A 263,909-nucleotide genomic window follows, 5' to 3' on the forward strand; every position below is an offset into this window, starting at 1 on the left:
CCTGCGCCCACATCGGAGGTACCGTAAAGTAGGTAAAGTGGGAGCGTAACCGGGAGCGGACCTACACTTGCAGATTGTGTGAAAAATAAACGCAATGCAAAGCTCACACGCCGAAGGACTACGGAAGTCCGTTGCATTTATTTCTCACACATCCTGACTTACCTAGTGACAGACCGAGCCGCAGACTCCAGCTGCAGACTCCAGCTGCAGTACCAGCAGGGCACCAAGAAAGAGGAGAACATGAATAAGCAGGGCACAGACACCTTCATCGCTATAAAAGAAATGGTCCCCGCCCATTTCTTAAGCTTTCTCTTCTCTTTCCTCATCCAACAGCTCTTGCCTGTACCACTCCAAATCAGCTTGACAGCCTTAAAAATGCGAATAAGGCTCCAAAGACATTGTAACTCTTGTTACTTTGCGCAATTTTTTGGCCCCCCAAATACCAGCCGAAAATGCTGGAAAGACACGATCACTTCTTCACGTGGACCAGGCCGGTAGGAATGACTTGCTTCTGCACATCAAGCTGGCCAACCGGAAATGGTTCGACCTCCTTCGACAACTCGATGAACTTGAACTCGGGGAGGAACAAGCAGACATCGATCACGATTAAGCAACACTTTTTGCCCCTTTAGGGACTTCTACGCTGAAGCGTGGCAATTTGACTTATTCTTCCTTTGGGCTTCTTCTCGTCACTTTTGACAGCTCACCATGCCCGGCCTGATGATCACTCCGGAGGAAACTCAACGAGGTGAGTTCAATCACAGAAAACGAATAACGGCATCCAAGCTATCGGATATCGTTTTGTACTAACGAAGCCGTACAGAGCACCCCGAGCAGACGCCTTCGCAAAATGCCAACCACGGGCTGCTGTCACAAGTCGTGCAAGCCCAAGGCTCTGTTACCAGTTGTACCTAGGTATCTCCCCCGTGTCGCTTCAACCCGATGGCCATCATTCTGACCGGCATCCAGAGTCGACTCTTCGTCAAGATGTCACCACTCTGCCCGCAACGCTACCTAATGAAGGGCATCGGATCCTTCTATTCCTTTCGACCGGAGGCCACTGCACTCGTCGCACCGATAGCTGTTATATCGACAGCGACGTCTACGCCACCCTTTACTCCAGCTTTGCGGGAAAACAGGCTGGCCTGGGATAAAACAGATTCCCGGGGCAGAACGTTCGAAACTACCCCCGAGTTCCTCAATTTACAGCAACTCAAAGAGAGATACCACGCAGTCGACACCAGTACACCGAAAGAGCAGTGCTCCCTCTGAAAAGGATACCAACAGCGACAGGATCAAGACCGGCCCAGACTCCAAGCCGACTCCCAAAGAGAAGCACTCGGCCAACGACATCCCTCCGCGTAGAACGGTGCACTTCGCGGAGGGGGGAAGTAAACCGGCCCGATGCCGGATACTACGGAGATGGTACCTAGCCGACGCTGAGTGACAAGACCTCAAGGTCAAGTCTCTCAAAATACCTTAGAGGTGTACATCTGCTACATAGCCACCGGCAGAGCCCTGCCGACTCTGAAGGCCCCAATCTCGACAACCTCCCGTCTCTGAAATTTCCGCGTTCCATCTGATCCCAGGAGCCACGCTACACTTGAGCGTGGCAATTTGACTTATTTGGTTCTCCCGTTCCCCCCACCGCCTCCGGGTTACCTCGTCGTCGTCATCGTCGTCGTCGAAAAGCAGAACAAGTCAGTTGAAGGAAGAAGACGAAGAAGACTTAGCCAGCAGCTCTCTCACAACGCAGCCTCAGGCAAAACGGAAGTCCCTGAATTTGAGGAGGGTGCCTGGCGCTCAGTCAGCTCCAACTCAAGCTTCCCAGAGCGGCACCGCCTACGAAAAGCCAACACAACAGTCGAATATTTGGAGGAAGAGCGGGAACAAGAAAGGGAGTTTGCTACCGAATACGACCAAATCATTCAGCGCTGTATGTCCCCAATTCGGATTCCGAATCGGGTCCAGCACATGCATGCAGCTCTGAGACCACGATCCATCCAGTCCCGTTTAGCGCTGTCGCCAACCCACGGTTCCTGTTTCCGAGCGGCGCATACCCCTCGGTGTGTTTTTTCCGAGAAGTGCAGGTCGTGATACACTACAAACTGTGGAAGAGATCGAAGAGATACATGGGGCATGTATACCTACCTAGATTTGGCTGGCAGAACGGAGGCGCCGGTTTGAAGTGGTGGGAGGAGTGAGATGGAGGATGGTAATGGAACCCGGCCAGGGTTGCTAGCAGGCCGGCATGTGGCTGTTGTGCTTCAAACAGTTGGGAAGGGTGGACAAGGTAGGTAATGATGGTGTGTTTGGTGATTGAGAGGACTTATTCGCGGCTTGAATGGATGTTTATGAACGACAGAGACAGCTGAGAATGCGAATGGTGTGTGGAAAGACATGATCAACTGTCTCAAAAGTGAATACGCTACAATGAATAAATGCGATGCATTGTTTGTTTCTTCTTTTCGGCAGCTTGAATGTGCACGATGCCATGTAATCATTGTAAATACCTTCCCTTCCAGTTTCATATCCAATCTTGTCCACATCCAGCTTATAGCTTGGAAGCAGGCCCAGAAGCCTCAAACTCGACCTTGTTCTTGCAAGTGCCGACCTTCTCCAGCTCCACCTCGACAACATCACCATTCTTGAGCCAAAGCTGGGGCTTGCGGCCCATACCGACACCCTGAGGACTGTTCATGTTATCCGTTAGCATCCACTCACTCATCACCTCCCACAATCCCTCCAGTCCAGGGAAATACTCACGTTCCAGTAAAGATGACATCACCAGGCAACAACGTCGTCCCCTGGCTCAAGAACGCAATCGTCTTCTTGACCGAGAAGATCATATCCGCCGTGCTGCTCTCCTGCACCGTCTTCCCGTTCAACTTGGTGCTAATCTTCAGCGTCTGGGGATCCTCAATCAAGCTCTTGCTGACAATGCCCGGACCAAACGGCGCCCACCCATCGAACCCCTTTCCGAGAGACCATTGCCCACCACCGCGCTTGATCTGCCAATCCCGATGGCTGACATCGTTACCCACCGCGTAACCCAGGACGTAATCCAGCGCCTTATCCTCGCTCACGTCCGTGCACCTCTTGCCAATGACAGCAACAAGCTCACACTCGTAATCCAACCCTTCGCCCTCCTGCGCCAGGCGGGAGATGGGGATCGGATCGGTAGGGCCAGACAGAGATGTGACGGGCTTGTAGAAAAGGACCGGGAATTTGGGGATCGGCATGCCGGATTCGTGTGCGTGTTGCTCGTAGTTGAGTCCCAAGCAGCGGACGGTGCGGACGTCCTCGGGCGCCAGGGGGGATAGGAGAAGGCGGATATCGGCCACTTGGTCGGTTACGGTGTGCGTGCCGAAGATGTCGCCGACGATTAGGCGGGCTTGTTTGGCGGCCCGGATGTCGGAGACACCCTGGGGGAGGATGGCGTCGCCGTAGTAGGTGCGGCCGTCGCGGGCTAGGAAGCGGATGAGGCGCTGAGGAATGGGGTTAGTGGCATTGGGTAAGTATTTGATTTGGGGGTGGTACGTACAGTGAAGGAGGCCATTTTGACTGATGTGTGAGTGAGCACGGTGTTGTGAGAAGAGAGTGAAGTGTCAAGTGAGGACTGAGAAGTGACGGCATATATAATGCCCCGGACTCGGAGTGGATCAGATGCTAGGCGATCTGCGGGCAGCGGCGGGGAGCAGCGGTACTTCAACCGGCTCACGGCGGGGCTCGCTGGCTGTTAGTGGCTACCCCACATTACAGCCTAAAAGGCGTGTAAGAGGAATGTCGATAGCATCGTGAAACGACAGTGTGTACAACGCTTCGGGTAAAGCGGAAATAAGGAAAACGTCTAGAAATTCAGCAATGTTTGCCTGTGCATTCCAATATCCGATGCTTCACAATCTCTTAATGCCCTGTCAGCGTCTCATAGGCATTAAGCCCACTGTAAACAAAAGATATCCCGGGGCCGGGAACCCCCGCGTTAGCGCTCGGCTCCCCGGGGTAAGCTCTGCCGAGGTCTCCAATTGGTGTCAGAGATCCGTAACACTAACAATTAATTTGGCGATGCCGAGCTCTCCGCCAATCCGATGTCTTGCGTCATAACAATTTTCAATATCATAACCACCGACGCCACCATATACACCGTCTCAACTGTAACAGCACCTCCTTAGCCAGCTCGGTCTTAACTTTCGTACTAACATAGACAACAGCATCACTATGGCCCGCTTGTCTGGTCTGCAAAAGGAGGTCCTCGGACTCTACCGCAAGTGTCTGCGCGAGTGCCGCAAGAAGCCGGAAGCCACTCGGGCTCACTTCAAGGCCTTTGCTAGGTGAGATTAGACACTCACCTCGGACGATATGACGCTAATCCGGATGTAGAACCGAATTCGAAAAGAACATCAAGGTTGACAGGAAAGACTTCTCCGCCATTGAGTTCCTCCTGCGCAAGGGGTCGCGCCAGCTGGAAATGTACGCTTCGCCCGGAGTCAAGGATATCAGATAGGGAAGCTTCACTTTATCACTCATCACTCCTTCTCCTACCGCTGGCGGCACCTTATTTTTTTTTAATCAATTCCATGGTTCAACTGGCCCTGACAGCTCCCCGTCTTGATCCAATCTCTTGGCTGTCTCTGTGTTCCCTCTCCCAGTCCAACAACACAACATCCGCACATCACCTGTCAGTCATTTTCCAGCAGACCTACCAACGGCTTTTGCAATACACAAACACCCTCTCTTGGATCCGCCCCTCTTGGATTAGAATGGCCCGACAATGCCTGCATACAACTTAGCTTAGAAAGGAAGTCCGCACCGTCGGCCAAAGATCAACACCGCCTCTCCCTCCCGCAGTCCCAGTCTCGCCCGTCGCGCAGCCGAGGAAGTCTTTCGCAAACCGCTCAGTATATCGCTGCAAAAGCTCCGTCGAGCCCAGGCTAAGCGACATGCCACCAAAGTCCGCGTCTCGTTTGTTCACTCTAATGGGAGTCAGAATCGTCTTTCGGGGTCTGCAAGGAAGAGGCCGTCGCATCAGCGAAAGCCGAGTCCTCCGAAGCGTGGGAATCGTGCTATACCGGTGATGTGGCAGGATATCGATTACAAAGGAGGACCGAGACAGCTCCAGAAGAGTCGCGGTTCGTATGCCAAGCTCGGCCCCTATGATGCCTCCTCTTCGCAGGAAGACCACTGTTGCTTGGGGAGCCCGTCGAAGGAAGATGCGGAGAAACCACCCAGAGCGTATTGGGGAGAGCTTCCAAGGTCACCTGTGAAATCACCGCCAAAGGTCCCCAAGCCGCCAGGCGAAGAGCCACTATTATACATCAGCAGAGATAAGCGATCCGTCATCAAGTTGCGACCCCTTCCGCCCCCTCCGGAAGGCCCGAGTGCGCCAATGCCGAGACCAAGTCCAGGTACACCAACTCCAAGAGGAAAGGCTCTCGCAAGACCATCATCACCTGTCAGGTCGGGGGCACCGCAACCGCGGAAACTTCCAATGCATACTGAGACGTGGGTTCCTCCTGAGACCTGGGGTTCCACTAACAGACAGCTCAAGCCCAGCAAGAAAGGTTTAGGTGGTAAGGATCGCGCCAACGCACCGTCATCTAACAACCGCCATCTTGTATCCCGCTTCTGTCACCGTCGAAAAGCATTCCACAGGTCAAAAGATCTCGAGGAGGCACAACCGGGCGGTACCAGTACACTTACAGGGCATCATCCAGCTGTCGGCAACACCCAGGACTCTGTACGTACGGTGAAAGAGCTCCTCCCATACCGAGACCAATTCCGAACTGCCGGTCTTGCGGTGTCATCCAAGGAGCAAAAGGCATATCACAGGAGAGGGAAACTTGCCCCCTTGCTTGGAAAGATCTCACCAGGAAGTGAATGGCTGAGACTAGACGGAGGAACCGAAACTAAGGAGCTCAGCAATGAGATCGTCATTGAGGTTAAGAAAGATGACTCTCCCTCTCCTATCAATGTTGAACAGATATCACAGAAGAGCGGAGAAGACAAGCTTTCCAACGCTTCACCACAGTCAAGCCCAACAAAGCCAATTTCAAACGGCCACTCATTCGCAGAGCGTCAGCCCGGTCAAAATCCATCTCCAGCTCCCGACGAAGAAAAAGAAAACATCATACCAACAGCCCGACCACCTGCACCAAAACTCCAGGGCATCCCAAACTCCGACAAAACCCTCCCAGCACTTCCCCGTGTCTTTTCCCAAGTCCTGGTCCGGCACGGCAGCAGCCCTTCGCGGAACTCCAGCTGGAGCGCAGCCATGCGCCAATTCCCGCCTACCATCGTGGAACAAAAGGAGCCATCGCCAGACAAACAACAACAAAAGCAGAAAACGATTCACCGTCATCAACAAATCGCCACCCCATCAATCCAGTCCGCTACCAGTTACGGAACGGCCATTATCCAACCAGCAAAGAGGTACGGCCAGTTACAGATACGAAATACGCAGAACAGCATTAGCGAGGTGACTATTACAACGAAGACGCCCCCCCATCCGAGCGTGGTTTCCAGTATCGAGCTGCCGAAGAGTGTCAGAACCAGAACCAGAACCAGAACTGGCACGCCTTCTTCATACCTGGAACAAGCTCTTGATGAGGCTGTGCGGCGGCTGCAGGCCATGGGGGAGACGGTCGTTACCCCCCTCTTCAACTGTCAAGTCATCGCCGAAATCGAAAGCAACGGGCAAACATAAACATAAACGATCAACGAGCAAAACTGCGCCGTCTCCGTCGCAGAGACTGCAGAAGGCCGCGGCGCTGAGGAGGCAGAAGATGCTTAGTGGTGGTGGTGGTGCGGCGGGGGGTAGTCACAGTAGTCCACGGTCGAAGCCGTCTTCTTCTCCGGTTGTCTCGTTGAAAGGGGCTGGGGCTGGGGCTACAGCTGAGAGGTCGGCCTCGTTCACGCCAGAGGTGGAAGAAGCAATGGCTGTGATTATTCCCAGGGCCGGGGCCCCGTCAAGGCCACCACCACCGAGACCAGGACCAGGGTCGGTGCTGGCTTCTATTGAGGTTCATTGCCCGGGCCCAGTCTCGGGTCCAGTGTCGTCGACGTATATACCGAAAGGTGCTGCTGGTGCTGGTGGTCATGCGCCGCTACGCAACACCCGCCCCGAACCAGAACCCAGTCCAGATCCCGATCGCGCTGCGTTTCCACTGCCCCCTTCCAGACCAGAAAGCAGCCGTCGTAACTCGCGCCCCGACCTAACCCAAGCCCAAGCCCAAAAATTCCGCGTCAGCAAACGATCTAGCTTCATCTCCACCAACCAACGAGCAAGCTTCAGTTCCAGCCAACGTCGTCCCCCTTCCCAGCGACAGCGTCTCCCCTCTCACGTCCGACCCCCCTCTCAACAACGACCCCCCACCCGCCGTCAAACCCATCCCCCAACAACAACAACAACTCACTCCTCCCTCTTCAACGAAGACCACACACAGAGACACTCCAACCACCCCGACCGGCACCTCCCCGCGGCCGATATCCTCAAAGGTCTCAAAATCATATGCGCGGCCTCAGCTGATGAAGATTTGGACGCATGGTTTCGACATAAGACGGGACTGAGACTGCGGAGATTTCTAGCTGATTTGCGAACTTTTGAGGAGTTGGGGGAGGAGGGGGCGAGGACCATCTCGGAGGACGTGAAAAGGAGGAGGAGGAGAAGAGGAGAAAGGGCGATGAAGAGAGGGACGAAGATGGGGAAGGGGAAGGGAAAGGGAAAAAATAGGATTGAAAGGGCTGAAGAAGAGGCTGAACGTGGTGGCTCAACGACGTATGAAAGAGGGGGAGGAGCACACGGAGGACGCGAAGGGGGTTCAGGATACGGGTTGAGGCCCGGTAGGAACGGGAGAGGCGGCGGAAGAGACGAAAGAGGGTATGAGAAGGAGGGAGCGCAGAGAGGGTCAACGTCGAGGAGGTATGGGAGAGAATCGGGGGGTTATGATAGGGAAACGAAGTATGATGAAAGTTGGGGGGCTAAAGGTGGGCACGACCGGGCTAGCAGGATGCACCGTGGTACGAGTTTTGGGGAGGAGGTTCATGAGAACGGTGATGCCGATGCAGAGAGGAAGCGTAGGAGTGGGAGTGGCAGACTGAGTATCGGCAAGAGACAAAAAAAAATTGGGTATTAAAGAACGCATCAAGTTATCTGGCTCCACGAATTGGGATACGAATTGGCATATCTACGGCATCCATATGAGTTTTATACAGACGTTATAGAGAGTCGACGATTAGGATATTGCTTCTATTACCAGGACTTCCATACCTCATCAATCTGATATCTATCCAACAGCCCGCCTCTTCTTGGTTCCGTAATCGTCTATTGGTGTTGGTGAATGGGAGAGGGCAGACAAGGACGCCGCAAAGCAGGTGTGGAGGTGCTGGGAATGCAACATTATTGGACTAGAAGAGCTGTTCTGAGAGTTTAATTGGCGTTATGTATGAGGACAATAGGACTTGAGGTCAGGATAAAGTACGGTATGTTGCATAAACAAAGTTTTACAGGTTTCCCGCCGGCAAATCATCCGATCCGAGTTCCGACCAAAACTCCTCCTCCCGGTCAAGGTTGTCTCCCATCGCGCCTTCCCTTTTTGGAATTGAGACAACAATGATCGGCGCGGCTACCCAGGAGCAAGCAGCAACCAAAACAACAGCCTTATAAGTCACTTAAGCCGTAAGGCCACACGGTCATAGCCTCGCTTTGGAACCACAATCATCCAACTCTATTAAGGAGCTATACAGACTGCGGTCCCACGCACTCCAAGGTGCAGTAACTATGAATCCCTAAACGAATGATAATGCTCATTCATAAGGATCATGTCTGGTCACAAATCTAATCATACATCTCATCAGTCTTGGGTCTATCCACCTGACTCGAAGATCACCGAGAAGCTCTCCGTCTCAGAACGTCTATCCTCGGCCTTTTCTTCCCTCTCAGATGCGCCATAAAGTCCCAATCACCATGAGAATAGAGATAGATAAGACAAATTATCCGCCCGCCATGCAGTATAAGGGTAAAGATGACGGTAACTCCCAACCAAGTATAAGAACAAAAAGTGCGTCTCCCTTGGAATCCCGAAACAGATGCAGGTGTGATATCAAACTCCACTAGAGTTAGCTTAAGAACTTTTTTTGTTGCATGCATAAACACAAAAACATAATAACAGTCATCCCAAAACGACCAAGTCATTCCTCCACCTGGGTATTTTTGGTTTCTCATAACGTCAACAGCATGCATTCATGGCGATCGTGAGACTATAATATGTTGTCCATGCTAGTCCTCAAACATCAAAGTCGGAGGGTAGGCGCTCGAGAGCTGGATCAGCTGGGTACGGGCTGGCATACGAGCTTGAGTAGGGCATAGCAGTCGACATGCTCCTGACCATTGGATTGATTGGCTGGAAAGCTGAGGTGTTGGGAGCCCTGGGAGACTCGCTCCCATAGCCACTGTAGTTGAACGATTGCATATAGGAAGGTCTGCCTGAAATACTCAACGGATTAAGTCCATTGTAACTGGGGTGCTGCTGCGACGAGAAAAATCCATTGCTGGGGAGACCGTTGTTGGAGAGTCCATTGCTGGGGAGCCCGGAATAAGAGTTCGCCATGCTATCCCGCGGCGAGAAGTACGACAGCTGTGAGCCGTTCAGAGGCTTGGGTCCCGAAGATCCAAGCTGGCCGTTGGAGGGCAGAGGTCCGTTCGAAGGAAGCGCCTTTAAAGCTGGGCGGTGGCGAAGGTCGAAGCTGGAAACATGTCGGTTAGTAAAGGCGACTCAATCAAATGCTCGCGACGACTTACAAGGACCCCATGGGGCTGCCACTGCGGTCTAGAGCAATCAAGAGTTAGCTTGACGGTCCATAAAATCAGAATGGACCTCAAGTGACTCACGAGGACTGCGCTGCGGGGGATCATGGAAGACATCGTAGCTTTCCATAGCTCCATGGCTGTGACCGGAGATCTGGCTAATGCTCTCATCTTGCTCAATGGACATGGTCTCCTCGCGGGTGGACTTTGCCTTCGCGACTGTCTTGTTTCTCGCAGAAGTACGAGTGGCACGAGGCTTTGCGTTGGTCAAGGTGGAAGCGCGACGGTTGCGCTTCTTCTTGTGGTTGTCGGCCTCTTCCAGCTCACGGCCCTGTGGTGAGACACGTCAGAAAACAACAAAATGAGACAGAATAGAGGTGCGCGACCGGGAAGGATGACGTACTGGACTGCCCTCATAGATCGAGGGGCTGGCGTAAACATCGCGCTCACGCTGCAAAGTCCAATCTTCAGAATAGATGTACTCCTTCTGTTCGATAGTAGTTGAAGCCTCCTCCATTAACTTCAAGACAGACTCGTCCTTGCGCTGGTTGCGCTTGCGCTTTTGTTGCTCATTAGCGGAATCGAAGAGACCCATACCGGGATACCGGATTCCCTTGAGCTTGCTGGACTCGTCGTCATCGTCGTCGAACTCCGTAATCTCAGACGTGACTTCAGAGGAGGGGAGGATACTGTCCGACGTCGCAGTCTCGGAAGGCCATCTATCGTACTTGCTCGCAAACATGTTGTCGGGGGTATCCGAGGCAGGAAAGTCAGAGCGTGAACGCTTCATAACGGGAGTTTGAAAACCGGGAGGGTCCAAGTATGCGTGACCGTGGCGCAAATTGTGAAATTGGAGGGACGCGTTGTTCGGGTCTGTAATCCAGTGGGTCAACACAGGTGTGTGGTCCAGCTGCTCGCCAGCCGGCTCGTTTTTGACCAAGTCATCCCGATTCTGAAAAGCCTTGGGCCTATTCTGTAGGGGGGTATTGTTCAGCAACGTCCCTCCGAGGGGGGAATTGGCAGAGAAGCAGTGACCACTTACAGCTGTGCCGGCCGGCCGACCACGCTTTGCGGGTTTCTTGTTTTCCTTTGCCTCAAGCCGTTCAATCAGAAGCTCCTTGATACCACTGGTTTCCTCCCATTTGAGGTATTGTTGCATGGTCTCCCTCGATGCATCGTCGTTACCTGACCGCAGTTCTGTCTTGAAGCGGTGGGACAGATGACTCTTGGACGAGCAATGTGTGAGTAGGTGGGAGACATCGGAAAAGATTGGCTGCTTGGGGCAGAGGGTGCACTTGAGTGGGATCAAAGTAGGGTCGTACTTTGTCTCCTCCATGTCCATTGGCGCGACTGCGGCCATTGTCTAGCAAGTGTAAGTCAATAACAACATGGCAATGTGGTTGTGCATGGTTGCAACGAGGTAGTAACTCACTGCCGAGTTTGACCGGCGAGGCCGGAGCTGAGTTGACTGCAGGATCAAGCCGAAGTTGAGAACAAAGTTGTCTGGCTGCAATGACTCCGTTGGTGGTAAGGGGAAGACGTGTATTTTGATAGACGGATGGGCAGGCAAGACTTGGGGTATCTGAGTGTGTGTGTGAGAGAGTTCCGGCAGTGTTGATTTTCAAGGAGTTCCTGACGAGTGATGCATAAGGTGAGAGCAGTGGCGTGTTGAAGGCGTCAGTCTCCGTGGGGGATATGGATGAACTTTGTAGGCTGTCTGTCTGCTGGAAGTCCCAAGGAAGCTGGACACTGGCGTAGCCCGGGACAGAATTGTACAGTGATAAGGTCGGATCCAGGAGCCTAGCAAGCACGAGTCTCCAAGAAAGTGAAGGCAGCGGTGATGGTGATATTGGTGTTGTTGACAGGGTCCATCACGTGCATCTCCACGAAGAAGGGATCCGGGGCAAAGTCTGGGCGGGTCAGTGAACGAAAAAGGGAAGAAGGGAGGAAGTACAGATTCTCCGTTAATAATGGAAGATCTCAATTCCAGGGTCGTCTCTGATGACACGATTGGAGGACAGAGAGACCGATCGGTGTTGTTGGGAGGGGAAGGAACTTCCGCGACGAGCAGACAGAAGGTCGAGGGGAGCGTGAGAGTTGGAGAGAGGAAGAACTTTGGGAGGCAGAGAATTTGCAGAAACGAGAAAAGTGCAACAGCCACTCCCACTCAGCCTGCCGAGGGCACGAGAAGAACCCTCGGCAAGGGCACACACAATGGAAAGAACGGTTGGCCACGAATCTAATGACAGTTTGAGGAAGGTACGATGAGACTTGCGGGCAGTTTGGTCCGAGTGTCAGGAAGTGGACGAGAAAGGTGGGTGAGTTCGTCAGAGTGGGAAGGAACGATGAAGACCCAGGATCACAAAATTCCGCGGAGGGGTCAGTCTGGAAGGTGTCCGGTACCGTAACGTAAAAAATCATTATTGCTGGAGGAAGTCGCGGGAAAAGCTGATCAATGTTCGGCCCCGAAAGATGCCCAGATAGCCTGAGAGAACTTGCTATCGGTTCATCGGGCTTTTTGTTGACGTTGAAGGCAAGTGTCGTTGATGAACCAAGACTATTATTCCATGGCGGTCTGTCTTGCACCCCACCCAACGGTAACGTAAGAAACGGCCATCTTCGACTTCAGCTGTCTCAAAAATACCAAGTCAGCAATTGTCCAATGGTAGGCGACCAAGCTGCGAGACGGGTAGATGCAGTGACAGGTAATTACCAGGAAACAAAGGTCAAGGTCAACAAGTTGAAAGATGATGGAAATGATGTATTGGATGGGGCACCTCTAGGCCTTGGGTGATGCAGATGTTGGAAGAGTTGAACAACGAACGGTCAAGGGGCAAAGGTAAAAGAGTAGCTGAGACTGTGACAACGCTAAGACAATGTGCGAATGGTTCAAGTGAAAGAAAATTGTATTAAAGGAACACTATGGAATGTCCCCGACCTAACCATGTTGGTTGACGTAGCAAATGCTCATCCAAGCAACAATAATGCAGTAGGGTACTCGTCTGAGCTAGAAACGCCTCACAGGCCCACTGAAGGGATGTAAGGGCGTTTCTAGCCCACACGAGAATGATTTGCTCTTCTCCCGCCTTGTATCCTGCCGACGCCTGGAGTGCGTGTCGGAAGGTTATTAGATGGCAGGAGGTAGTTGTGTTTGTGCCATGTGCCATGCCATGATGATGAGATAGTATAAGAAGTCATCGTACCGTATTCCGACAACACCACATCTCATTCCTCTCAATGGCCAAGGACACGCTTGATGGTTGACTTGGGCATGCAATAAACCTCGTCAACCGGCTCCAAGCCCGGACAATCCAGCAAGCTCAAACCCGCAATGCCAAAGCAGGTGTGCCAGACATCCACCATGTCGCCAGGCCTGTCCGAGATACCACCCTTCTCCGTGTCTTGCGAGCTCAGAATGAAGTTGGTGAGCTTCTCCTTGTCGATCCAGTGCGTCTTGCCAATCATTTCCAGACTGCTCAGCACCCACCAGCTGTAGCACACGTCCTCCTTCTTCTCCGGACGACCGTTCAAGCCACCGCCAGCGATCTGCCTCTCACTCAACCAGCGACCAAGGCGATCAACGTCAATGAGCTCCTTGCGGCCAGCAATGGCGAGGGCAGCGACACAGGTGAAGATCTGGCCAGAGTGGGACTCGGCACCGGGGCTGACACCGTAGCCGCCGTCAAAGTTGGCGCATGCAGCAATGTGGGCAACAGCCTTGTCAACATCGACAAGGTGGAGGAGGCCAAGGAGGGAAAGGGCATTGAAGGCGCCGTAGAGGAAGCGAGTGTCTTCCTCACCCCACTCATCACCCGCAAACGTGCCGGTCTGAGGGTTCTGGAGGCTGGCGATATCTGGAGAGGTGATTGTCAGTACATGCTAAGGGGGTTTACCTGGATAGATGGCGACGCACACTTTCCCACCTGTGCCTTGCCCCGGCCACGCGTCTCGAGGTCATCAAAGGCGTCGACCATGGCGAGGATCTGCACGGCACTGACGGTGGACAGCATGTGGGCGTCATGGCCGGGTGCCGCTCCGAAGCCGCCGTTCTCGTGCTGGCATGATAGCACAAAGTCGATGGTCTCGGCGCGCGGGAGGGCCTCGGGGTGGCCGAGGAGGTGCAGAGCGGTCAAGCCCCAGTAGAGGCCATTGAGACGCAGATGCTCCGTCAACCAGTAGTCATATTCGTCCTTTCTAGAGTCGAGACTCTGGATGTACTTGACGTGGGCTGAGGTTGCGAGCTGCAGCTCTTGCGGGAGAGAGGTGAAGTTTTGTGTCATGTTTTGAATTTGAGGGTTTTATGGTGCGGTGGAAGCTTTGATGGGTCGGGTTGGAATCAAGGATCCGGTTATTCAGTCAGCCTCCATTGCCGGCCGGTACCCCACCATGGACGTTGAGGTCTTACGTAATCGGTACTCGGCAGCCACCGTTCAGGCGCTATTTTTGTGCCAAGAAATGCCCTCTTGGAGCTTCTCTCTGGGCAATCACAATTCTGGGAATGCCCGAAGGCGGGACACACGTATTTGCGGGAGCCGGTTGATGGTGGATCTCTCGCGAGTACGAATGAGGTAGATGAGCTTCATCTCATGAATGTCGTGATTATTTTTAAATGACGGGCTGATAGGTTGGGCAGCAGTCGTACCTAATACAGTGCACTGGCGCTGAAGACGAGATACGAACGGCCATTGTACAGGGGTGAAGGCATATGTCTCCATCAAGGACATTGTCCACAGCCTGATGAGGCGTCATGATCTTGTTTCCCTGAAAACAGCTGGTTGACATACGATGGCAGATACTGGAAATTCCTGGAATGCTTGCTTCGGCCAATTTGCGCTTCAAGATGACGAATCTTGGCCGGCGCTTCGGATCGGTATCCTCTCGTTTACATGGCGGGGGCACGCAGGTGCCACAGGCGATTTGATACCATATCCAACACCGTCGTCGACTGGCGCAAGTGCGCAACAACGTCCGTCCATCCAGCCTCTTTCAAGGCCGTCAAATCGGAAAAAAGAATCTGATTCAATGTTACGAGATCTGGCCAGGGTAAGTGCAGCTTTAGTCCTTGCCGCAGATCACGGTCTCGTGCAATCATGATCGAGACACATTCAGTGACGGGTCTTGGCTTGGTGTTTTGGACTTTGCAACGTGGACTGCCCAGGTCGAATCTTGCCGTGATGCATCTGTGTCACTTGTGATTCGAGACTCTTGAGTCCAGGGAACGTGAGGTGGTGGCTGAAACCAAGGACCAGTCCTCCGGTAGAGCACCAGATTGTTAGCCCTTGGTTCAGCATCAATATCATGCCGTCACATAACTCAACAGAATTTTTAAAAAAAAAGATGTTGCAGTGAAGCGCTGGAAGCAGCGTCGAAGCCGTCCCGTCGAATTGGAGACAGCGCTTTGTCGCGGAAGAGATGGCCGTTCAGCAAGTGGGACGAGAGAGGCACGAGAGATGGTTGAGTGACCAGTAAGAGTTGAGAAAGGACAACAACAGTTTCAGGCTTGGCCTGTGTTCCTGGCGCTAGTCCCAAGAAGAACTAGGGTGCTCGGCCAGGCCCTCCCGACTCTCAAACGCTGTGACCGCAGAGACTTTTGGTGTTGTTTGTTCAGATATGGACTGAAGTGTCGTTGTGCTGTTCAGAGGTCAAGAGGGAGTGAATACTGAATAGTCTCCAATCGCGAGAGAGTTCCGTGCAACTTGCTTCTTTGGGAACTCTTCACTTTCTCTGGACATCTAAAATTGCCCATGATATTCTCTTCTCATGATGAACGAGTACCACCTTCAATCACATGACGACAGGGCCACAAGGCCATCATTTGCGGCTCAACCAGGCCAAGAGGCCCGTCTTGGATTTAGTTTGCTGGAACCCAGGTCAGCCAGGAGATCCGTTCCGTACTTACCTTAGCCCATCTCTGGCCCCAGGCTTCCCGCTCTTCAAGTTCCAGCGGTGTATGCACAGCATCCATGAGCAGCAGGCGATCATCAGCACTATAGACAAAAGGGGATTCGGGATATTTGCAACCCGTGATGTCGGATATCATGACATGCCGTTGTTGTTTGGTTGGTGATGTTGGTGCTTGCTTGACGGAATAGGTAGTGACAATGGATATTGGACAAGCCCCGGATATTGGAGTCCTCCGTCTGCAAATTCTCTTGAAAATGGAATTATTGGAACACTGCACTATTGACTGCGCTTACACGCGCTCTTCACCCATTCGAAGCGAAAGCAATTTACCCCGCCACAAATGCATACGAATGCTGTTAGATGTGACCGTGTAGAATTGATTGATTGAAGAGTGTGTGTGGCTCGCCCAGAAGGTATGGGGGGTGTTGGGGTAACCTAAATATGCCCAGAAGTCAGGCAATATTAGGTGGCTAGAGCGCTAACCTCTATATAGTATGGCTAAAACCACCCTTGAATTTAATATACCCCTTTACTTACAAACTTTTTAAATAAGGTAAAAGTGAAACTATTTATAGAGTTTCTTTTCTAGTATTTTAATTTCTCTAACTAAATTATAAATATTCTTTAGAATATTATTTAGAATTTCCTTATCTATCCTTATCTCCTTACGAATTAGTATATTCGTTATTCCTATTAATTCCTAGAATTTTTTGTAATCTAATTGTTCTAGAACTTTTATTAATTTATCAGCTAGTATCCTCTTCGTTTCTAGATATTTAATTTTAATCCTTCCCTCTATAATTTCCTACTTTAATTAGTAACAATGGATATTAATGTGCTTCAATTTAGTTATTACCTTTACTATCTTCATAGTTAATATACGGATCGTTTGTATATTGTTATAGCCGATTATAAATATATTTTTATCGAAGAGAATATTAATTTCCTTATATAAATGTATAATAATGATAATTTCCTTAGTAACATTTAAAATCGATAGTAGTTTTACTTTTATTATTAAAGTAAATACTATCTTTTATTTAGTTACACCTTAATAAACTAAATTACTAAAGAGTTTAATTATAAATTTATACGAACTTTTTCGATTTAGAGAATTGTCGGCGTACCATATATTTAAAGTAATTTCGAATTTATTAATATACTATAATAGAAGGAAAAATTAGGGTAATATTAAAGGTAATATAAAATTTTATTAATAGCTCTACGATATTGAAGATTGGAATTATAATTATAGCGAATTAATCTATTAGCAGGGAAAGCAATATTAAGTTGGGTGATTATAGTAATATACATTATAAAGCCAATAACGACCTAATATTTCCGGATTTTATTAAAAAAGGTTATACTATTATAAAGTATAAACTTTTTATTATTCATTGGGATAAAGGCGAAGGTATAAAGATTCTTAATTAATTTAGTAATTCTGTAGATATATTCCTATTAAGACAATTAAATATAATTTACTTCTTAATTTTAAATAATTTCAATCCCTAAAAACTATTAAAGGTTATTATTATTAGTAAACTTATATTTCTCTTTTAACTTCTTTATAACCCAAATAATTTTATTATACTATAATTTATCGAAGGCGAAAATAAGATCGTTAATATAGTAGAAAATTAGGATTCTATTATATTTGAGGATATACGAGTCTTCAAATGACGGTTTGAACTTTAAGTTTTCGAAGGTACTATTGAGTTCTCGTTACTATAGTAAAGGAGTTTATTAGAAATTATAAAAGGCTTTAAGGATTTTAAGGATAATACTATATTTTCAATAATTAGGAGGTATACATATATAAATCTCTTTATTAAAGTAGGCATTAACGAAGGCGTTTATTATATTATATTAAATAAAATCGCAATTAAATTTAGTAATATAAGCGATAATTAATTCAAATAAGTAATTAATTAACGTAGAAGTATACATTTCTTTATCGTAATTATATTACCAGTCTCTTTTAACTATAAGGCGAACCTTTACTTTTAATAATCGATTATATTTATTAAATTTATATACGTATACCTATATATAGTTAAAGATTTAAAGACCTTTAACACGGAGGATAGTTTTATTAATTTTAATTTATAATTTTAATTCTTTATAGTTATCCAAATATATTTCCTGTACTTACTTAAAGAGATTATTTAGATTATAATATTCGAAATTACGGTAAGTCCTTAGGATTAGAGAGAGGTTTTAACGTTTAACAGAGTCTAGTTTACTAGCCTTAGAAATTAAATAATTAATTTCTACCTTTATAATTATTTTACCTTACCGTTACTTAATTAGTTAAGCAAATTTTTTAACGTTAAATGTAGCTTTCTATAGTTCGAACGTTAGAAAGGAGATAGATTTTAGTAAATTTATTATAAGGCTGGTAATAAAGGTAGTTGGTAGTATATTTAGCAGAGTACGGTAATTAAATATAAAATCGATAAATATTTTATTTCGAGCGGTAGGCTTTATTAGTTTCGAAACGGTTTTATTATTATTTCTTTAAATTTATTATTGAAGAATAATAGTCGGAAAGGGGTAAGATTATTGTTTTTTATATTTTAGGTTACATTAAAGGGTTTAAAATACTGTATAGATAGTTAAGGAGATTAATTAATTCAATTAAATAAATTAGTAATTTTATTATTGATTAGCCTTAATCCTTTTTTAAAATTATTAAGATTCTTTAAATAAATTGAATCTTCGTGAAAAAGTACGTTATGGGTATAAATAATACGGTTAGTTTATAGGTTTTAAATTTAATAAATAGAAGAAGTAGTATAGCTGATAAGGAATCCGATTTAGGTTTTTAGTTAAAATTTCTTATTCCGTTACTTTTTCTTTTATATAGTATCTATTATTACATATATTTTATAGTTATAAATACGTAAATAATTAAAGTTAAGTTTGCAGGGTTTAGTTTATACCCCTTTACAGTAGGTTACAAAAGTATAAAATTACTCGTATAGTAACTTTTAATTGTAAAAATACTTAGGTAATCGGTTAGTAAAATAGACTAAGGTTGAAATAATTTGAAGTTAGAAGTTATAAGGGGATTTAGCGCTATTTATTATTATATACGCTTTTTTTTTTAGATTATACCCTTTAAGCGTTTAGTACTACCGTTTTAAATTTAAATATTAAGTATTGAGGGTTTAAAAATAATAAGGTATATAGTTAATTTATCCTTAACGTATTAGGTATTAAAATCGTTATTATATTCGATATATTTAACTTCAATATTATATTAATAATTAATAGTATCAATAACCGAAAGAAGTTTTTTAGCGATAGCCTTAATTATTTAATTCGCTATATAGATATTTTAAACGAATTTAATTTATTAATGGGTAATAAATATAATGTATTTAAAGCTATCTTTCCCTACTTTATATTCGAAGAAATCGACAGCGAAACGTTCTCCAAGGTTAAATTCCTTATCGCATAGTTTTTATTTAATTTATTGTTTAATTTTTAAAATATTATACGCATTATATTAATAAATAGCAGGTTCTTTGAATTTAGTACCTTCGATATTATAGAAGTATTTGAGAATTTGAGGATTATAATAGTTGAATCGCTTATATTAGAATTTAGTAGGTATTTTATACGCAAATAGCTAGTAAAAGAGTTAAAACAATTTCAATAAATAAAAAAAGCAGCACAGTTGAAAGAGAAGGGTAAGTATTTAAAGACCGTTTAATAATAGATTTTTTAAAGGAAATAAAAGAGTAAGCTGTTTAACCAACGGAAGTAATTATTAGGGGGTTTATAATCCTAATAAAAACTTTACTTTCGAAATAAGCGTAGTAATATAAAATTTATGATAAAATTAAGGTAGAAGATTATTTTTTTTAATTATAATTTTAAAATCACCTTCTCTCTTTATATTTTTACATTAATAGTTTTTAAACCCTTAATATGTATTTAAGATTTATTAGTTTAAATACGGTTTTTTAGGAACGCTATTCGAAACAAAAAAAAACGATTGATTTTGGTAAAAATATAAATGGAAGCCCCGGAATTGAGGATTATAAAGTTCTTAACTAGGTAAGTATTATCTTTATTATTATTTACGTTAAAAGTATTTTATTTAATAAGAAATATTAAATCGTAAGTACCGATTTTTCGTCTCCTTTAACTTTTTCGAAGTAGTAATTTGCATAGAAGCGATGAAGCGGTCCTATATTTAATTCCTGGCCTTCTTAACCTTTTTATTAATTTTAGAATTCTTTTCGAAATTTTTATTAATAAACTTCTAAATAGGGGCACCTAGTTTCTATTTAGGATTATCTTTAATTTTAAGTCTTAAATATTAATAGTACGTTATTAGGTAAAGGCTTCGTTCGTAAATTTTATAAAGCGGCGTAGCGCTTCCTCTTTTTTTCAGCTGTAAAGAATCTTTTATATTTTTATCCACACTACATTTTTTCTTTACATTTGCCTTTTATTTCTTTTTACAATTAGAATTAAGAGTATCCTTTTTATTAAATACACATTCTTACGAGCTAGAGTAGCTAATATTTTAAGCGCTACGAACTATAGCTTTCTTAGAATTAATTAATAATACAGTATATTTTGGTATATTAACTCTTTTTAAATTAGTAGATACATCCTTATATTTTAAACATATTTTCTCGAATTCGTTATCGAATTTCTAAGAGTTACCAATTTAGATAGGTTTATATTTACGGACTATATCGATAACATTAGTCAACTATAAAGTAGGGGAAGTTACTTTATTAATTCCGAGTTTCTTTCCGTTTACAATAAGGATTTCCTAATCGGATAATTACTTTTTAAAATTCTTAAGTTATTTCTTTATAATTCTTTTAATAAAGTTTTAATAGTTTCGACAAGCTTTAGCGATTTAGTTAATAGAGCAATAATTAATTTGATTCTTAATTTTTCTAAATTAATTCCAGGTAGATTCATCCTATTCGAATAAGGTATTAGTATAGTAGGCGGCAACGTAGGTACTTATTTAATTACGAATTCGGGTATTAGGATTATTGAAGTCTTTTTAGTACTTATAGCGAGTATTATATATATTATTAGCTTACTCGTACGTTACTTTCCCGGTAATTATTAAGTCGGTAGAGGGGTTAATAACTATATCCTCCTTAATAATTCATTCGGTATAGTATTTATCATCCTCCTTTTCCTCATTTTCATTTTTTTCTTTTAAACTTCCTTCCTTATTATTTTCGTTAGCGCTAACGGCGGCTTCTTCTTAGAGTTAGGTAGCCGTAGTAGCCTCAATAACAGTACCATTAATATTAGTAGTTATTGTAGTAATTATTACAAATGTAATTACGATTTTCTTAATCCGGATTCCTCTATTAAATTTAACGAACTCTTTTTTTACTATTAGAAAGCGGTTTTTTATTCATTTAGTAAAGAAGAAATCTTCCAGCTTAGAGGGTAAAACCCTTTAAATTATAGGTCCTCCTTTAAATAGCTAATTATTAAAATTTAGGTTATTACTAGCGAATTTTTAAGAGCTTTATATTAGCTAAGCTAGTTAGAAGGGGTATTGAGGATAATTATAATAGCCTTATTAGTAGATTCTTTTAACAGAAATATAGCTAACGTTGTTAGTTTTATAAGAATATTGCTTATAATCTATAATTGTAGCGTTAATCATAAATATACAAATTAGACTATTAATTATTAGATATAACCATATAGAATTGATTGATTGAAGAGTGTGTATAGCTCGCCCAGAAGGTATGAGGGGTGCTGGGGTAACCTAGATATGCCCAGAAATCAGGCAATATTAGGTGGCTGGAGCGCTAACCTCCATATGGTATGGCTAAAACCACCCTTGAATCTGACAAATGCACCCAAATCCGCCAGGTACCCTTCGCTTTCCCCGCTGATGAATGCCCAGCCTGTCCAGGGCATATTGGAGATGCTCTTGGCGGACAAGAGAGATGGAGATTGGTTGTTTCTCCCAACTGCTGTTGGCCCATCATGGCGTTTAAAAGAACAAAGGAACAGGGATGGGCCAATCCAAGCATCCCTCCAGGTCGTGAGTGACTGCTTCTTGTGTCTTCGCTTGCCGTTTCAGGTTTCCCTTGAACCCGGGAGGGAAAACAACAAGTGAACAAAAAAGTCAAAGCTGCCTGTCGCCCTGTCCTGCCGCTGATGAGGTCCTGTTGGGCCTGAACCGGAACTGCCCGGATCCACACTGCTATTGTTGACTGTCCACCAGGTACCAATGACTACCTCCAATTTGCGAGCCCAGTCGAGGTCAAGACAAGTCTCCGCTGTTAGTACGACGTTAACAGAGCCGGCCGCTAAGCTTGCCGGCATTAACAGCCAGCCAGCGCCTGGCAAAAGCTCAAAGCGTCAAGCTGGTGCCCTGGTTGCCCTGCGTGTCTCCATCTCCCTAATCAAGTCCGCTGGTCCCGCTCCCTTCATCAGACTCCACAGCGAAGAGACTCCAGAATTGAAGAACTCCAACCAGGGAACTCCATAATCGACCGACTCCCCCCATCCCGTCGACGCATCAACGTCGGTTCGGAGTATCCTGCCAAAATCGACACCACCGTCCGACCACCTCTCACACGCATCGTGCTGCTGCAGGAACGGACCCATTCTCCGACCAGGCTGACATCTCGTCGTTTCAGTTCTGCTCAGAAACCTCCGAACAGGAACTTGACCCCTTAACATTGGATTTTCAACACTACAACACGACGGCGACTCTGCCTCTCCAACCTAATCGCAACCGGGCTGCCCGCTGGCGGTCTTCCCGATTACCTCTACAGGACTCCATCAATTCTGACGTATAGTGATCGCGGCGCATCTCAAGGTAGCCTACCTGGCTGGCCCTTCGACCCTCGGATTCCCTCTCCAGGACCAGTCAGTCATAGAGGCGAGCGCACGTCCACGATCCCTTTGTTCCCTCTTCCTTAGCATACATCCTGGAAGGGCTGCGGAACCGCATAGGTACATACGTACATACATATTCGTCGACCTCGAGTATATCTCCGACCCCTTACATGCCATCGCCTCGTCATCAAATATTGCGAACAACTACTCCGGGTTACCTCTAGCTGGATGTCGCAGTGAAAGCCGTCGCCGAGTTGGGAAATCAATTGGTTTGCCAAAGGTCAGCCAGCGCCGCTCCGTCACATACCGTTTTGCCCGTCTTTGCGCATCCTCCTCCTCCGATCATCCTCTGCCTTGCCTCCATAACACATCCACTACCCATCTCCATCACACCTTCAGCCCGGCCCCAGCCTAATTCTACTATCCTAGTCCATATCTGTCAGCTCTGCTGGATTCCTTCTTCGCTTTCTCTTTCGGCTCCTTCGCGCGCGCCCGGTTGTGTGCAGCCTGCGCCATCCCTACCTGACACTTTCATGTTACCTCGACGTTTGTGCCTCGCTGGGTCGCTGCCTCATTTGTCGCAGTCGGCCACTTTCGTCTATTTTAACCTCCCTGCAAACTGCAAAGCAAACCCTGACATTCGACGTGATACCGCAGCGGACAAGACCGACTCGCTGACCTGAAATCTGACTGCGCCAGACAACGAATCGGGATCCCGTTCGACAAGCATACATTAGTCTATCCTTAAAACACAGGCGCCACACCTGATAACCGATTTCGATCCGATCTATCTCGGTCGTCATTGTCCGCGCCTGGACCTGGAACAACCTAAGAAGTGAGCGAAAAGAGATGGCCCGAAAAGGCGTACCGCAACCGCTTACGCTGGCAGAATCCGGAACTCCTGGAAAAGAAACCTCTCCGCGCCTTGGTGACACCACCCAACGACAACAACAAGCCCCAAGCAGCAGCGCCGTCAGTGCCACCGGTAGTGGTAGTAGTTTGGCCAGCGGGCGCTCGACTCCGCAAGCCTCGCGATCGCCAAGGTCCCCACGTTCCCCTTTCAAGATCGGCCTTCAAAAGCCAGAATCCCCCGGGGAGCCACCGAGAACCTCGTCACCCCCGACCCAGCAACCCGTCGAAGCCGTCGCCGTTTCCCAAGACCAGCGCTATCAACGGCAGAAATCCCCAGAGGTCCCGCCCGAGGACCATTCACGCGCGACCACCTCCACGCCGGTACCGTCGCAATCGTCCGATCATCAGGGCCACAAACATAGCCGAAACGACGAGGACAAGTCGTCCAAGTCGAGTTTCTTTCTCAGCTTTGGAAAACCAAGCAGGTCGTCAGAACGCGCAAATTCTCCTCAGCTCTTCGAATCGCGAACAGAAGGTATGTCGAGGGAGACCGAACCATCTGCCCATTCAAGGTCAAATGCCAATCACGAGCTCCTAGGTGTGTCAAGAGTTGCTTCGCATTGATGATGCCATTTGGTCCCATGTGCTTCTGTATGTTAACTTGTCCCCGTTTGCACAGATCCGTCATATAACGAATACCCATCGCAAGGGAAGAGCCCAACTCTGCCTGCCAAGTCTGAAGTATCTCTAATCTCATCCAACGAATACGAAACAGCGAACAAAAACAGAAGGAGCAAACCCAAACCATTCACCCTATTAAGTCGCACAAGATCGCACAAGGAGAAGGAGAAGGAAAACCAACCAAATTCTCGAGAACCTGTGTACGCGCCCGCGAGACCTGGCGAACCCGACAAGGTGTATGCGACATCAGCACCGAGAACTGCACCAATACAAGAACGCACATTTCGCGACATGATGGTGTCCGGACCAAGAGGCCATTCGGCGGAGAGGGCGGGTGGTAGCAAGCATTTTGAGGGCATAAACAGGAATCAGTCCATATCGCTCAAGGAGGCAGGCGGATCGCTCTTTAACGGACTAAAAGAAAGTAGAGCCGCCGGCTTTCTCACCAAAAAGTTGTTTGGAAGTTCGAGGGAAGACAGGTTCGCACCAAAGGAGCCGGTAATAGACGACGAGCATTACGTTCTCAAGGTTATCAACCTACCGCTCGTTGAGCAGACGCGGTTAACCCGAATATCCAAGAGGCTGGAGGACTCGCGCGACAAGACAGAGTTTTGGATGCCAGCGTTCCCCTGGAGAGCGATCGACTATCTCAACTACAAGGGAAGCGACGTTGAAGGGTTATATCGAGTTCCTGGCAGTGGACCGCAAATCAAAAAGTGGCAGCGGAAATTTGACGAAGGTATGTGTTCAAAAGCTTTTCTGAGAAACGGTTCTAACGTTGACTTTTTCGCAGAGCTCGATGTGGACCTTTTCGAACAACCAGATCTTTACGACATCAACATTATCGGCTCCATGTTAAAGGCATGGCTCCGCGAACTACCCGACGAACTATTCCCGAAAGCAGCCCAAGAAAGAGTGGCCAAGGAATGCGCGGGGGCAGAGAAAGTGCCCGAGTTACTTAGAGAAGAGCTCTCCAACCTTTCGCCCTTCAAGTACTACCTACTCTTCGCCATTACATGTCACCTCAGCCTGCTGCTCGCGCACTCGGACAAGAACAAGATGGATTTCCGGAATCTCTGCATTTGCTTCCAGCCATGCATGAAGATCGATGCCTTTTGCTTCAAGTTCCTGGTATGCGACTGGAGGGACTGCTGGAAGGGATGCAAGAACGAAGCCAAGTACATCGAGGAGGAGTATGCGCTATTCGACCAACCGCCACCAAGGAGCCACAGGGTTACTAAGCGGGAGACGGAGTTGAGGGAAAGGGAGGAACAAGAAGACCGGGAAAGGGCATTACAGCGAGAACGAGAAAGGGAGCAAAGAGCTCATCAACAACAGGGGGGTCAGGTTATTCCTCCAGCCCATCGCAACGGAAATGCGCAACAACCAGCGCAACCACCGCCAGTCCAGCGACTAAGGAAAAAGAACACGACGCAAGAAACAACACAAACAGCCACTGTTGACACCGGCTCAACAATATTGACGACCATCACGCTGGTCAGTGATCGAGACGCGTCACCTGCGCGAGGACCAAATCATCAGAACCGGAGACAATTACAACCGGGTGAGCTACCGGCTCTTTCGCCCATAAAACCACTGTCACCGATGGGGTTTTAAGAGGGCTCTGCTGCTTGGACAATTTGTTCTTTCTTCGCTTCTTCTTTTCATTTCCTTATGCTTATAGGCTTATCGACCTTTTTTCAGTGAGGAGGTTTTCGTGAGTGGTTTATTAGTCCACTAGAGTCCGTTGAGGACACACAAGTCACAGTCACAGTCCGTTGAGGACACGGAGGGGCGATATCACAAACTCATATTGAGACACTCAGACACAGAGACAACACACACACACACACAAAACACAACTTTGAACACACACAAGACACGACTTTTATGCTGTGGACGAAATTCTCCTTTTCTTTTCTTATCTCTCGTTTACTCTACCAAAGAACAACGTTATAGTTTTACCTACCACCATACCAATCCATGTTTATCACACACACACAACCAACTAACAGACACATCAAGTCCCAAGAAGAAGTTTCCTTTTTTAAAGTCAAGTTGAGTCGAAGTCAAGAAGAAGGCAATGCAATGCGATCGTTATCTACTACGGGTCTTTCCTTTTTTGTTTTTCTGTTAATCGGTTGCTTGTTTGTTTGCGTTTGAAATACCCCCTTCCGCGTACAGTTGTCGTTTAGTCAATCATTATCATATTCCCTTTTTATTGCCAGTTTGCCTGCTGCCTGCTGCTTATCCACTAGATTTGAGGTCGTCGTCGTTCACACAGTTGCTTGTAACCATATCGGAGAATGAAATGGAGAGAAGGGGAGGAGGAGGGGAGGAGGAGGGGAGGAGGAGGGGAGGAGGGGAGGAGAGACGTGACCAAGCTGGAATACCGGGAGCAACTAAGCAACTGTCAACTGTTACACCGCGTGGTTTCTGGACGACAGCCAGCAAACTGGAGGGGAAAATAGGAAGGAGAAGAAGAAGAACCCAAGAGGGGCGCGGAAAAGTACGTACGTGAAAGATCAAGGTTCGAAGGGAAGAGAAAGAGAAAGAGAAAGAGAAAAGTTGACTTGACTTGGATGGCGAAGAGACATAAAGAGGCAGGCAGCAAGCATGAATCCGGCCGGGGAAGAAGATCCCGCCCGGACTTGTAAGAATAGAGAGAGGCTTGGCTTTATTGAAGCGAGATATACCATGCTACCTACCTACGTGGTGTGTGCTGTGTGGTTTGGCAAATGGAATTGAATTGAATTGAATTTCTTGGGTACATACACGCAAACTGAATATTGAATGTGCAAAAAGGTTGAGATGATAATCATGGTGGTGACATTCGTGTGGTGACTTGAAATCCGAAGACGCTTGAGGTCTGCTATAAAGATTTCCGTCCTCTCAGTCCTGCTGAGTAAACGCTTAGCGAAAAGTGAAGCAAAGTAATTGGACGTTGAAGTGAGTCGAGAATGTTAGGTTTCAATCGAAATGGTTCTAAACTCTGACTCGATCAGTAGACTGCTGCCATCTGACCTGTGTGTATGCTCAGGATTTCATCTCTCATCCAACAAAACTTACCAGATGTCAGTAATATGAACCAAACGTTCTCGTTCGTACTAAAAATACAGGCTGATATTTTCAATCCTACACAACAACTAACCCCTATTTTCTAGAGTTACAAAGAGTCCATACATACCTATCTATCACACACACATACACACACACACCTATCTATATACTCCCCCCACCCCTCAGACCTCACGTCTCAGACTCAAACTCAAGCCTTCATAGTCAAAAGCGAAGCCCTCTCCATCTCACCCACTACACCATTCCCGCTCAACGTCCACTTCTCACTAACCGTGCTCTCATCCACCCTCTTCTTCAGCACACCACTAGCAGCCCAGTACTCCAACAGACCGCGCGCCTCCGCCTTGCTGACACCCCTGAGCCTCAAGATGTCCACGCTCTTCATGACCGCCTCCACGCGATCATCGTACTTCTTGCCATAGGGGTCCCGCTGGGGGATTTCCTCAGCAGCCTTCTCGGCTTCCCGCTGGGCAATCGCCAACTCCATGCTCGCGCTCCTCGGCGAGTTTCCGCGCGTCGTGGCGGCCAGCACGGCGCCGCCGTTGGGCATCACGTGGGCACCACTCAAACAATCGGTGAAGAGCTTGACGAGCGCCAGGTCGTGCGAGTGGATCAGCTCAAAGGCCGGGTTGCGGTAGTCCGACACCTTCATGATGTGGGCGAGGCCGTCCAGACTGAAAAGGATCGGGGGGCGGCCCGGCACGTTCTCGGCGTTGAGTTCCCGCCACAGAGCCTGGAAGACGGTCCAGGCGCCGTCGGCCTCCTTGGCGCTGTTGATGAGCTGCATCAGGGGCGAGTTGATGGGGATGATTTGCGGCAGGTCGGCGTGCGAGTAGACCGTGTTCATGCGCGAGAGGACCTTCTCGTTGGCCTTTTTGAAGGCGTGCAGGAGCTTGAGGGTGTAGGTCGGTTGTGTCCAGAGGGGAGAATTTTCGATGGAGGCGTATTCGGTTACGGCGGTGGTTAGTTCTTGGGCTGTTTTTTTTTTCACACAAGGTATATGTCAGTTCGGTGTTTAGATATGTGTTGTAGAAGCGGGAAACGTACCCTCGGGAATGTGCAACACCACCCAGTCGTTCATAAACGCATGCGTCATGGCCTGCAACAGCATCAAGCTCTTGCCCGTTATCCTGTTGCCCTCAATAACCATGCGGATCGTCTTGCCGTCGGCACCGGCGGCCTCCATCTTCTTGGTCAGGTCGACCGTCTCCTGGCGGATGAGCACCGAGGGCTGGCGGAAGATGCCCCAGCACTGGGTGGGCTTGAAGGCCTCCATGGCGCGCAGGGCGTCGACAATGTCCTCGGGCAGGGCCTTGACGGTGCCGGCATTCTTCTGCTTGGACAGGTCGCTGGGGCGCAGGTTCTCGAGGCCGGGCACGGGCAGGGCGTTGTTGTTGCTGAGCACGATCTTCTTGCGGTAGGCCTTGCGCTCACCGGGCAGAGGCGGCTTGCCCGAGTGGGATGAGACATTCTTCTTCTTGGTCTTCTTGAAACGCAGCTTCTGGGGGCGGTTCGCGTTCGATCGCCCTCCTGTGTTGGCCGTGGAGGCGCCCTTGGTTGCGGCGGTCGCAGTGAAGGTGAGGCTGCCACCACCGACCTGGAGGATCTGGCGGGGGACCAGGGCCACGGCCGAGGGGCGCACGAGGCACCTCAGGCAGTTGGCGGCCGACATTGGTGCGGGTGGTCGGTCGGTCGGTCGGGCGGGCGGGGGTGGTGTGTTGAGGCTGGCGGCCGGAAGGTTGAAACACAGCCCGTGAAGCTACCGGGCAATATCGCAAGTCAACAACCGGGACGGGACCTGATGCCGCACGGCAAGCGGAGCGGGCGCGTTCGAAAGTTCGCAAGCACAGACCAACCTGGCAGCAGTCCCTCCATTCCCCTGCGCCAAGAAGTCGGCGGTTTGCCTGTTTGGGGTACTCCAGCCAATGAGAACATCAGATTCCAATTGACAGCGGTCCCGCAGCATCCCCCAAGCTCGAATCTGCTGCCCGTCACCGCCTAAATTTTCAGTAGATCCAGAACCAGCAGCACCTCTCTCCTTCCAGAGAATGCGATCCCAGTTCTGCCAACGACAAAAGATACCCCCAAAGTCATTTTCACCCAAATCAACCCGTCACCACCACGGACTGGGCTTAATCTTCCAACCATCACACAGCCCACTTCAGACCAGTCAAATACCAAACAAAACCCAACTCAATCGACCCGCGCAACCAAAAAAAAACAAAAAAACATCACAATGTCCGACGCCGCCACCACCACCCCCGCGGCCACCAAGCCCACCAACAAACTCCCCGTCACAGTCGACAAACCAACCCCCTACACCTTCGACCTCGGTCTCCTGCTCGCCTCCGACCCCAACCCCCTCAACCTCTCGTCATCCTCCCCTCTCGAACCTCAACTCGCCTCCATCGCCCGCGACGGCTGCCAATCGCTAATCAACCAACTCCTCTCGGCCTGCCCCATCTCATCCACCCCCGCCGGCGTTCTCCTCAGCCTCCCCCCTCCTCAAACCCCCCTGCCGCGCGAGAAGCCCGTGCCGACACCGAAGGCCGAAACCAAATGGAGTCAGTTCGCCAAGCGTAGAGGCATCAAGCCCAAGACGCGCGAGCAGCGTCGGAATCTGCAGTATGACGAAGCCACGGGCGAGTGGGGACGCAAGTGGGGATACAAGGGCGCGAACAAGGCCGGTGAGGATGCGCCGATTATTGAGGTCAAGAAGGCCGCGGAGGAGAAGAGGATGGAGAAGGGACAGAGTGTGCGGGGCGATAAGAGACGGGAGATTCGGGAGCGGGTGAAGAGGAATGAGAGGAAGATGAGAGCTAATTCTAGGAAGGAGGATGGGAGGAAGAAGTAAGCTGTTAGGTTCACCATGTTTGATGATCGGCGTTTACGGTTCCTGAGAGATGGAGAGATGGAGATGGAGATGGGGGAAAGGAAGACATGTGGAAGTGTGGAAGGAAGGGTCGAGCATGGAAAGAGGCAAAGAAGGTGATTGAAGTGAGGTGCTGGCTCGTGTATCAGCAAGGAAGGACTCGGGAGAGGCAAGACAAGAAGACAAGAGACAAAGAAGGAAGCTTCGTTGCTACTTTACCTTACCTACTAGGCATTTCGGCGTTCAAGGTTATATACTTACTGTACTACTGGGAGGATTCTACATACTACAAAGTTATTTTCGATCATCGTGGTTCTTACCACCGACGGACCACAATGAGATCAACTGGCGTTAATGGCTGTATCAAAAGAAGCATATCAGAGAGATGAAAATGAAAGTCCGTGGACCTCCCGGTTGATCTGCTTGCTTGCTTGCTTTCTTTGACTCCATTGCTGTGTTTATCGTATGTGTTTGATGGTTTCAATGTAGGACGTCCATGAAACCCTCTAGAGATTGTCATCGTGTGTAATGTGTTAAATCAAGTTCACAACTCACCGATACCATTTTCACTACACAAATCAACTCATGAAATCCCAAAACTCCGTTATCATTCAACTTGAACCCTTACAACGCCAGTTTGGATGGATAACACACCCACCCAGACATCAATATCACATAAAAAAACAGCAAGCTGAACAGTTTTCCTTGACCCCAACAATATCCAGTCACAGTCACAGCCACCCCTCTATACCTACCTGCCTTCACCCCTAGGTCTAAATATCCTCACTACCCTCCCTCTCACCACCCGCAGTAATGAACACCAACCTAGTTCCATTACCAGCCGTTTGCCAGACCTATTGAATTTTCTCGTCAGCACATATCCTCTATCAGTCAGGGATACGAAACGGGCACTCACATCCAAATCAGTATACTCATCCAACGCACTCAACCACTGCTGCTCGGTGAACCCCTTAGCAATAACCCGTTCCTTGACCTTCCTCAAACTCATCTCCACACCAAACTCATCCTCCTCCTCCTCCTCCTGGCCATCCACATCATCCGGCCTGCACGCTCCGCTATCCGCCAGCCCCTTGACGAGGTTATAGATCCTGCTGCTGGCGTTCATCGCCCGCCTGTTGCCGGCGGCATTCCTGTCGTCTTGGGCGAGCGATTCCTTGCTAGTCTCGACGAGACGCAGCGCCTCATCGACATCATCTTGCGTGACGGTGTTGCTGAATCTGAGACGAGCCAGCGCCTGCGCGAGACGGACGACACCGAGAAGGGTACGCGGGGTGGTGTGGCCAAAGTTCTGGTTCTTCTTCTCTGCGCGCTTCTGCTGCGCGCGCAGCCGCACGTACGTCTTGACCATGTACTCGGACACAGCCTGGGGCACGACGGGGCGGTACTCGCGGGCCTTGGCGACGTAGGCGCGGACTTCTTCGGGGGTGAAGACGGACGAGTCCGGCCCGTTGCCGATGTCCGGGTGGCGGTTGTGCATGTGCACGTAGGCGACGTGCTTGGCGAGCTGGGCGTCGGTGTCGCGGGTGGGCGTGTCGAGGAGGAGGAACATGATGTCGAAACGGGACAGCAGGGCGGCGGGGAGGTTGATGTTCTCGACGGCCGAGAGGCGCGTGTTGTAGCGGCCGTAGAGCGGGTTGGCGGCCGCCAGGATGGAGGTGCGCGCGTTGAGCGTCGTGGAGATGCCGGCCTTGGAGATGGAGATGGTTTGCTGTTCCATTACTTCGTGGATGGCGGTGCGGTCGTTGTCGTCCATCTTGTCGAACTCATCGATGCAGCAGATGCCGTTGTCGGCGAGGACGAGGGCGCCGCCTTCGAGAACCATTTCGTCGGTGACGGGGTCGCGCATGACGGCGGCTGTGAGACCGACACCGGAGGAACCGCGGCCGGAGGTGTAGACGCCGCGAGGGGCGACCTTGGAGATGTACTTGAGCAGCTGGGATTTGGCCACACCGGGGTCACCCATTAGGCAGATGTTGATGTCACCGCGGATCTTCATACCATCACCAACTTCCTTGGTGACACCGCCAACCAACAAAAGGAGGAGGGCCTTCTTGACATCGAGGTGGCCGTAGATTTCGGGGGCGATGGACTTGGCGAGGTACTCGTACGTGTTGCCGGTCTGTTGGAACTTGGCGATACGGCGGAGAAGGGAGGGGTCGATCTGCATCTCGGTGTAGGCCTTCTTGTGCTGGACAATGTGGTGGGCCTCGAGGTAGGTGTCGGTCAACAGACCAGCGCGCATAGCCTTGAAGCCGGTGTAAGGAGTAGGGAGGAAGATGCCGGAGATGTCGACAATGTCACCGGGGTGGACCTTTCTAACCAGACTGCCGTACGCAAGAATGGTAAGAGTACGGGGGATCTGACCGATGGGGACCTGCTCGGCGAGTTCCTGGATCTTGATCTCCTGGAAGGGCAGGAACTTGGATGCCCTCGACGACGGGTACAGCTGACCCTTGGCCTGGTTCTCCTTGCAGTCCTTGGATGGGCAGAGAGTCAGGGGGGCGTACTGCTTGTCGGTGACGGGCTGGAAGATTTCGCAACCGCAGCGGTCGCAAGTGTAGGCGCCAACCTGGACGATGGGTTTGACGTCGGACACACGGGTGGCAATGCCGCGGATGGTGATGAGGTGGCCGAGGTGGTCGCCGCGCACTTGGCGAACGGACAGGGCTTTTTGAGGCCCGTCAGCGGTCATTGTCCTGGGCTTGAAGACGAGGGTGTAGCGGCGGGTGAGCTGGGCGGGGTATGTGTCGTTGAGCATGTCGGGGTCGCGCAGGTTCTCGGCGGCCTCGGTGAGGGTACGGTTGCGCTGTTGGCGGTTGGCCATCAGGACGTCAAGCACATCGTCCTTGAATGTGATGTCGTTGCTGGGCTGGGGCAACAGCTTGTCCACGGCGCGCGACAGGACCTCGACGTAGTGCTTGGTGTTGCGCTCTACCGACTCGACGAGCTTGAGGCCCTCGTTGACATCGTCCTCCCATGATTGAAGGTCGTCCAGGTCGATGACTATCTCGTTGATCTTGCGGTCTGCTAGTTCCTGAAGAAGCTCCTTGTACTTGTGGCGGGGAGCGCGTCTCCTAGCTCTTTCCCTGCGGCGCTGTTCCTGCGCATCATCGTCGTCCTCGTCCATGAAGTCATACTCGTCGCTGAGGTCGTCCTCGTTAATATCGATGTTTCCTAGCGCATGGGTGATGGAGTCTTGGGGCGAGGTCTTGAAGTCGTCGAGAAAGTTTTCAAACGCGGCTGTTGTTCGTCGTAGTTAGCTCCCAGCCTAATGCGATCTTCCGCGCTTCGAGATGCGATCAAACTTTTCCCTCGTCGGCTTGGAGTTGCCATCACTTACACATCTGCGCGTCGTAATCGACGGGGGCGGGGTATCTGAGGAGCGCCATGGTGCGATATGTGATATGGCGCAACTCGGTGTGTGGTGGGCTGGGCTGTGTTTGCGACGGAAGACGGCGATTGTTTTGGTTGCGATGGGAATTCCACTTGGCTGAATGTCAACATGTGAATGGAGAAGCAAAGAGTGGGTCCTCCCAGAGACTGGGGTGGTTGGACTGTCGCGTTTTGAGTCGCGATGAGACGCGTCAAGCAAAGGAATCTTTAATGGGCTGCAGGCGTCCCTGGGCACTGACATTGGCAGGTGGCAGTGAGTGGCGGCAGCATTCGAGTTACAGGAGGTGTGTCAGTGTTGCATAGTGACTTTGATCTCGACTTGATGGCTCATGAATGTCAACCATGGGAGTGTGTAGTTCCCTGTCAGCTGACACCATTGAATCACTTATTATAACCTCTCACTCATCTTACAATCTGTTATATTCTCTAGATACCTTTAAGCCGCCATACCCATCTTGTTTTGTTGTTGCAATGCCAGATATCTCCTTCCTCGAAATCATCACCAATTTCAAGACAATGTCCCGCCCTAACAATTATGTGCGGCTGTACCTGCGCTGGGACATCCCCGAAACCCCCTGTAGCAGGTCCCGTCCCTGTGCCTCGGCCCGGGCACATGCGACTGGGGCTCTTGGAGACAATCAGCTGCAGTCAACACCAATCATGCCCCTGGATCTCCGCCCAAAGAGGGCCAAGACAGCTGGAAACCCGGGGATGGAGTGGATCCCCGGTGTAATTGTTAGGTCAACTCAGCTAAGCTAACATTACGGTCAGGACACTTTCATCTGACATCTCGGACTTGTTCATTGCCTATGCCAAACACCACGACAGCATCACGACCATAACAGTCGACACCGACGAAACCATGGCTCCCAGAAAGAACGCGCAGTCCACGGCTGCCGAGATCTCCCTGGTCCATCTCCAAAACTGCTTCGTCAACCTGCCACCGTCACTGGCATCCCTTCTCTCCAATGTCAACACGGTAAGCAGTCCAGTCATAGAGACAGGGGGAATGCCATTAGACTCCAGCTGACACAGATCCCTTATGGACAGCCCGCCCAGAATGTCATTGTCGAGCTCAACTACCGCGTCCAGTCGACCCCTGACGCCATCGCTTCGGGCGCCCCCCCCTCCGTCAACAAGAACATCTTCGTAGGATGGACCGGCATGCCCAGCAAGCGCAAGGTCAACCCCATGGTTGGGAGTCACGGTATCGACAGGACACGGTCTACTTCGTCGCGCGACCAGGAAATCCCCCTCGTCGAGATCGACACCACTCTGGCCGGCACCCTGGGCCTCAAGGAAGGGCAGAAGGTCATGGCCACAGTACACTTCGACCCGCCCATGGCCACCACCGTCAACATCGAACCCCTTACACCCGACGACTGGGAAATGATTGAGCTACACGGTACCTTCCTCGAAGACAACCTGCTGTTCCAAGTCCGCGCCATTCCCAACCCGGTCTACGCTCCCGGCGGCGTTCCCTCTACACCACATCCCCTAACCCTACACTTGTCGCAAACGTCAAAGGCCAACATCAAGGTCATCTCCATCGATCCTCCTCTGCCTCCTGACGCGCCATGCGCCAAGATTGCCCCCGATGCCGAGATCATTGTGGCGCCCAAGGTCCGCTCCAAGACACGCAGTAGCAAGGATAACAGGAGTGTGGGTGGAAACTCCAAGAAGAGTGGGAAGAGCTCGGCAAGCACAAGTAGGAGAAAGAAGGAGGAAAAGACGCCGCCCGTGTTTTTGAGGGGTATCGACCGGAAACATCTCCAGGAATGGTTCGACGACGAGAAGCCGACCGACGATCTTAGCGTGTGGGTTGACCGCGATTTGTTGACAACGGGAGACTTGAAGGGGGCCAAATATGTGTCTGTTACTGTGGTGCGCCCGGCTGGGTTACAACCGACAACCGATGCCCCTGTTCAGCCCGAACAGGTCGATCCCGCTTCGGCGCCATCGACCAAGATTGTGGCTCACCTCCGCGGATGGGATGACCCTCCTGATGGGCAGGTAGCTGCTCTTTCGTCGCCTCTTGCTGCGGCGCTTGGAAGCCATGGAATGGTCGGTGGAGTGGTCAAGATTGAGGCCGCTTCATCTCCTTTGGGCAAGAAGAGCGTGGACAAGGACGGTGTTTCGCGCGCTTCGCTTACAAAGATCAACATCTACCCGTTTGCGTCGGCAAAGACTGCGGCTTCTGCTGGTGGTTTAAAGTTTGGCGGTCAGTCCAAGGCGGAAAAGGAGGAGGCTGCTAAGCAGGTCGACCACATCTACGGACCTGAAGGCACTGGGATACTGTCTGGGCCTATCACAGATGGCCAGGTGCTGGCGCTCTATGATGGGTTTGACTGCCCCCGTGGCTGGGAGGGCGGCATCATCAAGTTTGAGCCCGCACCTGCTACTCAGGCATCTGGAAAGAAGCCATTGAGCTGGGTTCTTGGATCTGACTGGAAGGTTCCCATTTCTGTTCAGGCGCCTATCGGCAAGCCGGCGTGGTTGACAGAGGGTGACGGTGACTTGTCTTTTGAGACCTCTGACTCTTTGCTAGTTGGGATTGATTCGCTGTTGGAGAAGCTCCAGTTGCATTTGACTCACATGTCTTCCGTCCTTCTTACCGGTGGCCAGGGTTCCGGCAAGACATCTGTGGCACAGTCCGTTGCCCGCACGTTGCGGTCAACCCAGCTCTATCACACCACGTACTTCCCATGCACAAAGCTTGTCAATGACGAGAGCAGGATATCCAACATCAAGGAGACCTTGAACCATCTTTTTATGGCAGCCAGCTGGGGCGCCAGACTGGGCGGCAAGGCGGTCGTTGTCCTGGATGATCTCGACAAGCTCTGCCCGTCGGAACAGGAGCTCCAAGTCGGAAACGACAATGCCCGAAGCAGACAAATCAGTGAAGCCATCTGCTCCATGGTTAAGCAATACTGCGGTAAAGACAGCAACGTCGTTTTGCTTGCTACCTGCCAGGGCAAGGACTCACTTCACAACGTCATAGTCGGTGGTCACGTCGCCCGTGAAATCGTTGACCTGAGCGCTCCCGACAAGGAGACAAGAAGACGCATCATGGAAGCCCTCACCAAGAAGGACGCCGTGCCGGTAGATGGCGAAATTGCCGACGGAGATCTCGACAGCCGCCCGCCCACCCGCGATGGCAGCACCACCGGTGGCGAAGACGGCGACGGCTGGATGGAAGGCTCCAACCAGCCCACGCCTAAGAAGGCTACCAAAAAGCCCAGCGGCTTTGTCCTCGACGCCGATCTCGACTTTCTCGACATCGCCGGCCAAACCGACGGCTACATGCCCGGCGATCTCATTCTACTCATCTCCCGCGCCCGCAACGAAGCCCTCGGCCGGTGCGTAGGTGAAGCCCTGGACAAGGACGTCTCCACCATCCACCTCGCGCGCGCCGACTTTGACGCCGCCATCTCCGGCTTCACGCCCGCCTCCCTGCGCAACGTCACGCTTCAGAGCTCGTCCACCACCTTCTCCTCCATCGGCGGCCTCACGGAGACGCGCCAGATCCTCCTCGAAACCCTGGAATATCCCACCAAGTACGCGCCCATCTTCGCCCAGTGCCCTTTGCGCTTACGTTCCGGTTTGCTTTTGTATGGCTACCCCGGTTGCGGCAAGACCCTCTTGGCGTCCGCCGTAGCAGGCGAGTGCGGCCTCAACTTCATCTCCGTCAAGGGCCCCGAGATTCTCAACAAGTACATTGGTGCCTCGGAAAAGTCCGTGCGCGACTTATTCGAGCGCGCCAGCGCCGCCAAGCCGTGCGTCTTGTTCTTCGACGAGTTCGATTCCATCGCTCCCAAGCGTGGACACGATTCCACGGGCGTTACCGATCGTGTGGTCAACCAGCTTTTGACGCAGATGGACGGTGCCGAGGGTTTGTCAGGGGTGTATGTCCTGGCTGCTACTTCGAGACCGGATCTGATTGATCCGGCTTTGTTGCGTCCCGGTCGTTTGGATAAGTCGCTGCTGTGCGACTTCCCGAATCTGGAGGATAGATTGGATATCATCAAGGCTCTTACGCAGAAGGTTCGTGTCGACGAAAAAGTCTGGTCCTCGGAGGAGGACTTGCTCGAACTTGGCAAACGCACGGATGGGTTCACGGGCGCTGATCTGCAGGCGTTGGTTTCCAATGCGCAGTTGGAGGCTATTCATGATGCTTTGGCTGATATGGGCACCGGTATGGTTTCCCATTCTCGCCGTGGCGTGGCTTCCTCCAAGTCCTCGGGAAGAAACGACTTCGTGCAGTTCCGCTATGGAGACGAGGTCGATGGCGCTGTGGCGAAGAACATCTCCGCGCCCAGAACCAGAGCGGCCGAGTTGGCGGAGAAGGCGGCTATCAGCGCCAAGCTGGAGACGCTGAAGATGATGCAGAAGAAGGCGGCTAGACAGGCTGCTGCTGCCGCCCAGGTCAATGGAACTGATCACAAGGCGGTTAACGGCACGGTGGGTGGTGGTGGTAAGGAGGATGCTGGTGGTGCGTTGAACAAGGAGGTGGTGGTTAATTGGAAGCATTTGTACAAGGCGCTGGAGGCAACCAGGGCGTCGATCAGTGTTAAGGAGAGAAAGAGGTTGGAGAGGATTTATCATGAGTTTGTGGTGGGCAGGAGTGGGGAGATGAGGGATGGGCAGGGAAGTAATGAGATTGGTGGGAGGAGTAGTTTGATGTGATGTAAGCGGAAAGTAAGCAAGCAGTCGGTAGAGTAGGTATTGATGGATGGATGGTAGAGGTTTGTTTTGGTTAGAAGAAGGAAGCATGTAATAGTATAGATCTAGAACAGAGTTGGAAAGTAAATAATTCAGGGTTAATAGTTGAGTTGAGGTTCTTGGTTCCTGGTGTTGTGGTGGTGGTTCTCCCGACAGCCGAACGCTTTGTTTACTTTGGGCTTCAGGGGCTCCCGACCCGAAGCCACAAAGCGGCTCTCAGGGTCGGCGGCTATGGTTTCTATCGCTCGTTCTAGAAGGCGTGTGTCAGCACACGTTTTCAGTGGATACGGCTCGGCGGCGTCCCTGGTTCCTGAAGCCACCGTGGCAGCCGGACCACGATCCCCTGTCTGGGCCTGTGACTGCGGCGTCAGATTGTTCGCGGCTCGGGGGATGCACTCAGGGTCTTATGGGTGAACTTTAACTTTACATCTCGTAAGACACTCATGTAAGTTATTGTCGACCTTCACTTTTCTTAGACATAGGTCAGTAGCTCAGCTGACATTTATTGAGCAGAGAGAAAAGACCACTTCTAGCTGGATATCACTCACTCACTCACTCACCAACACCACCTACACTCAAATCGAAGTGACGGACGACCGCCAAACATGACCGTCAAACCCATCACCACCCCCCTCGGGCACTCCCTCCCTCCCCATACTCCTCACGCAATCACCACCCATCTGCCTGGATGGGACACCGCCCTCCGGCTCCGTGACGGTGACCCAGAGCTAGGCAAACAGCTCAAGAGCATGTACCCGCGCTTTTCACCTCTTTCTCTTGTTAAGGATGTATGTATGCCCCTTTTCTTCCTCTTTTCTTCCTCTTTTCTTTCTCTTCCCTTTCCCTTTCCCTTTCCCTTTCCCTTTCCCTTTCCCTTTCCCTTTCCCTTTCCCTTTCCCTTTCCACTTCTCATTACATTTCAGGTAGGTAGCTAACAAGAAAATAGTTGTGCACCAAAATCCTAACCCACCTCTCCACCACCTCCCCCTCGTCAGCGCCAGGGATCTCCCCCTCCACCCACGGCTGTCTCCCCTTCACCACCCCCGACGCCTTCCCGCTCTCCGCAGCGCACTGCATCTCCCATCACCGACCGGCGGAGCATCGGTACAGCGAAAGCGATGCTTCGGCTTTGCAGTTCAGGGTTGTTGATTTTTTCGATGTCCCTCTTATCCCCAACAACGCCTCTGTACCCGCCGACGCTGCTGCGCTTACCGAAAAAGTCAGGTTGTATCTGGTCATCTACCCGTTGAAAAAATCCAAGGGGGTGATGGGTGTTTGGACGAATCCCGGTGTGGGGATCAGTACAAGGTTGGCTGAGGTTTTGTTGCCTCTCGTTCCGCTCCCGGTCGAAGGATCTTCTTCACCTGAAACGAGCAGCCAGTTCAAGGTGTTAGAGTGGACCGCCACTGGGTCTGACTTCGTTTCTGGATCTGGATCTGGAATCTTGACGGAAAAGGACATCCCCAAACCGACTTACCTCCCAGAGTCCCCAGCCCACCAAGCCTTGCGCGAGAGGATCGTAGCCCTCTGCCAACGTCTCCCTGTCAACCCCGCCATCGCCTCCCGCCTCACCCCCAACGACATCTTCCTCTACACAACCGGCATGGCCGCCGTTTTCCGTCTGCAAGAAGCTCTCTTTAAGTCCGGACGCCGAGGACCGGTGGTGGCGTTGGGAGCGGTGTTTCATTCTACCTTCCACTTGTTTGAGGAAGTCGAGCCGACGGAAGGGGAAGAAGGGGAAGAAGAGGTAGAGGGGTTCAAGCACTTTGGGGAGTGCGAGGATTCGGATAAGGTGATGGATCAACTGGAGGAGTATGCGAGGGGGTTGAGGGAAAAGGGGAGGGGGGTGGGGTATTTGTTTGTGGAGTTTCCTAGTAATCCGTTGTTGGTTAGTGTGGATTTGGGGAGGTTGAGGAAGATCGTGAGTATTCCTGTTCCTGTCCTTGGATGTGAGGAAAGCTACCTATGTGGTGATGGTGATGGTGGGTGAGATGCTAATGGGAGTTGGGTGATAGGCTGATGAGTACGACTTCCCGGTTGTCGTTGACGATACGGTCGGGTCGTTTTGTAATATCGATGTGTTGCCGGTGGCGGATGTGGTGGTTACGAGTTTGACGAAGACGTTTAGTGGTTATGCGGATGTAAGTCAACCCTCCTTTGCTAGACTTCGCCCCTTTCTGGGTGTTGTCTTCCCCTTGTTTATTCTTTCCCCCATTCTCCTGCTTTGTCCTCCCTCTCTGTATCACGATTTCTTGTTCTCCTCTCTTTTCCTACGCCCGTTCTCCCGCTTCCTTTCTTCACAAAAAGTGAACACTGACCCCTTCCCAGGTAATGGCCGGCTCAATCCTCCTCTCCCCCTCCTCGCGCTACCACCCCCTCCTCTCCTCCACCCTCAACACCTCGCACCACAACACCCTCTCCCCTCCCGATGCCGCCCACCTCCTGTCCAACTCCTCCTCCTATCTCGCCCGCTCCCAAGCGCACAACCTCAACGCCCAAATGCTCGCCTCCCTCCTGCACACCTATTCCACCACCCACCAATCCCCCCGCGTAATCTCCCGCGTCCTCTACCCTAGCTTCTCCCCCTCCGCCTCCAGCCCCCAAACAGCTTACTACCTCCACCACATGCGCTCCGGTACCGCCCCCGCGCCCAGCGGCCCGCCCTACGACGAAATGGAAGGCAACGACTCCTTCACCCCCGGCTTCGGCTGTTTGCTGTCCATCGATTTTCCCTCGAAGAGAGTGGCGAAGGCGTTTTACGACCATTTGCATGTCCACCAGGGACCGCATCTGGGCGCACATCTGACGATCGCCTTGCCTTTCAACGATTTGCTGTGGGGCGCGGAGGAGAGTGTGAGGAAGTATCATGCGGGGTATGGAGCGGTGCCGGAGCAGGTGAGGGTTAGTGTTGGGCTGGAGGAGTGGGAGGAGTTGAGGGAGGTGTTTGAGGAGGCGTTGGGGTGGGCGGAGGAGGAAGCTGTGAAGGAGGCTGCTGCTGAGGAGGAGGGGAAGGAGGGGAAGGAGGGGGAGGAGTAAGGGACGGGTGGTTTGGTAAGGAAGATATCAACCCACGGGAAAGAGGGAAAAAAAGAACGAATGATGAGCTTTCGCAAATGAACAAAAAAGAAGAGGTACACTCCACGCACGCCCAAAAACTCCCCACCAGGTACGCCCTCCAAGTACACCCCCTTAAGACACTTGAAAAAAAAGATTTCGTACTTCTATTTGCATTGGCTTTTATCTTCGATATACACTTTTCCGTCCATTCTCTAAGCCGGTATGACGTTATTCTATCTCATTTAGTCTTATTGAGGAAGCGTACAACTTGACGGTGCACTTTTTGTTCGATACCCTACTTACCTATACTTCTTTAAGTCGGACTGCGAAATACGACCAAGGAAAACTACCTAAAGCAAAAGAAAATAATAGAGGTTTAGAATAGATTTAAAGTATATAGATGCCAGGTGATTATATTATAGGTTGCTTACAGGTAAAAGCGCGAGTGTGGTTCCTTTTCCTTCTCGCAACTTGGAAAAATGGGCGTACCTGGGGACGGGAGTTGTTGGGCGTGCGTGGAGTGTAGCTCGATATCAACCCACCGGAAAGAAGGGAAAAAGGACGAATGATGAGCTTTCCCAAATGAACAAAAAAAAAAAAAAAAAAAAAAAAGATGCTGAAGTCCTCGAGAACCTCAGGCATGCGATACAGTCAGTCACAAAACAACCGAGCCGCTCGTGGATCAGCTCATCTGTCGTCGCAGCGGGGATCGATGCTACAGTTTCATGCAACTCATGTAGTGTAGATTGTTTTGATGTAACCCGTGAGCGTCGCGAAGCTCTGCATGCACTGCTCAGGGGTAACTGACCACTTTTATCGAAGTCTTTAGGGCCTGCTCTCAAAGTGAGGTGCTCTTTGACGGTTTTACCTGGCAGAGTATAGACTGTAGTACTGCGTCGATTTGAGATGAAGGTTGTACTCAGTAGACGCGCGGTTGGTGATGTTGCATGGGCTGTAACTTGACAGTTTCCGAATGAATGTGGTGTTTGGATAGGCGTGGTTTGGTATGCTGTTTGTGGTAACAGGATGGTTGCCCGGTTATTGTGATTGAAGCGTTGTTGAAAGATTTCACTTTGTTGCTCATAGGAGACTTCAACCTGCAGGACAGTCACGTCTCTTACCCACGCTCTCCCCTAGTTCCCTGTGACCCAGTCTAGCATACCATCAAATCCTCCTCGCCGAAAAGAACAGTCCAGAGATCTGATTTCTCAAACTGGAATCCAACTGGACTATTCTATCTTCGACACCGCCGGAGTCCTCGCTACCTATCCGTCCACCTAGTGTAGTCTCCCGCCATCTCCAATTCCTCACCGTCTCGACATCTCCATCTCTCCTGAAACCTGCATGAACCTCATGGTTTCTTTCCAACCGCGTGGTACGTAGACTACCTAGAGGTACCTAGGGACCCCATCTGGGCCAGCCGGGATGTATTTAACCGGTCCATTCCCCGGGTCCACGATGGATCAGGTAGTCTGCTCTAGCCCATTCATATGTTGGCTCGTATCAGTGTCCAGAGGGCCGGGTCTCTGGGGCGTACAGTAGGCGCCCTATTGTCCACTGTCCAGTGACTGTGTACGTTCGTAGCTACCTGCCTAGTCAGTCCCACGCCCTTCTATTGTCAGACTTCCAGGCTGTGAGGTCAAGGTTGCCCCGAGGTCCAGTCTCTTGCTGACTGGACTCCAAGTTCCACTTCTTGGAGCAGCCCTCGCGTGTCCCAGGCTCCCAACAGGACCCCTAGGTATGTACCTCTATGCATCCTACCTACCTCTAGTCTGGGGCCCTACCCGATGTGCAGTATTCATTGGCAATGTGGGATCAGGATTGAAGGTAGTTGCACTTACTAGTAGAGGTACACAACCGGGAGAGAGAATGGCGCTCACTCATTCATCTCTTCTCAGCGATTGGTCACCCCTTGAACACCACTTGCCACTCCATTTGGCGTTCAAGTGTGCTTACGGTCCTACGCAGTGCCCTTGCTCATCCGGGGACAGGTCTGGTACCTTAATTTAGCGTTGTTGACGTCTCGTGCTCTGGAATCTGGATGACCGTTGGCAAAAGAGTTCCCTCTGGAATCGCCCGTCTAAGAATGGGATGTGTCCGTTCTGGACATTTCCACTTGAAGTCGAGCAGTCTCGTCCAGTCCACGGTCCGTCTAGGTCCGTCTGGCACTCTGGCAAGTCTGGTGACGGACGAAGGGGCGAAACTCACTGCGAGGGAGATGGACGTTGGTTGTTGACCACGGAACTATCGATCTGGAGTTGGAGATCTGGAGTGATCGATAGGTTGGCGGCGGTTGGGAGTGACAGGATGGGCAGTGAGTGAAGTGGCAAGTGGGTTTAACCTTCCGTCGGCAAGTGGTCCTGGGCCTGGGGTGTACTTTGGACAATCTGGATTCGCCGTCTACGGAGCCTGGAATCCTGTAGGTGTGTAGTAGTAGTAGTGGACAGTCTTGGTACTGGTATTCGTCTCCATGTCCGTTGGCATTGGGAGATTTAGTGTAGATCGATAGCCCTTCCATCGTCGCTTCTTCCTCACCCAATTCCTAATTTGGAAGTGACTATGTCCGAGAAAATGAAGGAGTGGACTGAAGTGCTGCTGCCCTACGACAGCACGATGGTACCCCAACCTTCGCCAAACGTCTCACGCGTTGACGTTTCTTCCAACCAGACAACCGGAACTGGCAAGTGTCTTGCCCAAGTTGCCTCCATTCAAATGGGCTCCAAGAACCGCTCCTTCTCCAAGGTTCAATCCTCCTCCCCACGCAACGACGATACGACTTCTAGTGTACACTCCGCTTTTCACGTAGAGTATTCCGGGTAGTCCCATCTTCCCCATCTCTCTCCACGTTCCCCAATTCACTCCGCGTGCTTCATAGTTCACCCCCATACATTACTCCACCTCCACGTCCCAAACTACACGTTTTGCCATTTATCCAGCAACCCCAGCAACCGCATGTATGCCCGAGATCCATCAGCCACTCGAAGGGATATCCAGGATCCGGGTTACCGAGACCAAGGAACCTTCGTGCTTCGTACGGTATGATGTGTTTATCAGAGTGTATGTGCCCAGTGACCTCTCGGGTCTACTTAGGGTCTACAGGTCTCAGATCAGAAAGACGGCTGTAGAGACGTAGTGTAGAGACGGGTATGCATGTACCTCTACACTACGAACTTACCCGGAAGCCAAGCTAGCCAAGACAGACACTTGTAGATCCGGCTAAATAGAGAGAACATTCTCTTACATTAGTTCATCCTACAGTTCACACGGAGTACATCCCTTCCACGGTATTTGCGGAGGAAGATTGGGGTTGGTTGGACGGTTGGAGTTCGAGCGAGTGACCTGGCCCGCCCGCTCGCTCGCTTCTCTGCGCGGCGTGGTGAGCTGGCGAGTGGTGCTGGACTGCTGGTGGCCGCCTTTCCCCAGTGGGATTTCGGGATCCTTTCGAGCTTGTTCCGTACGTGCCAGATCCGGTCACTTGGTATTGTGTTGTCTTCGATTTCTCCGTCCTCGAGGCTTGAGTCGATGTCTGGAAAGTTGATGGCACCAGTAGGTAGCAAGTGAACACTGGTGATGCTTCCCGTTACGGCGAAATGAGGCGTTGCCATTCTACCTTGGAGAATCGCAACTCGATCATGTAGAGGTAGAGAGTTGTGGCGTCGTCCCCTCTGAAGATGGTTGGCATTCATCTGCTCCGTTTTCGTCGTGACCGGGGTTTTCGTGGTGATGGTTGGTTTTGATCCCCCGTTCCTTCCACTGTCACCTAGTCGTGCGGAAGGTGAAGCCATCGCCAATCGTTTCTTTCCCCCGTAACTCAGACACAAGCTGGAAGAAAGCACGCGAAAAGACAGCAAAAAGTGCAGCAACAAAAAGTGCCATTATCGTACTCCTTCCAAAACTATTCCAACGACAACAAAGAGGGTATAATAACGCTACCAAGATATTCCAACTTTCCCTTCCCTTCCCTTCCCTTCCCAATCCCATCCCGTATTCGACGTCGCCCATCATTCCACTCAATTAACATCGTAAAATATTAACATATAAACTTTCATATCGTAGCTCTTTCCAAACAGCAAGCAAAACACTCGATCCAGCTAGCCAACTGGTAAGTGTCGTAGAAGGGATGTTCCCCAAATTGGTGGAACGATCACTAAAGAGCAGAGAGAATCCGAGACAAGAAACCAACGCTTAAGCAGACTTGCTCTCGTGGTGCTCGTGGATCTCGACCTCCTTCTCGACCTGGTGAATATCGATGTGGGCAACATCGGCCTCGTCGCCATCGATGACCTGGGCGAGCTCCTCGAGAGTGGGGCCCTTGGTCTCGACGTACATGAAGAAGACGAAGACGAACTCGGCGGCGATCCAGCACTGTTTGTGATTGTGTTAGTATTTATTGCAGCAAAATACGGCTGTTGTTCGAGAAAACTTACGGTGTAAATGAGGTAAAGCTTCCAAGAGTGATCAGGACCAAAGTAGTCGAAGGCGACAGGGTTGGCGTAGGTGTTGAGGGTAAGCGCGCACTGGACCGACATGTTCATGATCATCAAGCCCTTGCCACGGAGTCTGTAGGGGAGGACCTCGATCGCGTAGCCGACGAGCAGACCGGACCAGGCGAGCGAGTAGAAGATGCCGAAGACCCAGATGAAGAAGATCATGGCCTTGTCGGCGCCCTTGGCGCGGTGCTCTCCGTAGAGACCGGCAGTCAAGGTCCAGAGGACGAAGGTGCTGCACATACCGGCGGTGGAAGCGAGGAAAGCAGGCCGACGGCCGAGCTTGTCAACGAGCAGAGCCATAGAAGTAGAAACGATGAGGGCGAGACCGGTCTGGCCGGCCGAGAGACCGAGCTTGGCGGTGGAGTCGGTGACGCCGGCGGTCTCGTACAGCTTGGAGGAGTAGTTGGAGATAATGGCGTTGCCGGACCACTGGGAGAAGAAGCCGAGCGACAGGAGAATGGCGAGGCGGTAACGGTTGCCGCGGGTCTTGAAGAAGTCGAGGTAGCTGCTGTTCTTGGTCGACTCCATCTCGAGGCGGATGGTCTCCTTGATCTCGCGGAACTCAAACTGGACGGTGGGGTGGTTGGCGTCGCCGTTGGCGTGGTACTTGGCGAGGATGTGGAGGGCCTCGTCGTGCTTGTCCTTGGCGATCAGAAAACGGGGAGACTCGGGAACCCACCAGATACCGAGGAGCTGGATGACGGAGGGGAAAGCCTGGAGCAGGGCGGGAATGCGCCACGACCAGTCGTTGTGGATGTAGTTGGTGCCGAAGGCCAACCAGGAGACAACGAGGGCACCGACGTTCCACAAGCAGTTGTAGATGGTGGTGAGACGAGCGCGGTGCTGAGGATGAGCGAGCTCAGTGAGAAGCATGGGGGAGGCGATCTGGGCGAGGGAGTTGCCAAAGCCGAGCATGGTACGGCCACCCATAAAGGTATCGAGGTTCTTGGCGGTGGCCTGGAGAACGGCACCGACGATCATGATAACGCAGCCAATGATGATGGGGAGCTTGCGGCCGAAGTTGTCGGTAAGGAGGGGGCTGTATAATGTATCGAGTCAGTTTCATGAAAGCCATCAAAGCTGCAATGTGTTGCGATCCCTGTGAACACTTACACGAAGGGGATGGAGCCAATGGAACCAATCTGGTAGAGAGCACCGAGAAGACCAAGCTTGGATCCTTGCGGGTCACCAAAGTACTTCTTCCACGTCTCGAAGTTCTGCACGGAGTTGAAGAACATGCTGCAGGAAAGATGAGTGTCAGCAAGTGAAATGTGCTTCTTGAGAAAGCAAGGTATCAAATCCCCTTACCCATCGTAACCGGTGGTGGCCGAAGCAATGCAGAGAATGAAGGCGTAGAGGTAGAGCTTGCGAAGACCAGGGTCCTTCTTCCAGTTAACCCTCTCAAACTGAGGAGCATCCTCCTGTAGCTGATGGAGGTCGACGGCCTGAGCCACGGGCTTCTTGTCGAGAATGCCCATCTTGAATGTGCTGTGGTTGTCTTGTCTGGGTTGAGTGATACAGCAGTTCCGTTCCCCTGGGACAAGTGGAGGAGAGGCTGATGAGGAAAAAGACAGACACACAAGGAAGCGTCACTTCGAGATGGGGGACGGAAGGGGGATTATATAACGAGTTGGTGGTAGCTTTGACATTTGACGTATTCGAGTGGTAAGCTGCCGTCGCCCCATACGGAGAGTGACCCAGACGGGCAGCCGGACCGGGAACGTCTTCCATGCATGCTGCTGAATACGTACCCAGGTCCTACCGTACCGAGGAGGATTAGCTTGGGGATTTTGGGAGTGTACATTGGCAGGTACTGTGTAGCCAGGGGCCGGGGGGTGGACAACCATCAGCCAGGGGGTGGGAAGGAAAAAGGAAGACCAGACCATTCAGGACCAGTCAGGACCAGTCAAACAGCTGCACCAAAGCTTAACCAATCCGACCATCTTGGCCGACCGCCGCCTCCACGAGCCTCCACTTCCGGTGTTGGTGTGGTCTCTCTGGAGGTCTGTGATGCAGCCCCCTGGAATCTGGGTCGGTACCATCTGATGGAAGTGAGATGCATGATCATCACGATTCCATTTCCTTTGTCGGTTTTTCCGGGGGGAGCGCCAAGGGACTTGGACTTAGCACAAAGGCTAGGCTAGTCCATCCCCATGTTTGAGTTGAGTGGTCCATGGAAGCATTCATCGAAGGTTGTTGTCGTCGACCCGGATCACCGCCTGCACAATCTAGGGTTTTGGGTTTCCGGCAGCCTGCCATTCCAAGCCGAAGCCATCCCAAGCACCAGCAGCCAGGGGTGTTCAGGGAGAGAGAGTGAGGTTGAGAAAGTCTCTTCCAGTCTCACATGCCGTATGTATCTCCGTGTGGGGAACATGGTGGATGTAACCTCTCCAACCTTCCCCAACTTTTTTGGCCTGGCTTACTCCACCTCCGGAACCGTCACCCCATTGTGCCCCCAGTGTGCCCCATTCTGGCCCAGTGTCTTTCCACCTCGTTTTCCGTTGCCGAGCACAAGTTCCTCGCAACTTTGGAGCAGACGTTGAACGGGAGTTGGCTGGGCGGCTGGCTCTTCTTCTCCAGAGTCTCCAGAGTCTCCAGAATTCCCTCTCCACAAACCACGAGGAGCTAGAGCCAAAAGGAGACGACATGCCCATCTGGGGTTCATGGATGACCCGTCCTGGCATTGGCGGTTCTGGCGTTCTGCGAATTTGACTGCTGTCGTGCCCGTCGTGCCTGTGTACCGAAACTCGACCACACATTCGAGACAGTGCAACTCGACGGCACAGGTATAAGCGAGTCCAACAAAATCCAATGGGTGTTGTTCTGGGACAGCCAACCAGACAACAGCGGCATAGGCGGACCGAATCTGTGATGGCACATCAGCCAGCTTTTGCCAAGCGGACGCACCAGATGTGTGTTCGTGTGTTCGGGTGTCTGTGGCGTTTATCGAGGCGTTCATTTCTCTTTCGTGTGGGACAACCGGAGATCTGTGAATCTGGATCTCGAAGGGCCAGCCTCGTCCGGTCCAGCGTGCCAATGGTCCAATTGATCATCAGATGGGATCACCGGGGATGTTGGTTAAAGATGGCGGCAACGGCGAAGATACTGTACTGTACGGAGGTGACCATGATCCGGATGTCTCGATTCTCGGCAAGAGAGCCGCATCGATGCACGCCCAGCTCTTCGTGACTTTTTGGTGAATTCTGAACAACGCCACCGCATTGGGAAATCGGGTTCAGAAGGGAGGTCAACCGGCATGTGAGCAGGCGAGCCTGACAGGTAGGCAGGAAGGATTCTCCGCAAACCCGGGACGAAGGAGCGCCACAGGACGCCAGTGAGAGATAGCTACCGGTAGGCTACCGAACACTGTTGTCGAGAGTCGAGACAGTGTCAACTGTCAACTGTCAAGCGATCCATCTCCATCCCCAGCTCCCCAGATTTTCTTTCCCCAGCTTCAGCTTCCCCAGCTCCCTACCCCAGGCTGCCAGCAGTACCCCAGGAAATCGGATGAGACGAGGACAGTTGTACGCGATGTACCTCCGTGGGATTCGCCAGTGGGGTTGTCGAAGGGAGGGTGGGAGCAAGGGCAGATTACCCGTCTTGGCGTGCATTTAGCCTGAAGTGCCCCTTGGCCGTCGATGTTTTTGCCATTTGGAGATGAAGGATGTTGGTCTTGGCTTTTTCGTCTGAAGCCCGGTCGCGGCGTTGTTCAATGTTCTGTTCGCAGAGTCGGGACGAGGGCCGAGTTTTTTTTTTTGGGTATTTTTCTGACAACGAAATTTGACGATCCTGGAGTCTGGACTCTGCGAGTTGTTTAAACGCATGGTTGCCATGTGGGTTGTTTATTTGGTGATGATTGACGTGGAGTTTCCGTAGAAACTGGAACTGTTTAGGTCGAGGGAACAACACCCATAGGATCACAGGGAACAATGTGTGGATAAAACACGCAGAACACGCGGATATCCACTGTACCTCCGCATCCTCCACCGGCAGTGTGGACGTCAGTGGATTTATGGCGGTGGATGATGGCATCATGGTCCCACACTCTAGCGGTGTCCAACTCCACTGTAGACGCCGGCTCTCGAAAAGGAGGCGGGGAATTTGACATATCTTATCAATCGCTAACAACCCAACTCAGAAACAAGGCCAAAGTTCGTTAGCACATGATCTGTCTTTTTCTCAAATCCCTCCAAGAAATGGTTGGTCACGCTCAAAGTCAAAATGCACTCCCTCGGAATCAAGGATTGAACCAGACCTCCCCCAAAATTAAGAGCTTGATCAATAGACTTCTTCACCTCAGGAGGCGATGATTTGGACCTGGACATTGAAGGTCGTTGTTTGACAATGAGCGACTGCATTCAATTGGAGTCGGTCTGCTCTTGCGCTGTTCAGGCTGGAGCATCGCAAAATTGAGGTTGCGCCCGGGAACATGATGCTCCGGCTGCCCTGAAGACTGAGCTGCAGGCACTGAGGGTTGGGACTTCCAGTGCACCTGTTCTGGCGCACGGCACCTGGCACCTGCGGCTGTGTGGCCTTTTTTGTACAGCGGAAAAAAGCTGGGAGGCCTTGCCCAAAGCGGTTAAGTAGTCTAGATATAGGGCAGAGGGGTAGTCTGTCTATAGCCCGCCTCCTCGAAAAGAAACAGGAATACATAAACAGGGTAAAAAGCACAGCAAAGAACGAGTAAACAAACATGAAAGAGCTCGGCTAACAAGCGAGACCAACAGATGGACACAAAGAATCAATCATCACCTCATTTGTTGGAGGTCATGTTGTCAGACATCGAAACACTGGAAGCGAGTTTGGGAGGCCACACTGGAGATAATTGCCAGACGAATGAGAGTCTTCATGTTGACCCAAAGACACGGACAAGTTAAACGACATATGCATAGGGGAATTAAGGATGTCCATTCCGCTAGAGTCCCGTTCATTCCATCTCCGCTCAAGGCCCTTTTCGACCCCAAAAACTATCAACTGTCCCTGTCTGCAAAGAGGATGAGGCGATATTGACCAAGACTCAAGACAGCATTTGACACAGTAAAAAAAGGTACTTTTGGACTTTGAGACTCTCCCCTCAAAATGAAACCCCAATCGGATCAGACCTTGGGGAAAGGCGGGGAATTGAGGCGAATCATAGGGAACTTCCCCAGGGGAAGAGAGTCTGGAGAGAGAAAAAGTTGGAGACGGGGAACCTGGGGGAGAACTGTCAGATTTACTGGTGATTGATTGATTCTGTGTGTTCTGACTCGAGCGCTCTAGTATAGAGAGTTCTAGGGGTAACCCATATTTACTAAGACCTATTAAATTAGGTGGCTGGGACTCTAGCATTTAGCCTACATCTAGCCAGAATACTACCCAAAAATTTAATATATCCTCTTACTTGCAGATTTCTTTTTCCTTTTTGAAGTTAAAAGTGAAGCTATTTATATATTGCTTTCATCGTTTCATATCTCCAAACCCAATATTTCATCCAAATTATTAAAATCTACCTCTCCCAATACTAAATTATCTCTTCCTTTACTATCTTTCCGTAGTAGTACTTTAATTATCCCTACTAATTCCTTAATTTTATTATACTCTGGAATACCTAGTGCTTTTATTAATTTATTTATTAATATTAACTTTATTTTCAAATACTCGATATTAAAAATCTTTTTTCGAGAATCTCTCCTTTTAATTAATATTTATATATATTTATATATTTTATCTCTATATTGAAGGTAAGTATTTTTTCTATAAGTGCCCTAATAGTTTATTAATTGTTATAATGTAGAGTGGGAATAGAATCCTCTAGTAAGTTTACCCCTAATACTGATATTAGTCGGTTTATAAAAAGGGTCTCTTTAGCTGCCTTCTTAATTACGTATAATTCTACTTCTATTATTAATATAGTAACCGTAGTCTATTTAATTATTCCCTAATAAATTAAATTATTATATAATTTAATTGTAAATCCTTAGGAGCTCTTATAATTACTCTTATTATTCATAAACGAAATATTAGAAGCAATTTTAAATTTATTATTCGTACTAAAGTAGAGTACTTATACTTTTATTATTTTTAAATACTATATAACCTTCTCGCTCGCCGCTAAATAAATAAGGTTAGGATTATAGTTATATTTAATTAGTCTACTTAACGAAGATATAATATTTAATAGAATATTAATTACTACGTATAGCAAAGAGCCTATATTAATTTAGTACGCTCGTATCTCTACGAAGCTGGTAATACTTTCAAAGAGTACCAATTCCTTATAACCTATAAATACTAAAATTAGTCGATAGTTAGATTTAAATAGTTTAATAATTTTATTAATATATATCTCTTAAAATAACCAAATATTTTCTTAATTTCGATTATATATAATTTCAATACCTAAAAACCATTAGAATTCATCTCCTCCTATTAAATAATACTATAATTATAACTCTATCGTATATTTCTTAACCTCGTCTATCTTACTTTTATCGAATATAAAAACGATATTATCGATATAATATAATATAAAAATACCGTTTTTCTTTATAATATACGGGTTTTTAAAGATTATTTTAAATCTTATCGATTTAAATACTCTACTTAATTCTCGTTACTATAATAAAGGAGCTCGTCGGAGACTATATAAAGCCTTAATAAATTTAAGAACTTTCTTAGGTACTTAATACCCTAATAGTATACGTATATAAATTTCCTTATCAAAGTAAATATTTATAAAAATATTAATTACATTATCTTAAATAAATTTAAAGTTAAAATGAGTAACAAAAGTAATAATAGTACGAAATAATCGACCTACGAAAGTAGACGCGTATGTATTAATTCTTATAGTTTTCTACTAATTATTTCTTATAACGAACCTCGCTTTTACTTTATTAAATATCCTATTCTTATTAAATTTATAAATATAAACCTATATAACCGAAAATTTATTTATATGTTAAATAGTGGATATCCTAATCCACTTTAATCTACGTCTTTATACCTTTATAATTCTTAAAGTAAACTTCCTCTATTTCTTTAAATTATTAATTAAGTACATAATTATTTAGATTGTAGTATTCTTTAAGTATTAAAGGAAAATCACGTTAATATACCCTATTAAAACGACTATATTTTATAATTAACTATTTAATTTCCACCTTAATAATTATTTTCTCGTTTATTTTAATTACTAATTAAGCTAATCTATTAATATTAAAGGTATCTTCTTATAATTTTTAATAATGAACGTACTAATTGATAATTTAGTTGATAGAATAATTAGTATAGAGTATAATTAGTAGAATAAATAGAAGTGACGGGTATAAACCTATAATATATTTAATAAATATTTTATTGTTAATAAATTATTAAATTTAATACTTCTTATAATTAATTACTCTTATTTTAAGAGACTTCTTAATTCCCTTAATAATCCTTCTAATTTTGATCGAAAAGATGTAATAAAAAAAGTTTAATATTACCGTTATTAACGTCGTTTAATAGCGTATGGCCTTTAATATAAGATAGTTTAAATACCCCCAAAAGTTGATTAATAAATTCGTTTAATTTATTAAATAAATTAACGAATTCTTTGCTAATAATTTTAAAGTTATTTTCAAGCTTTTTAACATTTAAGTAGTAGGTAATATCTTCGTCGAATATTATATGCCTAATTTAAACAATCTGATTTATATAGAGATTCTATATATAATAGATTAAGGTCGCTAAGTAACTAATGAAATAATTAATCTATACTTTTAGGTTATATTTTTAAAAATTTTACTCCTTTCTCTAAATAGCGCTTATTATAGTAAATACCTTATACCTATAAATTTATAAGTAATTTAAATCTAATCTACGTAATTCTTATTAATTATATTAACTTATAATATAAATATAAAATCGTTCGAAGGGGGATTTCCAATTATATAAATAACGAGGGGAATAATTAATGAAATAAATAGCCGCGTAAATAATCTCTAACTATAAATCTTCTAGTATTTTCGAACTTAATAATATCGTATAATATCTCTCTTTAATTATACCCCCTAAACGTTCTACCCCTCTATTCTATATTTAGATATTAGGAATAAAAGGTTTAAGAACCGTATTATAATAGGCAAATTTACCTTTAATTTCATTATTTATAAATCTATTATTATATTCGATAGTATTAATATTAAAGTATCTAAATATAGCCAGCTAAAATATTAACTATCGTAATAACTTCTCGGTTCAATAAATAATAATCCTAAATTAATCTTAACTATCGATAAGTAATTAGAAGGAAGTAACGTAATCCTCTAAGTTCTAATTTAAAATCAAAGAAATCGATAGGGAATTTTTCCCCTAAGCTATAACCTCGATCTCTCAAAACGCAGCTAATTTATTATTTTATCTTTACTATACTATATATATTGTATTTAATTAAAAGTACACTATATAATCGTACTCTATTAATATTCTATAAATAAATAAATTCTTAGGGACCTAAGTAACTGAACTATTAATAATATATTTTCATTAATTATTTCGAAAGTTATTACGTATATAAATTAATTCAATAACGGCGCGCTACAAATAAGGCTCTAATAAATAAAGGGAAAATAATTTTAATAACCGTTTAATTATAAACAATATTGAAATAATAAAAAAATAAACCGTTAACCTTTTTTAAATAATTATTTAATAATTAATAATCCTAATAGAAACCCTACTTTTGCAATTAAAAATAGGAGACGAAGTTGATAGTAAAATTAGGGTAGAAGGCAACCTCCTTCAACTATAATTTTAAAGGTCTATTTTTACCCTTAATAACGATATTAACTTCCCTAAACCTTTTAATTTCTATTTAAATATTACTAACCTACAAAGAATTATCCAGATTAAAATAATAAAAATAAAAGAAATAAATAATTATATTAAATATATAACGCGAACTACTTAAATTAAATATTATTAAATTCTTAAAGGGGTAAATTTCCTCTCTAATTTCAAGTACCCTACTAATTTAGAAAGTTACTTTATAAACCTAATTTGATAATTACACTAATTCTTCCTTCTCGATTTTCTCTTCCTTCTTAAAGAATTTAATTACTTCCTTAATAAATTTTAAATTTCTCAAGAGATTAACTTTAATAACGTATTTAACAAACGGGTATAATTTAAAATCTAAAGGCTTTATATTTAAATTAATATATTAATAATCTTTAAAAAAAGTAATAAGCTTTTTTATATACTTTATATACTATACTATTACTCCTCTTATGTAATTAAATTTCGGATTTATCTGACGGGAACTTTCTTTTCTCTACACCCTTAAATCTTTTATTTTTATTATTATAACGAACGTTCTTATTTCTAATATAGTTATAACTATTATTATTATATTTCTAATTATCGTATTCGATATTAAATTCGCTAGCGTTAAAATTACTACGATAAATTCCTTTTCTTTCTCCGACAACGACCCTATAACGAACGCTATTAATACTATACTATTTAAAATTCTTATAGATTTCTATATATTTAAAAATATTAATAACTATTTTTTATTAAATTTCTAAGCGCTATTATACTACTTAGGGCGGATAATCCTAATTATATTAATAAAATTAAAGTATTATAAATTTGCAACGAAGATTTTACTGATTCCCTTATTTTACCCGTTACTTATAGTAATAAATTAGGTTTATAACCGATTAAATTCATTTTTAAATTCCTTCGTAAGAATAATAATAATTTTATAATATATTTTCCTTACCTTAATTTAATTATTAACCGCCTTATAGTTCATTATTTATTTAAGATTTTGATACTATTTATCGGTATCCTATTCCTCCCTTATAATTTTATCCTATAGTTTGTAATTAATTAATAATTTTATTCAAGTACGTACAACTTTATTGCTAATTACGAATTCTTTCCAATCTTTCTTATTATTGGGATAGAGGCTAAGTTCTAATTTATAGAGCTATTTATTTATAAGGTCGTCCTCGGTAATGAAGGTATTAATTACAATCTCGTTTCGGTCGTAGTATTTAATAGGTTCTTTATAATTAGTTCTGTTTTTATAGATAATAAATTAAGTATTAATACCGCTGTTAAAATGTACGAACTCCGCTTTTATATTACTAATATAGGTCTTTACTTCCTTAATTAAGGAGTAGTGATTAGGATGAGGCTATTTTAGTATAGAAGGTTTCTTAGTCTTTTTTTAGAGTTAATTTTTAAGGGTATTAAGGATATATTTCGATTAGAGTATAGGTTCCTATCGCAACTAATTGTCGCCGTTTTTAAAGTAAATAACGTTTTCTTTCGTTTCGGTAGGCTTTGAGAGGGATATTGTAATCTAGTTATTATTTACTATTTAAACATGTTAATCGTTGTATTAATAAGTTGTATATTAAATTATTAATTATTAGATTTATTAGTAACTGATTGATTTTGTGTGTTCTGATTCGAGCGTTCTGGTATGGGGGGTTCTGGGGGTAACCTATATTTGCTAAGACCTGTTAAATCAGGTGGCTAGGACTCTGGCATCTAGCCTACATCTGGCTAGAATGCCACCCTAGAATCTGACAAGAACATCGGGGGAGATGGACAGCCATTGGAGAGAGTCGGCATTTCGGGAAGGATGCCGAAAGACAACAAAAGGAAGAGGGAGGGCGCACAGGCCACCCGCTTGTTTTGCCGTGTCACATGGTCTCGGATGTGGCCCGGTTTCGTGTAATTGGGGTGGATATTCTGGGGTCAGAGAAACATGTGCTGAATCATGGAGTCTTGGATTGTTTACTTTGATGACGTTGGCAATGTGGACTGGAGATGTTGGAAGAGAAGAAAGTGAATCGTGTCGTTGATGGACAACTTTCATCTTTTCTGTCAGTTGTCTCAGGGTTGGGGTTCAACATGTCACTGCCCAAATCATGTGAAGACGCTGCAGCCACTGTAATGGAGCCCCACTCTCTGCCGCGTCCACTGCGACGACAGCGCGTCGTTGATGACCGCGTCTGATATTGATTGACTGCCACCACCAAGACATGGACTTGGGGTGACATCCAACCACCAATCCACAAAATGGCTGGCCCAACACGACCCCCCGACAAGAAACAGGCCTCGATCTCGAGCTTCTTTACCCCACGAAACACCAGTCCCTTGGTCAACCTCAGCCAGAACGCCACCAAGAAGGCACCACCAGCCGAGCCTAAACCATCAAAGTCGACATCCTCGAGGAAACGACCAGAACCCCAAAACGACGACAGCGAAGATGATGCTCCCAGAGATGCCAAACGGCGCAAGTCGAATGGCCCATCAGCAACAAAGGATACCGAAGACGCCGTTGCCTCCCTGAAACTCTCCTCCTCCCGAACAGAACGGTACGCTCTTAACTCGAGCCGGCCTTCCCAAGACGAAGAAGAGAACGAAGAAGATGCTGCCGAACGCAAAAAGAAAGAAGAACTTCACCGAAAGTTCGTCAAGAAACTTGGCCATCCCGATAGCATGTTCAACTACAGGCGACGGGACACCGAGTCTGCTGCTGTTGAAGGCGAAGGCGAGGAGGGCGAAGACGACGAAGATGAACCAGCACCCAAGACCACCACCAAAAAGAAGGGGGCAAAGACGGGCAAGCTCACTCCCATGGAGTTACAGTTCCTGGAAATAAAGAGAAAACATATGGATACTCTTTTGATCGTCGAGGTTGGGTACAAGTTCCGCTTCTTTGGCGAAGACGCCCGCATAGCGGCCAGGGAACTGAGCATCGTCTGCATACCGGGCAAATTTCGGTACGATGAACACCCTTCCGAAGCCCATCTCGACCGCTTTGCTTCGGCAAGCATACCGGTTCATCGTCTACCTGTACATGCCAAGCGTCTGGTCGCCGCCGGCCACAAGGTCGGAGTGGTACGGCAGATCGAGACGGCTGCTTTGAAAAAGGCTGGCGATAACCGCAATGCCCCCTTTGTCCGGAAGCTCACCAATGTCTATACCAAGGGCACCTACATCGATGAGACGGGCGAGTTGGACCAGCCGGGCGAGACTACGGGTGCTTCTTCTGGTGGCTACCTGCTTTGTCTGACGGAAACCCCAGCAAAGGGCATGGGAACCGACGAAAAGGTCAATGTCGGCATCATTGCCGTCCAACCCGCTACTGGCGACATCATCTACGACGAGTTTGAAGATGGCTTCATGCGTCGGGAGATCGAGACACGACTGCTCCATATTTCTCCCTGCGAGTTTCTCATCGTGGGCGATCTCAGCAAAGCCACTGATAAACTCATCCAACACCTCTCCGGCAGCAGCACCAATGTGTTTGGTGACAAGAGCCGTGTGGAGAGGGTCCCCAAGAGTAAGACCATGGCAGCTGAGGCCTACTCGCACGTCACGGATTTCTACGCCGGCAAGGCCAAGGACAGTGATGAACGCTCAGCAGCTCTACTCGACAAGGTGCTAAAGCTCCCAGAAGCCGTGATGATCTGTCTCTCGGCCATGATCACCCATCTGACCGAGTACGGCCTGCAACACATCTTCGATTTGACCAAATACTTCCAATCGTTCAGCACGCGCCAACACATGCTCATCAACGGCACCACTCTCGAGTCCCTCGAAGTGTACCGTAACGCCACCGACCAGTCCGAGAAGGGTTCTCTGCTTTGGGCCCTCGACAAAACTCATACTCGCTTCGGCCAGCGTCTCCTCCGCAAGTGGATCGGCCGTCCCCTTCTCGACCAACAACGGCTCGAAGAGCGCGTGTCCGCAGTCGAGGAGCTTCTGGACAACCAATCCACCGCCAAGGTCGACAAGCTGGTGGGCATGCTCAAGTCCATCAAGGCCGACCTCGAGCGCAGTCTCATCCGCATCTACTACGGCAAATGCACCCGTCCCGAGCTCCTCTCGACCCTCCAAACCCTCCAAAAAATCTTCCTAGAATACTCTCGCGTCAAATCCCCTTCGGACACGGGCTTCTCCTCCCCTTTGCTCACCTCTGCCATCATGTCCCTGCCTTCCATCGGGCCTCTAGTCACCGCACACCTCTCCAAAATCAACGCCGAAGCCGCCCGCAAAGACGACAAGTACGCCTTCTTCCTCGAGCAGCACGAGACCGACGACATCTCTGAACATAAACTGGGCATAGCAGCTGTGGAGCAAGACCTTGACGAACACCGCTCCGAAGCGGCCAAGGAGCTGGGCAAGAAGTCCCCGATCAGCTACGTGACCGTGGCAGGAATTGAGTATCTCATCGAAGTGGCCAACACGGACCTCAAGCGCGTCCCGGCCTCGTGGGCCAAGATTTCCGGAACCAAGAAGGTCTCGAGGTTTCACACTCCTACGGTGTTGAGGTTGATAGCGGAAAGGGATCAGCACAAGGAGAGTCTGGCTTCGGCCTGCGATCAAGCTTTTGCTGATCTGCTGGCCCAGATAGCAGGGGAGTACCAACCGCTTCGCGATGCGGTTTCTTCGTTGTCGACTTTGGACTGCCTTTTGTCGCTAAGCACAGTCGCTGCATTGCCGGGGTACACCAAACCAACCTTCTTACCGTCTTCCCATCCTTCTTTCCTATCCATCACCGAGGGCAGACATCCCATTGCCGAACACCTGTTACCAAACGGGTATATCCCTTTTACCATGTCTCTTGGCACCCCGTCCTCCTCTTCCCCTACCACTACCAGTCCCAGTCCCTCCTCCGGAGGGCCAGCCCTAGCCCAACTAATCACCGGCCCCAACATGGGCGGCAAATCCTCCTACACCCGCGCCGTCGCGCTCCTAGTCTTGCTCGCACAAATCGGCTCTTTCGTGCCCGCCACCGCCATGTCTCTGACCCTCTCCGACGCCATTTTTACCAGGATGGGCGCCCGCGACAACTTGTTCAAGGGCGAATCAACATTCATGGTCGAAGTCTCTGAGACGGCTAGTATCCTTCGGCAGGCCACACCAAAAAGCCTGGTGGTGCTCGACGAGCTGGGACGCGGAACGAGTACCCATGATGGACGAGCGATCGCTGGTGCCGTGCTGGAGTATGTGGTTAGGGAAGTGGGGTGTTTGATGCTTTTTGTTACTCATTATCAGGATTTGGCGCGGGTGGCTGATGGTTTAACCGTAGGTGAGGGGGAGGGAGGGGAGAAGAGAAAGGGGGTGGAGTGTGTGCATATGCGGTTTGCGAGCAATAAGGCTTCTTCTAATTCTAAGGAGGAGGGACCGGGTGATGATGATGCGATGGAGGTTGATGCCGATGGGGCGGCGGATGAGGATGAGGAGATTACCTTCTTGTATGATCTAGCGCCGGGCGTGGCGCATAGGTCTTATGGATTAAATGTTGCGAGGCTGGCGAGAATACCGAGGAAGGTGTTGGAGGTTGCTGCGAAGAAGTCGAGGGAGTTGGAAGAAGAGGTGAGGGCGAAGAGGGTGAGGGGGGCGGTGGGGTTGTTGGGGGATGTGCTAAGTGGTGGAGGGGGTGAGGAGGGGGAGAAGTTGGAGCAGTTGTTGGGTTTGGTTGAGCAGTTGTAAGTTTGAAGTTGGAAGTTGTAGTGTTTGTTTGGGTTTGGGGCGGTAGGATATGGTTATGGTTTGCAGGCCGTGGCATGAAAGGCCAAATGATGGCTAGATGTATAGAGGACCATGATGTATAACAGTATGACGCGCGAAAGCAGATAAAGCAAAGGGAGCAAGAACATGATCTCCCAACCCAAGACAAGCACGACACCCACTGAATCACCGATGGGACGATACTTGGTTGATGACAGACGTTGAATGCTTGGCCGGCAGGCATCCAGCAGAGGGAAGCGTACCGTACCACCTATATAAGGCTCCCTTCCTTACCCGTCATCCAAAAACCACAGCTGGTAAATTCAGTGGCTCCGTGGTGTAGTGGTAGCACAGCCTTTGACGTCTGCTCCTAAGCAAAGGTAGGGCCGGATATACGGCGGGACGGCAGGCCTCAGGTTCGACCCCGAGAGGTGGCACTTGAGTTTATCAGCAAATATTTTTTTGTCTTTTTTCTCCCTTTTTGCTTTGGGCTATCTACTATCTATTATCCACAGCACTTTCCAGTCCTTCGTGAACCTACCTACCTATTATACATGAGATACATTTGTTTTCTTATATACCGTCGCGAGATCTGATCGGGCTTGTGGTGTGTTTCGTGATTCTCACTCGTCGTGTTGATCATGAATGATGGAGGAGGTGCTTGAAGACTGTCAATCTGCATTGTGATGTTTGGTGAATTGGTGGTGAGAGCTCTCGACCGTACCTTCCAACTAGAATAAGAGCTGGTTTACTCCGTGCTGCTGTCGTCACTGCAAATTTCTTGCCTCGCCCCTTCCTTATTTGCTTCTCAATTTCGTCAATGACGTGGCCTGAGAGGGTTGTCTGCCCCGCCATCCCCTCCTTTTCGCAATTCTCAGGCTCCCTCCGATCTTGTTCCCCGCCCTCCTTCGTTTCCCTCTCTCTTCTCAGTCGCGCCTCGCCTCATCTCTCCGGTGATCTACTCCCAACTTGCGCGTCAGTTACCATCGTTGCTCGCTCATTCTCCAACCTTTGCCTCTTCACTTGTCAGATCGCTTTTTCTGCGCGTTAAGCAGTTCACACGCGCTGGAGGTGTCGCGTCAGCGAACAGTTCATTGCTCAAAGGTACGTCGACGTCTTTGCTCACAATCCTAACTCTAGCAGGCGGGTGCCCTAGAAAGGTTACAAGTCTGGCTCTGTCTCAAAGTTTCGTTGCCTTTCACGGATCAGAATGCTAACGGTGTGCATATCCTTTTGTTTCAGACATCCGGTCCATAGCGTCACTAAACGATCAAGATGACAACCACAAAGAGACCCCCTAGCCCGAGCTTCTCAACCGACCCTTGCGATCATCAGGAGAAGCGTTCCAAGGTTGACCATGAATCCAGTACCAAGGCCTGTTGATCCGGAGATCCAGAAAGGAACACTCCCCGATGACGCATTGGAAGCCGTCAAGAACACCTTTTCGACTCTCGATAAAGCTATCGAAGGCGTCAAAGAGGCACACACTGCTCTCTCTACTCCCTCTGCTCCCCGTCAAAGGGCATCACCAAGTGAGCCTGATGAGTTTATTCCCTTGTCTGATTCCCCGGCTGCAAATAATCAAGCGATTATTATCATTCGACAACGAAGACGAAACCGTTGTTGGGTTTGGTTGAGCAGTTGTAAGTTGGAAGTTGAAAGTTATCGGATTTGGTTGGGCTTGGGATAGTGAGATATGGTTATGGACTTGCATGTTGTGACATGAAAGGTCTAAGGATGGTTAAAGGCATAAAGACCATAATGTAGAACGGTATAATAACCTGAAGAAGGAAGAAAGAAGATGATCAACTACGATAACTTGAAGCAAAACATCTGCTGAAGCACCGATTGCATGATACTCCATCGTGTACCAAGCACCAAGCACCAAGCACCAAGCACCAGGCACCAAGACCCGAACTCCGGGCCACCTCGGTCACTCCTCAATGTCTTCACAACGCCAGATACTATGAACTTCATGATCGACTGGGAGGCTTGATTGACCGGCTATTCTCTTGATACGTGAAATGTCCACGACATTCGTAACTTGTCGGGTTGTGAGGGGCAGTCATATTGCTGGACGGGTGCAGAAAATAAACAGAAAGATCGGTCATAATGTGATTGATACGTGCGAGATGGAAGAGAACGCAAAGAAGCACACAAAAATACAGTTTAAGGACGCGAGGAGCAAAGACGAGCATGAAACCAAAGCCAAAGCAGAAAAAGACAAAAAAAAGATGCTGAGAATGGCCACAGCCCGGAGTCGAACCAGGACCCTGCCTTTCAGTCTTACTGCCGTGCCTTACCACGCTTAAGCTCCGCCTAATCGTGCGTGTGCTACCGCTACACCACAGGACCATTTGTTTCTCAGCTGGGGGTGACGGAAACTGGTGGGTGGAAGGACCCTTATAAACCTAAGTAGGTGTGCACTGTGCAGGTGTGCACGATTGGAAAGTTGAGCGGTTGATGGTCTGATTCTACCTTTTGATCAGGATCTACTCTAGACCGGTAGCGATGCTATCTTCATGCCTCTTCCCCTTGTTATTCTAGATAACTTGTTCTTCCTCGTGTAGCTATTATCTGTTATACTTTGCTTAATTCTTACATTGCTCAGCCGGGTTGTGAATGCTTCCTTTTGTTCATCTTATCTTTCCCTCATGCTGTTCTCACTTGTATCAGTACACTGAACCAGTCGTGATTTCCATGTCCAATTGTAGGCCATATGAAATCTGTTGTTGCTTGCGATCTGATCCCTAGTGACGGATTTGAGTCGCTCGGCTGATCTATCCCAACTCTCGTGAAATCTGATCTGACGTACCGGCGGTCAACTTGCTCGGGTTCCTTCCCAAAGGTACTCCATCACCGGCCAGGTGCTCGTCTGATTCTTCCGGCTCTCGGGTTTCGGGATCGCACCAGGCAACAAGCCGTCCGTCCCATCTCAAGTCCTTCGCTGGCAACGGAACACTCTACCCCTCGTGAAATTTTCTTACCGCTGTGTTCGTCCTGCCTTGGTTTCTTTTGCGCGTCTGGCTTACAATCACGCGTCAACATTTTTGTTCTTTCGTCTGCGTCTCTCCGAGCTATCGTTCTGCTACGCTGACCTCAACAACACTTGTCGTCCGGACTCCTCTTCCATCGCACCAAAGTATCCCGTCGTTCTTTCAAGGTGAGCTTAATTCCTCCCCTCACTTGCTCCAGGAAGCGGGTAGGCTGGGGAGAGCTCCTTGGGAAATCTCCCTGGATCATACGCTTCCATCGGTCCTTCTTTTACTCTTTCCTTTCGTCCGCTAACGTTCAGCTCGATTTTCTCAGTCTTACCTTTTGTCCTTTGTGTTCATCCCGGCATACAAGATGACAGAGAAACTCCCAAAGCGGCTGCCAGGTTCCAGTCCTCCGGCCAATGTCAATAAACACGTTGCTAAGCGGTTGAAAGTTGACGTCGAGGGTTTCGGAACTTTGGAATATGCCTTTGAGCTTGCGCCGGACACCTCGAAAGATACGGAGCAGTCCCCGACACATTCTCACCCCCCTCCCCCGACCCCTCCCCATACCTTCTTGCCTCCCTCCCACGAGCTCTCCGACCCCGAAGATCAGGAGCGTGCGGCGCTCCTTGATGCCAGCCACGCTCCCTCCCACGCTCCCACCAACCTCACCGCGACGGCAGCCAGCCTGCGAGCAGATGGATCTCCCGAGCCCAGCGGCGACACACGGATCCCTCTTTGGCAGAACGAAACCCGCGCCTTCAAAGGCGAATTCGCCTACCCGAGGAAAAGTCGCGGGCTAGCCACTCGGCTTGCCAGAGAAGCGCAAAGAGCCGAGTTGATGGTAGATGGCAAGCCCCAGTTCAACCTGTTCGTGGATGGGTCATACAAACAAAACCACGACAACAGAGGAGCGCCAGAACATCGACGATTCGGTCGTGGCGGGTACGGCGTCGTCTTTCGGAACCCGTATCATGGAAAAGGACTCGCCGAGTGCGACCATAACCACGACGACGAAGCTCAATACTGCACCAAGGTGCCCCAAGATAGCTTGAGCACGAAAGACTTCAACATCCGCTCCTGGCGCTCCCATCGCGTCCTATCCAGTCTCCACGCCGAGCTGGCCGCTATCTCGCAAGGCATGGAGACCGTCATCAGCTTGCACAAGAGACACCACCCCCTTTCCGCCTCCGTCACCATCTTCACCGACAGCAAGACCGCCATGAATCGGCTGTCTAGACGCCTACGCTCAGACGCCGCAGACGGAGAAGCTATCATAACTGAGACGGAGCCCATAACCACAACCGACGCGCTCACGATGCCGCTTGTGCGCGCCATCGTCTGGCAGTCGCACTTCCTCTCCGAGCGCGGGTGCGAGATCAAGCTGCAGTGGCTGAAGCGATGCACCGTGCTAGCCCACAAGTTGGCGGACGACGTAGCGGGATGGTGGCGGAAGGAGCACGCCGTGTTTTACCAGAGGGATAGGCCGCTTTGGCGGAGAGACGGGATTCTCGACGCTTTACACCATGAGGCGCTCGTCAAGGTAATCGAAAGGATCGAGGCCGAAGCGCTGCTGCGTCCTCCTCTTGTGTCTGCGTCTCAGCGAAGGAAACAAGCCAAACGAGAGCGACAGGAGCGGGAAAGAGAGCGGGAGCGAGAGTCCCGTTCTCAAGACATGCTGCTGGAGAATTTCTCTGGTTCGGCGATGCAGACAAGGATGAACAGCGATCCGTTGCTCAAAATGCCGCCTATTTGGGAACGCAACGCTGCGTTTAGCATGGTAAACGAGGACATGGCTAAGATCTTGAAGGGCAGTCCGTTCGAGAATGAGTACCTCTATAGAGGGGCCTGTATGGTGTTCTTTTAAATGTGTGGTATTAATGTGTGGATTATCTGTTGGAATAGTTGGGTGCTTCTGATTTCCATGTTCGGAGAGCAGACTGCGGGTATTTGGCGTGGAGGATATATCCGGGTAGAAGACGAGATGCTGGATCTTCATTCCTTTGTATGTAGCCCGACATCTCGCTATCTCATCAATCTCTGCCCCATTCTCGAGAAACACAAGCTTGAGGTGGCCTGTCTGTTTGGCTCGTCGAGGGGTATGTCACCTGTGTTGTGCTCCCACTCCCAAGGGTATTCACTCTGGGTTAGGTCTTGCTTTGAAACCCGGGTTTATCAAGCCAGCGCACGCACTCACTTTGCGAAAGAGAGAAAGAAGAAAAAAAAAAGACAAAAGCAGACCGGACGGGGTGCCAAAAAGGACAAAAAAAAGGGAGCTGGGAGATGTTGAAATGCCACTGCCGGGAGCCGAACCTCGGACGCGTTGGTCCGCTGGCCGCCTGCCTTACCTGGGCTTGGGATCGTTGCTTCTCTAACGTGTGCTACCGTTTCACCACGGGGCCATTTTACCAGCGAGTTTGGTTGTTGGATGCGAGTGCCGGAAGGGAAGGTTATATACCCCGTGCCCCGTGCCCCGTGCCCCGTGCCCTCAAACCTGGGCTAAATATTGTGTCGTAGCAAAGTATAGGTGCCTCTAGTCAGCCCTGCACCACCCTAGCGGTGCGAGACTCCTCCGAGTCACCGTAAGATGGAACAAACTGAACACATCACAATCCAATCAATCACGTTCACACATTCGGCATCCTCCTGCACACATCCCCGCGCCTTCTTGACTCTTTTGACCACAACCAAAACCCTTTACTAGCTCACAAAATCCTTAATTGACTCCGGCGGGACGTTTCCCGAACTCGTTACTCGGCACATCAAACTTTTGCAACACCCTCCCTTTCCCTGTCCAAAACGAGCAGTATTGCCCTTCCCAACATCCAAGTTCGGTTTACTGTCACGACCCCTCCAAATGCTAGATAATTTAAGAGAAAACCTCAGCGCACTCCAAGGTTAGCCTACACGCACTCTAAGACCCATAAAATCCCAAGGGTTAGGGCCTCTGGCACTCCATGACACCCGACCCATGACGCCCGACATCAGAAAGTCCACTTTTACCCGTGAAAATACCCCATTTCAATGCACGAAACATTGGACCACATTTCGTGAAATTTTTGGGCAGTCTTGCACCCCTTTTTGAACTTGGGGCGGTTTTGAGTGATCCTTCTCCCGCGAAAGCAGGCGCGTGCCACCAAACGATCCCATCTATGCCCTCCCCCCCAGGGCGACGTGCTGGGCAACAGCAAGAACCCCATTCTATTGAGCGACTCAGAGTAGACATCACCAAGTAAATAAATAAGAGAAGGATTTTAGGGATCAAGACTGTACTGGGCTGACTGTACGTGCCGGGTTGGGTGGGTTCAAATCACTTCGATATGGGAGATTCACGACACCACGAAAAGTATCACGCTTTTACTCTGGCGGGAGCGATGTTTGGAACATTGAAAAGACCCCGATTTACCATACAAAACGACCGTATTTATATGACAGCTGTCATATGGGTCTTGGAGTGCGTGTAGGTTGGGCTTGGAGTGCGCGGAGGTTTTCTCTAATTTAATATCCAACGACACGACCTTTGAGGTAGACATTGTTAGCTTGGAGACTGAAATTATTGGAAGGGCGTTAACACCCCGCAATCTACACCCAAGGTACAAGGGATATGGGATACTGTCGTGATGGAACGGCCTTCAACCAATTTTCTTTATAAAGCACTTTCATAAAGGCTTACAGCAGTTTGGTTGGGCAAGATGTGGCCGAGTGTCTGAGGTGGGTTTGCGTGTCGGTTGCTGGACTGGGCTTCAGGCGGTGCGGTCCGCGGTGGGGCCGGTGGGGCCGTCTTGTATTCCACTACTCCGGCACCCCGGTAGCCCGGCGAGCCCGGTTCGCGGCGGGTTCGCGGGTTCGGTGATGCGCTGGCGAGGGACCCCCTGGTGAGGGTTCTTTACCGTTTCCTTCCTTCGGCCTCTTTGGCAAAATCCGCGATAATAAAACGTTGGCGAAAGGAAGATGGGAGCGGAACAAATATGAAATGAAGTATCAATTGCCATTCTCTCTCACATGCAACAAATCACTTCAAAACCTCCAAGCAACCGCTAACCGATGCTCAACCTCAACCTGTGCAAGTATCCATACTGATATATACTACTCGAAATCCAAAGTTTTAAGTTCCAAATTCATGCATCATTCTCATTCTCATTCCAATCTCATATCACATCCCAATGCATCAATCCAAACTCCTGAGTTCTTTTGCAGTCCACCACAACCGACCCCCACTGCCCCAGAACACCCAAACCAACCTTCCTCTTTTTTTTCTTCAAACTACCCACCAGCTCACCAAACCCCTCTTCCTCTCCCTTCGAAAGCAAAGTTCAACACCACCGCCACAAGCAGCGACGCGCAGAGAACACTCGGTCCCCATTTATCGTAATACTTTGCCGCCTTTCTCGTCCTGATGGCGCGGCTGCGGTAGAGGTAAATCACCACGGCATAGCACAGCGAGAGGAACGCCAACAAGGTGAAAACACCGGCAGCGATGAAGGAGCTTCTGCTACCGCCCTTGCCGCTGGAGCCAAAGTTGAGGAGGGTTACGGCTATGGTGCCGATGTAGATCGAGTATTCGAGCTGTTGCATGTTAGTTAGCAAGGAATTATGAGAGAAAGGGGAAGGGATGCTGAGGTAAGGGGGGAAAAGGAAAGAGAAAGACATACCCAACCCAAGAACGTCCTCTCCGCAGCGAAATACACCTTCGGCTCCACCCTCACCGGCACATAAATCTTCTTTCCCTTGGGCGCCTTGATCCTCTTCTGATGAATCTCGCCCGCACCCAACAAACTCTCCAGGTTCGCGTTTCTAGGCACCTCCGTCGCTCTGGGCCTAGGGACCAGCGCCTTTAGAACTGACCAGGTAACCCTCGCCGCGGCGTTCGCGCGCGTTTGCAGAAGGGTGGAGTAATACGTCCAGCCACCGACCTGCCTAGCAATCTCAAGCCTCTCGTCGTCGGACTCGTCATCGGAGTCGTACAGGTAAGTATTCTCGTTGGAAGCCTGCTCAACGGTTTGATCCTCAACATCATTAGCGGTTAGACCGCCACGAGCCCTACGGTTTCTAGCAGAGCCTTGAGCGCTAGTTTCGCCGTTCTGGCTGTCTTGGGTGCCGGTGCCGGTTGCGTTCTCATCGTCGGAATCGTAATCGTCGTCTTCGTCGACGTCGGAGGTGCTGGTCCTGGTGGAGTGGTCGAGGCGCTTGATGCCAAAGTCGTGCGTGGGCGGCTTGCGGATGTCGACATCCATCTGAGGGAACCAGTATGGGAGGAGGTGGATGCGATCGGGGAAGAGGCTGGCGGTGCCGTGGATGAACTTGGAGAACTTGGGGACAGCTTCCACCAAGTGACTAGAGATCAGCTGGCGGACCCACTCGGGCGGTTCCTGGCCGAGCTGTGTCTGCAACTTGACTTCAAGGACGGCGTACGGGAAGCGACAGATGTCACTGGGAGGAAGCTGGGAGAAAGGGTAATCGATGCCGATGTCCATGCGCCGCCAGTTGTCACCAGACCGCTGGACACCATCCAGGTTATCTTCGCGGATCATGGTCAGCTCGGTGTCGAGGGAGATGCGCACACGCGCGTCGGCGGGGAGTTGGAAGGCCGTGCGGTGGTAGAAGGAGCGGACAACAGGCTTGTAGCCCCTCTTAAGGACGCGGTACTGGATCTCGGAGGCGAGGCGCTCCTCCTCGGCGATGGCCTTTTCCGACTTCTTGCCTTCCTTGCGGGCCTTTTCGAAGATAGCGGCGGGAAGAAGCTCGCCGCGCATGTAGGCGTTGACGAACTTTTCTTTCAGGGCGAAACGGGCCTTGACGGACTTTTCGCCGGTCCAATCTTCCCTGTGTGTTTTCCGTTCGACGAAGATGGTCTCGGTTTGCATGCCACCGTACCAGCGCAGACGGATGGCCTCGGCACCCTCGGTTTTCTTCAATCGGCCCTCGTATAGCTCGAACGTGTCGGGGTTGTCGTAATAGATGGATGTGATGGCGGAGTCAGCCTCCTCAAACTCTTTGCTCGGATTGAAGACAAGAACGGGCAGATGCTTGAGGATGATCAACTTGAGTTCGGTGACGTTGTCGGGGTGCACCCAGTATTTGGTGGTGTGTCGGATAAAGCTGCCTTGACTTGCGCCAGCAGAACTGTCGCCTATGACGGGGTTGCCTCTTGTCCTGACCAAATCGTACAGCTTCGACAGCTGCACGACCGACGCATCGTAGTTCTCCTTGTAGAATGGCTTCGCCTTGAGACGTGCGTCGAATACGGGCTTCAACCGCCATCCCGTCATCTTGTCGTGCTTCTTGATGATCTTGTAGAAACCGGTATAGTTCACCTGGACGAACTTGGCAAGGTCGTGGACATCGGCGATGATATCGCTTAGATCCTCCTCCAGCAGCATGAACTCCTCCTCTGTCGGGCCATCTTCAGTCAGACCCCGTTCGTTTAGACGGTTGATGACATCTCTGACTTCGCGCTCCGTGACAGCTATCCTCCTCGAGATCTCCATGGCCTTGACCTGCTGCTTGGTATGGACCTTGTCGAGCTCGGCCTCGAGCTTGCTGACGAAGCGTTTTTCATCCTCCTCTGTCCACTCGACCCTCTTGCCGTTGCCATTGGAGGTGCCGCTGGGGCGCTTCAGGTCGGCCTTGAGGCCGTCATAGTCGATGTAGTACCATTGGTATTCGCGGATGATGCTGGAGCGGAGCTGTTCGCCGAACTTCATGACGATAAGCCCTGGGCGCAACCGACGGGGTTTGTTCGAGAATCGATACTTGGTCGAGTGCCACGTCTGTTTTCCTGTCTTGAGATCCTGGACGATTAGCATGGGCGTGGAAGACGCGAAGAGCGGGACAATGGATAGATCAGAAAGCGTTACGGGTAGCTTCGTACCTGATTCTAGCTGACGGGCCTACGGGAGTAGATATGGGTCGCGCAAAGAAGAAAGGTCGTGTGACTCGGCCGGGTAGTCAATGGTCGATGTAGCGAACGCCGGTGCGAAGGAGAGAGCGTGCGGTAATCGGTTGGTCGCTTTTTTCGTCTCGGTAGTATCGATAGGCCGGCTAGAATGTGACTACAGGGAGAAGCGACAATAGTGCGAACATGGGGTTGTCGAGTGGTTCGTGGTCGTGGTTTGTTATTGGCATGGAGTTGATGCGAAAAGATGGAACTGATGATACCAGAAATTGGCCGCGACACTAGCACTGATGCTGCAGGCTGTCTGCGTCGAGCTGTTAGTGCATGCTACGTGTACAGGGCGACTTAGTGACAGGGCCGGGCGGTCTGAGGTCACCATGAAGGCACGTTCCACAGACAGCTGCTGCCATTGGCCAATCAAGTGGAGCCCGTGTCTGGTGCTCAAGGACTTGATCCGAGTGTCGTTCAAAGTGGGGTGATATCGTCACTGCAGTGGGCCGTGCACTAACAGGGAAGGGCCTGTCTCGGGCGACAATCTGTTAACGACGGATGGGCCCGCTGTAGAGCGCTATCTTTGTCATGTGAAGAGAGAACGAATACCTCCAGACAAAGAAATGGTAAACAAGAGATGTGGGATGGAATTATGATGGTGATGAGTAAAAGATGTAGGTGACTGTCGAACATCAGATCCTATTTACAGCTATACCGGCCACAGCAGCTTTTGCACAATACCTCTTACACATAACCCTGTCCATCGTGCTTTTGACCACCACTAACCCTGAGCCGTTGAATCTGCATGCCCCACTGAAAAAATAAACTGCCCAATCGAGACACTTGATGGCCTCACTCTCACTCAATCAACAGTCAACATCACTCCCAAACACCAGCCACCATGTCCGACAACGACTCGATATCAGTCCGCATCTCGGAGGATTGCCCTCCCGAGATCCAGCGCATGCTCACGGCCGCCTGGGCCCACGATTTCGAGACAGTCAAGAAGCTGATCGACACACCCGAAGTCGCGAGAGGCCAGGACCCCAAGACGGGCGAATCTCCCCTGCACGCTGCCATCCGCTCATGCGGTGCTCCTTCTGAGGATGACACTCCCGAGGACCTCGAAAAGGCCAAGGCTACCGTCTCGGAGCTGCTCATGTGGGGTGCCATCTGGAACGATGTCGACAACAACAACGAGACTCCCGGCTGTGTTGCTGCCCGTCTCAACAGGCCTGAGCTGTATGAGCTCTGCGTCAATGCTGGTGTGAGGGCCGAGATGTTGTTTGGTCTGATGGATGGCTATGAGGCTTTGGACAGTGATGATGAGGATGAGGAGATGGCGGAGGGTGAGGAGGCACAGGCTGAGGATGGCGAAGAGGCTCCCGAGCTTGTCGCCGCGGAAGAGGCCGAGGGTGCTCAAAAGGATGAGGCGACTGCTGAGGAAGAGAAGCCCGCTGTCTTCCAGCCGCCTGCAGTTAACCTCGAGGAGCAAGTCACCAGCGACAAGTATCTCCGCTCCACTGTTGCTTACTCGGACGGCAAGCTGGTCGACGACGCCGGCAACGGTGTCATGATGGCCTGGGAAACCGACATTATGCGTCGCAGCGTCGACGCCCTGCTCCCTAACAAGGAGCCCGGCAAGAGGATCCTTAACATCGGCTTTGGCATGGGTATCATCGATGGCATGTTCGCCGAGACCAAGCCGGCCGTCCATCATATCATCGAGGCCCATCCCGAAGTCCTCGAGTACATCTCCACACCCGAGTCCAAGTTCGATTCCACCTGGGAAGAGAGCGGTCCGGCTCCCGGTGCCTACAGAGTCTGGGAGGGCAAGTGGCAGCAGATTGGACTGCAGCTGTTGGAGGAGGGCCATGTCTACGATGCCATCTACTTTGACACCTTCGGCGAGGACTACGGCCAGCTGCGCATGTTCTTCGCCGAGTACATCCCCGGTCTGCTTGACTCCAACGGCATCTTCGGTTTCTTCAACGGACTGGGAGCTGATCGCCAGATTTGCTATGATGTCTACACCAAGGTCGCTGAGATGCACCTGGCTGATGCCGGTCTGGACGTGGAGTGGACGGAGATTCCTGTGGACATGAAGGAGCTGGCGGAGGCCGACAAGGACGGATGGGAGGGTGTTAAGAGGAGGTATTGGACTCTTGATAGTAAGTCCCGGACGTTTAGCTTCCTGTGTTCTGTACTCCTTGCTAACATTTCACAGCATACCGCTTGCCCGTGTGCACGTTCCTCGGATAAGCTTCTTCTTTCTTCTCTCCGTCCAAAATGTCAAAGCCGCGATACCCATTCTCTTCCGTATACAGTCCCACAACCTATGCCATTGTTCACGTTTCTTGCCCGTCGCCCACACCCTGGCTTGTTCTGACCATCCACACATGCGGATGTTTTCAGTCTACTCTTAGCTACATATGCAGCTTCTTTTCAACTGGATTGGCTCATAATCCTAGTATGATCCACAAAGCATATCCGTTAATAATGAGTATTAGCGGTAGTGATGCTCCCTTCGTCCACGAACGAACTTTGCTCCCACCACGCAATTCGGCCAGGTGGTCTACGCGGCTATCGTCTCACGATAAGCATAGTAAGGTATGCACCCTCACTCGGACAGATGCCGGTGATAAATGTAACCGTCCCTGTCAGTATCGGACTGTTCGGCGTTCGCAATCAGTAAGCGCTCTACAGATACCTTCATGTCGACAGGATTTAAAAGCTTGTTTTGTCGACAAGCCGGTACCACCCTAGGCACGGTCCGCGCCTTCTTCTTCGCTATCGCAATCACCTCCACCTTCTCCACCTCCTGAAGCAAGCTAGAAAAAACCATCACTGCTTTGAGAGGCTCGCCGAAACCACTGCAGAAGCGCGCGGGGAACAAACTCCGGCAACAGTTAGTTCGGAGCGACGATCATTTCGCTGGATTGGCCAGTTGCTTGCTGTGGGCCGAGTGGTTCAAGTCTAGTGTAGACAGGCTGTGATGTTTCGTTCGTGCAACCATCGTCAGGGTCCGAACTCCACCATACTACTACCCTACTGACATCCAGCTCACAACACGATGCGGCTACACTAGCTTCTACACGAGACTAGTCGGGACTTACGGGAATGGTGTGCCGGACAGGTGTAAGTCGGGCTTGTGAAAAGGAAAAGTTCATCATGTCTTTTTGTCAGGGAGGGGATATAAAGCATGACGGCTCGGCCTTGAAACTCTCCTGGTCTAGTTCCTCCAGGACAGGGACGACTACAGAGTCGTCAAGTTGCCCAACATGATTCTCCCCACCAAGGCCTCCCTCGGGGGCTTCTTCGACCCTTCTCATCTCACAAATGCATCTCCCAAGACGATCATCCTCATCACCATCTCCCTCCTCGTTGTCTACTACATCACCTCCTCCGTCCTCGCCTGGTACCGCCTGCGTCACTTCGACGGCCCATGGCTCGGCAAATTCTCCTACCTCTGGATCTTCAAGATCATCCACTCGGGCCAAATGGGTGAAGAAGCCCATGCCGCTCAAGACAAGTACGGCGGCGTCGAGCCCGGCTACCCGTCCACCGTGCGCATCGGCCCCTCGGACCTCATGACCACCGAACTCGACCTGATTCGGCGCATGTCCGGCGCGCGCTCGCGCTACGTCCGTTCGAACTGGTACAAGCTCAACCGCCTCGATCCTTATGACGATAACATGTTCAGCACCACCTCTACCACCTACCACGACAAGCTCAAGAGCAAGATGGCTCCCGGCTACTCAGGCAGGGATAACACCGGCGTGGAGAGGGATATCGACTACGTGATCAGCAAGCTTGTCGACAAGATCAGGGCCAAGTACGCTGCCCCCAAGGGGTCGACATCACCAGCGGGGAGGGAAATGTTGGAGTTCGGCCAGATGGTGCAGTATTTCACGCTGGATGTTATCTGCAAGACGGCGTTCCAGATCGAGTTTGATCATATCACCAAGGAGGAGGACGTGTTTGGGTATATCTACATGGTCCACAATCTGGTCTATGCTAACGCCATGGGGGCAACTATCCCCATGGTCGGGAAGATTTTGAGCAATCCGTTGTTCCTGAAGATCTTTGGACCGACGACGAAAGATCCGAGGGGGATGGGGTTGATCATGAAGTGGGTTTCTGTCCTTGTCTCGGCTTGCTTGGGGAGATGACTGACAGGACACAGGGTCGCTCGAGAAATCGTCACCAAACGTTTTGCTCCTGACGCCAAAGACCAGCAGGACATGCTCGTAAGTCTTCCCATTCTCGCTTTCTACCTTTTTCTTCCTCCCCATTAATCTTCTCCAACCGTCACAGGGCTCCTTCATCCGCCGCGGCCTCACCCAACGCCAATGCGAAACCGAATCCATCTTCCAAATCCTCGCCGGCTCCGACACCACCGCTACCGGCATCCGCTCCGGCCTGCTCTACCTCTGCTCCAACCCGCGCGCCTACACGCGTCTACAGCGCGAAATCGACGAAAGCATCGCATCCGGTCTCATCTCCTCCCCTTGCATCACCAACTCCGAATCCCTCTCTTTCCCTTACCTCCAAGCGGTAATCTACGAGTCCCTGCGCATGCGCCCTCCCTTCGACGGACTTCCGTTCAAGATCGTGCCGCCTGAGGGCGATCACACCCGCGACGGAAGATTCATCCCCGGTGGAACGAAGATTACGGCTACGTTTGGCGCGATGCAGAGGAATAAGGAGGTATTTGGCGTCGATAGTGATGTCTGGAGACCGGAGAGGTGGTTGGAGGAGGAGGGGTGTGATGCGGAACGCAGGAGGGAGATGAAGAGCGTGGTGGAGATGGTGTTTGGGTATGGGAGGTGGCAGTGCGCGGGCAAGATGGTGGCGTTGCTGGAGTTGAATAAGATTTTTTGCCAGGTAAGTTTTTTTCCTTTCTGCTTGGGTTGCCGGAGACAAAGGGCAGACGCTAGACGATGAAAGAGTCGCGGGGTCTGCGAATGAAGGGGTGATAACAAAATGCTAATATGGCGTCAAACAGCTCATTCGGAACTTCGATTTCCAACTCGCCAACCCTACGCAACCGTGGAAGAGCCGCAACTATCACATCTTCTTCCATGACGACTTTTACATGACTGTTACGGACAGGCACAGCAAGACGGAGGAAGAGAAGTCTGGCTAGAAGCCTGTCGAGATGGACCAAGAAATACGCAAATGATAATAGTTCAGTTCCACATTTTGTTCCCTTTTCTGATGTCCTTCCTCGCACGCATTCCATTCACGTTGGAGTTCATGATACTGTCCCTCCTCGACTTCCTGCTAGGCCGATGGGCTGCCTCAGACGGCAAAACACCTAGAGCTTCTCAGTCGCTGAGATCTTCCCCACTGTCATCTGTCATTGCCTGTTTACGAGCAGCTGAGCAGGATCCACATCAGAATCGATGTCATCTGTCCCTCACAGTTCGGCCTCCAAGTAACCCATGGGCCATAGCTCCGGAAGCTCTCGCCCAGCTTCCAGTTCCGTTCAAGGAACACGCCCCTATCATCCTTCCACCAAAATCGGGTGCACAACTGTTAGTGTCCACAGACCTCGTACCACACGCCCGAGTCCTCCTCGTAACCCCCAGCTCCCCAACCCCTCAAGCAATGACGTCCACTCTCCGTACATGCTCTCCAGACACCGCCGTCAAAATGACATCTTCAGTCCATGCTTCTCCATCCCACACCTAACGTCCCTATATGAAGGTCACCCTCTCTCTTCATTCCTTCCCACAATTACGTGCTCTCTACTTCCCTCCTCCTTCTTCTTTAGATCTCGTTCCATGCATCATCAGTATCATCACGAACGTCAACAACATCATCAAAACCAAGAACAACATCACAACATGCCGCAGCACGGAAAGAAGCAGGTGCACCAGGAGAACATTGGTCAGCACCCGCACCATAACAGGCACGAGGGCGAGCAGGAGCCTGGATACACCGATCTCGCTCTGGAGGAGGGTCATGATCTGATTTACCGCGCTGAGGAGGAGGCTCATGTATGTTGTTGACCATCCCTATTTTCCCCCCTCTTCCACTCAGTCTTTTCCCATTTTTCGTCTCAATCCCCCATTCGATCGATCTCTTTGATCGCTCGCCCCTGGACATCTGTGTCGAAGCGTGTCCCGTCCACTGCCTCCTTCCCCATGACCTACCTCCTCTCACCCCCATTTAAATGCCCTTCCCAACACCCAGTTATATACCTCATCACACACACACTAACACCCCAATCCCAGATGCACGACGACGAAAAAATGATGCCAAAATCCTCCCAACCCCAGTCCTCCATGTCCTCTAAATCCGCCCAACAGCAAATGGGCAAGCAAGGCGGCATGACCAAGGACATGAAAGCCAAGATGATGCCCGAGGGCGCGTCCCCTCAGCAGAACATGCCCCAGGGTTCGTCGTCTTCCGGCGGTGGCATGGGTGGCTCCTCTGGCATGGGTGGTATGGGCCAGCAGCAAAGTATGGAGGGGTCTGGCGGCAGTAAGCAAGGAATGGGTCAGAAGATGGGGGAAGATATGAAGAAGGGGATGGAGGGGATGGGGAAGAAGATGGGCGAGATGAAGGAGGGGATGAAGGAGGGGATGGGGATGGGGAAGAAGTGAATAGAGGAAAAGTGGAGGGGGGGAGATCTGAGGGAGGGGAGGATGATGGTCAGAGGAGAGAGGGGGATGATGAGACAGATTGGGAGGGGGCTGGTTTGTGGGCTTTGGTATTAGGTGGTGGGTGATTGGTGTTTGGTGGGAGTGTAAGTGATAAAAGTGTATATACATGACATGACTTGAACTCGATGGTGATAGTTATGTGGATGTTCAGCCGTCCGTGTTGCTTTAGAGGTATGTTTGACTGTGATGCGATATCGACGGGGACATATCCCGGGGCTCACGTTGTCTCCTCAGCCCCGTTTCTTTTTGGTTGGGATGACGTACACTAGGGCAGCAATCCCGGCCCGTGGTCAATTCGCAACGGAAGGCGCGACGAGGGTCCTTCCGCCCTCATTATCGGACACTGCACCGATCAGAGCACATTATGCCCCTTGATGATCTTGATCATCTGTTTCGAAGCCAGGCAGCCCCCGGATTGACAGCGCGAGGAAAGGATGCCAATCTCGCGCTCAAGTCAACGAATAGGTACATTTGAGCTTGTGATGAGCTACGGATGAGTGTCCAATAAGCACAAACAGTCAAACCTCACCTTCTATGCAATAAAGCAGCAAAGGTACAACATGATATCTCGCAAGAACAAAGAAGCAACAAAAAGATTAGATGAACACCGCAGCAAAGTAGAGAGACGAAACGCAAAATGAAAGCAAAAGGACACAAAAAGGGTGCTGGTAAATGTTTGGATGCCGCTGCCCGGAGTCGAACCTGGGACCTGCTTTTCGGCTCTCACCGGCCTTACCTAGACTTGGGCTTCGCTTAATCGTCGTGTGCTACCATTATACCACGGGGCTATTTACCAGCAAGATGTGTTGCGCAAGGGTCCAGAAGAAACGCTGATATTCCACTTTCACGAAGCGCAACCAACTCAGGAGAGGTAGTAATACTTTCAACTGAACCCACCGACCATGAAAGGCGTCACCAAAGTGCAATTGTCATGGTGCCGGAAGACCGCTTTCACCAATTATCGAACCTGGCAAGTTCGGCACTCAAAGTGGTCTCTATCGTTGCGGCGGTGCATGTGCACTTTGGGGACACATCGTCGTCCGTCACAGACTCACAGCAACGAACCTCGCTTGATATGAACAAAGCCAGTGCAGTCCTTTTCCAAAAGAGAACGGAAAAAAAAACAGACAGGCAGACGGCGTGCCCGAAAAGGACAAAAAAAGAGTGCTGGTAAATGTTGGAGTGCCACTGCCCGGAGTCGAACCTGGGACGTGTCGTTGGTCCGCTGACCGCCTGCCTTACCTGGGCTTGGGACGTTGCTTCTCATGACGTGTGCTACCGTTACACCACGGGGCCATTTACCAGCGAGTTGGTTGTTGGATGCAAGTGCCGGAAGGGAAAGTTATATACCCCTTGCCCTCGTCCGAACTTTCGCAATGTTCATTCACTCCTTTCCGGACCATCCAGTTTTTCCCATTCTTCATCGCTGATTGACTTAATGGCCCAAAGTTGCTTCGCAAACGCCAGGGCTGCCGCATTGCAGCAGAGTACAACCAAACTGTTAATCCGAACAGAACAACCCTATACTCAGTCTAAGCTACAACGTTCAACCTTGGCTTGTGGTACGAGTCACAGTAAGAACAAACTGAACATATTATTGGGAAACCCTCCCCGCACCCTGTCGTTTCTTACACGTACCCTGTGTCCTAAGGTCCCCCCGGAGTTTTTCACCCAATTTCAACCAACCCTCTTGGAAAAGACGTTGGGATTGGAGTTCGGAGTATTACGTCCTCTCTCTCAACCTTTATTTCACTTTGAGACCCCTCATAGAGACTGTTTGCGAGTCAGTTGCAAAGGGCGGCGTTGTGAATGCAAACTAGGTACTAACTCGCGAAGAGCAGGGTCGAAATAAGTAGTACTATGAAGATAAAGGGGGAGGTATATAGGAATAATCTTATTAATGCTCTTATACGAGCTTTGAGGGTTTAACATGGCCATAGTGGTTGATGATGGTGGAAAGTCTCAAAATTTATAGGGTACGTCTAGGAAACGACAGGGTGCGGTGAGGTTATCCCATATTATTACTTCTTTCCTTCTTACTTTTCTTTCTCCTCTCGAATAGCTCTTTTGTGGGCGGGCCAGGAAAACCACCAAAAGTTCCCCACGAAATGAGCACATGTGATGACTGCGAGGGCCGAGCCCAAAATACCAAAACCAAAGGTGGTGTTCTCTCGGGGGCATATCCAAAAGAGCCTTTAGCTTCGGCAGCACATTAAATGCCTCCCTCAACTTGTCCACAATAAACGGTAGCTCACTCAACATGTTTCTGAGCGAACTTGACGAAGAACCGATGCCACGGTGTGCTGGGGTGGTTCTCGGTAGCAGTTCCCGCAACTACTGGCGAGAGCTCATGGTGTATCTGACAGCGAAAATACATATCTTTCAGTTTTCATTCTCCCCGTCATCGGAATAGCGGTCACACTCACCCAGAAGTAATTCCGACAGCTGCCTCACCGCCCCTATCGTCTGACATGGTCTTGGGCGTCTTGAATTCTTATGCAAGCTGGCGACGGTTTCTATGCCCTTGCGAGATGGCGCGGCGATATCGACGTGGCGGCTGGAATGAATGTGGTAAGCTAGATCTCCAGGATCGGACGCTGAAGTCATTTCTTTCCAATTTGTCCTCTGCTGGATGTTGAGGGCAGGGTTGCCAAGATGATGCGACCGATCTCTCCGATGGCTTCCACTTCCTTGTGAGTCATCGGTTGTCCGAGCCATGTGACAGGGGCAGCCAAATAGCTTTGCACGCTGTCGAAGCTGAGGTCTTTGGGAGGTTTGTGTTTGAGGGCTCATCGGCTTTCTTCTCGGCAGTTTCCTCTTCAACGGCAGACTCCTCTGTCGGCAGTTCCTCATCCGCTGGCTCTATGCCGCTCAGCCACTCCTCAATCACAGCCTTGTTCTCGTCCAACATAAACTGCTGTCCCAGGCTTCGCTCGAGGTACCGCAGCCATGGATGGCCAAACTCAACAAGTCTCTGCCCGTGGTATTGGGTTACGGAAAACTTGTACGCCGTAGACTTTGGACTGTGACGCCTTTCCTCTGGACGTTGTCGCCTTTTCTTTGTACTTTATCTCTTTTCCTCTGGACTTTTTGGCCTTTTCTCTGGACAAAACGAGGACGGGATGGCAAAGTAGAGGCTCCTCACTGATCAAGAACAGGAACAAGGAAGGAGCAAAAGTAAAGAAGTTTGCTTTGATTTGGGGTTAAAAGAACGAACTACATTAACTAGCCCTCAGTAGGAAGAAGCTACGGTTGAAGCTCCTAACCAAACACCGCGAAGCAGATTGGCATAAGGTCCCAGCAGCATCCAGGGGTCGGAGAACGTCGCTTCGGGAGCGGTCCAGGAGCATTGAAAGAGAAAATCCATAACAAAATAAACCAATAGAGAAAATCTGATGCCGACGCTGCTCATCCAGCGGGAGCGAACCATGGTGGAAACTCGTCCAAAGTGGGCATGCGGGCCTCAGCCGAATGTCTCTGATATTGTGGCCTCTCCCAAGGACTTCTCTCTCGCGGTCTGAGCTAGAGTCTGAGCCGCTTGACGTCTTTGCTGAAAGGCCATTGCTTCGCGACGTTGGCGTCCTTGTTCGGAGATATCATGTCTTTGCTGACGGTCTGCCGAGCTGCATGGGCGTGGTGAAGACGCCATCGGCTCCGCCGAGAAGGACCTTCTTGTCGGAGCCGTCGAGGGTGAAGGACATGAGCGAACCGTCCATGTCGTTGACGTCGGCGCCCATGTTGGTCCAGTACATCCTGTTGGCGGAGGGGTCGACGTCGATGCCATCGGGGGCGGAGAGGCCAGTGACGAGCGACTTTCGCTGGAGACCGGAAAAACAGAAGAAACGAAAGAAAGAAAAAAAACCAACGCTCTTCCCGGTCAGTTGATCACATCATGAAAGTTCATGTTTGGGTTCCCTTGGTCCTGGTCCCGTCGCGTCCGCGTAGGACGGCGGCGGTCCGTTCGTAACTTTTGGAGCCGGATCCGCGTAAGAGGGTCGTCCATCTGTAACGTTGAGGGCCGGAGGGGCTGCCGTCAGAATATGGCCCTTCATGCATGGGTGGCCTGCACGGGTGGCCTAGACCGCACTGGGCGGCCCAGAATAGAATCGTGGCTGTATCTGTAGAATTGGTGCCCTCTGAATATCGGCCAGACGATGATGAACAAGAGAGCCAAACACAAGAAATGGACCAGATGTCGTTGGAGCCGTTGGGCGGCTGGTTGGGTGAGTCGAGGCGGAGGATCTTGCCGTTGGCGAAGATGCCGGCTTGGGAGGGGTAGAAGGGGGAGTCGGAGCTGACACCGACGTCGAGGAAGAAGATGGGGGGCATCTTGATCTATCAGAGGGCGCTGGGCAGCAAGGAAGACACACAACACTCGTCGCAATGTTGTACGTAGGGCACCCTAGGGCCTATTGAGAATCCGTTCATATACATCCTCCACTGTCCTCGGAAGCTTTTCGATAGCAGTCTTAAACCCTTGAACTATCCCCTTCAAGGCATCGCTTAAGACGAGGGTCTTCAAATGGTCGAAGACGAGATAAACCCAGAGATAGGTGCAATACTTCGTCTTATCAAATTCCGCCCACAGGGTATCCTTAAATTAATCTTGGAGTTGGTACTTAAGTACGAATTAATCGACGCGAACTTGAATAACACGATTAATCTCCGTACTGATCTGGTCCGATTGATCTTCCTTTTCCCCCGGGATTGCTTCTCGGTGGTCGGGGAGGGCGCGGGAGAACCGTCTTCCTCAATCACGGGAAGATGGGGTCCGAAAACTGGGGGAGAAGGCCGAGTTTCGGAAATCCTTGGCTCAACAGTCTCCCGCCTTTGGGCAGGGCGTTTATCCTTAGGGGCGTCCGGGGGCTCGCTGAGACTTCTATGGACAGCATTTCTGACCTCCTGGTGGAGTTTGTTCATAATTCCATCTGTCTTCGCGGGAAGCAAATCCTCTTGGCTGTAAATGGTAGTCTGTCGTCGCCACAGCCCGGCGGCATAGTCGGCGATAGCCGCGCTCAATGTGGAGCACCGAGGCAACCAGTGAAGTTGTACCTTACAGCGGTTGTCTCTAAGGTAGTGTGAGTACCAGTTTATAGTACAAACTATAGGGTGCATGATATTGTCCTTCACATCAGGTGTCTCGCTCGGAGGTGGATAGTCCCGGATTCGTCTTAACAGATCCTGTGAATCTGAAAAGATTCGAACCGTTGCCGAGTAAGGAGCGTAGTTGTCGACTATCTTTTCGACCTCGCCGAGACATTGAGCGACGGCCGCCCCTTCCGCATGCTCTGGCCCAAAGACCTGGCGGGAATGCCATATCGTCCACGTCGAGACTGAGGACGAGTAGTTTTGCCTTAGGTTTAAAACCTTTCATGGCGTCCGACGCTTTTGAGAGGGTGCGGGTAAGGCATTCGTCACTCGGTTCGTAGGGGTCTCGGAAAACGACAGCGTACCCCCCGTTTGTTCAGGACAACATGGTAGCGTAGTTATTGTTGGAGCATGATCCGTCGCACCAGAAGATCGTGAACTGAGGGTTGTGGTCAACAAAGAGATCGAGCTGTGACTTGGAATTGAGAGACGGCGTGTTTGCAAGATCCGTTGGTATTTTGTTCGGATAGCGGCCTGATCCATCTACAAACGAAGTGAATATGGATTCTTCGCCGTTGAGCAAACGGGTCTCTTCTGTCCAGAGAGAATGAGATCCTGTCGTCGGGAATGGGGGTCAGTGATATGCTTGAACGCGGGATTCTGAACATAGACTACATAGTGCCTACCTTGACTGCGACATCTTGGGAATCTTGAGGAGCCGGAGTAGGGTTTGGGTGCTCGTTTGCCCTGATTGGCAGGATCCGGACGTTCTTGGGGGAACTTTGCTTCAACCGCTTGTCCCTGTGACTTTCCGTCGAAAGTTCCGGAGACAAGGACCGTTTAAGGGAAGGCATTATGGCGGGAATCAGTCGTGGAAAAGATGGATCGCAGCAACGTGTGTGTCTGCCTAGCGGAAAGTCCCAAACCAGGTTGGTCGCAGGTGAGCTATCAGTCGGCTGAATGGCACTGAGTACAAGCATATCTGTTAGCAAATATCCACGCAAGAAAGCCATACAGTGTCTTGGAGCAGAGGCGTTTGGGAGAAAGGACCGAGACTTACATAGAACAGAGAATACTGCGAGGAGAAGAGAAAAAAAGCATGAGAAAGGTCAACTGTTGCGATCAACCGGTTGATGACGAGAATGGGACAGGGAAAAGGCAGTGGTTTTGTGGACGCGAGCAGGAACAGAGAACGAGCCGTAGCGGAAATGTCGTCGGGGTTGGTGGTGTGATTTCGGTTGTGATGAGAGACAGAAAGTTTGGGAGCGCGGGAAGTTTGTTGGGGCGTAAGGTCAGAAGGCTGGAGTTCTCCAGGACTGAGACGATGTGAACTTGAGTGGGAAGATGATTCAATGGTGGCTTGGTTGGATGAAGAGGAGAAGGGGGGCCACACCCTGTTAAATACTTGGGGAGATGGAACTTTGGATGGATGCAGCTTCTAAATGACACAGGCCTTACCGCCCGCTGTTGCGAATATTTTCCAGCCGGTGAGGGGCGTGATTGGACATGACGCTTTGCACTCACCTCACTCTCGGTTTCAACTCCAGCGAAGGAGCGCCTATCTGGCCGAGAAACTCCCTGCAGGCACGCACAAAGGACGGTGGAGTCAAGTTGCGATTGCAACATCGCGCACGTTTCTAGAGGTAGGTTTCCAAAAGGGAGGATCTGTCCTGAGTAAAGACGGGCGCAACCACTCGCTAGATGTGCAAACAGAGCGGTGTCAACTATGAACTTCATTGCAAGAGGAAGTCGCTGTTGAGAAACCGAGAAGACCGCGGGGTAGACTCCATGGCGAACATTGAATGTCGTCGAATGCGGGGCATGTGCCAAGCCCACAAGCGCGATAAGCGCAGCACACAAACGCTATCGATAACGTGTATGAGCGCACCACCAATCAATGAAAACATCATGCATCTTGGCGACGGCATACCCCACCAAGTTAAGCGACACCGTTATTTACATCGTGAGCGCCGAAAAAGGGGTTGGTAGAATGAGAAGGTGCAAACTTGATGGCAAGGTAAATGCTCTATTGGCTGCTAGTAGGGGAGGAAAGACAACGCTGCCAAGCCAGGTCTAGATACCTTCCAAATGGAAAATCCGATCCGGATGCACCTTCCACACATAACAAAGTGCGTGCGTCTGGGATGCTGGCTGAGGGCATGGTCGGGTCGGGTGGGCAAGTGGGTCACCAACGGTTCCGACTTCCCATGGATGTCCTCGCGGCAAACATTCCGGTTTAGTTCACGGGAGGAAGGCCGAAGATGCAAGAGACTAAGAAAGATTAGTTCATTATGTGGAAGGAACAAAGCATGAGTGATGCGACAGAAGCGTACATTCCACGATGCACAAGCAGGTGCAGAGGATGGAGAATGTTGTGTTTTGCGGTCGACCTTCCTTCAAACATTGAGATGTTCCCAATCAAATCAAACCTGCCCCTGGCATGGCTAGCGGGATGTGAAATTGCAACTGAAGTGTCGCTGTTTGTAATCCCCCAACCGCTCTACCTAGTATGAGTGTCGGTTCCAGTGGGTCGGGTACCCCTCATTGCCTCCTTCCCGTGACTCGCCTACCACCCGGGCCGCTACCCCGCGCTGAACCTACCTGCAAACCAAGAAAGGTGCCCTTGGGGTACATAAGTTCCCTTAACTGGCCCTCTTTCCGTGGTTGGCTCGGTGGTGTAAATGGCAACATCCCTGAGGTGGAATGATTTCACTTCTGATTGAGGTCCTTGAGGAAGATACGGGTTCGAATCCTGAACGGGACAACCATACTTCTTTTTTGCACTTTCTCTATACGTCGCGATCAAACCATGGATGTTCCTCCCTTTCTGGCGACAAGGAAGTTCTTCTTTGTCTTTCATTTTGGTCGTGGAACATTGCATCCCTCTCTCCTGATGTTTATAAGCACCCCTTCTTCTTGCAGCAACCTCTCAGAGTGCTTCCACTAACATCATGGAACAAAAAGGTGGTGCCAGTGAGCAATTGCCAACAGGCACAACACAAGTTTTCACTTTTCAATGTAACCTCAATTACCGTGAAAGGAAGTGCATGTTGCCTCAACAAACTGGAAGCTGGGGGGTGGTTCCCAGAACAGAGTAGGTGCACACGGACTCAGTGTGAAAGAGCGCTCCAGAATGTACTGTTTCTTGAAAGCCGCCTGGCCGGATAGCAAAATGAACAAGCCACCAGGGAAGCAGCAATAAACATGGACTCTAAGATGAAGCTGAGCAACAGAAAAGATCATTACGATTGCGTACCGCAAGCTTTCCATCTTGGAGTCGGAAATAATTCCTTTCTCAACGTTGAGAATGAGACCTGCAGGCTCAAAGCTAGTGACGTGTTTGAGTGAAGTTGTGCTCCCCGCCATCCCTTCATCACTGCCGGTAGGCTATCGCTGGGTATAAGCGCTTATCGCCACCGCCTTGCTTATCGGTTAGCCCTCCTTCCCCTTCCTTCCTGCGGCGCCCGCTTGCCCGCCCACCCCGCGGCAAACCTGCCTGCAAACAAGGAAGGCGCGATTGGGGTATATAAGTCCCCCCTCCAAGCTATCTTTCCGTGGTTCGTTGGTGTAATGGATAACATTCCCGGCCTTGAATGATTCTAGGTCTGCGTACGCGTCTCAGAGGAGGACATCGGTTCGAATCCGATACGGGCCACACTTTTTTTTGCACTTTTGACTCTTTGTAGCTTTTTGTTCTTTGCTTGTGCTTTCTTGTTCTTTTCCACCATGTAACTCACTCAATCAAGCTGCTAGAGTCGAAACCTGCAGGCCAGATTTCGACGTGCTGCATGCAACTAAGGTAAGCAGTGATGTGCTGCAACCAAGCCTAAATGAAGGGCGAGGGGTTAACGTCTGAAAACGTACAAGATCCCTCCCACACAACCAAGTCGATGGATGTCTCATTCGTTAATGGAAGCAATTATCCTTCGTCATCGAGCCCCGAACGCCTGAATACCCATCGAAAGATTTGTCAGTTTGGGGCATTTCTTTGATGAAGAAAGCCTGGCCTTGATCTTAACATGTTGGTTGATTCGGTTACGGAGATTCAGGTTTTTCTAAGTGTACTCACGGGCATGTATTTCACGATGGCATAGCAGCGCTTAGGAGGTGTTGGCACAGGTCTCATTCGGAATGTCTCTTCGGAATACAAAAGCTAACAAAGACAAACAAACCACCAGACACTGCCCTGCAAACGATTTTTGACGAAGCAAATATGGCGCACCACGAACACTACATTAGTAGGACATCCCAATCCCCAAACTCCAACACCGATCAAGCCGCACATTACCAACCATCAACCTAGTTACGAGGCGCAGGAGTTCTGCGCTCACGAACCACGGCACCAATCTGCTCATTCAACATGTTTAAGATTCCATCTCTCCGAAAAAAGGGCACGTTCCGCTGATTGAAGCCCTCGGGATTAACACCTCGAGAATGCACACCCGCTGCGTCATCCGCCAGCTCCGGCCCGATTGCACACCTCCGAGGATTCCAACGCACCGTCAGCTTACCGCCCATGATCTTCAAGCGGTGCGACAACCAGACGATTGCTCGCAAGATAGGCTCCGTGTGTCTAAAAGAGAACCTGTCCTGCCTGTGGTTCAACCCCCGCGTGATTCGGTCCCAGCACTCCATCGAATCCGTAAAAATCTGCACCTCGGCTGTAGGAGGGCGGTGCTGGCCCATCAAACCGACCGAAGTGTCCAAGGACTGGGCGATGGCGGCCATTTCGGCTTCGGCGCTGGAATACGTCTTGTGGTGAGACCAGGAACGGACTTCAAACCCAGACACCGATCCGTTGCCGTCTTGGTTGTTGGCGGCGGCGGCGGCCCATGGGTTCCGAAGCACAACTCCGTAACCCCCATTGGTACCCTCCCACGCCATCAACGGTGTCACCCTGCTCGAGCCATCGCAGAAGATGATAATCTGCGGGACGTTGTTAACCCAAAGAGGAGAAGTGCAAGCTCGTTCTGCGATGAATTGGGCATCAGGGCGAGGATTGATGACCAATGTGCCGACGAAGTCCCGCGTCTCCTGTGCGCAGAGGGCAACGCGGTAATCGATGGAGGGCGTTGGAGAGCGCGGGGACCGCTCGCGCTCGTCCTCACTGTCGCCAGTGAGGTCGACGACCTCGATGGCCTTGAGCTCAGGCGAAGGGCTTCGGAGAGGCGGCGCGGCTGGAGACGGGGCTGAAGGTAAAGCTACAGCCATAGCTGTGGCTGGTGCTGGCTCGGGTGAATGTACCGGGAGAGAACTGGAGGCAGCCGGGTTGACCTCGATCGCAGCAGGGGGGTTTTGCGAGACTGGCGTAGCCTGGCGCAAATCGAAAAGCTCTCCGCTCTCAACGGCGGGAAGTTCCCGCTCGTCAGCCTCGCGAGGTCCATTCTTGTTGGAGGCGGGGTCAGCCACGGGCGCAGGATTGTTGGCATTCGATGCCTCTTCTTCTTTGACTTCAGGCACAGGAGTCTTCAACGCTGGGGCGGGCGGGCGCGAAGCGGGAGGAGCTTCAATCTTGACTTTGGTATCACCCTCCAGACCAGCAAGAAGCTCACCGGCTTCTTCTTCAATGCTATGCAGCATGTCGTTGATCTCGTCGTCATCCGAGTCACCAGTCAGATCAATAACATGGTGATCATTCGACCTCGCTCTCTTGCGGTCATGCCCGCCGGACCTAGGAGACGGGCTCCGACTAGGAGCGCTGCGTTTCAGAGCGCTCAAAGGCATGGTTATGTACGAATCTACCTGGATAAAGAGATCGTCAGGTTAGCTGGCTAGTATTAGGGTTAACAGGAGTTGAATTCAAGGTGAACTAACGCGTCGGGAGACAAAATAAACGTGTTTCAATATGCGAAGCAGAGGTTTCTGTGTTTTCCAAACAGATATGCGAATGGACGAAAGGATGGTGCTGCGTGAGGAAAGAAAAAAAAAGTTGTAACGCGTGCCCCGCGTGGAGAAGAGCTAACGCGGAGAGAGGGGGGGATAATACCGGTATACAGCAGGCAGAATTACGGATTTGTTTCAGAGTAACAAACAGAAAACTATAAGTTTGGACGACTGGAAATTACCACTTACCTGACCGGTCGTCGACATTTTGGCACATTAGTACCAAGTATGCCATTGCAAACCTCTGAAGGCCATGACCCCTCGTTGAGGGGTTTGGACATTGCAGAAGGTCATAACCGAGTTCATGGACTGCTGGAAAAGAATTGGAAAATAAGGTGGTGGAAAAGCCTCAAGTGAGGACTAAGGTACCTTATCAAAGAGGTCAAGTATGATGTAGGCCCGAATGACCAGGGCCACAATATCAACTCATATTCCGCCTTCTCCGGTCACTCCTTCCTCTTGTTCGGACTGTGAGGGCGCTTAATATCGTGCGGCATATTGGGAGAAGTTGCTCCCCAAGAAGCGTGATGGACGAGCTGTAGTTGGGATACTCCCCGTCGCTCTTTCTCTTTAAAAGTTCTAGTCGTTCATTCCGTCACAATTCTGCATTTGACTCTCCTTAAAAAACGGTGCTTTTGTCCATCTGCGGCTTGTATTACTTTCCTTATCACTCCTCCGCTTCAGTAGAGGCCTTTCCAGTCAGTGGTTTTATCATCCCTACAAGTCTTGAGTTTTCACTTAGCCTCGCAGTGCTCTGACACATCGACATCACAGTTCGAGAAGACAACAAAAGGCTGGTGCCAATACACATTGTGGGTATCCCTTGGATTTCCGTGGGCTAAACAAGCTGGTACTCTAGACATGGATCTTCTAGTCTTAAAGCACGGTGTCTCACTTAAAGTTGCAGTTCCCATGCTCCTCCATCATGCGATTTCCTCACCTGGGGGTTTGTAACTTTTGTGACGCTTCACTCTATCTGAAAGATGCCCTGCTGTTGCATCGTGCAAGTCGTGTATCATCTAGATTCTCTACTTTGAGGATGATTCTAATCTCATTACCGTATTTTGATCGTCTTCATCGTCTTCCGGGTCTCCGGTTAGGTCAATAACCGGATCACCATTGAACTTCGGCCGCTTGGGATTATGTCCGCCAGACCTGGGCGACTGGCTCCGACTTGGAGGGCTGCGTTTGGATTTCAGTTCGCTTGAAGACATCGTTGCTGCGTGCAAATAGGCCTGGATGAAGACAATGCTAGCTTATTGGATAGTGACTTTGTTAAAGGGAACTCAGGCGTTCTTTGCGTAGGAGAACGCTAAAATTTCAGACAGCAAGGAGTCCCTTTTCTGACAGAACGTACTAGTTATACCCAAGTAACCGGGGCGATGAACTCTGTATGCGTTCTGGACGTTGTTGTATGCCTGAAGATGCCAACAAAAACGCGTTAGGAGATTTGAAGGAGAAAATTATGTGGTTCCAAACATATCGGCGAATGGACATAAGGGTGCTGTTTTGGGAAAGATGAAAAAACTCGTGACGCGTTCGCGTTGAGGCAAGCAACTGACAAAGAGAACTCGAGGCAGATGTCGCCGGAAAGATAAGAGAATACCTACTACGGTAGGCAAAAATGGCATTCGTTTCAGGTCACCGAACCTAGGGTAGCGAGTGGGGATGAAATCATCACTCACTGAATCTGAACGAACATCAACATCGATCTCGGCACATCGGCATGCGACTGCGAGCCTATATCTGTCATAACATAGTATCGCAGCGTTCATTTATTATGGGAAGGGGATTCTTTTCTATCGCTCTTCCTTTTATTCAAGTTCTAACACAGATCACGAGTTTAGCTCGCCTCCCGTGCCTCCCAAGAAGACCAAAGCTGATGGGAATTCGGTCAGGTTCGCCTCGGGTGAATCCGATACCAACGACGACTTCCTGGCTACTACCAAGGCCAAAAGCGCGTCAGAAAGGTCAAAAGTGACCACGAACCACTTGCTAACAAGTTGACCAGCCCGCAGACAATGCATAGGTACGGTATTGTCGCAATCAAATCCGAAGGCTCGCCAACATCTTCAAAGCTTCCCTTCGGCCGCGTCCAATTCCGACACAGATCACAGCGGTGAAGCGTGCAAAGACACAATATAAGACGCCAAAAAAAGATGAAAAGGTTACCCACAGTCATATTACGTTTCTAAAGGCACACATATTTTCAGAAACTTCCAAGCCTTTCGTCGCAACTTTCTTACATAAACTCCAAAACTGTGACAAGCGTAGCAAAGCGAAGGCGAGGTGCTGGAATGACTACGTTCTTTGGCTACCTAGACGGAAGAGAACAAATAAAAGAAGGAGGAAACCCCAAAGAGGAATGCTACGCTAGATAGGAAGGACAGGGTTTTATACCCACGACCTCTTAAAAGCGGGAAGGCTCCAGATTCACACCGGACACACACTCAGAACCTGAACCACCTTGTAAAAGGAAGCCACCCTGAATGGGCCCGCCGACGGCACAGCTGGTGCCAGCCGTCACAGCAAAAGGTAAGGTATGTTGTTGGAGGCTGGAAAAGGCGACAACGAAAAAGGCTTAATTCTTTAGTTGTCAACCTAAACGGAAGAGGAGAAACGGAAACCATAGCAGCCTAAGTACCTGGAGGGGGGAGTGCCGGTAAACAGGTAGGATAGGCCAGTGCATAGGGTATGTGCGTGGGTAGGGTTTCTCATGTGTAAAGCTCTTCATAGGTCTCTCGCCCGCAATGGCCCCTGTATGCCCGGTACTTATGTCCTAGCTTCTCTTGGAGGTGTATACTTCCATGTGGAAGCTTACAGGTGGTGTAGTATTTTTGCGCTATAGCGGTGCGAGGCAAGTTGCGATATCGGGCCCTGGAAATGCAACGGAAAAATCAGGAGCTCAATGGTAGAATCCAAGGGCGATTCAGAGTCATCGGGGGATACTTGAGACAATTATTTTTGATCGTTCCAATCATCAAAGGATAGAAAGCTTCCTAGGAAAATGTTCGAACGTGGAGAGAATCGTAGGATGCGAGCAGATTTTCTCTTCTTGACACTCACTTTCATGAACAGGGGTTGGTTACAATCACGAAGAAGTTCGGGTTCGTTGGAGCTGACAACAAGAGCCGGGACAACCAAGGTAAATGGACTCCGTTTGTCAGCTGAGAATGGCCACGATAAGGCAAAGGCTTCTTTGTCTATGTACTTCTCTGAAACGCATGCTTCTTACATGTATCTCGAGCAACGAAAAGCCCTTTTAAATCCATCCATGACTCCCGCCAGCCTGACTCCAAAGCCTTGGGTATCATCCCTATGACCATTGACCAAACACAGTCGTCATAACAGAAACGCTCGCTACAACCATCCATGACCATGACTCCAGTGCCAACAAACAAACAAACAAATGGTTACATACATGTACCGGCAGGCCGCTTTGCCTAGTATCGTCTGAGAGCCCACTGAGAGGGCAGACCGGTGTAGCCCGACCTCCACGGGTAATCATCGCCTTGACACAGAAGACAACCGGGAGTTCCATGGCCGGACTCGGGATCGTGGCTAGCGTGCTGGCTTGGATAGGAGGGCAAGTTACCCGGGTCAAAGTTGAAGACATGGTCTTCGCCGTTGAGGAATCCACCCGCTCCAAGTCCAGCCTGCTGCATCGGAGCCTTTTTCTTAGGCGGGATTGCACCCCTTATCTTCTTCCTTTTCTTCGGAGTTTGCGGCTTGGGCTCGGGTTCCTCCTCGGAGTCAGAGTCCAGGAGAATAAAGTTACTTGTACTCCTTTGTTTGGCCGTGGTCGCACCCTTAATCTCCTTCCTCTTCTTCGGAGGCTGCGGCTGGGGCTCAGGTTCCTCCTCAGATTCAGAGTCCAGAGCACTAGGCTCAGGTTCCTCTCGGATTCGGAGTCCAGAGCAATATAGTCGTCAGGGTCCAGGCCAATGTAGTCACTCGCACTCCTGTTCTTGGCCCCGGTCGCACGCCTAATTCTCCTCCTTTTCTTCGGATGTTGCGGCTGCCGCGCAGGTTCCTCCTCAGATTCAGAGCCCAGAGCATCATGGCCTCTTGCACGCTCAATGGCGCTAACTTCCTCATGCAACTTGTCCAAAATGCCGTCCCTCTGAGCGTGTGGCAGATACTTCTGGTTAAAAGCATCACCCGGATCTTTGCCCTTCCACTGCTTCCACTTGCCGGCCATATGATCGGCCAAGCTGTGACCCAGTGTGGTGTTACGCGGCATCCAGTTCATTTCGATCGTGCAGCCGCGGTCGGAGAGGTAATGCAACTGCCATACAATCAGGCGTACAAATGGATTGGTGTGCTCTTCGAAGAATGCTTTGTTTTCGCGTTTGCGCTTGAGGCCGTTGCCAGCGGTTGTCGTCTCAAACGTGAGAATGCCCCTCTCAATTCGTGCTAGGGCTGTGTCGGAATCGGTGAAGATCTTGACAGTCGATGTGTCCGGATGATGCTGATCGTTTCGCTTGATAACCTCTTCCAGTGCTTGGGCAATGGCGGCGATCTCGACGTGGGGGGCTCCAAAGGTTCTGTGAGATAGCCAGTGCCGGATAGTAAAGTCGGCGATGGTAATGCCGTCTTCCTTCCGAGAGCCCCCAAATGTGGCCGTGGCCGATTTAGAGGCGCTTGCAGTGGCTGCTTTGTCGGCGTCGTATGGGTCACGAAAGACCACGGCATACCCTCCATCATGTGTAGCATTCGGGTATGACCTGTACCCAGTTGATCCGTCGCAGAAGAAGACGAACTGGGGCTGTCCATCCACCATAAGCGCGGATCTTTGCGCAGCTCGAGCCGCATCAGCGCGGCGAGCGGGGCGATTACGATCTCGATTAATGGTTCCTTTGAATGCCCGGTTCTCATCTTTCGACAGGGTGATTCGAGGGTCTGCGATAGGCGAGGGAGACCTTCGTAAGGGTAAGCGAATACTAGTTTTCGCGCTGGGTGCCTGGGTAAGAACGCGCATGGGATGGGCTACTTCCGGCTCGTCGGCATGCCATTCTTTTTGCGATATCGCGTGGTCTTCTTCATCGTTGTCGTTCGTAGCCGGGATGGCGCCCTGTGAGGAGGGTGTCTCCATGGTGCTGGACGTGGGTTTGGAAATGGCTATGATGTGGCCAAAATTGAAAGTTCCGGCGTCGTTTCTGAAGGGGGGTTGGAGCGAGGAGGGGTAACCGGCAAGAACAAAAGAAGTGAAAACGGGAGGATGGGGTCGGAGCCCGTGGCAGAAGGCAGAGAGCGGACGAAAATGAGGCTCAAGGTTAGGAGCATGGGCCACATTAGGGGGTAGAGGAACGAGCCGAAACAGGCAGTAAACACTCCTTCTTCCAGTGACGTTGCCACTGAGGTGAAGGGTGGACCTATGAGTTTGTATGTCTCCTTCACCTTGTGCAGTGTATTGCAGACATCTTTCACGGGTACTTATGCCCGTTGCACCAACGGACCACTTGATTCCAAAGGGGATCGCGGCAAAAGTGTATCGGCGTTGCATATCCACATCGACAACCATGTCATTTTGGTCTCTCCCATCGAATAAACGAACGCAACAAAATAAATCGCTGGTACTATGTGGAGGTGTATGGACCGGAGGCCAGGCTATAGCCGGCCTGATATAGCCGAGTGAAACTTCGACTGACTGACAACCAGGCTTGGAAGGATTCCGTGCTCAACAATACATCATTGACATGGCGAAAATGATCATTAAAGCAGACAGACAAACAACTGCGCGGTGGTAAACACATTGACAAAGAAGGATTTGGGAGTCCTCAAGACATGACTCCCGTAGGCAGTCCACAGAGTCATTGGTCCCAGTGCGATGTGTTGCGGATGGTGTGACAGACTCTGAAAGGAAGTAATGACTGCATTCCGCTTACCCTCAATCGTTCTGTATGGATATAAGGTGGTCATTATGATAGATGACAGCACGACCGGCTCGAGCTGTCGAGCAGTAGGTCATCGACTGAATCTTCCTCAGATGAACTGCCATCATTGCAGGCTGGGTGGGTATGGCGTTTACCAAGACGGAATTGTGTCAATTGCGTGGCTTACTTTCCCCAGACTACCATCACACTTTTGTCTCTGCCGTTTGAGCTTTATCATCCGGGATGTCACCATGTCGGTTAACCTTAGGATAATGTTGACAAAACGAGTAAACGGAATCCGCGTGGAGGCCATAGCAGGAATCTGGTGGGAACAAGGAAACAATAACGGAGTGCTCAAGATACGGGAGGATGGCGGGCTTTGCCTGGTGGGAGGAATGGAGATAATAAGAGGTAATGGACGAGCAAGGCAAGAGAAGGCAAACAAAGCCAAGGTTGGGTAATGGTGGTGAGTAGGTACCTTAGGAAGTAGGAGACGAGAGGGCCGGGGAGGAAGAGGAGGGAGAATGCCCCGCATTCTGCAATAAATACAGTATCCCAGGTCTGCACTCTGTAGTAGTGGTGGGCTACGATTGCCCGCCGCGGGGTATCCACCCACCAGCAGCGGCAGACTGGCACAGGCCCCAGCTTTCTAGCGGCAGGACCTGTACTGGGACCATATAAGCACCAAAGTGTAGACATTCCACCACGGTCCAATAGCCTACATGGTAGTGCGTTGGGTCCAGAAAATGCGTGGTGTTTTCGTAGGCTGCCATCTGGTCGGTTGAGTCCTCCTTAGTTGCGAGTTCGATTTCCGATCTTGTGGTTAAGCTGAGCTTTTTGTTTTTCTGTTTTTCTTCGTCCTTCATTTTCTACCTTGAGCATCGTTGACTGCGTTCACCTTTTTTCTGGTTTTTTTTCTTTTGCTTTTTTTTAGCCCGGACGCTAATTCAACCGCGATTTCTGATCTGCCGACTCGGTGCATCAAATAGATTTACGGTCCGTCCCATCCACGACCTTCAATTAGGTTTACTGTCAACACATTTGATGATGTACGCCAGGCCTACCCCAAAGGACACTCACGTGCGCATCAGAATATTATTTCCACTAAGAACCACAGCCCTGACAGCATCAAGATCCTGGTTACACCCCGTGCCGACCTATCGTGACTAGAAGAGCGAGCTGCCTTCCTGAACTGTTTTGCATATAAGGAAGTACTTTAACTAAATCAAGACTTAATCGCCATCGTTAAAGGATACACTACCGCCACAAGATTCATCTTTCAACCAAAGAGCGCTTTCATTTCCTTAGTTATTTCTTTCAGTAACCCCTCCGTAAAGCCATCGGAAATACAATTGCGTCAAGGCTACTTATAATATCGAACCGTTAACGGAAGAGAGCTATGCATACTGAAATTAGTAGGCTACACTATCACTTACACATCCTAGAATTTCCCACTTCCGTATATAGAACCTAAACCCAGCTATTAGTACCAAACCACTAAAGCCCCCTACACCAAGACATCGCACTATCACATAGTCGCTCACTATAGACATCAACCTACCTACCAACCCAGTGCGGTCCTGCCGGGTTATATTCGAGCATCACCCATGTTGCGCATTAATATCCATATCCTGGAAGGACGGACGATAGCATAGTGCCAAGTAGATCTCCAACACACCAAAGACCCTTTCATCCCAAGTCGCGTCTGCCAAGTTATCTTGAGAATTATTTTCTTGCTTTGGCTACTGGTCCGAGCTTTAAATTCGAGGGCAGGTTGAGTTCGCTTCACTTAGTTTGGGAGTTGGTTCGCGTATAGCTCCTTCCATCATCTACTTTTACGGCCGCAAAATCTCGCTCCCATCTTTTACCCCGTAAGATCTATAACGCTAAATTTGCTTTTTTACCTTATCGCGCTTTATCTCCCACGTCAAAAATTTCTAAAACCTCCTTTTCTATCTTAGACTCCAAGGTCTCTTCATTCCCACGCGTATTGGTTACTTTTTTTTATCTCTCAACTAGCCCATAAAACTTCACAAATCTAGGTTTTTGCATTCAGCGACGACATATTTCGCGCTTTAACGCACACAAATAAAAAGAAATTATTGCTTCTCTTTATTCTATCTACCCCTACTATATTTAAGAAAGAGGTTAAAAGTTGTATTCATATCGTAAATAACCCCAATTCTACTCTTTCTAAATCCCGGGCCTAGTTTTCAAAGTAATTATAGTAAGCGCATTCACTAGGTTGCGCCATAGTAGGTTTAAAAGAATACGGAGGGTAAAAGAGCATTAAAATAATCTTCAATCGAACCAGGCTAGTTCCCTTAGTCTTTATTATTTAAATTCGTTGTATCTATCGAGCGCCCCGGATTCTCCCCTCTTACTAGCGCTTTAATATTGACAATTTTATTCAATCTCTTTATATAGAGTTACAATATTTCCGAAGAAGCGTAAGCGCTAGACATATAGCTCCTCCTCTCCCAAAAATCCTACCGAAAAGCAAATTCGGTTTAAAATGGACAATATTAATAAAAAGTTATCCCAAAGCCTAGGCGAGGCTCCTATAAACCTTGCCTCGAGCTCTAGTTCCGAACCAGATAATAACCTAAAATATAATACTTTTAACTAACTTTAAGGGCCGGTATCTAACAGTAATACAACAAAGTCCTCTTCCACCTCGCCTATAAATAACCGTCCTCCTTTCATGTAAGAAAGCTAAACTTCAGAATTCGTCAATACGATAGTAATAATAGTAGACAATGAACTAGACTAGCGCAATTTAAGCGACGATAATTAGGACTACGAAGGAAATATTAATAATAATATAGGTATTGTTAATTAGGGCTGGGGTAACGTTTATTTTATTTATAAACTATATTATAGCCGGTTAGCCAAAAGCGAACTTCAGTAAGAGAGACGCTACGCTAACCCTCGTATCCTTCTCTAGGAATAGGAAGATCGCATCTTCGCAGGCAATATCTTCTAGGATAATCTAGAAATAGCCGCGCTAGTTACTTCAGTTGCATCTTATAGGCCGCTAGAAGTTAATAGAGTCCCTTAGCTATCTATTTTTTGTAACGGCTCTATATTAAACTTAATGAGATAGTGGTAGAAAGACGGAAGCTATAGAATAGCCTTCTATAACCCGTTTTTTGGCACAAGTTCCTTCGTCTCTTAAGTAAATCCAGCGCGGTTTATCTTGAAACTATCTATTCAAAAGCACTAATAAGCGTTTAGTACCGAACCGTTGGAAGATAGTAGGTTCCAAAATAGCCTCGCCAAAGTAGATAATTTTACTATCCTCGAATACAGTATAGAGTCTTTATATATTCCCTATATAGAGTTAGCCGCAATTTCGCAATCCTTTAAAATATATATTAGGCTACGAGACGAATATTAACCGTAGTCTATAAAAATAAGTATCTTCTCTAACCTCTAAATAATAACGAAGAAAATCTCTTTCGCTAGTCCACCAACCCGCTAGTACGTACTATAGTCTAGCAATCTTATTACTTATACGACTGTAGCTATTCGCTTAAAATCCGCTGGCACCTTCGTTACTGCACTTTAGGCCCAACTCTGGCTAACGCGGCAGCGTCTTCGTGGAAGGCTTAGGGAAGAAACCGGTTCTACTAGGTAGACCTACCTACTAAAGACAAAGATAGGATCCTAGAGAAGCTATACTAGTAGACTAACGATATTATCAACTAGGAACTAGAAGAGCAGCCGGAGGAGTAGTACCTAGGGTATTTCGGTTACTTTAAGAACGGAATCAAGAGGAAACGTCTTAGGAAATGCATATAAGGAAGAATAGCCTAAGCCTTGAGGAGTAGAATCGTATCGCCCTTAAAAGGAAATTCTCCTTAGGGAAATGTTAGGGACTTGACAGGGAACGTATAGGGTGAAGGAGACTCGGTGTAGAACTTAAACTAAGGGGGAAGGTGATTGATGAGGTGGAACGAAGCCAGAATACAAGCGTATTCGACGGTCGAAGTGCACTTCATACGTAAGTGCTGACCGGATGTCCTTCCGTCCGTTATAGACACTCGACATGTGACAAGTGTAAACCAACGTGCACCATGATTTCTGTCAGACGTGGGCGTGATAGGACTTGCCATCGCCTATAGGGCACTGTCGGATCTCGGATGGTGGTGTACCTAGGACAGGGAATAGTTACAGCCGGGACAATGTCAACTGATATGGACGTGCCGAGGGTGGTGAAGGATGTTATAGACAGGACCCGGAAGTTTATCTTAACGCAAGCGTGCATGAGGGTGCGGAATCTGTCTCCAACTTTACAGGCAATCAGGCATCAATAGCAGCAAGTGTGAGGCAGCTACTATGTGTGAAAATGCGACGTGGTGAGGACCGCTCATGTCGAAACCGACAGAGCGCGGCCACCACAAATTTGCCTGTAGCCAGCTGTTATACATGAAGGAAAACCATGAAAAATTGGAAGCACCCCCTCATAGAAGGAAGGCGCTATCGCCTGCCAGGGCAGGAAGCTATCGATTGGCTGTGAAAGAAGGAAGTCACTCAGGTCAGTGACGGTCAGCAGAAGGAGGGTTGACTATGAGCGGAAAGGGCGATGAAGAGTGTGTAGAGTATGAATTCAGGGCCTCCCGAGACGTCCGGCTCGGTTCTTCTCCTCTCTACAATCCAGCACGTTTTCAGATTTTTTCATCCTCCAACATTTTCCCTCCAACCTTTTCCCTCTAACCTTTTCCCTGCCAAGTTGAGTGCGGCGGCGCCAAGACCGGGGTACGGGCATTATATTTGCCGGTAGGGAATTTTTGCCGATACCCTTCCACCTTCTCAACCTTTTCTTTCCGTCTCCCTTGTAGCCGTTCACCCATCGACTTTTCTACCCCGCGTATAAAAATAAGCTAGCCTTCGTCCAAAATCATTATACTTTTTAACGGCTAAATTACTACACTATATCGCTAAATATATTACCCTTCATTTCGAATATCTACGACTTTATCTCTTATCGTTCTTGGTTTCACTTTACCTTACTAAAATTCTCGGCTATTCTACTTAGCTATTCAACCAATACACAGTTAGTAATTAAATAGGGGAGAGAATAGGCGCGGGGCGGACGTAAATCTTGATCCTTCTTAGTAGGTAAATAAAGCGCAATGGCGGGCAACGCTCAAAACACTACGGCTTAATAATCCGTAGTTCTACCTTCTACACTTCTTATTACATTACTTCCTATTATAAACCTTCTCGGTCGTTATCAATCATTCTTATTCTTAAATTTTATTTCTCTAAACACGGACATTATTCATTTGGTCTTAGTCACCGTACAAATACTCTAGGACAATAGTACTAAGCAAACGAATATAATAGCCGCGCACCTACCCTACAGCCCCAGCGATCATTTACCTCCGTAAATCGATAGACGCTAACGATATTTCTCTTAATATTTAAGCTTCCCTTTTCCCTAAAACTCTTCATCTTCACCACGCCCGAATCTCAATAGCAGGTACTAAGCAAGCAGCTCTATCGAGAAGCTCCTCACTGGAGGTCAGCTCTAATAAGCGGGCACAAATCGACCACGGCAACGAAGCGAAGGCGCAAAATAGGCAAGAAGAACAATTCGAAGACGTATAGGAAAAAGCGCCAAGAAAATACTATAAGAAAGGGAGAAATAACGAAGAATTGAGAATAAAGGAGGAGCTAAGTGTAGAAAAAGAGGCGGGCAAGGAGAAGGAACTAAGACTTCAAGCGATATACGTTATTAACTAATTGGAGCCCGGTATTACTACGTACAATAATTACGATCTATCATCCGGTTTTTCACGAAAGGGGAATAATAAAAACCTTCTTCAAATTTACTTAAAGCTTCAAGAGGCGAGAAAGAAGGATAAAAGATTAATACTTAAAGATAGGGTAGTTATTAACCGTTTAGAATCTACTATTCCAACCCCTAAGAGTTACAACTAATTAACTAACCCTTCTTCGAATCTTTATACCAATAAGCGCGCCCGGTTGGAATTAATAGTTAAAATCGAAATAGAGGAGAACCTAATTCTTTATAACGAAACTAAGGCTACTACCACTATAATTGGCTCGGACAATGTAGCGGATAACTTATTTAACAACCTTTACTCTCCCGACTAAATAGTTTAAGAAATTATTATAGTATCTATGGAATTGGAACCTATAGAGCTGGCCTTAGAAATGCCTTCATTTACTCCCGCCAATCTTAATACGGAGGTTTTAGAATTTACCGACTAAAACGCTATCGGCATAGTAAATTCCAATATTAAAAATACTAATACCTAATAGTTTCCGGTCCTAAGGGTAAGGTCGCCGAGGTCTCTTACACTTTCCTTAGACTCGAAAATTACCTTTTAGAAAGACGAAAAGCGTTTATTTACAGGGTCTATAACGATTGAAAATAAGGCAACTACTATTTATACTATATATATAGCGTCCTAAACCTCTTTATTCGTAAATAGCGTACCGTAATTGAAAATCTTTAGGGATAGATTAATTAAGGATAGAAGGTCGAATTTAAGGCCGGAATAAACTTAGAAACTTAGAAGTTATAGGGTTACTTTTAAAAATCTATTCGATAATACAGTTCATTTTATCTCTCGAAACAAAAACCCTGCTCGATTCCTCGCGCATCCGAGCGTTAGGGTATACTAATAGGATATTGATAATAACTATATTTTCGAAGAGGAAGGGGAAATCTACAATAGCCTTTCTTAAATAGTAGATTTTACTATCCTATATTTTAGGGTTAAGAAAGCCTTTTTTATTACCCAAATCGAACTTACCGTAATTTCCCAAGGTCTCGAAACAGCGATCTGATTAAATTACGAACATTAACTACCAACGTCGGTCGTAACCATTTTCTCTGATTTAAAAAGCATTCTACCTAGGATCAATCGAAGCGTTATTGCTTATCTAAAAGGTATAAAGTTAACGCTCTGGAACAAGCTTTCTAACCCCCTGGTCCAAACTATAATTTAGTAATCGTATTATTTGCAAGACCGTAGGTACTAAGTAGAACTTACTTAGAATTCTCGATACAATGCTCTCGGTCCTTCTATTACCGATACTACAACTAGCGCATAGAAAGAGTAGCCGGAATTAAAAGAGATTAAATGGTCGCAACGCTATCTTCCCCTTTGTCATGGGGCTAGTGCCCGTGGCTGAAATGCCTGGCAATCTTGCCAGGCGAGTGCTCCACTCTCGCGGCAGGCAACATTGGCCTGTGCGTGCGCACGTCCCCTCTTTAGGACAGCCGGCCAGACTGCCCAGAGGGCGTCCCTTTCTCCCCTTCTCTCTTCGTAGAACCTTATCGATTCTTTTGGCCAGCATCTGTGTCAACTATGCTGTACCCCTTACACCCTTGACGTTAAGGAGGGTATTATAAATAAATTGAACGAAACTACTAACGAGCTGATCCGAGGATACGAAGTATAAACGGTAGTATATTTGATAAAGTAGATTAACAGACCCTACAATTTGTTCTCCGCCGAGGGTAACTAGTAGAAGAAGAGTTCGACGAGAAACGGGCAGAAAGAATAGTTAAAAAGTATATATAAGAGTAAAAAGATATTAAGCAGCCCAATTTATAGTTTTTACGAATAATACAGTTACTTCTTATAATAGCGATTTATAGAATAATTATTATCTACATTACCATTACAACCATGTATACCACTTTGACTGCCAAACTGCCAAGTCCAGTTACTTGTACCCTTTTCCACGGGAGCACGAGCCGCATAGTGTAATAGTCTTTCAGCGCCGTAATACATTCAGACCATTGCAGGGGTAGTGCATAAGGTAGTGCATGGGGTAGTATATGAAGTAACTTAGAATTAAGAACAAAGAAAGTATCCATAGCTAAAGAAGGAATTAATTAAGAAGACAGTAAATAGTACTAAATATAGGAAAGTAAGGTAGCCTATAGTAGCAAAAGCAAAAAAAAAAAAAAAAAAAAAGGAAATGTGTGGCCCGTACCGGATTCGAACCGGTAACTTCCACTCTACCACAATACCGCGTTCAGCACGACAATGCGTCAGGATAGGTAGTATTAACCGTTACATCAACGGACCACGGGAAGATGCGTAGGAAAGGAACCTTACATACCCTAGACCCAGTGCATGGGCCGGTCGGAGTTGGGATGAGGAGGGGCACGGTGGAAGCGGCCGACTAGGCGACCAGAAGGGTAGCAGCCCGGCAAAGGAGGGCAGGCAAGAGCGGCAGGCAGGAGCGGCAGGCACCGCTGGACTAGCCTTCAATTCATTACAACGACTCAATAAGAGAAATGATTGTCCACATTACAGTTAAATAACTATATCGCAACTCATATATCAAAGAAACCAACGAGCTGATTAGGGACGTGTAAACTGGCTATCTTAGTACCTACACTTATATAACCGTGGAGCCGGAGGTCGAGTGGAATCTTGGGTGCAGTGGTATATCTTGGTACCTCAAACCGAACGACGCTCCGACGGAACTGATACGAAGACACGAAACATAAACATTGGTGGATTTGATGAAGAGCTTGACTGAATTCCCGCATAGATATCCTGAACTTGTGGTAGAAAAAGCATAAAGGAAAAAAAAAAAAGTGTGACCCGTACCAGATTCGAACCGGTAACTTCTAAGCTGGACAGTAGGCCGCTGCGCAGAACGACGAAGCATCAGCCAAGTAGTTTTGACCGTTACACCAACGGACCACGGGAAGATGCGCATGAAAGGGACCTCATATACCCTTGGACCCATGCCCTTGGCCCGTGGGAGTTGGGATGAGGGAAGGGCAGGCAGGAGCGGCAGACACCGCTGGGATTTGTTTAATTTCCAACGACCAACTGAATAAAATGGCCGTTTGTCTATATTTGAGTAAAGGACGTTATAACGTATAACCTGCTGGTTATAAATATATCGCAAGTTCCATGTCTGTAAGGCGTGCAATTAAGGCGTTGGGGCATTGAGGGGGGTGTTTTACGGAGGTTGACACTGGTGCAGTGCGGGGCAAGCAAGGGGTGTGTAGGTTCTAAGTGATAAGATAAGGGGTGCACCCTTTATCGATAGTAAATATGTTGGTGCTGTGATTGGTCAGCTGTCGGTTATCGACGTCTCTTATCTGCATGTGCTGGGTCATGTGAGACTTACTAGGCTCCATTTTGAACGTCATTCCATTTTACGTCGTCTGTTTCCTCCTGGAAACAACTTCAAGAGACAACATCGAGGTTGCGCATCATCACCCTACAATCGCAAAAATCCCCGCTTCGAGCTGGAAGAACAGACATCAGTTCTCGACATGCTGAGCCCCCCGTCCTTTCTATCTTCACTGCCTCTTGTCTCTCCACCATCTGGTGACCGATTTCTTCGTGGACTTAATCTTCCACCTACGGTGACCTCCCGCTCTTGCTTTGCGACTGGACAACACCAATGAAGCGCGCGATCTTTTCCCGTCGGAGTCCCGGAGCTGCACCACTACCAAACGGCAAGGCTTCGACTACCACCCCTCAGTTCATCAACAGCTGGGACAGCCTGAACTGAGCTCACAGCCACATTCTCAGGCATTGCGATAGTCAAGTTGCACCCTCTCGAATCTGTCACTATGTTCAGTGGCAAGAGATAACAAACTGAGCAGTCTTCGAATCAGACCTTGAAGCTTGAGAGCTCCAGCTACTCGTGCCTCACTCCCACTTTTTTGGATCTCGCCAGACTCGCACCAACAGGCACGGGTACCACCATGGGCCGGCCGTGAAGCCGCGATTGTGCCTATTGGTCGCTTGAGTTTCGAGCGCACTCTAATTTGCAGATAATCAACAGCTAGCGCTGTCTTTGACATCCAGAACACGGGCTGCTCAAGCCACAAATACGGCCTGCTTCGTTCACACCCACTTGTTCGCAGACAAGCTCAAAAGACATATTTTGAGGGCAGTAAAGCAGATGGAGGGACACACACCCGCCCTATCGGTCGACGGTCTGCCTTGGATGGCGATACTTCTCGTCCATGCCAGAGGATAGCCAGACTGAAACACGGTCGTTACTATGGTGCCCATTGCAATTTTCCCTTTGTACTGAGCGCCTTGCTCTCCGCATCCCCATGCCTTCTCTCCTCGTTCGCAAACTCGATCTCGCACCTCGCCATTCTTTTCCCTTCCGTCCGTTCTTTCTTATACAATCCGTTTCCTTCTTGTGGCCGGTCAGATGAGCTGTGATTTCATCCGAACTAGCTGCCCTATCTAGTCCCAGTTTCTGCCTGCCGTATGCCCTTATTTTCTCCCAAATCTCTGCCTGCAGTTCTACGCGACTCTTGTTTAACTCACGGGGCACGTGTCACGTCCTTTCTTCTTCTTCTCTTTCTTCTCACCACACCAACCATTCGACCCATTGCTTCACTCGCAAAAGTTACCTGAAAACCACAAAACATTCTCCAGCACAACGTGTTACGCGTCTGCTCGTGGGTCTCAGCGTACACTATACAACAACAGTAGCGTCTTCGACAACAGGGCTTCTTGATCTGACCATCGGCGTTCTTGTAAGTACAAGTGGCGTCAGTTTAGGAGTTTATCTTCAACTTAAACACCTTTAGCCCCGGCTACTACCACTTGTCAGCCATGCAAGGTCTCCGCGCTCTCCTACGCCTCTGAACAACGAGCGCATTGCCCTGTGGAAACAGGAGACACGACACTTCCCCGGCACAATGACCATGGATACCCCCGACCAGGCCAAAATCAGAGCCGAAAGGGCGTGTACCTCTCCTCTCTGGGTCAATGGCGTGCCGCAGATCATCATCTTCTGTGATAGATCACGCAAGTGTGAGAGAAATCGGGAGTCCGAAGCCACCAGCGGCGACTAAGGGGTTGTACTTCGCAATCCCTGGGCCAACAACGTCGACAACGTGGACAACCAGGAGAGAGCAGCTGCCGGTTCCGCTGCCGCTCCCATGCCCTTTGGCTTCACATCGCAGTCGGGCTTCGGTGTCCGGTCGTGGAGCTACAAGAAAGTTTACTCCGCCGCTCACGTTGAATCCGGCGCCCTCGCACAATCTCTTGATGTCGCCCTTCAGCTCGTGGAGCACCATCGTCCTGAACCAGCCATAATCGAGCTATTTACCGACTCACAGGAGTGCTGGCACCGTATCGACCGCGGACTGCACCACAAGGCTTGGCGGTTTTCGGTCAAACATATCTCGCCAATTATGCGGGCAATCGTTTGGATGTCTTACCATCTGAAAGAGTTGGGTGGTGAACTGAAAGTCCATTGGAATCCCCGGAGGTGCGCAATTGGCCCTGAGCTGGCCGATGATGCTGCAGGCAGGCAGTCCAAGATTGGCGATGACATATTGGACTGGGTAGGCGCTACAAGGACGATCATCAGCAGGCTATTAACAGACGCAAATCCCCGCGTGTGGGTGGCAGTGGCGGCGACAGCCAAGAGACCAATTACGCCAGCCAAACCAGCTCACAAGCCAAGCGTCGCAAGACGAAAAAGGTCTCCTTCAAATCGAAGAACGTCATTAGAGATTCAGAGGAACCGACCAACGATGAAAACGACAATGAGGAGGACGATTAGAGGAGGAGCTGGAGTTCAATCAGCGAAATCTCCCATTGCATGAGAGGGATAGAATCCTTCTTATGTTGAATGAGGAGATCGGGGCGGTTGTACGAGAGCGGGAGATGCCACCTCTGCCTCTTCCGGATTGGTTCGGTCCTTGGTGAGTGTTGGGTTGTTTGTGTTATTGGTGTAAAGATGAGAAAACCGGGGCGCACCCATACCTTTCCTCCATGCACCCATATATCCATCAATGCCAGCTGACATGTAAAAACCGTTGTTTTGTATGGTAAAATCGCGTTTTCTCGTGTCTTCTGGCATCCCTGCTAAAATCGCCAAGTTCATTGGGATCGCCACAGTCGTGATACTTTCGTGGTGTTGAGTGCAAGTCCGCCCGTGCAACTCTAGCTGTGTAGTGCAAATCTATCTCTTGTTTACCTTATTTACTTGGTGGTATCTATCCTTGTTGTTCTACTCCTCCTCGTCGTCGCTAATCACAATGGAGTTCTTCTGACCTCCCTCCCTCTCCGTCTATATTACCTAGGGATTACGGTCATTCTTGTCGTCATTGCAGGGTGGTGTTGGGTCGTGGAGATGTGACGTGCAACATGCCTCGAAATTGCTAAGTTCAAAAAGGGGTGCAAGACTGGCCAAAAATTTTACGAAATGATGTGCAATGTTTCGATCATTGAAATGTGGTATTTTCACGGCTAAAAGTGGACTTTTGAATGTCGGGTGTCATCGACTGTCATAGGGTGCCAAGGACCCTAACCCTCTGGGACTATGGGTGCATGGAGGAAAGGGATGGGTGCGCCCAGGTTTTCTCGTAAAGATCACTTGTTGAAATACTCACTGGCATGGAAAGCATAGAGTTTGTGGGGTTTTGTCTTGTTGTTGAGCGTGGAGTACGGATTGTTTCGGAACATAGCATCGGTGTTGGGCTGTTGGCTTTGAGGGCAACATATGTCTTGATAATGTGTAAGAGTTATTTGCTTAATCTTCGTTTGCAGACCGCATCTGCATCATTGTCAGTGTCGATGAAAGAGGAATGGGATGTTGCATGACCGAAAGGTTGATGCTGATGACTTGGGCCAGGGAATAAGAGGAAAGATATCTCGATTTGGGAATCATTGGTGACTGACGCACTCACGACAGCGCCCCACTTGATGCTTCCCAAGTGTTTGACAGGTTTATCAGAATATAACCATGGCTTCTTCCTCCAAAACGAGTCCTTACCGTGCCACCCTTCACGCAGATATAACTATCACATCCCTACGCGAGTCCCCGACGACATGGAGACAAACAGTCAGCTCCTCACCCCTTGGACAGCACTTCTTGCCGAAAAGCAACCTCCCAAGTCACAACTTGTTGACATCCAATCCGAAATCACCAAAATGCGTCTCCCAATTTCATCCCTCCATACCTCCCTCCCCTTCCTCCTCCTCATATTCCTTGGATCCAGCCAGCGCTGGAGATAACTCAATTCAACTCAACTCGAGGGTTCGAGTTAGTTGAGTGGGTCAACTCAAAATCCCGAATTTGACCCCATCGATACCTGTATGAACCCCTTCTCCACACCCGCCAACACAACCTACAACAACATAACCATACTAAACCGTCCTCATTGGCGCAACTTCGCGCACAACAACCACACAAGCGACGGTTCCACCACCATTAACGCTCCCGGCACCGGTTTACTCGCTATGTTTGTCACGTTTATGTTGGCGATAATGGTGGGAATTTCGATCGCTTCGGCGGGAGCGTTGGTTATGTTGGTGGTGGAGGTGGTGGTTAATGTTGTGGGGACTGTGTTTTTCCTTTTGAGTAGTTGGTGGATGGGGGTAGGTGAAGTGGAGGGGGAGTAGGTAGTCGGAAGTGAAAGGAAGTAAGGAAGTAGACTGAGGGTTGAGGGTGGTGAGGCGAGAGGGGGAAAAATGACGAAGACAAACTGTATGATCATCATACAATGTTATACTGGCTGCGAAATATCCACAAGTGTACCTCTAGATATGATATGGCTGGTGTGCACTATGACTAAGTTCGCCGACGAAGTTCTTTTTGTCAACAAAATTCGGAAGGGTACACTATGTAGGATGTAGGCAATGCCACAGAACACTGTGGCGGCAGGAGGGGAAAAGGGCAGTCGATGGAAACAGCGGCAACATAGTGGCGATGGCCAGAGGCGAAGCATGAAATAAAACATGGTAGCCTGCACCAAGCCCTCCACCCTCCTGGGGGGTATATAGCCCAGGTTATTGACCGTCTTTTCCGTGGCCCGCTAGTGCAGCCGGGAGTAATGCGAGAGAGCTCTTCGTGAGATGTTACCAAGTAAACTGGAAGCTGCCGGTTCAAGTCCGGCGCGGGTCACTTTTTTTGGACATTTTCCTTTTTGCTTTGATTATACTCGTTGGGCTGGCTCTCCAGCATAGGTCACAGAATGTGTTCTTCCAGCAGGTACACTCTCACAATCTAAGTTCTTGCTTGGGATAAGAAGCTCGCTGGCTAACTCTAGTGGTCATCGACTCTGGTGGTGATCATCTTTCGGGCGCTTTGCTTTTTCAAACGAAGCTTGACTCACCCTCAGCCATCGGTGTGCCCAACGCTCCTTCCATCCCAACTCTCCGACCTTCCTTTTGCCCCTCTCATGCCCACTTTGATGAACCACTAGCTCCTTCTTCGTACCGTATTGCCCCGCCTCCGGCCCCTCTCTATGCAAGTCCCGTTCCGACGCGAGTTTTCAACGCGCCCACAGCGTTGCGTTTGAGAAAACCTCCGCGAACTCTAAGCCTAACCTATACGCACTCTAAGACCCATATGACAGCTGTCATATAAATACGGTCGTTTTGTATGGTAAACTGGGGTCTTTCAATGTTCCAAACCTCGCTCCCGCCAGAGTAAAAGTCGTGATACTTTTCGTGGTGTTGTGAATCTCCTATATCGAAGTGATTTGAACCCACCAAACCCGGCACGCACAGTCAGCCCAGCACAGTCTTAATACCTCGTCCTCCTCTTCTTACGCCTCTTTTATCTATTCAATTACTTAATATTAGTATTAGCAACATAAATGCACTTACTAAACTATAGGTAGAGCTTCCTCCCTCGATGGAGGTATGGGAGTGGTGGGCTAAATTCCTTCTTTAAGCATCTCAAAACCGCCAAGTTCAAAAAGGGGTGCAAAACTGGCCAAAGATTTTACGAAATGTGGTACAATGTTTTGTGCACTGAAATAGGGTATTTTCACGGGTAAAAGTGGACTTTCTGATATCGGGTATTATAGGGTGTTATAGGGTGCCAGAGACCCTAACCCTTGGGATTTTATAGGTCTTAAGAGTGCGTGTAGGCTAACCTTAGAGTGCGGGGAGGTTTTCTCTTGCGTTTCCTTCCTCTACTTCTCCAGCTCGCGCTTATTGCCCTTCCAGCAAACAACCCCGTCGCAACTTGCACCCACGCCCCTCTCACTTTGATCTCTTTCCCTGCTGTTCAGATTGCAAAGAGCCGCATTCCCTCCACGCTCTTTCGGCTCGTTCGGCGAACTCTTTCCGATTACCCGTTGCGCGCTGACAGTCTGTGAAGAGTAAGTCTCCCTCTCGCATCACTTCAGAGGTGAAAGGTCAAGTGCGGTTCAACTTCAAATGCGAGTCAACTGGACCAAGGACAGTGACTCTAGAGCCTAACGCAATCTAACGACATATTCATCAGGTAATACTTCATCTTGCCCTGCCATGGAGGCACCTGATGCTGCTCCGACTCGGAGCCCTCACCACGAGAATCGCGCGCCGGAGCTTAGCGGAAGCAAGAGGTTGACAGACGAGACACCCATTCAAAGTACAACAGAAATGATTGCGAACGTTGCAAAAAAGCGGCGACTTGACGAGTCAGGTGCAGCGCAAGTCATACTCGGGTTGACAGAAGCCGAAGATGATAGCGGGGCCAGAATGGTGGCGGCAGAATCCGACGCTCTTTCCGGTCATGCAAAAGCGCCCTCCAAGTCATCGCCAATGCATCATCCGGATGCACAAGAAAATTCCCGTCACATCCTACAATCTATAGGACTGTGTTTGTTTTGGTGCGGTTTTCGTATAAAGGGGTCTGTACGACTGTTTTTGTACGAAAACCGTACAAAAGTAGTGTCGTTTGGTCGGTTGCCGTGAGAAAATGCAATCTGCGACCCCCTTACATCAGCCTCGCATAGCCTTGTTCGGGTTAGGGTTATATATGGCTAAAAATCGTACATTTTTCGGCATGATCGTACAAAACGACAAAATGTATACATGCTCGAAAATGCAGTCAATGCCGTACATCCACCTCCTGCACTCTGTAATGCTCTGTAAGTTCCAAGGAACTCCAGCACACTCGGCCAGAGCTCGAGCCCTGTACCCCCTATAAGAGGCGCCTGACATCGTCCCTGTCGTCGCATTCAAATTTCAATTGAACTACCTCAAGTAAACGGGTCTTGCAGTATAATGGCAGTACAAGGGGGGTGCAGATGGCTGTACGGTGCATTTTAAAAGTGGCCTGAGCTTTGCAGTATACAACTATACGACCAGATTCTCTGGATGGCAGCAGTACGAAAACAAACGCAGTCTAGAGGTAGATGTCGATGAGCGAGAGGATGTCTTGGGAGTGTCTACTATAGAATACCAAGCACCCTTTGCAAGTATGGTAGAATTAGAGGCAGCTAGCGTAACGACTAGAGAGCGCTCACCTAGGTCTTCCTTACCTTTCGAAGATCCAAGACTTCCTCTATGGAAGGCCGAAACTCGGTCTTTTAAGGGAATAATGTTTCGTTACAGTTAATCACTTGCGACAGCCATTGAGACAGCCAAAGCCGCCTAAAATGGGGATCTTTTCGTCGATGGAGCTCTACAATTTGCCATCTTCTGTGACGGATCCAGCGAGAACACTCGCTTTGCACAGTTCCGCGGGGACATAGGAGGATATAGAGTAGTCTTTCGGGACCCCTATGAATCCAGCGCTGGAAACAAATCAAATATAAATAAAGAGAAAACCTGGGCACACCCATACCTTTCCTCAGCGCACCTATATATCCACCGATGGCAGCTGTTATATATTACGGCCGTTTTTGCGGGTAATTTCGAGATTTGTTGTGTCTCTGCCATCGATGCGAGCGAAACCTTTAACCTCACCAAACGTCCCCTAGAGTGCGCTGGTGATGATTTTATGGCGTTCAGCTCCCGCCTACCAAGCGCGCAGTATAAACCTTCAAATCCAACTTTCCCGTTACCTTTTTACCTAATGATCCTTTTCGTTAATGACAATGGGCTTTCGTTTTTATTAATACCCATTTTGTCCTATCCCTAGGCTAATTATTTGGCACTCTGGCTGCGTAATATCTTCTTGTTCCTGTGCTCTTGGTGTTGTGAAGTGGTGATGCGACGTGTAGGCAGCCAAAGTTTTACGAAATGGAGTGCAATGTGACGCGTATTGAAAGGGCGAAATTTTACGGCTAAAAGCGGGTTCTTGGATGACGGGTGTCATTGCTTGTCACAAGCTGCCAGGGACCCTAACCCTTTGAAACTATAGCGCGGAGGAAAGGTATGAGTGTGCCTAGGTTTTCTCCAAATAAATATGAATCTGTATTTATTTCAGTGGGTTAAATACCCGTTTGAATTTATTTGGATTTGATTTATCCTTATTTATTTGATGATTTGCTAAGACATGTGGGGTCTATCGCCAACCTTAACCCCGACTCCGATACCGCCAGCTTCCAGGTAAAATGTTACCAAAAAATGTTCTGCCGGTGTGCTAAGAAAGCGGTCAAATAGACCAAATCAAATATCGATCCATATTTATTTGGGCAAATCAAATATGAACCTATATTTATTTATTTATATTTGGTTATTTACTTGTATTTGGCTTGGCGATTTGATTTGTTTCCCGCGCTATATGAATCCGTGAATTATGATAGTATAGACCTTGCTCCCAACTGCCTCGAAGCTAAATTCTTTACCAAAAAGAAAGAGGACGGCTGGGGCGTGGAAGACTTTGTTATTTTGAACTGGTTAAACCGCAAGGTCTATAGTGCCGATCATGCAGAAATCAGCGCTCTTTCGCAGGGCCTCGAGGAGGTAATCAAACGTGTCGACCATTTTGGTCCTCCATCATCCACGGTCAAGATTTTCTCGGATTCGGTGACTTGCCAAAGGCGTATCAATAAGGGAATACTTGTTGGTGACGACTTCGTGTCGGGCGGTAACAACCTTATGTTAGATGGCAGCAATGTCACGTCGGATGGAAAGCGCAAAAGGACGGAGGCGTCTTTTCATGACAAGCACACAAACCCCACTGTCCGCGCAATTGTGTGGCAGTCACATTATCTATTCGGCCGCGGCTGCACCATAGAGATACACTATTTGCCTCGCAACCTCACTTTCGCCGCATTTCTCGCAGATCATGTCGCTGGCTCGTGGCGGCTGAAAGCAGCCGTGTTCAGCCAGTCGAATCTAGCACGCGAAGAAAGGGACGGGGTCATGGACAGAGACTTACTCGGGGGGCAGTGTCACTTTTATCCGCGGGCAGTGTACACTGCCCGCGTAGTATTCCCTCCTTTGATATCCCTACGCGGGCAGTGTTATAGTTATTACTGACCGTACTAATTAACTACTATAACTCTACTAAAACTATTCGTATGAATACGATTTTAACGCTAGTATGCTTCTCAATGTAGCGATTCGTTCGCTAACCTTTTCTCCATTCTCCAGCATGGCGGCGATCAAAATCAGCAGCGATTCCAGTTCGCATGACACTACCAGCGACGACGAGCTTGCTACTATCATTTATACCTAAAACCCTCAAGAAAGAAGCAAGGAAAGTAAGAGAGAACTGCTTTAGTTAGGTAGATGGATGGATGAATAGTATTACTACAGTATTTAAATCGCCAAGCGGTAAGAACTTCCCTCCGCGCCAGCGCCCATTATGCGTACTTTGCACTTTTCAGCTACCTACCTCTATTATACCTGAGCGACCTTAATACTAAGTATCTATTACTAGATATTGCTAGAATGTTGAAAAATATAGGGAGTATTATAGCGTTAGAGATTACTGCGACACTGCCCGCGTAGTAATCCCTACCCTGATATCCCTACGGGGGCAGTGACACTGCCCCCGGATAAAAGTGACACTGCCCCCCGAGTAAGTCTCTATGGACAAACTGAGCGAGGAGGTCAACGAGATAGTGCGTAGAAGATCTACGGCTCCACCCAATCCTCGGCCTCCCAAGAAGAGGAAGGTGAACAGACCATCCTCGAAGAATAAGCGCCTTTGGAACAACAAGCGCACCCAGTAGAGGTTTAAGGCCAGCAAGAAGTCCCGCTCGGCTAACAACCTTAACGCCCGGTCCTTTCCTTTTCGCCCCTCACCATCACCATACCGCCAAGCCTCTTCTTCTCAATGGGTTCCAAGCAACCCATTTCCGCCTGCCCCGGCTCCCTCGGCCAGCGAGCCTTCATTCCCCCAAGACCACAGCCGCCCATATGAGGCCCGCCTGCCTACGTTGGATACGTTTCCAACGTGGTTCTTTCGAGATCCTACACCGCCTCGCAAGGTACGTGCTCCGACGCCCGGACGCTGTTGGGAGATAGAGGACGAGGATGAAATTGAGGTTGGCATTGTTCGTAATGAGGGGGGTGAGCCTGGTGAGATGGATGGTGGGGGACAGGTCGGAGGGGGGGAGAAGAAAGAGGATGAGCAGGATGGTAGGAAGAAGGACCAGGAGGAGAGTTAAGAGTAGTTGCATTACAGTCCTCGGTCGTCGTTTCTGTTGCTCCTTCAAGCCATAAAGCGGCCATCTTTCGGGACGTGAACAAGAAGATGGAGTAACGGCGTTTCTCCTCTTTCTTTCTGATGGATATACCCACAATCAGGTGGCTTCTCCAAAATTTCTGTTGCTGTATGTTTTATTATCTTGTACTGTTCATAGGTGTACTATATCAGTCTCATTTGAAGCTCGAGCGAAACAAGCTTAGAGGTACCTTCATTATTGCCTTATAAACTCATTGCTCCAACAACCATCAATACTGCTAAAGATCCCCATCTAAGGTACTCTTTAACTTATGAACCCATCAAAGGATCAACCCAACAAACCCACCAACCCCATCACCCCACCAGCAACTCCAAGCATCCCAATCCCAGGCCTCAACCTAGCACCATCACTCTTCTTCCCACTAGCCGCCCCTCCCGCCGCAATAGCACCACCACCTCCCCTCGCCCCACTACTTCCCCCGTTACTCCCATCACCGCCACTACTCGTACCCGTGTGGCTGCTAGTACTCATACTGTGCGCCCTGCCATGTCCCCCGTGGCCACCGTGACCGCCGTGGTGTTGTGTATTCTCGTTTTGGTCTTCATCGTCGTCGAAATCGGTCATGTTGACGTCGTCGTCGATGATGGCTGCGTTGTTGTTGGCAGGAGGAGGACTTGGTGGAGGAGGAGAAGGTGGTGGTGATGGCTCGACGCGGGCCATCGAGGGTAAATCAGGCGAGTTTGGACTGGTCTGGAGAGATGAAGCGGATTCGGATGTGGTGTGATTTAGTGTCGAGATGGCGACTGTCGCTGAAGAGCTGCGGGCTTGGGGGTTGATTACGGATGCGGTTGATAGACCTAGGAGGCTGAGTGTGACGAGATGGGTGAGACGCATGTTGGATGATTTGAGGGTTGCCGTTTGCAGGTGTTGATGGTGGTTTGCCTATCGGAGTGGTAGTAGATGTGGACTTCTTTGGCCCGGAATCCGATTGGCTTCTGAGGTCTAAGACAATAAATAGGTGTTGTAGCACGTTGGATAACTCAACAGGCCGGTGCGTCAATGTTATGGACCTCGAAGTAGAGCATGTAGTCGTTTTATGCTCATGGCAGTAACCCTGACTCGAGTGTCGCCAACGGAAGCAGCTATGTATGTAGTCAACCACCGCGATGGAGGAAACTCCGGCGGTAAAGAAGACCGAGAGAGTTTCCAGGGGTCTGGAGCAGCTAAGCCTCCTTCCCGGTGGACATCGTCTGGAAAGAAGTCTAGGCCTGACACGTATTGCACCTTGATACGACTCGGGAGGGCGGGATCGACACGCAGGTACACTAAGATGTGGAGTCACTTGGCTGCACTAAGAAGTTTAAAACAATGGTGGTATTTCCGATCTTCCGCCTCAGCCTCATTTAACCTTATCCAAGCCTATCCGACTCTCTATTCCCTCATACATGCTAACTATTTAGCTGCAGACCCAGGCTTGTTGTCTGCCAACAACGGTGACAGTGTCAAAACAAAATTGCCATGGCAGCTACTAGTACTCCGGCCATTCCCCAAACACCACCAAGCAACGGCACAGCACATCCCGCACTGCTCTCCAGCTCCTTGAGCCTGTACTCATACACCTTGCATCTATGCTTGACATATCCGTCTTCTTCCCCATAGTCTCCGTGGCACGTAACGGTGGTGAATACCGAGGGTTTGGCAGGCGTGGTGACGGCTGGAGCAGATGTGATGAGCTCAGGATTGCGTCGGTGAATGGAATCGGTCGGAGCGGTGTGCGTGCAATTGCTTGCGGTGGTGATGAAGGTCTTAAGGAGATTGTTCGAGGTCGTAGGAGCAGCCGTTATGCTGGGGCTGGGAGTGGCCATGATAACTTCTGCGGCGGCTAGAAGAACCGCAACAGGAAGAGAAGCGACGAGACGCATTGTGTAAAATAACGGTAGGCCGTAGCAGCCGGTGGTAGCAAGGTGTTGACGATGTAGGGTGCGAGAAGGAGTAGGGGTAGGAGAAAAGAGCGAAGATATAAGCCATGGAACGAGAGGATCCGAGAGTGCAACAGTTGATGGCCCAAGCATAACCGGGACACAATGGGCGTTGGTGCTCTCAGTGTAAACGAGCGTAACCGTCCCATTGATGCAAACGCAACGGACCCATGCACCCTTCATGAAACACCAGGCTCACATCACCAAGCACCCATCCGCAAGATGGTCATCATCGTCCTGGCCCCGACACGACCATATCCTCAGCCATGTGGTGGTGAAGGTATTGGGAGACATGTTGCTGGGGCTCGCAGTGATGAAAACGGCTGAGGTGTTAGCAGAGGCCGCTCTGGTCGACTCGGACTGGTGAGCCGTGCTTGAAACGCCGGTGCTTCGAGCCATGGTGGTAAGGGGAGTGACGTTGGTGATGGGATGCCGAGCGGGATCGAACTGGGGGTTGGCCTATTATGTCCTCTTGACAGCGCTTGCCGTCTTTGTTCTGAGGCGGGGGTCTAGACAATAGTAGGGGGCGGGGAATCTCGCCTGGGCTGGACAAAGAAACTCGACGCTCTATGCTAGGACCTGGTTACGCACCGGGACAAAGTCGAGAGAAACATCATCGCAGCATATTGCACACGACAGGAAGGAAACCAGAAGAGGATGTAACTGCGCACTCCGCCGGGACTAACTGGTTGAGCAACAGATCTCAATCACGACTGTGGGGGCTAGGAAAGAGATGACTCAGATGAGGGCAATGGTGACGGCCACCGGAGCGTCAATGTATCTGGAATTCGGTTTTGACCCATGGCGGGTTGAAGTTGTCCCAATGTGTTCGCTGGTACTTGGATCAAGTCTCGAAGAAAATGGCATGTCGTTGAAAGTGGGTGCGCCGTCATGGTGGGGGAGACAAACAACGGAGCTTGGTTCGGGCCGGCAACGGGCTGCTACTGTCTAACATTTGTTGCGGTGAATTGTAGGCTTATCTGTTAAGGACCCTTGTCAGCGTTACGTAAGCAGCCAACGGACGTCCAACGTCATGCATCGCCTTGTCCTCAATCTTGACACCAACGCTCGTCGATATCACCACAGAACGACACGCGCTCGCGCATTCCCTATGTTGAGTACCCTCTCCGATTGGTATCACACCATGTCCAACCCTTGCGACGGGCGCGATGCCCCTACGTGCGACCATGAGGCTGCTTGGTGGCCATCACCGTTCCGAGGATCCAGAGTTGATTGTCGTCCATGATACCGGTCGTCGAGAGGCCTGGGATTGGCAGGATTGCCTGGAACCTGTCGAGCGGTTGTATAACCAAGCCGAACACCTCACGGTCTAATACATTACACCTTTTGAATTCCTCTTACAGGCATCCATATGTCTTTATTACACCTTATGGTCAAACTTCAACCCATTTCCTGGGTCAAACAATGCCTAACTCATGCCGATGTGCTTCCAAATTATCACGAGGCATACTGAATCGGGAGCAGCTTGCCTTTTGTCAATGTACACTACCTTGGGGTTGAAGTTACAGTGAATGAAGTGTGCGATGGCAGTTTGAAGGGGGCACCATACCGTGTTTGGGATGTCAGAGTGGTGATCAAGAGAAAGATAGAAGTCGGGATTGCAAACCTTCAATGGATGGATCACGCCCCTAGAGATGCGGATTGAACACTCCATCTCAGACGGATCGTCACGTGCAGTGCCCTGTTGGAGAGTCGATGGTCTGGGACTGAAGAAGGAAGGCACGCAGCCCGCCAAGCTCGTCACTCGATACCCACCGACCGACACATCGGATCGAAGATGGAAGGAGTGAATTGGCCACTGGCCAAGTTGCCAACCAGACTTGACGAGGTCTCTTCGCCTTCACTTCACTTGTCGTAGAGGTACTCCTTCACTCAAACCTGAAACCTCTTCACTCCTCAACCGGACAAGACCCTTCACCATCTTTTGAGCTCTCTAATGTGCTTTGGTCGCTGATCTACTCCCGGAATCTTTTGAGCTCTCGATCTTTCCCTCCTAGCATTGCACCCTCTTTCGCCTTCGGTCGCGCAACGTATTTTTACCATTTACGCCTCGCTTTCGTTCTCGAGTCTCGATCCCTCCTTGCTGTCGACAGATTGCCACCAGGACCACATCCTTAACAACCATCAGATTCCGTCAGGATGCGGCTCAAAGCCTTCGTGCTCGCTGCTTTGGCGTCAGTCGTCAGCGCGGCCTACTGGATGGAGGAGATCCAGCACCAGGGCGTCGCCTCGTTCAACCCCGACAAATCCTACCAGATCTTCCGCAATGTCAAGGACTATGGCGCCAAGGGAGACGGAGTCACTGACGACACCGTCGCCATCAACAATGCCATCAGCTCCGGCAACCGTTGCGGCGGCGGTCCCTTCTGCAACGGAACCACCACTACCCCTGCTGTCGTCTACTTTCCTGCCGGTACCTACCTCGTCACTACCAACATCATCAACTATTACTACACCCAGATCATTGGCGATCCCACCACCATGCCTGTCATCAAGGGCAGCCCCAACTTCAAGTCCTACGGCGGCATTGGCTTGATCGACTCGGATCCGTACCTGAACAGCGGCAGTGAGTCTCCCTACGCTACCATCTGTCCCTTGTGTTTCCCCCTACTGACAGCGTCTGCACAGCCCTTCAGTTCAGAGCCACCAATGTCTTCTTCCGTCAAATTCGCAACCTTGTCTTCGACACAACCGATGTCCCGGGTACTGTTGCTGGCCTCCATTGGCCCTCATCTCAAGCTACCTCGATCCAGAACTGCGTCTTCAAGCTATCCTCCCGACCCGAGGATGATCACACCGGCATCTTCATAGAGGAAGGGAGCGGTGGCATGTTGGCGGACCTGGTCTTCTACGGCGGCAAGCAGGGTGCACAGTTCGGCAATCAGCAGTACACAATGCGCAACCTCACCTTCTACGGCTCCAAGACAGCGATCATGCAGCTGTGGAATTGGGGTTGGACGTACAAGTCCCTCAACATCTATGATTGCGACGTCGGCATCAACATGTCCAGCAACGCCGTTGGCTCTGTCACCCTTCTCGACAGCAGGTTCATTAACGTCAATACGGCCATGACTACCTTCCGTGGGGACATCAGCGTGAACTCTACAGGCTCGCTTGTGATCGAAAATGTGGACTACGTCAACGTTCCCATCGTTCTGCAGGGTCCGAATGGCCCTCTGCTACGGGGCAATCCTTCGGGACTGGTTCATGACGCAGGTTACGCAAGGGTAGGTTGTCAATCAACCACAAGATCCATTGAGCAAGAAGTGCTAACATTGTGATTTTCAGGGTAACACGTACACCCCTAATGGACCACGCGAGTACGAGGACCGCGATCAGGCTTACTTCCCTCAACCCACGACTCTCAAGCAAGACGGCAAATTCTACGAACGCTCCAAGCCTCAATACGAAACTTACGCGACCTGGGCCTTCCTCTCCGCCCGATCCTACGGTGCTGTTGGAGATGGAGTCACCGACGATACCGCAGCCCTGAACCACCTCTTCCAGACTGCTGCTCTTACATCGGGATCGGTAGCGTACCTCGACGCGGGATACTACAAGGTCACCGACACTGTTCACATTCCGGGAGGAGTTCGAGCTGTGGGAGAAGCTATGGCGGCGGTTATCCTTGGTGCGGGACCCAAGTTCTCGGACATCAACGACCCACAGCCTGTTCTTCAGATCGGAAATGTGGGAGAGGCCGGCTACGTTGAACTCAGCGACATCATTGTGTCTACCCAGGGAGGAACAGCAGGTGCTATCTTGATCCAGTACAACCTCAATCCTCCAGCTGGTTCAAGCTCCACCCTCGCCGAAATGCCACCTTCTGGTCTGTGGGACGTCCACACACGCATCGGTGGCTTTGCAGGATCTAACCTGCAACTCACTGACTGCATCAAGACTCCCGACGCCGTTGTCCACGCTGATGCAAAGTGCACCGCAGCATGGTTGAGCTTCCACGTCACCAAGAAGGCTGGGAATCTCTACATAGAGAACAACTGGTTCTGGGTTGCCGACCACGACATCGAGGACTTCAACAACACCCAGATCAGCATCTTTGCTGGACGTGGTGTCTTGATTGAAGGCAAGCGGGTCTGGCTTGTAGGCACCGCCAGTGAACATCACACACTCTACCAGTACCAGTTACTCAATGCGACCGACGTCTTCATGGGCCAAGCACAGACCGAGACGCCTTACTACCAGCCCAACCCGCCCGCTCCTTTCCCTTTCACCAGGATCGACACCACTCTTGGAGATCCCGATTTCCACACCGACTGCCAAAGCGTCCAGTACGGCACCAACACGACGGTCAACTCCGATGGTTCTCTCACCCTGGGAGGTAACCCAACATGTGAAATGGCATGGGGTCTCCGCATCCTTGGTTCACAAAACGTGGTCATCTTCGGCGCGGGCCTCTACAGCTTCTTCAACAACTACAACGTCAACTGCAGCACTCTTCGCTCCGGTGAAAACTGCCAGGCAAGAATCTTCTGGGCTGGACCCATAAACCTTGGCTCTGGCTTCAGTACCAGCATCCCTCCCAGAGATACAGGAGCAGGAAACCCCGGAAAGTTTGTAATGAGCAGCAGGCCGCCATCCCATCAGAACAAGACCAGCGGGTCCAGTGAAGAGGTTGCGGACCCGTGGGTCCAGGTCTACAATCTGAACACGGTCGGTAGTGTCAGCATGATAACGAGAGACGGCAAGGATTTGGCGGGTTGGAGCCAGAATCTGGCGACATTTGCGAACACTCTTGCCTTGTTTCACTATTAGGGGTGAGCTTGGCGGGAGTTGTTTGGCAAGGAAGGGAATGAAGGGAAGGACATCTGGCTAGGACGATGGACAGTATCAAGGCATCTGGATTCGATCTTTGGAGTCGTGCTGGGACACGGACATTGTAGATCGTCTTTAAACTGTACTTATACTACCTTCCGCACATAGCTTCTTGCACTGTTTTGGTACTTTTAAAACATTATTCTACTTTCAGGCGGGAGGTTGTGATGTGATATACACAGGTGAGCTCTCTTCTGATCCCATTGACATTGACAAGACTGAGAATGATAGGGCGTTCGAAGTGTCAAACGCGGTAACGCCAAAAGCAGCTGATCTGCACGACTTTGGATACGACCATGACACCCAAAGCAACTGGGCGAGAGCTCGTCAGAAGAAACCGAACACCTCACGGCCTAATACATAACACCTTCGGGATACTCTTGCACGCATTTCTGTTTCTTTATCACACCATATCGCAATCTTGCAACTGCCTTTCTTAACTAAAGCAAGCGGTATTGGACTGTCCATGTTCGGTTTCTTCTTACGACCACTCGGCCGTGGAACTGACCGTCTTGCACGTTGATCGTCATTTTGGTCACTCGTCCGTTTCCAGGTAATCTCCCTTCCAAACTTCCGGTCGACTCTTTGCCTCCCCATTCCCAACTTCTGTCCCACAGCCATCATTACCTTCACGGCCATGGGAACACACTTCAACTCCCAAAGAAGCTAGGCCGTCAAGATCAACGCCCGGATGGCGCAATTCCTCTGCTCTCTCGCGTACCACCAAGTCCACTAGCATGTCTCACAAGACCACAGGAAACCACAGTGCGGCTAGACGATACACAGATTGCATCAGCCATCAGCCAATACTTCATCCTGCCGAGTTCCACCAAATTGCAACGCAGTTCCACGAACTAGGTATTCGGTGCATACGAAAACACGCTTTGCCAGCACGCTCTGTGCTCTGAAGTGCGATTGTGAGTGACTGAACGGTCCCCAAGATCTATCCTCACTTGTCTACAGTCAATAGGCTACACTCGCCAGGGAGTGATGGTGGCATGGAAGCCCCGGCAATGATTCTGTTGATCAACATCGACCGACTTCTTTGACACCTCGTGGCCTAGTGTTGTGGCCGTAGTGGCGTGCACTAGACCGTTGACTGGACTGGGACTGGGATTCCCTCTCTTACGGCTGGGTGGAACGAAATCTCATCATATCTGAACATCCACTCTGCAGTACGCTATCCGATCCTAACCAAGGGACCGGAGTTTGTGTCTTGATGAAGCTTCTAACTGGCGCAACAGAACGTGTTCCCCTTCGATGCTCAAAGGTTGGCTGGTCAGTTGTGATAGAAGACCAACATGCAAGGTGGGAGTGGTTTCTCATGCCACAGATATGGCTAGAATGCCTCAATGAGTATCACAGCTCGACAGTCGGTAGCCGACGCCCAGGCCGCACATCCACACACAGAACCGCCACGAACTGCTGAGTTGAGAGCCATCCACACGAAAGCAGGCGTGTGTTGAGCGGATCACTGGTTCTCGGGTGCCCTACGGGCGCGGGTACCCTCCGTTTAGCTTACCCCGGGGTATCTCACAAGGAGCCTCTACGGGCGGGCTATCGACGGGTACTACGGCTTGGAGATGTTCATGTTTGCTTTGCTCGTGGATTTTTGGGCGTTCTCCTCATTCGAACGCTTTATCTAGCTGTTGACTCCGAGAGCAAGCGCCTTAAGCGAACGCTTCGTGGTAGTATCGGTAGGAATGCCTGCTAATGTACTGCTCATGTTAGGGAAAGCTCATTAGGGCTCCATGAGCAACACACCGAAGTACGCTATCATATCTCCGTTCCGACACACAAACGCTGTCGGCCTCCCCTCTTCCGATTACTGTGTCACGCAACGAGCAGATTCGGCTAGCCTACACCACAACTAGCCTTGTTAGGGGAGTGCAGGGCACATTTCCCATTTCCCCATCTCAGAACAGGACAGTCAGGGAGAATGCAGGGCGACGACGCCCTGTTCAGAGTGTGCCATGCCTCCCTCCTTCTGTCACTTGTATGAAGGTTCTGGATGCTGGAACACAGGCTCCAGACAGTAGAGGATTGTACGACGGTGACACAGCGGATTTGGGGTGACGCAAATAGCAAAGGAAATGATTGACGGGTCGAACCAGAAGCAAGAGGGAGCGGGGCTGGATGTGAAGACTGGGAGGGAAGTGAACGAGTGGTTGAACATGCACGACCAGAGAAATCTGGTAGACGGGACAGGGTGGAAGCAGAGGGAACTGACACTGTACATGTACACAGGCAACTGAACGGCTAAGACGGGCAAAAACATGGACACGCTCAAGACGGAAAGGGAAGCGGCAGGCATGGGGGTAGAGAGGGTGACCATCATTCGGTCTGGGGCTCTGTTCTGGGCAGGGCACTCATGGCAAGTAAGAGCATGCAGGAGTGTCAAGGATGACTGTCCCTGGCATTGGCAGGAATCCTTGAATGGTCTCCGTCCACTCACTCGTCTTGTGGTAGTTATCCCTCCTTTGAACTCCTCCATCCCCTCCCCAATTCCATCCAACCACATCCGTACAACAACCTGACTTGACGATTCTACCGCATACAGACTCGCCGATAACTCACAACTCACAACTCACTTTGGATTTTACGACTCCTGTCAACCAATTCATCACCACTAGAGCGGCGACCCCCACGGGCGCGCTGGCCAGAAACTCGCATTGATATCTACTGTCAGAAGATGCTATCATGAGCGCGTCACAAGTCATCTCTTCGTCTTCGACTCAATCTGAACTCTTCAACTTCGACCATCCCCTCAGTCCTGAAAGCGTCAGCGGTCATTCGTCTGACTCTGATAGCTCTTCAGGATCAGACAACAGCTCCTCATCGCATTCACATTCGCATCACTCCCCGATCTCAACTGCTAGCCATCACAGCCAGAATCATCATAATGTCGCGTATCCGTCGGCGGAACAGCAGCAGCAAGGACAGCCGGTTACCAGGGCGACTCCTACCAACAACACCTTGCCTGAGAGGCCACTGGTACCGACCTGCCCGGCTGATTGGGAGGCGAAGAAGGATATCATCTACGATCTGTATATGAATAAGAACTTTATACTGAACGATGTGGTCGAGATCATGCTGTCGACTCATCGGTTCAAGGCCACGTATGCTTCTATCGTGCCGGGTGTTTGGAAGACTCTTGACTAACTTCACTTCCGGATCAGGGCAAGAATGTACAAAGGCCAATTCGCCAAATGGCGATGGGCAAAGTACAACAAGTCGGGCAACACGAACGCGACGAAGCCGACCAAGTCTCGATCCATGCGAAGAAAAGGAGTAACCTCGTCGGGCTCAGGAAGCCATAGCAGCCACGGCCACGTTTCAAAGCCAGGATGCCAGTCGAACTTCATCTCGCAACCAGCCCAGATGATACGTCTCTACTTCCAGAGCGAGCCAACCTACCTCGTCGAGTCGACTCTACTGGCTTACGCCTCTTACATTGCCCGCTGGGCCGACCCCGAAAGAGAGACTCCGTGGAAGATGAACGGTCCAAGACCGCGGTTACATATCGCTAGCGGCGAAATCAACGCCGATGACCACGCCACCATGTCGTCGAACTCGATCCTGCAGAACATTGCTCTAGCGATCCGCCATCTCCGATGCAACAATCCCCAAGGAACAACCAAAGGCGGCGCCCTCCTGCGGTACGCCTTTCTCCAGATCGAAGAAGCCATTACCTCTGCCGACGAAGGCGACATTCAAGCAATCTGGGACTGCTGTCTCGCCGTCCCCCAACTCCTCATCCTCCACAACGCCTCCTCCACCCCCTCTCCCACCCACCCCAGCACCAAACCACCTCAGCCACAACCCCACCAACCCCCCTACGACATCCTCCCCATCTACATCCGCTTCCTCCACCACCTCACCACCCTCAAATACGCCCAAACAGGCTGCACCTCCCACCCCCTACACCAAATCTCTTCCTCGCTGCATCACCTCGTCACCACATCCGATTTTCCTTCCCTGCACCTCTTCATCACCCGCGCCTGGAAGTTGTGGATAAACACCTGTCGCCAACTGCGAGGAGAGACGGACCATGTGACTATCCACCTCAAGAGGGGCTACGTGATCCTCATGGACCCTGAACATGCCATCGTCAAGAACTTGGTGAGCGACTTTGGAGGATTGGTGAGGAGGGAGATGGAGCGGTGGGGGGAGGGGAAGACGACCGAGCGGATATTAGAGCTGGAGGGACTTTTGGGGAGGATGTATTTGCCGCTTTTTGATGCTGGTGTTGTTGTTGGTCCTGGGGCTGGGGCGGGGAGTGGGACAGGGACAGGAACAGGGGCTGGGCAAAGGGCGAGAGGAATGTTGGGGGGGTTGGTGGAACGGTTGGAGGAGAAATATCGGGTTAGGAATCGGGGGGTAATGGGAGCCGGAGTGGGAAGTATTGTCAGCATCGGCAGCGTCAACAGCAACGGTATCAACAACGTAACCAGCGCACCCAGACCGCACGCTCTCGCCCCAGGACCAGGACAAGGACAACCCCAAGGACCCCCAATCCCCATGCAAAACTGGGATTACCTGGACCGCTACCTCTTCTTCTCGGCGCACCACTTCCTCGCCTCCATCGCCGATCACGAAGGGGACGTTTCCACCGCCGTCGCATTACGGAGAAAGATCCTGCTTATGAACGGCGGCGGGATACCGGGCGTGCATACAACAACCTCTACCATTCCTGGACTCGGCATGGGCATGGGCATGGCTGGTATGGGAATGGGAATGGGTGTGGGCATCGGCATGGGAGTGGGTGGAATGACGGTAGCAGCAGGACTAGGAACAACAGGAAGAGGTGGAAAGGATCAGTTCTGGGTGCAAACAGCCCGCAAAATCGAGGCGTATTTGAGGGGGGTGCAGAGGTGGGAGGAGGCGGAGGAGGTTAGGGGGTTGTTGAGGGATAGGGAACGGGAGGTGGAGAGGGAGATGGAGAGGGGAATTGGATTGGAACAGGGGCGGGATTTGGGGCGGGATTTGGGGCGGGATTTGGGGATGCAAGTGATGGCTAGGAGTGGGAGTGGGAGTGGGAATGGGAATGGGAGTGCGGTTGCGGTACCTCTACTAACTACCCCTGGCCTGAACATGGGAGGAGGGAGGAGTATGAGTGTGCCTGCTGTGCCCTTTGTGCCTTATGGAGTGAGGAGTTTGGGGACTGCACATGGTGGCCGTCGGTCGTATGTCCCTGTTGAGCCCGGGATTAATACTGGTTTTGATCGACTCCCGCCGATTCCGATACCTCGTTCTGTCCCGGTTCAACAAGATATCCATGGCGGCAACAGAGGAGGGTTTGTGGTCGATGAGAGTCTGGCAGCAGACGAAGGGTTCGACGAATTCCATCAGTTCGAGAGGGCAGCATTGGACCTGAATAGTGCCAGTGGAAGTAGCAGTGGGAACAGCAGTGCTGGTGGAAGCGGCGGCGGCGGTTCTGACTTTCACCATAGAAGGAATGATGACAGGTATGAGGATCGTTGGGGCAGGTGGCATGAGGTTATGGCTTTGTGAGCTTGGAAGCTTGCAAGAAGGAAGTGGGCGATGGTGATAATGAGTGTGAGGGAAGGGATGCCCTGGCAACATCTGGACTCAAGGAGGAAGGAACACCGTGGTAAAGTTGTCGCACGGTTTACATGGAAGGATTATGGACTGACTGGTTTGCATTTGTTTTCAGGATCAATCTTAGCTCATCGTTCGGACTTACTTCTTGTTGTCATATTACACCATCTCTACACCATGTACTTTGCCTTATCCTTTAGCTTTCTTTTTTTCTTCTTGCTTCGGCGATACCTCTAGGCTAGGGTCTAGGCGCAATGGATTGCTTTCTGAACAAAAGTTGTTGAAGAGAGGCGCTTGCTTTTTGATGCCTTGGTGTTTTTGTTGCGTGTAGAAGGTGCACGCACCATAAGCGAAGTCACAGCGTTCCAAGCACATGGTAACACAACATCCCTGTCGTCGCACAAGATCATCAATTCTTGTCTCAGATTTCTCCTCTTTTGGTGTTGTTCTGGACGTTTGCGAGCGTGTGGTGGTCGTTCTCTCGGCCGAAGTGTATGATATCGGTTAGCCGAGAAATGGTTGACCTATGAATGACAGGGCTGAGTGATGGACGGTGGTGGGAGAGTTGAAGAGTTTCAGCTTAAGGAGGAAGGAAAGGGAGCGAGAGATGGTACCCTAACCCGCTAATGCTCGAGTAGGGGGTTCAAGTGCTGCGATTTGATGACCGTGGATTTTGGTATCGAGGAACGGTACTGCTATGATGTTCCTCGTAGAATTTGGAAGAGAGAGAACTGAGAAGGATTACGAAATGCGTCATGGACCAATCGAATACGTGCCAGTCCAAGATATTGCGCGAAACCGCGAAGACAGGACGGGAAAGGTTGTGGTGATGATGGGCGTTGATGGTCCGGTGTGGAAATTGCTGTGGCACTAACAGTCGCTAACAGACGATGAGGAGAGGGAAGCGACACTCCACTGAGGCATCAGAGGCAATGCCCAAATACCACTCACAAGGGTTCATCATGGATGGACCAACTCAAATGAATCCTTTTGGCAAGTTATCAATGCAAAGACGACAAGTAACGCTTCCGCCCGAGGTGTTGTGCTCCGGAAGAGTAATGATGACGTTCAGACTCGGTGGGGTGCCATCTCCATCTGCACCACTTATACGCTCCCAATTCGGACAAACACCACTTCCCGTGACCTAAAGTCGAAAATGTGATCAATATCTGCTCACAAACTCCCCTACCCAAAGAAGAAGAATGTTCTGGCCACGATACGTATCGAACAAGAGAGGGGCAGTAAAGTTTCAATTGATCAATCATGTTCCGCGCTTTTGGACACATGACGTTACGACCCTTTGACATCACCAGCTCCATTCGTGAGGGGAGTTTCCCGTAAATATATCTCAATCTCAACCGTGCTGCTTCTCATCCTCTCAGCCAGAGACACCGAAGAGACAAAGAGAAGAGCTCTTGAAGACCAGAACATAAACAAGCAAACCACCATAAGTCTATTAGAAACAAGAACACCACCCAAAATGTCTTCCTCCGAAAACAAAAACCAGCAGCAGGATCTCAACGCCCTCGCCGAGGAGGCCGAGCGCGACCTCAACACCTGGTATGCCAAGACGGGCCACCGACGCGCCGGTATCGAGGAAGAGGCACCCGGCATCAACGAATTAGAGGCGTCCAGGAAGTTTCCGGGAACCGAGATCCGGTACGGCGAGGACCTGTGCACCAACAAGTCGTGGGACAAGAAGATTCCGGAGCCGGAGGGCGGGGACAGGGATGATAAGGGGCAGTAAGTCTTGTCATTTTGTTGTTCTAATCCTTTGTGGTCCATGTCAGCACAGCAAAGCAAAGCAATGAAAAGAAAAGCAAATTTACTGTGTATGCTAACAAGAAATACACCACCACCACCACAGCCTCCTCCACGGCCACGCCTACGAAGGCATCGGCGGCCCCGAAGACAAAACCGCGCACATCTACCAACACTCGCCCGGCCGCATCGACGAGGAAGTCGTCAAAGGATGGGGCCTGGACCCGGTAAAGCTGACCGAAGAAACCTTTGACCCGTCACGGCCGGACCTGTTACCGCCCGACCAGGCGCGCGGGCACGGGTACGATAACACCGAGGGGGGACCGCACAAGTATCAGCAGAGCATATTGGAGAGCGGGAAGAGGGCGGCGGCGGCGAATGTGTTTGGGGAGGATACGGGTTTGGGGCTCCATCATCGAGATCTGCCGACGGGTGCGAGGGGGGGAAACAAGTGGCGGAGGGGATCGAAGTGGGAGGCGAGAGAGGGTGTACCCGACCAGGGGGCGGATATGAATGAAGTGCCGCCGAAGAGTGTGGTTGAGTTCAGTCACAGTCTGCACTAGATGACGGTGGGTGGATGGATGGATGGCTGTGATGGGTGGTGGGTGAGCTTGTATGATAACAGCGGTGGAAATAACTCAACTTACTCATTATGATAGTAGTGTATTGTGGACTGGACAAAAAGGATTCTTGTCTACCTATCTTTCCGGTCTCTTGTGTCTATCCGTCTATGCCTCGTTTGTAAGCTCAACATCTCTACCTACCCATTCGATTGTAATCTTTCAGACATCGGGGCAACACTTCCCGGCCCGTCGTCCTTCGTCCATCCCCTCCTGTTCCACCTCAATGGCTTTCTTCAACCTTCTTCTCACCCTCCGCCGCCGCCACCGTCTTCTGATGCTTCTCCAAACACGCCCTAATAAACCCCACCAACGGCGCCACCCACTCCTTGTTGACGGGGACATAATGTCCTCCCGGATGAACCACGACAACCGGCTCCTCACAAGCCTCAATCAGCCTCCTGCTCCTAGACTCCTCCACCACCGTATCCAAACTCCCCAAGACATGCATCGTAGGCGTCTTCACCTTGGGCTCCCACAACCACCCCAACTCGGGCGGCAGCGCGAAGAACCCACTGTAGCTCACACAGAACTTGAGCGGCTGCCCCTTATTCGCCTCCCTGATCTGCTTCGCCCAGGCCTCGTGCTCGGGCGTGAGGACAGGACGCGGCTGGCCTGGTTCAAGATGCTCCATAGCCGCAGTCAACATAGCAGCCATCGCTCCTCCCTGACTAAACCCAATAACACCATCAATGACCTCGCTCCTCACCACCCCCTTCAATTCCTTCGGTTCCTCAGCCCCTTCCTCAGCCACCATCCCGTCCACGACTTGCTTTCCCTCAAGATTAACCTTCTCCATCGTCTCCGCCAACCGCTCAAACCCCTCGTTAATCAACCTATAATTCCAGGTTGCCTCCTCCCGCCTGAACCAAGCCCAGCTATCCGTCAATTCCTTTTCCTCCCCCGGGCCGGAGTCCGAAGAGGCTTGGTAGCCCGGGATGTCGGAGACGGAAAGCCGGTTGGGGGCGGTGGGGTAGATGAGGGTTGGCACGAGGTTGAGGGGGGCGAGGGCTTTGATGAGGAGTTTTTCTAGGGCGCGGGTTTTGGCGCGGAAGAGAGGGCCTGATTGGGTGTAGCCTGTTTTTGGCGTGTTAGCTTCTGCTTGGGGTCGATGGGGAGGAGGGGGAATATTGGTTTGTGATGGAAGGTGGGTGGACGGGGAATTGATGGTTGGGGTTAAGGATGGTGATGGTTTGTTGGTGGTGATAAGGAAAATGCAATGAGGTGAGCGCGGTGAGTGAGGTGAACCCATTCGGTGAGATGCATTGTGCCGCGGGGCCGGCGCGATGAGGGGCAATTGTCCGTGCAATCGGGAACCGTAAACCTACCATGAAGCATCAATATCCTGACCTCCCTCTTGACCGGCTTCGGTTTCGCATTGGCGGCATTAGGATGGGGAGGTCTGTTTTGCTTCTTGTTGTTTTGCTGCTGCTGCTTTTGCTGGGCGGGCGCATTGGCATTGGGCGCCGGTGTCGATGCCGATGACTCGACGGGTGTTGATTGCGCGCTGTCGGCCATTGTGTGACTGGGAATAAATCGGGATGCCCTGCTGATTGAAAAGGATCGCGAGGTTGGTTCGGTGTATAGAATCCCAAATGATCTGGCGGGAGTGCGGATGAGGATGCGGAACATGTTCAGAGGTGAAAAGGATGAGTCGTGTCCATGTCACTGAGACGGCGGATTTTCGGCTGAGCTCGCTGCGCCCGTTCGGAGCCTGGTGAGATTAGAAATCAGGGGGCAAGATAAGGACAATGCCACCAGCGTCACAAAACAACACATACGAACGTTATAAAGCTGTTGTTTATTCCTCATTTATTTGGTCTTTTCTAGGGTTCATATATTCACCCACCTTCGACTTTAATGCTAACTTACAAACAACCCAAATATTCCCAACTCCCCAGAACAAAAGTATGTAACCTCTGCTAATTCCCAGGTATCCGTGAGATACAAAACGATCTCTCAACATGGGCCGTGAATGGGTCTCATTTCTCTATGCCAGAGAGAACACATCCATATCAATGGGAACATGATGTGAATGCGATTCGACACGCCGAAGCGCGTCTGCTGGCAACTGCTTGGAGTCAAGCATGTGGTATCCCCCGGTGGCGCAATGGACTGTTGGGCGGATGTGGGTGGAATCGCATCTTCGGAACTTGCACGCACTTGCCATGCCATAACCGCGCTTGGACAGATCGGCAAGCTACTGGAGTGGTACGGTGCCCGGTGGGAGGATGCGCTGTCGCTGGGGGAGACGTTCCAGATGTATTCGCGGGATCTGATGGAGATGCTTAGGGGGAAGAAACAGCAGATGGGACAGAGGCAGGTTCACAAGGGCAGGAACAACGACAGGTTCACAAGGGCAGGAACAACGACAGGTGCAAGGCCAAGGGCAAACACTGTCGAAGTGCACAGAGTGGGCGTTGAGACGAGGGCACGAGAATGAACGAAAGTGGTTGACTTGATTGATTGAAGGAAGGAGAAAGAAAGAGGAAAAGGAGAAGGTGGGGAATCCTTCGATATATATATAAGTAGATCCGTGTTTGGATCGATAATTGTTAAGGTATGCACCTTATGCTCAACAAACACAGGGACTAGGACGGGCGCATACGCATGGACCGGGAGGATGGGAGAACCACCAGCAGCATCAACAACACCAACAACACCAACAACACCAACATCTACATCAACAACATCAACATCAACGACAACAGAATTCGGGACCACATCATCGGCCCCAACCGATCTGCTGTGTCGGGTGCACCCGTCGCCCATAATCGCTCCATGTTCCCCCCGCTACTGCTCTCCCCTTCTTCCTCTTCGCACATCGTTGTTGTTGTTGTTGTCGTCGTTCGAATCGCAAATGGGCGCATGTCACGGCCGTCTTGAACGCAATATCCGACATCCGACACACACAAGTCACTTCATTCCGGCTTGTTTCTCCCATTATAATACACTGGCGCCAGTTCCTGCTGATGAAGATAACGGTCCATTGGGGGGTCCATTGGGGGGTAATCGGGGTTCTCGATAGGTCTAGGGTCTGCCAAAAGCTGTCTTGTTCGTGTCGTCTATTGCATCATCGCACCATCGCCTCTTTCTTTCTTTCTTTCGAAGGATCGCTTAGTGGGCGGGCTTGTTCTTGGCGTAGATGTTGCGGGGGTCGTTCTTCCACTCATCGGCTGTTTGTTTGTTGGGTCAGTCGGGGGGTCCCATCGGGGAGGACGGAGATAGCCTATGGGACATATAGAGAAGGTCGCGACGTACACTGCATGAGAGCGCCCTGGAGAGAGTTGATACCGTAGGCGATGACCAAACCTGCGCCGTGTCAGTTTTTGCTCCTCCCAAGATCTATCCTTGTCGCAGTGTATGTATCATCATGGTCGGACATGTCGTCGGTGCGTTCGGCGATCGGACCGGGGGATATCAACGGTCGCGGGGGAGCATACCGGCAGCGAAGAAGGGAGCCATCGGCCCCACTGTTTACAGAGGCATTAGCAGACATTCTTTGAGATGCAGAAGGGATCCTGGGACGGCAACATACAAACGGGGGCGGGGAACTTCTTGAGGGGGGTGACGCCGAACCAAGACATGTTGACGGTATTTGCGGGCTAACTGGGTTGAAGTCCGGGAGTGGGTTTGTACAAGAGTGACGGAAGAAGGGTCGGCTCTGTCAAGGCGAGCGTTTTTCGTGAGCTTGCCGTCCGCGGCCGATTGGATGTTGTTGGTGCCTTGAGTGTCAGGTGTCAATATTTGCTCAGAGGCCCAAGCTCCAAGCTGTGCTTTCCTCAAGTTAAACGTGTTGCAAATGGTCCGTGCTTCAAAGTCACCGACTGGCGGCACGTGGAAACCTTTCTCCGCTTTGACTTGTGACAAATGACTCCATTTCGTGACATCACACCCCGCACTCCCGTTTGCGGGAACCTAACGGTCCCGTCTGGAGCTGCCTGTTTTCCTTGGTTTCCATTGGTTGACTTGCTGTCACGGATGGAGTTTGAGGACCCTGCTGGACTACTCCTCTTTGCTTGGTCTCGCCAGTGCTCGCTTCAGGGCACTTGCAGGGCAGTGTCACTGTTGGTCGTTGTCAACATGGAAACAGGGCAAAGTAAACAAGACATCCGGAAATAAGGGGTCTCGGTCGGTGAAGCCAGCAGCCAGCAAACCACGAGAGCTTCGAGTAAAGCTATTTGAAATCTTGTCCCCGTAAAGAAGTGTAAAGAAGTGATATTATTCACCGTTCCCTCCTCCTTCTGGAAGTCAACATCTCCCCCCTTTCTCCATTTGTTTACTTGCAGCATACAGCATCCAGACATACATCCGAGACCAAGACAGTTAGACTGCGGGGAAACAAGACTCATCAACAACACCTCCTCATTGCTACCCTAGAAAGTCATCGTTGCACAACCTACCCGACACTCCCCCCATCCAATAACTCTTGATCTCCTCCCTCCCTCTTTTCACTTTCATCCGGAGAATAACTCTTTCTCTTTTCCGTTCATCACACCTTTATCTCCGTCGTTCCATTGCTGGTTATTGCTGCCCGTTGTGCGTGTGCGTGTGCTTCACATCCCGTGCCGTGCAGTACAGTACCAGTGTTTGGTTGTCAAGGAGAGAAAGGAAGCTTCCCCGCACGCAAAAGGAACGCCTCCCCGCTGTCTGCTGTCTGTCTGTCTGCCGTCTGCCCGTGTCAAAGCTGCTTCCCCCGGAAAGGAACACAACAAACCAACCCGTCTGCCACTTTCCTTTTGGAAGACGTTGTCCAACCTCGGAATCAAACCACAACACAGCTAGATCGTGCCATATCAACCATATCGACCCATTCCACGAGTTTCGCGGTTCCCTGTTCTTTAGTTGTTTCGCGACAGTCGCATCAAGTATACATACCCCAGGTATACTCGGTCAACTTGCACGAAACAGATACAACCGTCAACCGAACCCGACCGCATTCGTCACGGTCACTTGTCGCATTCGACCAGCAAGCACCACTTCGAACTCGCAACATCTCTCGAGACTTGAACTTCCTCCGGACAAACACAAACAACATCCTTAGACGACTACCAGAACACCACTGCACTCAACAAGATGCTATCACGACAAGCCCTGCGCGTCACCATGCGCCCAACCACCCTCGCCGCGGGACTGCTCCGGCCCTTCTCCACCACTCCCACGATCCTTTCCCCTAAAACCCCCTCCCTAGCCGACATCAAACCCAACACAGTCGACTCCTTCAACGCCAAACAAAAGTTATTCCGGGAGCAGCTAGCAGAGCAGAAGCGACAGCAGGAAGCGAGTGCGTTATCATCTATCCTCTCCAATTCCTCCAATTCCCCCTCTTCCACCTCCAACTCCCCCACTTCCAATTCCACTCACACCCCTTCCTCCAAAAAAACAGAAGCAGCCCAACTCGCCGCCGCCGAAGCCGCCGCCCACGAACCGCCTCGCAAAGCCGGGCCCCTGACGAATCTGATTTATGGCACAAAGGAGGGCAGGGAACTAGATGCCCAGCTCGAAGCGAGTTTCAGCCAGGTGCTGGCGCGCGGTAAGTATGTGCACAGCATCACGTTTGACCAGGTCAGACCGGAGTGCGTGGATGAGTATGTCGGGCTGGTGGGCGAGTGGTACCCGAAGTGGGCAAGGGATCCGGAGAATAAGGTGCATTTGGTCGGGAGCTGGAGGGGGGAGGTGGGGGATGTTGATACTTTTGGTACGTCTTGTCCCGTTCCGTTCCTTGGTCCGTCGTGAGAAAATCCTTAAAATTCATGACGCTGCGCTGGCCTTTTTTTTTTTTCCATTGCTCGCTGCGCTCGAGGGTCGGGTGTTCTTAGTCGCTGTCTCTCCTTCCTTGGCAAGCTGCTATTCGGCTAGGCTATTCGTGTGCGGCGGGATGCGAATCGAGCGAAGCGAGGAAAGAAAGAAAAAAAAAGAAGGCCAGCGCAGCGTCACCCACTGCAATGGAAAAGAAGAAGCAACTTAAGAAAGCTGCTAACAGAAGAAAAAAACATCGACAGTCCACATCTGGGAATACCAACGCTACACAGGCCTACACTCCTCCCTCTCCTCTCTCAGTTCGCACCCCTCCTACCCTACCTTCTCCCGACAACTCGCCCCCCTCCTGCACAAGCGACACACCTCCCTAATGCAAGAATTCTCCTTCTGGCCCACCACCCCGCCCCGTCAACTAGGCGGTATCTTCGAGTTACGCTCCTACACTTTACACCCCGGTAACTTATTGGAGTGGGAAACGCACTGGCGGAGAGGACTGAAAGCCAGACGCGAGGTGATGGAAGGGGTGGGGGCTTGGTTCGTGCAGATCGGGGAGCTGAATACGGTGCATCACTTGTGGCAGTTTGCGGACCTGGAGGAACGAAGAAGACAGAGGGAGGAGAGTTGGGCTATAAAGGGGTGGGCGGAGACGGTGCATAAGACTGTGCCGTTGATTCAGACGATGAAGAGCAGGATTTTGGTGCCCATGCCTTGGAGTCCTGTTGCGTAAACAGCCTGGGGATTTGGGTCAGTAGGGGAAAGGAGATGGATTTGAAGGAGATGTGATGGGATATGCTGGGATATGATGGGCTTTGGGATCTGGGAGCAGGTAATGAAGAGATGGACGAATTTCTGGAGCTGGAAGGATAATTAGGGATCATGTGTATATGCTGCGTTTTGTAATGTCTGGAATGTTAGGCGAGCTGGACGAATATTGCGGTTAGGTTTGGTACTTCATCAACAAATACCATTCGTATTTGTACTCATTCTCAAGAAACATTACCACCATGCTACTGATAACCGAAGCGCCTGCTAAACCTCCATAGACTGTGACTACGGACAACAATGCCGAAAACAACACATGAATCCCTTGGTATAAAACGTCCTATCCAACTCCAGCCAATGCGAACAACAACACCAACGACTTCCATATACACTGTCAGCCTCCCGTGTCCCGTCCGACCCGAAATAAGTCTCACTACTCCCCTTCAAGGACAGTAGCCGTCTGGCCCTCTAATCCTCCAGCTCCTCTCCCATGACCGCTGCCAAGTTCCTCCGTGCCAAGCCCAGCGTGTGTCCCAAAGCCGTCAGTTTCGCCGCCAGTGACAACAGACTAGGATCAGCACTTTCCACTCGGACTTTTTCCCTCACAAAGACGTCCACTTGTGGCTGCTGTTGCGGCTTCGTCCCCGTCCCCGCCGTCTGGGTAGACCTCCCACTGCTGCTCGACGGCATCACACCCCCCGGACTCCCCATCGGCCCGATGTGTTCCTCCCCAGCGCAACAAAACCCAAACATCCTATCCGCCTCATCATGCTCCAGCCTCCGCGCGGTACCAATCGCAAACGCGAGCTTGGTCCCGAAACCGACAGGGGCGCCGGCGGCTTCGAGACTGCGCAGCCAAAGGACTATGCTGCTCTCTTGGATACTCAAATGGAAACTTACAGGCGGTATCGGTGTCGCTCCAGGATTATTATTCGACGCGGCCGCGGTAAGCGGAGGATCGAAATGCGAAGGAGCAATCGACCTCGTAGTCCAGGAGGGATCGGCGGCTGTTACTAGCGGAGGACCTTTCAGGATGGCGCATGATTCGGAAATCGATTGCGAGAGGAGACGGAGTTGGGAGGAGAGGAAGGCGGCGGACGAGAGTTGCGGAGATGAGGATCGTGATTTGGAGGACGCGGAATCGGATGCGAGAGAAGGGTCAGAGGACTCGGTCGGGTATGTGAAGGAGAGCGTCATGGTTAGAAGGTCGAGGGAGTGCGTGAGGAGGGTGTGTAAAGTGACTAGTGGCGCGAGGTGGATTGGGTGGTCGGGGTTTATGGTGAGGGTTTGTTGGGGGAGGGTGCGTAGGCGGAGGTGGATGGTCTGGTTGGAGGACTGTTAGTTGGTGTCTGGAGGGGACAGTTAGTTAGGTGATGGACGAAGATGACTGACCCCCTTGACTATCCGTGTGCCGACCCGGGTGATGTGCCCCTTGACAATCTCGTTTCGTGGTGTGCTGAGTACCAAGGTGCTGCCCGGGTCTATCGGCGCAAGCAGCGCATAGCAGTCTTCGAGGCCATGTTTGAGGTTGGTGAGGGTTTCGCGGAGTTCTTGGACGAGCCAGTCGAGTTCGCGTTCCTGTCGAGGAGGAGGGCGCGCAAAGGGCGAGTCAATTAGCTCCCAGCCTTCAGATATATCTACTGCCATTGTTTTGTATGCAGACCGAGGAGCGCATGGAGATGACGGATGTGCTTACTTGGCATGTTTCGACGGCGGTTTTAAGGTGCTCTGGCGCAATAGGTGGCCAGATCTCGACAGACATGGTTGACGATGGTCGCGTAGGGTATTATTGGTGATTCGTGTTGTTGGATCAGGCATCCATCGTATCAAATGGTTATTGTGTCGTGGCCAGAAGAATACTCGATGGATAAGATGCTGCCTGTTGTGGTGTTTTGCTGGAGTTGAAGTCGACATGAACACTGGACAGCAATTGGGACAATGACGGATGCTTGATGCATGGAGCCAAGTGGGGAGCTTCGCGGCCGTGGAAGCACGCTAAGCCGCATGCAGTAGGCGGTGAAGCGGCAAGAGAATCTGGGGTTGTAAGTGACCCCACCCTCTTGAATCTTAACTGTTCAGTTTCTTGATTCAGCATTTGTCCCGGCGCAACACCCGTTTGGCCACCTTGTTTACAATCACCAACGAACATTCAAACGCCCAGTTGCACTTCACCAATTCATCACCCAAAAGACTACATATCCCTTGATCAATTATACGACCTGCGCAAAACCTTGAGCAATCCAAGCATAAAAAGACAGCCGGCGCACCAGGCCCAACCTAGGCAGCTCTCGATTCTCAATTCCAGATTTCCAACTCGACACTCTGGAATCGCGTCGCGCAAAGTCTCCTCAGCCCAGCCAGCCACCATGGAGGCATCAACAACGCCCAAACCGCTGCCTAACCGGCCAGACCAAAAGATGCCACCTATCCCCAAAGGTACGCGTGTCCTTCCCCTCGTCCCATTCGCTTTCCCAGTGTCCCCCTTCCCTTCCCTCCTCTCCAGCTCCTCAACTGCTCTTGACAAAAGTACTAACCCGCTATCTTCTCATCCTCAGGCTCCCGCATCCAAAAACGTCCTCTTCCCGCCCCCCTCTCCCACCGCCTCTCCTCCTCCAACACCTCCCGCTCCTCGACTCTTTCCACAATACCAACCGACATCGACGGCTTCCGCCCTCCACCGCGCGCTCCTCACACGCTCATCATAAAAGTCACATCCTCGGCGCCCTTCATGTCCCTCGTCAAGCGCGTGCGCAAGGGGTTGGAGTCTCGATCCTCGCTTTCGCGACAACAATCTACAAAAGGTTTGCCTTTGACGGCGAGGATAGCTGCTCTTGACACGACTGGAGGAGGGGGCAATAAAGAAGGAGGGGGAAATGGGCTGGGGCCGGTGGAGGATGCGCTGGATGATGTGGTTCTCGTCGCGACGGGGAGGGCAATTCAGAAAGCGGTGGAGGTGGGGTGTTTCTTTACGAGGGAACGGGATCTGATGGTGTTGCTGAGGACGAGGACGGTGAGGGGGGTGGATGATGTTGTTAGGGCAGAAGAAGAAGATGGTGGGGAGGATGGGAGTGCGGAGGAGGAGGAGAGCGGGGCGAGGGTGAGAGCTGTTAGCTGTGTGGAGGTGGGGGTTCGGTGGCGGGCGACCTGATGAAGAGGAATTGGACGTGAAGCGGGAGAACGGGGTTTTAGGAGATGGGATGGTCAGGAAGAAACATCCACGGAGTTCAGGTTTGAGTTCTACAAGTATATCCAACACATTTGGGATATGGAGTTATGGATTTACAGCATTGGATGGCCTGCTTACCTCTAGGTAGGGCAGTCGCCAAGCGGTGGACTTGGGTTCTGAAGAGGAGGATCGCCGCGCAGTTTTGATACAGCTTGGGATGCTATGGTCCCAGCAATGATACCACGAAGTATTCGGTGAAGCTATCGTCGTTTTACCCATCAGCCATTCACTGTTTGTTACAAGGCGTTTTGCCCAAAGATTTCCGTCGTCTTGGCGTTTGCTTGCTGCATTCAACAACGGCATAATCCGTTCACCATGCTTTCGGTATTAGCGAGGGAGATATAGCGGTGAACCGGTAGGGTTTTTCCACTTGACCAAAGATTTCGCATAGCTAGCCGAATCGGATCGCTTCTCACGACAAATCGAAGCCACCGTTGGTTTCATGTTCGGCTCTTTCCGGCCTGTGTTTCAGGCCGCCTTGGGTCGCCGAGGCTTTTTACCGTGATGGCGGTTTCGCAGTTTCGGGCGTCTGCTCATGGGACCATGGAAGAAGACCAAGCTGCGAACCGGGATTAGCTATAACAGGGCTAGCTATGGCAGGGCTTTTGGATCGTGGCGTGTTTCGACTTTCGAGAAGCCTGTCGATATGATGCTGTCTCCCTTTGCCACGACGCGACAATGTTTTCGTGGTGGTGGCTTTTCTACGGTGATGCACCTTACCGTGCATCGGTTCGTATCACGGAATGCTGCATTGAGAAGAACGGTTGTGGGTAGGTGAAGGGTTCGACCTTCGTCGGGTAAAGGTGTGAGCGGTGTTACTAGAAACCCACGATGACAGGCCCCGGCTCATTGCTGCTTGCTTGTGTCAAAAACAGGACATGAAGGAAAAAGGAGATGTTTCCATGGTGGACTTGGTGACCATGATGGTGTGACCAGCTGCGACCACGTTTCTGAGGCTGCAGGCTTCCTTTCCAGGCTCCATCCATCCAGCCAATTGCCTCATGGTCGCTAAGCACGTCAACATGAAGCAAATGGAGGCGAGCGTACCCGATCAAATGTTCTCATTTCCCGGCGATGACTCGTTTTCTCTTACACCCGTCGCTCACCGCAAAATCGCAAATATCTCCCCACGATCTGATGTGTCTTAATCGGGCGAGGCTGACTGTGATCAACATGTCGGATGCCCAACCCGAGCAGCGTCGAACAAGCTTTTCGTCAACAAGGGTCTGAACCAATCTCGCGGGGTGGATTTTCTGATGTGTCGGGGATGCGATGAGGGATGAGCCGATGAGTTCCGGGGGGAGCAAGGATTCCAAAACGGTCGCAGATTTTCGGCGATGAGTGACGATAAGCAGGAGATCTTAACAAAAACAGCGACAAAGAGGATCCAAGAGGCTCTTCACCGTCCAAACTCAATTTGAGAGGTTGAATTGAGACGGCCAGAAACAGTTTAGCGCCAGGTACCATCTCTTCCCGACTTTTCTCCCCGCACGGTCCACCTTGTCCTTTCTACCAATGAAAAATCGCGGTCGGGCAACACGGGCACACGGCAACGAGGCAACTACCCAACTGGGACGCAGGAACTCACAAGCGAAGCGATTCCCACGCCGCATCACGCCGCCAGTCCACGGGCGCAATCCAGGAAATCCACGCAACAAATCACAGACGGGAACTCCCTGCCGCCGACCAAATTGCGCAAATTACACTTTGGGTGCTAGCGGTGTCCGAGGTGAAAAAAAATCCCCCAAACCACTCACGCCACCGACGTCGTCACCAGTGGATTGCGCTGGATTGCGTTGGGGATGTGGTTCTGTCGGTGATAATTTGCTGACCTGATGTTGTAAGGTGGGATCAGCGATAAACGGTGCGTGACAAACATCGAGCCTCTCGTCGGCCAAAAGTTGGCAAATTGAAGCCTGGAATCCAGAACTCTCACGATGTCAACAATGCGAAGAAACGCCGCCCATTGCACGGCCACATTGGCGCATTCCTCCTTTCGCGTAAACACAAAGCGCAAATAGTTGCATCCTTTTTCACACGACGCCAGTGTGGTTTCAATAAACCTCCCATTCAGCCCGGGATGTAGGCCCGAAACCAAGTGCCCGAAACACCCTCGCCCACGGACCATGTTCGTCTCAAAAGAGTCGGAAAAGTCAGAAATTCTGGGGAAGCAAGAGTTCAACAGACGCTAAAGAAAAGCGCAATTTCCTGCAAGCTTTTCCTTGGAAATGAGGTGCCTGATACCTGCCGCGCGAGGTGACTTTTGCACCGTCTTGGCTGGTGAGGGTGCCTGTCTTGGTGGTACCGAGTACTTGCAAGAACAGACGGTCTGTTGGAGTCCAACCAATCAGAATCCCCAAAAGAACCCACCACCGACAAAGCGGTTCCTGCATTGTGGTTGCCCAAAAGTCAAAGTGGGCTTGGCGTCAACAAAGGCAATTTCGCAACAATGTGCGCCATTCCCATACCGGCACCTAGTCGTCGCCTAGTTGACCGACCCCAGACTCAGCATGGATCCAGACAATCTCTTTTCTCCTCTTGAACCCATGCTGCCCCCTCCCTTTTCCCTCTTTCCACTTTCTTACTTTATCATCTGCTCACCCACAGGCTTCGTTGGCAAAGTCCTATTATATACTCTTCAAGAGCAATCAAAACATCTCTCCGCCCTTTGAATACTTGAAGTGTTCAGGCCAGTCATTCTTTAACATTACGAGTCACGAATACCTGTCGTCGTAAATCGTCAATTCAGTCGCAAACAACAGACAAACACATCTCACCGATACTTTCATACACACCCTACGTTACCGTACCGACACTCGCGCGCGAAAGGGAAATATCAAAAAGAGCTTCAATCGCAACCAGGAAAAAGGCAGAAAGACGGAATCCATCTCCAAAACAAATCAGACAAAATGCAGTTCACCACCTCCATCCTCGCGGTCCTTGCCGCCCTCCCACTCATGGCCACCGCCAGCGCGCAACCCAACCTCTCCACCACCACCATGACCAGCTATGCTACCCTCACCAAGACCGTCACCTTGACGAAACCCCAGGTGTCCACCGTCACTTCCTTCAACGGCAACAGCACCGTCGTCTTCACCACCACCAACACGCACTTCTCCGTGCCCACGCTGTCGCCCGTCGTCGCCATCACCACCGGTGCTGATGCCCCTACCGCCACCGTGAGTGCGGCGCCTACCGAGTCGGCCAACGCCGCTGTCGGTGGCATGGGTGGTCTGTCGCACGCTGCTGTCGCCATGGTGGCCGGTGCGGTTGCTGCTGTGATGCTTTAAAGTGGTGGTGTCGTGGACCGTGGTTGGATCAATGAACTAGGGGAGGAGAGGAGGAGCTTCCTCAAGTCCGTCGGCGACAATGCGGCCGACGGATGAAGCATATTGTCACACATGGACACAAGCAACAAGATCCGTTCTACACACACTACATCACTGCCACAAACACCCGAACTCTTCGATGCGAAACATCACCCAGCTCTTTCTTTTGTTTTCTGCGTGCTCTCAGCCTTTACTGGCGCGAGCATGCAACGCCGCATCACCTCTGACTCGGCACTTGCCATGTGCTTGTCGTCGCAGTCAACCACCACAAACCACCTTTTTGGTCTTCACAAACACACCACTGTTCATACTTTCACCTCTTCACACCTTAGAGTTGGGTTTTTTTCCTCTCGGGATGAACCCGCCTTACAACTCTACTGGCTACAAGCTTTGCATTTTAATACTTCAATTCGTTCATTCCAGCAAAAAAAAAAACCAAAAAAAAAAAAAACAGACCACATTTCTTTTGTCGCAAGTTCCCTATGTCAAGCCCCCTCTGTTCCCCCCTTTCCCCCAAAACCCTTTTTTATTTTATAACTTTTTCACCGCTTGCGGTTAACGAACACGACGAACCCATGCAACGACCAATTACCACTTTCGATACCCCCTCTTGTTTTACTTGCACTTCTACGACGCTGCCGGCGTTTCGGGCCGGTGCACTTTTACTTCACTTCACGTACGGGGAAAGGGGACATACACACACGGACTTGCGCAGAATGGTTTTTTTTTTTTTTTTGCTGGCTGGACTTTGGGGCACTTGTGCCCATTAATCCTCTTACTTTTCTACTGCGGTCTATGTGGCCGCACTCTCGCGCTATTGCGAGATTGATACCCAACGTTTTTTTTTGATGTTGTTTTTTGAGTTGGGAGAAAGTTACTTACCTTTGGTTCTAACTTTTTGGGCACATGTTGATGAATATGGAATGAATATGATTTAACCAGAGAGCGGATTTTGGATACGCAGGCTGGCGTGGCGGGCGGACGGAGGGAGGGGATCTTTGAAGCTTGAGGATGAATTACTTGGAGGGAAGTGGAGGAGGTTTTATGAGAAGGAAGAGTAGCAAGAAGGATATCAAATCAAAAACTTGTATGTTTTTGGTATGACCGGAGGAGTTTCACGCGTGTTTACTGGCGAAAAGGCTTCTGGCGTTGCTTGAGTTGATATACCCCGAATCTGAATCTTTCCTCCTCCAAATTCCAAAATTCTCTCTGTTCTGTTTTTGGCATCATATCTGGGTCTCGTATCTGATGGTTCGAGGTTTGCACATATGGTGATAGGTATTTCTCGGATGTGGTTTTGGCGAGAGTAGGACGGTCATCCGACCATACGATGGAGATGATGTGATGATTCCCATGAGATGAGTGCAATTGAGACAATTGCCCTTTGCAATCATGGTGCAATTTCCCAAAAAACCTCAAATCTCCCAAACCTTCCCGCTCGTCAATGCCAAGTGGGCCGCAATGTCACCGATAGCATGTTGTGATATTGTGCGATAATGAGGTGTTCATCAACAACAACAAGGTCCTTGTTTCCCTTGTTCCGGCTGATAGGAGGACAATGAGCTCAGCGGCCCGTAGCATTCATTGTCAATCCGCTCAAAGGCAATTGTCAGGAACAGACCGTCCTTTGTGAGGCTCTCTTGAAAGGACATGACAGGACAGGACAGGACGAGCTCTTTGTTCAGTGTAGGTGTTCTGTGATGCCCGTCAAAGAGGGAGGGAAGGAAGTCTGTGGAGATGACATTGAGACTGACAGCGTTGATCGCGATTGAGCAATCATCCCAAGAATTGCTTTTGATCTGCATGATTATCAGGGCACGTGTCAGGGCAGCAAGCAGCAGGGAAAAAGGAAATCACAAAAAGCTTAGTTTCTTTTTCTGGTGAAAGATGGTGGTGATCGGGCGTGCAAATCGACAGGTCGCAAGCATTGAGCGGACGGGAGTTACCGTCTTGCACTGAAAAAGGAAGTGGTGCAAGTACCGGTACTTACAGCGGCCAGGGCAGCTGCATTGGTGATCTGGGGGAGGCGCAGTGGTTGCAGCGCTGTAGGTAGGGCAGAGTTTACCGGTACCTCTATCAGTACTGAGATTTACGCTCGTCAACAGCCCCTAACAGAATATGCGCATCTTATCGGGTCAAAAGTGTTAGCGCATCATATCTCACTAACAGAAACCAAACACTCACCCGGCCGGAAGAACCTCTCCGGTTCCACACCGCCCGCCCCTCTTCCATCCCTCCGGGCCCGGGCGCGCCAACCGAGCAAACCTCAATTCAACGTCAAATCATCCAACATTTGACCGACACCAACCGAAATTGGATCTATATATGTACCCCGTCCACAACAAGCGACCAAGGCAACCACGGCGAACGGGCCTTAAAGCTGTTTCCACAACATTCAAAATCTTTGCTCTCCGTCGCGACTTGATGACATGACCCTATGACTCCCGGGCGTGAAGCAGTACAACAATGCCGTAGGGGACCCGGCGATGCTGAAACGTGCGTCCCGAGGGGCCGAAGTCGGCTTTCTACAAGGAAGATTCCTGTTGACGGTCAACAGCAATGTGGGTATTTCCACCATGGAACGAAGCTATCGTGAGTTCGTGACTGAGGCGCAATACGCTCGAGCGAGCGAGCCATAACACTGTCGCGAATGTGGGAAGGTAGCAAAACAAAACAAAACAAAACAAAACAAAACAAAACAAAACAAAACAAAACAAACATCGCAGCATTCCAAGGGAGCTCGGGGAGGAATGAGACAAGACAAGCACTTGGCACTGCACAGACGTTGGGCGTTGGGACGCTGGGAGAAGCGAACAATGGACGCATGTCTCAGACACACAGCCCCAGACTGCAAGTGCAGCGGAAGTCATGAACTCAAGGCATTTCATTTCTCTCTCTTAAGACTTAAACTCTTGTGTCATGTGTCCAGCCAGAGTCAGACTCCCTTTTCCTATTCCTTCCCCCACTCGTCTCACTCCGCTGTTTCCCCGGGCCGTTATCAACCTTCCCTTCCACCATTCCTACCTATACTTCCGCTTTCCTTTCCTTTCCAACTCGCCTTCCAATCTTTCACGTCTCCTCTCTCCCTGACACAATTCCTACTGGCACCAGCACCAGCACTCGCCCTCGCCCTCCTCCTCCCTGTCCCCGCCGTCGTTCCCGCGGTTCACGTCGTCACCGTCCTACTCCTTCTTCTTTCCAGGGCACGAAATTTCAGAACTCTCGCCACCCTCGGCACCCTCACGGGTAGGCTTCGGCGGCGGCTTAACAGGCCCAATGGTCTTGGGATAGCCGCGCGAGCCGTCGTTCGGGGCGTTGGTGGCATCATCGCTGTTGTTGGAGTTGACGATGCGGTCGTTGTTGTGGTGAGTGGTGGCCGGCATTGTGGTGGTTGAGTTGGTGTTGGTCTTGGTGGGGTTCTGTTGCTTGGGCTTTGGGGGGAAGGGCTCGGATTTGAGGTTGGGAGTCGTGGTTGTTGGGTTTGGGGTGAATTGAGGGTCTGATAGGGAGTCAGTGGCTGGCAGGATAAATGTTATGTGCTGGGCACGCTTACTGCTACTGGGAGCTGGACTAGTGGTCTGGATGCGCGGGAGAAGGATGTGGAAGTGATGAGTTGGATGGTGAAGAAAGCTGGGAGTTGGGAGGGTGAGAAGGTGGGTTACATATTCGAGTGAGTAGCGTTGGCGTTTGTCTTTGCGTGCTTCGAGTGAGCGTTGAGGATGTCATAATGTGGGAGGAGTTCAGGGTTGAACAATCGGCCGTTTCAGCGAGCGACAGATGGGACTAGATGGGACCAGAGGTCAGTCGTTGATGTCTTCGAGGTTGTTGGTCAGCAGGTTTGCTAGCGCCAAGTGGTCTTGACCTCGATTCTTCAGGGGGTCTGTTTGACCATATGCTGTTCGGACTTCGGTCCGGATCGGCTCAGGCGAGTTTGCCTTGGGCTGTGGGTATCAGGCCGTGGGCAGGCTCGACCGAGTCAACGAGATGTCTTCAGACCCCAGATCACCGGAGGTCATGATGGTTGCTTGCTCGAGGGTAATCAACAAGGAGCGGAGGCAAACTAAGCCTGCGTTTGATGCAAGCGCGTCGTTGGTACGAAGGTAACTTCAATGTGCGATTCTCTTGGCCGACGGATGCTTCTTCATGGCCAGACCCTCAGCAACGGCCAAACGCACGCCATCCTTTCTCCACCCTTCTTGGGTTCTTCTTCCCTAGCTAAGCACCTTCTAAGCCAAACGACCGCGGCTTGTGGACGAGGTTTGAACGAGAAAGACGCCAACAGCACTGCATTCTAAAGAGGTATGACACCGGCAATACGGAAACGGGAACAGTGAAACCCATCAAGTCGAAAAGACGCATCTTGAACTCAATACACTTCATTCACTGCCCTGTCTAGTGACTGAACCATCTAATCACACATCTTCTACTCACCACTTCACATCACCTGCCCGCCTAACCTGTGTCCAGGCACCCGACACCAGATTACTTCGAGTCCTTACCACCACTTCCCGAGCCCGAATTGCCACCAGATGAACCGCCACTATTTCCGGAACCAGAGCCAGAACCAGAGCCAGAAGTACCTTGACCGCCACTGCTTGAGCCAGAATTACCCGAGCCAGAACCACTGGTGCCCGAACCACTGGTGCCAGAGCCGCCAGAACCACCTGATGATCCTCCTTTGGAAGTGCCTCCATAAGTACCAGCCCCAGCCTTCCTCGTCTTGTACTCATCGTTGGTCTTGGGGGGAGTGAGGACGCCCATTTTCGGTCTGTGCTTGAGAGGGTGGTGTGGAAAGGATCTGGTGTTAGTGTGAGCGTCAGAGGGCCCGGATTGAGGTAAGCTTGGGGCTTCAGCAGGATTGCTTACGGGCAATTAACTGCTTGGATTTCTGTTCAGAAGGTGTAGGGAGTGGTGAGACTGGTTGATGATGAACCGACGGTTGGGAGTTATGGGGGCCGTGAGGCGATGCTATATACTCGAGTGAATGATGTTTGCGTAAGCATGTCCGACGGTCACGTCTTCGACATACGTCGTGGGTGGTACAGGTAGGTATGGTTTGTCAGTGCCAAGTGGCCTCGACAACTTCTACGCTCTTCTGTTCTGCCGGTCTTGCAAGTTTGACATGACCATAAGGTTGGGACTCGCGTGAGGTTTGTGCTCCTGAGGTCCCAAGATACGGCATTCGTCTAGGTCTCATCAGCATCAACACACCTGAGGCAACCTTTCCCGGTATTGGACACATGTGTCACCAAAGCATGACTGACACGAGACAAATCAAGCGGTTGAGGCTCAATGAACTTCCATACGTCCGTCATGTTTGCGACCATTCCTTCTGATTTCCTTCTTTCCAATCCGTCCAACTGACCTTCCACAACACAGCTTCTTTCGAATTTGCACGAAAACCCCTCTTCTTCATTTTTCTCGTTTTCCGTCGTACCTTTCTCTCGAACAATCCCGAGGCAAACATCACCGTCTCGCCTTCCACGTCTTCCTCTAACAAACATAGAGGTTCGGCACCGAAAACGCCACCCCTACACTCTTGCACTACTTCACCACTACCTCTAACTACTGAGACTCCATGACCTGTCCGTGCCAGAAGATACCGCGGTAGTAGAGGGGGAAGGATTCTGGACGGTAGTTGTCGAGCTAGAGCCGTAACCACCACCAGTAGTGCCGGAAGTACCGCCTGTGTTGCCGCCGGTGCCGGTGCCGGAGCCGGTGTTGGTGGTAGAGCCCGTGCCGGAACCGGAACCGGAACCGGAACCGGTGCCAGAGGAGGAAGTGCGGCTGCCGCCGCAGCAGGAGGAGAAGTAGCTGGACATTTTGTAGCGGTTGTGGGTTATGGATACGATGGTGGGTAGGTTGTGAAGTTGTGCTGTTCTGAAGTGAGGAGAGAACCAGGAGCGCAGCCGTTTGGGCTTTATACCTCACACTCAACAAGTGTCGAGTGATTCACGCGTCATCTATTACTCGAGCTGGGCCATAATCGTGCTCACTCACCCTACTTAGAGTCGCCGTTAATCACGGAAAGGGTTTAGCGCGCTTTCCTGGTGAGATATGTCACAACTCGAGACCGAATGTTGCACCGGTTTGGTTTGGGTTTGGAATGAAGCAGACGCCGATGACTGCACCCACAACTGCTTTCTCGCGCACCCGAACCTTCTAACACACCAACTATGTCGACCAGGGTCAGCATCGATGCTTCAGGCATCGCAGATAGACTCCTTGGCATCCAGCCACGGACGAACCATCATTCCAACTCAGTCTCTGAGCCACAGGAACACTGCAACATTGCGGCCTGATTTGCTTCTGCCGGCAGAGCTGTCCATTTATCCTCGGTCCAGAGATCCCCGGGCATCTCTCCAGAACTCGGTACTACCTTGTAGCACATCTACCGACCACAGCAGGCGCCATCACAGAACTTCAGCCTGATCTCAATGCAGATGCAGTAGGAACACGCATACCACAGCAGAATTTGATGTCTGGAAGGGAAAATGTATTATGCAGACGACCCGCTACTTCAGCTTCCATACCCACATATTTCGACTGTCTAACACCTGGTTATCCCAACACAGCTCTATATCCCATAGACACTTCACCCTCCTCGAATCTTTCTCCATCTCTCCCTCCCCCGAACCTCTCAAGGCCCTCTAGTTACCCCCCAAACTACCCCCACTACCCTGATGCCCACTAGACCCCCCAGCACTACTGCCGCCAGAGCTGGAAGCTGAACCGCCGCCCGTGGCGTAGCCGCTGTCGTGGCGGGAGGTAGAAGAGTTATAGGAGGAAGAAGAAGAACCGCCGGTGGTGCCGGAGGTGGTGCCCGAGCCCGAGCCGGAGTTGCGGGTGGTGGAGATGCAGCTGCCTGTGAGGTTGTAGCCGCCGGAGCTGGAACCAGAGTTGTTGGAGCTCATTGTGCTGGTTTTGGGTTATTGGTTGGGTTGGGGGTTGGTGTTGAGTGGATGGTTGTTATGGTGGTCTGGGAGATTCTTTGGGGAGGGATGCGGTCGAGTCTTATAGGCTCGGATGTCGTCAAGACAAATTGCCGCTTGAGGTGCCCTCGCGATGTTTGTCTGACCCTTGGTCATAATCGACTGACAGTGGTTTATCTGGCTGGTTCTGTGGGTGATGACAGGTCCAATGATGAGTTCGGGTGTTGATGGCGTTGGAAAGATCAGGACTGAAGGTTTGCTCTCTTGGCCTTACATGATAAATAGAGGGAGACGTGGGCCAAACGCATTGCAAACGATATCACAGCCCTGGAGGGACGACTGAACGGTTTCGATGCTGCACCAACAGCTTCTGCTTCACGGACGAGATAGGAAAGTGCATTTCACGAACGGACGGACCGGATTCCAACACCAACACGAACACGACGAAGGCAGGATAAAGACATGCATCATCCCAAGCCTCACTTTGTTCCGATGAAATGCAATCATAGGTACTTCTACCACTTGATGTTAATACTGAAATAGCTGCCACTCGCAACGCTAATCCCATCTGTTTCGACCGAACACAACTCAACGCACCACCTCATCATCACATTACGTCATGTTCCTTTCATGGTGTGCATGGCCTACACTGCCCCTTTTGATCCAAGACAACGTAACGGAAGTCAACCACCGATCTACGCAGCAAAGACAAGTCTTCCACTGTTGAATATTGACGGCATGCACTACCAATATTCCTGCATTGCATATCGATCTAAACACGTTTCCCCAACTCATGTATCTAGCTATATAAGGATGGACTCTACTGTCTATTCCTTCCTTTCTTTTCTTTTCTTCTCTTTAACTAATTTAAGCATTCTTAACTTCATTCATCTACCCTCGTGTTATCGTGCACTCAGTAGATTGCGACATCTATACCCTCTTACAGTCTATCTACTACTAGAACCATTAGAACTTCCACCCGCGGTGCTTCCTCCTCCCGCGGAACCTCCACTAGTCGTCGACCCACCAACAGTTGTGTTCCCACCGCTTCCCACACCTGGAGAGACCGTGACAAAGCCCTGGGAGGAGCCCGAGCTGTTACCAGAGTTGGTGCTGGAGCTGCTGCCACGGGTTGTCGAGCAGCAGCTGCCGCCAAGGGATGTGCTTGTGTCGGAGGAGCTCATTTTGATGGTGCTGATAATGGTTGCTAGGTGACTTTGCTGTGAGTAACGTTTATTGGATTAGACTTTGGTGGATGAGCGAGTGGAAGAAGATGGTTGGGGGTGTTGATGGTTCAAACGGAAAGTGATGTGGTGCGCGGAAGGAAGCTTTTATGCTGACGTTTCAAGCTCCAGGTGCCGGAAGACATAGATCTTTCGGCCGGACGTGAGACTCGGCATGGAACACAAGTGCTTCAACCTGTCGATTGACAAATGCTAATGCGTCAAAGGTACAAGCTAATGGTTCGGTGCTTTGGGATGGTGGCAAGCTTAGAGGTAAGATTGAAGGCTTTGTCCGGGGTCAAGTCGAACCATGATGCTCATGCCTTATCATGATCTATCTTTCTTCAAACAACCGGAGGTGCTCTTCAAGGCTTCAAGCCCCCACAAATAGCGCCGGCGTTATCAAGACACGAAGGCCATATTTGGATGAAACATGTCAGACAACACAACACAAATGTAGGCATCACAGACACAATGGTCTTTTCAGTCATGAACACTGCGGTCTTCATTTCCATTCTGATTCCTCCCGATCATGCTAACGCAGAAAGCAGCTAATTCCATCATCCATGACGTCTCACTACCTACGTACCAACCAAGGCCGTCACACCATCCTTCCCACCAACAAGTCCTGTCCTTGAACCCAGGCTCTACCTCTTGCTAGAACCGCTACTAGAGCTACCGGTGCTTCCACTGCTGCCCCAGCTGCTACCCTGAGTCCCCTGACTAGTCGTCGAGCCACCAACCGTTGTAGTCGAGCCCCCAGAGCTACTACTTCCCGAAGAGGGGTTGGAGATGATGCCCTCAGAGACGTTGCCGGAGCCAGAAGTACCTGAAGCACCAGATGTTGAGGATGCGCTTGATGACCAGCAGCCGCCGCCGACTGCACCGTGTTTGCCGTAGGAGCTCATTGTGAATGCTGGAGAAGTTGTTTCTCTTTCTCTGATGGTTGGGTTTTGAGGATCGGGAAAGTTCCGGTTCAAGAAGGTGTGCCAAAAGGGTGACATGAAGAGGGAGAGAGAGGTAGGTTGCCAGGCTCTTTGTGTGGTAAAAGGAAGTCACGAGCCTGAGTTATAAGCGGACAGGTATGTCGCCCTCAACGAATGTCTCGAACAGAGAACAATGCGTCAATTCCACGGGCTATAAGCTGCCCTTCCAGTCCTAGCCCTTACGATGTTGGCAGGCTTTGGATCGATGATTTCCATGGTTTGGTTCAAATCACAAAAGGTCCACAGGCCAAACTATAGGTTCTCAAACAATCTGCATGGCCCTTGACCGAGAAATTTCTCTTGACAGTTCGTTGCACGAGCAACTTGCTCTTCAAGGGCTTAAGCGTCTGCTATGAGAGGGCCAGCATTCAGTGGAAACTGCTTGACGTGGAAAACACTGACATATCCCAGACATTATCCGATACTTTGACGTTATGCATCACAACACCCAACTGTTATGTTTACGAGGCATACATGGCTGACTTCAAACTTCTTGTCATTCCTTCATGTTGTGACTGCTCGAGTACCAGCAGACGGCAATTTCATATGCGAAAGTTCCCTACTTCTGGTTTCAGACGCACCGGCGATACCAGACTTGGATTTGACAACGACACCGAAGAGCCTTGACCAAACTGCAAACGATAGACTCCAAATGCCAGTTTTCCCGTTTAGAACATCAGTCCAATATTCTATTGTAGGATGTTTTAAGTCCAATCCTCAGTGCTTCTAGAACGGAAACTGGATGATGCATTACACAGACCTTTGACCCGGTACGTGACACAGACACAACAGAGCGATGCTTGCATCATGCCAGTGCTGCACACAAGCCAAGTCAAGTCAAGTCGGGGGTCTAATTTAACTTGTTTGTAAAAAATAAGCATGTGCGTGACTTGTTTTGACCCCCGATTTGACTTGGCTTGTTAACTTGCTTGCGTCAATACATGTACCAGACCAACATGCACCCCCCTCCAGATACCTACAGTCGGGGATATTTTAGTACATATATGTCCGTGCTTTGGAGAAACAACAAATCGAGTCAGCTTCTGGACTTGAATTAACTTGAACAGGCTTTCGGGCAACTTGACTTGCCTCCCAACGAGCTGACTTGGCTTATGTGCAGCACTGCATCATGCAACCACTCTCGAACATGGCAACTAGCCGTTCAAGGACTGAAACTTCCGCAATGCAGAGATTGAGTGCATATCGCACATCCCACGTTCTTTATCACACTCTCCCCCAGCTATGACGCTGTGGCTTTGTTTGAACGGTACCTGAACAGGGGTAAGCAACCAGACTCGGTTCAGCCGCTTCAGCTGATAGACAATCACGAACCGGATTTGGCATATCGAATTTCCATCACGGAATCCTTCTGGAAGAGAAACGGCGGGCACATGCGAGTCATCAACGGCGATAAGACATTCCGACGCTGTCGGTACTTTAACGCGCATTGAGATGACTGCAAGGGCCGCAGGACGTGTAACTCGAGCGGCATCTCGAACATGTTGAGGAGAAGCTTGAATGTTTAAACCGACCTGAAGATTACACCGCATCACCGAGACAAATCTGCCTTTTTCGGTCTTGTGGGATGCAATTGACCAATCCTGTTCGATAGTGGCTGGGATTGGAGCTAGTCGGCGATCCAGGCCCGCTAGTGCCTGACGACATTCAGAATCGGGCGCGGATCGACACGTCTTCATCTCCACCTATCGGTGAGCACCCAGATCTAGTGGAGATATATGGGGTTTTCAGCTTTCTTTGCTTCAGCCTCCAAACCCCCACCGCTTCCCTTCTTGGGGTCACGTTTGCTTCTTCGTTTTGTTGAACGTGGAGAACAATGAGCTGTTGAAACGATTAAAGACTCGAGACTTTGTCCACTTCCTTCAGTTCGTGGGAAGGTCGGACATTCAACCAAACGGCAAGATGTACCTCCCATTGTTACTGCTTCTCAATGTACTCTGTCAAGAGACACTGGCAATGCCTCCCACAAATCCTCTGCTATGGTTCAGAGTGAGTTATTACACTTCTCACGAACAAAGAGACGGACCTGAAACTGACACAAACCAGGAACCATGTTCCTCAATGGACATGCCGTACCACTTCGGCATGCGCGGCCGTAACGGCATCTACTGGGGCTGGAATCCCGACGTCGAGCGCGGAGATAACATCACCATGATCAATCGGGCCACCGGCTACCAGGCCACCACGGTCTCCTACTTCTCGCAAATCAACTCTCCCTCCGGCTACGATGGACACCAACTGCTTGAGCACCTCGACGAGATCAAGGGCACCGGCGCCGCTCTCATCGCCGCCGTCATGCCCAACGGCCTCTCCTTCAACGAAGTCACCCCCGCCATCGCCGCCGACATCGCAAACGTTGTCCGCCAATTCACCGACCAAGGCATCGAAGTCTGGCTGCGCTTCGCGCACGAGATGAACTGGTACGTTAAACCGGGTACGTACCGCGGCAACTCGACGCAGTTCATCAAAGCGTGGCAAACGGTGCACGCAGCGGTGAAGGACATCGAAGGCTGCTTGATGTTTTGGAACCCGAACAACGCGAACACCATGGATCTGTACGAGCAGTGGTGGCCCGGGCCGGAGTATGTCGACATAGTTGGTATGGACATCTATGCGAGCAAGACGACGGCCAACTTCCGGAACATCTATGGCGGGTTCTATGAGGCGTATGCGAAGAAGTACCAGAAGCACTTTGTGATTCCGGAGACGGCGACGAAGCCGGATGATGCTGCGTTGAAGCAGAGCTGGTTGAAGGCGATGGCGAGCGATGATTTGAGTGCGTATCCGTGCTTGAAGAGTATCAGTTGGTTTGAGCTGCGGAAGAGCTTTGACTACAGAGTGGTGATGGGGCAGGGGAACGAGGTAATGGAGCAGTCTATGGAAAATTTCCGATGACAATTGGGGGCGACGGTGTCTTCGTCAAGGTCAAAAGCCTGGATAGCCGGTGCCGTCGCCGGCCCACTCGTTGCCCTTCTAGCCATCGGCGCCCTAGTCTTTTGGTGGAAGCGAAAAAGAGCCAAGAAGCATGTTGAGGCCCCTGATGTTTCGACCCAGTAATATCAGTTGACTGATTGGGTAGCATCGGACCGGAACTCGGCCGTAACGATGATCTGGATAATGAGAATTTTAGAAATGGAATGTGGGAAGTTAAGTGCAATCTCCGTTTACCAATACGTGCCCTCGGTAAAGGTTTGTTTGTTTGTTTGTGCCTGCCCTAATCCCGACGGCAAAGAGGGGGGGCTAGCTGTTTGTTCAGTTACAGTGAGGCTCATGAACCACAGGCACAAGCACATCCGTTCCTTCCATCTCAAACCGGACGTACCTACCGTAGATTCACGCTTTTTTGTTAACAGAATGGAACAGCGGTGGAGTAATTGCAGGTGAGTGGACATCTGCTCCCGATAACTTCAATACAACTGGCGGCTGAGGTCTGGGGAAACTTCCACTTTTGCGGCTTGACCGATCACCCCTGATAGTCTTCCGTTCTCTGCATATCTTGTTGAAGTTGAATACGGCTGACATCCAGCCTTATCAACCATATCGGTAGTTTCCTTATCGTTCCCTATATAGGTTATATATATATAAGCTCGTAAACTTTACGTTCATTACCTTCTCCCTTCTTTTTCCTTTAATCTAAGCCTTTTACCTATCTTTATTTTTATTCTATATCTTCTACTTCAATAGGTTATAAACCCGGATTACGCGTACTCATCGCGAATAAATTAAATTATTTACTTACCCTAGTTTTTTATTTTTATATTACTTTATTCGACGCGTTTAAATCTAGTATTTCGCGATATTTAGAAACGCTATACTATAATTACTTAGCCCGTATATATCGAATTTATTTTATATCGAGGGTATATAAACTATTTTGCATCCCGTATCCAAATACTAAGATACGGATTTATATTAAAATACACGTTTTTATTAAAATAATTATTCGTCCGCGTTTAATATAAGGTTACCTTATTAAATTAATTTACGAGAATTTTGTAATAAAAACCGCTCAATTTATATTTAATATTTAATATTACTAAAATTGAATTTTGGATATATATCGAAGATAATCTTTCGTTAAATTTATTTCGATTGCTACAAAGTAAATAAAAATCATTCATTTAATTAAATTTTAATTAAAAATATTTATTATAATTATTATTAGAAACGTATTGGACGCCGCCTACCTTATAATTCGTTGGCTTCGATTTATTGCAACTTATTATTTATTAATTCGGGCTACGGCTATTATAGCGGAAAATGTACCGAAATTGCCTTAGTTTTTATATTAACGACGGTCCAATTTAGCCTACCCTTTACTTCCGATTTATAAAATCTATTTTCTCGATACTGTAATATATAAATTCCCTGGCTATTTTCTATAATAGTATAACGTTATTAGACAGGCGTAATACTTCTAGTAATAAGGCCCGGTAATTTTCGGCATTATAATATTCGTACTAATATAATTTCCAGCCTTAGCCTTTCGCACCCGCAACGGTTAATAAATATTTAAATTGCCGTAATTTTCTTTATTTCGTATAAAAATATATAATCTTTATATGTAAGAACGTTTAACGAAACCGATATTACTTACGTCCATATTATTATTATTTTTGTATTTTCTATTTTCGACCCTATTAAACCCCTTTATATTATTTTTACTACCGAGTTCTATTAATCTTTAGGATTTTATAATTATTATTCCCCTAAACCGCTCGCGTTTTAATATTTAGGCTCCTTAAGCATCCAATTTGTAAAACTACTCTATAAATTCTATAAACGATCTATAAAAGCCCTTTAACTCTTAGAATTCTATAAATAATCTAAGAATAATTTGATAAATTCTATAAGCAATTTAGTAAATTTTAGTAGGATTTCCCCTAGCGCCTCCGTTACCCCCAATTATTCTATAACATTTTTACTAAATTCTTTTTTATTTAATATTTATATTTAATAATATTTAGCGTAAGTTTTTTATTCGCTAGAATTAATAATATCCCTAAATTTAATAATACCAACGATTAAATACATTAGAAGAGGGATATTTCAAATTATATTCGAATAGCCAGTAAAGGGGACTTCGTCGAATTCTCTACTAAATTAAAATATAAGAAGGATAAGGATAATAAAGTTTACAAGGACCGGTTATAAATTTAGTACAAATTCTAATCTAAATATATTACTCTCGTCGTTTACTATTATTATTCTATAGGCTATAAACTGATTGAGGATCCTATAGAACCCTTTAAGAAACCTGAAACTGTTAAATAAATTCTTAATATCTTTTAAAAGTATTATTATCCCAAAGGGTCTACTAATTTCGTACGCCTTTATTACGAATTGTAAAATTTTACTTCAATCAATAATAGCAACGTTTATATTTATACGGATTAATTTCGGCAATTATCGGATAATTTATATTTACTAAATAAAATGTGTAAAATATTAGCGCCCCTATTTAATCATAAATTTCTTTAAAATTTTAGTAAGAAGTATAGCCTCTTCGTTATAATTTACATTTAAAATTACAATCTATTCCCTATCTGTAAAATTAATAATAATATTATTACCTCTATAATCTCTTTCAATAATATAATTAAAATTATTGCCCGTGCTGAAGAATAATTACGTTTTAACTAAGAAGAAAAAGTACTATACGCAGTCAAGGCTAATATAGTTAAAATCGCTAAGAAAAAGAACATTAAAATTTTCCTTTAGGTTCCCTATTTAGTATATGAAGTCCTATTCTATAATAGCAATTAATATTATAAATAATATGCGGAATTGAACTATAATAAAATCGGGAAATATATACTATAGTAACTATTTTCTATAAAGGCTACCCTTAAATTATATTATATTAATAATAAATGCGAAGGTTCTAATCGTTCCTATATTATTATAAAGACGGCGATATTCGGATATTATTTGGTAGAAGAATTATTAAATAATACCGACAAAGAACCTTTATATAAGCGTTAATATTAAAATTAAAAAGTTCTTTATTTAACGATTTTAAAAGATTAATACGGATAATACGCTAATACTATTAATTTTAAAGAATTAATAAATACAACGGTTTTAAAATACCTTACCGTCGTTCCTCTAATTTAATTAATCCTAAACAATTTAATTATTATATTAATTATAGAATATAGAACTAAAATCATCTTTAATAATTTTTAGTACTTATTTACTATAAATATAGGCGTTACGTACTATCTAATATATTCCAACGAGGGATTCGTATCGCTACGTCCTTATAACGGCCCTTTAATTCTTAATATCAGGAATATTATAATTACCCCCTCCGGTATTAATATATATAAAATCCCTATAATCGTTAATGGTACGCTTAGTTACCTACTTTTTAAAAATATTTATTTTACCCCCCGAACCGCTTATAACCTTATTTTAATTTTAACCCTACAATAAAAGGGTTTTAATTTTACTATTTTAAAAGAGGGTCGGTTCTATAATATTTTTGATTATAAAATTAAATTTACCAGAAGCGAATCTAACGGCTTCTATTACTTTAATTAATTTATATCTTCCCTCCCCCGTAATATTCGACGCGCCTTTCCTACCTACTATATTTCGGATAAGTATTTATAGGTATAGTACGACTGGCTTATTTACTTCGGCGCATATAATATTAAAAAAATTTAGAAAATATTTACTAACATTATACTAATTTAAATTGCTTATATATATAAAAATTATGTAGTTGGCCGTTTAAAGTAGGTACCATATAAAGGAAAGATTTATTATAAAATAAAGCCTTTAGAATTTATTTACTTTAATCTTAATAGCCTGTTTTAATATAAAGGCGTTTATGATAAACGCTATTAATTAGTTATTATTAATAATTTTACTTAAATCTACTAGGTATTTCTGCTAATTTATAAATCTGATTTCTTTAATATTTTTAGGACGTAGGCTGAGAGCGTAGAACGGCTAAAGCGTTAAATTTATAATATTTATTTAAATAGAGTAAGAGAAAATTCTAATAACTATTTCAGCTAATAGTATTTAAATTGTAGTATTGCCTTATATTATATTGCAGCCGAATAATACTAATAGAATAGTATTATAGAACGTCTAAATAAAGTTCTTTTAAAACGAATTACCGTCCTCCTATTATAAACGGGGTTACTATTAAAATACTAGCCTTATTTATTTTAATCTATTAATTATATTAAAAATCGATACTCTAATTCAATTATTAGTAAAACGCTATATAAAACCTAATTTAGGGATCAGCCCAATTTAATATATTTACGTATCCTCGGCTCTCATAGTTTCTACTATATTTTAAACTACGAATACCGCAATAAAATATTACTCTTAAATATCTACTATAGGTTTTTTAATTATAATAACTTATATAATTAAATTATATTTATTAATTTTAATAAAATCTTTATTATTAATAACGCTATTTTTAATAAATAATTTATATATATTATCAATTCGGCCGCCTACAAGTACCCCGGAAACTAAAATAACCCGCCGGCAATTTTCCCCGGCTATAATTTAAGGGGAGTTTCTTCCGTTATATTATAATTAGGGGGAAATATTAAAGAATCTATACTAAGTTTAGAAATTCCTTATACCCTCCGCACTCCTAAACTATAAAAGCCTTAATAGGATATACTTAATACTAATTTTATATTAGATTTACTTTTAATACCGGTTATTATATTATAATTACCGACCCTACTACTAATTATTACGCTGGCCCCTTCTTTATCCCCGCTATTAATTCTACTATTATTACCAATTCTAAATATTATTATTATTAGAAGCGCCTTATACTTTGCTAACGAAACTATATTTAAACTATTAATTTTAAATACCCCGAATTACGCTTAAATAATTATATTATTATATAGCCTGAAGAAATTATATTTAAAGTTACTATATCGGACTTTTACGTCACTTTAACGGCTATAATTACCGCCGTAAATAAAGACGAAACCCTGTTCGAGCCTAAGAATCAGTAAGCTATAAAAGATATATGTATTATTAAATAATACACCGTAATAAGTAATAAATATAATTTATTTATAAATAATTTAATTAAGGCTTTAGTACTTAAATTATTAAGCCGGAAAGTATTATTAAGAAAATAAGTATATAAGGTTAAAACGGGCCCTAACGGCGAAATTATATATCATAAAATACGCTAAGTAATTAGAGGATTCGAATAATAAGAAGGTATTAATTATAATAAAACGTTTATTATACTAGTTAAGCCTATAAATTATAAATTAATCTTCGCTATTACCGCCGCATTAAATTTAGAATTCTAATAAATGGATATATTTACCGCCTTTTTATATAGTACCGTTATTAAAGAGATTTATATAAATTAACCTCCCGGCTTTATTAAGAACCTGAATAAAGTTTATCGATTAAATGAAATATTATATAATTTAAAATAATTATTATAGATTTAATATTAAATGTTCGTATTTCTTTTATAGTAAGAATGATTTACCCTTTTTACTATAGACAATGGCGTCTTTATAAAAGGATATACCTATATTATTATTTATATTAACAATTTATTAATTGCTAGACTTTCTAAAAGAGAAATTTAGGATTTAAAGAACGTATTTAATGAATAATTTAAAATATTTAATTTAAGCCCCTATTTATTCTATCTCGGTATAGTAATAATTAAGGACTGTAAATATTATATTATCTTTCTTGGCTAACGAATTTATATTAAAAAGATTATTCGAACTTTCGGGTACTAGGATACTAATTTAATAATTACCCTTATAGAGATAAGTAAAACTCTAGAACTTATAGAAGATTTTAAACCTAATCCGAAGAATAAATCTTAATATACCAACGCTATTAGCTCGCTAATATACACTATATTAGGTACTAAGCCAAATATTACCTTCGCTATAATATTTTATAATAAATATATATCAAAACTTATAAAAGCTTATATAATTACTATGAAACGTATTTTCTAATATTTATAAGGTACTATTAACTTCCAGTTAACCTTTTTAGGGCTAATCGAAAACCTTATCGGCTTTATAAATATAAATTAAATTAGAAATACTTAAAAGCGCCGATCTACTTTAGAATACGTATTTAATATTAGTAGTAATATTATTAATTACAATTTCAAAACGTAAATAATTATAGCGCTCTTATTTTATAAAATAGAATTTATAAAGTAAATTTAAGTTACGAAGGAAGCTATTTAACTACGAAGGTTATTATAGGAATTTAATACAACGAAAATACCTATTACAACAGTTATTTATGGCGATAATTAAAGAGTTTTCGTTCTTATAAGAAACTTCTAATTTTATATTAGAATTAAGTATATTGATATTTAAAAGTTTTTTGATAGGGAGAAATAGGCCGTTAGAAAAGGAAATTTTAAATATTTATTTACGAAGGAATAAATAACCGATAGCCTTACTAAACCTTTACTTCGTAATGCCTTTATTAAATTCAAGGATATATTAGAACTATAGTAAAATATCCGTTCTATTCTTAATATTTATATTATTTCTAACGGTCGTAACCCGATTTATACTTAGAAGGCACTGATATAAATAATTTCTCTTATATATTTAGCGACTTCTAATTTCAATCATTTTCGGTCCAACGATTTAAATGGCAACTTTCGTTTCTACGAAATTCCCCAATATAGGAAAATTATATCTTTATTTATTTTTATTTTTCTCTATCAATTTCTACTCCCGTATATATTTCTTAGTATTTTTTAAACCGTTTCGGCGAGCTCTTTCTAGCTATAATCCCGGTTTCTATATATAATACTTAGATAGAAAGTTATAGGATATTTTCGGAATTGGAATTTAAAAGTTAATATTTTTTCTTATTATTTTTCGAAATATTAGCCGTAGAGACCTTTTCTCCCACTAGGTTTTTACTGGCCTATAAGATTCTAGTACTTCTAGCGGCTTAAGAAGGGAAAAAGGCGATCCTATATACGGATCGAAGGGGAGTGTTGAAGTTGAATATAATTAATATCCAACTTTATTAACTTCATCAGTAGTTTCCTTATCGTTCCCTATATAGATTATATATATAAGTTCGTAAACTTTACGTTTACTCCCTTCTCCCTTCTTTTCCCTTTAATCTAAGCCTTCTGCCTATCTTTGTCTTCGTTCATATCTTCTACTTCAACATATCTTGCGCCGTCCTACCATCACGATCCCTTGATCACTTATCAGCAAGACCTTCTCGGCCCTCCAGGCATCAGCATCTCTTTTTGCCACCCGTATGCCCTTTTCTCTCCTCATGAACAGCTTTTCCACGATGAACTTCCCCACTATGCCTTCATCACCTTCAACGGCCCATCATCATCATCAACGACCACATGGCTAGAAAAATACGACTCTCCCGGACAACGTCCAGCTGGGTCTTCCTCACAATATTTTGGACTGTCATCAACCTAGCAGCATCGCAGACAACCACTCGCGCGCCAAATTTCCAGGCCCTTTACCGTCATGCTGATGGCCAAAGTAAGTTTCTGACATCGAGCAGGATTAAGACCACAAAAGTGCTATCTAACAGCGGAATTTCCCAGCTTCAACGATATCATGTCCATTTGGCCAGAACTTCTGGACTTCGGGCACCTTCGGAGGATGCTGCGCGCCGACATTGACCGAAAGCAAGTCGTGTGGCATTCCTACACAGTGCCATGCCGGAACTGTTACAGATAGGTTCGGTAGAACACGGACCTGGTAAGTTCTTCCCTCCCTTGGACTTCGCCTATTACCTCGTGGTCCAATCCGTGAATGACATACCAGATCGTTACCTAACAGTCGAACTAATCATTCTTCTGGATCAAAGCGAGACTCAATACCCCGACTGCTTCACAATGACTGTCTACGAGTCCTGGCCGTACGCGTTCAATAGCTGGCTGGTCTATGACTGTGGAAATAATTGGTCCGCTCACACCGTCTTTCGCGATATCCAATACACGACGTGTGCTCTTGCTTCCTCCATACCAAGCGTTGGTACGGTATGGCAGCAAATCCCACGAGCAACGGTACTTTTACAGATGAAAGTAAACCAAGCCCAGCGTCTGGAGTTGGCGGTGCCGTGGCCTCCTCAACGGAAACCGACGTCCCCACAGACTCTTCATCGTCATCAAAAGCCTGGATTGCCGGTGCCGTGGCCGGCCCGGTAGTTGCACTAGTAGCCGGGGCCTTGGGCTTCTGGTTCGGTACCAGGAGAAAACACGGAGCTGAGGCAGTCGATAACAACAAACATGTTGATGCTGTTGACGGGGGAGAAACTGTCATGAATGGTGCGAGGAGTGTGCAAAGAAGCATCCAAAGCCAAGCGATTTGCCGTCCGATCGAGGCTCCATGTCAATACCATTATCCCTCTCCATCTCCGTTCCAACAGCAGCGGCTTTCCGGTCTTTTCCCGGTTTACGCCCCACCACCACCACAACCCATGCTTCGACCGGTGACGGCGGACTCGGGATAGGTACTGTTCGTACAGACCGTAGAACTGGTCACATCTTGGTTCTTGGACTCTGGGAAGCGGCGCAATGGTGTGCGTGTTGTCAGAGGCAAACATCGAACGACAGAGGATGCCACTGAAACAGAGGTGTCCATGTTTCACATATTCCGCGGCTTTGATGTACAAGGCAACCAAAGACGGGTTCAAGCATTGTCGATGCGAATCGAACCGCTCATGTATTACGCGTTTGGTGGGACTGTGTAGCAATGCCTATGTGCGGCCTTATTGTTGACGTCGTTATTAGAGCTCTATAAGACACTCTTGATCTTCTTTATCCATAATCCATGTTTTTGACTTGTTGGACTTTTTGCCGTTTGGCAAAAGCTTTCCGACTCCTTGTTCATTAAGATTTGTTCTATTTCACCCCAATCATGACGATTCACTTGTCTTTGCCGTGCATACTTCTCGGGTTTGTTTATGCCGGAACTGCATCGACCCAAACGACAGTCACAATACCAAAGAGTCTCATCGGTTTCACCACTGATTTTGAGGCCCAAACTTGTAGGAGCCCTAGCACTGTAATGAAAACGTTGCGTTAAAAAAACATATCATGAACCAACCTCAAAGGCCCAAGCTAACGGATGGTCAGCATCATGGTTATCGTGCCCGGATGACAGCACCTTTCACGTCAGTAGCACCTATGCTACATGCATGACGTTTGGTGATGTCTGGTTTAACTCTGATATGGTGACTGCTTGCTCGTGGATCACACAATACCTCGATAATGGAAAATCACATATATGGTATGTCAAAGCCCGAAGCCAGGTTCACCCCAAGCACAGCCTCTTATGTACCTGCCGCACCTTAAGCACATTGGACCTACAACGACACAAAGGACTAAGATCGATCCATTTCCCAGCACTGGATGGGACGCTTATTGCCTCACCACAACCATCTACGAAAGCTATCCCTCAGCGAGCCTCAGCTGGATTAGTTACGGGTGCGAACCCGTCACCGGCGATCGCCACTTCACACTTTATCGCAACTTGGGTACATCGGCTTCAATGCCAACGACCTCTCCCCGAGATACCGGGCCGACAGGGGCACCAAGCCCCGGGTCTTCAGTCTCCGCGTTGTCAACATTGGAACCCACTAGTATCTCTGACTCCACCACACCATCTTCATCCTCGAAAGCTTGGATAGCCGGTGCCGCCGCCGGGCCTGTTATTGCTCTCCTAGCCATAGGCGCTCTGGTCTTTTGGTGGAAGCGAAGAAGGGCTAAAAAGCATGTCCCGGCGTCTGAATCTGATGGTCCGAACCAGGTTCATGAGGCTCCGATACAGTCTCCCAAGTCTGATGAGGTTTCTGAGCTCCCGTCACCGTGGTCTCCTAGGCCTGGGTCCGAGTTAGAGTCTAGGGAAAGTAGGATGGCTGGTGATCCAAGGGCTGCATGTGTGGAAGTAAGGTCGCCGGAGACGGTTTTTGAAGTTGAGTGACGGGGATGTAGGCGTGGTGTCTGGTGAGGGGGAGATACGGAGGAGGCCGTGAAAGGGCGAGGGTTTGAGCGAGGAGGCCGGGGATGATGAGAGAAGAGAGACAAAGAGAGACAGGAAATTGGCGTAATTGGCGTATATGGTGTCATTTTCGGATAAATGAAAACACTCCTAGACACTGCCGTGCTCTTGGTGTTTCACGGGAATCCGAGTTCTCAATCGAAACATAGCTCTCTGTTGTGACAGCCTCATAAGGCTGGTATCAAAGAGTCTAGAACACTTTGTGCAACATCGGCGAGTAAGCGATATCTTCTAGTCTCCGCGTTTTCTAGACCATGGCCTCCGGGGGTGTATAAAGCTCAGTCTTGGCCATCATCTCCCTGTCTTTGTGCAAGCACCTTTTATTTCCGACGTCAGAGCACTTGAAGACTTTTTCAACATCCACTTGCAAACGCCCTTCGGGAAGTTTCGACCACAGAGAGTACCCTTCCAGTGCACAGATACCTCTAGCCAGACACAGCAGCTATACGAGAGGTACATGTTTGTCCCAATCACCCTATACTCAGTCCATCTCCACATAAGGAAAGTCACTAACACATACCCATCTAGACCGGACTATTCCATTTTCTTAAACCACAAGGATGGCCGACGCAGAACTTGTCGAGCTCCTAGGCGTCCTCCTGGAATGCTTGAGCTACATGTACCTCTGCTGTTGTTGCTGCTGCGGTGATAGAAAGGGAAAGAAGAGAAGGGGCGGGAGAAGCGGAAGCAGCGACAGCGAGAGAGGCGGAGGAGGCAGAGACAACGATAGAGAGGATAGAGGTGATAGAGAGGATAGGGGCGGTGGAAGTGGAGGAAATGAGACCCATGGAGAAGGAGGACATGGTGAGGAGCACGGAGGGAGTCATGAGGAGGAACATGGTGGTGCGGTGGTGATGAAAAAGAGGAGGAATAGTGGGGATTTGGGGAGGGAAGGATGCGGAATGTTGATCTTATGAGTTGTAGCATGGTTGGAAAGGAGCTTGACTTGCCGCACCGTAGTCGATGTCCTCGCGCACCCTTTTTTGACTTCGCGCACCACTTACTCCACCATGGCACCTACGCGCCAACTGACATAAAAGATCTACTATTTCGTATAGTAAATTCCGATGAAAAAACGTCTTAAATATTTATTTTTCTTTATACTAAATCGGTAGTGCCCTTAAGACTTATCCTTTTACTAAACTCGGCGCATCGCTAGAGGCCATTCCAGGCGTATCGCCTATCTTATAATATTATTAACTACCAACGTCCCTTCTTATATTATATTAATTAATTGAATTGCACTTATTGGAATTGAATTCCTCCGCCCGATCCCATTTCATTTCTTCATTGCTAGGACGGAGGTTACACTTCTCTTTCCAAATTCGGAACCTCAAATGTTGGCGACAATGTTGGCGACGATGTTGGTGGCATTGGTGAGACTGAAATTTACACCCGAAAACGGACCCGCTTTAAGGGTAGGTGTTAGAGGGTACGCGAAGTCAAAAAAGGTGCGCGAGGATATCGACTACGGTACGGCAAGTTAAGCTCTTGGAAAGAGGGAACCGGAGTAATGGTGGAGAAAGCTAGCGCAAGATTGATGGCAGTCGGTGGATGCTAATGCTTTTTGTTTATGAAGTGATGACATATGAACGCCGGATAATGGGCCTCAACGAGGAAAGAGAACAGACCTGATACAAACTCGTTGGAGGAATGTGGATCGTGCTGTCGAAGAATGGACATCTCTCTAAGTGCCGCCTTTCTCAGCGTGTGCTTTCCCCCTTAACCTTCCATCACCCAAATGCGCTGGCATCCCGTCTGAAACAGTCCGTCCCACGTTCCACGCAACGGTTGACGTGACCCGGGTACTCGAGTACGACCCTAAAATGAAGGATACTGGAGCTTCGAGAAAGTCTTGGAACACTTGTCCAACATCTACCCGTCTGTCCCAGGGTGACCGCTGTCTGTGGACCACATAAAATGGCCTGTTCATCCTCCTATAGGTTCCAAATGGGTTCTATATAGGAGTGAGATCCTATTGAGTAAATGTCCGTGACCAGGGGCGCCCTGTCAGATCTTGGTCGTTGCCCTGCCCACTGATAAGATTGACGTGAGAAAACTCCCGGTATGTTAGCGTCCTGGAGCCATTGAAGCAGACCTACGCTAACCATGCGCTCCAGTAGTCCCTAATCGGCATTCTCCAGAAGGAGAACAAAAACGCCCAAGTCAACACCAACAAACCAGCCACATCCACCACTCCGATGACCAACAGCTCGTGGAATATCGGCGAAGTAATCGCTCTCAGTCTGGGCGTGGTCCTCGTCTTCGCCATCTGCTTCGGCTTCAGGATATGGTGGGGAAGAAGAAGAGACAAGAGGAGAAAGCAACAAGAAAGGGAAGGCGCTGCTGATGTCGAGGCACCAGATGCTGAGACTCCACATGCTGGGGGCGAGGGACGTTACGAAGGCCCAACAATCGTTGAACTGGTTCCAGTCGATACCTCTAGGAATGATGGGGGTCAAGGCCACGGGCAGGGGGGAGGTGACAGTAGAGAACAGGGTGGAGGACATGCTGGAGGACATGCCGGGGGACATGGAGAAGGTGGGCATAGTGGTGTTGGTGGGGGTGATGGAGGAGGAGGAGGTGGTAACGGCGGGGGCGGCGCCAACTAGGTCTGCTTGGAAGCTGTGATGAGATGTGCCATGGAGGTCTTTGAAGGATCATCGGCCGGCTGCGGTGGTGTTGAACGGTTGAGAGCGGCATGTTGTCGGAGCGAAAGTATCTTAACTAGAGATATGGGCATGGGGGGTCAGTGGCGAGCACACGCGTCCTGAGTTGAAGTTCCCGAGGACAGACAGTCACCGCGGTGGTCAGATGGGACTTCTTGGAAATGAGAGTCTGTACGTGCGATAAGCAATGGCTACAACCCTCAATGACAGCCCGCCATTTGCATCCTTCACATGTCACCAGCTGTCTGATAGTATTGATACACCCGACCGAACCGACACAAACACAGATTCTGGCCTCCGTTTCTTCACTGATACATTTGATCTCATGGTGCCTCCACGAGAATCTGTTTGTGCTGCATGCCCGCTGATGGTTGCTCAGACACCGGCCTCGGTGATCCTTGCCACGACATCGTGTTCGGGGTCCCAGAAGCAGGATAGTTGTACTGCGAAGCGGTGGAGGCATCGTGTAGTCCGGGCGAATTCGAACTATAATGTGGAGGACTGTTCGGAGGATAATATGGAGCAGCGGGAGGGCTTGAAGGGCTATGTAGTTGTGGGGTGTAGTTGTTACCATGGGGGTTGCCCACATACTCGGGCTGATATCCGCTTGCTGCTCCTGTCTGTGTCATCGGAGGTGTCTCGATGCTATTTTGGGCGTTCTTCCTCCGACGCCACCAAAAGAACAATGCGCCTAGCAACAGCAAGGCGGCAATGCCTCCAGCGACGGGCCCGGCGATCCAGGCTTTCGACGGCGAGGGTTCTGGGTCTTTTGTAGTAGGAGGCGGTGGGCTGCTGGTGGATGTGGCCACGACTGACGTGAGAGATGGCTCTGAGGTTGATGCAGATGATGATGTAATCGGAGTACTGCTCGTTGAAGTTGCAGAGGCGTCTAAGTTGCGGTATATGGTGAAGACGTTCCAGCCCTCGTAAGCACATGCTATCTCCATCCAACTATTACTAGCCGAGGAGTAATGATCATAGATTGTCATCGAGAAGCAAGTCGCCTGACTTGTCTTACCGAATAGGTAATGTAGGAATACAGTCAGCCGCACAGATGTTCTAGAACGCTTTGTTAGCCTGAAAGTCAAAATGATGGACATACCAATTCCAGGTTGCGTCGTTGAATCCAAACGCTGTACCGGCATTGCACCTGGTATAAAATTGACAGTTCGGGTCATTTCTTGAGCAACATGCCGCCCATTTACTCCATGTGCTGTAGATCCACGGAGAGGAGCAGGTTACCACGTATGCTAAGTTGACAGGTGTCAGAGAGGAAAAAAAGACGCTTCAGTAGGATGAGACTCACGACGTCCATTAAGTGGGCTCTGTATGCCTTCAAAATTATCAGAGAAAGTACTCTGACCAACGGTACGGCTGACCATTCCACAGTACCACAACAGACACAGTTGAACAACAACAAAGTGCAACGTAGTTCTGACTGTGTTCAGAGCCATCGTGATGCACTTCAAATACCTATCACAAAAGGAAAATGCTTTGAGAGGATATTTCTCCGGGACAAAAGAGTATATAAAGTTTGGAGAAAGATTCGGTGGACGAAGTTTTGAGCGGATAGCTAAGAGAACTCGATTGGAAAGAGGGGATAGAGGTGGGGGGAAGGCCATAAAAGTGGAGGAAATGAGGTTCGTTGGTTTTGAAACCACTTTGTCTCACCAAATGAACAGCTTCTGAATGTGGAAAATCCAGCGCCGTCCATTTCGATCAGAGCTGGATTCCAAAGGTGTTGTGTAACGCCGGGCACAGCTGTGGGCGTGAGAGTCCAAGGCTCTAGGCTCGATGTCTTGAGCCGCGATCTGCACGACTTACTTCATTTGGCACCGCGTTGGATGAAGACTTTGGAGCGTGCAGCAGGCTGCGAATGTGGCTGCCGGAACCTCATGTTCTCGTCTTTCACAACAGCGTATAGCTGCGTGATATTGGCGGCAGACGGCTGGTTGCCTTCTGATGAACCAATGAGGTTGATGTGGCTTCACAGCCTGCTGGGCCGATTCCTCGGGTATCTCATCTTGTCACTGGCAGCGAAGGCTAGTTGCACATCCGAAAAAGCGCAGGCGCCGGCGGAGTTGATGGTCTCGATATTGATGAACGACATCCTCAAAGCCGACGACGTGGAGAGAGCGGGGAACACTCGTGTTCATGCTCTATTTGAGGCTGGAAAAGACGACAACAGAAAAGTGGTTGATTCTGGCGTAGAATTGAAAGAAGAGGAGAAACAAAAAGCAGGGCAGCCTAAATACCCGGGAATGGAGTGCCGGCCGGTGAATTGGCCACCAGGGCACGGACTTACACCCGGATTCGGGCCTCAGTGCCTGCCGCTCTTGGTCGTCGCTGCTTCCCGCCGTCGCCGCCTCTTCTTCCTGAAGCTGTTGCCTGCCGCACCTGCCTGCCGCACCTTCCTGCAAAGTCATCGTCCTCCCGCGAGTCCCGTCTACCCCGCGTCATCCCAAGTCCCAAGGCCGTCTAGGGTATATAAGTTCCCTTAGCTGGCCGTTCTCCCGTGGTGTGGCCCGTTGGTGTAATGGTAACATTCCCGGCGTGGAAATTCCGCGTCTGCATACGTGCCGCAGGAAGACAACGGTTCGAGTCCGTTACGGGCCATTACCCTTTTTTCCTTCTTGCCTTCTTCCCTCTTTTTTTGCCTTTCTGGACTGATAATTTGTCGTTTTGCTCTTCAACACGTCCGTCGTTACTCGTCAGGCTTCTTCTCTTCTCGCATTTTTAGGTCAATCGAAAGCTGGCTGGTATTTGCTCCTGTTCAGTTCCCTCTCAGAATTGCACTATACCTATCCAACGATATCGCCGTCATCCAACAATGCTCACTATGATCTACCATCTTCTCATCAACTCAGCCAAATCACCGCGCAATTCAACAGAGCCCCCTTTTCTAACCTCAGACCTCGTAGAGCCTCACGGAGCCTCAACAATAACACCATGCCCCTGCTTACCCTGCCCTCCCGCCGGACGTTGCTCAGTTGCCGGAACCTCTGAAATGATAGGAGCATCGTGCTGATACTTCATCGTCGCATTCTCCGAGTGTAGCTCCGAAACCGGCCGCGGTGATGCGCCCTGCCCTTGCCAACCGGACATAATCGATGCGGTTCCAGTCCCAGAAAGCATTGAATGGTGCGGGTTATGATACTGCGGCGGGCTCGAAGGCGGATAATATGGTGAGTATTGATTTGGTGGTGACTGTGTATGTGGTGTATAGCCTTGAGGTGGTGGCTGGCCCATATAACCCGGTCCCGGCATATATCCCCCTTCATATCCTGTCTGGGCCACCGGGGCCGATGGTGCGGTGTTCTCGTTGTTTGCGTTGTTTTGCTCGAGCGATTTGGTCTTGTTCTTCTTGTTCTTCCGCAGCCACCACCAAAGGAAGGCACCCAATAAGAGCAGGACAGCGACACCGCCAGCGATGGGCCCGGCTATCCAGGCTTTGGATTGTGAGGAGCTAGAAGTCTTTGAGTCTGAGGTACCGGTAGATGCGGTAGCAGCGGATGATGTGATTGACGGCTCTGTGGTGGAGGCCGTCGACGCGGGAGTGGGTGGTTGTGAGGTCCTGGAAGCCTGGCTGGTGGAACTTGTGCTGGTTGACGTGGCTATCTCGCGGTATATCGAGTGAATGGCGTAGTCTGTCGGGCCGCAACCTACTTCAAACCAGTAGTTACTAGCTTGGGGAAATTTGTCGAAGATGGTCATTGTGGCGCAGTTTGGGTAATCTGATGGACTGCGACAATGGGCCACAGCGTTAGCATGTGGGCTCGTCGGTTCGAGGGTGGCCTACTGCGTATGGAATATCCATGTTGGCGGGAGGATGTACATACCAGCGTTCAGTGGTACCAAACCTGTGATACAGTGTATCGCCTACACATTTCGTTGGGAAGTCGCAGTTCGCAAAGGATATCGGGCAGCAAGCTGCGATGGAATCCCTCCAAATGGTGAAGGTACTACCGGTTCCGCAAGTTAGCGTAGTGGCTGGTTTGAACAAAGTTAGTACGAGACGAATGGGGTGTTTTCTGTCGCAGACCTTACTATCTTGGTTTTCGAAAAAGTAGATGCCCTCAAAATCCGGTGGAAAGGTAGTTGTCTGACCAGCTGCCAAGCTGATCATTGTCAAGTACCCTACCAGTGCCTGCCCGACACGGGGTGTTGGGACAAGCCCAGTCAATCTCCGAAGCATTGACATGTTGTCGCCAATAGTGACCGAATAAACAATTGTTGGAAGGTTGAGAGAAAGTTTGGAGGCAAGGAATGGACGGGAGTCCTGGGCCACGTTCTCTCTCTTATGTTGAACCTTGGACCGATGGATAGTGTGGGATTGTTTATCCAAGGAAGACCGAAACCAACAGGTGGTTGGCGTCGGTCGCAACTGTGGCTTCCCAATGTGTTTGGGCTGGGTTCTGAACTTCTGGCTAGCTCAGTTTCAGCAGATTATAGGTTGGCTGATTGAGCCACTACTCCGACAAGTTCGGAGCTCCAGTTTTGCCAGCTTGGTGTAGTGGTGCCAATCTGACAGGTTGTGCCTCGAGCTGCAGTTTCGTTACCCCATGTTCTCGTCTCCTACCACGGCGAGCGGCAGCCGATAGATGTCCGCTCCCGATAGGAGCATGGACGAAGACCAATAAGAACAGACATGTTTCTATGGGTTGCCTGCAGAAGGATCGTGCAAACATATTACTGGGTACGGGCGCGGTGAGTTGTTGGCACGCTTGTCCTAGAAAGACAGGTAGTCGTCGTCGCCTTTGGTCGCCCTAGCAAGGCGGTTTTGAGAAGGCGGGAAAGCTCGGTAGCAGGGTGGCAGGTTGGCGACATGCTCGTAGGGAAGGCTCGTGGTAAAACGTTAGGAACTGGTGATCGGCAGTTGGGCGTCTTCAATGGTCGATTAAATATGCATGGAATACTGTGTAAGAAATCGACTAGTACACCGTGAGCGATGTCGTTTGTCATTGTTGCGTTTAAAGTTTGCGAGGACCAACAGGAGACGCCAGATTGCCGGACATGTTGTTGAAAATGGAGCCAGATGTGCGATAAGCGATAGCGATAACGAAAGCCTGGCCAATCACACTTTCTTCCGGCTATCAATAACAGCCCACCTCCCTTATCACTTACATGGCCGCTCCTGCCCCGCAGCATTGATATGTCCCACATGGATGACAAACTTCCTTCCTTTTCTTGCTCTTTCCTCGATACTTTCCCACCACCATCACTCCCTTTGGAAGGCGCACTGGTATATTAGGGCTTAGGGCATGAATGTCATGAAAAACTCGTCTCCCTACCAAGTACCGACACCTGAAGGTCTTCTTTCCCTTCAACTTACCTCCTCCCCCTTCCCCTCCCACTCCTAATCCCACAACAACACAGCTCATACAGATCCCAGAGCATCAAGCTGATTACCGTGCCGACTCCAAAAATGAGACCGATCTTTGCTCCGAAACCAAGTCTACCTCCATCGGAGTCATTATCGTTGTCTTGATCAACTGGTGGGGGGTCATGTACTTTGGGCTGGTGAGGGTCTGGTTGTTGGCCATCTTGCGGCTGTTCAGGTGCGTTTTGTTTTTCGCTTTTTTGGATAATCACCGCATCATCACGAGATATGCCTGTTTCCAATCCCAAGCGTGGTATGATCCGTGATCCTTCGCTTTGTGTTTTGTTGATGGAGGTCTTGCCTATGTCGAGATCTGGAGAGGCTGGGTGTTTGAGGATCCAGGGCCCTCCTCATGCTCCCTTTCCCGACGCTGGCGTCGAATCTCACTCTTAGCGAGTTCATACAACCCCCAGCAAAGCCAAGTCAGGATCGTCACTACGACGACAAAGACTGCGATAGCTGCCACGTTCTTTTCAATCCCGTCCACCTTGCCAACTGAATCCTCACTAGTGTTGTTATTGTCGTTGAGAGGAGGAGGAGGAGGTTGATTTTGGGTGGGTTGGTTTGTGTTTGGCTGCTGAGAACCTTGCGTCCTTTGAGGATTCCCTGGTGCCCCTTGCGGTGGTTGTCCATTCTGCCTCTTGTTCTTGTCTTGGTTGATGCTCACTTCCTGGCCACGATGTAGCGGTTGCATTCCCTCTCCTCCCAGGCCGCCAGGCGTGAAATCAACTGTAGGATCTGACGTTGACTCTCGTCTTCGCCAGGAAGGGTGGATGATAAAGTCGCTGTTAGTGGGCACATCGTTGTGCTGGTAGTGCTTGTTGTGATGTGGAAGATGGGTAGATGGCCATGGGTGCCAAGTTGCATCATGGTAGATGCCGTGGAGAGGCTCAAGAGAGCAGAAAGGGTGAAGTGGAATAGTAGGTGTAGTTTCATTGTGGGAATGGTTCCAGGGGTTCCGATTTTATGTGGTTTCGGTACTTTTGAACGAACACTAGAGGGGAAAGTTCGGCCGGGATATTCATTACGCGGGAAATACATAGGACTTATAGCAATTAAACCCTTGTCTTGATGCAATGATGACCTGATGATGCGATATAGGAGAGGCAGCTACAAGTGATGAGCATCATGGTAAATTTTGCATGAAAGGCTTCCACCATGTCGGATTGACTTGCTGTTGATCACATAAGCTTTTTCACCAGACATGAGCGATCTGGAAGTATCCGCCTAGAGTGGCTTTGTCAACAGCTCATAACCCATACAGTCTTGGACTTTCTCGGATGTGTTGGCTAATATGCGTAGATGACGAATGCACTTGTGCTGCTATTGCCCCCGGCCATTAAAAGTAAAAGAAGAATCTTGGACCATTCTACACATTACACCGATACAGGAGGCAGGAGCTATAGGTTTGTAGTCCCTGTGCGAGCTCCAGGCCTATCTACCTCTACACACCTCTACCTAACAGCTCGCTATATCCGACCAACCACGATATATCTGGTGGATTAACCAAAGAACAGCAATGATCAACCCCAATCGCCGCCCCAGCCTGAGTCCCTGAGCCGCGGCTATTTCACACCATTCTTCTGCTTCGGTACTTCGATGTCGTGAACGACCCGTCGCTCCCATACCAACCCTTCTGCCTCATACTTTTCAAATTCTCTAGCTCCTTCTTTACTCCTTTCTTGTGGTGCTTGTACCAGACAACCACAACAACACAGATTATTACAGGGATAAGAACTCCTAGTGCGATCTTTCCAATGAGAGCGAAGGTATCTTTGGTTACCGCCTCCGCTACCTCTTTAGGATCACTTTTGTCACTTTTCGTGCCAGGTGTTGCCTCTACCGCTGAAGCAGACCTCTTTGAGGCGCCCTTCCCGTTGTTGCTGCTGTTATCCCCGTTTTCATCACCGCGGACCAGCAGGGCCGTGGTTGTGGCGTCGGAGGAGGAGCGTGAGGCCAGCTCAGCGGGGACTTGCACGTCATGGACGGCTCGGGCATCGCTACGGCCAGGAATAGGACCGGGGAAGTAGATTGTCGTGCGTTGTTGGAGAGTTCCATTCTCTGCTCGCGGTATGGTGATGGCGATGGAGGTGCCGAGGACAAGGCCCAGAGTGAAACGAAGAACGAGGCGTGGTTGCATTGTCGAAGGTTGTGCGGGACTGGAGGCCGGCTCCTCTGTAACTTGTGTGGGAGTTTCGAGTCTCCTCGAGGATCAAGGTGTGGTCCAAATATTAGGCCACCAAAGCTTGTTTCTGGGTGCGCCTGTTGGGCTTGCCGAGGACAAACTGCCTCACGAAAAATCGCCGAGTCTTATATCGACCTGTCTTTCTGTCTCTCGTCAGCGCTGCGCAGGGGCAAGGTTGTGGGTTGCAAAGTGACAAGTCTGCTTCAATGGGACGGCATTGTCGCCCGCTGCTTCTCTTTCAAACGTCAATGGTCAAGCCGTTGCCATAACAGGCGCCGTCGTGCCGGCATTGTCTTCCTTGGTGCGCATGCTCACCGTCCGCCGTGGGCACCATTTGACCAAGAAGTCCATTCGTTTCAGCGTGCCGGGACAATGTATAAGGGATCAAGCCATTGTCGTTGATTGGTGGTGGAGAATGCGCGCACTCAGATGATGTGAGGGGAAGAAGAAAGACGCTAAAAGAGAAGAAGGGCATTGTCGTGACCCGGCGTTGACATTTTCCCGGGGACCGAACAGGCAGACCCGATCAACATGAGAGACGGCAGGCAGTGATTGGCAGTTGCGGGGAACATTAGGGGGTGAACCTCTATGACATGGTTAACGTTTCAATACTGGAAATGCTCGTATAATTGTTATCGAAAAGCTAGTACGCAACAACTGCCAACCAAAGTGACCAAACTGCCCCCCTTGCATTCACCATTGCTGTTGGTCGGGTGGCCCGCACCAGTGCACGGACCAGCTGCGCTCTTTGTCATCAACGTTTCAAGCCCCAACGACATCTCCTCCTTTGCCCTCCTTTGCCCTTCTTCTTTCTCTTTCCATTGACACCATCTTCCTCGGCCGAACCTCCATTCAACCCTAATATTGACCCTCCCACGACGGCTTTGCGCTCTCCTCTGCCAGCAGCCCCCCAACGCCTAGCAAAACCGAGACCGCGCAGAACACCCCGACCGCAATCCAGATGCCCATGTTGCCACCGGTCGAAGGCCCCCTAGGCGCAGCGGCCTCCTTCGATCCTTGATTACTTGCCTCGAGGCTTGTCCCGCTCTCAATATTTGGCGTTGGCATCGCGTTGCAAGTTACAGATGTGCGTCTCGCCACCGCGACCCTTGTGGTATCCCGGAGTTTTGATGTCGTAATGGAACTTGCGGGTTTCATGTACATGGACGGTTGGTTCCCCCAGGAGTTTAGTGACCTTGGGTCCGTAGGGACAGCGCGCCAGTGATGCTGCCTGCTGCTGGGCTCGAGCTTGTGCGGCTGTCTGTCGCGGTCGAGCCATGGTCGAATACTTGCAGGGGCCGTCGCACTTGTGATAACGAAGGAGGCAAAGATTAAGATGGATATGCATCTTGGCGGTGATGAGAAGGTTGGGAGCATAGGGAAAAAGGTTTCAGAGGTGAGTGCTCCTTCTATGACTGCTTTTATTCCCTCTCTTCTGGCAGGGAATGGGTGCTGCGGTTGGCTTCTTTGTTGGACAGGAACGGCTTTTTACACTTCCTATCGGAGCTTGGGTGGGTGTAGTCGGTTTGTGAACAATCCCTCTACGCTCGTGATGAACCATTTCATTCCTGAAGGCCTACAATGCGGTAGAGGAAATCACGGTGCTGACCCACGTAGTTATTCTACAGGCATACAAGCATCTCTATTCTCTACCAATGCCGCACCGTCCACGTTATTTCTCCAATATCCAAAGCCCTCGAAATCAGACCAGACCCAGTCCGGTGGTGATCATACCAGATGATCCGTATGCCTCGAAAAATGACAAACAAACCATATCCAACCAGGAACCCACCCTACATTTACCTGTTACCCGTCGTGGAAAACGGCTACACCTCATTACATACTCTTGCATCTCTTTTCTTCTTCCTGTAGCAGAACCAAGCACCAAGGCCTACTATAAAAGCAACAACGATACCAATTGCTATGTAGTCCGTCTTGGGCAATCCCCACCCTTGCCTCTTCTCAATTTTTTCATCGTTGCTATGCTTCTTGCTTAGCTTGTGAGTATGATCTTTCTTCCCCAAAGGTGTATGCACGCCTGCTCCGCGTCCAGTCAAGACGGGGATGTGAGAGTTATTCTCGTGAGGTGGATCCCCGCCATTGTTAATGTCGGAATCTGGTGGAATGCGTCCGAGGAATATGCTCGGCAACTGGAGACCACGGCTCGTGTCGCCTCTGGGGTGATTCGTCGGTTGCGACTTCTTCTTGGTCTTTCTTCGTCAAACTTGGGGTAGTCGAACGCGACGTGGTACTGGGAGCCGTGCTGAAGGACTCGTGTTCCGAGTGGACGAGGTCCCTGAGGATGAGGACTGACGTCGGCGTCGTTGGAATCTTTGGTAGGGCTATCCCAAGACCGAAGTGAAGAAAACCGCATGTTAAGAAAGGAAGCAGAGAGGCTGGGCGCATTGTAACAAAACTATGGCCGAGTGGCTCTGTTGAAGTGCAGCAGTGTTTGGGTGTGTTGCTTCTTAGGTTCTTGCAAGTGGAAGAACTAGGTAGTGGTCTGGTGATTGTGATGAGGCAAAGAGACTACAGGAAACTAGAGTCACCTCCCTCCATTACTTATAACACTCGAAGGTCCCGATTCCGAGCGTCCAATCTTTGACAAGAACCACAGACTGGGCGTTTAACGAAAGTGGTAACATTACCGCGCGGCAGAAGTGCAGTAAAGATCAGGACTTCAGCAAACGACGGTCAGGAGGAGTAAGTGGCATACTTCTGATCTATTTGCCGTACTCTGCTTCCTTGTCTACCTTCTCGGCGCTTGCCTCACCAACGGAGGATGCTGGGCACGTGGCCGATAACCAACGGCCAACAGCCTGACAAGCTCGTGAACAAAGAACGGTCTCAATCTTCAGCCTTTACGCAAGAGGCCTGCGCTACGGGCTTCCAGACCATCCCCTCCTGTTCCATGCAAGGACTTTGCCCCCAGCCGGACGATTGTCTTCTGCGAGTCAATCAGGAAAAAGGAAACTATGACAGGATTTCTGATGCGTGAATGATGGGAAGAACACCAGAATGTGAGCTTTCACGGGGGAAGAGACACCATGTTCAGCACACAAGGTCAATTAGAGCTTAAACGCCATGCAGTAAAGAACCGAAGACAAACAATGAAACGGTAATTCCATCCCCATCCATTACTGAATCCAATCTACCTGTACTAACTGCTCTTCCTATCCAAACTAGCCCCGATACCTCTTCCCCCACGGTAACCACGCCAGATCCAGCCCGGCTCTCTCTCTTATCCTACGATCATAGGTGTCCTGCACCGCCTCATCCGGAACCATTCGAGAAGTGGCTTTTTCACTTAAGCTGGAGCTACCACTTCGCTCTTTGCCTCCCTCCTCTCAGCCCTTCTGCGGAAGCGAGCCCGTATGATTTTCTTCCACGATTTGAAATACCTCACAGTATCGCTCCCACCCACAATACAAGCGACAATTTGATAGATAAGCCACCCAGTAAAACAAATGCCTATTCCGATACAGACGTACCACGCGGGGTATAGGGGCACCCAATACCCATACTTCTTGTTGTAGTCAGAGTCCTTGGCTGAGTCGGAGGTGCTGGGGGTGCTGGGGGTGTTGGCACGTACGGCCACCGTAGGATCGTTATTATCGCTATCAGCACTTCGGCTGCCGAGGCCGGACCATGCCCTTTCCTCGGCGCCTGGCATGTTCGGTGATCTCTCCTCGGTTGCTGAACCTTCTTGCTGTCTCTCGGTCAGGCGGGGCGTAGCCTTTGATCTCTTGACCGTATTCGGTGATAGATCTGTGGAAGGGCTTTCCTGTCGTTTCCTCGCCACTACCGGAGTGATGGGAGACATAGCGATACTGGTCAATACAAGCGGTGGAAAAAGGACGTTCCGTTTGAACGATGGAGACTGAACCGTGGTGCTTGGACTCGGACTTGGGAGTTCCCGTTTCGAGTGGAGGGGCTTCGAGTTGCGCTCCTTCAGGCTCAAGGAATTCGCTGATGGAAAAGGAGCGGCGGCGCCAAAAGGCAGGCCGAGGAGGCCATATGCCAGCAATGAGAGGAGAGGAAAGAAGCGCATTGCGAGAAGGCGTTGATGAGATGTCTTCTGTTGATCTGAAAGGTGTGATGTTGACGACAGATACGACCGCGGTTTCTTTCTGGATGGTTCTTGCTGCTTTAGCAGGGGCAATGGCTTGAGGGATCATGTCAATCTTCAACGACCACATCTTCGCAGGAGTCTTCGCCTGCTTATAACATTGCTGGAACATGACCACTAGATGGAGAACTTGCTCTTCAACCACCAACACGAGAAGTAATGGTGAAGAAGGCGACCTAAGCGCGCGGCGAAAGTATAGAATGTGCTGTATGAAGGGGAAGAACGAGTTCGTCAAAGTCTTGGAGTCGCGGTAGATTGCTTCTAGCGCCGCGACTTATTCGACCTTATCGGCTCTCATTACCCTGACATCCAAGTCAATGAATCAACAGGGTCCGTTGGTGCTACATTTGCTATTTCCGGCTCATCGTTCAACCTTTCATCGAACCAACAGGGGCACCTTTGAAAGCCTGGCAATGACGCCACGGGTCCCATGGACCACCGCCATTTACCAACAAAGGTTATTGTCTACAACCAACATCCAACGAGCCGCGCTCGCACACTGCTATTCCGCTGAAAGACGCTCACGGTCCTGGAAACACGCATGGCAAAAGGGGAGTCGCGCTCTGGATCTCCTTGGTTCATCCTAACATCTCCTGCAGGCTTACACGATGACCCATCCACGATATACGATCCCATCATGTCCAATCTCAATCCCTACTCCATTTCATTGCCTTAAGTCTTAAACGCCCCGATACCGCTAACCCTCGCATCACATTCGAATCAGCCAAACAACCCCAAAACAACCAACCCCAACCCCGCCCCCGCCAACAATCCCGGCCGCTCCAAGATATTGCTCCCATTCTTCTTTGAACTGCATGCCAAACACCCGCTAGTGGTCCTACCCCAACCACCTCTACCCCCCTTGAATTGCGTGTTGTTGTTATACCCGTCTCCCTCCTGAAGATCTCCATGCACAGCTGCTGTTGCCGAGGGGCTCGAGGGGGGCTCGATGGTAGTGGGCGTGGCCATGGCTTGGGAGTACAAGCTTTTGGCGCCGTTGACGATGTCGTCCCAGGAGAGACGGGGGTTAAGGCCGTGCCCTTGAGCTGGGGCAGAAAGGGTGGGTGGAGGGGGAACGGAATAGTTGATTGAGGAAGAAGGAGGCAGTAGGGATGCCGTCGTGGAGGAGATTAGGAGGAGAACTTGGAGGCAGAGTAGGAGATGCATTTTAATGAAAGGCAGAAAGTGAACTTTTGAGTGAAAGACAAGGTGCAAAGGTGGGAAAAAGGCAAGGACTGCTTGCGATTTATGCTGTAGAGAGAGTGTGGTGATACGGACACGACTGGAGGTACACCCGATCTTTGGTTGGCTATTCCAAGCTGATATATCTAGGATCTTTTCATTGAAGATGAGCACCCTCTTGATTGTTGCCTTGGGTGCATCATTGACTTGGAGCCTGGATATCTAACCCGGGGATTACGGCTTAGTCCTTTGTCACCGGCTTCTCACTTTGTGGGTGTTGGACGGCACGGGACCCTTTTGTGGGTCAGACCTCACTACAAGATGTTGGGGACACACTGGGCCTGCAAGAAGGGTATGAAATGTCCAAATATCGAGTGCATCTAATTGGGAGCTAGAATGGCTGTGTTTCACGCAGTTTGGGTCTCTACGTACCTATGTGTTCATCACCCCAAGATGGTACCAACTGAGCCACTGCACGCTGAAGACCTGAATGTTATTTCCTTGCTTCAACATTCTGTCATCTCATCTTCCGCCACATATACGCCAAAGCTGGACCGCGTCATACCACTACCAGGCCCCAAGACACGCAAATAGACGCCTTGGGGTAATGGAATCTCAGCGACATCCATTGGCAGTGGCTTCTTCTCCTCTTGTTTTTTGCTTGCATCAGCCCTGTCTCTGCACATGGGTGTTGGAGATGTTCTTCATCGGCTTGGTCCACGTCCCTTGTGTCAGTCACTCGAACCCACATCGAATCCATCTTGCGTAGGCTACCCTACCGATCGGCTTCTGCTCCCCTTCCCCAACCAACATGTTCAATTGCTCCTCTTCTTTGATGGGCCGTCCGTAACCTGAAGTAGCTCTTCCACCCTCTCTTTTTTCTTGGGTGTGTTGAAGTGGAAATGAGTGAATCGGGTTTGTTCTCCTTGCCGTAATGGAAACGCTCATCATAAAGCTCCGTGAACTAATTGCAACCCATTCCACCATCGCAGGGTGTGCTCCTCTATGCACCACTGAGAAATAACGCGGCTGCCGTGACTCCGTGAGTGTCTTCAAAGATGGCATTTGTCCGAAGTCCAGCCAAATTTTGCACCTTGATGGGGCTGATCATTGAACATGTGAAGGTCGGAGGCCTCAGGCCCTGAGATGCAAACCTGGAAGTGGCACAGAGTCTGTAGAACGTACCGACGCGGTACAAAGGTCTCGTGAATGAAAAATCCTCCATACGCCTGAGGCGTTTTTATCCTTCAGCCGGCGCTGGTAGCGCTTTGAGGGCCAGCTCAGACTCTTTGCCGTTGTTGAAGGCTCTCGAAGACACATGACTTGATTGTGGGCTGTGGCCACCGGCGTGGTGACCACTATCTTCTGTCACGAGCCTTGTCAACAGGATAGACGTTTATGTTTCTTGGGAGCCTTGGATCTCAGATTAATGATCAGGAAGTTTCTTTGCAGAAGACTGTGGTTGATCGGAGTTTCAGGTTCTGGTCGTGGGCAAGAGGAGGACCCAGAATCGGCTTTCTGGGCTTCGGCACCCAGACAGCGTTGAGAGGGTCCTTGTTCTTCTGTCATCCGAGTTGGGCGTCATGTAGTCCGCTGAACGCATCTTCTGCCGTGTGTGAGTATCGAAGCCTGATGGGCGAATGGGTTAGCGCGCGGTCACACCAAAGACTTGTGGCAATCTTGTACAGGGCAACTCCACGGCTTGACCTGGTTACAATTGGGCTGATAGCTCTCTGGAAACAAGGCGTCGTTGCCGGGATATGATGGTTGAGGGGTTTTCCAAAGGTCGGACGGCCTTCCGTGATAAAGCGAACGTCCTTTTGCAAACACCCTGAGCTCCCTTGGACGGGTGCTCGGTCTGGCGTTTGGCGTGGTGTTGAACATGTCCGTCGTTTTGGGCGGCATAGCCGCCTCGTGCGCCACAACTGTTGTTGTTGTTCTTGCCGCTCCCAAGCGCAAGCGCACAAAACTTGTTGTTAGCTGTAGGCGTAGGATCTGTGCAGGCGGAGATTCAAAGGAAATGAAGAGCGCAAGGACATAGTAAACAGAGCCCTATTATCTCGTTATCTTTTTCTGTGAGTTTGGATTGGGGGTGAACTCACGCCCTGCAAAGGACCAGTTTGTACGGCACCTAGAGGAAGTAAGAGGTTGTCGATACGGCCACAGCCCGAGTCGGAGACAACCCCGCGGAGCAGAGCCCAAGGACCCTGGAGCTCATGTGGCCTGGGCATCCCAAGTCGTTGAAGAGCAGGCCTTATTGGACCAGGTAAACTGCCCCTTTTCTCCGCCTCGAAATAGGCCAGCCGCGTGACGAGGCCGTCCTGTGTGGAGAGTTTGTTTTCGGTACCCTGCCCTCCTTTTCTACCCCTCCTTTTCCTTTCCTCTCTTCCTTGTCTTTCTTTTTCTCCCCAGCAACCACGAATCTCGTCGAAGTAAGTATCCTCCCCTCCCACAGCCCCGACTCCTTCTTCATCATTGCCGTGTGGCCTCCCTCTCGTTAGTCGTGAGATCTACTACCCTGTTGCCCCTCAACCTCCAGCTGACGTTTTCCAAGCCGCGGATCTCATGATTTCGCCGCTGTTTTGCCAGACCAAAGTGAGTCAACCCTCAAGCCCCTCAACTCAGAGATCAATACTGACCATTGCTGCGCATTACGACAGGAACCATCAAGCAACCACCGGTATGTAACGCTTTCTTTCGTTCGAATGATCGAATCGATAGATCTCATGTTGTGCCTGTTTCTTCCCATATTCGGACTACCAACGTAAACACAGCGAACCTTGTGTGTTCTGCTCGTCGAGATGTCTCTGTAAGAACTGTTCCTTAAAGAACGGATTTGGTGTCGTTTTCTGCCTGTAATGCTCGTTGTTGCCGCGCTGGTGCATTCCGCAACTTACCTATGTTCAGTGGAACCTTTTTATCGTAAGGTATTTCATCCCTCTCTTGTCGCGCCGTTTGTACCTCTATCATATTGCAGCATTCCTGTAAACGTTACTCAAATTTCTTGAGGCGCCTGAGACGCGTCCTGAGATCAGCAAGAAGCTCTGGAACACAATAAGGGCACTAGGAGGCGCACAGGCGATGGTCACGTTTATTCTCACGGCTTGGTCTTCTGTCGGCGAGTTTTCCACAACAACTTCGATGTCATTGGCCTCAATTTGGGTGCGCCAGTGCAAGACTGGCGGCTCGAACGGCTCAAAGGCCAAGGTAGCCGCAAAGCGCAAGGAAGTAGCCACGAATAAGATTTCTCGATGGCATTGCTGGCAGCCATTGTTGGCAGTGATGAAAGCCAAAGCACGTGGTGCAATGAGGTAAGAGCATCACCTAATCCACATATTGATCAAGGCCTCTAACCCTTTAACGATACTTTCAGTTCAAAAAGCATGTCAAGTCAGATCCGTCTCCATGACTATGTCCCATTTGCGCCCATCTACCCGGATGACGGCTTGGAGTTTGTCGACTTGTTGATTCCAGAACCGGCACCTTTAAATTGGACAGACCTCACCACCAACTCCTCCTTAACCGACAGCCTTACAATGGAGCAGCAAGAGTCCACATTTCAAAGGCTGGAGGAACGACAGCTGTCGCTGTCACCAGGCCGATGACCATGGAGATGACCACCAACACCAACTGCGGAGATGCCTCCACCGGTGTATCTTGATGTGGAATCACGCCCTTGTCCAAAAAAAGCAAGGATCACAAAAAGAAGTCGGAGAAGAAATCAGCAGCACCCAGGGTTCCTATCACTTCTCGTATTCGATATCAGGACTCGTGGTATGCTCAATCATACGACCCAACTACAACACCGAATACACCTTGATAACAAGGTTACCGTAGTCTTCTTGCACGGCATCGAAGCCCAGGACAATCACCACTTGACTTTGCTTCAAGTTGCCGAGCAAAAGGCAAGCGAAGGAGAAGCCAGAGTGTGAAGAGCAAGATGCCGCGAAAAGACTTCGGTCGTTTGGCTAGGTGGAAGCCGCCCAACAATGAAGTCCCCCGCTGACTTATTCGGGCCCACTTTTCGACTTCGACAAGTTGGCAATGTAAAAAGACAACAGAGAATTACCAGAAGACAATACTCTTTTCCATCAATACCTCCAATCAGACTAAACTCTCCTCAAATAACGGTACTTCAGACGGCAGGCTCCCTCAAACCTTGGACAATGGGCTGCTGCGAGTTGCTTGTCTTGCCGCTGGTGTATAAAAGTCTTTGGTGTAGTTGAACAGTTTGCGAACGCCTACGGGTTAACAGCGTAGTCTTTTCCGGGCTTTCGGGCATCGTTCTCTTCGGTCTTCAACAATACAAGCCAATGTAGTAGCACAATCTCGGCCCGGTCCGTCCCACCATCACGTCCGAGACGGAAGAGGTATTGTTAGTATAGGAATAAACCAGCCTAGTTAAGAATTCCGCCCTAATCAACGAATATAATGATATTTCGGGCAGCGAGAAAGCTACGGTGAATAGTATTGAAGAGACAGTTGAGGAGCAGGATCTAATGGAGGAGTATGTTCTGGAGCAGTGCATTCGTTTTATACGGGGTGGCTTTTGGTCCAGCTTTTGCGGACATACTTAGCGGGCAATTCTGGCTAGCCTCCCCTCTCGTAGTTGCGAAACCGGTGCCGGACTCTAGCTTTAGTCCTCGTCTCGGAAACCCCTGTGCCGACTAGGCGGAGGTGGCCTTCCCCTTTGTTGCCCTAGGTTTTGTGCTTGTGGGTGGCGAGGGCGAGGATGCCGAAGCTTGGAAGGCCGGGGAAGTTACCGATAACGAAGACGACGACGAGAGTTTCCGTGCCCTTGGCGAAGGTTAGCCGGTCGTAGGCGGATAGCTCTTCGGAGCTGGTCCGTCTCCCGGCACCTTCGACTAGCCTCGGTACCAGTAGTAGTCGTAGTAGTAGGAAAAGGGCTAGGGTTTTGTTCGCCTACGCGAGCCTGCACCGTATGCCGCTCGTACCGGTTACGGGAATGGCGAGTAGTGGTAGTAGCCCGCCCTTCCCGCTCGCCCGATATCGCCTTTGCCGTACGACCCCCTCTACGGGCAGGACTGTGTGCCCCTGTGGCCCGAGGAGCGTTCTTTTGTGACGGCTGGTGCCCACTGGCACAGTAGCCTCCCCCCTCGCCCTCCTCCTTAGGAGCAGCCTCCTTTGCCTTTTGTGGTACTAATTGGTGACTATACCCCCGGCTAGTTCCCTTCTCGCCCTGCTTTTTTGCCGCCCGGCCAGTTCCTTGGCCGCCCTGTCCCTTAACCGTACTACCACTACGAGCAGCAGTGGCCGTGGCACTAGTAGTAGTAGTGGCAATAGTAGTAGTAACCCCTTCCTCCTTCGGCGCCCTATGGCAGCCAGGGTCTCTACGGTGCTAGCCCGTAGAGGGCTGTACTTCCTTCCCAGCAGTACGGCAGCCAATACCTAGCTAGCCAGTACCCTGTGGCGCCCTCGGGCGACCACTATAATAACAATAGCGAGGATGACGATGATAGGTTGGCCCGCGGGATTGACGCCAGCCTGTAAGACGACGATAACGAGGATATGGCCCGCGCTATTGCCGCCAGCTTGGAAGACGTCCAAGCCGGTTACTAACGCCCGCCGCCCTAAGCTTACGTCTAGCAGCCGGTCTTTGGCCTTACCCTCGCCGCCGTGGTCACCTCCCATCCCGCCTACGTAGTGGATGAAGAGGGGTGGGAGCTGTATGACCCGGCGGCGTTGGTCGATGTCCCCATCGAGCACGACGACGAGCAGCAGCAGCAGCCGGTTCCTTCCCTTCCCGCGCCTGTCCCTGTGCCGCCCCCTGTCTCTGGCCCTCCGTTTTCTGCCCCGGTCAACCCCGGTCGTGGCCGTTTCCGCCGGTCCCCAACGCCCCAGCCGGACCCCCGTCTTGCCCTCTGGCGTCAGGAAAGGCGTCGCTTCGCTGGCAACGTCACGATCGAGACGCACCACCCCGCCGTCAAGCGCGCCAAAGCCGCCGTCCACCGCCCTCTCCAGACCCCGGACGGCGTGCCGCAGCTGAGCTTTTTCGTCGACGGATCGATGGGCGACCGCCAGTTCGTCTCGCCGGCGGTGCAGAGCCCTGAGGGCGAGCGGTATCAGCAGCAGGACGTGGAGCATCCTGCCGGCGAATCGGGCGGTGTGCGCGCCAAGGACTTCACGATTGGTAGCTGGAGCAGCGAAAAGGTCTTCTCTCCGGATATGGCTGAAATGGCGGCCCTTGCGCAGGCAATGTGTATGTCGGTCAACTTCCTGGATAGTCCCGACCCCAGTAAGAAGCCTACAGTGGCAAACCTTGAAATCTTTTCGGACTCTCGCGAGTGTTTGGGTTTCCTCCAGGCAACCAAAGCTCATCGCGCCCCAAAGGAGCTCCGCCCAATCGTCAAGGCCATCGTTTGGATGAGCCATTACCTGAAGGAAAGGGGGAGTAGTGTCCAGTTGTTCTGGAACAAACGGTGTTGTGCGCTGGGCCCGGGCTTGGCAGATGCGGCTGCTGGGGCGTGGAGGGACAATAGGGGGCACATCTATTATAGCCAGGGGCATGTCGACCTGTAGCAAAGGGACGGCATCCTCGATCGGCTACATGAAGATCTTCGTGCCGCTAGGAACTCTGTCGCGAGGAAGGCTGCTCGTGCGGCCGAGAAGGCTGCCGCTAGGAAAGAGAGAATCCCTTTGATCCCGTTCGCAGGCGTCATTCTGTCAGCTTGGGCGTGTTGGTGTCGCGGTTGTTGACGATGACATTTCCGCTTGGGCGATGGTTGGGTTCTGTTAGCGGGTTAGCGCTATACGCGCCAGTTCTAGGGGTTGACGCTAGCACTCACACTAGCTTTCATCAGATTGCCAGTGAAAAAAAGGGGCATGGGGCATGTTTCAAGGGCACGCGTTCGGTCAGAGGTCCCTCCATATGCTGCCGTGAACTTGTGGGAGAATACATCGGGGCATAGGCGATGTATTGGTGAAGCGTTGATACTGAAGCCTCCAGACGGCTTGTATACAACGTCTCCGGTTCTGGTTGAGAGACAGCTATGCCTCTGTGGCTGCTATGGTAATCGTACTAATACGCGCTGCTGGCCTAGTCTTATATTACGTCGCTACTCTGGCTCGCTCAATCGTATCCCATTCGTATCTGTTCGTTCGCAGTTTCGTTGATTGTGCTTTCTCGCTGGCGGGATGTTGTCTTGCAACGTTGCCTTCGTTCGTAGAAGAACGATGGCGAAGGAACAGTTATATACCCTCGAACAAAGGGAAAAACGCGTTGACGTGATCAAAAGTAAATATTATTATGTTTGTGACCAGTACACTGGCGCGCGCACATAGTTTGTTGGGCGGTTTTGTGTCGCCATTTTGTTGCTTGCGTGATGTTTTGATGTTGGATGGACTGACGTTCCAAGACATGACAGCATGTCGTTCAGAGTGGAGACTATCATCGGATGGAAACCCACAGATAAGTAAATGGTAGCCAATCATTTACCGTTATACATCCGGACAAGGCCTTGTCTCCCGTCTGCCCCTCATTGCCCCGCACTTTTGATATCAACTTTCTTTTCGACTGTCGCCAAACCAACAACACAATTTTCTTCCATCAACCCACCCAAGTTCATCACGCAACCCGAATTCCGTTCATTACGTCCCTCTTTTAACGACAAATTCACACGAATCCTCTCGGACTTTCAAGGCTTCAAGCCCGCAAGGCCTAGCTTGCACCCACACAACCACCACCCCCTCCACCTCCGCCCTCACCACCACCTCCCCCACTGCCGCCTTCACCACCACCAAGTCCTCCACCGCCGCCGCCATGTCCGCCGTCGCCTCCCCATCCTCCTGAGATGGGTTGCGGCCCAGGTAAACCATGCATGCGCTCACTTCCTGTGTTATAACGCTTCCGTCGAGCACACAGCCATCCAATGGAGCAGCACAAGCCGAATACAACCGCCACGGCCAAACATGCGCCCACAATATCGAGGGTATCCGCCATGGAGAAACGTACAAGTCCGACGGTTGATATTATTTCTCGTATTCTCTTGCTGTCTGCTCCTCTGTATTGACGAGCATGATTCCGTCAATACTTGATCTAGTGTGCTTTCCGGCCCCGGGTTGACATACCTGTGGAGGTCAGATGTCCAACCTGACGTTCGAAAATCTTGAGGTTGGTTATTGGCACACGGAGACAGACGGGGATGCCAGGAAAGCCCCTGCATAAGTAACTTCTGAGAAGCTAGTAGTAACACACAGCAGTTGCATACGAACAGATGATTCGGATCTGTCCTTCAGGCATTGCAGAGGTTTGTCCTATTTAGCTATTTCTCTTGTTGCACAGATGTTCTGGGCTCAGCTTGACCTCCGAGTTTGTCTTCAATTTGGTTACACTCGACCGAGCAAACCAGACTCGTCATTCACGTGTGGAACGTGGCACGCGCGATGTCGCTTTGCAGGCTGATAAACAGGTAGATCCAAGGGCCGAAAATCTATCATCTGCCCCTGGTTATGTAATGGCTTTCTCGCTCTATCAACGCCACTCTAAAGCTTATGTTCTCATCACTCAAACCTTCGTTATACATCATCTAATTACTTCGCGACTGGCAGAGCACCCTTTTTGTACCTCCGACATTACTCTTGGGATGAAGTCAGTCGTTCATGTCTTCGGTGTTGTTGGTCGGCAAGTTTGCGAGCGCCAAGTGGTCTTGACCTCGATTCTTGAGGGGGTCTGTTTGACTTTGACCATATGCTATTCGGTCTTATTGCTCTTGTTCTCGCATGCACATCTCCCTGTTCAAGCTTCCTCATTGCCACCTTCGTCGGCATTCTCGTTGAGCATCGTCATCCCAGTCCTCCTCTATCTCCTCCAAAATCCCCGCCCATGTCAACAGGAATACGACCGTGTGTGGATCGAGGGCTTCTACGTGAAGGAAGTGTTTCCATGAGTGTGTAATGTTATTACCGGTGTTAGCGGGTGTTGCTGGGTAAGGGAGAGATGTCGTTGGGACTGGAGGCATTGATGACGGAGTGCCGGTGGTCTGTGCGCTGGTGCAGGTCACCAGATGCAAGGGAGGAACTGGCTTAGAGCTGTGCTAGCACAGCGTTAGCACCTCTAGCGATGTTTATAACCAAAACCAGTTGAGGGTGTGTTAGCAGTCTGATATGCATGGCAAAGACCCCTCACGCCTGATCGCGAACTTCTCTGGCTGCAGCCTTTGGAAAAGTTCAAACGACCGAACAACGACATCCCCTTCCCCCGTCATCTCCCATTCTATTTTATTTCAATCTAAACCCCACCTCACGCCACCGGCAATGCCAATTATTGAAGGCGCGCGGCAATGCTTCCGGCAGCAAGGATCCAACAATCCGTTCGTCACAACGGCAGACGGACGCTGACAATGTGGACAAAAACCATCGGCGTCTGATTGAGGAAACAGGACCGGAGAACCAGGATCCGCAAATAAAGCGCCCGCAATGCTCTTTACCGAAGGCTGGGAAGATTTCAAGGGCAATACAAAGCATTTTCTTACACGCTAAGCGCCTGAAAAGACCGGTGGTCACAGTCCGGCGACGGAGAGATCTGGCTTAGCCGCGGTGCTGCCAGGCCATTTACCAGTCAACTACAATAAACTTTTGAAGCAGAACCGAGCCTTTCAAGCGCGTCTCGACTTTCCTCAAGACTTATTCTATGTCTTTACACAATTTCCTTGACGGCCCTCGAGAACGCCCTTGCCGAATCCCTAGCACTGTCTCGACAACACCACCGACGAAACGACGAAAGGGCCAGTTCCCTACCAGTCTTGCTGCGAGATGCACCAGCACGTTCTCCTCCGCTTCACACTTGTCGTTCCGTTTGGCAGCTCCCGGGCTGTTGTAGTACCCAAACACGAGCCGCGAGATTTCCCCGTCGCCAACTCGACGCGCGTGGTCGACAACACGACAATCTACTACCCCGGTCCTGTCGAACTCCGGGCAGTCCGCTCCGGAGAGACTCTTCCAAGAGCAATCCCAGAGACGAGCACTACTCCTTCGGTAGCCGTATCCGAAGACGGCACCAGTGGCACAACCGAGAAGGACTTCCACAAAATCGACGGCAAGCATGTTTTGAAGAGAACGGGACCACACGAGGAGGGTAAAAAGGGTATGCCCACCGAGACAGGGAACGAAGAATTCAAATAGGAAGAATTTACGAACAATGGATGATATGCGGGAAATGGGTTCGTTCAAAAGTGGCATATAAATTGCGTTCGGTACTCTTTGCGGCCTTGTCTTTTTGGCGGTTCCTGGATTATTTTTGCGGGACTTAAGGGAGATGCGTAAAAAGGAAAAAGAAAGGGAACGTGGGAGTAAACGAAGTTGGGGGGGTCGATGGGTTGCTGTCGGGGAGGCTATGAGATTCCCTATCACTCTTGTTACAGATGTACGGTTCATCGAGGGGGTGATCGGGGTTCATGACGCGCGCCGCAATCTATACATTCATTACCTGTGTTTCTCCTTGGTTCTAATCGTGGATAGGCACGGAATACAATGCTAACGTGGTCTTCTCCCTAGAAACATCGACGGATGACCTTCGCACACCGCTTCCAACGGGGTATGGGATGACTGCTGGCGGTCATAATTTCCCTGGAAAGGTCATCCCCAATGAAGCAATAAACAGACGGGAAAATGACAGCAAGGAGGGGAAGAAGTCATCCTCGTGTCCGTGCCAATGTCCAACAATCGAAGCTCCGAAGAAGAAGAAGAAGAAGAAGAAGCTGTCGAAAGGTGCAATTGCCGGAATTGCAGTTGGGTCGGTTGTGGGAGCTGCACTCCTCCTTTTCTTCGCTCTTCTGTGGCTCATCGAGAAATTCTTTAACTGGTAGACAACATATTTCAAGTTATATGTAACCAAAAGAAGGCATTACAAGGAGATAGGAGTCAGAGGACACGGGCAATAGACGAGGTTTCCCTTTGAACAGCAAACCATCGTGACACACTCGGTAGCGCTTAGATAGACACAGGAGCCACACTCTTGCTGATGAACGTCTCCCGCATATCGGTAGAGATCCACCTGCTCGGGTCAAATATTAGTAGTTCCTTCCCAAATTTACGCTTCGCGGCTTTACGATGAGATGTCGGCATGGCAGCACCCCGGTCGACTTAACAGATGTCTACAAACGAACCGCACGGTAATGTGCATCACGAAAGCTTGGAGATTCCGCGTGACAAGAATTTCTCCACTTCTTACAAGCTAGCGGCCTCAGAACGGAAGCTGATTCACGGCTAAGAATGGAGATATTTGTAGATATAAGGCACGACAGCTCTGCGCGTCCAGGAACGAACTTCGCACCCAGAATCTTCACCGAAGCAGCAGAACCAAACCTCTCCATCACTTCTTGGCCTGCTCGATATAGCCGTTTAACGACCTTTGAGGCCCCAAAACCTCGAGTATCTTCGGGAAAGCCCAGACGGTCTGCCTAGAGCCCGTCTGAATAAATCAAACTGCGAAATCGGCATTAGGACTGTGCAACTACACCCTCCAACCGTCAAGCACAATGCATCCGCAATTACTTTTCAGCCTCCTCCTGACCGTTCTCCTTGGCGCCTCTATGGCATTCGTCCTCCCCAAGTGGAAGCCCAACCCGCGACTCACACCCGAGTTGATCAACGTCGGCTCCAGCAGCAACACCCATCCAGTGAGCACGGCGGTCTACTTGCCGCACCAAATCAGCCCTCATGTGCAAACCGCCCGCACCGCTCCATTACATGTCAAATTGTCAGGACAGGCATTCCCCAACAACAAACGAGAAGAGGCGGAAGGTACGCATTTTAAACACGATACGGAAGCCAGAAGTGCCAGGGACAGCATAGAGGGACATGGAAGAATTTACAGGCGCGACGGCGGGGGATCTAACAACACCATCATTTACATCATTGCTGCTATTTTAAGTGTTTTTTTTCTCATCGGGGGCGTGATCATTTGGCGCAAATTTCAAGGGCATTGATCGACGACACTTGACATTAGGCCGCGAGAGAGATACGATTGAAAGGGCCGTGTTGGGATTTGATGGTGATGGTGCAGTGGGCGGAGATGAGGCCCGGAAAGTGACGATGGCTTTAATGAGGTAGAACGATGAGAGAAGGAAAACGGCGTGGAGAGGGAAGTGACATGGCATATGATACGGCCCAAAGGGGTTCGAGGATTGGACAGCGCATGGTCTCTGGATATGCGATAGAAGAAAAGAAAATGGCACAGAAACATAGAAAGCGGAAATTTGAATAACTCGTCCCGCTTGGAACTTGCTCATGTGGACCACACGCTCGTTATTAGTAGAGGTTCCTATAATGTGTAGCTCAGATTTCTTGGAGCAGACGCCCAATTTTTCTGGTAGATTTGAGGATTTCACCGGCGACAAACGATATTTTGGGGGGGTTTGCGACGCGCTATGAACAGTAGGCGCGTGTTGAAGATGGCTCTAGAGCTTCTTATGTATAGGTCTATCAATAACGGCTCACTGGCCAATCATATTCGCTTTGATATCCCGATGCGGTAATACCCTGCCATTAGCGCCCATAGGGTCCCAGGCCGGTCCCTGCCTCGCCTGCTTGCCCCGCCGAGCCCGCATTGTTGATGTCGACTTCCTCCTCGCCCGTCGCGAACATCCTTTTCCATCACCGGCTTCCCAAACCCAACACCCAAATGGATCTTGTACCGCAAAGAGTTTTCCATCCGTCGTTATCCTTCTTTCCTTTGCCCTCTCACATACGGCACCATGACCGTTTGTCGTGCGCAGCTTCACACAGCCCCAGGCGTCAACTTCCTCCGCCGGCGCCGCGGCCGTTACCTCGTCTAGTCCTGCACCTTATAAGCCGCGCTAGAACCCCAGAAATAGAGTCCATGTGTTATCGTACTCTATTATTGCCATGGAGCTGACCACTACTTGTTATAAAGCCAACAAAGCCGTTGGTCGCGAACGAACAATGGAGAAACAAGCCGGGCTGGACGAGTCAAGAACGAACGCCTACAAACGAGCCAGAGTCTGAGCCAGGTGAGCGGCTTTATCTGTCTCTGGAAGCATTCTCTCAACAGCCCAAGCGCCCGGTTGTCGTGCGTCAATTGCAAAAGAATAAAACTACGTCGTCAACGGGAAGACCGGCGTTCGCTTCAGCGCCTAAACCCGAGTCACCTCGCCATATCTTTCAACATCGACGCACTGTATAGCACATGCTCAGAAGTCGGAAGACTGTGAAGGATCAATGATATTTCAAGGTACAAGTAGAAATGTTGACTAAACCTACCACAACGAATAGGACATTCGTACCCTATTAATCACAACATTACAAGCAAAAAGGAACCTGTCAAGACAGCCATCCGCCAAAAGCCCAAAATGAAGCCGTCACAAATCCTCCTTCGGTTAGCCGTGATCACCCTCTTCGGCGTTTCCACCGCATTCGCCGTCCCCGAGAGGAAGCCAGTCCAACAAAACGTCACTGTTCTCTCCAACAGCCCCGACTCAGCCAACGACACTCGACCGTCGAAACGGTCACCCTTTACATCGCCCGACAATCAGTCCTTGATTGATGGGTGGGAACGGCTCACGGGCCGGGAACCCAGAAGGGAAGGGACACAAGGTACGCACTTGGAATACATTGTGGAAGGTGGGGAATTCGGGAATAATGGAGAGGGACATGGAAGCATTTATAGGCGGGGCCTGGAGGGATCCGGCAAGACCTTCGTGATTATTGCTTGTTCTATAGGGGTTCCCGTCCTTCTCATTGGTATCTGGATAATTTACTGCAAGGTCAGAGGGTCAGTTATTGACTAGGCCAGGCTAAACACCAGTAGGAGGTACTTCTACACCACTTTTATCTTCCATGGCTGAGACTGAGTTCGGAACACATTGGCTAATCAACAAAGTTCACGCAGATACCACGCATCTACCGCCAGATTTAACCAGAGCGTTCTCTGGTTCCCACGACAACCCTCGAGATATTGTCACACGAGACAACCCGAACGGTGCAAGTCGGGTCTACGCCCGGGAGGATGACATTGAAGGTCCGGAAATAGAAAGAGCAGATACACAGGAAGAGAAATACAAGAAGAGCATCATTAATTGAAAGTTGATTCGTCGTTACACTATACGCTTGACGTCTGGGATTGGGGCCGGATTATCTTCCTTGTAGCTATCTTCGGTTTTGCCGGTGGATGTTTGATGTACCACAAGGTCATCAAACCATGGTGGATAACACGTCAAGAGAATAAATCTGGATTTGATGGTGGACTGCAACTGTACTCCTTTTGAAGTTCGACTTCTTTTTTCGCAGCAGCATCTTGTTGAACAAGGGCATCCATAAATGGCCAAGCGTCCTGACCAATCAGACCGCGCAAGTATCTCAATACGGCGGCCGGTACCCCTACATTAGCGCCCGTCTGTTTCTGTGCTTTCCCTGCCGGCCCCGCCTATCAACGTCCTCGAATCCATCGAGTTGTGAATAAGAACTCTCGGCCGCCGCCATCACAACTTACAGTCATGCACTATACGAACGAGGCCAGAGATTGCGAGCATGGAACCAGAAGCTTTACTCGTTCTTCGAACGCAGGCATTCTAGGCGCCTTCTGCTCATGCCCCCCCAAGGCCCCGACCGGCTCGTTGGCGTGGTCATTTCCAAACCGAGAGAAGGAATGCAGCACAAAGGATTGTTGAGCATTAAGGTGCATGCATTAACAATTATCGATCCAAATACGGATCCACTTTGTATATATATCGAAGGTTCTACCTTCTTCCCTTTTTCCCTTTCTTTCTTCTTTAATCAATTAAGTCAACTACTTTTGTTTATTCTCGTACATATATGTATTATTACTACTACGTATACTTCGGTAGGTTATAAGCCCAGAATGCATGTATAAGTTAAATTACCGCCTACCCTTAATATTATTCCTATTTTCTATTTTATTTTATTTGTACCTTGTATTTTTTATACCTAGCGATGACTTCGCTTTGCGGTAAAATTGGAGTTTTATGATTATTAGAGGCCGCCGCGCATATAGTTAGATAAAAGTATGTAGATTTTTAAGTAGCCTGTATAGTAATATATATTGCTACCCCCGCTTCTATAAAATGTTAAAGAGTTTATAAAGTTCTAGTTAAAAGCGAGGAAAATACAGTATATTACCGATTTATCGTTTATAAATATTAAAATAAATATTAAAGAATTTCGAAAGTTCTAGTTAGAGGTTTCACTATTATTACTACTTTAATTACCGTATCCGTAAGTACCCCCGCTATAATTTACAATTAAATATTTATCCCCTAGTAATCCTACGGTATTTAAATCGCAGCCAATTCTTATGTTTCATTTAAAAAATTATCTTTATATTAATTACCTTTACAGTTATTTTTTTATTCTTCTTCGGGCCTTCTATCGCCTTCGCCTCTTCTATTATTATTAAATCCTTTAAATATTTAGGGTTATATTATTATATCTCCGCCTTTCGCTCCGCTCCGCTCCGCTCCGCTCGTACTTTAATATCTAAAATTCATTTAATATATTTAAATTATAAATTTCTACAATATATTTTAGCGCCGTACCCGTTACTAATTATACTGGGTATTATATTTAATACTATAGGCTACTAAAAAACCCTCATATTAACCAATATTTTAAATTGGATTAAATAGGACCGGGCTGTACAAAATTATATTTGTATTGCGGCATTCGGAGTTGCCCTTATAAGTAATAACCCTCTACTATAAGGTCCTATTTAGAAGGATAGTAATTATCATAAATTTTATATTAATTAGGCTATTTATTAATCCAAATTTCTTAATATTATTTTAGCTTTAATTAACGTAAACCTATTTATTTTATTCGAATTTCTAAACCCTCTATTGTAATTAGTTACTACGGTCTTTTAGGCTCTTGAACGCTTTACTAATTTAATCCGTATTATAGGGCTAGCCTATAATGTGGTTGCACTGCACTAACTGCATATGTGCCATACTAGAGCTAGTATTATAGCCTAGAGCTAGATACTTACGCATTGGTTATATACTCTAATTACGTGTAGCCTCACGTGCGCGCGTACGGACTGGCCTGCATAGGCTCCCGCCTATATAGCTAGTCCTCTACGCACACTTTCCTTTCTCTCCTTTGTACAATAACGCATATCTTACCCTACCCCCAACGGTGCCCTCTCGCCCTGTGATAATCCGGACTAGTAGTTAGATAGGACCTTTTTATTAGAAATTAATTTAATAATAAGAAATTGTTTCCTTATTTTTATTCAATAGTATTATTAAATATATTAAAGAGTATAATTATATTTATATAGCGATAGTTGGCTTGGATAGATCCTTAAGGATCTTCAAGCTATTTTTAATATTACGTTTGAAACCTTATTACTATATTAGGGTATAGTAAAAAGTTCGCGAAACGTTAAAACGCGGGTTCTTGGTCGACGACGATAGTAAAATTATTTTTGATATTAGAATCGTATTTAGGACGTCCGATTACCCCTATTTACGATGTTGTATTAATTGCGTATTGAAGAAGTGGGTATTGTAGCGGTCGGGAACAACGGCGGTAGTCTAGTGGCGAGCCGATACGCGCTTAGAAACTCCGCGACCGGAATATTAACAATAACGACGATGGTTAATAGCGCTGAATCCGAAGCCTCCGTAACCCTAAAACCCCCTTAAGAAAATATAAAGAAATTCTTTTTAAAGGTTATAAATTTCTTTAATATTAATAGTCCGTTCGATACCCGCGTAGCGTAGGCGGAAAGATTTTTTAATACCATTAAAGATATTTTTTATACGTAAGGCTAGATATTTTAATTTTGTAATACTTTTTCTAGATAATTTAAAAATAATATAAAAAAGTTAAAGAAAATAATTACTAATATAGCGAAAAAGTAAGTAACCCCCTTAAAAATTTAGGCCGCCGTAGCCACAGATTTAAATACTTAACCGACGGGCTTAAAGAAATCTTATTTTACCCTAATAGGTATTTAAACTTTTATTTTCTTCCTAGCTGAATGATATTTAATAATTAAATTAAATAATATATTACTTTCTACAGAGTAAAAAAGGCGTATAATAAACGATATCGTATAAATAAATAATTAAAAATACCCGAAAATTAAAGTTAAAATTATTATAAAATTATATTTTAACGGAAATTATATTATTATATTCGGAGAAGAAAGGAAGAAATAATATTTAAAGAATTAAATTTAAATGATATACGTTTTCCATAAAAATTCAACGGTTATATTCCGTACGATTTTAATAATAGTTCGCGGCGTACTGTAGGTTCTTATTAATAATTTCGAATTAAAGAAGTTAATTAAAGAAATATCCAAAGCGCATGAAATTAAGATTATTAAAACGAAAATATTCTAGAGGAAGTATAGGGGCGAAAAAGGTTCTTTCCTTTTAAAAGTTACTACTATAAATGATAGGGTTCGTTTTATTAGGAATTCCCTTTTTTAAATAAATAACGTATTCTATTATGAACCCTTTAATCGTCATATAATGCTTTAATAGTATTATCATTATGAAGAATTTAATTATTTACGTAATTATTATCTTAAGGAGAAAAATATACGGTACTTTCGCTACGCCGAAAAGAAATACCCGAATAAAATAATAAATGATATAAAAATTAATTACCCCTTTAATTAATAATCCGATTTTGTAAAATATTGTTTTTATAATTATCAAGGATATTTCATATTTCTTTGTAGTTACCTATTTATAAAAATAGTATTTAATTGTTCCTTTATAGCGTTTATAGAACGCTTATATATATTTGCCCAATAGGCGGAATTAATTATAATTAATAAAATACTAGCCCCTAATTAGTTCAAAGCTACCTAATCGGCCAATAAAGCTATATAATAATAATTCCTTTAATAAATACAAATTACGACATTACAAGAACCCGAAAGGGACGACCCCCCTATAACGCCTATTCGGTTATAATTTATACCTGCTAATAAAAATGATAATTTAAAAATCCTAAATATAAATAATTTTGAAATTTTAAAATTTAAATAATAGTAAATAATAGTTAATAAAAAAAGCGGCCCCTATACGAAAGTATAGAAAGAATTCTACGTTAAATTAAATATAATTAGAACGAAGCGTTAAAAGAGAATCCTTAAAATACTAAATATCGTTATTAAATCGAACTTTCGATTATATTAGAAGAGTACTATTTAAAGCTTTACTATATAAATTTAAGAATTTTATATTAGAATATGGTAAAATTATATAATAAAATAAAAATTGTATTAAAAATAGAAAACTACTATAATATTATAGTAGTTTTAAAATTAAACTAAAGTACGGCCGTAAATAATATCCTTAATATTAAGGCTTCCCGCTATTAAATATTAAATAATATTAATTAAGGACGCGTAGTACTATATATTAATAAATACTCTGTAATCGATTAATAGAATTATAAATAAGGAGAGGATTAAGTAATAATAAGAATTAAAAAAGGAGAAAACGAAGTAAGGGTATAATCGGTCTATTTACTAATTTAAGATTCAGGTCCTAAATATAAATAGTATACTCCCCTTAAAAAAATTACGTCAAAACTGAAAGGAAAGGATATTATAATAGGGGATATAAACTTCTATTACTTAATATAAGATATTTATAGAAGGACGAATAGGGGTAATTATATCCTCCTTATAACAGGGTGGAATGCACATGCCCAGACGGCCAAACCTAACCTCTACTAGAGGTAAAAGATAGGACGATGTTCGCTTGAACGAATATCGAAGTGTATACTATATAGGTATGTTAACCTTATGATACTACCTTCTCCTAAAAGAGGCTCTACAAGAGCCGATACTACCCTAATACCAGTCGAGAGGCGACGTTCACTTAGGGATAACGAATGCCCGATCGCAAAGTTCTATATAGTACTACCCGAAAGGCCGTAACCTTTCCAACGGGGTCAATTGGGATATTCGGTTGTTATGGTCGTATTGTTTCTGTGCGATTACTTCCAAGGTTGTACGTCGGAACCTCAAAGTGTCTACCTCAAAGGGACGAAAGCTATACGAAAAACCCGCCTTCGAAATGCCCCGATTAGGAATTAAACCCGCCGTATTAAGCGAATATATTGTAATAGGGTAGGATGTACATACCCAGACGGCCAAACCTAACCTCTACTAGAGGTAAAAGATAGGACGATATTCGCTTGCTAACGAATATCGAAGTGCATACTATATAGGTATGTCAACCCTGTAACACTCCTCTTACTAATAACGAATTACTAATTCGTATTAATAACGTTACAAGGCGAATTAATACGGCTAAGGAACGAAATATAATAGAAGCTTAGTAGTATTATCGATTATATTTAAATAATGAAAATATTATATATTATATATTAAATAGTAGAGGATGAAGTCCTTACCAGATCGGACTATTAAACTTAGTCGATTTTAATTTATACTGAAATTACTAAAGAGCCGGAAAATATTATAGAAAATTATAATTAAATATTTAAAAATACTAAAAAGGTTAAAGAATTTATTATAGAATATATTATAATTCCGTTAGCAATTACTACAATTACTAAATTAGAAATTATAACCGACCGATTAATGAAAGAATTAATTAGGGTTACCGACGAAGTAATGTCGAAATAGAAAAAAGGAAGGGGTAAATACGTTAATTAATAGGATTTAGGTATAAAAGAGGCTATTAAATATATAAAATAAATAGTAAGAGTGTAAAAATAGAAGAGAATACCTATAAGGAAGTAAAAATTAGAGGAAGCGAAATAGAAATAAATTAAAGCTATTTAATTCGCGAAGGCGAAACGGTAATATACCTTCGCAGAAAATATATTAAAAGACTTAAAGAAATTTTAGACGTTTAAACGGTAAAGTAGAATATAGAATTATTTACCTTTTAACCCCCTTAAAATCCTAGCATTATATTAAAAAGGAAATATAAAAGAGAAACGGACTTATAAAAATAAAATGGAAAGATTCTTCCTGGGGATAGAAGTACTAATAAATTATTTATTAGATTAGAAAAGGAGATAAAGGACCGAATTATTAATAAATGACGAAGTTAATATAAATAATATAATAAAAACACTATATCGTATAGCCCCTAATAAAGCCCTAAAAAACAATTAATTCTTTAATAAATTATTTAAAATATATAGGAAACGGCTAGCGGAAGCGCTAATTATAATTGCAATTAGGAATTTTACCTTCGGTTCGTTCTTAGTATAGTAGCGTTATACGAAAATAATAATATTAAAAAATTTTAAAAAGACGGCGGTATAGAAGAAAGTAATAAGAATATTGAGCCCTATTACGCTTTTAAATTACGTAGGAAAAATATTGGAAGTAATAATTATAGAACGATTCGCCCTCGTAGTAAAAGAATATAAACTCCTATTAAAGGGTTAAATAAAGAATAGGAAGGAGAAATCGACGGAATTTACAATTAAAGTAGTAATGGAAACGGTATATATAATATAAGAATTAAGAGTAGTAACGTTACTACTACTCCTAAATTTTAAAGGAGCGTTTAATTAGGTCAATTATAAGTAACTCTTTTATACCTTATAGAAAAAGGGGCTTCTATACTAATTACTTTATTAAATCGAAAATTTCTTAATAAATTAGAGAGGAAACTTATTCTTCAATAGAAAATTATTTCGGAAATTTTAAATACCCGTAGGAAGTGCCGTAAAACTCCCTCTTCTCGCCTATCTTCTTTTTAATTTTTATTACCATTTTATATAAAATATTAAAAGAACTGAGGGGGATAATAACAGTAAAATTCGTAAATAATACTGATATTTTAAGCTTTTTAAAATCGACGGGAAAAAATTACAATAAATTAAAGGAAGTTTAACGGACTTACCATAATTAAATACAGGAATATTGAATAGAGTTTAAAGTTAATAAATTAAAATTTATTTATTTAATTAAAACCCGGTAATTACAGACCGAATTTATTGATTTTAGAAAGTATTAATTAGCCCTACGGAATTGGTATAATTCCTAAGAATATAATTAAATTGTAAATTAATTCACTAAATATATCGTTAAGTAATAAAAAAGCAAATATTAATGTAAATCTTTATATTTCTATATATTTCGGCGAAAACGTAAGGTTATAATTTCGTTTAAAGGAAGGAAATACATATAAAAGTAATTTGTACGGTAGCAACTTCTAGAATATTAATATATTATATATTAACGGAACTACTTAAATAACTATATAATTTCGCGAAAACTTTCGTAAGGATTTAAATTAATTATTTTAAAGTAATTTTTAGAATTTATAAAATGATATTTATATTTAATATTAAAATAAAAACCTTTTACTTACTTTTTAACTTTTATTTTAATAAGAGGGTTAGAACGTTTAAAGACCGGTTTACTTAATTATTAATAATAGCCTTCGTTAGGAGGATACTAATCTAAATAGTAATAGAATTATAAAGCGGAAAGAGAATTAAATAATTATAATTACCCCTAATTAATAGCCGGGTAAAAACTAAATAGGCTAAATAATAAGCTCCGAGCGAAAACATTTTGATATTATAAGAAGAGGCAAAAAAACCTACGCCGGGTAAGAAAGACAAATAATTAAAGGAGGCAATTTGGAGTGAATAGGTTGCAAAATAATATATTAAAGTAGCTAAAACAATAAAAAGAAAAGAAATTAAATACTATGAAAACGTATACACAGTTCAACAAAATTATATTGTAATATTAGACTTAATTTAATATAAATAAGAAATTATTTTTGTACTACCTTTCGAAAATTATAAATTCGCTCCTAATATAAATTAGGATAGGCAAAATAAGCCTACGGGTGTTCCTATTCGAAAAAAGAGTTTTAAAGCTAATAATATTCTATTATTAATATAAATTATTTAAGGAGCCCTTCGAATATATTATATTAAGATATAGGGAGACGGAAAATATATAATTATAGAGAAACTTAATTTAGCTATAAAATAGTAAATAATTTTATAATAAGTTTGAAACCATAGAAGGAACGGAACGGATTCTTTATTAGGCCTTACGCTTAGGTCGATTATAGGAGTACAAATTAGTAAAAAACATAAAATAAATAAAAGAAGGTGAAGAATTATTAAAGAATTTAAAATAGTTTTTAATTTTAGGACGCGGAAATATATTTATAAAACATTCAAATTAATTACCCGGATATAAAAGAATTTAATAAACGCGTCGATATAATATTAAAAAAACGTTAATAAATTATTAATTAATATTAATTCTGATTACTAAAAATTAAATAATAATTATAATTAAAGAGTATTATAAAACCGAAAAGAAATTAAATCGCCGACGTAGAAAGAGAGAATATTATTTACTAACTATTTAAAGACAGGGCCGTTAAAAGTATTATAAAAATCTAATTTAAAATTAGAATTACTCTTATAATTACCCTTAAATTTATAATTGACTTCTTCTTCAATATTATTATTTTTAATAATATCGTTATCGATGTTAATTTATTTCAATAAACATTTATTCCCAATATACCCGCTTCCAATAATTAGAATAAAATTGAAAAAATAATTATTAAATAATAATTTAAAGATTTTAAAGTAAGTAGCGTAAATAATAGCCGCGATATTAGCAATTTAAATAAGAATTAACGAAGAAATCGAAACGGAAATCATATAACAAATTTATACGGTTAGAAACGTCTTCGAAGGTAATTATAATCTAGCGAATAACGGTAATACCCTTCTTAATAATATTAATACAATCCGTTATATCATCAATATAATTTTTAATAACTAAAATAAAATTATGAATTTTATTAAAGACGGCCTTAAAGGCTTTACCGGCCTTATCAGCGGAAACACGTAGCAAAATAATATTATAACGAAGAATAGTAAAATTCAAAACGTTACCGGGGGTAACGCCGCTATTATTTATCTTCCTTTTCTTAAAAGAAGAATAAATATCGGAAAATGAAATTATAATAAAGGTATTACTATTACTACTAAATTTATTATTGTTATCTTAAAGGGTAATACTTATTTTTTTAGTAGTAAAAGTAATTTATAAATTATTAATAAAAGTTTAATATTCGGGAAATTTTAAATCGAAATTAGTATTATAGAAAACTTTAATAGTTTAAACGAAATTATAGCCGGGTTCGAAATAACGTCCCTTGGGTACTTCTTAAACTTTTTACTTAAATTATATTTATAATAAGGGTTTTTAATTTTAATTAATTTAAAAGTTAATTATAGTAATGAAGAGGAATAAGGGAGAGGCCTATAAGGATCCGCAAAATAACGAATATTATCGAAAGTGCTATAGAAATATTTATAAAAAAGAATAACGCGAAGGACGACGTAATATAAATTATAAATATATAAAATAAATTAAATATCGTTACCGGGCCCCCGATAATAAATTATAAAGTTAATATCCTTTTCCCGCCCCTTCGCCTTCTATTTATTTTAAAATTATTAGCGAAGGGCTTTAATAATTTTTTTAAATACGCGACGGGTAATACTAAAGAATATCATAATAAAAGTAGTAATTTTAAGGTCCTTAGGGTTTTTAAAAATTTTAGCCGCTTTATTATTATTAACTTTATTAAATTCATTGAGGGCATTAATTTAAATTTTATTAGAAGGAATTATAATAGCGCCGGGTCGGAATTGAGAAGGAAATATAAGCGGCGCGATATTAGAGTAAGGATGGCAAATTAGAAAGTAAATAGAATAAAGAATATAAAAGGGAAGAAGAGGAAAAAAGGGAAAGAGCGAAGGAGAAATTATTTTATCGATTAGAGAGTAGGTTGCTATAATATATTTATTATAAAAGATAGGATAAAAGAGCGGGGTAGAGAAAAGTAAAAAAATAATAATACAATTAGCAATTAATTCAATTTAGCAGAAAAAATAGGGGGGAAGTAGGATAAAGATAAGGCCGGAGGGACCGCGTACCGGAATTAAAGATTACGCTTCGGGAATAACGGTAAAATTATACCGAATAAAAGATAAATGGCGAAAGTATAGTGCTAATATAGCGCCGTCGCAATAAAGTAACGGAGGGTTTTTAACCGGCTATAGTACGGTTTTTCCTACCGACTAAGAATGGAAGCAGCACCGCATACCTACTGGGTGGACTATATAGTTAGTTAGCGTATATAAGACTAATAATAATAATATTACGTTTTTTATAAGGTTTAAGTAATTGGTATTATTAATTTAAAGAGAATCTTTTTAGGAATAATTATTTTCTATCAATTTAGTTGGCGGACGTTATTATTACCTTGAGAATTACCCTATCCGTAGTAATTTCGAATATATAAATTTCAGAATTGGAATATAAGAATTATAATAACTTACAAATATTTTACGTTATTAAGGTAATTAATGTAAAGGGATTTAAACGGTCAATTATTTGGGCCCTCTATAGCGTTTATAATAACCTTAAATATAACCATAAGCGTTATTTTAAATAGCATTTAGAATTATTAGAATAATTTAAAAAGTTTCGTTTAAGGAAGGACGTAGTAAAGTAACCCTAAATTTAAAAGATTATTTACTTATAGTAATAAAGCTTTACTGATTAATAATAATATAACTATTTGTCAGCCGGTAATACTAATCCTAATACTTTGAATGTAGATAAATTCAATTTATTATTTATTAGCAATACTAACGAGCCCTTTATTAAATGCCGTTGTATTTAGGACTCTATCCATCCGACTATTTATTAGAGTTAATTTATTGAATTAATTGGTATTAAATCTTTTTTAGAGCGGTTGGATATAATAGTGGTATTTAATATATTGCTCGTTATTATTGTGCCTTTTGAGGGGTTTTCCCTTAGTTTAATTATTATTACTTTAATCATTATTAATAGTATTAATAGTTTTTTAAATTCTTTAAAACAATTTTATATCTTCGATATAGGTATTATTAATTATTTTATTTATATTATTAATAGTTTTATTTCTTTTTCGCTTCGCTGCTATAATAGCTCTCCAATTTTCGGTATACATAATATTTCGTTTACGCCTTCATATACTAGTATATATAAGGCCCGAACGGTTTTTAATAATAAGCTAAGTTATTTATTATTTATTAATATATATTTATACCCTACGGCTACCTATAACTTTATATTTATATCTTAGTTTCGAGAAGTTAGTATTTCTTATAATATTATAGTAAAAGACAGTCGATTTACCGCCTTTGCTAATACCCAATTTCGGTTTTCCCTTAGAAGTTAAAAAGTTATATTTCTTTAATTAAATAATCAGTTTTATAGCTACTAATATTACTTTGAAGGTATATTATTTTTTAATAAACTTTCATAATCTTAGTATTGGCGGTTCGGTTATTTTAATAAGGGGAATTTATAAGCGTTATAAATAATATTTACGGGTATAAGACTTATTAAGGCGGCCTATTTTTATAAAAGCTATACGCCTAGCCAATTAAAATAAATTCTTTATATTAATACTATTCGCTATAGTATTAGACTTTTAGAATGAATATATATAAATATTGCCAGCCCGCTTACTTCGGATAGTATAAATAGAGAGCTCTATTAATTCGCTATTATTAATAACTATATAAAATTCGTTTGGATATACAGTTTTAAATATAAGTCGGATTTGTACGATTATGGTATTAAATAGGTCGACCGCCATAAAACGACGGAGTATAAAGTTCTTAATGTATATTTAAATTAAGTAGAGGATAATTTTAATAGTACTTTAAAAGAATAATATCGGGATCGATATATAGAACTATATTATACGGCTATTAAATAATATTAATCGAATAGTTTTATTAAAATAAATTATCGTTTTACTTTATTAAATTAAATTCTTATTCAAATATTAGCTATATTTAGTACACTTTATTATATATTTACGAAATCGCTTACTAAATTCTATTATTAGTAAAACCTTTTACGAATTTTGGTTTAGCGATGAATTTAATTTATTGGATTTAAATGTACTAAGCTTACCCGGGTTTTATTATTTGGCTGGAAAGAGTGTTTAGGGTAAATTTAATTTTGTTGGATCCCCTTATCAGTTATTTAGTTATAACGGCTCTCGGAATTATATTATTTCAGTTAATAATAATCGAATTTTCATTTATAATAATATAATATTTAATAATGAATTTCCTTACATTGCGGACCGTGTTATTAAGTATATAGTCGCCGGCGAGTGTGGAGTAGAAGCCCGTAGCCTACCGGCAATTATTTCCTTTAATTAAAAAATTGAGAGAGTCTTTTCTAGGGGAGTATTATAAATTAGAAGAATACTATAGTTATTATAAATTGAAGGAATATTATAATTTGGGGGAGTAATTCCCCTTAATAATCCGCCTACTTATTTAAGGGGAGATCTAGATATACTTAAGCCGTCGGATTCTATTATTATTATTATTCCCGCTTTTAATAAAATTTATAAGCCGTCGTCCTTATTTATTTAGGATTATATTATTTTTGGACGCGCTTTAAACCTTTACGATTAATAATATATTAATAATATTATTAATTAATACCCTGAATTATAGCCGCTACCGTTTATAATATTTACATTTAATATTACTATTTCGTTATTTTGTACCTTCGTTAATATCGGTAAAGCCTTATTTAAATTAAAATCCTACATATAAGCGTTATAAAATATTTATTAGCTAAATTGGAAAGAAATTATAGATAAGGAATATAATTCTTTAGTTGAAAATTAAATTTGGAGTTTGGTACTATAACCCTCCGGACGCTGTATCCTATCCGGTAAATAAGTATATAAGATTAAAGTCGGTATTAACAGTGAAATTATACAATATGAAGTTAAATAGGTGGTTAGAAGTTTTCAATAATAAGAAGGAATTAATTATAATAAGATTGTTGCGGTAGTGATTAAACTTATAAATTATAAATTTATTTTCATTATCATTACCGCTTTTAATTTAGAATCCGAGTAAATAGACAATTAAATAGTATTTTTTGAATGCGCGGTAGATAAAAAATTCATATAGAATTACCCCCCGGATTCAATTAAAATTAAAAATTAGTATACCGTTTTAATAAAGTATTATATAATTTAAAATAATCGCAACGAATTTAATACTATATATTATTTATTTTTTTAAACTATTTAGTTTCTTACTCCTCAGGGCCGATAATAGGGTCTTTATTAAAGGATATATTTATATTGTAATATACGTTAATAATATATTTATTACAGCCCCTATTAAAAATGAAATATAATATTTAAAGTATATATTTAGTAAGCGCTTTAAAATATTTAATATAAGTCTGTATTCATTCTATTTAAATATAACCATTATTTATAATAAGCGTAACTATATTATTTATTTATCTTAGAAGGTATATTTAAAAAGGTTTATTAAATAATTTGGAATTTGGGAAGGTAGTAGGTTAAAACGTTTATATAAATATTTAAAATTGAAAAATTACCGGAAGATTTCGAAGCCAACGATAAAACTAAAATTTAGTACGTTAACGCTATCGGTTTATTAATATATACTATATTCAATATTCGTCTAAATATAACTTTCGTTATATCCTTTTATAATCGTTATATAACTAAACTTATTTTAGCGTATATCGGCGTAGTAAAGCGGATTTTTGAATATTTACAGGGTATTATCGGATTCGAATTAAGATATTTTACAAATATTATTAAACCTTTAATCAGCTTTATTAATAAGAATTAGGTAGGTAATATTTAAAAACGCCGGTTTACTTCCAGTTATATATTTAACGTTAGGAGCGTTGTTATTAATTAAAATTCGAAAAGCTAAATTACTATAGTACTATTATTTTACGAAATAGAGTTGATCAGGTAAATATAAGCTACTAAGGAAGTGATTTAATTACGACGGTTATTAAGCGAATTAGACGAATAGCCCGTATTAGTAATAATTATTTAGAATAATAATTAGGAGGCTCTAGTCCTAATAAAGGATCCTAAATCTTACGCTAGGACTAAATATATCGATATATAGCAATTTTTTTACTATAGAAAATACGCTTCCAGAGAGATTAATTTAAAATATATCCCTACTAGCGAATAGGTCGTTAATGAATTAATTAAAATATTATCTATTGATAAATTTAAGTAGTTTCGCAACGCTTTAGGCCTCCGTCAATCCCCGGGCGCCTTGATTATTTTATTTATATTATTAGGTATATTCTTTTAGCGGTTTTAGTACATTATATATTCTATATTTAATTATATACTTCCTTTATATCGTCTTCTAATTTAGTCTTAATATAATTTGATTATTATTATATTTCGGGATTTTATATTAGGCCTTTTATAGTGTCACCCATTATTGACTAGGGCTATGCCCGGTTAGACGGGTTGAATCGCGATTTCCTAGATCCTACGAAATTAATTTGTATAGCATTTTTTATAAATCGATTTATAGGATTTTCTTAATTAAACCTTGGGTTTTCAAAGTCCTTTTTATTATTATCTTATTTAATTCGTTGAATTGATTCCGAATTTGGTATTATCTTTATTATATCTAACGTATACGTAAAGTTATAGATTATTTTGTCCTAAATTATAAATATTTATTCACAAAAACGATGTTTTTCTTATTTTAATCGTTAATAGTACAAAGACCTTTTTTCCTATTAGATTTTACTAGCTTATACCTAACGTTTATTGTTTAAAGGAAGGAAAGGGATATATTTAATTGTAAATAGCTTTATTCTTTTACAATATTTAGTTCGAAGGGGAGTATTAAGTATTAAGGTATATGTATTAATAATTATTGATCTAAATATGGATCCACTTTGTATATATAATGAATGTTCTACCTTCTTCCCTTTTTCCCTTTCTTTCTCCTTTAATTAATCAAGTCAACTACTTTCGTTTATTCTCGTACATATACGTATTATCACCACTACGTACACTTCGACAAGGATCTTTGCGGCGCCGGACGAACCAACAACGAAAATCCCTGTACCGCTATTTGCTATGCTTTATGGGCATTTGAAAGCATCTTTTGGACATAACAATCGTACAACCTATTGTTTCTGAAGTGGAAAAAGGACATCTTCAACCGGTCGAAATACCACGCACTCGCCGGCTCGGCTCACAAGGGCGAAGGAAACACAGTGACTTAAAAGCCGGGTATGTCTCCATCCCAAGAGTATCCGTTGTGTTGATCAAGATTCACTTGTAAGAACCATCCTTGATCGAAGGTTCCTACACATCAAGAAACCCATCCCGCTACGGACTTTTTTCGTAATGCACTCTCGACGCTTTCTCCACTTTGCCCTTACGGTCCTTTTCGGAGCCTCGGTCTCTACGGCTTTGACTGTCCCTAAGCCAGGAGTGGTTCCGGCAGGAGCTCCAGTGGCCATCAAGGCCAGAACTGACTCGACCGAGTCGACCCACCTGCCTACGGCTACCTCTAGTACGACGTCGAGGAACATCTATCCCCGTGGAATTCCTGTTCGGGTCGTGGATGGAACTACCTACTTTCCTCGCCGACGGATTACTGCACGAGATGATATTGTTGGCACTGAGGGTACGTCCAAGGACGAACATAAGACGCTCTCAGGCGTGGACTAGTGTTGCAAGGAAGCAATGGAAATCACAGGATGCAGAATGCTAATGAGAAACAGTCATTCTAGCCACTGCCGACACGGATCAAGTCGAGAAATTAGTTGAGACGCGAAACCAGTGGATCTACGATTACTTCCACCCCAAGAAACACCAGTCCTCGGCCCGTGATAAACGCTATAAAGTCACCGACCTTCACGAAAAGCAGCCATCCACCCCGAGCAATACCAGAAGTCCTAAATGACGTGGAGTCCGAGCAACAGTCCACGACACCGATGATGGAGGGTATATCGAAGATAGACGCCTGATAAGGCGGGAAATGGACGCCACAAAGGAGATAGCATTGGTTGTTAGTTGCAGTTTCGTTGGAATGATCGTTTTTGCTACCTTCGTCATCTTCCGGCGTCATATTCGTGATATCCTAATCTTAAAGTGCGGGAGCGAAAAACAAAACAAAAAGGTCCATGAGCGGGGGCCACCCGGAGTTGCACCAGGAGAGCATGCGTGGGTTAATTTGGGTCCTGTTAAGTTTGGGCGGAGATAGTGGCCAATACGGGCCATTGACATGGGTGGAGGATTTCTATCTGTAGGTACCAATGTGCCTTTGCGCGGTTGCGTATGATGGTTTGGAAGAATATCGTGGTATGAATGGGCAACCTGGTGTTACAATGGTGTGCCTTGTAATTGGCAGAAAGAACATTTGGCAGGCTCAATCTATAAACTGTTAGACCTTCCTAAACGAATCGACAAAAACAAGATAAGAAAATTGCTGCTTCATTGTCAATTTTCTAAACTAGGTAGCTCTTTATTGTATGCTAGGTCCGTTAGGTACCCTCAAGCAATTACCCAGCCCCCTGCTCGCGAAGGTGACGGGACGTAAGTACCGTCCAACAAAGGGACCATGATAGTCTGTAGAGCACCAACGGCTGCAAGCAGACTCGGTGTTATGCCTCATGGGCAGTTGGCAAAGCATTATCTATAAGGCCCTTTGTTTGCCTCATTGCTCACCACAGAAGCGTAAAAGGTCTGTCGCCAACTTAACACTCAAAAGGCATGAGAAATGCCTGAGACCAGAAATAGTAATGCTCAACAAGGCCGGTTCACCGTTTCAGCGGCTGGATCACTGAACCATATCCCTTAAACGTCGAATCACGGAACATCTGGGCTCAAAACGATTCGTAAGAGCAGTTAGAAGTACAAGTAAAAGAAACGCCCGCATCCCTATCAAGATCGAGCCCACCACTTCTCCATCATTGAGCAAAGCATTACCAAGAGATTGGAACAACACAGGCCGCTGACAAAAGCCTCCCTGAAAGCCATTTAAATACGGTTATTTGCTTATAATAATTAAAAATATTCGATATATAGTGTTAATTTAATTTATAAAGGTTATAGCCCGTTACGTAATTTGTTTTACTACTTTATTTGAAGGCGTATAGTGGTAACCGACGAATAGACGGCTAAGATCAATAAATTGATATTAGATAATAATTTATCAGTTGCTACTATAAGTAAGTAGGTATAAAGCCGGTTCCCCGATATTATTTTAACCGATAAGGATTTCGTGAATTGGCGGTACCGATTGCGTAGAGCGCGTCGCGGGGGGTTAAACGATATATAATCCTTTATTAAGAACTTAGAGGAGAAACAAGAAATAGTATATATTATAATCGAATTTAATAAGGATATTCCCTATTATACCTTTTAGGTATTTAATTAGTAGTAAAAATTTTAGAAGTGATACTTAATAATATTAGTTATTAATGCTACGTATAAGATAAATCGTTATAATATACTTCTTATATAAAGAGTGGTCGTAACGCCCGAGAACATTTCGATAATAGTATTTTAAATAGTCTTTAATAATAAAATACAGGATAAGTTTAATTTCTTCGTCTAATAAATATATACTTTCTTAAATAAAATACGTATTAACCCCCTTTAAGTCTTTATAATTAATAGCGACGTAGTATTAATTAGCGCTCTTAAGAAGTATTTCCCCTATATTTAGTAATAGCGATGCGTTTGGTATATTAATTGTAACGTTGTAAAGGTTATTAAGAAGTATTAAGTTAAATTAAACTCGTCGAATTCTAGTAATTCTAGTAGCGGTAGCGAGGAGGAGGAGTATAATAACCGACGGTTTACTAAAGTTAACCGCGCTAATTTCTAGGAGGTTCGCGTTGTTTATTGCCGAATTTATACGGCGGTTAGGATTAAAATAAACTTCCCCGCCTTACTTAATTAAATTGCTAATATTAGAACCGGCTTCTTCTTTATATAGTAATATATAATTTATACTTTGTTGCTATCGGACTTTAATAAAGTTTAATCTTTAATAATTTACTCCTTCGGTTATAATTAATAATGGTTAATGAAGTATATTAGGGAGGAGTATTTAGTTTGCTAAATCAAGTAAGTAAATTACTATACTTCGAAATATTTGAATTACAGTTAGCGTACTACTTCCTTTAACGAATCTATTAATAGTTTAATTAAATTGTATAGTATTTCGCTTAAATATAGTTTAGTTACAGTTGTTAACGCCTATAATTAGTATATATACTACTACTTATAAGTATTTAAATAGGCGGTTATTCGTATTAAAAATAAGGTACGGCTATGGTTTATTAATTGTAATTAATTAAGGGATTGCCCGTTAGAATTAGCCTTCTAAGTATTAGATTTATTTAACCTCTTGTACTGGATTTATATTATTTTTATACCTTTTATTAAAATGTAGTTTAGCAAGAAGTAGATTAAATTGCTACCCCTATATATTAAGCGGTTTAGAGCCTAATATATTTTATTATATACTTATAAAATAGTTAATAAAGTAAGTAGAGGTACGGTAGCCTTGGTAATTAAGAAGGAATATTACCTATTTTAGTATTTACGTTAAAGATGAGTAAGTTACATTTAGTAGCTGTAATAGAATTATTTATTAGTAAAATTCTAATTATCGACGTAATAATATAGGATATAGTAAATTAGTACCTTCGCGTACGTCCTTTCGAAAAAATTATACTTAAAGGTAAGTTATTAAAATAAGGCGGTCCTTTTAAGAACGAATAAATCGTACTAAGGATAAAACCCCCTAATTTACGTAGTAATTTTAAGATTCGTAGCGGCGCTATAGTAGTGGTAATACGGCGTAATTATTCTTAGTATAAAATTGGGCCTAGTTTTAAAGCGATAGATAAGGTTAATTAGCGAGAAGGAAGGGAGGAGGAGGAGGAAAAGGGGGCGAGGAATTGTATTAAAGTAATATAAATATCTAATTTAGAAATACCTTCTAAATTTAACTTAGAGCCGGCTAGCGATAGGGAGGGTAATCTAGTTAATAATAAGGGTAACCTAACTACCTGCAAACGCTATCGTAGTAACGTTAAATTTTCTTATAATTTTACCTTCAATTCTACCTACCCCTCCTAATTCGATAACGACGACGACGATAAGGATAGAAGCGAAATAGTGATTAAAAAGGAAAGGATTAAATTCGATTAAATATATAATATTTAGTTAGTCTGCTAAATAAAGAAGTTATTAACTATACCTTAATGTAATAGGCTGGCGCCCAGATGTGGTGCCCGGGCTGCAGGCCCAGGCATGCTCTCTAGTTGGCCAGTGCCAATTAGGCTACTTATTCATTCCAGTATATAGCTATATCTCTACAAACCTATTCAAACTTATAGAACTTCCTCCTTATTAATAATCTTAAGTTTTGTTCCACTCCTATTACTGTATATACCTAATAAACTTATAACATATTATTGACCCTCTTTTCAAATCCTCTAAACCTTTTACTCATTTACTAAAGAGTTTACGACCGTTTATATAATTGTTTACTATATGTATCCTTTTTTTTATCTTATAAGTGTTTCTTAACTTTATATATTTATTTCTTAATTTTTATAAATATCCCTAATCTTCGAATATCATTAATCTTCGCTATATCTTCTATCCTTTAGGCCTAAACTATTAACGAATATTAATAATAGTTCGCTATAGCTATCTAATCCTTCGTAGATTAAATAATTGAATTTAAAGCTTAGTTTATAAGTATTTGCCAATTAAAGCTAATACTTCCCCATTTCGCTAAATTCTCTAAGGAGAAAGAAAAATTTAATATTTGGCTATATATTACTGAAGTAAAATTCCATATCGATAGCTTTACTATTAGTAATTTAAAAATTTAAATCTATTACTTCTTTTCTAACTTTTTACCTCCTATTTAGAAAACGCTTCTTTTTTTTATTAAATAGTTTACGAACTATACTTCTCCCGACCCGTTACTATAAAAGATCCGCCTATTCTATGGGGATGCGAACTCTAATAAACGTGTAGTTTAAAAACTCTTCGAAACTTTATGAGCCTGAAATAAAATTACTAAATTATATTTTCTCCGTTTTAATAAGATCTTCGATAGAGCCTAGAATAATTAGATAAATAATTCGAAATAGACTTTCTTTATAAGTAACCCTAATAAAGACTAGAAATTTCGATTAAAAGAAAAAACGGACGTTCTAAAAAGCTACGAAGTTTTATAAAAATACCTTCGACGTTTAGATAGGAATAATTTCTATAGAGAAAATTATAGCCTAGACTTTAAGAGCGACCCGATATAAATCGGTACTATTAGGACGGATAAAATAAAAGGGAAATATAATAGTCCGGGGTTAGAACTATTACTTTTAAATAATAATAATATTAGAAGAAAGAAAATTATTATATAAATTATAATTCCTCCTAATACTAGGTAAAGGATTGTCCTAAAGTTAAAGGTAAGGGCAAAACCGTTATATGGCTATAGAGTACTACCTTCGAACCGGTTGGGGATTCGGATAATAATAAAATTTATAATAACGACGATTAAATTTCTATAAACCTAGAGGAGCGAAGAATTCGTTTAAAAATACCGTATTAATAACTATATATAATTATACCTCTACAATAATTTTTATTTATAGCGATATTAAATTATAATAAACTATAACTACAATTGGGTTACTATAAGGGAGGATAGTATTATAGCCTTCTTAATAAATATAAATTATTAATAATTATGTTAAAATTTATATTAAAGCTTTATTATTATTCTATATTCATAAGGAAGTAGGGAGGTTATAGGATACCCTTACTTAAATAAGGGGGTTTTTAAGTATCTATAACATTGTTTTAGCAATATAGGATAAAAATTATACGGATAAATAAGTTGGATTATATATAATAATTTAGGAATACGCGTAGGAGAGGATTTATTCCCTTATTTTAACGCCCGTATATACGTTATAAGTAAAGTATTAAAGTATTATAATTCCCGGGGGCTTATTTCTCAAAATAGATTATAAGTAGTATTATTTTATTTACTTACTTTCTAACTATTTATATAAATATTTGGTTTAGGAATATTTAAAGGCATTTCTATAGTATAAATAGGAGGCCGCTAATTAGACTTTAGGATTCTTTTATATATAATAATTTTTATTTGTACGTATGGGGAGAGGGAGTAGGGGGGTAATATAATAGATTGGCGCCTAAATGTGGTGCCCAGGCTATAGGCCCAGGTATACTCTCTAATTAGCCAATGCCAATCAAGCCACCTATTTATTCCAATATATAGCTATATCTTTGCAGACCTATTCAGGCCTGCAGAACTTCCTCCTTGTCAACAATCTCAAGCTCTGTTCCACCCCTACTGCTGTGCACACCCAGTAGACCCGTGACACTTAAGAAGATATATTCCTCTATAGGTAGTTTAATTTACGTGACCCTAACCCTCGTAAGATATAGCCAGGTAATAAAGATAATGCTATTGTTTTGAGCGATTAGCGATTCCTTTCTTTGTTTACTTTGTAGCAATATATACGTTTTAAAAGCCTCATCTTTCCTGTTTTGGTGTATGAATCGTATATTTTGAAGTGCTTATTGTTGATAAACAGTCTTATATACGGCTTTACAGCACTCACAGCACTTACAATAACCCAGGGACTTATATTAAATGTTAGAAACATTGAAAATCTAGTTTTTTACAGCAAATACGGCCTGTTTTATATAACAGCTAACACAGGGGAAGATGGCGTATTTATAGGGTCGATGGGCGTGCGTGGAGTGTATCCCTTTACCAGCGACGATTCAAGTTTAGAGACTCGGGCACTAACCACCGAAGAGGGGCACCAAACTATCACTCTCCCGGTTACTATGAGCCAAGAAGGTAAGACAGATATCACCTTGATCGATGGCGAGGAGGATAAAGTACAGGACAACCCGTTCGAACTGGAAAGAAGACAAGAAGGCCAGCCCTACCATGACCCGCTCCCACCCCCACCGCCTAGTGGTAATGGAAAGGGTGGAGGTCGCAGCTCAGGTGAAGTTGTCGGATACTCTTTGTTAGGTCTGTTTGGTGTCGCCCTTGTTATCGGTATTTACGTCGGGCTCAGGCGGAGGAGAAGGGCGCGGGCGCGGGCTGATGAGGAGTATGAAATGAGCAGGAGGATGAGGAGGGGTTACCGCCACCGGTAGATGAGAGCTGAAGTGGCCATTGGGGAGAAGAAGAAGGAACCAAAAGGGGGGAATTGGTGATAGGGGCAGATGAGTGATAAGAATAGTAGCGCTAACGATGCATTTGAGAGATAGTAACTGACCCTGGAAACAACGATGCGACGAGTGAATCGAAGAAGCGTTTGCACGTACGATCGTTCGATGCCCCATCGCGTAGTGATCACTCTGTTGAGGTAGCATCCCACGATGTGAACAAAGCTCGCGACGCAACACCGACCAGCGGCCGCGATGTGACCAGATCTGCATCCACTCAGAAGCCGACGGCAACCGGAAAAGTCGAAAAGATCAAAAAAGCCGGGATGAAAATTGGCGGAGTCGTTGCGATTGCCATCACCGGGCTAGTCATCATCACCATCACCCTTTTTGGGGCGTCGGTTACGTACGGCCTGTGTTGTAGCGGTTGGGACGAGGAGAAGAAGGGAAGGTTCCGGAAGAGCGCTTCTTGTTCCAAATGCTCCAAAACCCTGCGCATGACCTTTTGTGCTTTGGGGGTGTTTTTGTGATAATATCGATAATGTGGATCTGGGTCAATGTGGCTTGATTGTGTGTAACTGTATAAGAAGGCTCTATAGACTCGAAACTCTCTGGCATCTGTGTAATAAATCCCGCATATCCCAGCCCGAGAGAAAGCCTGACACTTCACAGCGCTGGCCTGAACGGATGCTGCCATCTAACTAAGTAGAGGTATACAAGGAGAATAGTCCTTTTTCCGTGTGATACTGTCAAAACAGGCTCTGATTCATGCAATGATGTCTTTGTCGAGTGGTCAACTAGAGGTACCTGTGGGTCATGATAACCTGGAAACAATCACCCCCCTTGACCAAGCAAAGGCCTCCTATCGCCTTCACATCTCCATGCCTTAAATCTTCAACGCTTCCCACAGACCTGTTATAATTCTCTAGTTTCTTCTCTGGACTCAGGTTCCAAGTCTTCTGGGCTGTCATCAATCATCTCCTTTTTTCTCACCTCCATCCTTGTTGTGGGCCTTCCGGCCTTTCCATTCCAGTCCACACACCTGATCTCCACCATCATCACCATGTCAAATGCTCGGGACTCCACCGGGTCGCACACCAACATGACCACCAACGACGGAAGCAACCTCGAACCAGAACCATATCCTTTCCACCGGACACCTCCCCATGACGTACTCGCTGTCATTGGAGTTTTTGGTTTCACTGATCATCCTTATAGTGTTGGGGCTGATTCGGAAGTCTGGATGTTGGGAACGACGGACACTGCTAAGGAGGATGCGGACGGAGGATGTCGTTCGTGCGGCTTGAAACTCGGGGACAGTAGAAGGAAAATTCTATGGCATTTACAAACCTCGAGAAAGGATATACACACATCGATCCCTAAGAAACAATTCTCCTCCCATGACATCTGTCAGAATGCACGGTTGTGTGAATCTAAAGAATATGGGTAAATCGATGTATTGATTGAGTGTGGAGTAGAAAGACTGTGCACACAGGTTGGAGGATCCCAGAGTACATGTATTAGGAAAGTCTGCAGCGCTGTTGGGGTGGCTGGGAGGCTAGTTCTCATACAGAGCCCTCGTCTTACTGTCTAGATATTTGACCCACCAAACTGACAACTTCTTCTCCATCCATGCATACAGGCGATTGCTTATCCCCATGGGTGCTGGATCCTCCAGCCTAATCTCCCCCCTCGCCACCCTCTCCATCGTTGCCCGCAGGCTCGGGCTAATTCCCGCAGGTGCGTTCTTCAAAAACCTTTGGGCCTTTTCCTCCAATGTTTCATCCAATTTATCCCCATCCGGCTTATCCTTCTCCTCCTCTTCTTCCTCCTGCTCTTCTTCCTCCTCCTCTTCTTCATCCTCAGACTCCTCCTCATCCGGATTCCACTCCCCCCTCGCCACCTTCTCCATCGTTGCCCGCAGGCTCGGGCTTATCCACGCAGGTGCGTTCCTCAAAAACCTTTGGGCCTTTTCCTCTAATGTTAATTCATCCCCACTCGGTTTATCCTCTTCCTCCTCCTCTTCTTCCTCCTCCTCTTCTTCCTCCTCCTCTTCTTCCTCCTCCTCTTCTTCCTCCTCCTCATCCTCCTCAATTTTCTCCTCCTCAACTTTCTCCCCCCTCGCCACCTTCTCCATCAATGCCCGCAGGCTCGGGCTTATTCCCGCAGGTGCGGCCTTCAAAAACCTTTGGGCCTTCTCCTGCACTGTCTCGTCCATTTTATTTTCTTCCTCCTCGGGTGTTGTAGCTGTAGGTGTTGCAGCTCTCACGTCGACGTCGACGTCGGCGTTGGTGCTGCCTCGAAGCAAAGAAGGGTGCTGAAGGTCGAGGGTGTAAGCCATGTCGGCTTTGACTTGCGGCTGTAGGCAATAGATGCACCAGCAGGTGTTATTGTAGCCCTTTCCACTTTGGGGGGCTTGGTTGTCTGGAGTGTGACTGTGTAAGTGCCTGGCCATGTCGTCGTTGTGGACATCATACATGGGGGCGATGAACTTACAGTCTTGGCAATCAGACGTGGTGCTTGATGTGTACGCGGCGTTGTCGGCGGGATCGCTGCCATTTGAGATGGTGGGGGTCGAGGCCTGGAGAGGCGGGACGACGGAAGAGGATTGGTGAGGCATCTTGGTTATTGGATGTGCTTGAGTTTGAACGGCTTCAGCTTGAAGGCCTTGAGTCGTGGGTATGGGTGTAGAAGGGCTTGAGTATGAAAGGGTTGAGTTCGAAGTCTTTCTGTTCGAAGCTCCTTTTTGAGGGAACAAGGTTAGATGCTCGTTCAGATATAGCGTTGTGGTTGTGGAAGAAAAGAAAGAATTCCTTGGGTCAGTTGGAAAGATTCTTTTATAGAGGTACATTAGGGCGGCGAATGTGGAATATTTTTCAATCACTCTTCATGCACAGTGGGACGGCCAGGTCGCGGGCAGAAAATAAGAATTGCATTTGCGTCTTGTTGGGTGGCTATTGGTCCATTGGCTGCAGAAATGTGGTCGGCATGTTCGATATCATGCTTTTACGGTCATGCATCTATAGGGAAGTCCGATAGTAACATGCCAGGACACAGAGCATCTGCATACGGAGGACGGGAGGCAGAACAGCTGCAGGAAGGCAAAAGGAAATTGGAAGATAAAACAAAGCTGTCGGACAGCAATTCTCCGTACTCTGCATTGCATGCGCAATGAGTATTCGGGGCTCCGAGGGACTCAATATTTCCCTCCATTCCAAACTCCGTTGCATACCTACCTCTACTTGGTTACCTCTATATATACCTCCCATTCACATTCACATTCACAGTCTTTTCCTCCCCTTTCCTCCTCCACAACCACTGCCAAATCATCCTTCATCTCCATTATCCATCGCTCGAGTACTGCATCCCACCAGAACGATCACTTGTCAACCTTCGTTCAATATGTCCAAACCAAGCAAGTATCCCCCTCAAAGAAGAAATGCCTTCCGCAACAAAACGAACCCACACATTTCCTACGGTCTCGTCAACCTGTCCAACATCATGGATCGAGTCTACCCTTCGGACCACCCCGTGCCACGAAGCATGACCTCCCCCACCGCCTCAATCATCTGCTGGTCCTCCCAACCCGAGGCTCCCGTCCCATCTCTCCCCTCCGTTGAGTCCATTCTCTCCAGCATCTCCAGCGCCTCCAGCCTCTCCATCCCCGATGACGCCTCGGACTCCAACGATTCCTTCCACGTCGACGTCTCAGACCTTGACTCCGACGAAGAGGATAACCTAACCATGGTCCCGCGCCGCCCTGGCTCCCCCTCCGACAGCGCCCAGGACCTCCACGACTGGCTGGAATGGATGTCAGACACCTACCGCTGCCCCTCCTGCGACCGTCTCTACGACGATTGCGAGCAGGTTCGAAAGGCTGATGAGGAGAGGGCGCGGAGGCATCGGGAGAGGAATGGCCATGAACAGAGCCAGATTAATAGGGTTATTTATGGGAGGAAAGTGCGCGTAGGTTTGTCTTGGAGTGTGCTGAGGTTTTCTCATACACAAAGGTATCGGGGATTCGAGAACGATTGAACTTGAGCTTTGCCCAACAACATTTAGACTACGAGATAGAAGAAAACGATGTGACAGAGGTCCGATTAAGCATTCGTTTGAGTAAACCAAACACGTGGCGGTCTAGATTTCTAGACCCTCGGGATACTCTTCGACGCTCCTTGCACATCTGTCTTTAGTAATACATTTTGACCTAAATTTAAACCATTTTGTACGTCAACGGATATGATGGCCAAGAGACTCTCGTTGACATGCCTCAGCTTATCATGATGTATGCTACAGTTTTGCAACGGACTTTCTAAGCCCAAGTGGGCGACCTAGCGCCGCCGCGGCCGGAGCCGGCGGAGCTACGAGAGACGGGGCTGCCCCATTCGGAAACGACGCGGCCGGTTCCTTTACGGCGACATTACACTGTACACGTGAGGTGTATTCTTGCAATCACTCGCCGATATCCCCGAGCCCTCTCGACGTAATTTCACCTTACATTTTTGATACGAGGCGTCGACTACCTGTACCTTACATGCAGACTCCGGCAGTCTGGCGCCGGTCCCAAAAAAATGCATGATGGTGCGAGGTTTCCTGGATATATCGGACATTCAAAGTCGCCCCCCATAAGAAAACGCATATATCTGCAGTTATGCATGGAGTCTACCTTATCTTGACGGACAGGAAAATAAAATCGATGCCCGTATAGTTCTCAGAAGTCCGTATTTTGCAGACGACATTCCTCACCTCTGAGTGACCGTCCTTTTTTTCCAATCAGCCAGCACATCTATTATATAAACGCTTCTCTCTTCAGCTGCATCTGCTCCGAACCACCGACAACCATACTTCGAACTCGGACGTTTCTGCCATTCTCACTCTTTCTGAACTATCGACATTCAGACCTTTCGACAACATCTCCTCTTTCTTTATGTCTTCTTTTCAGATGCCCGTGTGTGCTGACGCCTTCAACATGGAGCCCTTCATCAACAAGCAAAACTCGCACCACAAACCTTCTCTCGACCGAAGACCCTTGCCAACCTACGAGGAGGTAATGCAGATGACCCGCGTAAAAAAAGAGACCCTCAACACACCACTGAGCAAGTTTGCCCCGACGGGCATTCACGTTGGTGCGATTATCCTTGGCCCAGATCGCTGGCGGGAGATCGGGCAGTGGGTCGAATCCATGCAAATGCCGTCCGAGATTGAACTCGACGACCAGGTCCACAACAAACCCGCAGACGAATCCGTCGTTTTCGAAAACGTTCGCCTCGACGTGGAGATCGTGCCCGAGGACTCGGCTACGAAGTGGCATGGGGATGATGATCGTGAGCTGGAAAAGTGGGATGTGCCCTCCTACGTGAAACCAACCCCCGAAAGAAACAAGAGAACCGGGGTGTACAACCTCATCGAGTTGAATTTGTGGAGGCTCGAAAAAAGCCCCTCACACAATCCAGCAATCCTCCTAAACCGGGCCACTCAACACGACATCGCCCTCTTTAACACCTTTCACTTCGAACCCCACCGTCACCGCCGCCGCTACTGCCGCCGCTGCGCGCGAAGAACATACACCCAACGGAACGTCGCTGGCCTTGAGGAGGGTTGTGCCGGTTGGATCATTGACTCTGTGACTCAAGAGGATGAAGAAGAGGTGCCCGGCTGGAGCATTGAGCCCGTGACTCAAGAGGATAAAATTCAAGAGGATGAATTGGGAGACTAATTTGACCATGATGGTTGATTTGTTTCAGGAGACGCTGCCCGTGACAGCAAAGAGAAGCTGCCCGTGACAGCAAAGAGAAGCTGCCCGTGACAGCAAGAAGAGGTTGCCCGTAACAGCGAGGTTGGATTTTGCATCCGAGGGGAAGGGTGGTTGGTCCAGAGCTCGAAAGTAGTTCACGATCCCGAATTTGTCATTGCGTCTGGAATAGAGTTGGGGATTTTACAGTCGAGCGGGAGGATGGTCCAGGGCTTGAAAAGCAGGCAGGATACTAGGGTTGAGAGCAAGCAAGATACCGAATTTGGCATTGGGTTTGGATCTCCACCTTGGGATCTTGGCTACGCTTACAGTGCAGGCCTTGGGCCGTTCTTCCGCTCGACTGCGAGAGATCTGATGGGCTATGTCCAGAAACAATGATTGGTTCGGTCTCTTGATTGGTTTCAGGCTTTGGACCGTCCTTCCCACGCCCGACCGCAAAAGCCAACCTCGCTGTCACGGGCAGGTTGGATGGTGATCATGGTGGTGTCTTGGAACACAGGGTATGCTGGCGTTTTGGGTTGTATTTGGCAAGCAAATTGGGTTTGGAAAGCGACTGGAATTTGGACAGCGAAAAGGGAAATTGACATTGATTGATTGGAAAGCCAAATAACACAACTGAACTCCATGCTTCATCCTCGTGCTGTGCTAATGGTGACTTCCCTCTTTATGTCACCTTGTACAATGAACTCTCAACTCCTTCTCCGTGTGCATGTGGATATCATAATCTGACAAAAGCCAAAATGAGAACGTATTAAAACAAGATTAAAAGAAGAAAATGCGTTGGCCATCTTTCGTAGAATAGATGATTGGTGGGAAGCAAGCGCTTAAATGCCGTGACCTATCATGATATCACCGTTAGCATCACGTCCACAATCATCCCACCCCAAGAACAGAAAAGGAGTACTCACGTCCCAACTGCTTCCCCCTCTTGCTAACCTCCTTAGCATGATACTGCTTAATCTTGGCCCTCCTCGCCTCCTCCTGGGCTTCGAGCTCCAGAGCCCTAATATGCTCCCTAGCCTGCCTCACATTCTCCCTGGCCGCCATCAGCGCTCGATCCGCGTCGCGTTCAGCAGCCTCCGCCATCATGACGCGCTCGCGTGCCTGCACGATGGACGGATCGACGTCGTGGCTGGTCGAGGTGCCGTTGCCGAAGGTGCGAGACAACAGGCTGCCCTTGCGCTGAGTTCCATGTCCGGACTCTCGGCTGGTGGAGCGGTTGCGGTCCGAGGCGGAGGAGTAGGTGGGGGAACCGGGGGAGGGGGAGCGGTGGCGAGAGGAACCGCCGAAGAGGGAGTGGCGCTTGGGAGCGGGTTCGTGGTGGACGGGGGCCGGGGCGGGCTCGGGCTCGGCGTGGCGGGAGAAGAGAGGCATGTTGATGGTTGTTGTTGTGTGTCGTTGTTTGTTTTTGTTGTTGTTGTTGAGGGAGAAGGATGTTCAGGGGCTGCTTTGGCTTGTATGAGTTGCTTGGTGGTTATCGATGGAGATGAAGTTGTTGAAAATAGAGAAGCAGCACTTGAGATGGTATTTCTATTCCTCCACGAAGACAGCCATGATCGTTTGTGCACCCGATGAAACCTGCTTTTGAACATGTTTGATGATGATGGTTGACGACGTCGTTGGCGGCGATCAACAACATGACGTCAAATCCGGTTGGTGAAGGAGGGTGACAGGACCCTTTGAATGGCCTGAAGCAAACGCGCTCCAATGAGGAGGCCCAGAAATGACGATGGCGGCGGGGGTGCAACGGCCCAACAGGACCCTGAAGCTTGAAGACAGGACCCAGAAAAACAAATAGTCCATGGCTGATGCAGGGTTTCGGGCCTAGACCACGATCGCGGAAAATGCCATCATCGTCGGACACTAAGAAAGGTGAGTGGTTGAGGTGTCGGCGTGGAATGCTTTTCTCGAACAAGCTTCGTGCCAAGTTTCCTTGTTTTCACCCACGGCAAACGTCCAAGTATGTGCCGCCATGGTGAGGTCAACTGTGGCCCGGTCGGCTTGGCTTCACTGCGTTTTTGGATCGTTGAATTGAGGTGATGTCCATCGTCAAGTCCAGAGGACATTGAGACCACTCCAAGGGCCTCATGGTGACGATGAATCGTTGCTGGTGATAATCAAATGAATCGCATAACCGTCGATTGCTGGGATACGAATACGCCTGGATGGTTGTCATGCATAAAAACGTTGCGCTGATCCCTTCCTGGATTTCGCGATGATGTCTTGGAAGCTTCAAAACATTCTCGAAAACAAAAACATGGAAATAAGGTTGCCAAGAGAAACCACAGTGGATCATCACGTAGGCGCTAAGAAGCAGAGTGGAAACAGAAAGGAGCTGGTGAAGACAATGCGGGGGATCACGTGAGACAGCATTTGCTTTATGAGCCCCACCAAGGGACGAAAGAGCAAAAGAGGTCTGTGCATGCTCGCCGCGGTTTTGGAGCTCCACTGAAGCAAGAGGCGCGTCGGGACTTTTGCAGCAATTGGTTTCAGTGGAAAGAACTGAACAAAAAAAAGCAATTGGCAAATATCCTTCACCAAACATCAAACATCACCATTCTTCATCCCCACCACACAGCTCGCGACAGCAGACTCTCCGAATTACGATCGCGTACTATAGCTACAGTCCATTCTACAGCATTCTTACAACCAGAGTTACTATAGCGATTCGCGCACAACCACATCTTTCCACAGCAGCAACTACATCACCACCACATCACCACCACATCATCACCACCACATCATCACCACCAACCATGGCCTCCCGCTCGAGGTCTCGGTCGGCCGACCGCTACGACGACGACCGCTCCCGGTCTGGATCTCCTCGCCGCAACCGTTCTCCCACACCTCGCTCCGCCCGCGACTACTCGCGCGAACCCTCGCCCGCCCTCAGAGACAGAGACGCTTCCCTCGACCGTGAACGAGGTCGCTCGCCGCCCCGCAGGAACGGTGGTGGTCGTCGTAGCCTGAGCCCGCCACCCGCTCGCGCTAGGAGCTACAGCCGTGGAGGAGACAGTCGCTCGAGATCCAGAAGCCCAACCCGTAGCCCGAGCCCAGTACAGCCGGTCAGGAGCACCAAGATTGTCGTCGAGCGCCTGACCAAGAACATCAACGAGAACCACCTCCGCGAGATCTTTGGCCAGTTTGGAGAGATTGAGGATTTGGATCTGCCTCTTAACAGGACATGTAAGCTCCCTTATGCCTCTTCTGACCCTTCACTGTGGCAACTGCTAACTCGGTACTACGTCCAGCCCGCACAAACCGTGGCACAGCCTACATCCTCTACGTTCACGAAGCCGACGCCGAAGCCGCCATCGCCCACATGCACGAAGCCCAGCTTGACGGCACCGTTATCAACGTCTCCATTGTCCTCCCCCGCCGCAAATTCTCTCCTTCCCCACCTACCGCTCGCAGGGGGGCCAACTACGATCCCCGCCAACCCCCGCCGGGACCCAGAGGAGGAGGCCGCGGCGGCCGTAACAGATCTCCCGGACCCCGTGGTGGTGGACGTCACGCACATCGCTCCGATACCTATCGACCTCGGTCGGTGTCGCGGTCACGATCCCGCTCGCGCTCGCCTGTGGCGGCGTCTGGAGGAAACAGGAGGTATCGGTCCAGGTCACGCTCTTGGTCTTCCCGCTCACGCTCTCCTAGCCCGAGAGGCGGAAAGGGTAGCCGAGGAGGCGGTGGTAGAGGTGGAAGAAACGACGTGGACGGCAGAGGACGTAGGAGTCCTAGCCGCGCTAGTTACGACAGCTACGATCGCAGGAGCAGGAGCCGCAGCCGCAGTCGTGATTGGGACAGACGTTAGGTGCATCCCTCGCGCAGGGGTTAGGTGGACCAGCCTGAGGGAGAATCCTCGCGATCCATGGGTCAAGGTAGAGGGTAATCGGTTAATTGGAGCATTAGGCGTTGGGCGAGGTAGGGAAAAGTGGAGGAGATAAAATTGGACAACAACAGGTCCGGTGTGAGTGTCATTCCCTTTTGGAGGGAGTATTGTACCAATAACAGGGAAAAGGGGGTTTCGTGTTAGCTTACATCGTTTGTACAGGACGCCTGACGAACATCTCGCGATCCGATCCGAATCCCAAGATAGTTGCCGACGATTGTTGACGTTGGTCCCAGAGAGACATGAATACGAAGAATAAGATATCATCCGAGATTCCAACATCGTTGCTCGTCGGCGTCCGTTTCAATCCTTGATGGTATGTGGAAGATTTCTCTCATAAGCTATCTTCGGATCGTGTATCCATTTTCGTCTGCCCTATCCTCCTTTCCGTCTTGCCTAGCTACATCCGGTCTCACCAAGCATGGGTAATATTTGTTTCCATTCGAACCAACCTGATGTTCCATCTCGTACTTCGTGTACCATGTTGGAAGCCTATACCGCCAGTACATTCCCAAACCCGTTTTTTCCCGTTGTCGTTGGATGCATGTCATCAACACCTGACCAATGACATCTGCTAACCGAGATCCGGACAGTCGTTGGATACCCTGGCGATTCGTGTTCCCTCGCTAGAATACGCAACGTCAACCCCATTGCCTGGAATTCGAGATGACTCTTTCTACCTACTCTTGATGATCTGCATCATGAAGATCACATCTCAGAGCCTCATCATCCGCGATTACAAAGCTATTTACCTGATGGTCGGACCCCTATAACAACCACGAAACAGGCCCGATTACCAGTAAACCCACAGATGACCAAGCGAACCATGCATTTCTCAATCTTGAAATATTTGGGAACACATTCGGTCAGCCCTACACGTGGGCCCGAGGCTGCGCCATCCATCATGTGCCGCGCGTATCCGGGGAAACATGCCAGTTTCTCTGTCTCGGATACAAGCGATTGCGCCACAATGCGACCAGGAAACCGAGCCGGCACTTGGAGGCTCCTGGACAGTACGGTACCGCCGAGTCGGGTCGGCGTTGCCAGTTCCAATAGCTTGGTACTGGTCCGAGATCATTCTCAAAGGCGCTCAACAGGCCCTTCAAGTACACCACCACGTCAACGGGTCCAAACACATCCTAACTCAGGCACAAGTGTGCGTGGCAACAAAGTCACTAATACAGGTGATTCATCATGGTTCGGCTGGATTCTTTTGCTCGTGTTTACTCTCTGCAATGTCAGAATGTCATCTCTCTTTCCATGTGCCTACCCCCCAAAAATTCTCTTACTCTCTCCCACGTTCTTTCTGCAAACAGTAGAGCACATGACAAGAACTGGATGTGCGAAACCCCAAGGCAGCACCCGGTAGGCAAGAGTTCTCACCGCCCTAATCGCGCCACAAACTCAATCTAGGACCGAGGCTCAGATCATCTACGACATTGCTGTGTCTCCCGTATGGACTTTGTACCTATTCTCTCCGTCGGATCCATCGCTTCGGCCCACCCACAAACCCCCAACAAGCACAGCTCAGGCTCTCGAATGTACCCACCAAGAGACACACCTACCGGACTACCCGACACGGTTCCTGCCGTGGGTGCCCACTACCATGCTCGGGAACGAGGGAGCATGCCCTCCCTGGTCTGTCAACGCGGCTTCGCGAGCATGATGGAATGACACCTGGTCTCGTGGCCTGAAGAGTCAGGAGTGAGACCATGTTACCTGTCGTTGGCGACGACGACCCAGCAACGACCGAGGAGTCATTTTATGGAACTCGTCTTCATCTTGCTACAGTGGTTCACAGACCCACCGAACGAAAGGTCCACCTACGGCAACTTCTTTTCCCTCGATGGCAGTGCTCTTGTTGGTGCCTTGGGGCCCTGCGGACTCACGCGTTGTTGGGGGCTGCGAGAGAAGCTTAGTTTTGCGCAAGAGCGTTCATCGTTATGAGTTCACCGCCGGACTTGACACCATGGCTACAACGCGGTTGTTCTCGTCCCAAATTGATATTTTACGTCCAAGTATAAAAGAGATGATGCCTCATCGCCTGAGACTGGTCTTTTTACACTGTAGATACCCTCAACTGTGACCAGTTCCTCCTAGTTTTTGCTCATTCGAGACGCGATTAACCCCAAGCACTTGGACTACTTCTACTCTCGTCCCGCAAATATTTCGCTCTCGCTCACTGCCGCCACTTTTACTCTCAATAGAAGTGAAGATGATATCCACCGACATCGCCATCTTCACCTTTCCCTCCTTCTCCCAAGTCCCTGTCGGACTGACCCCCACCGACGAAGACAGCTATTTCTCCTCCTCATCATGCTTCTCTGCCGAGTTACCTCGTTCAGTTCCTGTTCTCTTCACCACCCTCCCCAACCCTCCCCGACCGCCTACCCCCGGACCGACGCCCAGACCAGGACCTCTCGCTCCGAGACCTAATGTGCCGAGCCCCCCGCCTACTCCGAGAAAATAAGCCATCAATGGGCGGTATGTGCCTATGCTCTTCTCCCGCTATACACACATGTAGACTGACATTTGTAGACTAGTTTCACATAGTGCAGTTACTGCAACAAAAGAGGGCAGCGTAAAATACGGACTACAGCTACAGGCATAAGGCAAAAGGCTACGTTAGACTTGCATCTGTTTAGAGAAGAGAAAGTCTTCCGGTGCAAAGTGGGTGCTTCTCAAAGAAAGTACTTGGTAACTCGGAGGCTTAGCGGCTACGAAAGTTTGGGGGTAATGAGTAGGTACTGAATCTTGACGTTTTACGGGAGGAGGATACAAGTGGTCATGGTACGAAATACAATGCAATAACTTCACAAGGCTTAGTTGTCTGCAAAGTTCTTACAGTTCAGAATCCCATTGGATGGTAGCGGAATTGGCGGAATTGGTGGCTTGGAACGCGGTAAATTGTTCGTTTGTGATACGTGAGATGAGTAGAGGACAGAGGTAAACGCGGTGCAACATTGTTATAGGTAAGGTAGGTTTTGTGTTATACAGGCTCGGTGCTCATTGGGAGACATTGAGGCTCTGAACGAACTGATCGCCCCCAACATCTACCTACCTACAGGTACCTTTAGACAAACTGATTGTTGTTGACCGCACAATTCCCATGTATTAATGTAACGTGCCAAATCTTAACAATGACTAACCCGCCGCCAAAGAGGTCTCCAAACTCTGTGTAACCACCCGCGCTTATCACCTCTACACAGTAGAATACGGAAGCGGTGAGAGGTTCTTGCCTATGGTGCCTACTAACCGCCCCCCTACAGCACTACAGCCCTACTGGACAACCCCGGGGTGGCTGACACTTTTCGGTCCGAGTCCCAATCTACCTCTACCGGGATGGCCTCGAACGCAGCGGCGTCACTCAAGCTTCCGTCGGTATCGTAAAAGGACTAGTGGGGGGACTGCGCCGTTCACACTTTCACATCCCGCTCCCGTTCCCCAGTCCCTCGGTGCCGACCGCCGGTGGGACAGTGAGACTAAGACAGTGAGACTCAGCCTTGTAGGGCTGCATGAAGGTAAGGTATGTAATTCGGGTCTGGAACGCAGTCTCCGATGGCGTCGGTATAGGTCGGTAGGTCAGATTCGTTAGTACCAAAGTGGTAACTTGGCCACCATAGAAAAATCGGTCAAATACAGGAGCACTCGACATTTGGCAGTCGTTGGTAGATTTGGAAGTGAGACCATATGCTGGAAAAGAAATACCCAAAAGAAAACAGAGAAAAAAGATTACCCTACCAGGGAGTTGAACCCTGCGCTGCGGAAGACTTGCACTCTGTGTGGAATGAGTTTGAGAATCCGCCATGTTAACCGATACACCAGTAGGGTATTTTTTGGGGGTTCTTGTTGGGATGTGGCAGCAAAGGGTAGGCTTATGAAGGACTGTTTGCGTTTGTTTGGGAAGGGGCGGGTTTGTTGGTGTGTTAGGTTGTTTGAGGCAGGGAAGGAGCAGGAGGTGAAAGGTGGAGGACGGGTAGATACTTCCAGATGATGGAGGTAACGATGACATTTCACTTTCTCTTGGCCGTTCCACTCACCGCACCTACTGGTACCTGCTAGGGAACTGGATGATGAAATCGTCAATCATATCAGATTGTGGCGCTGGCTTTCTGAGCCGAAGACTAGAGATATACTTATCAAGACTACAAAATCCAATGGGGCATGTCAGGACAGGAAAGCCGGACCGTTGCGAAAACTCATGTCAGACACTCGAGGACTGTCAGAAAGCACACAGGCCTAATTGCATTGAACTATGTCAAGTATACTGACGGATACGTACACGACCGCAATGAACCCTCTTGACATCTCCAAAATTTTCCGGCGATTTCCAGACCGTCGAGGAGTTGATGCTGTCGGGTTTCTCATTTCGAGGACCTTGATGGTTTTGATGCCGGCAGCCCTGACAGCTGGAGGGCGCACTGACACTGCCAGCACATGCCCGACAAGATGCCCGCTAGGACCGACAGGGGGCGCAGGCAAGACCCTGAAAGAAAAAGTCTTGGCTGACCGAATGGGATCCACGTATGTAAGCACGGGGGACCATATCGACCAATCATTGAAGCCGGTAAGCAGCGATAAGCTGATAAGCCACTGATAAGATCCGGCTGACCCATGACAAAAGACAAAGTCAAGGGGAGAAAAAAAGAATTTTGGTGGGGCTCTTTTGTTTCGCTGTCAGTTGTTTAGAGGGGTTCCTCCACCAAAAAAGACACCGACAGCGCGGGCGGGCTGCCCGTGCCCCAGAGTCCACCGCCAGCCAGGGACCCGCCACCGCCTTCCCTTTCTCGTTCCAGTCCACTGCACTCCGACTCCAGCAAGCAGAGGCAGACATTGCATTGTGCAGAGCCTTTGCTTTTTTCCTTCCCTTTTCCTCTTCTTCTCTTGCTTCACCTCCAAAACACCCGCCATCCATCTGTCTGCGTTTGCGACAGCATCACCAAGGCTCCCTTTCTCCCTTCCGCCTTGTGTCGCCACGGGCATTTCTCGGCCCAGGTCCCTATCAGAGACCGTTTCTTTTCTAACCAGACATTCCCAATCTCCCCTCTTCAAATACCAGAAAACCCAACAAAAAAATGACAGTCCCTATCATGGTTGCTGATGGCGCCGCGCCGCCCGTCAGCCAGGCCGATGTGTCCTCTATCCTCGACACTGTCTTCACCGCAAAGACGTCGCAAGCCTCCATCGACGCCGCCTACGGTCTCTGCGAAGTCCTCCTCCAGTCCTACGGCTACCGTGGCCTCGAACTCTACGGTGTCCTCACCGACCTCAAGAAGGCCGCCGCCGACAAGAAGAGCGGTCTCAAGCGCGAAGGCGCCCAGAACCTCCTCGGTGCCCTCTTCGAGAAGTTCCCTCCTCGTCAGCCCGCCAGCGAGACCCTCCTCACATCTTCTGAAGCCGGCCTTGTCGCATGCGCTCTCGACGCCCTTGCCGATAAGGGTGCCGTCGTCCGCGAGGCTGCCCAATACGGTCTCGATGCTCTCTACAACAACCTGAGCCCCGAGGCTCTCGTCGTTGGTCTTCTCCCTGCCCTCATTGCGTACCTGGAGAAGCCCACCGGCAAGTGGCAGGGAACCATTGGTGCCTACCAGCTCATCGAGAAGATCTCCAACAAGGCTCAAATCACAATTGGTACCACCAAGGAGGAGGCTGCTGAGCAGGATGTTCTCCGCGAGGCTATGGGCACCAAGCTCGCCCGCTTGATCCCCATTGTCGAGGGTGGTATGCTTGACATGAAGAACGAGGTCGCCAAGCAGGCTGTCAAGACTATGAACGCTCTTACCACCCTGCTCTCCAACGACGATGTCGGTCCTCGCATTCCTCTTCTTATCGACACCATGCAGCACCCTTCGACTGCGACCGTCCACAAGGCCATTCACGCCCTTTCCATGACCACCTTCGTCGCCATCGTCACCGCCCCTGTCCTCGCCCTGCTTACTCCCTTCTTGGAGCGCTCTCTTAGCAACCCCGGCACTCCCCAAGAAGTCCTCCGCCAGACTGTCGTCATTACCGAGAACTTGACCAAGCTCGTCCACGACCCCATCGAGGCCCGTACCTTCCTTCCCAAGCTCCAGCCTGGTATCAAGAGTGTTGTCGACCGCGCTTCTCTTCCTGAGGTCCGTGAGATCGCCACTCGCGCTCTTGCTGTGATGGACAAGGCCATGGGTAGCGACCAGGACAAGGTCATCGAGCGCACACACGCTGAGGACGTTGGCAAGGTCTTGGACGCTGAGGTCCAGAAGGCCGGTGGCGTTATTGGTGACCCCGTCGTCTATCAGGCTGTCCGCAAGTACGTTGGCGAGATGGTCGCCGAGGATGTCAACCACCGTCACTGCAACCGCATCGCCGCCAGAACCGGCCCTTACCTCAACTTCCTCGTCGCTGACCCCGTCGCTGTCGGCGAGGCCGTTCAGAAGCACTACGTTGACGAGGATGCCATCAAGTATGGTGTTCCTGAGAAGGAGGATGACGGCGAGATTGAGATTGTCAATGCCGACTTCTCCCTTGCCTACGGTGGTATGCTTTTGCTCCAGCACACCAACCTCCGCCTCCTCAAGGGTCACCGTTACGGTCTCTGCGGTCGCAACGGTGCCGGAAAGTCTACCCTCATGAAGGCCATTGCTTCCGGCAAGCTCGAGGGTTTCCCTTCCCAGGATGTTCTCCGTACCTGCTACGTTGAGCACAACCAGGGTGAGGATGCCGATATCAGCATTCTCGACTTCATGGTCAAGGATCCTACCATTGCCTCGGAGGGTCGTGAGCGCATTTCCGCCGTTCTTGAGGAGTTCGGTTTCACATCTGGCCCCGAGGGTCGTCAGTCGCAAAAGGTCGGCTCGCTCTCCGGTGGTTGGAAGATGAAGCTCGCCTTGGCCCGTGCCATGCTTCAGAAGGCCGATGTCCTGTTGCTCGACGAACCTACTAACCATCTTGATGTTGCCAACATCAAGTGGCTGGAGGAGTACCTCAAGTCGCACACTGACATCACCTCCCTGATTGTTTCTCACGACTCCGGTTTCCTCGACAACGTCACCACCGACATCTACCACTATGAGCCCAACAAGAAGCTTGGCCACTACAAGGGCAACCTCGCTGCATTCGTCAACGTCCGCCCCGAGGCCAAGGCCTACTACACCCTCTCTGCCTCCAATGTCCAGTTCAAGTTCCCTCCTCCGGGTATCTTGTCCGGCGTCAAGTCGCAGACCCGTGCCATCATCCGTATGACGGATGTCTCCTTCACCTACCCCAACGCTCCCAAGCCTTCGCTCAGCGGTGTCACTTGCCAGCTTACCCTCTCCTCCCGCGTGGCCATTATCGGCCCCAACGGTGCTGGCAAGTCCACCCTTATCAAGTTGCTCACTGGCGAGGTTATTCCTACCGCTGGTAAGGTTGAGAAGCACCCCAACCTCCGTATCGGTTACATCAAGCAGCACGCTCTTGAGCACGTTGAGATGCATCTCGAGAAGACCCCCAACCAGTACCTCCAGTGGCGTTACCAGCACGGTGATGACCGTGAAGTCCACATGAAGCAGACGCGCCAGTTGACGGAAGCCGATAAGGAGCAGATGGATAAGTTTGTCGAAATCGGTGATGGCAAGGGCAAGAGGCAGATTGAGGCCCTGGTCGGTCGTCAGAAGTACAAGAAGACCTTCCAGTATGAGATGTAAGTTCCCCCGTTATCTCCGTCTACCAATGATCAGCAGCTAACAAGCAACAGCAAATGGCGCGGCTTCATCCCCAAGCACAACACCATGATCTCTCGCGAGACCCTCCTCGAGCTCGGCTTCCAGAAGCTCATCCAGGAATTCGACGACCACGAGTCCTCGCGCGAAGGTCTCGGTTACCGCGAGCTCCAGCCCGCCGTCATCTCCAAGCACTTCGAGGATCTCGGCCTCGACCCCGAGATTGCCAACCACAACGAGATCGGCTCTCTGTCCGGTGGCCAGAAGGTCAAGGTCGTCATCGCCGGTGCCATGTGGAACAACCCTCACATGTTGGTTCTTGACGAGCCTACTAACTTCTTGGATCGTGACTCCCTCGGTGGTCTCGCCGTCGCCATCCGCGACTTCAAGGGTGGTGTGGTTATGATTTCCCATAACGAAGAGTTCGTCGGCGCTCTCGCCTCCGAGACATGGAACGTCGTCGACGGCCGCGTCACCCACAAGGGCCAGAACGCCGCTGCCCTCGACCGCTTCGAGGACAGCCAGCCTGCCTCTGCCGTCCCCAGCGGCTTGAACACCCCCATGGGCCAGAGCGAGCCTAGCACTGCCGTCAACTCCGGTGCCGAGGATAACGGTGGCCTCGGAGTCACAGGCGAAAGCATGACGTTCAAGGCTAAGAAGAAGAAGAAGCTGACCAAGAAGGACCTCAAGGACCGCGAGGCCAGGAGGAGGTTGAGGCATATTGAGTGGTTGAACAGCCCCAAGGGAACGCCGCATCCCAAGGATACGGATGATGAGGATGAGGATTAGGTGCTTGCCAAGGAGGAGTTTTGCATACCTAGCATGGATGGTGATCTTGCGTTGCAGTTTAGCGATATCCAAGGATGTGTAGAGAAGACATGCGAAGGAAAAGAGAGTGGGAAGACAAAAGAGATGGTTTAGATTGGCCTTTCTCAGTGGGGCTGGATGGAATTTCGGACTCGAATAGGGAGATCAAGGGGGGATAGACTAGAAGGCGTTTTTTTTTTTGCTTGCGTTTCTGCTTGGGATTTTTCCTTAAAAGTTTAGACGGCATTTGTTTATAGATGTTTTGGAATGAAGACGGAGATGATGGAACTTTGACCTTTACCCTCTGCGTGTGGTTGCCTGTATTGAACAGCTATTGTCACGGTTTGCCGAAGTGACAAACTCGTTACTCGTCAGGGCTTGAAACGCCGGTCTCCCCCTTGGCGCATTGGGTCTGAGGCGTCTTTAGCCCTGACGAGGACCTTTATAGATTGCACAGCTCGAACATGGTCCAAGAAGATGAAGCTATCACCAAATCTTGGCATTCCGAGCTTTAATCAAAATCTTGATCAGATCCCATGTACCTCGCTCTTCTCTTTTCATTCTTCCCTAGTCTATCCGCACAACCAATTTCCAATCTCATGGAGTCCTCTTTATGGATTCACAGTCTCTGTCTTGTAGCACAACCATCCAATGTCCAGGTCGCAATCTGACACTTCCATGCCTGCATGCTAATCTGACAATGGACACTCAGTCATTACGCACCGTGATGAGCACAATTTCTTTTTCTTATGGTCTAGATCTTCTCTCTTTCATCGATCCTAAAGATTTCGTACTTACATTCAATCTTGTGTGGTCCATGATGGGTAGGTAGCGAACTACGAGTGTTGCGAGGGACCAGACCTAGACCTTTCTTCCTTCCGCGGAGTAATAAGATGGAAACGTTGCACTTTCTTTCACCCCATGAGGCCCTCGAAAATGAGAGCGTTTCTCCTTGCAGTCAGTCCACGGACATGCTTCCAGTGTAGGTATTGTATCCGGACTGTAGCTACGACATAGGTAGCATCGCTTTTATCGGCCACGTCGAAACGTCCTTTGAAGGCTCCAGCTCCACCGACGTTGCATATGGCATAGTAAACGTCATGATAAGGTACGGTGATCTAGACCATTGAAAGCCTTGACCCCGCCCCCTCAGTCGAGCTTCAAGCTAAAGTAGCTTCAAGAGTTGGAGGTTTAGCACGACGTACTTATCTTGAAAGATGCAACTTTCTGATGGATAAAATCCCCGGTCAAGACTAAGCTCTCGTTTTAACTCCGTTCTAGGAAGTAGTCTAGTCTTACCCACAGAGTTTCTTGAAGATGTTTAAACATTTGATTTTAGCACGGTAGTGTGACGATATGGGGTTCTGGACCCTTGAATGCATCCAGCTCAAGCTTTATCCAACCTAACTGACTGGCATCATCAGAACCAGACTTCCATGCGTTCAACACTAAGAGTTACAACTCATAACTCGACCAATGCAACGACTTTCCATTGGCGTGTATCCGAGAGTCGAGAGTCGAGACTCGCGTTACATCTCAGATCTAGACTAGCTTTCACATTGCATGCGTCTAGAGTTCTAGACTCTGGACGACCTACCTGCTGAAAACTTATCGAGTGAGCCAGTGGCCATGCTTTGACGCACTAAGGTACTATCGGCTGTGAGCCCTCGATGACTGATAAGGACCAGAGCTGAAATGTTACCTTGACCATCCTACTTTGCTGCCCGCTGAAACTGGAAAGCGTCAACGGGATGTCGAGGTGACAGTAGTTCCGGTCTATCGAGAAGCCGGTATCGATTGACGTGGTCGATATTGGCACACCGCATCTCTCTGTACCAGAAATCGATCTTGACCGGTTGCTGAACTTACCATGGACGGTAGGGCGGTTGGGCGGATGAAGGCGGGTGGTTCTGGAACTTGTGGTGTTTTGGCTTGTGTTGGGTTGTTCATCCATGTGTTGTTGGTGTTGGTGGTGTGGCGGTTGTTGATCTCTTTGGTATCACCCTTGATGATGTTGGTACGGAAACAGCGCCGATGACAACAGTGGTTGTGATTGTGGCTTGGGATGTTGGGAGTTGTTACTTACACGACAACCCAAGATGGACCGATGCGATTGGGCGATATGGCCAAAGCGTGGGGGTTCAGTATCCTGAGACATGCTCTCGGTCAGAACCGAAGATATGGTTCTTCACCTTCGCTGTCTTTCTTTGCATTGTAACAGCTGTCAAAAGAAGCCTTTCAGCTTCATGCTAAAAGCTCACCATACCCAATTGCCACTAGCATCTTCGGCCGGTCTGGAAACCTTGACCTATTTAGCTAGCAGCTGTCTCAGCTGGAGATACCAAACCAAAAGTTCACATGCCTCAAAGGTCAACTCCGAGAATTTGGAGGGTGACATTGTGTACCATGCAGCGCCAAGAATCGGATCATCCAAGCGGATGAGGCGTTCTCACGGATCTTGATTATTGGCTGGCCTCCAACCCTCAAAGGGGGCTAGTGATGCAGAATGCCCAGAGCAAATGTAGAGATGTCAGTGCATAAACTTGCATTGATCCTGTGGAATCGTTGTGCTCTTGTGCATAAAACCCAACCATTGGTGAGAGGAAAGCTGAACCGATGAGAATGGTTAGGACGGAGGCAAGTTGGAAGCAATGGAACGCTATCCCACGTGTTCTGCACAGCGAAGTTTGAGCGGCGGAACTAATCGTCCGTTATTACAGGAAGATATCGAAGTAAGAAAGATAAACTTGGCATAATGAACAACGAAGCAGTTGTGTTACCCAAGACTTCGTATCGGAGATTCAAGGCGTTTATGGCGTCGACGGCTTGCGATACCAGCGGGAGTTCCCTCAGCTTTGAACAGCATGAAAATTGCGGAGGGGAGTACAAGAAAACCTACGAGCGAGTCATCTTCATGGGCAGGTCAGCAAGTTGTATACAAGGAGCACTTGTCGCCTTGTAGGGTGCAGGTTGTTCGGTAACACGGCCGACCAAAGCATGGAAATAGAAACCCATACAACCAACAACTGGCTATCAACATGCCCCTGAACCAAGAAATCGGGTCAAGTCGAACAGCCTTGCCGTATTTTGTACGATACGGGACTTGGTAATCGTTATCAAGCTCCCATCCCACAAGAGCCCTAACTGGTTCCACGTGTGTGCCCGACCCCTTCTGTTGGCCACATTATCATGATCAACACCAGCAGATTCTTGGTGTTGATATGACAGGAGGTCGGAGCTGTCGCAGTCAGCCGCAAGCGATAAAGCATTGTCGTGGCCGAGTGATTGATGACAGATGGCGCTCTCTTCACACGCCGTGGCGGCCGCGCTAAAGTCGCAACCTTTCTTTTTGCGCGCGGCTCCAGAGATAAGGAAGGGATTTGCGTGGGTAGGAGATTCTCTCACACCCTTGTAGTTGTTTCGCAATGCTAACCCAATGGGGATGATGGTTCTCGACACCCTCTTGACCGACGCCATTACGGTCCAACCCGTTCCTCCTTCGGGATCCCAGGCACAAGGAAGATTTCCCTGAGCTACACAACAGCCACGGCGTCACCAAAATGGAGGTGGTGGTTGTTGATCTTCAGCTATACGGAATGGGCATTTGTAAACAACACTGGATATTCGTGTATGGGCTGTCGTCTGGTCAAGACGGTTTGCTCTCTTGTTTCCCGCGCCTGTCAATCCCTTGGCATGTTTGCAGAATCTTGGAAAGGATTGGCGGTGTCTCGTATAGTAAGTATCCTTGCCTCGTGTCTGCAAAGAACACATCACTGCAGAGGATAGTGGTATCGCTGGAGGGGGTCCCTGGTTAGCGAGACCATCAGCACCACCACACAAGCACAGGGGGGAAGTTTTCAATGGACGGTGGGACGGTACAACTAACGTACCACGACGGCGGGCAGTTTTCGAGACGGTTTCAGTACACTACAGTATTGTACAACGGAGGGGTAGAGTTGCCCTGCCTCCTTGGAGCCAGGGAGTAAAAGCTGGTTAGGTGCTTCTTGGGTGTGCGTGTGTTGGCACTTGGAGGGGTTAAATCGTGGCCCGCAGGTGTTCCTCAGTTCGTGTGGTTATCCGGTTTTCGACTTTGGTACCGGCCATGGACTGAAGATTGGTCATGTTTTCGGGATAAGAGTGCTTGTCGCAGGATTGTCGCAGGCGGCTGAAGCTGGGAATTGTGGGCCAAGATTGACGCAAATCATGCTCTATTCAGGACCAGGCGGCTGCTCGTCTGCCTTTAAGAGCATTACTGGGCTTAGGGAAGAAGCAAAACATAGGCAATGCGGTGGTGACTCGGGTGTGTAAAAACACGAGGTCGGCGTTGGGCGTCACATCTGGCAGTGTTGTTGGAGAGTTGAAGGATTGTGATGCTGGAGTCTTGGAGTCTTGGAGAACAAACAAAGCTTTCAAGGGTTGGCTGTCGGAAATTCACAAACCCCCTTCAAGCGGGGCACATTTTCCCGGCTTACTCCACCCAGACCCACTAATGGGCGCTAAGCTGGTGCCCTTACCCCTATCAGACCGTCAGGTACATGGGCCCCAAGTACCACTGTACGGGCCATTCCTTCTCTATACCCCCTTGGTCCGTTTTGACTTCGAAACATTAACACATGTCTCTGCAACACCAAACGGAGTCCTTCCCACCACCATACCCAAGAACTTCGACGGCCACCGAGTCCATCCGCCCTCGCCCAGCCTATCTGTCACACCTTTCCCGAAAACATCCCGAATGAACAGTCAAGAGCTGAAGGGTCGCCATGTCCCAATATGGACACCATAGGGCCTGGGCCCCTTCTCCCGACCTTTGTTTTGCTTCTTTCTGGCATCGCTCTGGCCACACGTCAATGTCTATCTGATCAGCCTTATCAGAGCCATTGATACGGTCTGATAGCAAGACGGCGAGTCCAACTTAGTCAACAAGTTCAGCTTCTTGTTACAAGACCTCCCTGGTCTCGCAGTCTTGTTCCCAAGTTCCGAAAGACACAGACGCTCTGTCATCTGTTATCTCTTCTTGGACATATTGTTGCTTTCCTTCTGTATAGACATCAGCATCAGTCCATAGACTACACACCACCATGGACAACGACCACCGCGACGAGCTTGACCCTCGCGCAAGCGGCCGTCACAACTTCGACTCCGGCGTCGAGTCCCGCGCCTCCCAACGCTCCAACGAAGGCACCAACGAGAACCCCTTTGCTAGTCCCATACCCACCCGTCCGCCATCGAGCTTCGACACATCCTCGCACTCTGGTGGTGTAGCAGCTTACCACGAGGTTCTTCCCGGTGGCCAACGATACTTCCACTCTCGCCGAGTACGCAAGGGCGAGGTAGAAAAGCCATGGGCAGAGAAGAAGGACCCCAAGGAGAAGTGGGTGACTATCATCCCCCTAATCGGCATCTTTGTCGGCCTGGCTATCTCGGGGTTCCTCATCTGGGATGGGATCAGGTCCGTGGTGAAGCACAAGTACTGTTTGGTACTGGATGAAGATTGGAGTCAGGGGATCAGGGACAGTGTGTGGCAGCATGAGGTGCAGTTGGGTGGTTTTGGGTATGTCTCTCCTTTCCCTCCCTCATTATTCTACTAGGAACCTAGCTAACATCAACGGTAAACAGCAACGGCGAGTTCCAACAAACCACCAAAGACAACGCCTACGTCGAAGACGGAAAACTAGTCATCAAAGCCACCCTCCAAGACGACAAGCTCCTCCTCTCCGACTCCAAAATCGACCTCCTCGCCTCGGGCGACTGCACATCCACCTCTTTCCAGAACTGCGTAGCAGCCACCAACACCACCGCCGGCAACTCCTCCATCGTCCCGCCCGTCCTCTCCGCCCGCCTCAACACCCGCCTGGGAGCCTCCATCAAATACGGCCGCGTCGAAGTCACCGCCCGCTTGCCGGAGGGAGACTGGCTCTGGCCCGCCATCTGGATGATGCCCGTCAACAACACGTACGGCGAGTGGCCGCAATCGGGCGAGATCGACCTGGCCGAGTCGCGCGGAAACAACTACACGTACCCGCAGGGCGGCAACGACATCATCTCCTCGACGCTGCACTGGGGCCCTTCCTCCCTGTCCGACGCCTTCTGGCGGACCAACGTCAAGCGCCAGGCATTGCACACCACCTTCGCCAACAAATACCACACCTTCGGGCTCGAATGGTCAGAGAAGTACCTTTTTACGTATGTCGACTCGCGCCTGCTGCAGGTGCTCTACGTGAACTTCAACAAACAGCCGCTCTGGCAGCGGGGCAATTTCCCGCAGGTCGAAAACGGCACGCGCACCGTTGATCCGTGGGGACAGACTGGACGCTTAAACACGCCGTTTGATCAAAAGTTTTATCTGATTCTTAATGTGGCGGTGGGAGGGACGAACGGCTGGTTCGAGGACCAGGTTAATGGCAAGCCGTGGTTTGATGCGAGTCCGAATGCCAAAAAGGACTTTTGGCAGGCCAAGGATCAGTGGTTCCCCACGTGGAAGAAGCCGCAGATGGAGGTGGAGAAGGTGATGATGTGGCAGCAGTGTGATGGGGGTGAGAATGAGGATCTTTAGTTTTTTTTTTTTTTTTTTTTTTTTTTGTTTGTTTTTGGGTGAGGGTGAGGGTGGCAGGGACATCGATGGGATCGGAGCATGAACAAATATGAAGGGATCGATGCAATGGGAGTTGCCCTGGTTGTGGTGAGTAGTGGAAGGAAGATAGATAGATACCTTGTGGTGGCAATTTAGTGTTGGACCTAATTGTTATAAGTCTAGGGTTAGTAGAAGGAAAAGATAATATGGTCTCGTGTTAGAAATACAATGTATGCTAGGGCTGATGTCGGGGTGAAATAGAATAGGCTTTTGATGATTACATGAGGAGACGTTGGGAAGACAAGCTGTGTTTTTGATAGTGGATCATTTCGTAGAGGTAGGTTTCTGTGTGGTTCGCTGTGCTATTGGCAGTCCCGTCTGCTGCCTGAGAAACTTGTACTAGGAAATCGGCAACCGTGGAAGATAAGTAGAAAACGTTGAGTTGGAGTTTTGGAGTCGAAGAAATTGAAAGGTTGAAGCCGAATTAGGTGGAGATGGTTGCAGTGGGGTGATGATCAGAGAAAAGAGCCCCGCGACGGGATGATCTCCCGCTGTGGATGCCCTTGTGATCCGCTAAGTTTCAGTGGGTTTGATCCACTAGCTTTTGTTAGTGGTAGGGGCGGGGTTGTCCAGTATTAACTTGAACCCCGGCGATGGAGGGGCAGAAGGACATAACCTCAAGGTTAGGAGCTCCCGTCTTTTTTTCGGTTTGTTATTGAATCGCGATATGGGTCGAGGTTTGCTTGTCTCCTCGATATCGATATCCGGGGGTGGTTTTGACTGTACCTTGGTGGTGTTTGACCATGTGTAAAAGGCCAGGAGCTTGCATGTTTGGCAGTCTTCAATGAGAAGCTTTCCTTCTGTTTTCGTCAGTCAGTTCTGATTTCTTGCGTGATGATATGATTTGGAGGTTAACATTTGAGGTGTAACCACACAAGAGGCTCATGGTGATGGAGAGATGGTGTCGTGATCACATATCCCGTCCATATTCGGTGGATAAACCCCAACCCAGATAGAGCTACGGCGTACCGGCGATTTCAACACCGGGGCCGCCCGGTTTTTGACTCGGCACTCCCGGTCTTGTGGGTTCCGTACCGGAAACACATCCGGGGACTTGCGGGATCGGGAGACAGACTTCGGGCACCTTCTACGGTCCGTCTGCGAAGGATTATCGCAAACTTTCCTCGTCACAACTCTGTGTTACCAACCGTTACGGCTCGCAACAGCCCCCGGTATCTTCCGTTGCAATGTCAACCAGTCATATCGCCGATGACATGCACGACCGATGCGATGAATACGAGAAAAAACATGGGCCTCACAGAGTGCCAAAAATAGCAAACCTGAGAGCAATTGTCCAGTCAAATCCAAAATCTCTGGATAGAGCGGCTCAAAGTGGCTTCGAATGCCAAGTTATGTGCCTGGCGATAATGTATAAAATGGGTATAAAAGGGCGGGCAAGGGTAGGTGGCTGGTGCGTTGGCAATGCTCGTAACCAACGATAGTTGATGAAGGGATATTGAAGGGATATTGAGGCTTTACGATCTGATGTCGTTCCTTGATTTCGAGATGTTGGTGATGGGAATGGAACGTTTCAACACTCATGTTTTGGCGTATAAGGTGTTGAGGATGGGAAAGATGGTGGGGTCAAGCTCGGGCCGTTTTGAGACCTCGCATTAGAATGTTCCCCTGTTGATCTGACCAACACGCTAAAAAACTTGTTGTCGACGGCGCGCGGGATGTGTCAGTTTGGAGGGTTAAATTCAGCCAGTAAGACAGAGGGTTCTGTATGAGGACTAGCCTCCAATTATCGCGAGGGATCAAAGTTTATCTCCAGGGGTAGGCAGACAACCCACCCAGTTGGCAGCGAGTGATGACGATGATGCTGACAAGCGGCTCCAAATTGCCGTGAACTGTCAGACTTTTCACTGCCGTAGTGCCGTGTGCTTGCTTATGGCAGTGAAGAAGCTCGGACTGCATCTGGATACGATATCTTGGTTAAGATGACAGCTCATCGCGGCTGCTGTGAGAGCCTTATCACCTATCCATCCAGAGCTCTGCCTCGGAAGAGGCCCGGATCTCGGACCTAGATGGCTTCACAAGAGTCAGACAACATGCCTTACCCGAAGAGCTTCCAGAACAGGGGTCGTACAAGGCTATTTTTTCCTGAAGCGCTGTCAGTGCCTTATCTTGCCAGCTCGTGGGAGGAAGTGATAGAGTATATTGAGGAGGTTGTCGAGGGAAAAGCCAAATTCAGGCAGCTTATCTTTCACCCTGTCCTGACTACTGCGAGATTCAACTCACTGCTTCCATTGTTCGATAGTGACGTGCCAAGAAATGTTAGCTCGATGCGAGGGACACTGTGTGAATGGAACTGAAACCGTAGAAAATGCGAATTTATCACAACGAAATTGCTTCTTTGCGATATTGACGTTGATTGACGTTGCAGAAGATTTGCGGTGAATGATATTTTGCGACAACATGGCGGTCGCATTGACGATCAGTGATGAGATGCTGCGTATAGAGCCAGCGCCTGAAGAAAAGAAAAGAATTGAAACAGAAATAGAAAGGAATTTCTGGACCCCCTCCCCGCCCGTACCTGAACGCCAAGCCAAGCCAAGCCAAGTGTAGCAGGTGGGGTGAGATAGACCAACAGTGGAGTAGGAGCGACCGGGCCGTTCCTTTGAGTCTCCATCTGAAATTTCCACCCCTCCTCTTCTTCCTCCACTTTTCACTTCTCTTTGGCAACGTCACTTCATCAGCAACTCCCAGCGAGTCCATGAGCCTTGCTGCCGAACAACACGGACCTCAAGCGGAAGCAGAGGGAAAATGGCCTCAATCCCCAACACGTGAAAAAGAGGAAAAGATGAAAAAAAAAAAAACAAGCTCAGCCCCCAGCCAAAGATTGAGCCAATAGCCGCCATTGCTACACAGTGGACATTTCTACCTATCAATGAGGCTGGTCTGGTCAAGGCCACGCTGTGAACCCTACACTGCCAGATGTCCCAAGATGGTAATGATGACCATCATTTTATCGATTCCGTGTTTCTGCCTTGTCACTGACTACTATCCCAGACACCTCCCCTGTCTTCCTCCAGAACGGTGGACTACCTCTACCCTCGTCACAGTTCCCTTGGGACTCCGTTACCTCCAACAAGAAACGGAACACATGTACCATGACATTGGCATCACTTGCTTCTTATCTCAAGCGGCTACCTCTTTGCCCCATCCGATAGCCCACGGATGTTTTCAATCAGACAGAGATGTGGCTCTGTCTGTCTCTGCCACGAACGCCACAAGCACAGTCACACATCTGAACGTCTTATTTGGTGGTTCTGGATCTTAGTGTACTTGAGCTACGGATCCATGAATGTCTGCCGTATCGACAGGTGTAGGGCAGACAAGGGCAAGTGTGGTCACTGGTAACATGGGCCACATAGGTACCTCCTGGCCATGTACCGTCGCACAAACATTGCTGGCATTGCTTAGGTTTTCCAATAGACTCGGGTAATGCTCAAAGGGGGTCCCTCATTTCTCATCAAGGTACGTCTCTGGGCCTTCACACCTTTCTTCTGGACGAGAGGTGGGGGCTCCTTGCCCTGGACATCCAGCCCAAACCATCGTGTTCTGTCTATTCCAGCTCGGCTTTCTTATCAGAAAGGTCAGCTTCGTCCAGTTGAGGAAAAGCTCGGTCTTTCTTTTCTGACTCGATATCCCCTCACTTTGGCACATTCCCACGCTCGTTTGACCTGATTAGACTTCCGACATAACATAGACAGACCAGCACAGAGAAGCAGGTCCCTTGATACCCAGGGAACACAACAGAATCCCACACATTATACCCGACTACTCCCCTTACACCACACAGCACCAGCTTTTCATCCGACATTACACAGCTGTCTCACGGTGTTAGATGCAGATCGCTTAAAGACAGACGCTGTCCAAAGCCAAAGAAAACACATACTGTATGCCGACCCCCGTCACCATTCCTAGGAATCCCGAGGAGGGGTCTTCTGAGAACCATGGGCTGACAGACTCATCACAGGCACGAGACCAACTGCATCTAGTTCACCCTCTCCCATCCGTCACGGACGTCGGTCAATCCGTGTGATCACTGCTCCCTTCATCCCATCTCCCCTCAGTCACTCACTCTCCGGAAGGGTAATTCATATACCGAGTGGATAGGGAGGGTTGGGCTTCCGTCACCATCATGGGGATAGTGACTTATTTCAAGGCCACGAAGCCTGAGCCGGCAGGCCAACAACACTCTGCCCCAAAACCATCGAGAGGTCGTCAACCTTCCACCGGGAACGCACAAATCGGTGAGGACGATGGCGACATACTCGCCCCTCCACAGGCCCGCTATGGCCTCGGCTCTAGATCCCACTCAGCAACACGTTCAATGATGTCGACGGCCAGTTCCGTGATTCTGGAAGATATCAAGCATGAGGTCATGGTCAACTATCTCTACCAGCAACAATGCTCGTACCTATGGGTAGCAAATGGCAGCGGCGAGATCGAGGGTGTGCTTCTTCGAAAATCGAGAGGCCAGTACATGGCCTGCCCGCCGGCCTTGGGGAACTCGCCCTTCGCCACGGCGTGTGCTGCTCTCAATGTTCAGGTATGGTTTTCAGGGGAGCGTTTGGCTGTTCCAAGCTAATAAACGACAGTGTGCAATGACTGTCAACTCACGAGTCATCAAGACCTTCCTGCAATGGTCGCCAGATGCCGTCGATGTCCCGCTTCTGAACGGCTTGCGAGTCCAAATTCTGCCCACCATCGAAGACCTTCCTCGTGCCAGGAAATATCAGTTCGCCGCCTTTATTGCGTCAGAGGGGTTGCTGGTAGTTTGGGATGACGATGCCCTCCATCTGATCCCGAGAGCCAAGGAAATAGAGTCCGAGCTTATGCAGCTCGTATGGAAGACTGGTGAGCCTGGTGAAATGGAGGAGAAGCCTCATCCCATTCCGGGCGTTACAGAGATCGATGAGGAAAGCGGCGAACCGAAGCCCGAAGCACGACCGGTCCACTTGCTCAACACCTACCTCGTCAGTATCACACTGGCGGTCGTCACAGTGTCTCTAGGAGCAGCCTGGAGGCAGCTGGCGATCGAAGTCATGGTTGACGGCGATTATATCCGTTTGGCTCTCGTTGCTTTGGCGCCCATACAAATCTTCTTCACCCTCTTTTTCGCTCAGGTCATCATCGGTTGTCTGGCCCAAATCTTTGGCCCCATCAAGCAGCTCTCGGTCAACTCCAGGTTCTACTCGGCCAAGCCACCACCGAGATTGCAGACAGCTACACTTCCCCACGTTACTATTCAGTGTCCCGTGTACAAGGAGGGTCTCAGTGGTGTCATTGCCCCTACGGTCAAATCCATCAAGCATGCCATTACCACTTATGAGCTTCAGGGAGGTTCAGCCAACATGTTCATCAACGACGACGGTCTTCAGTTGATCTCGGAAGAAGATCGTCAAGCCCGTATTGACTTCTATGCTGACCACAGCATCGGGTGGGTTGCACGCCCCCGACACGGCGAAAATGGCTTCCAGCGTCGCGGAAAGTTCAAGAAGGCCTCCAACATGAACTTTGCACTCATGATCTCCTGCAAAGTGGAAGAAAAGCTCGCCCAAATTCCCAGACACCCCGAGTGGTCCCAGCATGACGAAGCCCAAGCTTATGAAAGGGCTCTGAAGGAGGTTCTCGAGGAAGACGGTCGCGCTTGGGCCGACGGCAATATCCGCATGGGCGATTACATCCTCCTCATTGACTCGGATACTCGTGTCCCGTCTGACTGCCTTCTCGATGCCGTCTCCGAAATGGAACAGTCCCCTGACGTCGGGATCATGCAGTTCTCGTCTGGTGTCATGCAAGTTGTGCACACCTACTTCGAAAACGGCATCACGTTCTTCACTAACCTCATCTACACGGCCATCCGCTACACCGTCTCCAACGGCGACGTCGCCCCTTTCGTCGGTCACAACGCCATTCTACGCTGGTCAGCCATCCAACAGGTCTCTTACGAAGATGAAGATGGCTACGAGAAGTTCTGGTCCGAAAGTCACGTCTCGGAAGATTTCGACATGTCTTTGCGCTTGCAATGCAACGACTACATCATTCGTCTGGCCGCCTGGGCTGGTGATGGCTTCAAGGAGGGTGTCTCCCTTACTGTGTACGACGAACTGGCTCGCTGGGAGAAGTACGCTTACGGCTGCAACGAGTTGCTCTTCCACCCCATGCGGAAGTGGATTTGGAAAGGCCCTTTCACACCTCTCTTCCGTCGCTTCTTGTTCTCCAACATCCGTTTCACGTCCAAGATCACCGTCATTTCCTACATCGGCACCTACTACGCCATCGGCGCTGCGTGGATCTTGACTTCGGTCAACTACTTCCTCATGGGCTGGTTCAACGGGTTCTTGGACAAATACTACGTCGACTCGTGGCAGGTGTGGTTCTCCATCATTCTCGTCTTCAACGGCCTGGGCAATGTGGCGTTGGCCGTGATGAGGTACAGAGTCGGGGAAAAGAGCATTCTTGGGGCCATCATCGAGAATTTCAAGTGGACGTTCATGTTGGCCATCTTCCTCGGTGGGCTGTCGCTGCATGTTTCTCAGGCACTGTTGGCGCATATGTTTGAGATTGATATGACGTGGGGCGCGACGAGTAAGGAGGCGGAGTTTTCGAATTTCTTTATTGAAGTGCCCAAGGTGCTGAAGAAGGTATGCCTACACCCATTTAAGCTTTCCCCTTTAGGACAGGAACAATGACTAACAAACGGGTAACAGTTCAAATTCTCAATGCTCTTCTCAATCGGATTCATCATCGGCATGGTCATCCTCGCCACGGCACCCTTCATCCCTTACTCATGGCACATTACCGATTTCGTGGCCATCTTGCCCATGGCGACGGTGGCGGCGAGCCATTTGTTGTTGCCGTTGGCGTTGAACCCGGCTTTGATGACTTTCTCTTGGTGAGAAACAGTCACAATGGAGTGAAGGCAAGAGAAACGAAAAGGAAGAGACGGGAACATGGAAGCCTCAAAGGGTGGGATTTCTTGAGGTAATTCTATGGACGTGATAGGGTCCAGTACATATTAGATTGGGGATAACATATTATATCTGGGATAGGGCAAATAAGGTTGGATCTAATGGTGTCTTATGAATCGGCGCTTGGATAAATCTCACTAGTGAGGGGCAATTTCATGGAAAATGTCGAATGAACGGGAACAACGATAGGCGAGTACATCTGAAGAGCTTCTGAGTGACTGTGGCTTGGTAGGATGTGGTAGGATAAGCTACATGGAAGTTAGAAGGTTTGAACTTACTTCGGTAATACACAGTACAATCAAGATGCGTTTGAACAAATTTCGCTTCATCAAGCCAAGTGCCGCAACCCAAAGATCTCGTATTCCTTCAGCCTTGGCGGGTGTGGCTGCTTGGCTTTTCATGGCAAGAGTTTGGAAAGGGTGGTAACTGGCAATTGGCCACCCCCTCCGAAGAAAGGCGGCTGATAGGCGGCTGATAGGCGTCTGTCGTGGAACGGGCCTGACGATAGGTAATGCGTGGTGTGTGCCGTGTGGTGTTCAGATGCCGAAACCTGCCAGGACAGGACGGGCTCTGCTGATGTGGCTTTGGACGGGTGGGATTCGTTACCCCTGATGATCATTGCCGTCGTGAAGTTGTGGTGGTATGAGGCGTAGACCTAACTTGAGTATGTGTATCCCTGATGGCCGAAAGTTCAACCACCAGCATTCAGGACGGACATATCAACACCTAGGTACAGAACTGAATCCACCCGATAGCCTACCCCGATAATACAGTATGATGTGATACGCTCGCCTTTCGATGATCGTCGGATTGCGCTCACTGGTTTCCTTCACAGCATTCCTGCAATTGTCTTGTCTTCTCCCGGTTGTTGACTGCAGGTGCCAAGAACTTTACCTGTCGTGCGTGCCTCCCTTCTTTCCGCAACAAGACCCATCTCGTGACTCGTGACGTATAACCAGGGCACCGACATCGGACTAGGAAGCAAACAACACCTGTCTCAACGCACGCACCTTCCCTAAACAACCCTCACCTGCACTGCCCTTTATAGTCTGGGTCTTCCAGAATAAACTTCAACAAGGAAGAAAGAAAGCGCGGTTAGTATAATGGTCAGTACTCTCGTTTCCCAAACGCTATCGTTAAGGACCCAAAAGAGATTGCTCAAACGAGCGGCCCGGGTTCGATTCCCGGACTGCGCATTTCTTTTGCTTTTTGGGGTGTCTTTCTTCTTTTTTTTGTGCACGTGCACCGTATGTAAGCAAGTAGCTGTTGGATGGACTCTTGATCACTTCATCATTTAACTCCGTCAATTGCCGCTTCCCACTCCTCTGCTTTGGCCATGCAAAGTCCGCGTCAAGCAGATAGATGACCCCGACGCAGGCCAGGAAATTGGGATTTCGGACGCGCGTACATTATATCCGAAAACCGGTAAGTCATTTAATGCGTAGATCAGATTTAATGCATAGTCAAATGCGTTGAAGCAATTACGTCACTGAGGATGGTGCATCTGGTGGATGGATGCTCGTCGTTTAGCACTCGTGATCCTTCCCATGGTGTTTGAAGCTGCGACTTACAAGGCTGAAAGTGGGTCCAGGGATACAGGCCCCGGCGAATGTCACCATCTAGACTACGGTCCTACGGGCATCGTCAATCACCAAGTCATCATTGCTGTCACTTATCATACAGTCCAACGTATCTCACGGCGAGAACTGTATTTGTGCAACATTTTTTACCTCTATGTATTACGTGATGGTTCGGAAGGTGCTCTCCAGAAAAGAAATGTGGGTATCTCCAGCACAGTTGTTATGACAAATCCTTAAGGTAGGCACCACCCAGCGCTGTTTCCAGACCTGTTTCACTCCTTCCATTTCCGCTCTTCAACCAAGGCAAGTATCCCAACCAGTGAAACCACCTAGAATTTATCAACCTCCAAACCGGCGACCAAATCTTTACATCTCAATGTGTACCTAGGTGGTCTAAAAATTAAGAACACCTGCACGCCGCAACCTTTCGACGACGCTGTAGCGGCCCTCGACCGTTAGCGCCGTCTCATCATCCTCAGGCTGGTGCTCGGGCTGTTGCTGTCCGCACATCAGCATCTCCGGCTGGTTGTGAGTGTGAGTGTGACCAAAAACTCTGTCGACCATACTGCGGGACTGCTGGGGCGTCATATAGTCCTCATCCTCATCCTCCCCGAAACTCAACACCCTGTCGATGATATCACGATCATCATTATCATCCTCCTCGTGCTGTTGCTGTTGCTGTTCACCCAAGAGCATTTCCGGTGGCTGGTTGTGAGACTGGTGAGTTTGACCGTGACCCATGCTAACACGACCACGCGGCCACAACCTGTCGACGACGCTAAAGCGGGCCTCGACTATATGCCCATCATTCTTATGGTCGTGCTGTCCACCCACGTGCATTTCAGGCTGGTTATGAGTCTGGTGAGTCTGGCCCTGAACCATCCTCACACGATCACGCGGCAGCATCCTCTCGACCATGCTCTGGCGGGCCTCAACCGTCGGCGTCGTCTGCCCATCATCTTCGCACTGTTGCTGTCCAGGGGCGCCCACATGCATTTCCGGCTGCTGGTTGTGGTTCTGACTGTGAGTCTGACCCTGACCCTGACCCTGCCCAATCCTAACACCATTACCAACCACCAACGCCATACTCATCGCCCTCCCCCACTCCACAGTAGTACTCCCACCCTCTCCCCTCGAAGCCGCCTCATAATGAAACCCCTCGCATTCCTTGCACAGTCCCAGCTGCAAAACCACCTTATCTGCATCCCCGAAATATTCCGGACAATCGCTGTGTTCCTGCTCCTTTTCTTGGGCAGTCATGTTCGGCAGATGCATAAAGTGCGTGCAGAAAAACGCTGCACAGTCGATCCATTCGGTCTTGTAGTCGTTCCAGTGGATGTGGCGCTGGGCGGACTCGAAATGCCGGGGGTAGAAGCCCGATGGCAAGGGGTTGCGGATCGCGGGGGAGCGAGTCTCGGCCAGGGTGGACTTGATCAAATCCTGAGGGTTGGGGTTGAGTTCTTGTTGCCTGGCGTAGGAGAGGTGGGTGAATATCCAGGCCGAGGGGGTTAAAGTCCCGTTGGTGAGAGCGGGGAAGGGGTAGCCGTCGATGGTATTGTTGGAGCCCGCTGAGGCACTGGCGGAGTGGCTGAAGAAGGGGAGGCTGAGGTTGGAGGTTGGGGGGATGCGGGTGAAGATTGTGCCGAAGGAGGGGTGGTCTGCGGAGGAGAGGCCGGTGGCGGACTGGGCGGGGGTCGGAGTGAAGAAGAACGAGGGGCTGTTGGGGTGGATCGAGGCTGATGGAGTGTCTACGCTCAGGGGGGAGCGCATGGCGGAGGAGCCGGTGGTGGCGCCGGCAGAGGAAGTCGGAGCGAGGGGGGAGGACATCGGGGCGAAAGGGGAGGAAGTGGGAGCGAAGGGGGAGGCTCCGGCGTTGAGGGGGGTGGCGGTACCGTCGGGGGAGGGAGGCGGGGTAGAGACTTCGAGGGTGATTGTCGGAGCGGCGCTGCTGTTCTGGCTGGCGGTGACAGTGTTGGCGTCGTCCTTGTTGGTATCGCCTTCGCTAGCGGTATTGGCGTTGTCAGGCTGGTTGATGTGGTCGGAGACGGGTATGCTGTCCTGCGGGTTGCTCTGGGAGTTGCCCTGCATGGTGTTGTCGGGGATGACGGTGACGAGGTTTTGGGAATGAGGGCAAAGCCGGTGGTTCCTCAGCACGCAGTTGCATGCGAAGATGGTTGTTTTCTTGTGACACATCTTGGGCGATTGTGTCTCGTGTCGAGTTCGAGTTTGAGGGGAGAAAGTCGAGAAAGGTTGTCTTGAGATCGCGTCGCGCGAGGCGGCGAGAGCGGGGCGGCGTGGAGGACTTGAGCTAGCAGTGGGAAAGTCGAGATATTTGGCGTCCAGAAAGACGAGGTGAGAGGAGGGGATTAGAAATCCGAAGGCCCGCCTATTATTTGGCGGGGTGATGGGCGATTAATCGGCCTGTGTCCGAGGGGTCGAGGGCAAATTTTGCTGCACCGCTATGTACCATGTGAAGGTTGAGGCAGCTCGGGATTTCTTGGCGGACTTCGAGGTCGGAGGTCCGGATGCCGAAATAGGTCTTGCTGGGAGGATGACGGGTGCGCGTCACGATCTGTGCGAGGCCGAGGGCAGCATACGCGGAAGCAAGCTCGAGTCTTCCGCTTCTATAAAGAAAAGAGAGGGGTCAGTATGCGTCGAGAAAACTTTGGTGGACTGGAGTTCGAACCTACGAGTTTGTTTGCGACGGTGGTCGGATATTAGGACGGTCTTTATCTCTGAAATTGAGGTGATGGCGGTTGATGGTGGGAGGGAAAGGACACGAAAGATTTCCACTTGCGAGAGAAATGCGCAAGCCTTATACTGCCTATCTGGATTCGCCGGGTAAGTCTGATGTTGGGATGAGATGGCATTCACCGGGAGTTCAGTTCACCGCATTCCGTCGCCTCAGGTTCACCATCGGATGACAACCTGCCTGGACTGTGAACAGCTGTCAAGGTCATGGCAGGTCCGGCATCACTTCACTTACGACTCAAGGTAAGGGTTTTGGTTCTGTCATGGACAGGCAGCAGATACAGGGTTCAGGGTAAGGCATGAAGGTCCAGATGTAAAGTTCAATTGAGGAAGGCTTGAAGTCTGCCACTGTTGGTGATTTTATCATTCCCGTCTGAAATATCATGTCATGCTCGTGTCAAATCTCAATCTCCTCATACCACTCCAAGCCATCATCCCATCACCTTCAACAATGGATCCCCACCGAGCAACAACCAAGTCCCAAAAGCACCGATCTGTCGTCCCCGAATTATGTCGGTTTCGCTGGCCCTCAAGTCATCGACAAGACCCCCATACCTCAAGCCATATCCATCCACCTGTTCAACGCCTCCTTGACCTCCGGCATGTCCGATCCCCCATCAGCCTGATCCTTCTGACCACCGGCACGACCCTGACCATCTCCCCCATTCCCCTGGTTCTGGTTTCCAAACCCACCAAACACATCCACCCCACGCAACTCATCTCGATGAACCCCCCTACACTCCTCACACAACCCAAGCACCCTCACCTCCTTATCCTCATCCCCAAAGTACTCCGGGGAATTCATGTACTCCTCCTCCGAGTTGACCACGGTATCGAGGTGCGTACAATGGTACGCCGCACAAGGGAACCACTCGGTTCTCCAGACGTCCCAGTGAACGGCGCGCTGGATTTCGCCCATTTTACGCTCGTAGAAGAGGCCGTCGATGATGCGGGGCGGGGCAGGGGTGGGAGCACGCTAGGGCTCGGCCTCGGGAGCGGCGATGGTGTTGGTGTTGGTGGCGTTGTTGCCATTGTCGTTGGTGGTGTCGACGGTAGGGATGCCGGGGGAGGTAGAAGAAGAGGAAGCGGAGGCAGGAGAGAACAGAGGGGGAGCAGAGATGCCGGGGGGACGAGAGATGCCGGGAGGAGGAGATGACAAAAGAGAGGAAGGGAGAAAGGGACGGGCCTGCTCCTGGAAGATTGCGGCCAAACGCTCCATCTTGCTCTTCTCGAGCTCGCCTTTGGCGAGGTAGGCGGAGTGAGGGCAGGCGGAGGTGTCGCGGAGGAAGCAGCGGCAGACGAAGATGGTGGTTTTCTTGAAGCACATTTTGACCGCTTGCTGCTTGATAGATGTGTGAAGGGATTCTTGAGGAGAAGTGAGTCTGAGATGACGAAATTTTGGTTCCAGGCTTGCAACTTTGCAAGGTTTTTCTGATTCTAAAGAAAGAAAAAAGGTTAGCGGAGTGATCAGATAAGGTACACTTGAACTTTTTTTTCACTTACCTTGGTTCTTCGAAGACGAAGCAGCGAGATTACTTTCTCAACGTTGATGAGTCTTACGCGAGTAACTTGAAGAGGAAAGCTTTGAATTGCAGTTATACTCGTCTCGTCGTCAAGAAAAGAAAGTGAAGGTAAAGGAAAGGAAAAGAAAGAAGGAAAGAAGGAAGCAGATTTATGTTGACGTTATCTGCCCTTGATATGAGAAAACCTCAGCGCACTCTAAGCCCAACCTATACGCACTCTAAGACCCATATGACAGCTGTTATATAAATACGGTCGTTTTGTATGGTAAACTGGGGTCTTTTCAATGTTCCAAACATCGCTCCCGCCAGAGTAAAAGTCGTGATACTTCTCGTGGCGTTGTGAATCCCCCATATCGAAGTGATTTGAACCCACCAAACCCGGCACGCACAGTCAGCCCAGTATAGTCTTGATCCCAGGAGGCAGCCTTTGCAAATGTCACATCGGTAGAGGTATCGATAGAGTCGCGGCGACGGCGATGGTTGTTAGAGGGCATCTACAATGAGAGCTGGCGCGGTTTACTAGCTGGGTCGTATTGCAGAGTGGTGGTGATGCGACGTGCAAAGTGGAAATCACTCAAAATCGCCAAAATCGAAAAATTTCACGAAATGTGGTGCAATGTTTCGTGCATTGAAATAGGGTATTTTCACGGGTAAAAGTGGACTTTCTGATATCGGGTGCCATGGGCTGTCATGGGGTGCCAGAGACCCTAACCCTTGGGATTTTATGGGTCTTGGAGTGCGTGTAGGCTAACCTTAGAGTGCGCGGAGGTTTTCTCCTTGATATAGCTGACAAGAAGCTATTGACGAACTATCTCAATAGAATGGATGTAATACCTGCCACTCTTATTCAGCGTGACAGCTTGATGCTAGTGGCACAAGGATGTAAGACATGAAACACTTTTCATGCAGAACTGAATAACAAACAGAACAATACGTGGCGGAATCGAAAGCCAGGAGAACAATAGCACGCGCTGAAGATATACTGAAACGACAGTGTACGGTCGCCAGGGTACGAGGGAAAAGGTAGGTATTGTTGTTGCACAAAGAGATGAACTTCTTCTCAGATTCATCTCGCGATCTCGCAACAAAAGAAAACCTGCTCGCACCCTATTACCTCTATGTATAGTTTCCTACACGTACCCTATTGCCCACAGCTCCCCGGGAGTTAGAGGTATTCAACCAATATAGACCAGACCTTTCAGATGAAATTATTCAGGTATGGAATCCGGGCCATACACTCCTCCCTTGAGCCTCTACTTTATTTCTAGCGACTTCAAATACAGTGTTCGAAGGTCACTTACACAGGACTGCGCAGGGAATGCAGTTGGGAAGCAACTCGCTAATGACAAGATCAGAATTAGTAGGTATTAGGAGAAGGGAAAAGGTCTTTAGTATATGGGATGAGTGCTAGTGAGTTTGGGAAACGAGGTTTTGTACAGTAATTTAGCCGTGGTGGTTGATGATCATGAACGATCTCGAAAATCGCAGAGTACCTCTAGGTAAGGAATCGGTCGCGCTCGCTCGTCCCGTCAGACTGGGATCGGCACACCCCTTCTCGCGCTGATATCCTTGTGATGAGATACGCTAACGCGGCAAATCTCACACTTTTCTCACGTTGATTTCAACTCCAAATCCTCCTATCGCCACAAGGATGGTCGAGGATCTGCAGTCTGTGGACCTTGAAGGAATGGAAGGAGGCCAAGCCGTTCCGGGTCACCATTCGTTCTGTCCATTTCATCGGGTCGAGATATCGCCCGCAGCGGTATTTCTGATGAAACATTTCATACCACGGATGGTAGACCATGAACTCCTCCAAGGTAACAGCCGGGTAGATGCCTGTGATGGGCAGTGACTCGGAATACGACGAAGGAGGTATTGGGAGAGACCAGGCATCACTTCATCAGAGTTCTGGATCGCCCTAGATACCTCAATCCGGACGACCAGGTCCTCTGTGGTCTGCCCCTCGTACCGATGCCTCTTTTCAAAGCATTTCATCGACGAGATCCTAGACACAGCCGTCAGATTCATCCGTACATTTATGGACCAACACCCCTTCGACTTCTTCAACGAAGTTGCGCTGTGGCAAGCCCTCCTGAGATTCGTGTTCTTTCGCCAGTCATCACGGTATGACATGGCAAGAACTCGCCAATCATCACGGGATGATTTGGGAAGAACCCGCGCCAGAGGTTCCCAACTCTGTACAGATGCAGCAGCTTGAAACCATTGTGCCGCTGACCCCTAGCGAGACCGATCAAGAGCTACTCAACTCTCTTGTATTTGCTGCCGGAAAAAGTTCCTGGAAGAAACCCAGACCTCGGTAACTGTGGAGGAGTTCCTAGTATACTGATTATGGTATGAAGTATGGCATCAAGTAACTTTTGACCTTTTCGACATCGATTTTCACTTAACCGGTCTTGTACCCAAGAGAGGCAATCCCCATTTGACCTCTCTCTTGGGACCGATCGAGGTTGCGGTGGGTGCTTTCACTTCGTCGGAGTTTGAGTGCAATAACGAGTCCCAACTTCGAGATGGTGTTGACCCGTTGGTTCAGATCTCACTTGAATACGGTTCGGGTTGCTCGACTGGTTCCTTTCTATGCTACCTTAGAGGTATTCATCAATGATCGTAATGTGTCGTGCTCCACTACCTTTATACTTCGCCGGGGCTTAACAGCTCCAAAGGTCGACTGGCGGTGGCCAGAGCGGTCCAGCAGCTCATGAAAATCAAGGGTCCCAAGCACGAGGCTTACATCAAAATGCGCCGCGAGCGCACCAGCATCCAAGGTGTCGATGATCCTCTGAAGTTGTCTCCCTTTCGATATCGTCCATGAGTTGGAGATGAACGGCAGGCGGCAACAAGTTGGCATCCCGTTCTTTGCCGTTGGTGATGAAAACGTTCCTAGACTCCCTGCGCGCCTGGCTCGACAGCTCATCTGCCCGGAGGTGAGAGTGGTGTGACACTTTCTGCTCGAAGACGATCGACGGAGGTAAGACGCGTTTATTACCAGCCCGGAGGGACTCATGGCATCTTGCTAGGCGCATAACGCACCTTCCACGTCCCGGAGTGCAACAACAACCTCAACGTATAACAGCGAAGAGCGAGACTGGTGATGTAGACGGCCTCGTTGAGAGCCTCAGCCTGGAACCTCACAGTCACACACCAGGTCAATAACGTGGAATGCTTCACACTCGAGATTAGAGTATGAGAGAAACAACTCATAAAGACAATGGAACGGGATGAAAGGACATTAGACTCAGCACATCAGATAAACAGCGTGTGATATCATCAACAGAAACGACGGGAGTTTGAGGGAGTAAGTAGGGTGACGAGGGGACGCCAGTCTTGCAGTTAAACTTGGTGAGTCTATGACAAGAATGCCTACGGCGTCATTGCAGTGTACATCCGTGAGACGCAGTCCCTGTACAAAGACTTTAAGGACTCCCAGCTCCCAGCTCCCAGCTCCCAGCTCCCAGCTCCATCATGAACAACGACGCTGATGCTGTACTTGCCCTACTCTGGCAACGTTACCGCGGGACTGCCTTTGCTACAGGCAATGATTCGACCCAAACTATCCAGGTGCTGAGTACCATCGCGCAGCATCTGACTCGTATACGATGCACTTGCGTCAGATCCAAGACGACGTGATGAACGATCCAAGTTCCAAGAACCAGCTCAACCCGATCATCCCCGTCCGACCTCGAGGCACCAACCACGATGACATTGCCAACGATCGCAACAAGCGCCAAAAGACTGCCTCTGAGGTTTATATAAGGTGAAGAAAGACACGTGATGCCAAGTTGAGGATGAGATGGCTCACATGGAGGACGTTGAGAACCAACGCAGTAAAAGCGAGGGAAATGCGACGACGGCAACCGCGCTTAGAACGTCAATGAGGGGTACTAAGAAGGCCACCCCAACCGACAGTCACGATGACCGGACTCAAGGACCTGAACGAGTGGGACTGTCCCCTCACACTCCTCGCCAAACAAGACACGATGAAGTGGTACCAAGCAAACGGAAAGCAAAAGGCAATGCCATTCTACCGACAAAGAGAAACGGGGAAAGAAAGTGCAAAAAGAATGGACACCGCCGTGGTTCGAACGCACAAGTGGAGGGCTCAAGGAAGGGAAGGGAGGGCAGGGGGAGGGCAACACCACTACCACTGCGCTGTTCATCCCCAGACCGGGGGCGGTGTCGAAAGAGTGTGCGATCAAACTAATACATATACCCCTTACCAGTGCTTTCTGTAGGGGGCTTTGGTTGGTCAGCGGCGGGTATGGGAGCAGCACGGGACTGAGGGGGCAGTTGGAAGTTGGGATGAAAGATTGAGGGGTCCCGGTCACGAATAGTAGGCATGGACTTGAAGACATGCTGGTCACCCTCGTCATCAAAGACGGCTAGAGGACCAGTCTCATGGTCCAGTATCCTCGTCTGATGTAACTTGGGGGTAAAGTCACATGAACGACAGAGAATGATATTGAACACAGCGATAAAGGTCGGGGTCAGGGATCTCAACGACATCGTCTTCGTTGTTGTCGGGAGTAGAGGAAACCTCTAGCTCGGAACCATCGATAACGATAATTGTCTCGTTCTCGGGGTTGTAGGGGAGGGCGGAGGTTTCGGTAGCTGTGTCTTTGTTGACATTGGGATGCTCGGGTTCTGCTTCCTCCACTTTGATAGGGACCGCTGGGATTGTAGGGGCATTCTGGGCTTGAGGTTCCTCGGCGGGGACTAAACACCGCAATTGTTAGGTAGCTTCGAACATCATAGTATACAACTGGCTTCTGTGAAATGGAACATTTCACGATCAAGAGCTGTGGTTGGCTCAACCACTAGGTTGAGCACAAACAGAACGAATAGCACAGTGACAGTGACAGATATGATAGAAGAAAAAGAAGTATTATTGCAAACTTTCCGCTTGGAAGTCTGACCGAAATACTTTATCCACCATTGTCCCGCCCGGCAGCCATCCTGTAGCAGTGCCATTCTTTCCTCAGCTTCCCATCCTTTTCCATCCCCTTCCACCAGACAACCTTGAGGCCATTCACTGCTGTCACCTTATTTCCGGGGCCGAAGAACTACGGGTAACTGATTGGAATGGCTCGTATGTCTTCAACTTCATAGCATGGTATCCCACTGCCGCGGTGCCGTGTCCCCTCTGGCATTGGTCACAAATGCCCACCTCCTTTGTCTCAACATCCACTTCCCCGTAATACTCGGGGCAGTCTTCACACTCGTGAAGCGGGATAGCCCATCCTTCAACTGTATGGGTCGCGATGTAGCCGGCACATGGGTACCAGACCGTTTTGGTTTGGAGGGGATCCCAGTGGACTGCGCCTTGGGCGTCTTGGGGTTGACGCTTGTGCCAGTAGAGCCTCTTTCCGGTCGAGGAATACTCTTTAAGCTGTGTAGATGTATCTGAAAGAGAGGGGCTAGTGGCTGTCCGTGTATTCGTAACGCCTTTATCTTGTGGCTGCTTGGAGTCTCCGTCTCGTATGACATGGGCGGAATGCGGACAGCATGGCATGTTCCGGAGGGGACAGTGGCAAAGGAAGGTAACAATCTTGCGGTGGCACATCTTGGTGGTGATTATGTTCGGTTCTGTAGGAAAAGCCAAGGCAGCTTTGCCTGGAAGATGTAGGTTGCGGAGTGTCCAAACGGGATCTCGAAAGAGGAACTCGAAGGGGGACTTGTAAGCCTCGGGATCGCTTGAACTCTCGAGACCGACTCTCTTTCTCGGCTTTGACTCGCGCTGTTGCAAATATGCGGTATCCTGAATGCGATGGGGTTTCTTGGGAGTATAGTAGACTGGAATTATCGACAAGGCAAAACTGATTGCTGTTGTTGGTTCGAGAAGAAGCCATCGCTGGTAGGGGGACGGGGTATAAATAGTGGTAGTCGTCGAGATTCTGGTCACCCGTATTTCGAACGTCTGACGCTGAGCATAGATTCCTATTGACACACTTGAAGAAGTCAGGTAGTAGCGATGGAAGAGTGTGGGTGAATTGTAGCCAAGGAGACGAGATCAGACGAACTGTTCATCTGGAGTTGAGGATCCGCCAGAGAGCATCTTCACTCGTTCGTCGCAACTAAATTTCTAGCAACATGATCCTCTCCCGGAGGCCGCGACCTACTGTTGATCCATCTTGCAGAGACCCATCCATCCTGTCTGATCGTCTCTGGAGCCGTTTGGTCAGGAGAGCGAGAGTCGTAATACAGGTCATCCGCCACAATGTCCGAGGCGATTGCAGTGGTAGCAGCATCATCATCGGCAGAGGGTATCGGCAATTCGAGACTGAAGTGGGCCGTTAGGAGGGAGCCTTCCTTCGTGGTGTTCCGAATCCTCAAGAGAGACGTCGACGCAGCGCTCGGTATATCATTGACTTGCCTGGTGGTGATTGTTGATATCGAAGAGTTGAGTGTGAACGCGGCTGCGATGAAGAAGTCCGGAACCGATATGACAATCAGGCAAACAAGTGGAACATAAAGACAGATGGAAGACGTGTGACAATGCAAATCGATTCTGTACCGCTGGTCGCATGATGCTTCTTATACCCAAAGAAAGAAAGGAAATTATTATCAACCCGGTCTTTCGTTCGTCAACCGGCGGGCCCATCATCTATCGTCGATCGTGTCATGGAGTCGTTGGTCGTATATCGTCCTGTCATATCATTCTCCGTTCCCATATCATTTTGTACATGTCCATCATCACGGTGTTGAATCACCGATCACCGGTCCGAATCATGGGCGGCCTCCTCGTCGTGATCCTCCTCATCCTCCTCCTCTCCTTGCCAGTCGGCACTCTCCAACTCACGTCCTCGAATCATCAATGTGCCAAACCACCCAAGGAGGGCGACACCAGCAAATACACCCCAGGCAATAGCCTCTCCCTTGGGACGGACAAGATTCGTCAGAGTGAAAAGTCCGCCGGAGATGAAAGGGCCCACGCTACGACCAGCGGCGGAAAGGGTCTGGGCAATGCCGTTCAGTGTGCCGAGGGACTCGTGGGAAGGGGCAGAGTTTGTGATCTGAAATTGGAGTTTGTTAGCAGGTGCCAAGAGGAAAAGGGGAAGGGAAGAGAGGACAAAACTTACCAAAAGCATCACGCTGCTCAACCCACCCACGGCGCAAATGTTCTTGAGCAACAGAATGACTCCCAACTCGCTGTACAGCCAAGCTTTGCCCGACCCAATTCCCAACCAAGTCTTTTTCTGGTCGATGTAACCGATCCAGGGCATCAGCGCCATGGAGATGGCCATTCCCAGAAGGGAGTATCTGTATGTACCCATGTTGCCCGTGCGCGCCTTCAGCGGTTGGAAAACGAAGGCCTGGAAGACGATGGTAGCCAATCCTGCCAGAGACAAGCTAAGACCGATGGTGCTAGGTCCAAGGTTACGACCGTTGGGTGGCGGCGCGGAGGCGAAGATGGGGTAGAGCGAGTTGAAAGAGATGTTGGTCAGCTGGAAGACGAGATAGGTGCACAGCAGGATCAAGGTAGTGCGGTTGGCCAGTTGGCGGAAAGCGGACTTTTGGTCCGATGCGACGTCTTTGGCGCTTGTGGCATCTCCGTCCTGGCCGAGGAGAGCGTCGCCTTCGTTGTTTTCGTGGCTGGACTTGTTGTTTCTGCCCAGACAGCCGGCGAGGAGCGTGCGAGCCTTGTTAAACATGGTAGTGTAGTCGCTGGCGTCTTCCTCTTGGTCCTTCTCCAATGTCTCCCGGAACCAGATGGCGAGAACAACGACGGCAACGAACAGGAACCCGGCGCTCATAAGGTTCGGGCCCAGGAATGGGTACTTGTCGGCCCCGACGGTACCAACCAGCAGACCACCAAGAGCAGGACCGGTGATGCTACCGAGGCTGTAAATGATAGGAAGCCAGGTGAAGGCTCTGCTCTGATTTGTGCGATCCGTGACCTCTCCCAGCGCTGTTGGCACCACAGCCGCGTTTCCATTGAGCAATCCCATAGCAATATGAACCAGAATCAGCTGGACGTATGTCTTGCACAAGCCAAAGAACATGAAGCAGCCCATCAGTAGAAGGGTGCCCACCAGCATGACAGGTTTGCGACCGATGCGATCCGAGAGGTATCCCCAGAACAGGTTCGTCACCAATTGGGCGAGTGCGAACGCCGACGCCAACAGGCCCACGTACAATCCTTCATCGCCATCAGGAATCTCGTCAAAAGATGCCACCATGGTCGGAAGGTATGGACCAATGGAGTTGAGCGCTGTCTGTTCGGCTAGGGACAACAGCGCTAGGAGGCCTAGCTGTTTCCATGGTAGCGGTGTGACGGCGTCGCCTTCTCCTTGTGATGTATCCGATATGCTTCCATCGTCATGACCACCGCCGCGCCGTTGTTGCGCATATGTAGACCACGGGTCGTTCCGCGGTGGTGAGGAAGGGGTCTTGGGTGGTTGTATTAGGAAGGTGTGGTAATGGTGGGTGGACTGTCGTCGGATGGGACGTATCGAGGCAACCGAGGTTCGTCGAGAGTTGTCGGAGGGGTGACGAGGGTCATGGTAAGGGCTGTTGAATTGGGGGAACGGGGCGCCAGCGTGGAATGACCCAGATGAGGTGGTTCGCTGTGGTCGCGGAGCACGAGGTGTTCGAGGAGTTTGTGGTCGTGATGCCGTGTTGGCGGCGGTATTGGGTTGGACCATGACGTTCGAAGTCAATCGCTAATGTTGGCGAACAGACGATGAGCGATGCAAGGGGACAGTGGTGGAATGCAGGTACAGATATGGTCGAGATATGTACAATCGCGCGGCCGCGACTACGGTGTGCGGTCTCGTCAGAATATCGGGATGATAATGCGATCGGCCGACGAATCGGATTTGGTGTTGGTGCGGTTGTTAGGGTATTGGTCCGATGTCGTCCGCCTTGACTGAAGACGTGTTGGTTGGATTGAAGCAATCGCGTGGTCGAGTCCGGGAGAGAGAGACGAAGAGTGCAATATTGGTTGGTGACACGATAATAGAGTTAGCTCCGAGCGCAACTACCATGTCGTGATACGTGGGCGTCCATCTGCGGAACTCGACTTTGTTGGAGAGAAAATGGAGAAAAGAAGACGAATTGGATTGAAACTTGAATTGGCCATCACTCGGCGAGAAACAGCCAATCACATTGCGTTTAATTACTCCATCTTTTCTCAATTCGGCTTCTTCAGTGGAGTTTCCGCAATGATGTCACTGATTTGGATACCAACAGTGGAGCGGCGGTGCCCCTCCCCCGCCATTGAACAACGAACGCCTGAAACAGGCCCTGTAATTCCAGGGGTTCCATGTTCTGTATCTCAACCTTAAGGTATCATGTTCACTTATTCACATGGCAGAGGCATGTATGTACGGGTATTCATTAACATCATATGTACAACACAGGGCACTCAACCCTGAACCCTCGCTTCACCACTTCCACCATCACTCAGAGCCTAAGCGAAAACAACAGTCTTGCCGTTGTTAAGGAACAGCCTCTGCTCGGCATACCACTTGACCGCCGCCGCCAACACCTGGCTCTCCACATTCGAGCCCTCATCCACCAACTCATTCGGTCCCATACTGTGGTCGACTCTGGTGACCCTCTGCTCGATGATGGGGCCCTCGTCCAAATCCGCCGTGACGAAATGCGCCGTGGCACCGATAATCTTGACGCCCCTCTCGTACGCCTGATGGTAGGGCTTCGCGCCCTTGAAAGACGGCAAGAAGGAGTGGTGGATGTTGATGATCCTGCCAGACATGGCCTCGCAGAGGGTTGGCGACAGAACCTGCATGTAGCGGGCGAGAACGATAAGCTCGATGCCGTGCTGCTTGGCCAGCTCGAGGATCTGGGATTCCTGCTGGGCCTTGGTGTTGGCGGTGACAGGCAAGTGGTGGAACTCGATGCCGTAGGACTTGGCCAGAGGCTCAAAGGTAGGGTGGTTGGACACGATGAGAGGGATGTCGATGGGCAGCTGGCCGGTCTTGGCGCGGAAGAGGAGGTCGTTGAGGCAGTGGCCGATCTTGGAGACCATGATCAGGACCCGGGTTTTCTGCGAGACGGGCCGGATCTTGTACTCCATCTGGTACTCGGCCGCGAGCTTGTTGAAGAGCTCGGTGAGGTGCTCGGTCGAGGGAGTGGGCGTAGGACCAAAGTGCACGCGCATGAAGAATTTTTGGGAGACGGGATCGGAGAATTGTTGGAGGTCGAGAATGTTGTGGCCCTCCAGGGCGAACACGCCAGTGACGGCGTGAACGATGCCCGGCTTGTCAGGGCATGACAGGGTGAGGATGTGGTCGTTGGTGGTGGCAGGCATTGTTGAAATGTGGGTGGTGGTGGTTGTGATGGGTGAGTGATGAAAATGGATCGTCAAAGCTGTCAAAACAAAATATAAACTTTAGTTCATAGCTCCAAATATGGAACCCTTTTCACTGACGCGTGGCGGGGTTTAATGACTCATGGGATCCACGTTGCGGCATTCGGAGGAGTTCTAGAAACGAGCTTCAGCAATGTGTCCACTCGGCACATCAATCCTTGTCGATATTAAGAAAAGTGAAGAATGTGGGGGGTTAGGGTTAATACGGGTACGTGATCCCCTTGGTGGTGTTTTTTCTCCAAAACATTTTCGCGACGATGATTTGGCACCATCACCATTGGGGGTGTATCAACCATTGAACTTTATCATCTTGTACGCTCTCCTTCGGACAGTCTCCAATCTCCCAAACCGGCTCATTTACAAAAACACCGATTGCTTGCCAAAGTGGAAGTCGCGGATGTCATCTCCTTTTCCGTCTTCCGACATCGGTCCGGGCCATTGAGGACCTTGATGGTTCGGACTGCCATCCGCTTCATTGCCTGTCTTTTTTCTTCCAACACTCCTTCTTCGAAACCTTTGACCACTGCAGTCAACGCTGAAGCTCATTGCCATTGGCCAAGTGGTCATATCGTCTGCAAGTTTGCAGAGTTGGAGAAGGTGCGTTTGCGAACTGGAGGGGTAATTCGGGCGTCATAGGTTGGAGGCACAACCTCACCTTCCGAAGTTCTCGCTCAACCATCTCTCATCGTTCCTACCTTCCCCGAGGACGCTCATCATATTGAGCTCAACCGCTTTTCCAATGTCTTTCTCGCTATTGGCTACAGGTACAAACCTTGTCCCCGGAGCATCTAGACTTCTGCTGGCTTACGGTGTCGGGGAAGGAGCATCGGATGATGGGCAATCTGAATAGTTTTCTCCTTCACAACCGAAGGGAACATCACTAGAGGTATTCTTCATTCCGTCATCAACCTCCTTTTCAACTTCCAGGCGAGTTCAGTGTCAAGTGGAAATGTCAAAGATATCCCCCCAAAACTTCCATCAAACCGCCGACACTTTTCCACGCTTTGAACTCTTCTCCTTGGACTGGTGCAGGTCACTCCATGCCCTCCCCAACCTGTCACTCCTCTTCCTCTCATAATCCCTCGTTCTTACAATGTTCCAGACTAAAATAACAACCAAATACACAAACAACAAGGCAAACGAGGCAATCGGACCCAGCATGGAGAAGATGGCAAATCCATAACTCGCCCTCTGCAACGGTGGGTTCTGATCCCCTGAGCCCATATCAGTCCCTAATGCCACCTGCATTGCCGACAACACTACCACGATCCACGCCGTCCCGCCGATAATCCAGCTCGAATTGTTCACCACAAAGTCCCCGGACGACGTCCACAACGGC

General features: G+C 48.6%; 71 protein-coding genes and 4 non-coding genes across 75 annotated transcripts in view; 37 read left to right on the plus strand and 38 right to left on the minus strand.

Moving 5' to 3' along the window:
* Positions 1 to 2,670: 2,670 nt before the first annotated feature.
* On the minus strand, positions 2,671 to 3,873 carry B0H65DRAFT_480574 (uncharacterized protein). The gene is made up of 2 exons (XM_062827588.1): positions 3,545 to 3,873; positions 2,671 to 3,488 (listed from the first exon to the last, which is right to left on the minus strand). The coding sequence occupies exons 1-2, from the start codon at positions 3,557 to 3,559 to the stop codon at positions 2,763 to 2,765; spliced, it is 741 nt and encodes a 246-aa protein (XP_062677160.1). The 5' UTR covers positions 3,560 to 3,873; the 3' UTR covers positions 2,671 to 2,762.
* Positions 3,874 to 3,905: 32 nt separating this feature from the next.
* On the plus strand, positions 3,906 to 8,287 carry B0H65DRAFT_592741 (uncharacterized protein). The gene is made up of 6 exons (XM_062831132.1): positions 3,906 to 4,002; positions 4,074 to 4,154; positions 4,212 to 4,331; positions 4,381 to 4,470; positions 4,849 to 6,640; positions 6,747 to 8,287. Exons 3-6 carry the CDS (start codon positions 4,219 to 4,221, stop codon positions 8,130 to 8,132), a joined length of 3,381 nt encoding a protein of 1,126 aa, XP_062677161.1. The 5' UTR covers positions 3,906 to 4,002; positions 4,074 to 4,154; positions 4,212 to 4,218; the 3' UTR covers positions 8,133 to 8,287.
* Positions 8,288 to 9,281: 994 nt separating this feature from the next.
* On the minus strand, positions 9,282 to 11,162 carry B0H65DRAFT_446680 (uncharacterized protein; the record flags this gene model as incomplete). The annotated part of the gene is made up of 5 exons (XM_062825807.1): positions 9,282 to 9,741; positions 9,797 to 9,824; positions 9,887 to 10,133; positions 10,206 to 10,775; positions 10,845 to 11,162. 5 exons carry the CDS (start codon positions 11,160 to 11,162, stop codon positions 9,282 to 9,284), a joined length of 1,623 nt encoding a protein of 540 aa, XP_062677162.1.
* Positions 11,163 to 12,940: 1,778 nt separating this feature from the next.
* B0H65DRAFT_339625 (geranylgeranyltransferase beta subunit) lies at positions 12,941 to 14,334 on the minus strand. The gene is made up of 2 exons (XM_062823622.1): positions 13,716 to 14,334; positions 12,941 to 13,656 (listed from the first exon to the last, which is right to left on the minus strand). Exons 1-2 carry the CDS (start codon positions 14,080 to 14,082, stop codon positions 13,037 to 13,039), a joined length of 987 nt encoding a protein of 328 aa, XP_062677163.1. The 5' UTR covers positions 14,083 to 14,334; the 3' UTR covers positions 12,941 to 13,036.
* B0H65DRAFT_480598 (uncharacterized protein) lies at positions 14,196 to 14,917 on the plus strand. The gene has a single exon (XM_062827589.1). It carries the CDS (start codon positions 14,588 to 14,590, stop codon positions 14,894 to 14,896), a length of 309 nt encoding a protein of 102 aa, XP_062677164.1. The 5' UTR covers positions 14,196 to 14,587; the 3' UTR covers positions 14,897 to 14,917.
* An 8,493-nt stretch (positions 14,918 to 23,410) lies between these two features.
* Positions 23,411 to 25,711, plus strand: B0H65DRAFT_512647 (putative RhoGAP group protein; the record flags this gene model as incomplete). Its single annotated transcript, XM_062828590.1, has 3 exons — positions 23,411 to 23,948; positions 24,093 to 24,833; positions 24,888 to 25,711. 3 exons carry the CDS (start codon positions 23,411 to 23,413, stop codon positions 25,709 to 25,711), a joined length of 2,103 nt encoding a protein of 700 aa, XP_062677165.1.
* Positions 25,712 to 27,199: 1,488 nt separating this feature from the next.
* B0H65DRAFT_561554 (mitochondrial ribosomal death-associated protein 3-domain-containing protein) lies at positions 27,200 to 28,995 on the minus strand. Its single transcript, XM_062830176.1, has 2 exons — positions 28,220 to 28,995; positions 27,200 to 28,147 (listed from the first exon to the last, which is right to left on the minus strand). Exons 1-2 carry the CDS (start codon positions 28,842 to 28,844, stop codon positions 27,363 to 27,365), a joined length of 1,410 nt encoding a protein of 469 aa, XP_062677166.1. The 5' UTR covers positions 28,845 to 28,995; the 3' UTR covers positions 27,200 to 27,362.
* A 204-nt stretch (positions 28,996 to 29,199) lies between these two features.
* Positions 29,200 to 30,476, plus strand: B0H65DRAFT_480625 (ribosomal biogenesis regulatory protein). Its single transcript, XM_062827590.1, has one exon. The coding sequence runs from the start codon at positions 29,409 to 29,411 to the stop codon at positions 30,024 to 30,026; it is 618 nt and encodes a 205-aa protein (XP_062677167.1). The 5' UTR covers positions 29,200 to 29,408; the 3' UTR covers positions 30,027 to 30,476.
* An 83-nt stretch (positions 30,477 to 30,559) lies between these two features.
* B0H65DRAFT_339794 (DNA replication licensing factor MCM7) lies at positions 30,560 to 33,733 on the minus strand. The gene is made up of 3 exons (XM_062823623.1): positions 33,406 to 33,733; positions 30,961 to 33,305; positions 30,560 to 30,898 (listed from the first exon to the last, which is right to left on the minus strand). Exons 1-3 carry the CDS (start codon positions 33,452 to 33,454, stop codon positions 30,818 to 30,820), a joined length of 2,475 nt encoding a protein of 824 aa, XP_062677168.1. The 5' UTR covers positions 33,455 to 33,733; the 3' UTR covers positions 30,560 to 30,817.
* Positions 33,734 to 34,050: 317 nt separating this feature from the next.
* On the plus strand, positions 34,051 to 38,289 carry B0H65DRAFT_503446 (P-loop containing nucleoside triphosphate hydrolase protein). The gene is made up of 2 exons (XM_062827876.1): positions 34,051 to 34,437; positions 34,509 to 38,289. The coding sequence occupies exons 1-2, from the start codon at positions 34,321 to 34,323 to the stop codon at positions 38,142 to 38,144; spliced, it is 3,753 nt and encodes a 1,250-aa protein (XP_062677169.1). The 5' UTR covers positions 34,051 to 34,320; the 3' UTR covers positions 38,145 to 38,289.
* A 373-nt stretch (positions 38,290 to 38,662) lies between these two features.
* B0H65DRAFT_480631 (pyridoxal phosphate-dependent transferase) lies at positions 38,663 to 41,454 on the plus strand. Its single transcript, XM_062827591.1, has 4 exons — positions 38,663 to 38,968; positions 39,127 to 40,101; positions 40,196 to 40,321; positions 40,509 to 41,454. The coding sequence occupies exons 1-4, from the start codon at positions 38,786 to 38,788 to the stop codon at positions 41,214 to 41,216; spliced, it is 1,992 nt and encodes a 663-aa protein (XP_062677170.1). The 5' UTR covers positions 38,663 to 38,785; the 3' UTR covers positions 41,217 to 41,454.
* Positions 41,455 to 45,422: 3,968 nt separating this feature from the next.
* Positions 45,423 to 47,205, minus strand: B0H65DRAFT_553335 (general substrate transporter; the record flags this gene model as incomplete). Its single annotated transcript, XM_062829954.1, has 4 exons — positions 45,423 to 45,602; positions 45,665 to 46,766; positions 46,841 to 46,966; positions 47,036 to 47,205. 4 exons carry the CDS (start codon positions 47,203 to 47,205, stop codon positions 45,423 to 45,425), a joined length of 1,578 nt encoding a protein of 525 aa, XP_062677171.1.
* A 744-nt stretch (positions 47,206 to 47,949) lies between these two features.
* Positions 47,950 to 48,686, minus strand: B0H65DRAFT_583370 (uncharacterized protein; the record flags this gene model as incomplete). Its single annotated transcript, XM_062830877.1, has 1 exon — positions 47,950 to 48,686. One exon carries the CDS (start codon positions 48,684 to 48,686, stop codon positions 48,147 to 48,149), a length of 540 nt encoding a protein of 179 aa, XP_062677172.1. The 3' UTR covers positions 47,950 to 48,146.
* An 8,001-nt stretch (positions 48,687 to 56,687) lies between these two features.
* B0H65DRAFT_339875 (DNA mismatch repair protein msh-3) lies at positions 56,688 to 60,584 on the plus strand. Its single transcript, XM_062823624.1, has 3 exons — positions 56,688 to 57,613; positions 57,704 to 60,075; positions 60,179 to 60,584. Exons 1-3 carry the CDS (start codon positions 56,789 to 56,791, stop codon positions 60,258 to 60,260), a joined length of 3,279 nt encoding a protein of 1,092 aa, XP_062677173.1. The 5' UTR covers positions 56,688 to 56,788; the 3' UTR covers positions 60,261 to 60,584.
* Positions 60,585 to 60,916: 332 nt separating this feature from the next.
* On the plus strand, positions 60,917 to 65,041 carry B0H65DRAFT_583390 (uncharacterized protein; the record flags this gene model as incomplete). Its single annotated transcript, XM_062830878.1, has 4 exons — positions 60,917 to 61,207; positions 61,525 to 61,582; positions 61,629 to 61,851; positions 63,726 to 65,041. Coding segments are annotated over exons 1-4 (1,752 nt in total), but the record flags the coding sequence as incomplete, so codon positions are not given.
* A 2,136-nt stretch (positions 65,042 to 67,177) lies between these two features.
* On the minus strand, positions 67,178 to 70,354 carry B0H65DRAFT_480644 (vacuolar transporter chaperone 4). Its single transcript, XM_062827592.1, has 2 exons — positions 67,863 to 70,354; positions 67,178 to 67,776 (listed from the first exon to the last, which is right to left on the minus strand). Exons 1-2 carry the CDS (start codon positions 70,014 to 70,016, stop codon positions 67,486 to 67,488), a joined length of 2,445 nt encoding a protein of 814 aa, XP_062677175.1. The 5' UTR covers positions 70,017 to 70,354; the 3' UTR covers positions 67,178 to 67,485.
* Positions 70,355 to 70,722: 368 nt separating this feature from the next.
* Positions 70,723 to 72,537, plus strand: B0H65DRAFT_339920 (S-adenosyl-L-methionine-dependent methyltransferase). Its single transcript, XM_062823626.1, has 2 exons — positions 70,723 to 72,267; positions 72,324 to 72,537. The coding sequence occupies exons 1-2, from the start codon at positions 70,998 to 71,000 to the stop codon at positions 72,356 to 72,358; spliced, it is 1,305 nt and encodes a 434-aa protein (XP_062677176.1). The 5' UTR covers positions 70,723 to 70,997; the 3' UTR covers positions 72,359 to 72,537.
* A 622-nt stretch (positions 72,538 to 73,159) lies between these two features.
* B0H65DRAFT_339916 (cytochrome P450) lies at positions 73,160 to 75,524 on the plus strand. Its single transcript, XM_062823625.1, has 4 exons — positions 73,160 to 74,228; positions 74,283 to 74,346; positions 74,414 to 74,983; positions 75,105 to 75,524. Exons 1-4 carry the CDS (start codon positions 73,378 to 73,380, stop codon positions 75,243 to 75,245), a joined length of 1,626 nt encoding a protein of 541 aa, XP_062677177.1. The 5' UTR covers positions 73,160 to 73,377; the 3' UTR covers positions 75,246 to 75,524.
* A 424-nt stretch (positions 75,525 to 75,948) lies between these two features.
* B0H65DRAFT_446696 (uncharacterized protein) lies at positions 75,949 to 77,189 on the plus strand (the record flags this gene model as incomplete). Its single annotated transcript, XM_062825808.1, has 4 exons — positions 75,949 to 76,101; positions 76,339 to 76,588; positions 76,940 to 76,941; positions 77,040 to 77,189. The coding sequence occupies 4 exons, from the start codon at positions 75,949 to 75,951 to the stop codon at positions 77,187 to 77,189; spliced, it is 555 nt and encodes a 184-aa protein (XP_062677178.1).
* Positions 77,190 to 80,366: 3,177 nt separating this feature from the next.
* Positions 80,367 to 81,099, minus strand: B0H65DRAFT_553342 (uncharacterized protein; the record flags this gene model as incomplete). The annotated part of the gene is made up of 2 exons (XM_062829955.1): positions 80,367 to 80,588; positions 80,947 to 81,099. 2 exons carry the CDS (start codon positions 81,097 to 81,099, stop codon positions 80,367 to 80,369), a joined length of 375 nt encoding a protein of 124 aa, XP_062677179.1.
* A 94-nt stretch (positions 81,100 to 81,193) lies between these two features.
* On the minus strand, positions 81,194 to 82,207 carry B0H65DRAFT_339953 (uncharacterized protein). The gene has a single exon (XM_062823627.1). The coding sequence runs from the start codon at positions 81,883 to 81,885 to the stop codon at positions 81,289 to 81,291; it is 597 nt and encodes a 198-aa protein (XP_062677180.1). The 5' UTR covers positions 81,886 to 82,207; the 3' UTR covers positions 81,194 to 81,288.
* Positions 82,208 to 85,414: 3,207 nt separating this feature from the next.
* Positions 85,415 to 85,513, plus strand: B0H65DRAFT_t456. Its single transcript has one exon. It is a non-coding gene; the product is annotated as a tRNA-Ser (tRNA).
* A 653-nt stretch (positions 85,514 to 86,166) lies between these two features.
* On the minus strand, positions 86,167 to 88,955 carry B0H65DRAFT_583401 (uncharacterized protein; the record flags this gene model as incomplete). The annotated part of the gene is made up of 3 exons (XM_062830879.1): positions 86,167 to 87,077; positions 87,387 to 87,499; positions 88,774 to 88,955. Coding segments are annotated over 3 exons (1,206 nt in total), but the record flags the coding sequence as incomplete, so codon positions are not given.
* A 1,991-nt stretch (positions 88,956 to 90,946) lies between these two features.
* Positions 90,947 to 92,524, minus strand: B0H65DRAFT_534285 (uncharacterized protein; the record flags this gene model as incomplete). Its single annotated transcript, XM_062828997.1, has 2 exons — positions 90,947 to 91,598; positions 91,625 to 92,524. 2 exons carry the CDS (start codon positions 92,522 to 92,524, stop codon positions 91,185 to 91,187), a joined length of 1,314 nt encoding a protein of 437 aa, XP_062677182.1. The 3' UTR covers positions 90,947 to 91,184.
* A 9,066-nt stretch (positions 92,525 to 101,590) lies between these two features.
* Positions 101,591 to 101,695, minus strand: B0H65DRAFT_t461. The gene has a single exon. It is a non-coding gene; the product is annotated as a tRNA-Val (tRNA).
* A 2,606-nt stretch (positions 101,696 to 104,301) lies between these two features.
* On the plus strand, positions 104,302 to 105,173 carry B0H65DRAFT_446700 (uncharacterized protein; the record flags this gene model as incomplete). The annotated part of the gene is made up of 3 exons (XM_062825809.1): positions 104,302 to 104,416; positions 104,459 to 104,876; positions 104,957 to 105,173. The coding sequence occupies 3 exons, from the start codon at positions 104,302 to 104,304 to the stop codon at positions 105,171 to 105,173; spliced, it is 750 nt and encodes a 249-aa protein (XP_062677183.1).
* A 3,701-nt stretch (positions 105,174 to 108,874) lies between these two features.
* B0H65DRAFT_512660 (uncharacterized protein) lies at positions 108,875 to 112,896 on the plus strand (the record flags this gene model as incomplete). Its single annotated transcript, XM_062828591.1, is given in 8 exon segments — positions 108,875 to 109,206; positions 109,736 to 109,944; positions 110,014 to 110,096; positions 110,704 to 110,708; positions 111,082 to 111,472; positions 111,482 to 111,640; positions 112,336 to 112,454; positions 112,473 to 112,896. Coding segments are annotated over 8 exon segments (1,722 nt in total).
* A 410-nt stretch (positions 112,897 to 113,306) lies between these two features.
* On the minus strand, positions 113,307 to 113,808 carry B0H65DRAFT_446703 (uncharacterized protein; the record flags this gene model as incomplete). The annotated part of the gene is made up of 2 exons (XM_062825810.1): positions 113,307 to 113,311; positions 113,400 to 113,808. The coding sequence occupies 2 exons, from the start codon at positions 113,806 to 113,808 to the stop codon at positions 113,307 to 113,309; spliced, it is 414 nt and encodes a 137-aa protein (XP_062677185.1).
* A 608-nt stretch (positions 113,809 to 114,416) lies between these two features.
* On the minus strand, positions 114,417 to 114,836 carry B0H65DRAFT_436037 (uncharacterized protein; the record flags this gene model as incomplete). Its single annotated transcript, XM_062825220.1, has 1 exon — positions 114,417 to 114,836. One exon carries the CDS (start codon positions 114,834 to 114,836, stop codon positions 114,417 to 114,419), a length of 420 nt encoding a protein of 139 aa, XP_062677186.1.
* A 1,898-nt stretch (positions 114,837 to 116,734) lies between these two features.
* B0H65DRAFT_340075 (pectate lyase superfamily protein-domain-containing protein) lies at positions 116,735 to 119,894 on the plus strand. Its single transcript, XM_062823628.1, has 3 exons — positions 116,735 to 117,480; positions 117,543 to 118,141; positions 118,203 to 119,894. Exons 1-3 carry the CDS (start codon positions 117,054 to 117,056, stop codon positions 119,685 to 119,687), a joined length of 2,511 nt encoding a protein of 836 aa, XP_062677187.1. The 5' UTR covers positions 116,735 to 117,053; the 3' UTR covers positions 119,688 to 119,894.
* A 2,420-nt stretch (positions 119,895 to 122,314) lies between these two features.
* Positions 122,315 to 125,415, plus strand: B0H65DRAFT_583419 (uncharacterized protein). The gene is made up of 2 exons (XM_062830880.1): positions 122,315 to 122,866; positions 122,927 to 125,415. Exons 1-2 carry the CDS (start codon positions 122,448 to 122,450, stop codon positions 125,259 to 125,261), a joined length of 2,754 nt encoding a protein of 917 aa, XP_062677188.1. The 5' UTR covers positions 122,315 to 122,447; the 3' UTR covers positions 125,262 to 125,415.
* Positions 125,416 to 126,452: 1,037 nt separating this feature from the next.
* On the plus strand, positions 126,453 to 127,763 carry B0H65DRAFT_480671 (uncharacterized protein). Its single transcript, XM_062827593.1, has 2 exons — positions 126,453 to 127,052; positions 127,177 to 127,763. Exons 1-2 carry the CDS (start codon positions 126,790 to 126,792, stop codon positions 127,631 to 127,633), a joined length of 720 nt encoding a protein of 239 aa, XP_062677189.1. The 5' UTR covers positions 126,453 to 126,789; the 3' UTR covers positions 127,634 to 127,763.
* B0H65DRAFT_480674 (serine hydrolase-domain-containing protein) lies at positions 127,764 to 129,432 on the minus strand. The gene is made up of 2 exons (XM_062827594.1): positions 129,019 to 129,432; positions 127,764 to 128,767 (listed from the first exon to the last, which is right to left on the minus strand). The coding sequence occupies exons 1-2, from the start codon at positions 129,320 to 129,322 to the stop codon at positions 127,914 to 127,916; spliced, it is 1,158 nt and encodes a 385-aa protein (XP_062677190.1). The 5' UTR covers positions 129,323 to 129,432; the 3' UTR covers positions 127,764 to 127,913.
* Positions 129,410 to 130,576, plus strand: B0H65DRAFT_583427 (uncharacterized protein; the record flags this gene model as incomplete). The annotated part of the gene is made up of 2 exons (XM_062830881.1): positions 129,410 to 130,013; positions 130,286 to 130,576. Exons 1-2 carry the CDS (start codon positions 129,726 to 129,728, stop codon positions 130,574 to 130,576), a joined length of 579 nt encoding a protein of 192 aa, XP_062677191.1. The 5' UTR covers positions 129,410 to 129,725.
* On the minus strand, positions 130,563 to 131,559 carry B0H65DRAFT_340136 (ATP synthase j chain-domain-containing protein). The gene is made up of 4 exons (XM_062823629.1): positions 131,229 to 131,559; positions 131,134 to 131,163; positions 130,952 to 131,002; positions 130,563 to 130,866 (listed from the first exon to the last, which is right to left on the minus strand). Exons 1-4 carry the CDS (start codon positions 131,275 to 131,277, stop codon positions 130,808 to 130,810), a joined length of 189 nt encoding a protein of 62 aa, XP_062677192.1. The 5' UTR covers positions 131,278 to 131,559; the 3' UTR covers positions 130,563 to 130,807.
* Positions 131,560 to 132,404: 845 nt separating this feature from the next.
* B0H65DRAFT_340270 (NIPSNAP-domain-containing protein) lies at positions 132,405 to 134,440 on the plus strand. Its single transcript, XM_062823630.1, has 3 exons — positions 132,405 to 132,974; positions 133,083 to 133,388; positions 133,693 to 134,440. Exons 1-3 carry the CDS (start codon positions 132,767 to 132,769, stop codon positions 134,175 to 134,177), a joined length of 999 nt encoding a protein of 332 aa, XP_062677193.1. The 5' UTR covers positions 132,405 to 132,766; the 3' UTR covers positions 134,178 to 134,440.
* Positions 134,429 to 136,164, minus strand: B0H65DRAFT_480681 (RAVE subunit 2/Rogdi). Its single transcript, XM_062827595.1, has 3 exons — positions 135,909 to 136,164; positions 135,605 to 135,790; positions 134,429 to 135,535 (listed from the first exon to the last, which is right to left on the minus strand). Exons 1-3 carry the CDS (start codon positions 135,972 to 135,974, stop codon positions 134,681 to 134,683), a joined length of 1,107 nt encoding a protein of 368 aa, XP_062677194.1. The 5' UTR covers positions 135,975 to 136,164; the 3' UTR covers positions 134,429 to 134,680.
* Positions 136,165 to 136,313: 149 nt separating this feature from the next.
* On the plus strand, positions 136,314 to 137,360 carry B0H65DRAFT_534304 (Rpp20 subunit of nuclear RNase MRP and P-domain-containing protein; the record flags this gene model as incomplete). The annotated part of the gene is made up of 2 exons (XM_062828998.1): positions 136,314 to 136,648; positions 136,768 to 137,360. The coding sequence occupies exons 1-2, from the start codon at positions 136,579 to 136,581 to the stop codon at positions 137,358 to 137,360; spliced, it is 663 nt and encodes a 220-aa protein (XP_062677195.1). The 5' UTR covers positions 136,314 to 136,578.
* A 2,987-nt stretch (positions 137,361 to 140,347) lies between these two features.
* Positions 140,348 to 140,728, plus strand: B0H65DRAFT_435870 (uncharacterized protein; the record flags this gene model as incomplete). Its single annotated transcript, XM_062825213.1, has 1 exon — positions 140,348 to 140,728. The coding sequence occupies one exon, from the start codon at positions 140,348 to 140,350 to the stop codon at positions 140,726 to 140,728; it is 381 nt and encodes a 126-aa protein (XP_062677196.1).
* A 2,303-nt stretch (positions 140,729 to 143,031) lies between these two features.
* Positions 143,032 to 144,204, plus strand: B0H65DRAFT_480690 (uncharacterized protein). Its single transcript, XM_062827596.1, has one exon. The coding sequence runs from the start codon at positions 143,518 to 143,520 to the stop codon at positions 144,160 to 144,162; it is 645 nt and encodes a 214-aa protein (XP_062677197.1). The 5' UTR covers positions 143,032 to 143,517; the 3' UTR covers positions 144,163 to 144,204.
* Positions 144,205 to 145,128: 924 nt separating this feature from the next.
* Positions 145,129 to 145,759, minus strand: B0H65DRAFT_340428 (uncharacterized protein). Its single transcript, XM_062823632.1, has 2 exons — positions 145,634 to 145,759; positions 145,129 to 145,565 (listed from the first exon to the last, which is right to left on the minus strand). The coding sequence occupies exon 2, from the start codon at positions 145,495 to 145,497 to the stop codon at positions 145,195 to 145,197; it is 303 nt and encodes a 100-aa protein (XP_062677198.1). The 5' UTR covers positions 145,498 to 145,565; positions 145,634 to 145,759; the 3' UTR covers positions 145,129 to 145,194.
* Positions 145,760 to 147,190: 1,431 nt separating this feature from the next.
* B0H65DRAFT_583459 (uncharacterized protein) lies at positions 147,191 to 147,681 on the minus strand (the record flags this gene model as incomplete). The annotated part of the gene is made up of 2 exons (XM_062830882.1): positions 147,191 to 147,324; positions 147,426 to 147,681. 2 exons carry the CDS (start codon positions 147,679 to 147,681, stop codon positions 147,191 to 147,193), a joined length of 390 nt encoding a protein of 129 aa, XP_062677199.1.
* Positions 147,682 to 147,916: 235 nt separating this feature from the next.
* Positions 147,917 to 148,402, minus strand: B0H65DRAFT_480693 (uncharacterized protein). The gene has a single exon (XM_062827597.1). The coding sequence runs from the start codon at positions 148,265 to 148,267 to the stop codon at positions 148,019 to 148,021; it is 249 nt and encodes an 82-aa protein (XP_062677200.1). The 5' UTR covers positions 148,268 to 148,402; the 3' UTR covers positions 147,917 to 148,018.
* Positions 148,403 to 149,569: 1,167 nt separating this feature from the next.
* B0H65DRAFT_446713 (uncharacterized protein) lies at positions 149,570 to 149,926 on the minus strand (the record flags this gene model as incomplete). Its single annotated transcript, XM_062825811.1, has 1 exon — positions 149,570 to 149,926. One exon carries the CDS (start codon positions 149,924 to 149,926, stop codon positions 149,570 to 149,572), a length of 357 nt encoding a protein of 118 aa, XP_062677201.1.
* A 1,781-nt stretch (positions 149,927 to 151,707) lies between these two features.
* B0H65DRAFT_503491 (glycoside hydrolase superfamily) lies at positions 151,708 to 152,954 on the plus strand. The gene is made up of 2 exons (XM_062827877.1): positions 151,708 to 151,915; positions 151,973 to 152,954. Exons 1-2 carry the CDS (start codon positions 151,829 to 151,831, stop codon positions 152,819 to 152,821), a joined length of 936 nt encoding a protein of 311 aa, XP_062677202.1. The 5' UTR covers positions 151,708 to 151,828; the 3' UTR covers positions 152,822 to 152,954.
* Positions 152,955 to 160,271: 7,317 nt separating this feature from the next.
* B0H65DRAFT_543130 (uncharacterized protein) lies at positions 160,272 to 161,428 on the plus strand (the record flags this gene model as incomplete). The annotated part of the gene is made up of 4 exons (XM_062829214.1): positions 160,272 to 160,452; positions 160,518 to 160,674; positions 160,850 to 160,950; positions 160,995 to 161,428. Exons 1-4 carry the CDS (start codon positions 160,308 to 160,310, stop codon positions 161,426 to 161,428), a joined length of 837 nt encoding a protein of 278 aa, XP_062677203.1. The 5' UTR covers positions 160,272 to 160,307.
* Positions 161,429 to 161,835: 407 nt separating this feature from the next.
* Positions 161,836 to 162,900, plus strand: B0H65DRAFT_512669 (uncharacterized protein; the record flags this gene model as incomplete). The annotated part of the gene is made up of 3 exons (XM_062828592.1): positions 161,836 to 161,965; positions 162,054 to 162,207; positions 162,324 to 162,900. The coding sequence occupies 3 exons, from the start codon at positions 161,836 to 161,838 to the stop codon at positions 162,898 to 162,900; spliced, it is 861 nt and encodes a 286-aa protein (XP_062677204.1).
* A 325-nt stretch (positions 162,901 to 163,225) lies between these two features.
* Positions 163,226 to 163,817, minus strand: B0H65DRAFT_446716 (uncharacterized protein; the record flags this gene model as incomplete). The annotated part of the gene is made up of 2 exons (XM_062825812.1): positions 163,226 to 163,420; positions 163,602 to 163,817. 2 exons carry the CDS (start codon positions 163,815 to 163,817, stop codon positions 163,226 to 163,228), a joined length of 411 nt encoding a protein of 136 aa, XP_062677205.1.
* Positions 163,818 to 165,104: 1,287 nt separating this feature from the next.
* B0H65DRAFT_446717 (uncharacterized protein) lies at positions 165,105 to 165,500 on the minus strand (the record flags this gene model as incomplete). Its single annotated transcript, XM_062825813.1, has 1 exon — positions 165,105 to 165,500. One exon carries the CDS (start codon positions 165,498 to 165,500, stop codon positions 165,105 to 165,107), a length of 396 nt encoding a protein of 131 aa, XP_062677206.1.
* Positions 165,501 to 165,970: 470 nt separating this feature from the next.
* B0H65DRAFT_436328 (uncharacterized protein) lies at positions 165,971 to 167,101 on the minus strand (the record flags this gene model as incomplete). The annotated part of the gene is made up of 3 exons (XM_062825239.1): positions 165,971 to 166,660; positions 166,746 to 166,897; positions 166,954 to 167,101. 3 exons carry the CDS (start codon positions 167,099 to 167,101, stop codon positions 165,971 to 165,973), a joined length of 990 nt encoding a protein of 329 aa, XP_062677207.1.
* A 35-nt stretch (positions 167,102 to 167,136) lies between these two features.
* On the plus strand, positions 167,137 to 168,360 carry B0H65DRAFT_340460 (uncharacterized protein). Its single transcript, XM_062823633.1, has one exon. It carries the CDS (start codon positions 167,492 to 167,494, stop codon positions 168,146 to 168,148), a length of 657 nt encoding a protein of 218 aa, XP_062677208.1. The 5' UTR covers positions 167,137 to 167,491; the 3' UTR covers positions 168,149 to 168,360.
* Positions 168,170 to 168,263, plus strand: B0H65DRAFT_t457. Its single transcript has one exon. It is a non-coding gene; the product is annotated as a tRNA-Pro (tRNA).
* On the minus strand, positions 168,361 to 170,092 carry B0H65DRAFT_340464 (uncharacterized protein). The gene is made up of 3 exons (XM_062823634.1): positions 169,695 to 170,092; positions 169,487 to 169,637; positions 168,361 to 169,389 (listed from the first exon to the last, which is right to left on the minus strand). The coding sequence occupies exons 1-3, from the start codon at positions 169,846 to 169,848 to the stop codon at positions 168,573 to 168,575; spliced, it is 1,122 nt and encodes a 373-aa protein (XP_062677209.1). The 5' UTR covers positions 169,849 to 170,092; the 3' UTR covers positions 168,361 to 168,572.
* Positions 170,093 to 172,406: 2,314 nt separating this feature from the next.
* On the minus strand, positions 172,407 to 173,295 carry B0H65DRAFT_340521 (uncharacterized protein). The gene is made up of 2 exons (XM_062823635.1): positions 172,480 to 173,295; positions 172,407 to 172,427 (listed from the first exon to the last, which is right to left on the minus strand). Exon 1 carries the CDS (start codon positions 173,165 to 173,167, stop codon positions 172,598 to 172,600), a length of 570 nt encoding a protein of 189 aa, XP_062677210.1. The 5' UTR covers positions 173,168 to 173,295; the 3' UTR covers positions 172,407 to 172,427; positions 172,480 to 172,597.
* A 689-nt stretch (positions 173,296 to 173,984) lies between these two features.
* On the minus strand, positions 173,985 to 174,728 carry B0H65DRAFT_340545 (uncharacterized protein). The gene has a single exon (XM_062823636.1). It carries the CDS (start codon positions 174,587 to 174,589, stop codon positions 174,071 to 174,073), a length of 519 nt encoding a protein of 172 aa, XP_062677211.1. The 5' UTR covers positions 174,590 to 174,728; the 3' UTR covers positions 173,985 to 174,070.
* Positions 174,729 to 176,519: 1,791 nt separating this feature from the next.
* On the minus strand, positions 176,520 to 178,508 carry B0H65DRAFT_436194 (uncharacterized protein; the record flags this gene model as incomplete). Its single annotated transcript, XM_062825230.1, has 3 exons — positions 176,520 to 177,042; positions 177,113 to 177,338; positions 178,199 to 178,508. 3 exons carry the CDS (start codon positions 178,506 to 178,508, stop codon positions 176,520 to 176,522), a joined length of 1,059 nt encoding a protein of 352 aa, XP_062677212.1.
* A 3,398-nt stretch (positions 178,509 to 181,906) lies between these two features.
* Positions 181,907 to 186,333, plus strand: B0H65DRAFT_553365 (uncharacterized protein; the record flags this gene model as incomplete). Its single annotated transcript, XM_062829956.1, has 4 exons — positions 181,907 to 181,978; positions 182,053 to 182,175; positions 184,131 to 185,059; positions 186,192 to 186,333. The coding sequence occupies 4 exons, from the start codon at positions 181,907 to 181,909 to the stop codon at positions 186,331 to 186,333; spliced, it is 1,266 nt and encodes a 421-aa protein (XP_062677213.1).
* A 499-nt stretch (positions 186,334 to 186,832) lies between these two features.
* B0H65DRAFT_340636 (uncharacterized protein) lies at positions 186,833 to 187,595 on the plus strand. Its single transcript, XM_062823637.1, has one exon. It carries the CDS (start codon positions 186,998 to 187,000, stop codon positions 187,427 to 187,429), a length of 432 nt encoding a protein of 143 aa, XP_062677214.1. The 5' UTR covers positions 186,833 to 186,997; the 3' UTR covers positions 187,430 to 187,595.
* Positions 187,596 to 188,022: 427 nt separating this feature from the next.
* Positions 188,023 to 189,032, minus strand: B0H65DRAFT_340641 (uncharacterized protein). Its single transcript, XM_062823638.1, has one exon. The coding sequence runs from the start codon at positions 188,913 to 188,915 to the stop codon at positions 188,166 to 188,168; it is 750 nt and encodes a 249-aa protein (XP_062677215.1). The 5' UTR covers positions 188,916 to 189,032; the 3' UTR covers positions 188,023 to 188,165.
* A 986-nt stretch (positions 189,033 to 190,018) lies between these two features.
* B0H65DRAFT_512672 (uncharacterized protein) lies at positions 190,019 to 190,468 on the plus strand (the record flags this gene model as incomplete). Its single annotated transcript, XM_062828593.1, has 1 exon — positions 190,019 to 190,468. The coding sequence occupies one exon, from the start codon at positions 190,019 to 190,021 to the stop codon at positions 190,466 to 190,468; it is 450 nt and encodes a 149-aa protein (XP_062677216.1).
* A 17,098-nt stretch (positions 190,469 to 207,566) lies between these two features.
* On the plus strand, positions 207,567 to 208,588 carry B0H65DRAFT_340645 (uncharacterized protein). Its single transcript, XM_062823639.1, has 2 exons — positions 207,567 to 208,058; positions 208,156 to 208,588. Exons 1-2 carry the CDS (start codon positions 207,776 to 207,778, stop codon positions 208,335 to 208,337), a joined length of 465 nt encoding a protein of 154 aa, XP_062677217.1. The 5' UTR covers positions 207,567 to 207,775; the 3' UTR covers positions 208,338 to 208,588.
* A 6,981-nt stretch (positions 208,589 to 215,569) lies between these two features.
* On the minus strand, positions 215,570 to 217,247 carry B0H65DRAFT_583477 (uncharacterized protein; the record flags this gene model as incomplete). The annotated part of the gene is made up of 3 exons (XM_062830883.1): positions 215,570 to 215,960; positions 216,327 to 217,051; positions 217,124 to 217,247. The coding sequence occupies 3 exons, from the start codon at positions 217,245 to 217,247 to the stop codon at positions 215,694 to 215,696; spliced, it is 1,116 nt and encodes a 371-aa protein (XP_062677218.1). The 3' UTR covers positions 215,570 to 215,693.
* A 782-nt stretch (positions 217,248 to 218,029) lies between these two features.
* B0H65DRAFT_583481 (uncharacterized protein) lies at positions 218,030 to 220,349 on the plus strand (the record flags this gene model as incomplete). The annotated part of the gene is made up of 2 exons (XM_062830884.1): positions 218,030 to 218,593; positions 219,441 to 220,349. 2 exons carry the CDS (start codon positions 218,030 to 218,032, stop codon positions 220,341 to 220,343), a joined length of 1,467 nt encoding a protein of 488 aa, XP_062677219.1. The 3' UTR covers positions 220,344 to 220,349.
* An 854-nt stretch (positions 220,350 to 221,203) lies between these two features.
* On the minus strand, positions 221,204 to 221,753 carry B0H65DRAFT_446729 (uncharacterized protein; the record flags this gene model as incomplete). Its single annotated transcript, XM_062825814.1, has 2 exons — positions 221,204 to 221,217; positions 221,288 to 221,753. 2 exons carry the CDS (start codon positions 221,751 to 221,753, stop codon positions 221,204 to 221,206), a joined length of 480 nt encoding a protein of 159 aa, XP_062677220.1.
* A 1,382-nt stretch (positions 221,754 to 223,135) lies between these two features.
* On the plus strand, positions 223,136 to 224,190 carry B0H65DRAFT_436076 (uncharacterized protein; the record flags this gene model as incomplete). The annotated part of the gene is made up of 2 exons (XM_062825221.1): positions 223,136 to 223,565; positions 223,631 to 224,190. 2 exons carry the CDS (start codon positions 223,136 to 223,138, stop codon positions 224,188 to 224,190), a joined length of 990 nt encoding a protein of 329 aa, XP_062677221.1.
* A 3,172-nt stretch (positions 224,191 to 227,362) lies between these two features.
* B0H65DRAFT_480728 (uncharacterized protein) lies at positions 227,363 to 228,419 on the minus strand. Its single transcript, XM_062827598.1, has one exon. The coding sequence runs from the start codon at positions 228,278 to 228,280 to the stop codon at positions 227,693 to 227,695; it is 588 nt and encodes a 195-aa protein (XP_062677222.1). The 5' UTR covers positions 228,281 to 228,419; the 3' UTR covers positions 227,363 to 227,692.
* Positions 228,420 to 228,912: 493 nt separating this feature from the next.
* B0H65DRAFT_340714 (P-loop containing nucleoside triphosphate hydrolase protein) lies at positions 228,913 to 232,765 on the plus strand. Its single transcript, XM_062823640.1, has 2 exons — positions 228,913 to 231,928; positions 231,983 to 232,765. Exons 1-2 carry the CDS (start codon positions 229,344 to 229,346, stop codon positions 232,734 to 232,736), a joined length of 3,339 nt encoding a protein of 1,112 aa, XP_062677223.1. The 5' UTR covers positions 228,913 to 229,343; the 3' UTR covers positions 232,737 to 232,765.
* A 4,628-nt stretch (positions 232,766 to 237,393) lies between these two features.
* On the plus strand, positions 237,394 to 239,343 carry B0H65DRAFT_503511 (concanavalin A-like lectin/glucanase domain-containing protein). The gene is made up of 2 exons (XM_062827878.1): positions 237,394 to 238,305; positions 238,371 to 239,343. The coding sequence occupies exons 1-2, from the start codon at positions 237,833 to 237,835 to the stop codon at positions 239,305 to 239,307; spliced, it is 1,410 nt and encodes a 469-aa protein (XP_062677224.1). The 5' UTR covers positions 237,394 to 237,832; the 3' UTR covers positions 239,308 to 239,343.
* Positions 239,344 to 243,265: 3,922 nt separating this feature from the next.
* B0H65DRAFT_480744 (glycosyl transferase family group 2-domain-containing protein) lies at positions 243,266 to 246,711 on the plus strand. Its single transcript, XM_062827599.1, has 3 exons — positions 243,266 to 243,943; positions 243,993 to 246,041; positions 246,108 to 246,711. Exons 1-3 carry the CDS (start codon positions 243,533 to 243,535, stop codon positions 246,294 to 246,296), a joined length of 2,649 nt encoding a protein of 882 aa, XP_062677225.1. The 5' UTR covers positions 243,266 to 243,532; the 3' UTR covers positions 246,297 to 246,711.
* Positions 246,712 to 247,457: 746 nt separating this feature from the next.
* Positions 247,458 to 247,564, plus strand: B0H65DRAFT_t458. Its single transcript has one exon. It is a non-coding gene; the product is annotated as a tRNA-Gly (tRNA).
* Positions 247,565 to 248,341: 777 nt separating this feature from the next.
* Positions 248,342 to 250,141, minus strand: B0H65DRAFT_436129 (uncharacterized protein; the record flags this gene model as incomplete). Its single annotated transcript, XM_062825224.1, has 3 exons — positions 248,342 to 248,857; positions 248,939 to 248,995; positions 249,059 to 250,141. The coding sequence occupies 3 exons, from the start codon at positions 250,139 to 250,141 to the stop codon at positions 248,342 to 248,344; spliced, it is 1,656 nt and encodes a 551-aa protein (XP_062677226.1).
* Positions 250,142 to 251,186: 1,045 nt separating this feature from the next.
* Positions 251,187 to 252,026, minus strand: B0H65DRAFT_583487 (uncharacterized protein; the record flags this gene model as incomplete). Its single annotated transcript, XM_062830885.1, has 2 exons — positions 251,187 to 251,675; positions 251,751 to 252,026. The coding sequence occupies 2 exons, from the start codon at positions 252,024 to 252,026 to the stop codon at positions 251,256 to 251,258; spliced, it is 696 nt and encodes a 231-aa protein (XP_062677227.1). The 3' UTR covers positions 251,187 to 251,255.
* Positions 252,027 to 258,829: 6,803 nt separating this feature from the next.
* B0H65DRAFT_340856 (major facilitator superfamily domain-containing protein) lies at positions 258,830 to 261,256 on the minus strand. The gene is made up of 2 exons (XM_062823642.1): positions 259,317 to 261,256; positions 258,830 to 259,250 (listed from the first exon to the last, which is right to left on the minus strand). The coding sequence occupies exons 1-2, from the start codon at positions 260,880 to 260,882 to the stop codon at positions 258,951 to 258,953; spliced, it is 1,866 nt and encodes a 621-aa protein (XP_062677228.1). The 5' UTR covers positions 260,883 to 261,256; the 3' UTR covers positions 258,830 to 258,950.
* Positions 261,257 to 261,558: 302 nt separating this feature from the next.
* Positions 261,559 to 262,695, minus strand: B0H65DRAFT_480749 (formyl transferase). Its single transcript, XM_062827600.1, has one exon. The coding sequence runs from the start codon at positions 262,508 to 262,510 to the stop codon at positions 261,650 to 261,652; it is 861 nt and encodes a 286-aa protein (XP_062677229.1). The 5' UTR covers positions 262,511 to 262,695; the 3' UTR covers positions 261,559 to 261,649.
* Positions 262,696 to 263,548: 853 nt separating this feature from the next.
* The window catches only part of B0H65DRAFT_436439 (uncharacterized protein), a gene marked incomplete at both ends in the record, with an annotated part of 1,433 nt that continues 1,072 nt past the window's right edge, over positions 263,549 to 263,909 (minus strand). The window contains one exon of the mRNA XM_062825243.1: positions 263,549 to 263,909. This exon is cut by the window's right edge and continues 884 nt beyond it. Coding sequence (XP_062677230.1) covers positions 263,549 to 263,909 — 361 coding nt within the window.

The sequence above is a fragment of the Neurospora tetraspora genome (genome assembly GCF_033439725.1).
Source record: "Neurospora tetraspora strain CBS 560.94 chromosome Unknown B0H65scaffold_9, whole genome shotgun sequence".
Lineage (NCBI taxonomy): Eukaryota > Fungi > Ascomycota > Sordariomycetes > Sordariales > Sordariaceae > Neurospora > Neurospora tetraspora.

Excerpts from the sequence above, each read along its gene's own strand:
- B0H65DRAFT_592741 (XM_062831132.1), top strand. The coding sequence starts at position 4,219 with ATGGCCCGCTTGTCTGGTCTGCAAAAGGAGGTCCTCGGACTCTACCGC. Across the intron at positions 4,332-4,380 it reads CACTTCAAGGCCTTTGCTAG|AACCGAATTCGAAAAGAACA; the intron begins GTGAGATTAGAC and ends ATCCGGATGTAG. Across the intron at positions 4,471-4,848 it reads GGGTCGCGCCAGCTGGAAAT|TCCCAGTCTCGCCCGTCGCG; the intron begins GTACGCTTCGCC and ends TCCCTCCCGCAG.
- B0H65DRAFT_339625 (XM_062823622.1), bottom strand. The coding sequence starts at position 14,082 with ATGACACAAAACTTCACCTCTCTCCCGCAAGAGCTGCAGCTCGCAACC. Across the intron at positions 13,657-13,715 it reads CAAGGCACAGGTGGGAAAGT|ATATCGCCAGCCTCCAGAAC; the intron begins GTGCGTCGCCAT and ends TCACCTCTCCAG.
- B0H65DRAFT_480598 (XM_062827589.1), top strand. The coding sequence starts at position 14,588 with ATGGCAGATACTGGAAATTCCTGGAATGCTTGCTTCGGCCAATTTGCG.
- B0H65DRAFT_561554 (XM_062830176.1), bottom strand. The coding sequence starts at position 28,844 with ATGTCGGCCGCCAACTGCCTGAGGTGCCTCGTGCGCCCCTCGGCCGTG. Across the intron at positions 28,148-28,219 it reads GGTGTTGCACATTCCCGAGG|CCCAAGAACTAACCACCGCC; the intron begins GTACGTTTCCCG and ends AAAAAAAAACAG.
- B0H65DRAFT_480625 (XM_062827590.1), top strand. The coding sequence starts at position 29,409 with ATGTCCGACGCCGCCACCACCACCCCCGCGGCCACCAAGCCCACCAAC.
- B0H65DRAFT_339794 (XM_062823623.1), bottom strand. The coding sequence starts at position 33,454 with ATGGCGCTCCTCAGATACCCCGCCCCCGTCGATTACGACGCGCAGATG. Across the intron at positions 33,306-33,405 it reads CGATTACGACGCGCAGATGT|CCGCGTTTGAAAACTTTCTC; the intron begins GTAAGTGATGGC and ends GACGAACAACAG. Across the intron at positions 30,899-30,960 it reads ATGAGTATACTGATTTGGAT|GTCTGGCAAACGGCTGGTAA; the intron begins GTGAGTGCCCGT and ends AAAATTCAATAG.
- B0H65DRAFT_503446 (XM_062827876.1), top strand. The coding sequence starts at position 34,321 with ATGGCTCCCAGAAAGAACGCGCAGTCCACGGCTGCCGAGATCTCCCTG. Across the intron at positions 34,438-34,508 it reads TTCTCTCCAATGTCAACACG|CCCGCCCAGAATGTCATTGT; the intron begins GTAAGCAGTCCA and ends CCTTATGGACAG.
- B0H65DRAFT_480631 (XM_062827591.1), top strand. The coding sequence starts at position 38,786 with ATGACCGTCAAACCCATCACCACCCCCCTCGGGCACTCCCTCCCTCCC. Across the intron at positions 40,102-40,195 it reads TGGGGAGGTTGAGGAAGATC|GCTGATGAGTACGACTTCCC; the intron begins GTGAGTATTCCT and ends GTTGGGTGATAG. Across the intron at positions 40,322-40,508 it reads CGTTTAGTGGTTATGCGGAT|GTAATGGCCGGCTCAATCCT; the intron begins GTAAGTCAACCC and ends ACCCCTTCCCAG.
- B0H65DRAFT_339875 (XM_062823624.1), top strand. The coding sequence starts at position 56,789 with ATGGCTGGCCCAACACGACCCCCCGACAAGAAACAGGCCTCGATCTCG. Across the intron at positions 57,614-57,703 it reads CCGGCCACAAGGTCGGAGTG|GGCACCTACATCGATGAGAC; the intron begins GTACGGCAGATC and ends GTCTATACCAAG. Across the intron at positions 60,076-60,178 it reads TTGGAGGTTGCTGCGAAGAA|TTGGAGCAGTTGTTGGGTTT; the intron begins GTCGAGGGAGTT and ends GAGGGGGAGAAG.
- B0H65DRAFT_480644 (XM_062827592.1), bottom strand. The coding sequence starts at position 70,016 with ATGCTAATCGTCCAGGATCTCAAGACAGGAAAACAGACGTGGCACTCG. Across the intron at positions 67,777-67,862 it reads AGAGGACGTTCTTGGGTTGG|CTCGAATACTCGATCTACAT; the intron begins GTATGTCTTTCT and ends AACATGCAACAG.
- B0H65DRAFT_339920 (XM_062823626.1), top strand. The coding sequence starts at position 70,998 with ATGTCCGACAACGACTCGATATCAGTCCGCATCTCGGAGGATTGCCCT. Across the intron at positions 72,268-72,323 it reads GAGGTATTGGACTCTTGATA|CATACCGCTTGCCCGTGTGC; the intron begins GTAAGTCCCGGA and ends AACATTTCACAG.
- B0H65DRAFT_339916 (XM_062823625.1), top strand. The coding sequence starts at position 73,378 with ATGATTCTCCCCACCAAGGCCTCCCTCGGGGGCTTCTTCGACCCTTCT. Across the intron at positions 74,229-74,282 it reads GGGATGGGGTTGATCATGAA|GGTCGCTCGAGAAATCGTCA; the intron begins GTGGGTTTCTGT and ends GACAGGACACAG. Across the intron at positions 74,347-74,413 it reads AAGACCAGCAGGACATGCTC|GGCTCCTTCATCCGCCGCGG; the intron begins GTAAGTCTTCCC and ends CAACCGTCACAG.
- B0H65DRAFT_339953 (XM_062823627.1), bottom strand. The coding sequence starts at position 81,885 with ATGCACCCTATAGTTTGTACTATAAACTGGTACTCACACTACCTTAGA.
- B0H65DRAFT_340075 (XM_062823628.1), top strand. The coding sequence starts at position 117,054 with ATGCGGCTCAAAGCCTTCGTGCTCGCTGCTTTGGCGTCAGTCGTCAGC. Across the intron at positions 117,481-117,542 it reads TCCGTACCTGAACAGCGGCA|CCCTTCAGTTCAGAGCCACC; the intron begins GTGAGTCTCCCT and ends GCGTCTGCACAG. Across the intron at positions 118,142-118,202 it reads ATGACGCAGGTTACGCAAGG|GGTAACACGTACACCCCTAA; the intron begins GTAGGTTGTCAA and ends TGTGATTTTCAG.
- B0H65DRAFT_583419 (XM_062830880.1), top strand. The coding sequence starts at position 122,448 with ATGAGCGCGTCACAAGTCATCTCTTCGTCTTCGACTCAATCTGAACTC. Across the intron at positions 122,867-122,926 it reads ACTCATCGGTTCAAGGCCAC|GGCAAGAATGTACAAAGGCC; the intron begins GTATGCTTCTAT and ends CTTCCGGATCAG.
- B0H65DRAFT_480671 (XM_062827593.1), top strand. The coding sequence starts at position 126,790 with ATGTCTTCCTCCGAAAACAAAAACCAGCAGCAGGATCTCAACGCCCTC. Across the intron at positions 127,053-127,176 it reads GACAGGGATGATAAGGGGCA|CCTCCTCCACGGCCACGCCT; the intron begins GTAAGTCTTGTC and ends CCACCACCACAG.
- B0H65DRAFT_480674 (XM_062827594.1), bottom strand. The coding sequence starts at position 129,322 with ATGTTCCGCATCCTCATCCGCACTCCCGCCAGATCATTTGGGATTCTA. Across the intron at positions 128,768-129,018 it reads CAGGATATTGATGCTTCATG|GCTACACCCAATCAGGCCCT; the intron begins GTAGGTTTACGG and ends CGCCAAAAACAG.
- B0H65DRAFT_340136 (XM_062823629.1), bottom strand. The coding sequence starts at position 131,277 with ATGTCTTGGTTCGGCGTCACCCCCCTCAAGAAGTTCCCCGCCCCCGTT. Across the intron at positions 131,164-131,228 it reads GAAGTTCCCCGCCCCCGTTT|TGGGGCCGATGGCTCCCTTC; the intron begins GTATGTTGCCGT and ends CTCTGTAAACAG. Across the intron at positions 131,003-131,133 it reads GGCTCCCTTCTTCGCTGCCG|GTTTGGTCATCGCCTACGGT; the intron begins GTATGCTCCCCC and ends GACACGGCGCAG.
- B0H65DRAFT_340270 (XM_062823630.1), top strand. The coding sequence starts at position 132,767 with ATGCTATCACGACAAGCCCTGCGCGTCACCATGCGCCCAACCACCCTC. Across the intron at positions 132,975-133,082 it reads GAAGCGACAGCAGGAAGCGA|CCCAACTCGCCGCCGCCGAA; the intron begins GTGCGTTATCAT and ends AAACAGAAGCAG. Across the intron at positions 133,389-133,692 it reads GGGGGATGTTGATACTTTTG|TCCACATCTGGGAATACCAA; the intron begins GTACGTCTTGTC and ends AAACATCGACAG.
- B0H65DRAFT_480681 (XM_062827595.1), bottom strand. The coding sequence starts at position 135,974 with ATGTCTGTCGAGATCTGGCCACCTATTGCGCCAGAGCACCTTAAAACC. Across the intron at positions 135,791-135,908 it reads CCGCCGTCGAAACATGCCAA|GAACGCGAACTCGACTGGCT; the intron begins GTAAGCACATCC and ends CCTCCTCGACAG. Across the intron at positions 135,536-135,604 it reads GCACACGGATAGTCAAGGGG|ACCATCCACCTCCGCCTACG; the intron begins GTCAGTCATCTT and ends TCCTCCAACCAG.
- B0H65DRAFT_480690 (XM_062827596.1), top strand. The coding sequence starts at position 143,518 with ATGAGACAAGACAAGCACTTGGCACTGCACAGACGTTGGGCGTTGGGA.
- B0H65DRAFT_340428 (XM_062823632.1), bottom strand. The coding sequence starts at position 145,497 with ATGAGTACAAGACGAGGAAGGCTGGGGCTGGTACTTATGGAGGCACTT.
- B0H65DRAFT_480693 (XM_062827597.1), bottom strand. The coding sequence starts at position 148,267 with ATGGGATTAGCGTTGCGAGTGGCAGCTATTTCAGTATTAACATCAAGT.
- B0H65DRAFT_503491 (XM_062827877.1), top strand. The coding sequence starts at position 151,829 with ATGTACCTCCCATTGTTACTGCTTCTCAATGTACTCTGTCAAGAGACA. Across the intron at positions 151,916-151,972 it reads ATCCTCTGCTATGGTTCAGA|GAACCATGTTCCTCAATGGA; the intron begins GTGAGTTATTAC and ends GACACAAACCAG.
- B0H65DRAFT_340460 (XM_062823633.1), top strand. The coding sequence starts at position 167,492 with ATGAAGACTTTGGAGCGTGCAGCAGGCTGCGAATGTGGCTGCCGGAAC.
- B0H65DRAFT_340464 (XM_062823634.1), bottom strand. The coding sequence starts at position 169,848 with ATGTCAATGCTTCGGAGATTGACTGGGCTTGTCCCAACACCCCGTGTC. Across the intron at positions 169,638-169,694 it reads CTTTTTCGAAAACCAAGATA|CCACTACGCTAACTTGCGGA; the intron begins GTAAGGTCTGCG and ends TGTTCAAACCAG. Across the intron at positions 169,390-169,486 it reads TTTGGTACCACTGAACGCTG|TCCATCAGATTACCCAAACT; the intron begins GTATGTACATCC and ends CCATTGTCGCAG.
- B0H65DRAFT_340521 (XM_062823635.1), bottom strand. The coding sequence starts at position 173,167 with ATGCAACCACGCCTCGTTCTTCGTTTCACTCTGGGCCTTGTCCTCGGC.
- B0H65DRAFT_340545 (XM_062823636.1), bottom strand. The coding sequence starts at position 174,589 with ATGCTCCCAACCTTCTCATCACCGCCAAGATGCATATCCATCTTAATC.
- B0H65DRAFT_340636 (XM_062823637.1), top strand. The coding sequence starts at position 186,998 with ATGGCTTTCTCGCTCTATCAACGCCACTCTAAAGCTTATGTTCTCATC.
- B0H65DRAFT_340641 (XM_062823638.1), bottom strand. The coding sequence starts at position 188,915 with ATGAACCGTACATCTGTAACAAGAGTGATAGGGAATCTCATAGCCTCC.
- B0H65DRAFT_340645 (XM_062823639.1), top strand. The coding sequence starts at position 207,776 with ATGCACTCTCGACGCTTTCTCCACTTTGCCCTTACGGTCCTTTTCGGA. Across the intron at positions 208,059-208,155 it reads TGATATTGTTGGCACTGAGG|TCATTCTAGCCACTGCCGAC; the intron begins GTACGTCCAAGG and ends AATGAGAAACAG.
- B0H65DRAFT_480728 (XM_062827598.1), bottom strand. The coding sequence starts at position 228,280 with ATGTCATCGTTACCTCCATCATCTGGAAGTATCTACCCGTCCTCCACC.
- B0H65DRAFT_340714 (XM_062823640.1), top strand. The coding sequence starts at position 229,344 with ATGACAGTCCCTATCATGGTTGCTGATGGCGCCGCGCCGCCCGTCAGC. Across the intron at positions 231,929-231,982 it reads AAGACCTTCCAGTATGAGAT|CAAATGGCGCGGCTTCATCC; the intron begins GTAAGTTCCCCC and ends AACAAGCAACAG.
- B0H65DRAFT_503511 (XM_062827878.1), top strand. The coding sequence starts at position 237,833 with ATGGACAACGACCACCGCGACGAGCTTGACCCTCGCGCAAGCGGCCGT. Across the intron at positions 238,306-238,370 it reads GTGCAGTTGGGTGGTTTTGG|CAACGGCGAGTTCCAACAAA; the intron begins GTATGTCTCTCC and ends AACGGTAAACAG.
- B0H65DRAFT_480744 (XM_062827599.1), top strand. The coding sequence starts at position 243,533 with ATGGGGATAGTGACTTATTTCAAGGCCACGAAGCCTGAGCCGGCAGGC. Across the intron at positions 243,944-243,992 it reads GTGCTGCTCTCAATGTTCAG|TGTGCAATGACTGTCAACTC; the intron begins GTATGGTTTTCA and ends AATAAACGACAG. Across the intron at positions 246,042-246,107 it reads TGCCCAAGGTGCTGAAGAAG|TTCAAATTCTCAATGCTCTT; the intron begins GTATGCCTACAC and ends AACGGGTAACAG.
- B0H65DRAFT_340856 (XM_062823642.1), bottom strand. The coding sequence starts at position 260,882 with ATGGTCCAACCCAATACCGCCGCCAACACGGCATCACGACCACAAACT. Across the intron at positions 259,251-259,316 it reads TGAGCAGCGTGATGCTTTTG|ATCACAAACTCTGCCCCTTC; the intron begins GTAAGTTTTGTC and ends CTCCAATTTCAG.
- B0H65DRAFT_480749 (XM_062827600.1), bottom strand. The coding sequence starts at position 262,510 with ATGCCTGCCACCACCAACGACCACATCCTCACCCTGTCATGCCCTGAC.